This window comes from Salmo salar, chromosome ssa21 (assembly GCF_905237065.1).
Source record: "Salmo salar chromosome ssa21, Ssal_v3.1, whole genome shotgun sequence".
Classification (NCBI taxonomy): Eukaryota; Metazoa; Chordata; class Actinopteri; order Salmoniformes; family Salmonidae; genus Salmo; species Salmo salar.
This window is the reverse complement of record NC_059462.1, coordinates 19466672-19755029: the sequence shown is the minus strand read 5'-3', so window position 1 is coordinate 19755029 and position 288358 is coordinate 19466672. Positions and strand designations below refer to the sequence as shown.

At 41.8% G+C, this 288358-nt stretch overlaps 5 protein-coding genes, 2 long non-coding RNA genes and 1 pseudogene across 21 annotated transcripts; 4 read left to right on the top strand and 4 right to left on the bottom strand.

Moving 5' to 3' along the window:
• Positions 1–23719: 23719 nt before the first annotated feature.
• On the top strand, positions 23720–28335 carry LOC106581918 (uncharacterized). The gene is made up of 2 exons (XR_001323200.2): positions 23720–24114; positions 25820–28335. It is a non-coding gene; the product is annotated as an uncharacterized lncRNA (long non-coding RNA).
• Positions 28336–37697: 9362 nt separating this feature from the next.
• On the bottom strand, positions 37698–39496 carry tmsb4x (thymosin beta 4 X-linked). The gene is given in 3 exon segments (NM_001140734.2): positions 37698–38214; positions 38352–38464; positions 39443–39496. Coding segments are annotated over 2 exon segments (132 nt in total). The 5' UTR covers positions 38452–38464; positions 39443–39496; the 3' UTR covers positions 37698–38182.
• On the bottom strand, positions 37698–46567 carry LOC106581917 (toll-like receptor 8). The gene is made up of 4 exons (XM_045704520.1): positions 46365–46567; positions 39443–43718; positions 38352–38464; positions 37698–38214 (listed from the first exon to the last, which is right to left on the bottom strand). The coding sequence occupies exons 1-2, from the start codon at positions 46365–46367 to the stop codon at positions 40614–40616; spliced, it is 3108 nt and encodes a 1035-aa protein (XP_045560476.1). The 5' UTR covers positions 46368–46567; the 3' UTR covers positions 37698–38214; positions 38352–38464; positions 39443–40613.
• Positions 46568–53198: 6631 nt separating this feature from the next.
• On the top strand, positions 53199–55007 carry LOC106581875 (toll-like receptor 7; annotated as a pseudogene).
• Positions 55008–66935: 11928 nt separating this feature from the next.
• On the bottom strand, positions 66936–119062 carry LOC106581916 (FERM and PDZ domain-containing protein 4). Of its 4 annotated transcripts, none has more exons than XM_014164378.2 (17): positions 118799–119062; positions 90124–90240; positions 81945–82105; positions 81525–81627; positions 79079–79124; positions 76238–76342; positions 75617–75724; positions 74832–74963; positions 74197–74316; positions 73816–73952; positions 73094–73220; positions 72819–72908; positions 72502–72684; positions 72167–72296; positions 71002–72045; positions 69345–70613; positions 66936–68872 (listed from the first exon to the last, which is right to left on the bottom strand). In XM_014164378.2, exons 1-17 carry the CDS (start codon positions 118852–118854, stop codon positions 67485–67487), a joined length of 5316 nt encoding a protein of 1771 aa, XP_014019853.2. In that variant the 5' UTR covers positions 118855–119062; the 3' UTR covers positions 66936–67484. The 4 variants fall into 4 exon arrangements, with proteins under 4 accessions (XP_014019853.2, XP_014019854.2, XP_014019856.2 ...); XM_014164379.2 differs by lacking the exon at positions 118799–119062 and adding an exon at positions 110782–111226; XM_045704628.1 differs by having other exon boundaries at positions 68156–68877.
• A 4263-nt stretch (positions 119063–123325) lies between these two features.
• LOC106581915 (uncharacterized) lies at positions 123326–128807 on the bottom strand. The gene is made up of 4 exons (XR_001323199.2): positions 128060–128807; positions 127351–127942; positions 126557–126619; positions 123326–126431 (listed from the first exon to the last, which is right to left on the bottom strand). It is a non-coding gene; the product is annotated as an uncharacterized lncRNA (long non-coding RNA).
• Positions 128808–135178: 6371 nt separating this feature from the next.
• Positions 135179–205570, top strand: LOC106581914 (rho GTPase-activating protein 6). Of its 5 annotated transcripts, none has more exons than XR_001323198.2 (13): positions 135179–135976; positions 182200–182359; positions 184565–184636; positions 185751–186019; positions 189094–189289; positions 189486–189541; positions 189666–189816; positions 192171–192319; positions 193421–193600; positions 196779–196876; positions 202149–202369; positions 202639–202713; positions 202839–205570. XR_001323198.2 is itself a non-coding variant. In XM_014164375.2 (13 exons), the coding sequence occupies exons 1-12, from the start codon at positions 135551–135553 to the stop codon at positions 202681–202683; spliced, it is 2007 nt and encodes a 668-aa protein (XP_014019850.2). In that variant the 5' UTR covers positions 135179–135550; the 3' UTR covers positions 202684–202713; positions 202839–205570. The 5 variants fall into 5 exon arrangements, 3 of the variants coding, with proteins under 3 accessions (XP_014019850.2, XP_014019851.2, XP_014019849.2); XM_014164375.2 differs by having other exon boundaries at positions 202149–202353; XR_001323197.2 differs by having other exon boundaries at positions 202149–202713.
• A 14313-nt stretch (positions 205571–219883) lies between these two features.
• Positions 219884–281071, top strand: LOC106581913 (E3 ubiquitin-protein ligase Midline-1). Of its 8 annotated transcripts, none has more exons than XM_014164364.2 (11): positions 219884–220047; positions 264875–265596; positions 267543–267608; positions 272990–273085; positions 274306–274413; positions 276221–276369; positions 276483–276610; positions 277710–277853; positions 278446–278607; positions 278730–278937; positions 279174–281071. In XM_014164364.2, exons 2-11 carry the CDS (start codon positions 264931–264933, stop codon positions 279520–279522), a joined length of 2076 nt encoding a protein of 691 aa, XP_014019839.1. In that variant the 5' UTR covers positions 219884–220047; positions 264875–264930; the 3' UTR covers positions 279523–281071. The 8 variants fall into 8 exon arrangements, with proteins under 8 accessions (XP_014019839.1, XP_014019842.1, XP_045560474.1 ...); XM_014164367.2 differs by lacking the exon at positions 219884–220047 and adding an exon at positions 237409–237707; XM_045704518.1 differs by lacking the exon at positions 219884–220047 and adding an exon at positions 253484–253563.
• The last annotated feature ends 7287 nt before the right edge of the window (positions 281072–288358 follow it).

Here is a 288358-nt window from a genome sequence, read left to right as displayed (position 1 = left end):
GTGCAAACATAGAAGAGTAGGGAGGTAGGCAATAAATAGGCCATAGAGGCGAAATAATTACAATTTAGCATTAACACTGGAGTGAAATATGTGCAGATGATACTGGGGTGCAAAAGAGCAAGAGGGTAAGTAATAATATGGGGATGAGGTAGTTGGGTGTGCTATTTACAGATTGGCTGTGTACAGGTACAGTGATTGGTAAGCTGCTCTGACAGCTGATGCTTAAAGTTAGATAGGGAGAAATAAAACTCCAGCTTCAGTGATTTTTAAAATACGTTCCAGTCATTGGCAGCAGAGAACTGAAAGGAAAGGTGGCCAAAGGAAGTGTTGGCTTTGGGGATGACCAGTGAAATATACCTGCTGGAGCACGTGCTACGGGTGAGTGTTGGTATGGTGACAAGTGAGCTGAGATAAGGTGGGGCTTTACCTAGCAAATACTTATAGATGACCTGAAGCCAGTGGGTTTGGCGACGAATATGTAGTGAGGGCCAGCCAATGAGAGCATACAGGTCACAGTGGTGGGTAATATATGGTGCTTTGGTGACAAAACGGATGGCACTGTGATAGACTACATCCAGTTTGCTGAGTAGAGTGTTGGAGGCTATTTTGTAAATGACATCGCGAAAGTCGAGGATCGGTAGGATGGTCAGTTTTACGAGGGTATGTTTGGCAGCATGAGTGAAGGATGCTTTGTTGCTAAATAGGAAGCCAATTCTATATTTCATTTTGGATTGGAGATGCTTAATGTAAGTCTGGAAGGAGAGTTTACAATCTAACCAGACACCTAGGTATTTGTAGTTGTCCACATATTCTAAGTCAGAACCGACCAGAGTAGTGATGCTAGTCGGGCGGGAGAGTGCGGGCAGCAATCGGTTGAAGAGCATGCACTTACACTGCTCAAAAAAATAAAGGGAACACTTAAACAACACAATGTAACTCCAAGTCAATCACACTTCTGTGAAATCAAACTGTCCACTTAGGAAGCAACACTGATTGACAATACATTTCACATGCTGTTGTGCAAATGGAATAGACAACAGGTGGAAATTATAGGCAATTAGCAAGACACCCCCAATAAAGGAGTGGTTCTGCAGGTGGTGACCACAGACCACTTCTCGGATCCTATGCTTCCTGGCTGATGTTTTGGTCACTTTTGAATGCTGGCGGTGCTTTCACTCTAGTGGTAGCATGAGACGGAGTCTACAACCCACACAAGTGGCTCAGGTAGTGCAGCTCATCCAGGATGGCACATCAATGCGAGCTGTGGCAAGAAGGTTTGCTGTGTCTGTCAGCGTAGTGTCCAGAGCATGGAGGCGCTACCAGGAGACAGGCCAGTACATTAGGAGACGTGGAGGAGGCCGTAGGAGGGCAACAACCCAGCAGCAGGACCGCTACCTCCGCCTTTGTGCAAGGAGGAGCAGGAGGAGCACTGCCAGAGCCCTGCAAAATGACCTCCAGCAGGCCACAAATGTGCATGTGTCTGCTCAAATGGTCAGAAACAGACTCCATGAGGGTGGTATGAGGGCCCGACGTCCACAGGTGGGGGTTGTGCTTACAGCCCAACACCGTGCAGGACATTTGGCATTTGCCAGAGAACACCAAGATTGGCAAATTCGCCACTGGCGCCCTGTGCTCTTCACAGATGAAAGCAGGTTCACACTGAGCACATGTGACAGACGTGACAGAGTCTGGAGATGCCGTGGAGAACATTCTGCTGCCTGCAACATCCTCCAGCATGACCGGTTTGGTGGTGGGTCAGTCATGAAGTGGGGTGGCATTTCTTTGGGGGGCCACACAGCCCTCCATGTGCTCGCCAGAGGTAGCCTGACTGCCATTAGGTACCGAGATGAGATCCTCAGACCCCTTGTGAGACCATATGCTGGTGCGGTTGGCCCTGGGTTCCTCCTAATACAAGACAATGCTAGACCTCATGTGGCTGGAGTGTGTCAGCAGTTCCTGCAAGAGGAAGGCATTGATGCTATGGACTGGCCCGCCCGTTCCCCAGACCTGAATCCAATTGTGCACATCTGGGACATCATGTCTCGCTCCATCCACCAACACCACGTTGCACCACAGACTGTCCAGGAGTTGGCGGATGCTTTAGTCCAGGTCTGGGAGGAGATCCCTCAGGAGACCATCCGTCACCTCATCAGGAGCATGCCCAGGCATTGTAGGGAGGTCATACAGGCACGTGGAGGCCACACACACTACTGAGCCTCATTTTGACTTGTTTTAAGGACATTACATCAAAGTTGGATCAGCCTGTAGTGTGGTTTTCCACTTAAATTTTTAGTGTGACTCCAAATCCAGACGTCCATGGGTTGATAAATTGGATTTCCATTGATTATTTTTGTGTGATTTTGTTGTCAGCACATTCAACTATGTAAAGAAAAAAGTATTTAATAAGATTATTTAATTCATTCAGATCTAGGATGTGTTATTTTAGTGTTCCCTTTATTTTTTTGAGCAGTGTAGTTTTACTAGCATTTAAAAGCAGTTGGAGGCCACGGAAGGAGTGTTGTATGGCGTTGAAGCTCGTTTGGAGGTTGGTTAGCACAGTGTCCAAAGAAGGGCCAGATGTATACAGTATGGTGTCGTCTGCGTAGAGGTGGATCAGGGAATAACCAGCAGCAAGAGCGATATCAATGATATATACAGAGAAAAGATTTGGCCCGAGAATTGAACCCTGTGGCACCCCCATAGAGACTGCCAGAGGTCCGGACAACAGGCCCTCCAATTTGACACACTGAACTCTATCTGAGAGGTAGTTGGTGAGCCAGACGCGGCAGTCATTTGAGAAGCCAAGGCTATTGAGTCTGCCGATAAGAACGCGGTGATTGACAGAGTCGAAAGCCTAGGCCAGGTTGATGAAGACGGCTGCACGGTACTGTCTTTTATCGATGGCGGTTATGATATCGTTTAGGACCTTGAGTGTGGCTGAGGTGCACTCATGACCAGCTCGGAAACCAGATTGCATAGTGGAGAAGGTACGGTGGGATTCGAAATGGTCAGTGATCTGTTTGTTAACTTGGCTTTCGAAGATTTTAGAAAGGCAGGGCAGGATGGATATAGGTCTATAACGGTTTGGGTCTAGAGTGTCTCACCCCTTTAAAGAGGGGGATGCCCGCGGCAGCTTTCCAATCTTTGGGTATCTCAGACGATACAAAAGAGAGGTTGAATAGGCTAGTAATATGGGTTGCAACAATGTCGGCGGATAATTTTAGAAAGAGAGGGACCAGATTGTCTAGCCCAGCTGATTTGTAGGGATGATCCAGATTTTGCAGCTCTTTCAGAACATCAGCTGTCTGGATTTGGGTGAAGGAGAAGCGAGGGGGGGGGGGGCTGGTGGGCTTGTGCAATGTGGTGCAGGGGGTGCTGAGATATTGGGGTAGCCAGGTGCAAAGCATGTCCAGCCGTAGAAAAATGCTTATTGACATTTTCGATTATCGTAGATTTATCGGTGGTGATAGTCTTTCCTAGCCTCAGTGCAGTGGGCAGCTGGGAGGAAGTGCTCTTATTCTCCATGGACTTTAGTGTCCCAAAACTTTTTGGAATTAGTGCTACAGGAAGCAAATTTCTGGTAAAGGCAGATTACCCACTCGCCGTCGGATCCTTACAAGGCACCCAGACCTACGTCCCCGATATCTCCGTCTCTTTCTCCTGCGAATGACGGGGATGAGGGCCTTGTCGGGTGTCTGGAGTAAATGCTTTGCGTCCGACTCGTTAAAGGAAAGAATCTTCTTCCAGTACGGGGTGAGTAATCGCTGTCCTGATATCTAGAAGCTCTTTTCAGTCATAAGAGACAGTGGCAGAAACATTATGTACAAAATATGTAAGAAAGAAAGTGAAAAAACACACAATAGCATAATTTGTTAGGGGACCGTAAAACGGCAGCCATCTCCTCTGGCGCCATTATCTCCGCAATTATCTGGTGGTAGTGGGATGGTTTGGTAATGACTTGCTGCCTCAGGACCTGGACAATTTGCCTTAATAGAAGGAACCATGAATTCTGCTCTGTATCTGAGAATTCTACAGGAGAATGTCTGGCCATTCGTCTGTCAGCTGAAGCTGAAGCACAGCTGGGTCATGCAGCAAGACAGTGATCCAAAACACACAATCAAGACTACATGAAAATGTCTAGAAAGCTAAAAAAAAATGTTGGCCTAGTCAAAGGCTAGACCTAATTCCAATTGTGATGTTGTGGCAGGACTTGAAACAAGCAGTTCATGCTTGAAAACCCACAAATGTCGTTGAGTTAAAACAATTCTGTATGGAAGAGTGGGCCCAAATTCCTCCACAGCTATGTGAGAGACTGATCAAAAACTACAGGAAGCATTTGATTGGAGTCATTGCAGCTAAATGTGGCACAACCAGTTATTGAGTGTAAGGGAGCAATTACTTTTTCACACGGGGCATTGGGTGTTGCATATCTTTGTTTATTAAATAAGTATATAATTGTTGTGTTATTTGCTCACTCGGATTCCCTTTATCTAATATTAGGTTTTGGTTGAAGATCTGATAGCATTCAATATCAAAAATATGCACAAGTAGAAATACTTTTTCACCGGACTGTGTAAAACACAGGAAAATCACATGCCTTTAAAGAGTCGCTCGAGTCTCCTTTTCACCTCATTTAAGACCTGATTTACTTAACAAACAGCACATCTCAATAGGTGGTCCAGGTGAGTCATGACATCGCACAATTTGGTGGTGGGCCTTTCCTCTATTGCTCCTCTGTTGTTCCTCAAGCAAGGGGGAGGCCGATGACATCACGGGTTCCCATCAGACCAACTCCTTGAAGTTTTCAGTTGTGTCTAAAAACGCTATTCTACCCAAAACATGTTTTTGTACACTTAGTGTGTGTACGTCTTTTAAAAGGAAACTCTCAGTGAATACATACTTTATTCTGTGACATAGGCCAACAGTAACATGAATCAACATGACACAGTTCTTCATGTAGCCCATAACCTTGACTTGACTTGAGCATGAATCTCAGTCTGAGTTAAAAGCAAATGAGGTTTATTCTATCTCAGAGATATTCTGCAAAAACAATCCTGGGGCAGTCTACACTGCTAAATGGAGAGACATTGTTTAGAAGTCTGCAGATGGAAAATGAGATGAGACCAGATCTTTACTAGGAATAATAATCGAATCAGACCTCTCAGTATGTGTCAAGCGGTGGGTGTAGCTGGTGCATGGAAGTCAGGCACAGGAGAGCAGAGATGAGTGAACAAAGAAGCACTTTACTGAGGCAATTGTAAGAACAGAACATAACCGCGTCACAAAAACAAATGCCCAAAGAACAAGTGAGGCAGCACAAAGTACAACAACGAAGTACAAAGTACCGGCTGCCACAAATCACGGGTACAAATAAAATCCGGCGCAAACCAGCCGGAAGCGTGCCAACCTGACAATAAACAATACCCCACACAGACATGGAGGGAACAGAGGGCTAAATACACATAGTAATCATGAGGAGATGTAAACCAGGTGTGTGGAAAACAAGACAAAACAAATGGAAAATGAAAGGTGGAGCGGCGATGGCTAGAAGACTGGTGACGTCGACCGCCGAACGTTGCCCGAACAAGGAGAGGGACCAACTTCGGCGGAGGTCGTGACAGTATGACTGCCTGTCCTCTGACTGTGAAGGGATAATCTTTCTATGGAGTCTTAAACATGCATGTAATCTAAGAAGACATGGTTGTAATACAGTAAGTAAAGAAACGGAAGTCAAATATAGCCCAAGAAAAATATTTCCCTCAAGTAGACCTATGTCAGACAGACAATACAGTGCATTTGGAAAGTATTCAGACCCCTTCCCTTTTTTTTCACATGTTGTTACGTTACAGCCTTATTCTAAAATTGATTAAATGAAATGTTTTTGTCATCAATCTACACACAATATCCCATAATGACAAAGCAAATAGGTTTTTAGAAATATTTGCAAATTTATGAACAATAAAAAACAGAAACACCTTATTTACATACGTATTCAGACCATTTGCTATGAAACTCAAAATTGAGCTCAGGTGCATCCTGTTTCCATTTATTATCCCTGAGATGTTTCTATAAGTTGATTGGAGTCCACCTGTGGTAAATTCAATTGATTGGACATGATTTGGAAAGGCACACACCTGTCTATATAAGGTCCCACAGTTGACAGTGCCTGTCAGAGCAAAAACCAACCATGAGGTCGAAAGGAATTGTCCGTAGAGCTCTGAGACAGGATTGTGTCGAGGCACAGGTCTGGAGAAGGGTACCAAAAAGTTTATGCAGCGTTGAATGTCCCCAAGAACAAAGTGGCCTCCATCATTCTTAAATGGAAGTTTGGAACCACAAAGACTCTTCCTAGAGCTGGCTTCCTGGCCAAATTGAACAATCTGGGGAGAAGGCTCCTGGTCAGGGTGGTGACCAAGAACCCGATGGTCACTCTGACAGAGCTCCAGAGTTCCTCTGTGGAGATGGGAAAACCTTCCAGAAGGACAACCATCTTTGCAGCACTCCACCAATCAGGCGTTATGGTAGAGTGGCCAGACGGAAGCCACTCCTCAGTAAAAGACACATGACAGCCCGCTTGGAGTTTGCCAAAAGTCACCTAAAGGATTCTCAGTCAAACCAAGATTGAAGTCTTTGGCCTTAATACCAAGCGTCATGTCTGGAGGAAACCTGGCACCATCCCTACAGTGAAGCATGGTGGTGGCAGCATCAGCAGCATGTGGGGATGTTTTTCAGTGGCAGGGACTGGGAGACTAATCAGGATCGAGGGAAATATGAACGGAGCAAAGTACAGAGAGATCCTTGATGAAAACCTGCTCAAGAGCACTCAGGACCTCAGACTGGAGTGAAGGTTCACCTTTCAACAGGACAACAACCCTAAGCACACAGCCAAGACAACGCAGGAGTGGCTTCGGGACAAGTCTCTGAATGTCCTTGAGTGGCCCAGCCAGAGCCCGGACTTGAAACTGATCGAACATCTTTGGAGAGATCTGAAAACAGTTGTGCAGCGCCACTCCCCATCCAACCTAACAGAGCTTGAGACAATCTGCAGAGAAGAATGGGAGAAACTCCCCAAATACAGGTGTGCCAAGCTTGTAGCGTCATACCCAAGAAGACTCGAGGTTGTAATCGCTGCCAAAGGTGCTTCAACAAAGTACTGAGTAAAGGTTCTGAATCCTTATGGAAATGTGATATTTCAGTTTATTTTTCAATATTAATTTTTTCAAAATTAAAAAATATATTTTTGCTTTGTCATTCAAATCAATTCAAATACAATTGGTGTAGACCTTAGAGTGAAATGCTTACCTACAAGCCCTTAACCAACAATGCAGTTTTAAGAAAATACCAAAAAAAAGTAAGAGATACGAATAACAAATAATTAAATATCAGCAGTAAATAACAATAGCGAGGCTATATACAGGGGGTACTGGTACAGAGTCAATGTGCGGGGGCACCGGTGTCGAGGTTATTGAGGTAATATGTACATGTAAGTAGAGTTATTAAAGTGACTATGCATAGATAATAACAGAGAGTACCAGCAGCATAGAAGTGCAAATAGTCTGGGTAGCCATTTGATTAGATGTTCAGGAGTCTTATGGCTTGGGGGTAGAAGCTGTTTAGAAGCCTCTTGGACCTAGACTTGGCGTTGCGGTACTGCTTGCCGTGTGGTAGCAGAAAGAACAGTCTATGACTAGGGTGGCTGGAGTCTTTGACAATTATTAGGGCCTTCCTCTGACACTGCCTGGTATAGAGGTCCTGGATCTGAGGACCCATGCCAAATATTTTCAGTCTCCTGAGTGGGAATAGGTTTTGTTGTGCCCTCTTCACGACTGTCTTGGTGTGCTTGGACCATAGTTTGTTGGTGATGTGGATGCTCTCAACCTGCTCCACTACAGCCCCGTAGATGAGAATGGTGGCATGCTCGGTCCCTCTTTTCCTGTAGTCCATTATGGGGTATTGTGTATAGATTGATGATGGAATAAAACGATTTAATCAATTTTAGAATAAGGCAGTAACGTAACAAAATGTGGAAAAAGCCAAGGGGACTAAATACTTTCCGAATGCTCTGTACTTGTGAAGATTGGAAGTTGCTTTGCTGGGAGTAGAAATTTTGGCAAGCAACTTTTGTTTTTACATTTTCCTATGACACATCCTCTTATTCATGTCATCGCTGAGATGTGATGAAAGTGAGATCGCAAATCTGACACCTTTCAGCAGATACTTCCTTGTTTGACCCAGGTGTTTCTTCCAAGCCTGTCTTATAAACACTCTCATCTTTCACAAGTCTGCCTCTATCTCTGGAATGTTTGGCGATGACATGTATTTGATATATGACATAATAATAATCTAAGGGATAGATCAAATTGGGATACTTGAAGGGGACTCCACACATTACAAAAGACCATGTATGCCGCTCTTATCAGTGAAGTGATAGAAAATCACTTTGTTCAGCTTTTATCAGTGAAGTGATAGAACACAATGCTTACTGTTAGTTGAACAGTAAGTACATTTACATTTACATTTAAGTCATTTAGCAGACGCTCTTATCCAGAGCGACTTACAAATTGTACATTGATGTACAGTTGATTTTATCAATAAAAAGTACAGTTTGAGAATATTGGAATCCCCCTGTTATATCCTGGAACTGTTAGAAATTGTTATTTTCAAAGTTTTTGCCCCAGAAGATATGATATATAATTACAGTAATTCAACTGAACTCAATTGAAATATTTGCTCTCTCCCTGCACTGTTTCAAGTTCAGCAACAGTACATATTGAATTATAATGGATTACTTCACCTCATGATAAATATATATCATACATTCACACATGACAAGAATGTACGAATATCTCAATCATTCACACTCTGCTACCGACACCATGTATGCCCTACCTCTTCTGATCAGTGCAACCTTATGGTAAACATCTCAGGCATGTCGGTCATGCAAGCAGTCGAAACTGGAGCTGTTTCCTGATGTCCAGGCTCCTACTCACAAGGCTCTGGGCAGTCCAAGCTGAGAGGTGATGGAGCCTGATCTATCTGCACGGCTAACTGGCTCCCAGCTGGCTATGATGAAGGGATTATTCCCACTTCAACAACAGCACCCTCTTCTGTCCTTAAAATCAATCAGTGGTTAAATCTGAGGAAACTCCAGGGGTTTCCTCACTGGACACGGCCTCACTGGCCCCATGACTTTGATCCAGAGAGGATCCTGTTTCCCCTGATTGGCTTTAAGCCTTTGGGACAGATGGTGCCTCTCTATTGGTTCATTCTGCTGTTTAAATAAAATGTAATTGTATTTGTCACATGCTTCGTAAAACAACTTGTAGACTAACAGCGAAATGCTTACTCACAGGCCCAACAACACAGAGAGAAAAATAATAGACAGGTAATAACACGAGGAATAAATACACAATGAGTAATGATAACTTGGCTATATACACGGGATAACAGTACCGAGTTGAAGTACAGGAGTACAAGGTAATTTGGGTTGGTTAGGGAATGTGCTATAGACCTTTATTATATGTCGTACATCAGGCAGATGGTGTAGGCTGGTCTGTGTTCTTGATTTTGAAGGTTATGTGACTATATGAGGTGTTGCTCCAGTAGGAATCAGAAAAGTGAAATATTGAAATTAGCTATTGATATTAAATTAGTTTTTCCCCCTCATCCTTTATGTAACCCGGGAAATACCAAATTAAGATGAAGTACAAGAGAGTTAATTAACCCTATAGTCTATATGATATAATATATACACGAGTCAAACCAACAATAAGTATGTTTTGTTTCTATTTGCGTTTATATTTTAGCCATTTAGCAGATGTTCTTATCCAGAGTGATTTACAGTTAGTGTATTCATCTTAAGAAAGCTAGGAGGGACCACCACATATCACAGTCATAGTAAGTAAAATGTTCTTCTATAAAGTAACTATCAGCGAAGTCAGAGCTAGGAAGGAGGAAAATAGTCAAGTGTGAGTGCACGAATGGGGGGGGGGGTTTGCTGTGGGATTTTTTAAGATACTCTTAAACAATTTTAACGTTTCATACATTTTCTGATGTTTTCGGAAGATGGGCAGATATTTTTGCTATGCGATTAAAGTATGGGCCAAAACAATTGGATGCGCAAACTTGCTTCCTCTTGTTTTCAATGACAGTTTTCTCCACATGGGGGAGTCGTGAGTTTCTTAAACTCAGAGCCACTCGTTACACTGCTCACACATGATAGGATTGTACCGCCTGAAACATAAACTTAGACTCACCACATAGACTAAATCTGTTTGTTTATTGACAGATTTGACCTCACAGGCTGAAATTCCATTGATGATAACCTAATAATAAAGACAACCTCAAATGTTACTTGGCTGGAGATATTCCACCAAAACATGTATTTTTCTAACATCATTTCAATTACACAAACAGAGGTGGGCCCACATGTCTCTGAGGTAATCACAAGTACAGTATGTACATTATGTAATGAGTTGTCTATGCTCATCATTCACTAAGTTTAGTTCTGTTTCTCTATTTCCATGCCATATTATGGTCTCTGATGTCTTATTCTAGTGTCTGGCCTCAGAGCAGAAATCTCAGTTCTTTGTGAGTGGAATTTTACCAGGAGCAGCTAACTTATTCAACCATCTGAACATTTCTGTCACCAGAGGTCTCTGTCTGCTTATGTTTCAGTCTGCATAGGGGAAGTTCCATATTTTCACATCCTGAATGAGAATACAGCATGAAACATCACAAAGAGAAGTGCTGGCCATTCGTCCATTTTGTTGTCTATGTGATGCAGATACTGGCAGGCTTTACATAGTAAGAGCATCATTTGTCAGATCATACAGTATGATGAAAGTGGACCCATTTCACAATCCTTACTTTCTCCTCCCTGCTCCCACAAAGAAATCAATGTAATTGTTTGTTTAAGCAAGTGCATTTTCTGAAATGTTACGGGGCCTAAAGTAGTATCATATTGCATGATGCTTTTTACTCGATTAAAGTGCTTTACAATACTGTGGAGTCATTGACAACTTCTTTCAGGAAGTCTTTCAGACTACTTCCTGGAATTCACATGTAGGCCTGGAATTCACATCAATTAACCTCAAGCCTATAGATCAATATCAAGAAGTCAAGTCTGATAATCAAGGGATAATGCAGTAGCCTCTGTTAAACTATGTGACTAAAGCACATATATATCAGGGAACATGGTAATAATGCAGTTTGATAATGCAAGGACAATACAGAAGTTGGTGTTCCTATAGAACTAGAATAAGAACACTGCTGTAAGTCACATGTATCAGTGTGGGTGTTCCTGTACACTGACAGTAGCTTAAACCTCTGCTGGCACACTGAATGGAGGGTTCATTACCTGTGACATCAGGATGGAGACACCCACTCTCTCAGGTGTCTCACACTGTGACATGGCCTGTGACACAATGCATGGTGAACAACATGGCTTTGACTATAAAAGGAGAAAGAAGACTGTTGAAGAGTTATTTTGAAAGTGGCATCGACACGACCACATCCTGCCCTGTGTGGAGACAAGATGAGTAGTGTGAGTTTGTGCGCGTGTGTTTGTGCATGTGTAGCGACGACAGTGACTGCTGTTAGATTGAAGGCCATATTCCATACAGGATCAAAGAGACTGTTGGACAGTGGGTTGCTATGGCTCAAGTGATGGGGTCAAACACAATATGAAACAGTGCTAAGTAACTTTTTTCCATCCAGCTTCATAATTTGCATAGGTTTTTGGTTCTGTTATGTATGAGGATCACTGTCTGGTGCAGTATAAATAGTATGGTGTCAGAATTACCATTGTGTGAGCCTTCAACAATTTCTTGGCAAATGATCCATTTAGTGCGCAAATGGAAAACAGCGTTTGGAAACCCACTGAATATGGGCCTCCAAACAAAGACACACTTAGACCTAAATAAGAAGCGATTTCTCTCACAATGATAATAAATGGCTATACTGCTTTAAGAGCCTCTACCAAATTAGACATGTTGTAAGCTGGGCTTAATGTAATTTAAATGTCTTTCATTATAGTGTCATATGATGGGTATGTGAGCTGGTCTGATCTGAGGGTAGTGCTGCTGCAGGGATAGGGAGGGAGAGGCTGAACTCTGCAAGTAACAGCTGTAACCTTGGAATCATCCTGAAATAATTCTGGCTGAGCAGTGAGTAGGTCCACCTCACTGCACTGTGTCATGAAAAATATTTTAATTACATTACATTTTCATGTACACATTTTTAATAGCATTTTCACACTTTGGGAAGGACATTTCACCCACTTCTATGGGAGGTGGACATACAGTGGCTTGCAAAAGTATTCACCCACCTCGGCATTTTCCCTATTTCGTTGCCTTACAACCTGGGGGGGGGGGGTTGTATCATTTGATTTACAGAACATGCCTACAACTTTGAAGATGCAAAACATTTGTTATTGTGAAAAAAAACAATAAATAAGACCAAAAAAACCCGGAAAACTTGAGCATGCATAACTATTAACTCCTCCAAATGCAATACTTTATAGGGCCACCTTTTGCACAAATTACAGCTGCAAGTTTCTTGGGGTATGTCTCTATAAGCTTGGCACGTCTAGCCACTGGGAATTTTGCTCATTCTTCAAGGCAAAACTGCTCCAGCTCCTTCAAGTTGGATGGGTTCCGCTGGTGTACAGCAATATTTAAGTCATACCACAGATTCTCAATTGGATTGAGGTCTGGGCTTTGACTAGGCCATTCCAAGACATTTCAATGTTTCCCCTTAAACCACTCGAGTGTTGCTTTAGCAGTATGCTTAGGGTCATTGTCCTGCTGGAAGGTGAACCTCCGTTCCAGTCTCAAATCTCTGGAAGACTGAAACAGGTTTCCCTCAAGAATTTCCCTGAATTTAGCGCCATCCATCATTCCTTCAATTCTGACCAGTTTCCCAGTCCCCGCCAATGAAAAACATCCCCACAGCATGATACTGCCACTACCATGCTTCACTGTGGGGATGGTGTTCTCGAGGTGATGAGAGGTGTTGGGTTTGCACCAGACATAGCTTTTTCCTTGATGGCCAAAAAGCTCAATTTTAGTCTCATCTGATCAGAGGACCTTCTTCCATATGTTTGGGGAGTCTCCCACATGCCTTTTGGCGAACACCAAATGTGTTTGGTTATTTGTTTCTTTAAACAATGGCTTTTTTTCTGGACACTCTTCTGTAAACCCCAGCTCTGTGGAGTGTACGGCTTAATTAAAGTGGTCCTATGGACAGATACTCCAATCTCCCCTGTGGTGCTCCGTGGGATATTTTTTTGTAACCCAAACCATGATCTGTACTTCTCCACAACTTTGTCCCTGACCTGTTTGGAGAGCTCCTTGGCCTTCATCGTGCCGCTTGCTTGGTGGTGCCCCTTGCTTAGTGGTGTTGCAGACTCTGGGGCTTTTCAGAACAGGTGTATATATACTGAGATCATGTGACACTTAAATAAAGTCCACCAGTGTGCAATCTAACTAATTATGTGACGTCTGAAGGTAATTGGTTGCACCAGATCTTATTTAGGGGCTTCATAGCAAGAGGCTGAATTTGTATGCACGCACCAAATTTCTGTTTTTTAATTTTTTTGAAATAAGTTATTTTTTTCATTACACTTTACCAATTTTGACTATTTTGTGTATGTCCATTATATGAAATCCAAATAAAAATCCATTAAAATGACAGGTTGTAATGCAACAAAATTGGAAAAATGCGATGGGGGATGAATACTTTTGCAAGGCACTGTACAGCTTTGACATTAAAGAGGGACAGTCTTGAGTAGTTAACACAGGAAAACAAAAGTTTCTGACCGTCCTGAAAATACAGTGGTTTCTAAAAATAGACTCACTTGGTTTCTCTGCAAACAGAGCTGTTTGGATTCGAAGAACATTATCCAACAACATGTTATCTTCTGTTCTTTGCTGACCTCTGCCCCAGGTGATAAATACTGTAGGCTACGGTTTCAGGTTGTCCCCGGTCAGTTGAGCTCAGTCCCCATTGCATTTGTCTTGCATCAGCTTTCACTGTCTTTCACATTTGTTTTTCTTGGCATTTTTCAGTCAGGTCATCAAGCCAAAGGGTCATGAACCTCAACCAAACACACCTGTTATTTCAAGGCCATTGACCAAGTTGATCCAGTTTGTCCTTTATTAACATCGGTTGTCCTCACATCATAATGGCTTTAGACCTATGCATGGTTCCAACAGGCACTGGAACTCAGTTAAGCAGGATTCAGACCCCAGGGATTGGCTAGCAGCCATCCTGTCCTTGAGATTAGACAGCTACATTCACTCCTCTACATGTCTGGTGTGGTGGGCTAAACACAGCCTGTCTCGTCTGCTGGACACCTGCCATTGTCTGCTCATTAATTATGCAGGATACACTGTTGTGCCATGTTATTAGCGGGTGCTTGATGAAGATGCTCAGACAGGCTCTCCCTGGAGGTTTGCAGTATGACTGGCCCTTACTTATTCATCTGGTTGGCTGGAAAGAGAGATTTGTTTATGGTGGTCACATTTGCTCTGTCATAGTCACAGACAAGCCAACTGATACTATTCACTTATAAGGCTCTTGTCCTACGAGCCTGGTCCACTGAAGCAAAAGAGGTCTTCTAGTTTTCAATCTTATGACTGGATACTTGACCTAGTCATAGGGTGTCTCAGTGTTTCACATTGTGAAATAATCTGTGAACCGAACTGAAATAAAATCAAGACTGCAGTTACCAGACAATAGTATCTCATGTCTGCTTCTGAATGTGTTCTTCACTGCTTCTTCAGTTTGATCCACTAGACTCCATTTTCCCAGCCAATGTTTTGTGAGGATGTCAAGCTGTCCTTGGCTGTGCCAACACTGAGTTACACTGAGTTTATAATTAATCTCACTGGTGATTTGCAGCATTCTTTTCCCATGATCCCGCTTGAATCTTCTCTCTGAGGGACATGTACTCTTACTAGCCCCACAAGAGTGCAAAGCAACAACAAAGACCAACATGACTACTCTGTAACCCCCGCAAAGCCAGGACGTGTTTTATTTACTCTCCTGCAGCTATCCAGTTATTCGGGATGAGCTTCAGAATTAGATATTTGAGGAATGTGTCATTTGTTTTCTACATTTCATCACCAAACCTCACCACCGCACCATCCATTATGATAAGAGACCTCCCCTTGAGTCACACGAGCCTGGATCTTACGGCAGGCCTCTGCCAAGCAATTTCCCTTTCCTCTCCAATAACCAACGTAGGCTCAAGTGAAAGCTGTGTCCTCTGAATTAAGGTGTGCCTTTCCTCTTAGCAAACGTTCTCAAGCAAATCAGGAAAAAGAACACACACACCTGACAATACCTTTCAGTGTATCCTTTGATTTGTTATTTTCTAACTATTAGCGTTAGGAGATATAATATACATTCCAGATATCCCACAGTACATACTGCTTAGTCCCTCTGGTGAGGATGAATGATTGCTAAGTGGCTCTTTTTTAGCTGTATTCTTTCACGGCTTTCACAAGAGGTAACTCCCCTTACATGAACTATTTTGCACTTAGGCCTATGCTTCAGGGAAGGTTTCAAGAAATACAGTAATGTGTTTTAACTAACCACTCACATCTGGAGCATGAAATTCTTCATGGTTTTTTGGGTCATGTCTCGTCTTGTTTTGGGTCACGTCAGTACCATCAAAGGTAGGCCGCATTAGCTAACCATGCCACTCTATTGAGAGAAAACACTTCTCAGAAGTCTTAAGAAACTGAGACAGAAACCGAGACAGATTGGAGTAGATTAACAGTAGCTCACTTTTCTTTCCCTTTCATGTCAACAGGAGCGCATGGCTCAGATGACTGCAGCCATTTTGACCCCTTGACCAGGTCAGGTCCTATTGGACAATGTGACAGGACTCAGAGCCAACTGAACAATAGAGGAGATACAGACTGTTGATAGCTTTAACTGCATTAAAGGATATTATTTATCTTAAACTTTTGAGAAACCTCACAAGAAGTATCTTTGTCAACATTTTGTGTTGAAAGTCAGTAAAGAGAGTTTCCATTTGACGACTGCTTCACAGAGCTTGTGTGAAACACCCACAGGTTCCTCTAAACTGGAGCACAATGAAGAAAGGAAGCAGCCAGCTACTAATGGAAAAGGAAAAAGTCTCAAAAAGTGGAAGACGGAAGTTAAAGTGCAAAAGAGTCTAACTAGGCGTTTGTCTTAGTTAATAGCTTAGAAAGAACAGACACATGCATACCCAAACATAAACACACACACACACACGCACACACATGCACACACACACACACACACACACATGCACACACACACACACACACACTGCATTGGAAGTTGAATTGTAGTAAGATGAAGACATTCTCAGGCTGTGCTGAAGGACCAAGTGGCCTACTTCTTACACCATTGGCCACCAGTTACCTCATTTCACAACAGGCAGGCTTTCACACTAATAACATACCCATTGGAGCTGGTCTGCAGCATGCTCAAAGTTGACATGATAGTATGAGTACCTCACAACCCAAACACAAACATACCTACAGATCCTCACAATTATTAGAATCCCTGTGTTAGGGCCAATACTACCAGGCAAGCTGTAACTGGCCTAGATGCTGAGAGGAGTGACAGATAAGCACATTCCTCAGATGGTTCTCATCAAGCCAGCTCAATCCACCACAGGGTTTATAATACGTCTCTGACAATACAGATGTAGGATCTTAATTTGATCACCCTGTTGCAGGATAACTTTCCTGCAATACAGGAAATATTTTTGTTGTTGTGTATTTGAGATTTAAAAAGGCTTCTGAAGTTTGTAATTTCCCCTTTGAAATTTCAGACTTGATTCCCTCTTACGAGAAATGTATCAACCACTAGAAAAATGTCCATCAATTATAATCCACATAATAATTCACAAGTCCTGTTGCTGCAGGGTTGTTTTCCTGCTGCAGCAAACTGGCTCAAATGAAGATCCTACATCTGTAAAGTCATGACGAAATCTCTACTGTGGATGCCCTGAGAAGATAAACATCCCATCACTATTGGGGCTTTTTGTCTTATGAGCACAGAATTCTTGTTTGTTTTCTTTCATTATACTCTCAGGGCCAAGAGTACAGTACCCAGGACATAGTGGAGGCTTGTTGAGTGTCGATCCTCAAGTCTCTGCACTGAGCTACTTATGAACAAGGGAGGAAATTTACATTGAGTATCATGACTGCCATAAATAGCCTATAGTCCTGTAAAATCATTGTAATCTTATGTATGATGCTTGGGTAGGTCAGAGAAGGTCAGGGTACGTACAGTACAGGATATGTATTTGTAGAGAACAAGGCCCAGATGTTACTATAGCAGGAGGCTTGCTGTCAACATGCTGCTCCTGCTGTTAACCACTTCCTGTCTACTCTACCTGGTGGTGTTCTTACTCACAAGCTATTAGTGAACACAACAAGCACACTCAAATTGTATTGTAGAGCTAAAGTAGTCAAACTACTCTTTGCACCAAGCGAATGTTTACACTCCTTTGTCTGATCAATAGGCAGTGTAGTAAGATCACAGGACTCAACATTGTCAGGCCAATAAAGAATGTGTAGATAAATCTTTACTTTTGGCAAAAGATTGGATAAAGAATCTAGCTGTGTAGTCATTATTGTTATTGTTGGTTGTCTTTTGAAGGACTGACTGTGCACATTTTATGTTTAGACTGTAGTATCTAAAAATCCATCCATCACCTGAACAAGCAGTAACGTGATTGTAAAGACACAAGGCTATGGGAGATACAAATCATTTAAGCCAATGGAATCTTCTCTTGGTGGGATGACTAACATTGGAGACTGTTAAAGATAACTGGTGTGATGGATTAGAGCATGAAATAGGAACATTTGAAGTGTGCATGACTGCTGAAGTGGGAGGGAGCGGATGTTATGGCACTTAAGGGACCTCGGAGGGTTTGTTAACAGCACTTCCTGTTCTGACTCAATGACAAGTTGAAACTCAGACTGTAATGTTAAAGGGATACTTCGGGATTTTGGCAATGAGGCCCTTTATCTACTTCCTCAGAGTCCGATTAACTTGTGGATACCATTTCTATGTCTCCGTGTCCAGCATGAAGGAAGAGGTAGTTTCGCGAGCCAATGCTAATTCAGGATTAGCGCAATGGCTGGAAGTCTATGGGTGTCTGCTGCTAGTTAGTGCAACTACCTCTAACGTCCTTCATACTGGACACAGTGACATAAAAAGGGCATCCACGAGTTCATCTGACTCTGGGGAAGTAGATAAAGGGCCTCATTGCCAAAATCCCCAAATATCCTTCTAAGCACTAGAGAGCATCAATAGATCCTACCCAACTTAAAACAGCCTTAGCTGACCCTAAATCAGTCACGAAAATAGTTCACAAATATAACTACTTGGCACACATAACACACTGTTTCATGAAGAAAAAACACATAGTGGTCATTTTGTTGTGTTGTTTTCAACTATTGTTCAAAATGGTTCCAATAGATTCTGTATCACAGTTGTCAATGCTTCCTGTTGTGTGCCCTTCAGAGGCAGACAGAGCTGCCGAAACTCTGGCCAATGTTGTGGAGCAGCTCTGCTGCTGTTTGAACCATGGGGGGGATAGGCTACTGAGCACTTTGTCTCAACAGGAAGCTAGCTCTTTCATTTCCTGATATGACTTTGAAAATACAGAATACATTAGCATTTCACTCTCTGAACAAGTGACTTTAACTCAAGGATAATCACATAAACATAGCCCAAAACAAACACAAGTAAGACCAACTGAGAGTCCTCCTAGATAGATCTGCAGAGATAGAGGCTTTTGACCCCTCCTCTTTCTAATTCACTGTTGGCATGGTAACCATTGCACAGACAGTGTCCCTATAGACAGAGGTCATGTTATCTGATGCATTCATTCATTCAGTAGTCATCATTGTCAACCACTGAGATTACTGTTAACTCAATATGCTCAACAATGTCAACTTTAGTTAGTATTTTTCTTTCGATTCAACTCATTTACTATAATTTAGGGAAAATTATACAATTATGTAAGAACAAGGTTGTGCTTTATATCACTGCATTTCACCCTTAGCTTTGTCGCTGTGCTGAGATATAGGTCAAGTCAACCCACTGTTTCCTGTATAGAACCTCCCCCACACACCCCCCACCTCCATTGCAGATGGGCTCCCGAGTGGCGCAGCGGTCTAAGGCACTGCATCTCAGTGCTAGAGGCATCACTACAGACACCCTGGTTTGAATCCAGGCTGTATCACAACCGGCCGTGATTGGGAGTCCCATAGGGTGGCGCACAATTGGCCCAGCGTTGTCTGGGTTTGGCCGGTGTAGGCCGTCATTGTAAATAAGAATTTGTTCTTAACTTATTTGCCTAGCTAAATGAAACAAAAAATTAAAAATACAAACGTCAGATAGAGTTGGAAATATGGTCTAAGATAATTAGCCAGTCTGATGTGCCCTGAGAGAGGCTGGTGTCACAGACACCATGGTCCCAGGATTCTCCTTTTCAGTCATGTGATCACCAGTTTAGACACACACACACTTTTCTCTCTCTGTCTGTCTCCCCCGCTCTCCCTCCCCTCTCTCTGTCACACTTGATCACTTCTGTCATGCATAAAGTGGCATATCGTATCTCCCTATTTTTCCTTTACATGTACTATGCACTGGATCTAAACTTGATATGATACAGGCTGTGACACTGGCTTAGTCACAACAGTGAATGTGTGTTTATGTTTTGGTGTTGTGCATGGTTGTTGGGACTTTGTTATTATATAGATGCTGATTATTTCTTGACCGTAACCTCACTCTGTCCTCTCATACAAAGCTACAGAGGGAGATTGCCATCGCAGTGTGTCATAGCCTGTTTGCCAATCTGTCTTCCTAATAGCCGTGTCCTCAAGCCTCTAGTGTTGCAGAGACACTGTGTTGGGGCTGTCCTGTCAGGCAGGGGTTTTCATGTCTTGAGAAATCTATGCATGTTTGCGTTTGTCTTTAGTGTGCATGTCCTGCCATGTGCAGAGGGGCTGAGGGAGGGGTGAGACTGTGCATGAGTAAATTCACACAAAAACAATGTGAGTGTCTGTGCCTGTATGGGCCTGTGCCAGGTTCACAGCTGGAGTGCTACTCCTCACTGCAGGGTGACTCTCTTTCAGATGAAAGGTCGCATGCATATGTCACATTGCATAGGCTGCATCTCTTTCTGTGCACCCAGCCTGATTGGCTAATTTGATTAAGACTCCACTGGCAATAGCTGATTTCCAAGGAATTTTTCTCCCATAGAAATTCCACAGTGCCATACTTCAGGAGCCTTTACTGTGGACGTGAAATCTACAGCAGACTTTGAGACTGTTTGAAAGCATTCGTCTGTACGTTATAGAGAAGCAATTTATCCCCTCCCTTCCCACTTTCCAATACTTCAAGCAAGTTACAAACCAAAGATTAGTCCACTTCCAAGGTATGGTCAGTAGCTCTAAGGAAACAGGTCTGACACGGACATCTTACACAGTCCGAAAGTCCTCTGTTATAAACACAGAAGAAGATGTTGCCATTGTAGTCTGATACGTAGCATTTTGCCATTGTGATGCCATTGTAGTCTGATATGTAGCATTTTGCCTTTGTGAGTAATTGGATTTGATTTCTGCAATAGGTCCTAGAAGTGAACAGTATGAAAAACTGTAAGCTGGACAAATTTAGCTTCTTGACGTATAGCAATGCGGAAACAGAAACACTGGAGCTATTTCAGACATGAGTAAGGCTAATAAAATGATAAATACATGGAGTTCTAAACTGTATATATTTAGCTCTCCGATCCTTAAAAAGTCCATGCCCGGTGTTTTCACTCCTCCTCCTGATTGGGTGCACAGGATAAGTGTTTGTCACCAAAACAGGTTACCTTTGTGTGTGTGCAGACACCACAGAGAAAAAGACAAATCCCTCTGCAAAAAAAGGCCTGTTTTTTTTCACTTCCTAATATGGGCATGGGCTCAGTCCTCAGTGAGATAGCTATGTGGTCACATCACTGTCTGTGTCCTATAACACTCCATTCTCTGGAAAAAGGCTTTATTTTACACTGAAAAGAAATCACTTGGAAATACACATTTTTGGACCTTATACATGGAGCCTTGTACGTAATGACTTCACTTGACATTATAAAACAGTATTCAAAATACGCGTCATTCCAGCGCCTCCAGCGATTTTGTAGGCTTTTGTAAACCTTATTAGATTATTTCTAAGTGCACTGTTGCATATTTTATGAAAGATATGAAACTGGTTTTCTCTCTCAAGTCCCCTACTGAATATCAATGTGCGGAGTATTCTTTGGTCAGCTGGAGGCCCAGTTCTTGGGAACAGTTTGACTTCTCTGTCCATTCTGTGTGGAAGTAGCTTCCTGTGAGAGGAAGCTCTGTTAGCCTGTATTAGTCTATCATTTTTTCACCTTCCACCCTACAGGGAATTAACAAACAGGTTCGGGAACTCTCTCTGCCTTTATGTTATCATTGCCTTATTATCAAGCCAAACAAAACATAATAATGGGCTATCAAATTGCCACATACAATGTCAAACGACTGTGTTTAAAGCATTCATTAGCTAAGACACCTGAGTTTTAAATTATACACACAAAGATATTGGTCATAATCAATGTCATTAGACTGAATCATGTGATTCAGGGATTAAATTGATCCAGATTGACACTTTCAGTACAGCTTTATACCATTTCTATCCCTCCCTCTTTCACTCCTTCATTTTTCACTCCTCTCCTCAAATTTAGGTGAGCAAAATCTGAAAATCAGTTTGTCATGCATGGCAACTGTTATAGGGTGTTGCCCCATTGTGCCTACCAATCACACAATAGCAGGGGCGTTTTTTTCCCACCAAGGATATGATAATGAAGACAGAAAAGAATAGTCATTCCCTTGGTGCATTTTCAAAAAGGGAGCACAAAATAGAGTCTGAGCTTCCCCTGGATCCATTAATACTATTAAAACCCTCCTCAGCCAACAACATCTGCTCTTCCTTAGAGGTGCTATCGCACTATATAATGATGACAAATCTCTTATAAATTACTCTATTCATTACTCTTGAATATGTTTGAAGGTAGAACAGAAATCTGAATAAATAGCACTATCGTTAGGGTTAGGGGTTAGGGGTTAGAGTCTCTAAAACATCCTCTATGTGATAGCCAAAGTCAATGAATATGTGGATTGTCCTGGCCCTTTTGTGTTATAGGACCCTTGACACACTGCTAAAGGAGTGAGATCACCATGTTAAGCGATGGTTTCACAGCAGTAGTATCAGATGGGCTGCTGGTACGGATTCATAAGCACCCTCCCATGCTGAGGGCTCTCATGCAGCCAGTTATCCACTTCACCTGGCTAAGAAATTTCACTGGTAGATTGCATTTGTGTTTTGTTTATGACTGTCTGTCTAGATAGGAATAGTGAGATTTATTGCTTGATCATTCTGTATACGAAACATGTCATTTGATGTGATTTGGAATAAAGTGAGATTCCATGTGATTCCATGTTTTTTTTTTTTAAATATATATTTTACCTTTATTTAACTAGGCAAGTCAGTTAAGAACTAATTCTTATTTTCAATGACGGCCTAGGAACAGTGGGTTAACTGCCTTGTTCAGGGGCAGAATGACAGATTTTGCCTTGTCAGCTCGGGGATTCAATCCTGCAACCTTTCGGTTACTAGTCCAACGCTCTAACCACTAGGCTAGCTCCCGCCCCCGCAAAAAAAAATGTAATGTAAAATGTAGAATTCTCTTTTGGAATGCTGTGGATCTGTGACCTTTAGATGTGTCATGTTAGTCTTGCTCAGACTGGTCTTGAGTCGCAGGAGAAAGCCCATTGGGCGTGGGGGAGGTGTGAGGGAGGGGGCGTGACATGTCATCATCACCAGTCAGACAGGGAGAGCAGCAGTCAGAAAAGGGAGGCTTTAAGAAAGCTCTGGGGCTAATGGTTTCTAACAAGGAACTCTCCAGTTCCCACACACCTACATTACATTTTCTTTACTCCACTGGTGGCACAAAAGATGGAGCTCATTCTTTGAGAATCCTACCTCTTCACACACCATGAATAATGTATACCTGAGATTGCAATTCCGATTAACCAATAATTAATTATATGAGATGCCTACTATTCAAGAAAACACTGCTATTCTCCATTTTGTGCCCCTAGCATTAGATTTGCATTCAGATTTAGATTGATGTTTAACAGTTTAATTATTCATCCCATGTCACTTTATGTTCCCAGCCGATTCTCCTAACAAATTCTCCTAATGTCCCCACTATGACGACAACTCCACCAACTCCACCATGAGTAACTATAACAGTGACTGTGCTGTGAATATCAGTCCCATATGGAAAATAATCATGAAAGTCAAATAAGAATATTGTATGGCAGAAGAAGATTATTTGTAAAAAGAAATCTAATAAGTAATCTAAAGCATTAAACACAACGAAAATCTCACTGCGGATAGGTACTCATCACAGTGGGAGGCCGTTCCTTCTCTTGCTAGAACAAAAGCGGTACCTGCTGCGTGCTGACCCGGTAGCGACAAACTTGCCATATAAATTGCAATGATTGTCAGTGGCCAATAACTTGACTTTGAGCCAATCAGAGAGCATGAACCCCCAGTTGGGGGAGCCAACAGGAGTGACAACAAAAAGGAAAAAATAGGTCATTTTCTCTGTACAGCCACGGTTAAATGTCATGAGCCAGTCACACTTATGCAATGTAGGCTAAGTGATCTCAGCTAGCTGAGTGCACACAACGCACACAACACTAAACGCAATGCACACAACACTAAATACTTCATCCAAACTAGCTAACCACTGTAGCTAGTATTCCATTATAATTAAATCACAGTGGATTAGTTTCCATGCAACAGCTGCCTGTTTTAGCTGCCGAGTTAGTTAGGTGTCCTTAGCTAGCTAGTGAATATGTTAACGTTAGCTAGCTAGCTAAACATTTATTATGGGCTGGCACTGGCAGTATGGGTTTTTTGGTTAGTGAATTCAACTGTTCAGAGCTGCTATTACTCTTGGCTGGCAAACGGTAGACAATCTTATGTGTGTGTCCCTGCTCTAATAAGGATCTGGTAAGATTTTGTATGTTTTCCTTATACACTACCGGTCAAAAGTTTTAGAACACCTACTCATTCAAGGGTTTTATTTATTTTTGCACACTCTCTGAAGCGTTAAAAAAAAAAATGCTTCACAGAGTGAGCAAAGCTGTCATCAAGGCAAAGGGTGTCTACTTTAAAGAATCTCAAATATGAAATATATTTAAATTTGTTGAACACTTTTTTGATTACTACATGATTCCATATGTGTTATTTCGAAGTTTTGATGTCTTCACTATTATTCTACAATCTAGAAAATAGTAAAAATAAATAAAAACCCTTGAATGAGTAGGGGTTCTAAAACTTTTGACCGGTAGTGTACGTCAGTTGTGTATTTCTATATGTGTTAACTTAGAGTACCAGTCAAAAGTTTGGACACACCTACTCATTCAAGGGTTTTTCTTAATTTTTTTACTATTTTCTACACTGTAGAATAATAGTGAAGACATCAAAACTATGAAATAACACATATGGAATCATGTAGTAACCAAAAAATATCAAAATATATTTTATATTTGACATTCTTCAAAGTAGCCACCCTTTGCCTTGACGACAGCTTTGCACACTCCTACTGCACAGTTGTTTTATCTACAGCTATGCCTTTGGTCTCCCATCCAGGGTTTTAACCAAGCCCAGCTTTGATTTTTATCACTGACTACTACCAATGTGCTATCGCGAGAATGATTGTTGAGAGATGTCCACTTAATAAGTAAATATATTCACTGCTGCTATCAAAGTCACTCGTCCTCCTCCTCCTCATGGCAGACTTTGCTTCATTTTTCAATAAGTATCGCATTGCATGTGTCAATGACATCAGACAGTAGTATGCAAGTGCTTTGATATTTGCATGTCCCATGTATGTGAGACCTTAGAAGGCTTAGATTACATATCTCTTCTCTGCTTTTTATATAATACACGCAACATTTCTGTTATGTCTAAATGTTAACCACCAGTATAAGTCCGATATTAATCTTGTATGTGTATTTGCTGCCATATGTATTACTTACAAGTTCCAGGTAGAACATATACAAATCTTGTTCAATTCTTCAATATCTTTTCCATACGGGGTGATGCATAATTCAATGAGTATCTGCCCTCTGTTTTGGGACGACTAATGTTGATCATTATCAAATTAACTAAGTGGAGTCAAGAATAGTTTGGTGTTGTTGACACTGTTCCAGAGAATTGTGCTTTCCCCATAAAACACAGTCAAGATGGAAACCCACACTAACATAAACAAACATGGGCTCTCTGGATTTCCTATGAAGGATATGTTCTCTGCCTAGATAGCGCTAAGCCTACTGAAGCCAACACTAAACCTCTCTGCTCAGTTTTATTTCATAACCATTATTTTCACTCATCGATGAATGAATGTCTTTAGGCATGTAAATTGCTGGTATCTGTTCAGCAGAGTATAACAAGGCATTGACATTTCAACAATGGCATTTCCTCAAAGGTTAGATGGGTATGTTTATTTGTTTCTTAGTCAGGGGATATTTCCATAGCACACTGCTGTGCACATTCTAGTACTGATACTGACAATGTATTGTTTATCTGCTGAGTTTTGGAATTTGAGAGCTAATCTATATGATTTGTAGTCACTTTAGTGAAGAGACAATTTTGTGTTATATAATACAACACCCTAAACCACAACTCCAGCGCAATTGTTGTTCATTAACAGTTAAACACAACCTCCAGGGTGTAAATGCTGTCCGTGCCAGATATGGGTTGTGCCTGCAGAGATGTGACCTGTGTGCCTGCCTGCCTGCCTGCTTGGACAGGTAAATTGCCACTTTCACCCTAACATTCCCCAGGGAGGAGGTTTCGAGTCCTCACCTGCTCAACACACTGTCAACCTCTCAGGCAGAAAATAGTCCACCACTGTGTTTAAAAAAGAGGGAGTTTCCCCCCCTCCCCTTGTTCTAATTCTCCAGTTCCGACCATTCTTGGAAGGTAAGCTAACTTGTGCTGTGGAACAGTTGAGGGCTTGTATGAAGGTTGACCATATGCCAAGATTTGTCACCTGCTTGTTTGCAAATGAGAAGGAGGCTTTTCCTAACTGGGCAAGCCCAGTTGAGAGACAAATTGCATGTTTATGTGGCATCATAATTCACTAATTACCTGATAGTGAATTATTATTGAATCACTTACTTTATATGCTTTTGAATGATTCACAATGAGACAAATGTTTTTCACAACCCAATATGATGAGTTAAGTGGACAATATTTCATAATGTTGTTAGTTGTTATAGATTAAAGGTCCAATGCAACCATTTTTATCTCAGTATCATATAATTTCTGGGTAACAAGTACCTTACTGTGATTATAAATTATAAATAGCTTAGCAAGGAGCAATTTCTCAAGCAAGAATTTAGCTAGGACTGTCTGGGAGTGGTCTGAGTAGGGAGGGGAAAACGGAAAATGTGCTGTGTTTGGCAGAGAGGTTTGGAACTTTCTTTCTTATTTGTCTAATAACAAATGTACTACCTGGTGTTGTCAACAGGCAGGCCAAAACTCCATCCCACATAAACAGGCAAAAACTTCAGAAAGTCTTTTCAAACATCTCTTACACTAAAAAGGCATTATCATAATTTTCACTATGTCAGTATTATTTCAACCTCATAGTGTGGACATACACTGAATATACCAAACATTAGGAACACCTTTCTAATTTGGAGTTGCACCCTCCCCCCTTTTTGCCCTCAGAACTGGCTCAATTCTTCGGGACATGGAGTCTACAAGGTGTCGAAAGCATTCCACAAGGATGCTGGCCCATGTTGACTCCAATGCTTCTCATATTTGTGTCAAGTTTGCTGGATGTCCTTTGGGTGGTGGACCATTCTTGATACACACGGAACACTGTTGAGTGTGAAAAACCCAGTAGCGTTGCAGTTCTTGACACACTCAAACCGGTGCGCCTGGCACCTACTACCATACCCCGTTCAAAGACACTTAAATATATATTTTTTTGCCCATGATTGACACACATACACAATCCATGTCTCAGTATTCTCAAGGCTTACAAATCCTTCTTTAACCCATCTCTCCCACTTCATATACACCGATTTCAGTGACGTAAGGGATCATAGCTTTCACCTCGATTCAGCTGGTCAGTCTATGTCATGGAAAGAGCAGGTGATCTTAATGTTTTGTATGCTCAGTGTATATATAAAACACTAGGAAATCATGTTTTTGCTTGTACTCGGCCTTTAATATAACCAGATTGTCTCACTGAAGTATAACACTGTATGATCACACTTGATTATCTTTTTAGTTTATTTTGGACATTTCTGTAAAGGGCTGCTGTGAGAAGACCAATAGCATAGTTCCAGGCTGTTGACTGACTGCAATAGTTATAAACAGGAACTATAATCAGCACAGAGGAACTAACTTTCTGACAACTGAACTACTGAAAATGGTCCATAGAGCTAAATCCACTCGCATTGTTTCCAACTTGCAAGTTGCAACAGTGTACAAGAACTGCCAGAAATAGAATAACAGTGTCTCAAGCCCACCAGTGATATTACAACTATTAAGATTACAATATATATGATAGCTGACTGTGTAGATGTATCTTACATGTTCAAGACTGTGTATAACGCTTGCTTTTGTCAGATTGGTGAGAAGTAACATGAAAATGTGGACAGAAAATTATTATTAACTTATGTGGTAGCATAATTACAAGATTATGTTATGTTTATGCACCAAATGGTTGTTTTATGAAATAAAGTAAGGTTCTTTAGGACTCTCTCTCTCCCTTTCTGAGTTAACTGAGAGGAGTCTTTTGAAGCTTGGGCTGGCAACTGTTAAAGAGATGGTTTCCACTCTAGCTTCCTGCAGATAGTCTGGGCGTATGGTGAAGGAAAATGGGTTTTGCTAGAGATAGATTGAGCTGACAATGGCTTGGTGATAAAAACCTAAACTTGGCATTTCATAGACAAGATGTGGTGTGTGTGATAGCCTGGAAGACTAGAACAATGCTTCATTGTCTAATTTTCCTGGCATCTGGGAAACTAAGCCGGGTTGGGGGTTAAACACCGTCCTGTGTAGATAACCAAGGTGGCTTATGGGAGTTGGAACCAGTCTGACTAAGCATTTTAAGTTAAGCACTCGGCAACACACTTCAGAGTGTGGGGTCGACGGTTTCATTATTGCAATAATTAATCGATATTAAATAAAGATGATTGTTTGAAGAAATGACCAAGTCTCTCTCAGTACTGAATTTCCACAACACTTATCTATGGGTGAATCAGCAAAACAATTATTAACTACTTTACATTTGTTCCTCTTGGAAATGTGGAAATATGATGAATATTTCATTCTATGTATCCTCAAAACCACATACATCAACCAAAGCTCATTGATTTTGAATTGTGAACCGCACCCGTCTCAGTAAAAGCCGTAAGCGCCTGTCTGCTACCATGGAAACAGAGAGAGAAAGAAGGACCTGGCCATTAAGCTCTGAGACTGAACACAGAAACAGAGATAAACATTTTTTTGCCACAACCAGAGGCTGCTAGCTGCAGTTATTCTGGCACTGCTTGCAACTTCCTCTTGTATAACCAGTAATACTAACCTGTAGGAACCAGTCTCTTTCACCCTGCAGTATTTCCTGTTCAGAAAATTACTTGCTGGTGCAGTGAAGTATCCGTATGACCTACCGTTAATGAATTTTGAGTAGAGTTTTTCTCGTTTATTTATGGCTTGAGGGGGGTATAGTATTTGATGGCTTAGAGAGTTTGTTGTGGATTTGTATCATACTGTACTATTTATTTCCTGAACTTTTTCACAATGAGAATGTTGTCAAGTATTTAAATACATGGCTCTGGTATGAAGCATCAAATCATTATAATTCTGTAGAGATGAGCATTGACAAGATAGTACGTCTTCATTACTGGATAGTATAGACAGACCATAGTACAGTAGACACAGCATCAATGTGGCAAGACACTCCAAGCTCTTGATTAGATTGACACTCCGGCCATCATGAGGCTGAGGCTGTCGCAGCCAGGGACTCAAAGACATCTGTGTTTCTCCCAGAGAGAGAGACAGCTAAACTGCAGCCCACACCCGGTCCAGTCAGTCAGAGAGGCGAGTGCCGTCCCGTCACAACACTGGCAGATGGCCTCCTGGTCCTCGCTCTGGGCCAAATTCATCACAATGACCTCTCACTGTGACTGCGTGTTTGTGTGTGGAGTCACCATTTGCATCCCTTTCTCTGGACAACCGTCTCTCCTTCACTGTGTAGATGCCATAATGGCAATGGCATCACGGTCCAGAGAAGCCCATGAAAACATCAGTGGATGGAGGGAGGGAGCCCCAGATTGGGCAGGGGAGGAGTTGAAGTTACCCTGTCAGTTTAAAGTCCTATTAGTCAGAGACTGCAATGGATTAGCCATACATTCAAACAGTTTATTTACTGTTGGGGTTGGCTGAAGGGGCACTTTGGGGCAGGTTTCACACTGAAAAGCAGCAATTGTTCACTAACATATGCTCATCTATTCCACCAAGATACCAAGATAAAACCCTTGCTCTTTGGTCTGAAACAGCTTTACATAAATACTAGACATTAGTCAGAACCACCAAAATACTACACATTAGTCAGAACCACCAAACATTGTAGTTATAAAACATGTAATTGCTGTGGCAAATGACAATGGGAAATAATATGAGTAGTATCCCAACATTGCCATAGCCAATATTGACATATGGTATTTTGAAATAGCCCGTCTTTGGAAAGTGTCTTGATATAACGAACAGTTACTCAATTAATTAGTGTCAGTGAGGGCACAGAAGGGTGGCAGCGTCCCTGGCTGGCGTGGTAGCGCCTCGCCCCCAGGGTGTGTGGCATGGGCTGCTGTGTTCCTCCGGAGTCCGGCCCTTGTGTCTGTCCACATTGTGTTTGGACACTGAAGGCCTGTTGTGACTGGAGCCTACATAGAGAGGGAGGGGGAGGAGAAGTTGGCACTGCAGATGTGTAACGGTCAAAACTGTTCGCTGCTCTGGCACCCCAATGGTGGAACAAGCTCCCTCACGACGCCAGGACAGCGGAGTCAATCACCACCTTCCGGAGACACCTGAAACCCCACCTCTTTAAGGAATACCTAGGATAGGATAAAGTAATCCTTCTAACCCCCCCCCTTAAAATATTTAGATGCACTATTGTAAAGTGGTTGTTCCACTGGATATCATAAGGTGAATGCACCAATTTGTAAGTCGCTCTGGATAAGAGCGTCTGCTAAATGACTTAAATGTAATGTAATGTAAATGTAATGTAACGGTTCTGCAGCACAGCTAAATAACAGAACCCATAGTATTGTATAGTGTTTTGAGGGTTCATTGGATCCTAAAGGTCTGCTCTGAGTATTCCCCTCTATTATGATTATTATTCTAAAAAATAACATCTGATCTAGATAACCTCGCCCTAATCTTCTATTGCGTTATGTCACATTTTACTCTGTCTGTCTGTATGGTTTGTTGGTTTGCTGATCAGTGTGTCGCCTTATAGGAGGCATTTTCATTGTGACAGCCATTGTTGTTCCCTCAAAATGGCAAATAGAAAATAAACAGTACCATGTTCACTAGAAAATGACTTTGGATTAAATGAGGCCTGGGAATCAAAATGAGCCATGTGAACTTGTGCCCTGCCCTGAACACAAACCATTGTTGTCATTTCAGCGCAGCTGTTATGTTCTGTGCATGCTCGATGCAGGCCTGGAAGTCATTTGCGAGACATGGACACACACACACAGTGAAAAGATGCAGCTGCAGCCCCTTCACAGAGGGAGTAGAACACAAAACAGTCCCATCAGACACTCAGGACCTCATTTCTACTGACAGCCACTAAACAAGTCCTCTAATGCTGCTCTACACTCACACCTTCAGCTGGCAGATAGCCAGGGGAAAGCCACTGGCAGAACCCCCCATCTGCAAAGCCTAGGTGTGCCACAGTATATGTGTGCCATAGGGGCAATGCCATGGGGGCAATGATCATTTGTCTTGTGTCCACAGAATGAGGGCACATCCACCCACTTCTCCTCAAAAACTACATGGGCATGGAAAATGAGGGCACCAAGACCAACAGTTAAACCCTTAAACTCTGCAAAAACACTGGGCTTTGCATTATGTAATGATCAGTCATAAGCTGATGTCGGACTATAATCTGTTGAAAAAAATGCATGAAGATAGTGATGTTTCTGTGTATTTGTGTCACAGTCCCCCAATGTATACAAATCAAATCAAAGTTTATTTGTCACGTGCGCTGAATACAACAGGTGTAGACCTTACAGTGAAATGCTTACTTACAGGCGCTAACCAATAGAGCAAAAAAGGTATTAGGTGAACAATAGGTAAGTAAAGAAATAAAACAACAGTAAAAAGACAGGCTATATACAGTAGCGAGGCTATAAAAGTAGCGAGGCTACATACAGACACCGGTTAGTCAGGCTGATTGAGGTAGTATGTACATGTAGATATGGTCTAAGTGACTATGCATATATGATGAACAGAGAGTAGCAGTAGCGTAAGAGGGGTTGGCGGGTGGTGGGTGGGACACAATGCAGATAGCCCGGTTAGCCAATGTGCGGGAGCACTGGTTGGTCGGCCCAATTGAGGTAGTATGTACATGAATGTATAGTTAAAGTGACTATGCATATATGATAAACAGAGAGTAGCAGCAGCATAAAAAGAGGGGTTGGGGGGGGCACACAATGCAAATAGTCCGGGTAGCCATTTGATTACCTGTTCAGGACTCTTATGGCTTGGGGGTAAAAACTGTTGAGAGTGCCTTGCGGTCAGAGGCAGAGCAATGATGCAACCAGCCAGGATGCTCTGGATGTTGCAGCTGTAGAACCTTTTGAGGATCTCAGGACCCATGCCAAATCTTTTTAGTTTCCTAAGGGGGAATAGGCTTTGTCGTGCCCTCTTCACGACTGTCTGGTGTGTTTGGACTATTCTAGTTTGTTGTTGATGTGGACAGCAAGGAACTTGAAGCTCTCAACCTGCTCCACTGCAGCCCCATCGATGAGAATGGGGGAGTGCTCGGTCCTCCTTTTCCTGTGGTCTACAATCATCTCCTTAGTCTTGGTTACGTTGAGGGATAAGTTGTTATTCTGGCACCACCTGGCCAGGTCTCTGACCTCCTCCCTATAGGCTGTCTCGGCCACACAGGGAGTACAGGAGGGGACTGAGGGCCCTGAGGAGCCCCCGTGTTGAGGTTCAGTGTGGAAGATGTGTTGTTGCCCACCCTTACCACCTGGGGGCGGCCCGTCAGGAAGTCCAGGATCCAGTTGCAGAGGGAGGTGTTAAGTCCCAGGATCCTTAGCTTAGTGATGAGCTTTGAGGGTACTATGGTGTTGAACGCTGAGCTGTAGTAAATGAATAGCATTCTCACATAAGTGTTCCTTTTGTCCAGGTGGGAAAGGGCAGTGTGGAGTGCAATAGACATTGCATCATCTGTGGATCTGTTTGGGCGGTATGCAAATTGGAGTGGGTCTGGGGTTTCTGGGATAATGGTGTTGATGTTGTGAGCCATTACCAACCTTTCAAAGCACTTCATGGCTACAGACGTGAGTGCTGCGGGTCTGTAGTCATTTAGGCAGGCTGCCTTTGTGTTCTTGGGCACGGACTATGGTGGTCTTATTGAAACATGTTGGTATTACAGACTCAATCAGGGACATGTTGAAAATGTCAGCGAAGACACCTGCCATTTGGTCAGCACATGCCCGGAGCACATGTCCTGGTAATCCGTCTGGCCCCGCAGCCTTGTGTATGTTGACCTGTTTAAAGGTCTTACTCATGTTGGCTACGGAGAGCGTGATCACACATTCGTCCGGAATAAGCTAATGCTCTCATGCATGCTTCAGTGTTGCTTGCCTTGATGCGAGCATAGAAGTGATTTAGCTCATCTGTTGGCTCGTGTCACTGGGCAGCTCGCGGCTGTGCTTCCCTTTGTAGTCTGTAATAGTTTGCAAGCCCTGCCACATAAGACGTGCGTCGGAGCCGGTGTCGTATGATTCAATCTTAGCCCTTTATTGACGCTTTGCCTGTTTGATGGTTTGTCGCAGGGCATAGCAGGATTTCTTGTAAGCTTCCGGGTTAGAGTCCCGCACCTTGAAAGCGGCAGCTCTACCCTTTAGCTCAGTGCGAATGTTGTCTGTAATCCATGGCTTTTGGTTGGGGTATGTACGTGCAATCACTGTGGGGACGACGTCCTCGATGCACTTATTGATGAAGCCAGTGACTGATGTGGTGTACTCCTCAATGACATCGGAAGAATCCCGGAACATGTTCCAGTCTGTGGTAGCAAAACAGTCCTGTAGTTTAGCATCTGCTTCATCTGACCACTTTTTTATAGACCGAGTCACTGGTGCTTCCTGCTTTAATTTTTGCTTGTAAGCAGGAATCAGGAATCACATTATCCCTATATGAGATAAATGCTTAGATTATAAGTCAGATGATGATCCATGGGGGATGACGACATCCCCTAACAACAACAGTATCCCAAGGTGTAGCTACTGTTGACAAAATCAGCAAGCTAGAAGAAGATAATTATTCAGATTCTACAACTGGATTTGACATGACCTGGCAGCATGGCAAGGGCATCTTCCTCTACAGTGTAGCCTGCTATTAGAACCTGAACCAATTCAAACACAAAGTGGAGGGTTCAAACTTGTTTGCCCCTACTATTTCCCTGCAGTGGCGGCACCTGTGTTGCCAGTGTCGCTGTCTCTCCTGTACTGTATATTAGAGCACATGACCTAGACGCTGCCTGTCACCTTGGATTAGGTTCAGGCAGAACAACTGTGTAGCTGTCACCCCTCATTACTGAGCAGTTCGTCCCAAGGCCACAGTAGACACAGGAAACCATACTCTCTGCCGCCTCTGCATTGTGTATATACTAGATTTCCATTGAAAAAGCCTGCTCAATGGAGTGTGTAACTGCTCCAGGTCTTAAATAACAAATACAACAGACTGGCAAATTCATCATCGCTACCCAGTGCTGGGGAAGCTACTCTGAAAACACAGTTAACCAAGCAACCAATTACTTCAAACTGGAAGAAGATACGCTACGCTAAATCTACCCTTAAGAAAATCTAAACTAAAGTTAACTAAAGTTACTTTGAAAAGTAGTTCACTACATCCAAACTACTTGAAAAAGTATCATATGTCAATCTGAAATGTCACAGACTACAAATTGGAAGAACAGTTCACTTTGGGATCATATGGAATATGCAATTCATCCTATTAAACACCGAAACAATGTTTCAATTGAGAAATGCAGGTCTGATGCCAAAAGAGAATGGAAATTCTTGCCCACTTCACCCATATTTCATTTTTGCAAAAATAGTATTATGTAGTTCAAGTAGTTAGCTACACCAATACATCACAAAAAAGTAATTAACTACGGAAAACACTGCCTAGATTTGAATTTGGTTCAACTACCAACAAGCTACTGAAAAAGGTAGTAAACTACATGTACTTCACTACTCCACCAACATTGTCGCTACCATACTGAACAAAAATATAAAAATGCAATGTAGCAATCTCAAAGATTTTACTGAAGTACAGTTCATATAAGGAAATCAGTCAACTGAAATTATTCATTAGGCCCTAATCTATGGATTTCACATGACTGGGAATACGGATATGCATCTGTTGGTCACAGATAGCTTAAAAAAAGGTAGGGGCTTGTATCAGAAAACCAGTCAATATCTGGTGTGACCACTATTTGCCTCATGCCGCGCGACAGATCTCCTTCGCAGAGTTGATCAGGCTGTTGATTGTGGCCTGTGGAATGTTGTCCCACTCCTCTTTAATGGCGGTGCGAAGTTGCTGGATATTGGCGGGAACTGGAACACTGCCGTACACATCAACCCAGAGCATTCCAAACATTCTCAATGGGTGACATGTCTGGTGAGTATGCACGCCATGGAATAACTGGGACATTTTCAGCTTCGAGGAATTGTGTACAGATCCTTGCGACATGGGGCTGTGCGTTATCATGCTGAAACATGAGGTGATGGTGGCGGACAAATGGCACGACAATGAGCCTCAGGATCTCATCACTGTGCATTCAAATTGCCATTAATAAAATGTGATTGTGTTCGTTGTCCATAGTTTATGCCTGCCCATACCATAACCCCACTGCCACCATGGGGCACGCTGTTCACAACGTTGACATCAGTAAACTTCTCGCCCAAACGTCTACTATCTCCCCGGTTCAGTTAAAACCAGGATTTATCCGTGAAGAGCAGACTTCTCCACCATGCCAAAGGCCATCGAAGTTGAGCATTTGCCCACTGAAGTCGGTTATGATGCGGACAACGAGCATGCAGATGAGCTTCCCTGAGACTATTTCTGACAGTTTGTGCTGAAATTCTTCAGTTGTGCAAACCCACAGTTTCATCAGCTGTCCGGGTGGTTGATCTCAGATGATTCCGCAGGTGAAGAAGTTGGATGTGGAGGTCCTGGGCTAGCGTGGTTACACATTGTCTGCACTTCTGAGGCCAGTTGGATGTACTGCCAAATTCAAGGTAGAGAGATTAACATTCAATTCCATGGCAACAGCTGTGGTGGACATTCCTGCAGTCAGCATGCCAATTGCATGCTGCATCAACTTGAGACATCCGTGGCGTTGTGTTGTGTGACAAAAGTGCATCTTTTAAAGTGGTGTTTTATCGTCCCCAGCACAAGGTGCACCTGTGTAATGATCAGGCTGTTCAATCAGCTTCTTGATATGCCACACCTGTCAGGTGGATGGCTGCGTTCTCTTATCTTTCTTGCTAACATGAATCCCATTGAGCATTCCCCACAGAAATGTCCGGGAACTTGCAGGTGCCTTGGTGGAAGAGTGGGGTAACATCTTACAGCAAGAACTGGCAAATCTGGTGCAGCCCATGAGGAGATGAACTGCAGTACTTAATGCAGCTGGTGGCCACACCAGATACTGATTGTTACTTTTGATTTTGACCCCCCCTTTGTTCAGGGACACATTATTCAATTTCTGTTAGTCACATGTCTGTGGAACTTGTTCAGTTTGTTCAGTTGTTGAATCTTATGGTCATACAAATATTTACACGTTAAGTTTGCTGAAAATAAATGCAGTTAACAGTGAGAGAACGTTTCTTTTTTTGCTGAGTTTAGTTGGGGAGTAGGACTCTTTCAATGTGCCTACGTCAGCTGGCTCTCTGAAATAGCTGCGTCACAGCTGGAGGCTGGAGGGGGTTCCTGCTCCTGTTATTCTGGACTGAGTGAACAATGGCCTGGTGCAGCTGAGAGGAAGACGTCCTGTGCAGGGCTGTACCAGGCTGATCTGGGATGGACGCTACACTGGACTGGGCTGAACTTGACTAAGATGGGCAGGGCTAGATACATCTGGGGTGGAAGCTATAGTTTCCCTGGGCTGGGCCAATCTGTGTTGGGTTTTACTGTGATGTGTTATGCTGTGCCACAGTGCTGTGGGGGTGGGGGGCTCAGGATGCTCCTGACTTATCCAAAGAGGATATGGACTCCACCATATGCCTGGGTCAGAGCAGGACGTGTATGTCTGGCCTGAGTCATGGTGGGGGTGGTTTAATGAGATAAGAGCTTGAGGTTAGTCTCTTAAAGGACATTACAGCTTGTAATGTGCCTGAGTTGATATGTCAGAAGTCATAAATGCAGATATGGGTCTACAGTTTGCTGTGCATGTTTACACTTTAGTTCAGTACATTTAATCTCCCATGGGGTGTAATATCAGAAAGTATCCTATATTAAAAGTGATTTGACCTCATTGATCTGGTACATGAGGTCATTGTGTCCTGGAGGAATGGGGACACCAGGCTGCAGCGCAAGACCCAGTCAATGGAATGAATGTCATGGAGACTAATCAGTTTAACCGCAATCCACGTATCCCGACAGACCATAAACCTTCAAAAAGTTAGGATTGTGGATGATTTAAATAACCAGTAACCCCTGTATCTTAGTGTCCAAGCAATTGGTGGCAAAAAAAAAAATCTCAATAGTGAGAATGTGTTGCTTAAACGCTGATATTTCCAAGGTACTAGTATTCATATAGGGTCCTGTCCCTCAAAGACAAAACAATTAACAATTCCAGCCCAACAGTAAAGGATGGAGTACACCAGAAGTCAGAGTCCTTCTCTGCCTCCAGTCCAGACCAATGCCAAAGGGTGCATCGTTTTGCTTAGGCAGGTAGACCGTTAAGCCATTTGCAGTAAAGATTGCCACAGGTGTTTTTCTAGGTCAGTTGGCAGATGCACTGTGCCAGCACAGACTGTAGACAGAGGCAATGTCTGCTCATCCACTTAGTGCTCTAAAGCCCACAGCAGCTCAGTAAAACATTGCTTGGATTCTGGCAGTTGTGATTGCTCAGGCTTTTGATGCAATGAGATTCCAGGATGCCAAAATATGGCCAATTTATTTGGTATAGACACCCTTGCCTAATGTGCGGAGTTATACTTTACATCAGATGCACAAAATACATTAAGAGGCAATGTGATCACTGAAACTAGTTTAAACATATTCAAGACCTATGAAAATAACCTACTGTCACCCAAAAGAAAGAGTTATATCTTTATTTGCATATCAAAACAAACTTCTGCATTCCAATAATTGAATTTATACAAAACAATTTGAACAAGAAAAACAAAACACTGCTTTATTTGAAAGCATTTCAGGTTGCCAGAAGCTGAATTACACATCAGAAGTGTGGGTCCCCGGGTTGGGCAGACCAATCACACCCTTGCTCTTCCCTTCACAACCACAAGTGGCTGGAAGCAGGGACAACAGCAGGGACAGGTGACAGTGCTGGAAGTGAGTAGAGACACGCAACACATCCTCCTAGTCAAAAGAGTGCCAGTCAGTAGTTGTTTTCAGACTTGATGTAAAAAAATCAAAAAATACTAAAAAAAAAAAGTTCTAGGGAGGGGCTGTACAGTCATTGCTTTTGTCCAATCACAATGCAACTTAGGTTTTGGGTTACACAGCTAAGAGGTGAAAAAGGCAATGCTTGTGGAATGTACAGTGCATAGCAGAGGCTTGGACTTCATGCTGTTGCTTGCTTCTCCTGTTCGATGGCTGCAATGAAGGGAAAATTTGTTTTAGTGTCCATTTGTACGCTGAAGTGTTTAAATGGTCAATTTGTTAGTAAGGTAAACACCAATTTCACAAGTGATGTGTGCTATTAAGTAAAATAAACCTAGAACCAATCTTACTTTCTTTGGTGGGCAAGGGGTTTTTCTCTTGCGTCTCGGTCTTCTTCAACTTGGTCTTGTCGAAGTTAGAGACTTCAGCGAGATCTGGCTTGTCAGACATGTTTGCAGAGGATCTGGTAAGAGATGAAACTATTTGTTTTCAATGTGAATGAGAAGGCAGTAAGATCATTTAGTCCAGATATTAGATACATTTGCAAATATGACACCAGGCCTTTATAAAACCTTTGCATTGCTTCCCTCAAATAACTCTTAAATTGCCCATTTAATCTAAACAACCCCTTCTAAAGGCAGACAGTTTCTCATTGATCTACAGCACATGGGTGATGAAATGTCAGGGCAAGCATCCGACAATTACAACAAATCCATTATTGCTTTTATATAAAAGCAAGGCACATTTCATTAGGGCGTTTACTCCACGAGCACGTGTTCTCATTATCAGCGCTATGACTAGAGAAAGTAACTGACAATCTGATGCAAGCCGTCTGCAGGCAGGCGGAAGAACCACCGCCCTGCTTCGCAGAATCTCAAAAGACAGTAGTGGCGTCGACCTTTCAGACAAACATTTGGAACTTTGCTTTGTCATATTGGCATTGTCACACACCCAAAAACCCATGATAATATTTTATGCAACATTAACCAAGTCTACAGTCCATCCACGCTACAAATCGACATAAGCCTAAATTCCAACTACAGTTAATTTAACTAGGCAAGTCAGATATGATTTTTTATTTTATTTACAATGACGGCCTCGGCCTTCCCCGGCCAAACCCGGAGGACGCTGGGCCAATTGTGCGCCGCCCTATTGGACTCCCAGTCACCGCTGAGTGTGAGTCGGAGTCGGTTCAGCATCTTGCCTGAGACTGGGTTAACCATTTAAAATGTATACAAGATACAATTACATGCCATTGAATAGGGCTTTCAACATATACATTTTAAGTGAGCATCCCCTAATGTATTAGGTTTTAGACCTTATTGCTGCGATTCGACCATTTCTAGCCTAGCTTAACCAACATATTGTTGTGCTGTAAAGTCACTTAGAAAAACCGGCTATGCAGAGTTTATGACAATAGATAATGTGTTTGTGCACTCACCGGAGTTGTACTGGCTACTGGTGTGTCTCAATCCTGATCGCGCAGAGAACGAGTGAAGGCAAGTAAATCAAGCAAGGTCTATTATAGTCCGCAATATGCAAATGTTGAACATGACGTCACGTTCCTTCACTCTTGAGCTTATCTAGGTTGGAATAATATATATATATATATATATATATATATTACATCAATATTTACAAGCAAGAGAGCATAAATAATAGTTATAGTTTTATTTGTTTAACGTATTGGACCTTGAATTTTATCTGATTTGATATTAGAGCATTGCGCTGCCAACACAAAACAGTCCACTGTCACCGCATAAGTAACTCTTCCTGATTGTCTCAATGATGACCTCCTGTGGATTTACATAGTATTACATCAGGTGGTAACACTGGCTTTATTGGTTTGCACTAGAAACATAGGCCTACTTGTTTGGAGGCTATGCAACTGTAATATACTACAGATCCCTCTGTCATTGATTACATTTAGATAATGCATTTTCAATTATCATAAGGGACCTTGATGCTGTGACTCTGTAGTTCAATGTATAGTACACATTTACAAGAGATTCCCTAAACAATGTTTTGATTAATATAATAAAATAGTGTGTTGTAACAATACCGGTTCAATTTAATCACTGTAGCCTATAGTTTTCTAACTAAAAAGAAATAAAGAAAGAAGTGCCACTGACAGGCTAGCACCATGGCTTCAGATTCACATCCTCATCTGAGCCTAAAGAAACAGGAACTTAAGACTAGTTCACTTCCTGTTATCATATAAAGACGGATGCCCATAGACTGACTGCACCAAGTCATCCTTTTTAAAATCAGATATCTACTTACAAATGGCATGCAGTTTGAATGCATTGACAAAAACAAATAGGAATAGAACTATCTACTACCCATAGACAGCATAACATTGAAAAACTGAACCACAACCATAATGCACAGTTACTGGTGGCCATAGTGTTAGAACAATGAATAGCACATTGATATACATATTGTTGATTTGAGATGTACAGTATCATCCACATTATTCAGTGCAGAGTTAGAAAAACTGATATAGTCAGAGTCAGAGCTTGTAAAAGGTATCGCAGTTTGTGTTTGTAACTGCTCAGTCTATTTGTGTGAGAAAGATACTTTCCTCTTGAGTCTCTGGTCTGGACTGTGCTCTACTTGCTGGTGAAGTACCTGGAGTAGATCTTGTTGTACATCACCTGGTTGTCTAACCTGACAGCGTTCCTTAGGTGCTGCCAGAACCAGGTCTCAGCGGCTGCAGTCTGGGGCCACTCTAGAACACTTCTCCCACACAGACGCCGCCGCAGAAGGAGGAAGTGAGAGTGCTGCAGCACGGGTTCCAGGAGAACCAACACAATCACATCTATGTTCTCATCCAGCAACCTCTGGTGGGCCAGGTACACAGCCATCCGGAAGTTCCCAGTCCTGATGTAAGCCTTGGTCAGCACAAAGACAGTCTTGCGGCTCTGTCGAATGCTCTGGAAGAGATTGTCTATCAGGGGGACCCCGGGGGCCCAGTCTCGTTCCTCCAGACAGAGAGGCAGGTGTCTCTCCCCCCTCTCTTCCAGCTGCACCCGCAGTTGGTTCAGTACCCAGTCTGACACCAATGGGTCTCTGGTGTCGTAGGTAACAAAGGCATCATAGAGATTGTCAGTTGTTGTTGACCTCAACGAATGGTAGCCCTTCAGCTTTGCCCTCAGATAGTATAGAATATAGGAGGCATCCCAATAAAACACATGCGCTGCCATAGTAATGACCACAGTGAACATGATCAAGGAAGTGGAGAGGGAGTAAATCAGGAAGGCTATGTCATCGTTGATGCATTCTGCAATGTGAAACAGTATAATTGGTTGGCCTCTCATTTCAGCTGGCATGTTGCAGGTCACCTCACTGGCCAGTCTGGGGATCTTCACGTTTTTGTTCTCCTCTATCCACTGGATGAACTCTAGTAAATCACAGGTACACTGGAATGGATTACCTTGCAAGGACAAGGTTTTCATGTAATTTTCAGGGCCCGAGAGGAAGGTGGTCTCGTTGATGTTAGTCAGTTGGTTGTAGCTGAGGTCAAGTATCTGAAGGCTTTGAGCACCCCAAAGAAATTCACGAGAAAGTTGAAAAATCTGATTGTGGCTTAAGTCAAGAATCTGAAGTGTATCTGTGAAGTTTGAGAGATTTGCTGACACATGAAATAAAGAATTGTAGCTTAGATCCAGGAGACTCAGTTGTTGAAATCCTGCCAGTTTATCCCAATCAAAATGGCCGAGTGAATTATGACTAATACATAGTTTTTGAAGGGTATATGGTATGTTTTCATAGACTTTTGATGGGATCTTCTCAATACTGTTAAATGAAATATCCAGATAGGTCAAATTCGTCAGCATTTTAAAAAGGCTATTGTATGAGTCATCCCCCTCTTTCCATAATGTGGCCAACAAATTGTGTTGAAATTGAAGCTCTTTTAAAGATGTGCTTGTCATCTGCTTAGTGGTTAATGTAAAAATGTTATTGTGTGACATATTCAATACTTTCAAAGTCGGTAGATTTTTCAAAAAATGTAAATTATGTGTCACACCAGACACTTCAAAATAGTGGCTGTTGTAGCTTAGGTCTAGTATTTCGAGTTTCTTTAATTCCTTGAAGGCGTTGTCATAGGCCAGGTCAATCTTGTTAAAGGACAGGTCGAGATATTTTAGGTCTGGTAATGAGGTGAACTCTGTCCCGTTCAATGCTGCTGAAAATCCATTTCTTGATAAGTTTAGACATGCAATGTCACCATAGCCCTCAAATTGCTTTGGAGAAATGAAAAATAGATTATTTGAACTAAGGACCAGCACTCGACCAGAGATAAAGCATTCTGGCTTCACAAGGTTGTGATTTATTCCGTAAGAAAAGTCCCTTGAATTGGAATAATATCCAGTCAGTGGTGACGTGTACAACACCGACTTTAAGTTGCTGCCTGTGCCACAACCTGGGGACTCATTTACTGAAATTGGATAAAGCCTGTTTTCCGCAAGATATATGACTTTGAGACTTGAGTTTGAGAATTTGTTGAATATGTGGGAATCAGATCGAACAATAAAGTTAGTTCCGATGTTCAACACTGAAAGATGTTTGAGTTCATAAAGCGGTCTGAGTGTTTCTAAATGAATTTCCCTGAAAACAAAACCCATTATATGTAATGTTGTAAGAGACACCAATTGTGAAAAGTTTTTTGAAAGCTGTAGGGTTTCAGGGTAGGCAAGCAAATCATAATTAAATGACAAATCAATCTTTTCTAGCTTTGGTAGATAGCTAAAAAAGGTTCCATTGGTGATAGTATTTGTTAAGTAATTATAAGACAGGAACAGATGTGTAAGATTGTTCAAGCTCTCAAACCAGGAGTTATTGATGAAACGAAGTGAGTTGCCTGCTAGGTGCAGTGTCTGTAACTTTGTAAGACCATGAAATGCATGAGGATGAATATCGAGAGAATCATTAGGACAGGGAACACAAGGATATGGAGCATTGGAGCACCGTGGACAGTTTCCCTGTAATTCCAGGATTGTTAGATGGGTCAGTCCAAGGAAATCATCCTCAGCAATTTGCTGTATCTTGTTCGAATCAAGGTGTAATTCTTGTATAGAGTTTGGCAGTCCTTTTGGAACATGAGTTAAATTATTATAGGCCAACATCAAAACCTTCAAGTTAGTCAATACTGAGAAGGTGCCATTTCCAATAGTAAAGTCAGTCTCACAGGGATTCCAGTAATAGCAATTTTTGGATAAGTACAGCTCCTTCACATGTTGTATACCGACAAGGTTGCTCATATTCGAGAAATTGATCTTGTTATTGTCCAGCATGAGTTTATCCAGAATGAGTGGGAGATTTTGAGGAATTTTGACGAGGCCATTGCCATTAAGCCTTAGGTCCTGTAGGTTTGTCAGATTTTTGAAGGCACCTTCAGCTATGTGTGTGTCACCTTCTTTGTTGACACAGTTGAGATTGAGAAGGGTCAGGTTCTCCAGATTAGAAAATGCACCAAGAGATACATTTCTGATGTTGTTTTCTGATAGGTCCAGCACGGTCACATTCCTGGTGATGCCAACAGGTACATTTTTCAGTCGACGCTCCTCACAATTAAAGATGATGTCATTCGTGGTATTGGTAGTATTGACCGTAATGTCACATGGAAACTGCCGTGACATCAAATTACATGAGGTAGGTACCAGGAGGTGACATAGGAACAAGGAAGCCAACTGTAACCAGCAGGTGGTAGCATCCTGTAAGCAAACAGTACAAACGTGTGAGTATGGAAATATAATGATTACTTACTTATTGACTTTAACCATTTGTGTGGAGTAGACCTACACTCACACATTTTATGGCCACTCTATTGCAATAGGGTCATTCTATTGTAAGTCCTTTCTATTGCAACAGATGTATGTGAATGCATTGTAGAAACTACTGGGGGCTAGAAAATTGGCTTGTCCCACTGGTGATGTGTAGTGACGTTTTAGGGATTTAGAGATATCTATCTATTGTTTTTTAATGCTAGACGGTGAACAAAAGTATTTCATATATTGTATAGATCAATAAAACCAAGAAAGCTTTTAAAATACTTTTTTATGATTATGATGCAGAAATGGGTTAAAAAAAACTATTTCAGGTATTTCAATAACTTTTCAATACATTTCAAAAAAACTATTTAGATAACCTCTATTTAAAAAAAAAGTACTTGAATTTTGAAATGTATTTGAAAATACAATTTGGAAAGAATTGGTATGTATATATAATTTATTAAAATACATATCATTAAACGTATTTGAACAAAAGTATTTTCCCAAAAATATTTGAATTATTTGGATACATTTGAAAATAGTTGTGAATGTATTGTACTTAGTAGTTACATTTGAAATAACAAACATATTAATATGTATAAGTCGTATTTAATTTTTTAATCACAATATGCAGCCCATAAATTACATTGGTGTTTTATGAAAGAGGACAAGATGCCATGTTACATTTAAAAAAACATCAGGGTTTCAGAAAGCGAGTTGGACAGTGATCTGGTCTGAAGATATGCCCTCCAATGCTGAAAAGCAACTCCACAGCTGCAGAGGATGCTGGGATAGATATGTAGGTAATCAACAGGAGTTCTGCTCAGTGTTGGGTATGTTTGACTTTGTGTATTCCAGAATTTCAGAGGATCAGTAGTTGGTGGAAGATATGGGGTGATGAGATTTGGAGTACATGCTGCCGTGCTTGGTTGTTCCATGAAACCAAAGAGCGTGTCCAATCGACTTTTCTTCGCTGGAGGTGGTGGCTAACCGTGTGGGACATCTTGTGTAGTGCTGGTGAACTTTGTGGTAAGACTATTGATGTCTGAAGTAAAGGTAGGCTTCTCAGTGGCATTGCACAATGCCAGTTAAAGTGTGTATCTAAGACTAAGGCAATCTGGTATGGTTTCTTCTGCTCATAAACAGTCAGGCGCTTGTCAACTGCTTGTTTCAGGTTTTTGACAAGTTTTCCATTGTGGAGCAATTGGTTAGTCAGTGGTTCTCAATCCTGGTCCTGGGGACCTAAAGAGGTGCACATTTTTGTTTTTGTCTTAGCATTACACAGCTGATTCAAATCATCAAAGCCTTTTGATGAGTTGGTCAGTTGAATCAGCTGTGTAGTGCTAGGGCAAAACAAAAATGTGTACCCCTTTGGGTCCCCAGGAGCAGGTTGAGAACCAGTGGATTAGATGTTTAGTCATTCCTCTGATGCATGGAAGGATGTAGCTGAGTGTGACGATGATCCTTGCACACAATCTGTGGCAACCTTTTAAAGGAGTGGCGCATTGGTCTAAGGCACTGTATCTCAGTGCTAGAGGCACCACTACAGACCCTGGTTCGATCCCGGCCTGTATCACAACTGGCTGTGATAAGGAGTCCAATAGGGCGGCGCACAATTGGCCCAGAGTCATCCAGGTTAAGGGAGGGTTTGGCCGGGGTAGGCCGTCATTGTAAAATAAGAATTTGTTATTAACTTGCCTAGCTAAATAAAGGTAAAAATATCTAACGGGGTTAGAATGTCCACAGCATCAGTGAGGACATACTTCATGTGCATGGAATGCTTGGTGACAGGCAGTGTGCCAAGCTGTTCTTCATCCGCGTTGAAAAATGTGCTAATGATTTTTCAGTTGAGAGTTCCATCTTGTGAGAGTGGCTGGTTGCAGACGATTCTCCCCTTCAAGGAGATATTGTGCAAATGTTCACTTGTGGTAGTGGGAGACAATGTAGGAGGCTTTGGAAATGGCTGCAGATTAAATCTGCAGATTTAAGGCCATATAAACATGTGCATTTTTGCCAAATTAATAATTTGGTGCATCTAAATCCAAAGTGTCAATTGGTGTTAGTCAATTTAAATGAAGGCACATAACATTGTGAGCAAAATCTGATAATCATATCACTTTAATAAATTATTTTAAAATATTGATGACCTTAGATTTGAGCATTTGTGGCCTTCATTTCAGAAAATCCTTATTTACCAAAAAATGCTCATTGCTGTTACCATTGGTTTTACTACTCCTACTGGTGGTACAATGTTATCATAATAGTAGAAATGAAAGTCATTAAGCTACCATATTAGTTGAATTAGAACGGGAAGATGTACCCACCCCAAAAATTCTTTTTCAAAATGCCATGCCCAAATAGCTTTGTGTACTAATTTCAGGATAGCAGTTATGCACCATAATGTTGCCTAGAAGAAGCATTTGTGATGGTAACAATTTAGTACAATAGATGTTAGACTGAATTCTACTTCCCCTATAAATGGTAATTTTGTCACATGATTCATTATACATTTTGCCACTTGAGAAAAGTACATCCTACATAGTCTTGGTAACCATCCTCAATGCTAAAATTGAAATTAATCAAACTTACCATATTATCTACTGTTGATCCCTTGTGAGCTTTGAAAATCGTATCAAATAAGTAGTGCCTGGTTGTTGTCCGTATCAGGCTTCCAGCAAGCAAAAAAAGGAAGTTTAATGAAACAGCAAATGCCTGTCTATTATTAGGATGTTTTTATGCATCACTTTGTTTCCGTATGTAATGACTCAACTCTTCTTTAATCAATCACAAGTGAAGAGCAACCCACATTCCCCCTGCAGCTACAGTGAGTCAAATGTGTTCAGCAAGCTGATTGGTTCCCTCAACCAGGTGTACTCTGGGTGCAGTGGCACATATTATTGGGGTTATTATAAGTTCTCACCTGATTTGCTTCCCTCTTTCTGAAGGCATTTCTTTTTTTTACTGTTTTAGAGTCCCACCTGTTTTGAGCCCCACCTGTATAGCATGTTATTTTGGCATTAATACGTGTCACATATCCATTTAAAATCAATGTAAAAAATAAATAAATAATAATAATAATAATAAAGCTGCATGCAAATATGGTCTCTTTTTTGCTTTCTTGAGTAAGGTAGCTCCAAAATGCATTTGTTTCAGCCTAGCTCAGTGCTTTCTGTGGTGTTGGGGCAGCAAGCATAACATTCGGAGTGTAGGGGTTGGTCAGTGTTCTGTCACTCATGGGGACATTATGTCACCTCAAAATCTATTGGGAGAGCATCAATACAGGACTAGATTGAATCCTACTACCCCGGCTCTGACGCTCGTCGGATGTGGCAGGGCTTGCAAAGGGAAACCCAGCCACGAGCTGCCCAGTGACACGAGCCAATCCAGAAGGACTAAATGCCATTTATGCTCACTTCTAGGCAAGCAACACTGAACCATACATAAGAGCACCAGCTGTTCCGGATGACTGTGTGATCACGCTCTCCATAGCCGATATAAGCAAGATATTTAAACAGGTCAACATTCCCAAGGCCACGGGGCCAGACGGATTACCAGGACGTGTACAACTGGCAAGTGTCTTCACTGACATTTTTAACCTCTCCCTGACCGAGTCTGTAATACCTACATGTTTCAAGCAGACCATTGTAGTCCCTGTGCCCAAGAAAGTGAAGGTAACCTGCCTAAATGACTACCACCCCATTGCACTCACGTCGGTAGCCATGAAGTGCTTTCAAAGGCTGGTCATGGCTCACATCAACACCATCATCCTGGAAACCCTAGACCAATTCCAATTTGCATACCGCCCCAACAGATCCACAGATGACGCAATCTTAATCGCATTCCACACTGCCCTTTCCCACCTGGACAAAAGGAACACCTATGTGAGAATGCTGTTCATTGACTACAGCTAAGCATTCAACAACATAGTGCCCACAAAGCTCATCACTAAGCTAAGGACCCTGGGACTAAACACCTCCCTCTGCAACTGGATCCTGGACTTCCTGACGGGCCACCCCCAGGTGGTAAGGGTGGGCAACAACACATCTTCCACACTGAACCTCAACACGGGGGCTCCTCAGGGCCCTCAGTCCCCTCCTGTACTCCCTGTGTGGCCAAGCACGACTCCAACAACATCATTAAGTTTGCTGACGACACAACGGTGGTAGGCCTAATCACCGATAACGATGAGACAGCCTATAGGGAGGAGGTCAGGGACCTGGCAGTGTGGTGCCCGGACGACAACCTCTCCCTCAACGTGAGCAAGACAAAGGAGATGATCGTGGACTACAGGAAAAGGAGGGCCTAACACACCCCCATTCACATTGAAGAGGTTGTAGTGGAGCGGCTCGAGAGTTTCAAGTTCCTTGGTGTCCACATCACCAACAAACTATCATGGTCCAAACGCACCAAGAATGCCGTGAAGAGGGCACAACAACGCCTTTTCACCCTCAGGAGACAGAAAAGATTTGGCATGGGACCCCAGATCCTCAAAAAGTTGTACAGCTGCACCATCGAGAGCATCCTGACCGGTTGCATCACCGCCTGGTATGGCAACTGCTCGGCATCCGACCATAAGGCACCACAGAGGGTAGTGAGTACAGCCCAGTACATCACTGTGGCCAAGCTTCCTGCCATCCAAGACCTACATACTAGGCGGTTTCAGAGGAAGACCCAAAAAATTGTCAAAGACTCAAGTCACCCACTCTGCTACCGCACGGCAAGCGGTACTGGAGCGCCAAGTCTAGATCCAAAAGGCCCCTTAACACCATCTACCCCAAGCTATAAGACTGCTGAACAATTCATGGCCACCCGGACTATTTGCAATGACACCCCCCCACCCCCCTCTGTTTTTACACTGCTGCTACTTCCTGTTTATTATCTACGTATAGTCACATTACCCCTACCTACAAATGTACAAATTACCTTGACTAACGTGTAACCCCGCACATTGACTCGGTACCGGTACCCTCTGTATATAGCCTCATTATTGTTATTTTATTGTGTAACTTTTTTATTTTTTACTTTAGTTTATTTAGGTCGGACAAAGTTGAATTACTGTTTAATGGATGCTCCGCCTCACTTTTCTCCACAACACCAAAAAAAATACAAATAATTATTTCTTGGCCTCTTTGTTTATAAAGCACTGTCCGCTCTCCCTTGAGGCTTTCCCAAGTTGATGCCCAAGAGACCAAACAGCCTCAGATCACGCGCTCAGATCATATTCGAGCCTCGGATTGGACAGTGAAACACACGCTCGCACCTGCAGGCGACGTGCAGATGTTTAATTTTTCTCTCATGGCGTCATGGCTGAAGCCAGTGCAAATTCCTACCATTTATGTGTCCAGGTTTAACGTGGGACGTCCCTCATTATAAACAAACAGTTGGTTAAATTCATGGTTATTGCGTCATTTTCAGATATATTAGAAGCGATTAATAGACGAAAGAATGTAATTTAACCAATTGACTGGCCAGAGATCAGGGCATTCATCAGCAAAGACGCATTGCAAGCTCAAATCAAATTTTATTGGTCACATACACATGGTTAGCAGATGTTAATGCGAGTGTAGCAAAATGTTTGTGCTTCTAGTTCCGACAGCGCATTAATATCTAACAAGTAATCTAACAATTCCCCTACACTACCTAATACACACAAATCTAAAGGGGTGAATGAGAAATTGTACATATAAATATATGGATGAGCGATGGCCGAGCGGCATAAGCAAGGTGTAATAGATGGTATAAAATACAGTATATACATATGAGTAATGTAAGATATGTAAACATTATTATGACATGAGAGAAATCTGTCCCCTCATGTCTAAGTTTCCTCCTTGTTTATTTATGCTATTATAATTAAGATTAACTGTATCCATACTTTTTCAATAAATGTTACTAAGAAAGGATGAGCAAATGCTGAAGAAAAGCTGCATTCACCCACAATTGAATTAGTACTGCTGCAAACTGCATAAATGTATCAGGCTAAGGTAAGACCCAGATGCAGACCGTGTCGAAGTAACAATGTTTATTACAGCAACAGAGGCAAAGGTACAGGACGGCAGGCAGGCTCAGGGTCAGGTCAGGCAGAGGTCGGAAATCCAGATAGGGGCAAAGGTACAGGACAGCAGGCAGGCTCAGGCAGAGTGGTCAGGCGGGCGGGTTCAGGACAGGCAAGGGTCAAAAACCAGGAAGGCGAGAAAAAGAGAGGCTGGGAACAGACAGGAGCTGACCGGACAAACACTGGTAAGCTTGACAAACAAGACAAACCGAAAACACAGGTATAAGTACACAGGGATAATGGGGAAGATGGGCGACACCTGGAGGGGGGTGGAGACAAGCACAAAGACAGGTGAAACAGATCAGGGTGTGACAAAATGTAAAATAATTCAGTGCACTATAAAATGAAGCTGTACAGTATTAGATTTGATTAACCAAGAAAGCCTACATACTTAAAATGCTGCTTATGCATGATTTAATTAAACCTGCACCACAATAGATAACAGTGATTTAAGGAATATCAATAAAAAATATATATTTTGGGAACTTGACCTTACGCAACAGTTGTATGCTTATTGACAGGTCTCTGTCAGCTGACAAATGGGAAGTGAAGACACTCGCACATCTGTTTTCACTGTCATCACCATATTTCACATCTCACATTCTTAACTCTCCTTTCATATTATAATAAGAACAGAAATGAACCGTGAGAATTCTTATCTACACAAACATCTGATCAATGTTGTCTCACATGATTGTAAGAATAACTTTTATATGATAATACAGTGGCTTGCAAAAGTATTCTCCCCCTTGGCATTTTTCCTAATTTGTTGCCTTACAACCTGGAATTAAAATGTATTTTTTGGGGGTTTGTATCATTTGATTTACACAACATGCCTACCACTTTGAAGATGCTAAATATTTTTTATTGTGAAACAAACAAGAAATAAGACCACATTTTTTTTGAGAATGCATAACTATTCACCCGCCCAAAGTCAATACTTTGTTAGAGCCACCTTTTACAGCAATGACAGCTGCAAGTCTCTTGGGGTATGTCTCTATAAGCCTGGCACATCTAGCCACTGGGATTTTTGCCCATTCTTCAAGGCAAAACTGCTCCAGCTCTTTCAAGTTGGATGGGTTCCACTGGTGTACAGCAATCTTTAAGTCATACCACAGATTCTCAATTGTATTGAGGTCTGGCCTTTGACTAGGCCATTCCAAGACATTTAAATCTTTCCCCTTAAAACCACTAGTGTTGCTTTAGCAGTATTCTTAGGTTCATTGTCCTGCTGGAAGGTGAACCTCCGTCTCAGTCTCAAATCTCTGGAAGACTAAAACCGGTTTCCCTCAAGAATTTTCCTGTATTTAGAGCCATCCATCATTCCTTCAATTCGGACCAGTTTCCCAAGTTTCTGATAGGTTTCTGATATATCTGTACTTCTCCACAAGTTTGTCCCTGACCTGTTTGGAGAGTTCCTTGGTCTTCATGGTGCCACTTACTTGGTGGTGCCCCTTGCTTAGTGGTGTTGCAGACTCTGGGGCCTTTCAGAACAGGTGTATATATACTGAGATCATGTGACAGATCATGTGACACTTACATTGCACACAGGTGGACGTTATTTAATAACCTCTTACAGCTCCTTAAGGATACAGGGCAGTATTGACAATTTCTGAAAAAATATGTGCCCATATTAAACTGCCTCCTACTCAAACTCAGAAGCTAGGATATGCATATTATTAGTATATTTGGATAGAAAACACTCTGAAGTTTCTAAAAACGTTTGAATGGTGTCTGTGAGTATAACAGAACTCATATGGCAAGCAAAAACCTGAGAGAAATCCTACCAGGAAGTGGAAATCTGGATGCATGGGCTCTCTTCAAGTCGTTTCCTATTGAATACACAGTGACATAGTAATAATTGTGCACTTCCTACGGCTTCCACTAGATGTCGACAGTCTTTACAAAGTTGTTTGAAGCGTCTACGATGAACAGAGACCGAATGAGAAGGAGGGAAAGTTGTTGAGGCAGGGGTGACATCACTTCTTGGCGCGCGTTCATGAGGATGGATCTTCCCGTTCCAAAACCTTTTTCAAGACACAGGAACCGTCCGGTTGAAATATTACTGAATCTTCACCTTCTGAAGGCCCTAAAGATTGATGTTTTACAACATTTGACATGTTTGAACGAACGTAAATACAACTTTTTTTACTTTTCGTCGTGACATCGTCCACGCACTTTCTACACTTGGAGTAGCTTACTGGACGCACGAACAACAAGGAGTTATTTGGACATAAATTATGGACTTTATCGAACAAAACAACATTTGTTGTGGACCTGGGATACCTGGAAGTGCCTTCTGATGAAGATCATCAAAGGTAAGGCAATATTTCTAATGCAATGTATGATTTTAGATGACTCCAAGATGGCGGCTATCTGTATAGCCTAGTGTATTTTTCTGAGCTCAGTACTCAGATTATTGCAAAGAGTGCTTTCCTCGTGAAGCTTTTTTGAAATCTTTCATAGCGTTTGCATAAAGGAGATGTTCATCTATAATTCTTTGAATGACAGTTTAATTTTGTATCAATGTTTATGACAAGTATTTTTGTAAATTGTGGCACTGATTCACCGGCAGTATTTGAGGGAAAATATTTTCTGAACGTCACTCCCCGATGTAAAATGCTGTTTTTATATATAAATATGAACTTTATAGAACAAAAAATGCATGTATTGTGTAACATGATGTCCTAGGAGTGTCATCTGATGAAGATCGTCAAAGGTTAGTGCTGCATTTAGCTGTGTTTTGGGTATTTGTGATGCATACTAGTTGCTTGGAAAATGGCTGTGTGGTTGTTTTTGTCGACGTACTCTCCTAACATAATCTAATGTTTTGCTTTCGCTGTAAAGCCTTTTTGAAATCAGACAACGTGGTTCGATTCAGGAGAAGTGTATCTATAAAATGGTGTAAAATAGTCCTATGTTTGAGAAATAGAAATGATTAGATTTGGTTTTAAATATGGCGCTCTGATTTTTTCACTGGCTGTTGATCCTGCTAACGGGATGCGGGCTAATTATGTGACTTCTGAAGGTAATTGGTTGCACCAGATCATATATAGGGACTTCATAGCAAAGGGGGTGAATACATATGCCCGCACCACTTTTCAGTTATTTATTTTTTAGAATTTTTTTAAACAAGTTATTTTTTTCATTTCACTTCACCAATTTGGACAATTTTGTGTATGTTCATTACATGGAATCCAAATAAAAATCTATTTAAATTACAGGTTGTAATGCAACAAAATAGGAAAAACGCCAAGGGGGATGAATACTTTTGCAAGGCACTGAACATTTCATGAATATAAAGTACTTGAGTACGTACATCTATTGTGTTTCTGGTGGATGGAGAGAAACAAAAGATTGATAAAAAAAGAAGAAACTGGTGATGTCCGAAAACATTAATACAAAATATTTGAAAGAAAATATTTAAGCATAGATCTGTTAGTTTTATGTCTATGTAGAACAACATAGGAAAGGTCAATAGAATCAGAATATTTTTTTGTGGGGGGGAAATGCCCTCATAACCTTTTAATATGTTAACAAACCATCTACAATTGCTTTGTTGAGGTGTGCCACAGTCATGTACAATTTATTTGAATCCCAGCAAACAGAAGTGATTGTTTTCTATACTTTTATATTTTATTGAGCAGTGAATTTTAATCTTAGACTTATTGTGTCCTGTGGTTTAAGAGGCAATAAAACGTATTATCATTACCCCTCTAGTAATGACACTGTCCTATTCCCCCTGTCAGAGGACAGAGTGTATATCCCTTCAGGTGTGTGTGGTGATGCTGCTGGGCCTGTGGTGCTTCTTCGTGCTGGCAGCTGGAGGCTGGTACCCAAAAACTCTGCCATGTGACGTCAACCTGGCCAGCAACGGGAGCGGTGTCAATGTGGACTGCACTGAGAGAGGACTCCTGGAGGTCCAAAATGACATTTCCAAAAACACCACCAATCTAACCCTCACCATCAACCACATCCCTTAAATCAACTCCACTCCTTACAGGGCCTGGAGAACATCATGGTGATCGACATGCGCTGCAAGATCGGCCACAAGAACAACATCTTCAAAGACCTGAGGAATCTGAAGGCTCTGTATCTGGATGGGAATCAGCTCTCCAGCATCCCAAAGGGTCTCCCTCCGAACCTCATTCTGCTCAGGCTAGAGGTGAATCCAATATATACCATTCTGAAAAATAACCTCTCTGACATCACTAATGTACAGATTCTTTATTTGGGTCCAAAATGTTACTATCGTAACCCATGTAATGTTTCCTATCAAATTAAGGAGGGTGCGTTTCTACAGCTTGGTAACATTACTTTGCTATCCCTCAAGTCAAATAACCTATCCTACATTCCCCAAAAGGTACCAACAAGTCTCAGAGAGTTGTATCTCTATAACAACAAGATTTTAATAATTTTACCCAATTTGAGATTCTTGACGTAAGTGGAAACTGCCCACGCTGTTACAATGCACCATTTCCTTGTGTTCCATGCCCTCACGATTCACAACTTCAGATTAACTAAAATGCTTTTAAAACGTTGACCAAGCTGAGGATACCATGTCTGCAGTAGTAACTTCCTCACATATGTACTTATGGCGTGGTTTCAGAACTGTACAGAGCTGCGAGTTCTTGATCTCTCAACTAACGTTTTAGCTAGATAGATAGCAAATGCTAACTTCCCACGAGCTCTAACCAACCTCAAATAATTGGACCTGTCTTTTAACTACGAGTTGCAGAAGTACCCAGCTACTCTGAACCCTCTCTGAACCTTCCTGAAATCCCTGAAAGTATTCACCCTCAGGGGCTTTGTCTTCCAACAACTGCCCCATGCAGATATCCGGCCATTGATTCCTCTAAAGAACCTCAAGGTCATTGACCTGGGCACCAACTTCATCAAAATGACCAACCTCAACCTTGGAGCTCAAAAGCTTCCAAATAAAAAATGTATTAGACAATAACATATCGTCCCCTACTCAAAGTGGTAATTCTGTTGATTTTTCTGGAGAAGCCTTAAATGTCTCCCCAATGTCAGATGCTGAGCACTACCACAAAGGAGAAGTGAGAGAGATTCATTGTTTTAGATATGATGAGTATGCATGCAGCTGCAAATAGTAGGACAAGGAGGCTGGGACACTGAATTCATTCGTTAATAACTGTGCAGCCAGTTTGGGAAAAAATTGGATATGAGCAGGAATAACATATCCTTCCTTCACTCCAGATTCTTGAACCTTGCTAACATTAGATGCCTAAATCTCTATGGAAATTCGATGAGCCGAAGTCTAAATGGTTCCGAGATCACTTATCTCACTAACTTAAAGTATCTTGACTTCTCATCTAACTGTCTAGACATTTTCTATTGCTCAGCGTTTCAGGAACTGAGAAGTTTAGTTTATGTGAGACATAAGCCACAACGACCATTATTTTGAATCTGAGGGTTTGACCCATATGCTGAATTTCACCAACAATTTGACCAATCTGAAGATATTACTCACGAACTACAATAATATTTCCACCTCCCCCAACACAGAGCTGGAAAGCCCTTCTCTGAAGAAGATAGAATTCAAAGGTAGCCGTTTAGATATGCTGTGGAGGGATAAGATACTATATACAGTACATCAACTACTTTCGGAAACTGGTTAATCTGAGGGTCCTCTCTCACAACAACCTTAACTTCCTTCCTCAGCAAGTCTTTAGACACATTCCAGACCAATGTACTGAGCTCTACATCAATGTAATGAGGTCTGTGTGTAGCTTGTGTAGAGAAGTCAGGCACAGGACAGCAGATATAAGTAAATAAACGTAATTTACTAAAAAAATAGACAAATACAATACAATAAAGCGAGCCCACATAACGGACCGTATTACATACAAACAATTACTCACAAACAAACATGGGGGATTGGGGGATTGAAACCAGGTGTGTAAGACAAAACAAATGGATAATGAAAAGTGGATCGGCGATGGCTAGAAGGCCGGTGACATCGACCGCCGAACAATGAGAGGGACCGACTTCGGCAGAAGTCGTGACAATCAACAACAACATACTGAAGGTTTTTAGTTGGGAGAAGCTGATCATACTTCAGTCCTGACAGGTCTCAGATCTCAGTAGTAATAGACTAACATCAGTTCCTCCAGAGCTCTCCAACTGCAAGCACAACTAATGTTGATGCATAATAACGAGTTCATTACCTGAATGCATCTCAATAGCCTAGGCGTTAACAAAATATTCATACAAATATGATTAGGCCTCTCATAGACTAGGCATTGTAGAAAGAGGGTCAATCAAGATAGGTCTGTCAAATGAATGTAGCATTGGAAAAATATACATAAATCCAGCCATAGACTATAACCTTTCATCATCACATTTTTGTTGTTGTTGTTGGTTTATGTAGACCTAGCCCCACCCACATCCGTTCCACGCATCGAAAGGGGTTGGAGGCGAAGGAAAAACAAATAAGTGCTACCAAATATAACAATATCCAATAAATATTCGAATCAAGTGTGAAAATAAGACGTATTAAACACGTCTGTAAAACCACAATGAGGACATAGACCTACCGAGCAAGTTTTCATAAATCATTGGGTACATCGTACGAAAAACATCAGAGTCATCTTAAATAGGGGCATAATTCATGTTCGAATTTACAACATAACCTACATAGGCATTTCATCATTAAGACCTTTAGGAAATAATGTCTGGAGGGTGAAAATCCAAAAATATTATCTTTTACTCAGAGTATTATTAATGTCACCTCCCCTGTCTGATATCTTAACTTTCTCTATGCCACAAAATCTAAAGGTAGAAATGTCATGCTTTAGGGTCATGAAAATGTACTGCTACTGGATAATCCCTGTCCTTTCTCCTGATTTAACTTTTATGTTCACTGATTCTCTGTTTGAGAACGAGAGGTTTTACCTACATAGCAGAGCCCACATGGACATTTAATAATGTAAATAACATGGGTGGTGGAACACGTAATAATGTAATTTTTTTGGAACCGTTTTCCTGTATGTGGGTGGCAGAAACATTCACACTTCATCATATTATTGCACTGTGCGCATACCCTGCATTTATAGCTACCATTTGGAAGAGGGCTAAAAGAGCCTGGCTGATTTTCTTTTGTGACTGGCAGTTGGTATGAACCAATTTAGCGCGTAAATTGCAACCTCTCCTATAGACAATAAGTGGTGGATTTTTAAATTCAGCTGGCAAACTGGGTCCGATGATAAAATAATTCTTGACCGCATCTTCCACTTTTCGCGAGTTCAAAGTATATGTGGTTGTGAACATTACGGAGTGTTGTTTAGCTTTAGCGGGCCTGTTTTGTAGAAGTTCATCTCGTGTTTTTCCCAATGCCAAATTAAGAGCTTTATCCACACATTGTGGCGAATAGCCTCTTCTTAGAAACCTAATGCGCATCTCCGCTGCTTTTTCTAGATAATCCTCTGTGGACTGGCATATACGGCACAGTCTGAAAAACTGGCTTCTTGGAAGTCCTCTTTTTAATGGCTCGGGATGGAAGCTGTCCCCCTGTAATAGAGTATTTCTGTCCGTTTCTTTTCTATACAGAGTTGTTAACAGGGTTCCATTTGATTTCTCAATCCACATATCGAGGTAATGAACACGTTTAGTGTCACAGTCAATGGTGACTGTGTCAATGTCACTGAGTAATGGTATAAAGTCTGACAGCTCTTCTCCCGTTCCTTCCCATATGCAAAAAAATTTCGTCAAAAATCGATACCACTTCAGGACTTTATTCAAAAATGTATTTTCGTTTTTAATATTAACAAAACGTTCTTCAAAAAGACCCACATAAAGTTTCGCATAGCTCGGAGCGAATGTGGAGCCCATCAATGTTCCATTCGTTTGGAGGTAGTATTCATCATCAAACCTGAAATAGTTATACGTCAAAAAATATTCAGCCTGCTCTAGAATAAAGTTTGTTGGTGGATATTCCTTAGTATCTCTGTCTCCCAAATTGTGAGCAAGTTTCATGAGGCAAAACCAATGGCACCCAGAAAAACAAAATATGGGTTGAAATAACCCGTTACAACCAGTCAGAAGTGCACATACACTTTACAACAAACAATTCCACACATAGACATGGGGGGAACAGAGGGTTATATACACGTCAAGTAATGAGGGGATGTAAACCAGGTGTGTGGGTAAACAAGTCAAAACAAATGGACAATGAAAGGTGGATCGGCGATGGCTAGAAGACTGGTAACGCCGACCGCCGAACGCCGCCCGAACAAGGAGAGGAACCGACTTCGGCGGAAGTTGTGACATAATTCATTAAGTGCCTGTTCTTCTGTTCTAGTGAGATTCTTCTGAATGTGGTTTGTTTGTCTCGTATATACTGACATGGCTTCTTGTTTGACTAACCTACAATAGGTATTAATCGAGGACTTGTTAACCATAGGACAGAATTTGCTTTTGGGCTTAAAATGGGTACCAGTTCTTTGATCTGTTTCTAGGCCCAAAACAGTGCTTTGAGAAAACACATGCTTAAATTTAATCTTGCGAAAGAATTTAAACAGATCTACTTTCGTATCGAATGGTTTATCTGCATGTAGGTACGAAAGAGAGGCCCTTAGATAAGACTGAGACTTGCGCGTCAGTAAGGTCTTTTTTGGAGAGGTTAATTACTGAGTCCTGCTTTAGCTCCGTGTCCACGGCCTGTGTTTCTGGTCCCCTCTTCGACCGCTTGCCTCTCCGACGTCGTTTATTTTCTTTCGTGGAGCCTTGTGTTGCTTCCGGGCTAAAAAAACAGACTGTGCAATGGTAGCTGGAGACGCTCTCTGTAGGGAATTCGCTCTCAGTGGATGCCTCTGTGTCCAAGTTTCCATGTCCTCCCACTTCTGCGTATCTGCGTCCCCTGATCAGTGGTGCGTCCCTACGTCGGCCTCTCCGTGCTCCTGTCCTTGGGCCTTCCCATGCGTACACCTGGTTGAGCTGGTAGTCCTCTGTGTCTCGTTGATATTTCTTGATCTTTGTTGCTTGTAGAAAGTCTCTGTATTTCCCAATGGACTGATTGATCGTGTCGTCTATGGCTGTGAAATTTGGGCCTAGAATCTCTTTCATTTAAAAAAAAACTCACAAAAGCTCTGATGAACGCCGTGAGGCCGATACGTAAGCTTATTAAAGATCAGTGATACTATCAAGAGCAGTGTGCGGTTTCCTTTTTCTTCTACTTGTTCAACTGTTACCATGCACCTGCAAAAAAGATTGCTCAGATGTGCGAGTGCCATTTGAATTTTGTTGGTTTATAACATGCACAATTAGAAGCATCTATCTATATAGAGTAAGCGTGACTAAATTCGAGCCCAGTACTTTGCTCACCGCATACTCCTTCTATTGTCTCGTCTGTTAGCCACAAAAAGCCCCCACCTGCTAATCTGCAAGTGTGTGCGTGCCACTGGCGATGTACTTTGCGGGACATGCTAGCTGTTCTCGGCAGCGCATCATCACTTCAAACACATTACATTGTGGTGTTATCGGTTGGCCTACTACTACTGGTAGTACTGGTAAAATGTAAGTTATGAATTGTAAATCACCATACAGCTGACACACTTCGATTTCATCAATCAATTTGACTTCAATTTGGTTGTCCAGCACCCCCTAACCACATCGAAGGGACAGCAGTGGAGAAGGTGGAAAGTTTTAAGTTCCTCAGCGGTGTACACATCACAGACAAACTGAAATGGTCCACCCACACAGACAGTGTCGTGAAGAAGGCATAACAGCGCCTCTTCAACCTCAGGAGGCTGAAGAAATGTGGCTTGTCACCCAAAACCCTGACAAACTTTTACAGAAGCACAATCAAGAGCCTCCTGTCTGGCTGTATCACAGACTGGTACGACAACTACAACGCCCTCAACCGCAAGGCTCTCCAGAGGGTGGTGCAGTCTGCACAGTGCATCACCGGGGGCAAACTACCTGCCCTCCATGACACCTACAGCATCCAATGTCACAGGAAGGCTAAAAAGATCATCAAGGACAATAACCACCCGAGCCACTGCCTGTTCACACCGCTACCATCCAGAAGGCGAGGTCAGTACAGGTGCATCAAAGCTGGGATCGAGAGACTGAAAAACAGCTTGAAAAACATCTCAAGGCTATCAGACTGCTAAACAGCAATCACTAACTCAGAGAGGCTGCTGCCTACATTGAGACCCAATCACTGGCCACTTTAATAAATGGATCACTAGTGACTTGAAACAATGCCACTGTAAATAATGTCACTTTAACACAGTATTAGGTCAAACTTTTTTGCAATAGTGGTGCGTGGGTAAAATCACTGCTGAAACCATGCCAGGAAAAAAAAGCCATATTACAACCTATGTGTTGTGATAATTGCGACACCGTGATATATAGGCCGAGACAATAAGAAGACACAGTGGCAGAATAAATTCAACCACACCTTTGTTCCATCACAAAACTGAAGAGCAACATATGTCCTGTGAACTCCACAAAATATTTTGCATGTAACAAACAGTTAAATGACCTACATCATTGTCAAGCAAGTTAATACAGTGGGGCAAAAAAGTATTTAGTCAGCCACCAATTGTGCAAGTTCTCCCACTTAACCTGTTGGGGGTAGGGGGCAGTATTGACACGGCCGGATAAAAAACGTACCCGATTTAATCTGGTTACTACTAAGATTCTGAACAGGAAGTGGCATGTCTGACAAGTTGTTGTTCATCTTGGCTCTTTTTATTGAAGACTGAGGATCTTTGCTGTAACGTGACACTTCCTACGGCTCCCATAGGCTCTCAGAGCCCGGGAAAAAGCTGAATGATATCGAGGCAGCCCCAGGCTGAAACACATTTACGCTTTTGGCAAGTGGCCGATCAGAGGACAATGGGCTTAGGCGCGTGCACTGGTCGCCCCCGTGCTTTATTTTCTTTCCTCTTTTTACCTAAACGCAGATTCCCGGTCGGAATATTATCGCTTTTTTACGAGAAAAATGGCATAAAAATTGATTTTAAACAGCGGTTGACATGCTTCGAAGTACGGTAATGGAATATTTAGAATTTCTTTGTCACGAAATGCGCCATGCTCGTCACCCTTATTTACCCTTTCGGATAGTGTCTTGAACGCACAAACAAAACGCCGCTATTTGGATATAACAATGGATTATTTGGGACCAAACCAACATTTGTTATTGAAGTAGAAGTCCTGGGAGTGCATTCTGATGAAGAACAGCAAAGGTAATAACATTTTTCTTATAGTAAATCTGACTTTGGTGAGTGCTAAACTTGCTGGGTGTCTAAATAGCTAGCCCTGTGATGCCGGGCTATCTACTGAGAATATTGCAAAATGTGCTTTCACCGAAAAGCTATTTTAAAATCGGACATATCGAGTGCATAGAGGAGTTCTGTATCTATGATTCTTAAAATAATTGTTATGCTTTTTGTGAACGTTTATCGTGAGTAATTTAGTACATTTTTAGTAAATTCACCGGAAGTTTGCGGGGGGTATGCTAGTTCTGAACGTCACATGCTAATGTAAAAAGCTGGTTTTTGATATAAATATGAACTTGATTGAACAAAACATGCATGTATTGTATAACATAATGTCCTAGGTGTGTCATCTGATGAAGATCATCAAAGGTTAGTGCTGCATTTAGCTGTCTTCTGGGTTTTTGTGACATTATATGCTAGCTTGAAAAATGGGTGTCTGATTATTTCTGGCTGGGTACTCTGCTGACATAATCTAATGTTTTGCTTTCGTTGTAAAGCCTTTTTGAAATCGGACAGTGTGGTTAGATTAACGAGAGTCTTGTCTTTAAAATGGTCTAAAATAGTCATATGTTTGAGAAATTGAAGTAATAGCATTTCTAAGGTATTTGAATAACGCGCCACAGGATTCCACTGGCTGTTACGTAGGTGGGACGATTTCGTCCCACTGGCCCTAGAGAAGTTAAAAAGATAAGAGAGGCCAGTAGGTACACGCCAACTATGACAGACAAAATGAGCATTTTCTTTCTCCAGAAAATCACATTGTAGGATTTTTAATTAATTAATTTGCAAATTATGGTGGAAAATAAGTATTTGGTCACCTACAAACAAGCAAGATTTCTGGCTCTCACAGACCTGTAACTTCTTCTTTAACCTCTATGGGCTAGGTGGGACGCAACATTTTTTCAAAAACCAGCTTTTTACATTAGCATGTGACTAGCATGTGACTAGCATTCCCACCGAACACTGCCAGTGAATTTACTAAATTACTCACGATAAACGTTCACAAAAAGCATAACAATTATTTTAAGAATTATAGATACAGAACTCCTCTATGCACTCGATATGTCCGATGTTAAAATAGCTTTTTTTTTGCAATTTTTCTCATAAAAAAGCGATAATATTCCGACCGGGAATCTGCGTTTAGATGAACAGACAAAGGAAAAGAAAGCATTCGGTCGAAGCGGGCACGCGCCTAAGCCCATAGTACTCTGAGTGGCCACTTGCCAAAAGCGATAAAGTGTTTCAGCCAGAGCCTGCCTCGATATCGTTCAACTTTTTCCCGGGCTCTGAGACCCTATGGAAGACGTAGGAAGTGTCACGTTATTGCACAGATCCTGAGTCTTCAATAAAAAGAGCCAAGATGAAACACTACTTCTCAGACAGGCCACTTCCTGCTTGAAATCTTCTCAGGTTTTGGCCTGCCATAGGAGTTCTGTTATACTCACAGACACCATTCAAACAGTTTTAGAAACTTTAGGGTGTTTTCTATCCAGAGCCAATAATTATATGCATATTCTAGTTACTGGGCAGGAGTAGTAACCAGATTAAATCGGGTACGTTTTTTATCCAGCCGTGTCAATACTGCCCCCTAGCCCTAACAGGTTAAGAGGCTCCTCTGTCCTCCACTCGTTACCTGTATTAATGGCACCTGTTTGAACTTGTTATCAGTATAAAAGACACCTGTCCACAACCTCAAACAGTCACACTCCAAACTCCACTATGGCTAAGACCAAAGAGCTGTCAAAGGACACCAGAAACAAAATTGTAGACCTGCACCAGGCTGGGAAGACTGCATCTGCAATAGGTAAGCAGCTTGGTTTGAAGAAATCAACTGTGGGAGCAATTATTAGGAAATGGAAGACATACAAGACCACTGATAATCTCCCTCGATCTGGGGCTCCACGCAAGATCTCACCCCGTGGGGTCAAAATGATCACAAGAACGGTGAGCAAAAATCCCAGAACCACACGGGGGGGACCTAGTGAATGACCTGCAGAGAGCTGGGACCAAAGTAACAAAGCCTACCATCAGTAACACACTACGTCGCCAGGGACTCAAATCCTGCAGTGCCAGACGTGTCCCCCTGCTTAAGCCAGTACATGTCCAGGCCCGTCTGAAGTTTGCTAGAGACCATTTGGATGATCCAGAAGAGGATTGGGAGAATGTCATATGGTCAGGTGAAACCAAAATATAACTTTTTGGTAAAAACTCAACACGTCGTGTTTGGAGGACAAAGAATGCTGAGTTGCATCCAAAGAACACCATACCTACTGTGAAGCATGGGGGTGGAAACATGCTTTGGGGCTGTTTTTCTGCAAAGGGACCAGGACGACTGATCCGTGTAAAGCAAAGAATGAATGGGGCCATGTATCGTGAGATTTTGAGTGAAAACCTCCTTCCATCAGCAAGGGCATTGAAGATGAAACGTGGCTGGGTCTTTCAGCATGACAATAATCCCAAACACACCACTCGGGCAACGAAGGAGTGGCTTCGTAAGAAGCATTTCAAGGTCCTGGAGTGGCCTAGCCAGTCTCCAGATCTCAACCCCATAGAAAATCTTTGGAGGGAGTTGAAAGTCCGTGTTGCCCAGCGACAGCCCCAAAACATCACTGCTCTAGAGGAGATCTGCATGGAGGAATGGGCCAAAATACCAGCAACAGTGTGTGAAAACCTTGTGAAGACTTAGAGCAAACGTTTGACCTGTGTCATTGCCAACAAAGGGTATATAACAAAGTATTGAGGTAAACTTTTGTTATTGACCAAATACTTATTGTCCCACCATAATTTGCAAATAAATTCATAAAAAATCCTACAATGTGATTTTCTGGATTTTTTTCCCTCATTCTATCTGTCATAGTTGAAGTGTACATATGATGAAAATTACCGGCCTCTCTCATATTTTTAAGTGGGAGAACTTGCACAATTGGTGGCTGACTAAATACTTTTTTGCCCCACTGTATTTCCGACATTTTCAGACTATTAAACAACTATTGATTTAGAACCACGGAGAGTTACCGCAAGTCGCAAAGAAAACAGGCACTGCCTCTACTATTCCAGCACCATTTCAAATTCAATATTTCAACATAATCTAATAATACAGTAACAACTAAAAGGTACCAACAACTATTTAGTCCAGTCAATGTAAGCTAAATATTTGGCTGTCCATGATACTGATTTCTGTGTGTGTGCGTGCATGCGTGCAAGTACAAAAAACATGTTGACTCACCCTACTTGTAGAGAAACGCCAATGCCATCCTCCTCTTTCATGTTGCCTAAACACCTCCCTCTGCAACTGGATCCTGGACTTCCTGACAGGCCGCCCCCAGGTAGTAAGGGTAGGTAACAACACATCCGCTACACTGATCCTCAACACAGGGTTCCCTCAGGGGTGCGTGCTCAGTCCCCTCCTGTACTCCCTGTTCACTCATGACTGCACGGCCAGGCACGACTCCAACACCATCATTAAGTTTGCCGATGACACAACAGTGGTAGGCCTGATCACCGACAACGACGAGACAGCCTATAGGGAGGAGGTCAGAAACCTGGCCGTGTGGTGCCAGGGCAACAACCTTTCCCTCAACGTGATCAAGACAAAGGAGATGATTGTGGACTACAGGAAAAAGAGGACCAAGCACGCCCCTATTCTCATCGACAGGGCTGCAGTGGAGCAGGTTGAGAGCTTCAAGTTCCTTGGTGTACACATCACCAACGAACTAACATGGTCCAAACGCACCAAGACAGTCATGAAGAGGGCACAACAAAACCTATTCCCCCTCAGGAGACTGAAAAGATTTGGCATGGGTTCTCAGATCCTCAAAAGGTTCTACAGCTGCACCATCGAGAGCATCCTGATGGGTTGCATCACTGCCTGGTATGGCAGCTGCCTGGTATGGCAACTGCTCAGCCTCCGACCGCAAGGCAAGGCCCAGGACATCACTTGGGCCAAGCTTCCTGCCAGGACCTCTATACCAGGCGGTATCAGAGGAAGGCCCTAAAAATTGTCAAAGACTCCAGCCACCCTAGTCATAGACTGTTCTCTCTGCTACCGCACGGCAAGCGGAACCGGAGCGCCAAGTCTAGGTCTAAGAGGCTTCTAAACAGCTTCTACCCCCAAGACATAAGACTCCTGATCACCTAATCAAATGGCTACCCAGACTACCCAGACTATTTGCAGACTATGGCTACCCCCCCGCCACTCTTTTACATCGCTGCTACGCTCTGTTGTTATCATCTATGCATAATCACTTTAATAACTCTACCTACATGTACATATTACCTCAACTAACCTGTACCCCCGCACATTGCCTCTCTACCGGTACCCCCCTGTATATAGTCTCACAATAGTTTTTTACTGCTGCTCTTTAGTTACTTGTTACTTTTATTTCTTATCAATATATTTTTAACTGCATTGTTGGTTAGGGGCTCGTAAGTAAGCGTTTCACTGTAAGGTCTACACCTGTTGTATTCGGAGCATTTGACTAATAAAATTTGATTTGATTTAAATGATCTATGACTGTCGTTCAGTACACACTTTTTGGCTACCTGGCTAACAGTAAAATGTTTGCTCGCTAGCCTAATTTCCTTTCATGGGCAATGATGATTTGATTTGATTTAAATGATCTATGACTCTGTCGTTCAGTACACACTTTTAGGCTACCTGGCTAACAGTAAAATGTTTGCTCACTAGCCTAATTTCCTTTCATGGGCAACGAAAAGCCAGGCCAGTTAATTGACATTAGCCTACAACATCTAGCTATATGTTGAACTTCCATCCTCTCAGGCCAGGAGCACTATGTCTGTATTTATGGTTGGTATAGAATCGCTGTTATAATCATTGACCAGTATGGAGAATTATGTAAAACCACAAGTCCAAATCCCTATTTCTATCCATGGCTAATTTAGGAAATTGCTAGCTAGCCACTGGAGGACAACACAACAACGAGATGCATTTTTTTTTCTGTCAATGACGTTTGGCTTCTGATGTGATAGGTCTGTAGCCATATCCAATCTGGCTTCCTTTGACACTTTTTTTGGGTGCGCCAGGACCCTTCACATTTGAGCTCACTCAGTATGGCTATTCTTTTTTATTATTATTATCAAGGGAGGCCAAATGCTCGCTGGCTGCCCTTGCGTTCAATGCTACGGCGGCAACAAGATCACACTCTTTTTGATCAGACAGCATCAGATAGATGGGCAACACCTACTGAGATAGAGTGGCGCTGTTTCCTTCGCTCGGATGCTTTCTCCGGTGAGATACATTCAGCCTCTGGCGAATTGAAGGACATTTATGAAAACACAGAGACATGAAAGAACAATTATTTAGCATATTTTTTTGTAGCACATTTTTTGGGGGAAGCCTGGCTTACTTTTGCGTACATAAATAAATACCACTTCTTTTCTGTAAATAAAAGTGAAACCTCAGTTCAGAGAAACAAAGGGACAGTTGGGACATTAGCTAGTAGCTGTGACGATAACCTGTACAGCCTGTGCCTTCAAGCAAGGTTACTCTGCAGATTATGCATTATGCAGACATACTCTCCGGCTTTCAAACTTAGACAGTCCATCATCATTAATGCAAAATGCATGATCATCACCCTGGACTGAGTAAATGGTAAAACAGTAAATAATCAAACATTATTTAATACAACCAAACATAGTCCAGGAGAGTTTTTGGAATAAATTATGCAATTTTTGTGACAAATAGGTTTTAGAGAAAGCAGGAGAAAGCCCCGCTCACTGTAAGCAGAAAATTACTTGGCTTTAGAGAACAATAATGTTTTTTTAATTGATAATTGAAATGGACCTTTACTTTGTATAACAATCGTTATGAGAGCAATAAAGGAGACAATAATCAACTTCAGGTTGCAACATTTTTTACTTTTAATATGTCATGGTAGTGCTGGCAAAAATAAGAGGAAAGTACTCAGTGAACATGTGCAAAGATTCATAAACTATGTTGGATTCAGCAAATGAAAAATACTGACGTCAGGGACTGTATCATATAATATAATTTCTTGTCTTGCGCAGTGATTTGTCTAGAGTTCTTTGTCACATAATATGTATCATGTGTAACATAATTAATGTTAATTCATACAAATAAAAGGCGGACCTATTGGTGGTTCATCTACACATTACACCCCAAAAGGTGATTATCAATTTGTAAAAGTGTACTTATCAAGTAATATCAGGTTATATACCCTTAGGTTCATATTGTTATTCTCAGAGGCCTGAATATAACCACTTTTAAAAGTGTCATCATGATTAATAGAATTTATTTGACTTTACATATCAAACAAAATATACACAAGGCAAGGTTTTGTCACAGCAGTTCACATTGGTTTGGGTCGAATAAACCCATGTCTCTTATGTATGGCTTTGAAATCGCTAATCATAACCGTGTTATGTTTACTTGTAGAGTGTTGTGAGTGAGTGACTCAGTCTGTTGACGATAGCACACATGGTGGTGGAGTGACGTGTCAATGCATTCACACTTTGGTCATCGGGGGAACTATCCAAAGCCGTTTCAGCAGCCTGGAGCAGACACACATAGTTCATGACGACCTCGTCCACCTTGGCTACCACCTCGCGCTGCCGGCTCTCAGGGCTCAAGCCCTCCACCAGTGACATGCAGGCCTGTGTTAAGCAACAGACCGTGTGGAAACTGTGAGTCAGGGTGAGTAGGGTCTCCTGGGGGCTGCCTTGCACCAGGGCCATGTGATTGCAGGCGCTGCCCAGCTCTAGGGCCTCCATGGAGAGCAGCTGACTGAACCTCCACAGGTCGGACTCACTGACCTCTGACCTCTGGCCACCTCCCTGGCATACACCGGAGCGCACCAGGCCCATCATATCCAGGGCATCTCTCTGTGCATCTGAGAACCCCTGGGGGAGGGTGTAGGTCTTTCCCTTCAGTAAGTTCACACGGCTCAGCTTTGCTTCCAGGCTCATGCCGCTCACAGTCACACCACTGGCCATGTTGAGCTGTTCAGCCACAGCGGAGGGTTCAGATCCAGAGGCGTACAAAGAGACTGTGTTCTCTGCGTCAACACTGGGGCTGGTAGGGAGTGACTGTGCCTTCTGACCCCCAGAGAATGGCTGGGAGGTGGGGATTTCTCCTGCTCCACCTCCGACTTCATCGTCATCATCATCATCATCAGTGTTGGTCTTCCTCTTGGGGAAGCAGTGTGTGAAGGGCCCATGACACCTCATCCAGGTGCTGCTGTCCAGTCTGGGTGGTGGCACGGCTTGGAGCTGCTTGGCATCCAATGATGCTGGCAGCATGATAGAGGAACCTCTGAAGAGCCTCCTGCCAGAGGACTGAGAGCTAACTGATCTAACGGACCATACTGATCCCTGGGACAAGCTCTTGGAAAGTGTCTTGGAAAAAGAAAATCTCCTCTGTGGCTTGGAGGGATCGTCGGGTGACTGGACAGTCTGGGCACTCCTCCCACTCAGCGTGGCTTTGGTTTTCTCCAACAGCGCTTCGAGGCTCCTAGAGCCCGGCGTGATGCTGCTGCAGCTCCTTCTCAGCATCCGACCCCTTTGCTGCGGTGGCTTCCTGAGGCTGCCTGTAATAGGGTCACATGGGTATAAGCTTGAAGGGAAAGCCTGGGCGCGGCATGGGATGGGCTCAGTGCAGGGGCACCCCTGCTGCTTTGTGGCACTGGGCACATTGGACTCTGTGCTGCTGCTACTGGTTAATGATGGTGGTGAGGTGGTGGTGGCGGTGGCGTTGACCTCGTTGGAGAGAGCAGAGGAGGAGTCTTCCCCTGCAGCCGTCTCGAGCTGGGTGCAAGCTACACTAGGGGGAGGAGAAAATCAAATAGAATCGTTAAGCATCTCCCTGACAACATGGTGCGTTGCTTTGATCTCTAACCCTTTCCTGTTTTCATTAGAGGACTTTTTAGTAAAATGTTGCTCTAATTGTCCTTTCATAACAGAGAGTGGGGTAAAATAGAATAAAGGTGCATTTCAGCACTTTTATCAGATCTCCGTGCAGCAAGTGTTACATGATGAACCAGTACACAGCAGTATTTCTTATACCAATCACATCCTCTACACATGTATGCACTGTTGCATGTCCTTAGCTAGTGACATGCTTGTTATTGTCTTTCTGTCTGAATGGATAATGCTACTCTGACATCATGATGCATATCCTAATCCCCAGCTAGTGAATAATTTATCAACAGCCTCAATGTGCTCCTGGAATCGTGTTTACCATTTAAGCGTACAGACGTCAAAGGAAAAGACCGCTCTATTTAGTTGTACCTGTGGTTTCTTTTATCTTGGGCATCCGGTGGCAGCCATCTCCTCGTATGGTACCGAATCCAGGCTCGGCACTGGTGGCTGCGTGGATTTTCCTCAGCAGGGTGGGATCTATGGTCTGATGTCTAGCCTTGCCCTGCTGTGTCCCCTGGCCTTGGGTGCCATAGGCCTTCTCCTCCCCACTAATATAGCCCAGCCCCTTGAGGGAAGACTCTGAGAGCAGATGCATGTTTTCTCCAGTGCAGAGGGGAGAGTCCATGGGAGTGACACAGCTACTGCTTCCTGAACTGCAGCCAGCATCTATGGAGGAGCACTGGGAGCTCTGGAGGGAGTGGATGCCCTCGCTGCCCTGTAACAATGACATGCGCTTACTCAGGTGATACTCGTGTAACCGTGTAACATCCTGCTCGGCTGAGGGGACCCTCGTCTGCTGCTGCTGTGGGTCGCTGCTGGGTAAATTGGCTTCCTCACTACTGTGGGGGACTTTGGCGGGGGAGCGGGAATGAGAGTCTAACCGCAGGCTTCTCTCATTTGAGTCCTGCTTATCTCCCTTAATTGTTCCCCTATCAGAGTGCGAGGCTTGTGAATCACTCACACAGTCTGGGGAAAGATTGTCTGCCATTTTGTTTTCAGGAGGCTGGTGATATCTTGGGGGCTTCTCTCGATACGGATAGGGTGTTCGCCCCAATTCGAATTGGTTCATGTATGGAGGTTCCCTTAGAATAGCATTATATTTGGGTGGGTCTGAATTATATTTGGGTGGATCCCCTCTATTTGAGTTCTGGATGTTGCTGTGTCGTTTTTCTGTTGAGTCATCGTTATCTCCCTGAATCCTGCCCTCAGTGTCACTCGGCTTCCCTGGCTGCTTTCTCATCACAGAGCCCATGTGCAGTTTGTTGAAATAGTCGGTGAGGGACTTGGTCTCCATGGTCTCTGGCTCCATCTCTCCCCCATCTGAGTGGAGGATCTGGGTGGAGGACACAGCTGAGGACTTGGCCCCCTCCTCCTCCTCCTCCCCCCCCTCCCAGGTCTCCTGAGGGTTCTGCTTTATGGCCAGGGCGACCTTTCCTTCACAAGGTGTTATGGGAAACTCTGTTTTCTCCTCAGTCAGAGTGTGGTAGCCCTCAGCAGTGGCCACATAGAGTCTCAGATGGGTTTCAGAGAGTTTCTGGGCAGCGACCAGCTCTGAACTCTCCGTCATCTCTGAGGAGTTAGTTTCGTTGCCAGAGTCCGATGAGGACTCGGGGCTAAAGGCCCTTGATATTTCTACACCTGTGTGCCACAGAGAGACAGACATTTTGTTAACACATTTTACCTGAGGCATCTTAGAGATATTATAAAAAAGCACACAATTCATTGGTACAAAGAGTATGAAAGCTGTGAGTTGAAACGCATTTGTGCGACTGATCATAAATGATTAAAAAAAAGAAATGATCCACAAAACAACAAAACAACCAAAAAAGGACTGGAACCAAAAATGAGTGAAATACAGGAAATGTTTTATGTTCAAAACGAATGAAACAATGTGCACACTAAATGGAAACATTGAACAAAATGTTTTTTTTATTGAAAAATCAACAACAACAAATCTAAAAGTTAATGGCTGGAACATCCGCATGGTGTTAATGAATAAACGTTACAATAGTGTAAGAAGAAGAACCTGTGCTATTTTCTGACTGTGGGTGTGGGCTCTGCTCCTCAGAAGCCGCAAGGGCCTCCAGTGCCTGTAAGGTGGACACCACAGCATCGTCCAGGGCCCCCTCCACCTCTGGGCCCTCCTCCCCCTGTGTGGGGACTGAGTCTATGAGGGATACAGGGATATCGTCACGGGTCCCCTGGCCCTTTCTGACATGCCCCTGGGCCCCTCCGTGCTGCTCATCCTCATCAGAGCTGTCCCTAAAGCCTGGGGGTGGGGCTGCGATGGCCAAGTTGAGGGAGTGAAGCAATACATCCTCGTTATCCTCCTCATCTTTACCCTCTGGCGGCGGGGGCAGGGAGGTCAGGTCGATGATGTCATCGCTGGACCCTGAGAGCGAGAGGAACGTGGCCTTGTCCAGATCCCCCATCAGCCCCATGTCCTCCTCGCAGCTGATGTCATCCTCGTCCTCGTCGGCGTCCGTGGTGTCGGCGTAGCAGATGTCGTGCAGCAGCGGCTCCTCAATGCACTCGGTGTTGCCGAAGATTTTGGCGCCGTACGGATAGCCCTCCCCGTCTATCCCCATGGGATCCTTGCTCTTGTAGTCCTCCTCTAGTCGCTCATACATGGGGCTGTTGTCATGTAGAACCTCTGGGACTTCGTCCATCAGCCTCTGGTAGCCAAGGTTCTGGGGGTTCACACTGTCTAACGGTGGATCCCCAAAGATGAAGGAGACCTTGGCACTGCGGGGGGAGTCCTGGGCTTTGGGTCTGGGGGCACAGAGGTAGGGCTGGGGGTGTGTTGGGCCTCTGGTCCCCCCTCTGGTATCTACCCTCTCTGCCATGTGCATGTTGTTCTGGGGCGGCTGCTGGATCTCAGTGATATAGACGGGGGACATGTCACTCTCACTCCTCCCATGGTCCATGCAGTCTGAGTCTCTGTTAGAGGAGGGCTCCCTGGACGTACACCGCTGGTTGTTGTGGTGCTGGTGCTCCTCACACCCTCTAAAGGAGGTGCTGTACGCCCACTCTATAGCCTGATAGTTCTGCTTTACTCTGCAGTCATGGCCTGAGAAGGAACCAAACAGCGGTTGATAATCACGTTTCTATAATAGCAGTGATGCTAATGTATCAACTTACAGTATTGTTGGCTTTTGAAAACAACTGAACTGTTTAGAGTCTAGACTCACCGGTGTCTGCGTTCCCTGTTTTTGCCATGTTGAAGATGGAACGGCGAGAGTCCACTAGTAGTCTGTAGTATCCAGCAGTCAAACAGGCCAGATTCATCGCATCAGTGGACTCCATTAGCAGAGTGATGGGCTGGAGAACAGGGAGATAAGAGGACGACAACGAACACATTAACAAATTAACACAATGTTCTCATTGAGCATTCATTTCCTTGTATAATGTTATTGCTGAAAAAGCTATTATATAGCTTATTAAATCAGGTTAGATGTCAACTCATTGCATTGATCGTCATGATCATATCACATTCAGTCCCTTTTGAAGATATGTTTGATTTCACCTTCACATCCAGAACATGTAGCTCTACCCTGACGTTCTTCTCATCCTCTGTGTACATCTCGATGCGGTTGACGTGGCTGAAGTCCGCCAGCAGCGCAACCAGGTTAGTCTTGGTGTTGATCACATGACTGATGCCATACCTTGGACCAACTAGAAGGGTTACCTCTGTGTGCTTCTCTCCTTGCTGTGGGCATTGAGCAGAGGGGAAACAATTGAAACACAATACACATGAACTCGTTAATGAGATATGATATTCTGATATTTTGTGTCTTGTTATTCAAATAGTTTGCGCTCAGAAAAAAAGAGGTAGTTATTTACCAGCAGTATAGATTTAAAAACCCGTCCTCCGTACAGTCTCAGGTCACTGAGATACTTCAGATAGTGGACCTTGGCCTGTAATGCTGACAGCTGAAAGAGAACATGAGCAATTTAGGCTATTGACAATATGATTGTGCACAGGGGATTTCTTTTACAATGAAACTGGCGCTGTGATTAGTCACATTGACGCGTTACATTATCTGACAGCGGGGAAATTTACGAGAGCACGACAATTTATGATACAAGAGAGATAGAGGGAGGGGGAATAAAGGTACCTTTTTTCCAGGAGGTACCAGATTCTGGTTGGTTTTGAGAATGTGTGTTAGGGCTTTCTTGATGTTCTTCTCTTTCATGCTGGACAGTACTGCAGGAGGGAGAAACAGTGCCAAACCCCACTCCTTCCTGTAGAGCAAGAAACACTGGTAACATAAGTTTTATGTACAACATAATTGAACAGCAGAATACATTCCTTCAGCGAACATCAATCCCTTTATAAAGAGAGGATTCGTTGATTAACCAACAGGTGATCGATTATAATCAACATCCATATGAATTACCTGTGGTATTTACGACATAACAATCAGGGGGAAAATTGTTACTGTATCTGACATGGATATCATTAGTTAATCTGACGTGGATGCGATTTATTCTTTTCAGATTATTCTCAAGTAAATGAGTAAGTGTTGAGAGTCTGATGGTGTAAGGGCGTAAAAAGCCCTCATAACAATGTGCTGCCAGATTGAACATGTGAGAAGATGCAGGGACATGTGTGAACTTTAGGGGACCAGACTAGACATTGGACCTGGTCCATACTGACTTGGTGGTGGTGCAGCAGTGTTATATTATATGCCATTTAGCAGACGCTTTTATTCAAAGCAACTTGCACGCATACATGTTATGTAGCCTATTGGTGGTCCGGGGAATCGATCCTACTATTCTAGCGTTGCAAGCGCCATGCTCTACTTACTGAGCTACAGAGAAAACACAAGCCACTCACTCAATGTATTTGAGCGAGACTTTCTGTGACTGCTTGGTGTTGATGGTGAGGATGTACATCTGCAGGGCAGCCAGACGCAGGGCCGTGTCGTATTTCAGCTCTGACCCAAATCGCTCCAGCACCACGTCATTACAGCTCTGAATGAAGAGAGGAGGAAAGGAGAGAAGGTTAAACTGGTTGGACTATTGTTGCTGACCATAATGCAGTTAGTGTGTTGGGCTCCAAGTCAACACTAGGTAATTTACATTTTTCTGAGCTAATGTTTCTATATGAAATCTTACCAAATGCTTATCAATGAATATCATACAAAAATGTTGATTACACAATCAACATAATAACTTGTTAATCAGGCAGTGTTGTCTTCCATGTGCTGTGAATCACCTGAACATAGAGGTATTCAAATGCGACTGCATCTCTCCTGAGCAGGTCAACGGGGTCCTTTGGGACAAAGCTGATGCGGAAGAAGCATTTCATCTTGTGTGCCCCTGGTCTCTGTGTCACCTAGGACAACAGGCGAGGCCACGGAATTAACATTTAGTGATGAAATGTCACGAATAATGAATAATGAATAAAAAATCACTGCAAAAGAAAATAAATACAAAAATCACAAACGTACAAAATAGTCTTAAAATATATATCCTAATTTGTATGCATACAGAAACAACATCAATGTTACAAAAATGTATAAACCATAATGATAATAATAAAATACATAAAACAACAATGGGCAACAGGTGTAAAACAATATTTCAGCCCCATTATGATCATTTCTATCTACAGTCCGTCTTATGGAGGGTCTGCAATTGTGCTCTACGTTACCCTACACTCATTCTGTTCACATAAAATAATTTAATCACATGCCCACCACCACCCAATTCCCACTTGCTATGAACGAACGTGGGTTATATTTGATTGCACTGTAACTGTAACTGAATGAGGGCCTAATATTGTCTATCTGTCGTCTACCCGGGTGTGAGGCTGCTCACCCCACTGTAGTTAACCCCACAACGCCTCACCTGAGTTAACATCTCCTGCTCGTGGAGGATCATGAGTTTGCTGGCCGAGCCCTCGTTTCTGTGCTCCAGCATCAGCGAGAAGTGTTCAATACTCTTAACGGAGAGCTTCTCTTGCAGGGTCAAGATGACATCCTTTCACACAGACAGAAGAGACATTCATTATTAATATGGCATGTGCCAGGAACGTGCACAGCAGGGCTGCAGCGTAGGGGACCACCGTGTGAGGGACTGAGGTGTGAAGAGAGGAGAAAAGCTGTGTAAAGCACTCATTTGCATTACAGATACTGTAGGTGTAGCTAAAAATGTATAAATTCTTAAGCAAACAATTTGATTATGGAATACTGCATATCCTAGAAAGATGATGGAAAATAAATGTTTTTTCTCTCAATAAAACCTATTCAAAATGGAGGATTTTTCACATTCATAATCACAAATAGACAGTGCGTAACGTGACGATAAATGTCAGCTGCATTACGTACAATGACACAGATTAAACAGCACACTTTGGAGATGTTTTGTGTAGAAATACCATGAGAAAAAAGTGCTGGCCTACTTCTTCGTGCATAACACTTAAATGAAGTTACAGCTCACTTGCCTTTGTAGGAGTGCTGTGTGTAATGCACGTGCTGAATCATAAGTAAAGATAATACGGTATGCTACAGTGATCAAAGAAATTAACTATTCTGTAAGTGGCCTATGAATGATGTAAGGTTCAATTGAAAAATCATTTTTTATCAATGTCCCCATTAAGATGTCTTAGTGAAGGGCAGGGTGTACTGCTGTACCTTAATGGATGTGTTACTGTCAAACTTGAAGGATTTGGTCTGTCCGTTCTCCAGGTACACCTTCAGAACATTTGGCATGAAGAGTAGAGAGTTGTCCTTCACAGATTCCTGTAAATGAGAAGAAAATGGTGATAATTACAGCCTTTTAATTGATCAGTAGGCTACGCTACACTGTTAAATGGTCACAGTAAGTGTTTAGAGGGGTACATAGTGGCAGGTAGCCTAGCGGTTAGCGGGTTGGGCCAGCAACTGAATGGTTGATGGTTCAAATACCCAAGCTGATAAAGGTGAAAAATCTGTCAATGTGCCTTTGAGCAAGGTACTTAGCCCCAATTTTCTCCAGGGGTGTTGCACTATTATGTCTGACCCTGTAAAACAACACATTTCACCGCACCTAAACATATATTTTTTTAATATAATGAGAACAATGTGTAATGGCAAGTAAAGGCAATGGAAAGAAGAACACGACAATACAGCTTAACAGTCCAACATATTTTGCAATATTAGAAGATTCAAGGTCAATATCATAGGTGCATACTTTTACCTTTTGGAAAACATTGGTATACAATAATATGAGGCAGAGTGTGATGTAGGGTTGTAGAACACTACGGTTGTACTTACTGGGACCTGTCCATTAATGATGACCTCCTCTGCAAAGCGGACTTTCACTGGATTAGACTTTAACTTGGCCTTCTTGGCTGCACTGATGAACGCAGATTTGGGAGACTGGCGGGGGGGTGAATAAAAAACACAGTTGGCAACAGGTCCACCCCTTCAGATAAGCCACAACCAATCAGCCATTCCCCCGTGGCGGGAGAAGAATGTTCCATTTACACTCTCATCCTCATCCCACTACCGTTAACACTAGTGTTTTCATTCAATTCCCCATATTGTAATACATGAATATGATTAGAGATGCTATAAGGGCTTGTAGTGGAAGGACACCCCCACTGGTGTCTGTGTCATTGAGTCACAGCACAGCTATGTCTGATAAGTGAGAACAATTAAAGGTTGAATTAGAAGAGCCGGTTCTGCATGCATCTTATGGGATTCTGGAGCTCTCTCTATCTGTTTTTTCTGCAAACCGAAGACATTTTCAAGATGAGCTTCTTCTCAAGTTGAGGCCCTTTCCAGTAGAATAACACATCAGGCTATTTCCCTTGAGACAGTCTTCATACAGGAAAATATAATTAGAAGAAATAAATGCTCAAATTATATCATTTTCAGAGCTGTGTGTGAAAATATGAAATGTAACATGTTTTACAAGTTCTGTGCGGTCTTTCTGGATGTAATTGCAACTTTTGTCATATATACAGTGGGGCAAAAAAGTATTTAGTCAGTCACCAATTGTGCAAGTTCTCCCACTTAAAAAGATGAGAGAGGCCTGTAATTTATCATAGGTACACTTCAACTATGACAGACAAAATGAGGGAAAGAAATCCAGAAAATCACATTGTAGGATTTTTTATGAATTTATTTGCAAATTATGGTGGAAAATAAGTATTTGGTCAATAACAAAAGTTTATCTCAATACTTTGTTATATACCCTTTGTTGGCAATGACACAGGTCAAACGTTTTCTGTAAGTCTTCACAAGGTTTTCACACACTGTTGCTGGTATTTTGGCCCATTCCTCCATGCAGATCTCCTCTAGAGCAGTGATGTTTTGGGGCTGTCGCTGGGCAACACGGACTTTCAACTCCCTCCAAAGATTTTCTATGGGGTTGAGATCTGGAGACTGGCTAGGCCACTCCAGGACCTCGAAATGCTTCTTACAAAGCCACTCCTCCGTTGCCCGGGCGGTGTGTCTGGGATCATTGTCATGCTGAAAGACCCAGCCACGTTTCATCTTCAATGCCCTTGCTGATGGAAGGAGGTTTTCACTCAAAATGTCACGATATATGGCCCCATTCATTCTTTCCTTTACACGGATCAGTCGTCCTGGTCCCTTTGCAGAAAAACAGCCCCAAAGCATGATGTTTCCACCTCCATGCTTCACAGTAGGTATGGTGTTCTTTGGATGCAACTCAGCAGTCTTTGTCCTCCAAACACGACGAGTTGAGTTTTTACCAAAAAGTTCTATTTTGGTTTCACCTGACCATATGACATTCTCCCAATCCTCTTCTGGATCATCCAAATGGTCTCTAGCAAACTTCCGACGGGCCTGGACATGTACTGGCTTAAGCAGGGGACACGTCTGGCACTGCGGGATCTGAGTCCCTGGCGGCGTAGTGTGTTACTGATGGTAGGCTTTGTTACTTTGGTCCCAGCTCTCTGCAGGTCATTCACTAGGTCCCCCCGTGTGGTTCTGGGATTTTTGCTCACCGTTCTTGTGATCATTTTGACCCCACGGGGTGAGATCTTGCGTGGAGCCCCAGATCGAGGGAGATTATCCATTTCCTAATAATTGCTCCCACAGTTGATTTCTTCAAACCAAGCTGCTTACCTATTGCAGATGCAGTCTTCCCAGCCTGGTGCAGGTCTACAATTTTGTTTCTGGTGTCCTTTGACAGCTCTTTGGTCTTGGCCATAGTGGAGTTTGGAGTGTGACTGTTTGAGGTTGTGGACAGGTGTCTTTTATACTGATAACAAGTTCAAACAGGTGCCATTAATACAGGTAACGAGTGGAGGACAGAGGAGCCTCTTAAAGAAGAAGTTACAGGTCTGTGAGAGCCAGAAATCTTGCTTGTTTGTAGGTGACCAAATACATGTTTTCCACCATAATTTGCAAATAAATTCATAAAAAATCCTACAATGTGATTTTCTGGATTTTTTTTCTTCTCATTTTGTCTGTCATAGTTGACGTGTACCTATGATGAAAATTACAGGCCTCTCTCATCTTTTTAAGTGGGAGAACTTGCACAATTGGTGGCTGATTAAATACTTTTTTGCCCCACTGTAAACCATTGTTGTTGAGTTGAAGTCTGAAATATGTTACCCAAAGCCAGGATACAACACAAAATGTTTTCTGCCAGACTTCGAACTTACATGGTGATATTCAGATTATTTGATATTCAAGTCATTGTCTATTTTGGTGGTGACGGCGCAAATCCATCTCATTGACCTATTTTATGAATCATAATATCACCAACATTCACAGTAGCTGTTATTGTGGCATTCTATCCATCCTCATATGGTCCTCCCGGGTGCTATCAGCTGTCAATGTGGCAGGTTGAGTTTCATCTGGGGTGTCATGCTAGGGGTTGATGCTACCATGAGAGGACTTGGACAACTTTCAGTATTCAGTGTTTGGACTGAAATCCCTGTGAGTTAGCCAGGCGAACACTAAGCAGTTACCTCCCTGTTTTGACGCCAGCAGAGACATATGGCCACCTTTTTATGTCTCGGATTTTCTTGGATTCACCGACTCAACAGACACACAGTCCATTGAACTTCATATCCCAGAAGTTCGCTCTGAATTTTATCAATGTAAACCTTTAAAGATGGAATGATTGATCCTTACTGGGTACGGTTGAACCACTGTCAAAACAATGGATTCCTTGCAGCTCCTACAGAGAAGGAACACAACACAAACAAGTCAAAGAAAACATAATTATACTGTAGATTAAAAAGGAAAATATGTCATATTCATGTGCAGCGGAAGTCGATTAATCAGGCCTGATTCAGGCGTTGTTTCTCCTATACAGTGAGCAGATTATGACTGTTGAAGTAAGCCCATGAAGAAGGTCTAACAAGATGAGCAGTCTATTCTAGCCATGCCTCAAGCCTGGCTGTTACTCCTATAATGAAACAGTAGTTTACTGCTGAGATGGAGCCCAGCACACTGACTCAAGGCCAGGGGAGCGGTGATGGACTGGACTCCTTATGGACATATTTCACTGCACTAATCTACAGTACAGACTCACTCCACAGTCCACAGCATGTAGGTCATATGGCCGTTTAGCCACTCACTCACTCGCCCGAGTCAAGCATATAATAAGACACATGGAAATAATTCACACTGGTTTATACAGTGAGGGAAAAAAAGTATTTGATCCCCTGCTGATTTTGTACGTTTGCCCACTGACAAAGAAATGATCAGTCTATAATTTTAATGGTAGGTTTATTTGAACAGTGAGGGACAGAATAACAATAAAAAAATCCAGAAAAACACATGTCAAAAATGTTATACAATGATTTGCATTTTAATGAGGGAAATAAGTATTTGACCCCTCTGCAAAACATGACTTAGTACTTGGTGGCAAAACCCTTGTTGGCAATCACAGAGGTCAGACATTTCTTGTAGTTGGCCACCAGGTTTGCACACATCTCAGGAGGGATTTTGTCCCACTCCTCTTTGCAGATCTTCTCCAAGTCATTAAGGTTTCGAGGCTGACGTTTGGCAACTCGAACCTTCAGCTCCCTCCACAGATTTTCTATGGGATTAAGGTCTGGAGACTGGCTAGGCCTCTCCAGGACCTTAATGTGCTTCTTCTTGAGTCTTGGCCATGTGTTTTGGGTCATTGTCATGCTGGAATACCCATCCACAACCCATTTTCAATGCCCTGGCTGAGGGAAGGAGGTTCCCACCCAAGATTTGACGGTACATGGCCCCGTCCATCGTCCCTTTGATGCGGTAAAGTTGTCCTGTCCCCTTAGCAGAAAAACACCCCAAAGCATAATGTTTCCACCTCCATGTTTGATGGTGGGGATGGTGTTCTTGGGGTCATAGGCAGCATTCCTCCTCCTCCAAACACGGCGAGTTGATGCCAAAGAGCTCCATTTTGGTCTCATCTGACCACAACACTTTCACCCAATTGTCCTCTGAATCATTCAGATGTTCATTGGCAAACTTCAGACGGGCATGTATATGTGCTTTCTTGAGCAGGGGGACCTTGCGGGCGCTGCAGGATTTCAGTCCTTCACAGCGTAGTGTGTTACCAATTGTTTTCTTGGTGACTATGGTCCCAGCTGCCTTGAGATCATTGACAAGATCCTCCCGTGTAGTTCTGGGCTGATTCCTCACCGTTCTCATGATCATTGCAACTCCACGAGGTGAGATCTGGCATGGAGCCCCAGGCCGAGGGAGATTGACAGTTCTTTTGTGTTTCTTCCATTTGCGAATAATCGCACCAACTGTTGTCACCTTCTCACCAAGCTGCTTGGCGATGGTCTTGTAGCCTATTCCAGCCTTGTGTAGGTCTACAATCTTGTCCCTGACATCCTTGGAGAGCTCTTTGGTCTTGGCCATGGTGGAGAGTTTGGAATCTGATTGATTGATTGCTTCTGTGGACAGGTGTCTTTTATACAGGTAACAAACTGAGATTAGGAGCACTCCCTTTAAGACTGTGCTCCTAATCTCAGCTCGTTACCTGTATAAAAGACACCTGTCCACAGAAGCAATCTTTCTGATTGAGAGGGGGTCAAATACTTATTTCCCTCGTTAAAATGCAAATCAATTTATAACATTTTTGACATGCGTTTTTCTGGATTTTTTTATTGTTATTCTGTCTCTCACTGGTCAAATAAACCTACCATTAAAATTATAGACTGATCATTTCTTTGTCAGTGGGCGAACGTACAAAATCAGCAGGGGATCAAATACTTTTTTCCCTCACTGTAGTTGGACCCGCATGGTGCAGACGTGGGCAAAATACTCTACCCCATTACCCCACACAATCTGGGTATTTCTGGCATTGACATTGAATCTATACATATGGCATTATCCTTCACTGCAGGTTTTTTTTTTAGTTAGTTAACCAATTAAAACAGGGGTCTCATTCATATAGACATTGACTATTGTCATGACTCATGAGCCATGGAAATGACTCAGCAAGGCAAGGCACACACAGCTTGACATTACAATGTTTCAGGAAAGAAATGTCCAAATGACTTCCTGTGCATACATGAATCCCATCTAAACTCAGCAGGGATACTGTATGTATGTTAGAGACATTGAGTTCCTGTACCTGACGAGGTCGATGACCCTCTCCCTGGGGGCGGAGCTAACCGGCTCATCATTAATCATGATGATCTCGTCTCCTGGGGTCAGTCTGCCCTCAGAGGGACCTCCTACCAAGACACAGGGAACCACAGGGCAGTGGTACCAATTACAAAGTTTCTAGCTAGTAATTCTTCTTTGTTTTCTGGATTCATTGTACTCTTTAGGCATAAGGTTGGCTAATTTATAAAGTACCCTGAAGTGCATGGTTTATAAATAAAATGTGGCCTTTCATTGGTTATCATCACCAATTGGTCGCCATCTTTTGTCATCTGGTCACCATTGGATATACAGTAATACATCTTACTTCCTGTTGATAATGGCTATGTGTGAAGCTGTGGTTATTAATGGTGACATGATTGGTTTACAGGTGGGCTGGTATGTTTACCTGGTGTGACTGACCGGACCACCACAGGTTTCTCACTGCCTGCCACAAAGCCAAAGCCCAGGACTGGATCTCGTCTCATCTCCACCTTGCGGGGGGCTGGAGGTACAAACTTGTCCCCGTCCAGGCGAACCTCCTCCAGGGAGCTGCTTTGGGACACGTGGCTGGGAGAGTGAAGAGGGAAGGGGACAACCATAAGTCCAACAGGTCACTAAACAGGTGATAGTGTCACTACAAGACTGAACACCAACAAATCTATTTTTACCATTGGTACTGGTATGGACCTTGTATGTAGTGTATATTTTCATGTGTACTTGTTTTATTGTATTTGATTTCTTGTGTGTATTTTATTTATATGACTTAGTATTATTGCATTGTTGAGTAAGAGCTTACAAACAGGCATTTCACTGTACTGTTTATAACTGCTGTATCCTGTGTACGTGACAAATAAAATTATATTTGATTTGACCTTTCATCTTTAAAATGGAGATGTGATTCAGTATATCCAAAATGGGCCAAAAGGTGTTAAAAATTCATTTAACAAAATATGTAAAAAAAATAATCAAAAACATTACAAATGAATATATATTCTTCCATAAATCTGAAACATACAGTAGGAGTACATCAGTAAATGTCATGCTCTTAGATATGAACCAACTGGACGTTTCCCAGTCTATTAAGTTCCTTAAACGTTCAAAGCTGAAAAGTAGCATTTAGTCTGAAATTACAAACTACTGCCATGCCTCAAAATAGAACACGTGGGCGATGACAATCTAGCTGTGATTATATCTTCATGCAGCCTCACTTTCACTCTTATCAAGAAAATCGCAAACTTAACATGCACACATTCTAATGCAGATAACCCACTGGGCAGAAACTGGTTGAATCAAAGTTATTTCAACGTAATTTGCCGAGTCTATGTTGAAAATTCATTGGATTGGAAAAAAGTTACATTTTATCTTCTGCTTGGATAGTTTCAACTGTGCAACTGATTTAGTCGACAAGGTAACAAATCATATGTTGGATTCACATCTCCTCAACCAAAAAGAAAACTCAACCACAAATAATACCACAAAGAAAAGTTAAAGGATGGGATTAAGCCAGTAGCACAGATGGATCTATCCAAGCTCCTTTGAATGTTGATAGTTGGTTGTGTTGTCAACCAAACACAATTCAATATTCCTGTTGTAATACAGTAAATAACCTAAAGTTAAGGCTATCTTACAAACTAACGTAACATTCAAGCTTAAAATGAGTAACACATCCATGACAACATTTCAAGGTTACTGTAACTATACATTTCTTCTTAATCAAAGCCTGCATGTTCAAAATACCATGCGTAGGTTGCAGGTCTGTGAAGATCTTCATTTGTAACATTTTTTTTGTATTTGTTTAAACGTTTATTTAACTAGTTTATTTAAGTCAGTTAAGAACAAATTCTTATTTATAATGACGGCCTACCAATGGGCAAAAGGCCTCCTGCGGGGGCGAGGGCTGGGATTAAAAATAAAATGAAAATATAGGACAAAACACACATCACAACAAGAGGGACACCACAACACATACATAAAGAGAGACCTAAGACAACAACAGCATGGCAGCAACACATGAAAACACATCATGACAACAACATGGTAGCAACACAACATGGCAGCAGCACAAAACATGGTACAAACATTATTGGGCAGAGACAACAGCATACAAAGGGCAAGAATGTAGAGACAACAATACATCACACAAAGCAGCCACAACTGTCAGTAAGAGTGTCCATGATTGAATCTTTGAATGAATTATATTTTTTATTTAACTAGGCAAGCCAGTTATGAACAAATTCTTATTTACAATGACGGCCTACGCCGCCCAAACCCAGACGACGCTGGGCCAATTGTGCGCCGCCCTATGGGACTCCCAATCACGGCCGGTTATGATACAGCCTGGATTTGAATCAGGGGTGTCTTTAGTGACATATTTAGTGACATCTCTAGCACGGAGATGCAGCCTTAGACAGCAGCGCCACTCAGGAGCCCGGGAGATAGAGATAAAATGGTCCAGTTTGAGTGCTTTTTGATGCTCGTTCCAGCTGCAGCGAACTGAAGAGGAGCGACGAAGGGATGTGTGTGCTTTGGGGACCTTTAACATAATGTGACTAGCAGAATGGGTATTGTATGTGGAGGATGAGAGCTGCAGTGGGTATCTCAGATAGGGGGGAGTGAGGCTTAGAGGGTATTCTAAATAAGCATCAACCAGGGGCGAAAATCCCGGGGGGGACGGGGGACACACGACCCCCCCATCCTGGGAAAAATATGATTTGTCCCCCCCAATATATCACTGAAACATAACTATGTAATTTAAATAATATTAATAATACGCAATGAAAGCAATTGTGCTGATTATAGACACTTAATAGCGCGTTTTTAAGTTTCAAAAGATTGCGACCCCCCCACCCTTTGCCTCACAATGGTTTGCTCCACTGCCAGTTCCTTAGTTGGCAAGGTAACAGAGGGGTGGTATCCACTGTCTGAAAGGCACTCAATGAACGTAACTGACGTGAGGTTAATCCAGTCAATCGCGTACACACACTAGCTGAATATGCAGAGCTAGCGGGCAAATATGAACTATTAAGCTAGCTAGTACCTATTCCATTTATGTGGCCTCGTCAAAGATGGAATCTTTGCTATAGTCAATTTATTCCAAGATCAGCATGCAGATGATGTAAGTTAGTGCTTCAAAGTCCCTGTGATAAGGTTAGCGATAAACTGAAGTCCAAACTGAACAGAACTACACTCTCTTCTACCATTGTCTTAAATATATTTAATGGTCTCGTTGCAAAAGCTAAATTGTCGCAAGGGAACTTTTATTTATTTATTTTATTTCACCTTTATTTAACCCGGGTAACACCACTGATTAGTTGTGTAGTTTTGGGTACCGGTAGTTAGGAGTACGGCAAACACCTTATTTCTTTGGTTCCTCAACATACATTTACCATATTACAATGTAGGCTATGTGTTACAGCACTACTTTTGGTGTCCCCCTCAGGAATTGCTCTTGAGAAAATTTCATGTAATTGTCCCCTCCAAAGTTGATATCAGATTTTCGCCCCTGGCATCAACCAGTGGGTCTTGCGACGGGTATACAGAGATGACCAGTTCACGGAGTATTATAGAGTGCTATAGAGTAATTGCTGTAATAATCTGTGCAAAATCTCGAAGGGCATTGATCGCTTGCACCATGTACTTTTAATGTAATCTCAACTGCAATCCAGGTCATTTGGTTCTGCTATTAGATGAAGCACAGTAATAACACATGAATTTGTTGTATACATTTAAAAAAAGATCTGACATTGTATTTCCATTTGATCTTTGCTGTGCCTTTAAATGGTTGAAAGCACAGTGATAAACATTTGGATGACAACTAAAGCAAAAATAAGACATTGTTTTTTCATTGGAATTTGGTTGTGCTTTTAGATGTTTTAAAGCATTGGAAATTCAACAAACTTTGGGTATTTTGAGTGGGTGAATATAGGTTGTAATATCATTGATCAACTTCTCAACCAAATATTACCCAATTATCCACATTGAATTGACGTGGTGTGCCCAGTGGGAATGTGTGCCCAGTAGGAAACACTGCTTTTTCCAGATTTAGCACTAAAAAAGTATATGGCAGCATCTTACTTGCATGTGATTTTTCAGGCATATGGGAAACCAGAAATAGAACGTGTGGCCATTGGCCAATGAGCCTTTGACCTGTGTGAGGCGGTGCAGTATGCTGGTGATTAGGGAAGGGCCAAGTCCTGAGGTTCAAACAGAGACAGACTGGCTTCATGTTGGACCTGTGGAACCACTGTGGCTGGCCAACCTGTCACTGATACCTGTTAGTCTGTTGCCGAACACTCCTCAGTCTGAACCCCGATCACCCCTCTCATTTGAACTAGTCAACATTGACTTTAATTCGGGATATTCTCTCTAGATGGATCTATGTAAATAGACTGCAATTCAATTAGACTATCATGTTAACTGTGTTAATAAGTGGATTTGTAGATCACATACAGTACATCAATTAATCAAACTATAAGATCCTTTACATTTACACCACATAAACTGTCAACAAAACTGTTTATGTGCCAATTTGTAGCTTTGCATCTCCTCTGTATGTTCCTCCAGTTTTTCCTTATCCAGTATCTCTCCCTTCTCCAGCAGCAGAACTGTAGCATCAGAGGCAGCAGTAGCAACTCTTCCCATGGTAGCCACTGTGTTGGGTAATTAGGCCTGTGGGCTGACTGGGGAGCCAGTGTGTAATTCACAGTCATTCCTGACACATGTTCCATTCGTCACTAAATACCCACAATTAATCTTTCAAGGCACTGAGCGAGGGCAGGGGAGGTGCAGGCAGGGGCTTCTTGACATTTACACGGAGGCCTATGGTAACAGACACACAGACGTCTTCTTACTGACATTTGAAACACATTGTGAGTAATGTTATATGGTTGATTCCCTTGGTTTTGGGTTGCAATAAAACATATCATATTGCTAAGGTGCCACTGAGACAAAGTCACTTTTGGATTTGTGATGTTGGTTTCAGCACTTATACATGACAACCACAACAGATTGTGTGCAGTGGAAAAACATATGGACATCTGCAACCAGGAAGTGTGCTGTCTCATCTCCAACCACGGCCACCTGCTAGAGATGGCCCGCCTCCCAACGTACTGACAAGCCCTCTCAGCTAGCACATTTAGTTCCTTGGAAGTTGTGTGAACGTATGTTTTTGGTTTCACATTGGTTGTTGGAATGAAGCCATACGTTTCCTCTGCTCACCTCTCCCAAGGCCATAGTCATATTCATAGAGTATGCAATGTCGGTCATTTAGTATGCATGGACAGGGTACACCCTGATGGTCAGTGTAAAACAATGCATTTCCTTCTCCATCCACATGAACTTCTATGCGTCCTCCACATGCTCCATGATCTATCTCACTCGTTTACAATTGGAAAAGTGAATGGGAACAGAAGTTTGAAGTTCTCTCCTTTCTTCTTATTTCAACAACAACAAAAATGTATCAAATTAAATAAATTTATATAGCCAATCTTAGATCAGCTGATATCTCAAAGTGCTGTACAGAAACCCAGCCTAAAACCCCAAACAGCAAGCAATGCAGGTGTAGAAGCATGGTGGCTAGGAAAAACTCCCTAGAAAGGCCAAAACCTAGGAAGAAACCTAGAGAGGAACCAGGCTATGAGAGGTGGCCAGTCCTCTTCTGGCTGTGCCGGGTGGAGATTATAACAGAACGTGGCCAAGATGTTCAAATGTTCATCAATGACCAGCTTGTTCAAATAATAATAATCACTGTAGTTGTCGAGGGTGCATCTTGCACCATTCCCAGAAAGTTGTGGAAAGGTTGTATCCAAAATAACCATAAGACAACCACGCTCTCACCAAGCTCTAAGAAACATATGGTTCTCAGAACACTATGTGCTAGCTGGGCTGTGTCTAATGGACACTAATCAGCACAATTAGTTACTAATGTTCTGCAGCTTGCCCCATTCTACAACATAGAAATATAATCGTTCTAGAACTTTTATTTCTATGATCTACACATTCCTCATAACCCATAGTGACTGATCACTAAGCAGCTAAGTGACTGACCATAAGCAACACAAGATATATAAACATAAGCAACACAAACTATTGTCCTTACTTAGTCGCCACCAGGACCAAATCTTCTTAAGAGGAGAACGTCTGAAGGGTTGCAACAAACCATTTCTCTTGAAGTAATTTTGTTCTGGTTTTTTTTGGCCGTGTACTCCCTGCTTGGGTAGCAATGTTCTAAGCACTTTGAATTACCATTGACAAGCGATATAATGCCTAATGTATGAAGTAAAGCTTTTGATAAAGCCAACTTCGGGAAATGATGCTGACTCGCAGCTCTGCTTACCCCACCTTTTCACCTTAAATGTACTCTTAGATTAAAATATGTTTCCTCTATTACAAACAGGTAGAGTGTGGGATGGAGAGAGAGAGACAGAGAAAGAGATAGAGAGTGAGAGACAGAGAGAGAGAGTGAGAGAGAGAGAGAGAGAGAGAGAGAGAGAGAAAGAGTCAGAGAGAGAGTGAGCGAGAGAGAAAGAGTCAGAGAGAGAGTGAGCGAGAGAGAGAGGCAGAGAGAGAGAGAGAGAGAGAGAGAGAGAGAGAGAGAGAGAGCGAGAGAGAGAGAGACAGTACATTATAGTCTTAGATATCTTATGGAATTATCCTCTTCTATGATCAGTCATCATGAAACTGGGCTTTTGACCATATCACCGCAATGCTACTGATGTAATCCAACCTTTTAACTCCTATGGACTATAAATATATACCTCTTTCCAAAGTCATATAGCTAGCTATCTCTGTTATACACTGAGTATACCAAACATTAGGAATACCTTCCTAATATTGAGTTGCACCGCCCCCCCTCCCCAATTTTGCCCTCGGAAGAGCCTCAATTAGTCGGGGCATGGCCTCTACAAGGTGTCGAAAGAGTTCCACAGGAATGCTGGCCCATGTTGACTCCAATACTCCCACAGTTGTGGCAAGTTGGCTGGATGCCCACGGGAAACTGTTGTAGTTCTTGACCCAAACCGGTGCGCCTGGCACCTACTACCATAACCCGTTCAAAGGCGCTTAAATATTTTGTCTTGTCCATTCACCCTCTGAATGGCACACATACACAATCCATGTCTCAATTGTTTCAAGGCTTAAAAATCCTTCTTTAACCTGTCTCCTCCTCTTCATCTACACTGATTGAAGTGGATTTAACAAGTGACATCAATAAGGGATCACAGCTTTCACCTGGACTCACCTGGTCAGTCTATGTCATGGAAAGAGCAGGTGTTCATAATGTTTTATACACTCAGTGTATATGGTGTGATACAGTATGCTTAGTCACTGTCACTGGTTTATTCATGCCATCTTGTCATGCATACTATACCTGTTCCATTAAGCAACACCACAACTTGATGTCAAACAATTAGAACCTTGAAAAACTGAGCGATCACTACTGACACAGACACGCCACATTATTTATGAGTCTTCTTCCTATTTAGCAAGGTTCGAGCCAAACCAGCCTCGGTGACGTGCCTCATCCAGACAGACTATGTACATCCAATACACTCCGTCCTCCTCTGGAGCTCTTATGTAACCTGTCTGACATCACGCTGCTCAAGCTCTAACCCAAGTATGATAAGTTCCCTAGCCTGTTTCCGACAGTACCTATCTCAATGCAGCACAAGATCACAATATAACACATCACAAATCTCCTTATGAGAGCTAGGTTTATATGTAATCGCTAGGCAAACAATGTGCACATACTGTATGTAATATTGTATTACAGCAGGGTGCATATTCCATGAGTACACACTGTGTCTAAATAAGAAAGCACTATATTATGCATGAAGAGATAACTACGAATGCCACAGTACGGCTGGGAATCTTGTCTTTTTTTTGTTGCAAAGCCTCATCCTCCTACAGAAACATCATTAGACATGAAGAAGCAGCCAAACACTCACTTGTTACTCTGGGCTTTCTTGCCCGCATATAGTACAGAACAGTACAGTACAGAGCAGAACAGTACAGTCAAACCACATTCAGATCACAGGAGAGACAGATAGACAGAGAGGATTATTTTACCTGTAGTCCTCCTCAGATATCCAGAATGGCTATGAATCGATTATGCTGATAGCACTGCACCCCAGCGTCTCTGCAGCTACATGCAGTTTCATAGAGATCAAAGAAAGTCGCTACGCAGGTGAATTCTTTATCAGGAGCCGGCAGAGAACATAATTAGGGTTTACTTCTCTGCTCCAGAGCTAGCTACAGTAAAGTGGTTGGAGCATGACTGTGAGTGTGTGTGTGAGAGAGAGAGAGAGTCTGTGTGCAGACAGGGTCTGTGTCTGTGCGCAGCAATGGAAAGAAAAGGAGAATCAGTATTCTGAAGGCACAGATGGAGGGAGAGAGAGAGTGTGGAGGCACTAGGCAATGACGTGGCTGAAATAATCACAGGTTGCCAAAGCCTTCCAAACATCTGGGACTGAGAGAGAACCACTGTCTTCTTTTTTTCTCTCCTCGTTCCTCCTCTCCTCTTCCCTCCTCTTTCCTCCTCTCCTCTCCTCTCCTCGTCTCTCCTCTCCTCTCCTCTCGACTCGACTTACTTGATGTAGCAGTCTCGTCCGTCTCTATTGGTGGCCATATCCCATCCATTGGAGGGTCCATGAGCGGCGCTCCAGGTGCCAGAAGGAGGTGGCCAGCCTGATGACTTGGTCCTGTGGCTGGGGAGGAGGACAGGGGGAGGAGGTCAGGCATAACATACTTACAGTAATGACAAAAGTCCTATAGGCTGCATCTTAAAACCCACCCTATTCCCCATATAGTGCACTACTTTTGACACTAGGTGAGTCATCGTGGCACAGTTTGAGGCATCCCAACTCATAACAAGTGGATGTCTAATTTGAACGTCACGAACAATGTTCCTTAACCAGTGTTCAGTTAATGAATGTAAATCACATGAATAATGTAATTAAGACACGTAGGCGTAATTGTCATGCCTCACTCTTGTGCTATCAGAGGCATGAAATCGTTTTTATTCCGAGATGTCCCCAGATTCCTCAGAAAGCAGGGAACCCGGAGGAATTCTGTGATAAGGGCAGTGCCAGTAAGAGTTCAGAGTTTATAAGTGAGAAAACGGAAACCCATGTGTTATGTCCCTTTTCAGGAAATAATGGATAGTACTGAAAGAGCAAAGAAGAACCAATCTTTCCTATGAAATCTGTGCTGTAATTTGTCTTCCAGCTGAAAATTATCTAAATCAAATAGTCTAAGAGCGAAATCACCAAAGGCTCTAATCCTTATTTTGCCAACAACACTTAAATCAAGTCATTAAACAGATCCCTTCCTGTGTCTTCAATGTTCAAGTAACACTATCTCCTCTAGTACCACACTATGTAACATGTCACAGTTGTCACCTAACAGAGTGATGGACACTCAGAATAGGTCCATGATGAGCCTAAGAGCATGATGGATGCCCCCATACTTCTCTCTCTCTTTCTTTCGCTTTCTTTCTCTCTGTCTCTTTCTCTCCCCTGCCCCGTCCCTCCCCCTCTCTTACTAGCTTTGGTCTCTTTATCTCTCTCCCTCTCTCTCTTTCCCCCTCTCTCTCTCTCTATGTGAGCAATGGGTGAAGATATGAAAGCTGTGGCAGTAAGTTATGTCACTTCAAAGGCTTGTCTGCTGTGTAACAGGCCTCTTCGCATTCATTATTCAAAGCCTCTCTTTCTTCCCCTCTTTATTTCTCCCCGGTTACCAACCAACTTAATGTCTATGTCTGTGTGTGTGTGGTGTGTGTGTGTGTCATATTACATAGCATGCTCTATGGATGAAAACACAACATGTAAAGCAGATTCAAAAGCCAGAGGAGAAAACAATAGACAACGGAGCAGCTATATTGTATACTTCTGCCATGAACGTGACCTGCATGACCTTGATAACAAGGCTTATGTTACTTTCATCCAGAAACAATTAAATAAAGCAACAGCCAATAGGTCTACGGTAGTTCTGAGATTACTTAACCTCGTTAGAAAAGCGCTTAAGTGCTACTGGATGCATTGATTCTGCATGTGTTCATATTAAATCATAGGGGAGTCTGTTGGAAATAGCGTCTGTAGCCTACTCTGTAACCCATAGAACAGCAGAGCAGTGGGATAGGCTGGGCTCCTAACGGGTGCAATCTGATTTCCTCCAATACAATCGTGTGTTTGAGAGGTATTAGCGTTTCCACATGCTATGAATTTATGGGTGCCACAGTGCATTAACAGAAAGCAGCAGGTTCCCCTGGCCAGAGGTCCTCATCACATTGATTCTGCCCACATAATTTCATTCTCTTTTTCCACATTTGGGAAATGAGTTAGCATTGTATTGTCTCTTTCTTACAAAAACATTTTTAAAACATATTTTACATCACCAAATACCATGTTGTATTTATTTGGTTAACACTGTACACTCTTTCACAGCAGTGGGGATTTTGTGGTATCCTACAATAAGGCATTGGTAATAAAGTTCAATGCCAAGTTTGAACTCTCTAAGTGGTGTACTGAATAGCATGGCACCATCACTGAAATGTGACTGTGGAGAATTGAGCCTGTCCTCTCAATTGAAAGAAGTCCTTGAACTCTAATGACACCCATTATCTTCAATACTCCACATTCAGAACAGCAAGCAGGGCACCATGCAGCTATGGTGGCTATGACAATTCTCCGGAAGTCTTTGCTATACAAATGGAGCATGGTTCTACTCACAGATTCCGAAGATGTGCCTTCAAAATGCCATTCTGAATCGACCAGAAGCTGTATAATATCCATTCTCTTTCTTTTCAGCCACACTCCCCTATCTTACTCTCCCCTAATGGCACAGTCATTGATATTTTGATCTTTGCCTTCTTTTATCTGTAGTCCCGGAATACATTATGCCATTGAGGCTGTGTGTCCTGGAGGAAGAATAATAGCCAGTAGAGGAGTTGAGGAAGTTCGCTGCAGTGGTGGGCAGTGAAACTAAGCCCAGGTAGGCTTTAATAAATGATGACTACTCTATCTGGCATTAGTAGAGTGCCAGGCCGGGCCCAGCCGGGCTCGCTGCGCAATTCATTACCAGGTTAGACAGGAGTCAGAGAAACTGGGCCTCTGGACGTTGTTTGTCTCTGATGCTCAAAAATGCTGTTAATAGATGGACTGGGAGTCCCTGTTCAATGTTGTGTTCTGAGAATAAGGGGTTCGTTGAGACTTCCCTTGGAATAAAGAACACCACAGAAAGTGGATAGACAAGAGGATACTGTGTGTATTTTGTTTTTAAGTATGGTACTGGATGTTTAATGATGAACTATTCAATTCTAATAAATGATCAATCTGTTCTAAATACCAACATTACCTTCTACAATGTTGTATACAACTGAAACAGAGCAACCTAAGTCCATAAACCACAGACAATAATAAGATCAACAATTTTCAATTACCTTCCTCAGAGTACAGGTAGGTAGGCTATAATTTTCCACCAGCAGTCAACCTTCTGGAAACATTACGGATTGTGAATAATAACCAATAGAAGTATTGCACTCCTGGGAGTGCTCATAGCCTCTGTTGCCATGACAATGAAGGTCAGGCATAGTTCAGGCTCTACTTTATACTCCAAGTTTAAACACAAAGATCACAACCTCGCCGCATTTATTAAAGGGACTTCATTTTACATCGGCTAAATGTCAACATCTATGTGTGGGGAAGGAGGAAGAAATATCTTTGCCTCAAAAGGTGTGATTTTTGTGCATAGTTTATTAAGTTGAAACCAACATCAAACCAACAATCGACCATAAGAATCCAATGGTCTTGAGCCTGTATGCAGTCAGGGGCGCTATCCCTTTTCAGTCGGTAATAAACGTAGCATAACTAAATTAATCTCATCCTTTCTTTATCACTCCACTCACTACCTTGCACTTTCTCTCTCCTCTCCCTCTTTCTCTCTCCTCTCCCTCTCTTTCTTTCTTTCTCTCTCCTCTCCCTCTCTTTCTTTCTCTCTCTTTGTCTTTATCAACCAGATTTTGGTGAGAACATGTCATAGTATATACCCTGAAGACTTGGTGCTAATGAATTATCTTCCTTTGCTTGATAGGTGGCAGAGACTACACCAAGCACGGCCATTGGAACACAAGACCACTCCACTCTGCTTGAATAATTCACAGGGATAATCTCCATGAGTGAAACTAAAGCCAGACACTGGCATCGACATCACTCTCATTACCCATATTGAGGGTTAAAGATGGAATCCACAGTAGGGGGAAACAGTGCCACTGTCCACCCCACAGTCGTTATTGTTTTTGTTTTGTTGACAAAGCAGAGGTAGGGAAGGCTGGGGGAGCATTGCACATCATGGTAAAAAAAAAAATTGCAGTCCATATGCTGCTGCTCTATCCCGCTTGCAATGATGTCCGAGGGAAAATAACAGTGTTCAGTGTTTGCAGTAACTTCTTTGTTGTTGTAATATCGCAAACGGACGTGGCAGTTTCACCATTAAGGATTCGAGTGGCTGTCGGCCATTATGGCTACAACAAGACACACATCATTATAAACAGGAAATAGGTATAACTCCTGATGTTTATTGTGCTTGTGGGGCAATACGCAGTTTTATTATCCTTAAAGCGGCAATCCGCCGTTTAAACAATAACAATCCCCACCACTGTTTTGGTAAAAAGCTGAGTGATGGGGCTGGAGAAATGTAACGACTCTCAAATTCATAGGCAGGGCTATGGATGATCAAAGTTATAGTTTTAACCATATTTTGAGGCTATACAGTGTTTGTTTACATTTACTTTCCTTACAAACATTGGAGGTATATACGCTTATATTGTGGGTTCTGATGGGGTTCGACTGAGCTCATGAGGCATTGATAATCATTGTGTACATATCATTATTTAACATTGGATGTCTAAAATTGGACGTAGCAACTGCAGATTGACCCTTTGATCTACAGTAAACATCCCTGTAGGAGATTCCAATATATTTGCCCCTCACTACTGTACTATTAACATTCAAATACCTTAGCTACATGCAGGTCAAATTGTAAAAAAAAAGAAATGTTTATCACCATAATGTCATGACAGTGTATCTGCTGCTGTACAGTACAACAGAGTTTTCTTCAACATAACCACTGCATAAATACCCGAAAGTGGGAGAATATTGCTAGTGTTTTCAGGTGTGTTGGAAGTAATTTTCAGCTGTGTAGTGAAAATGTTGCTTAACTGGTTTATCATCTGCCACTCTGTTGACCCCCCCCCCACAAACACACACCTGTTCCCTATGTTCACTGGTAGAAAGTAGTGCACTAAATAGGGAGTAGGGTGACATTTGAGACACATACCAAAGCTCTCAGACAAGATGCCTCCTCCTGGGGTGGAGAGGCACCTGCTTTGGCATCTGAAATTTTGGGGGAGTGTGAAAGTAATGTCTCCCCTCTGTTTGACCCAGCTAAGGAGTTCCTGCCATATAATTAGGAATCAGAAACCAACTAAGGGTCCCTTACTTTCACTCATACTATTAGAACCGGGGTTACAAAAGAAAACTTGAGTTCTCTTTCAAAAACTTGTTTCTCAAATTTTTGTTGTTGTTGTATTTTACCCTCCATTTTGCCCCAATTTTCATCTTGTATCACCAGTGCAACTCCTCATCGGGCTCGGGATGCAAAGGTCGAGTCATAACCTGTCAAACCTCGCTTCGCCCGCTTAACCCGGAAGCCAGCCAAACCAATGTGTCAGAGGAAACACTGTTCAACCGACGACCGATGTCAACCTGCAAGTGCCTGGCCCACCACAAGGAGTCGCTACAGCACAATGAGTTAAGTAAAGCCTCCCCAGACAAACCCTCCCCTAACCCGTACAATGCTGGGCCAATTGTGCGCTGCCCTATGGGACTCCTGATCACGGCCGGTTGTTATACAGCCCGGGATCGAACCCGGGTCTGAGTTCCTGCCATATAATTAGGAATCAGAAACCAACTAAGGGTCCCTTACTTTCACTCATACTATTAGAACCGGGGTTACAAAAGAAAACTTGAGTTCTTTTTCAATAACTTGTTTCTCAAATTTTTTTTGTTGTTGTATTTTAACCTCCATTTTGCCCCAATTTTGATCTTGTATCACCAGTGCAACTCCTCATCGGGCTCGGGATGCAAAGGTCGAGTCATAACCTGTCAAACCTCGCTTCTTAACAACCGCCCGCTTAACCCGGAAGCCAGCCAAACCAATGTGTCAGAGGAAACACTGTTCAACCGACGACCGATGTCAACCTGCAAGTGCCTGGCCCACCACAAGGAGTCGCTACAGCACAATGAGTTAAGTAAAGCCTCCCCAGACAAACCCTCCCCTAACCCGTACAATGCTGGGCCAATTGTGCGCTGCCCTATGGGACTCCTGATCACGGCCGGTTGTTATACAGCCCTGGATCGAACCCGGGTCTGTAATGACGCCACTAGCACTGTGATGCAGTGCCTTAGACTGCTGCGCCACTCGGGAGGCCCCTCAAATACAATTGGGCGGAACTTAGATGCGGCTGCAGCAAAGGGTGGCTTTCCCCACCGCCAGCCTCTGTTAGGAGACTCAAACTGTGGGTTCGCTGCCTGCTTCATTGCTGGGGGCTTTGCAGTGTGGAAAACCCTGGTGCCAGTGTGTTGCCCTTTCCCTGCCGCAAAGCCTTGGCTCGTCAAGGGGTAGACTGGGTTGCTGCGGTACTGGCCCAAACAGTTCGTTCGGCTCAATAGGACCGTAAAGGAAATCTGCTTGTCCAAGAGGCTGGACAAGTTGAGCCACAGGGCTCTCGCCTCTAACACAGCAAGGCTCATGGAGCACCCACAGCCTTGAATGGCGCCTCTGGAGGCCCGGAGGTTGAAATCTGTAATGATGCAGATCTCCTTCAATAGGTTCTGGATGGCTGTGTTGATGTCTAAGAGATTGCCTATCTCCAGTAACAAATGGGCCTGGTAAGCCAACAGTAGGGATATTATGTTCAACGTCCGTACTGAATGTGCCACAGACAAGTAGACCTTGCCTGGATGCGGAAAAGTGCTCTGTCTTCCCAGGGAGAGAAGTGCCAGTCGGTGCCTAGGCACTGTGGTTGAGGTGGTTTGCCAGTGACAGCTTGCCGAACCCTAGCTCCTCCATGTCCATGATAGCAAAATGTCTGGTTTGGACTATGCTGGACAAATGTTTGTCCCAGTTGCATTTGGCTTCGGCCACGCAAGCTGGGACCGCTGGGAGGATGGGGATCTGAATAAATACCAATACCGATACACAACACTATTGACAGAAGCTGAGGTCCTACGTTCAGCAGCATTAACCTCACAGTTCGCCTGAAAAAGTTAAGTAGGAAGACAGGGATATAGTCATGCTGAGGAGAGCTTTAGGAGCCGTAGTGATCTTCTGCAGGGAAAAGAGGTGAGAATGACCGTAGGACAGATGAGTGGCACCTTATAAAACGCTACTGAAGTTCTATCAACACATTGACTGTAGTACTCGCGCTGCTAAAACACTCGACCACTGCTACTCCAACTTCTGGGACGCCTACAAGGCCCTCTCTCTCCCTTCGGCAAATCTGATCTTCATTTTGCCCCTCCCTTCCTAAAGGCAGAAACTCAAACAGGAAGTACCCATGCTAAGGACTATTCAACGCTGGTCTGACTAATCGGAATCCATGCTTCAAGATAGTTTTGATCGCTCTGACTGGGATATGTTCCGGGTAGCCTCCGAGAATAATATTGACGAATACACGAAACATGGTGACTGAGTTTATCAGGAAGTGTATTGGAGATGTTGTACCCATTGTGACTATTAAAACCTACCCTAACCAGAAACCGTGGATAGACGGCAGCATTAGCGTAAAACTAAAGCGCGAACCATCACATTTAACCATGGCAAGGTGACTTCGAATATGGCCGAATACAAACAGTGTATTTATTCCCTCCGTAAGTCAATCAAACAGGCAAAACGTCAGTATAGAGACAAAGTGGAGTCGCAATTCAACGGCTCCGACACAAGACATATGTGGCAGGGTCTAAAGACAATCACGGACCACAAAGGGAAAACCAACCACATTGCAAAGACCAATATCTTTCTTCCAGACAAGCTAAACACCTTCTTCACCCGCTTTGAGGATAACAGTGCCACTGACGTGGCCCGCTACCAAGGATTGTGGGCTCTCCTTCTCTGTGGCCGATGTGAGTAAAACATTTAAGCATGTTAACCCTCGCTTGGCTACCTGCCCAGATGGAATCCCTAGCCGCGTCCTCAGAGCATGCACAGACCAGGTGACTGGTGTGTTTACGGACATATTCAATCTCTCCATATCCCAGTCTGCTGTCCCCACATGCTTCAAAATATCCACCATTGTTCCTGTACCCAAGAAAGCAAAGGTAACTGAACTAAATGAGCTATCATGAAGTACTTTGAGAGACAAGCCAAGGATCATCTACCTTACCTGACACCCTAGACCCACTTCAATTTGCTTACCGCCCAGATAGATCCACAGACTATTTAAATATATATATATATATATTTCACCTTTATTTAACCAGGTAGGCTAGTTCTCATTTACAACTGCGGCCTGACCAAGATAAAGCACAGCAGTTAGACACATACAACAATACAGTTACACATGGAATAAACAAACATACAGTCAATAATACAGTAGAGAAAAGAAAAATCTATATACAGTGAGTGCAAATGAGGTAAGATAAGGGAGGTAAGGCAATAAATAGGCCATGGTGGCGAAGTAATTACAATATAGCAATTAGACATTGGAATGGTAGATGCGCAGAAGATTAATGTGCAAGTAGAGATACTGGGGTGCAAAGGAGCAAGATAAATAAATAAATACAGTATGGGGATGAGGTAGTTGGATGGGCTATTTACAGATGGGATATGTACAGGTGCAGCGATCTGTGAGCTGCTCTGACAGCTGGTGCTTAAAGCTAGTGAGGAAGATATGGGTCTCCAACTTCAGTGATTTTTGCAGTTCGTTGGCAGCAGAGAACTGGAAGGAAAGGCGGCCAAAGGAGGAATTGGCTTTGGGGGTGACCAGTGAGATATACCTGCTGGAGCGCGTGCTACGGGTGGGTGCTGCTATGGTGACAAGTGAGCTGAGATAAGGCGGGGCTTTAGCTAGCAGAAACTTGTAGATGACCTGGAGCCAGTGGGATTGGCGACGAGTATGAAGCGATGGCCAGCCAATGAGAGAGTACAGGTCGCAGTGGTGGGTAGTATATGGGGCTTTGGTGACAAAACGGATGGCACTGTGATAGACTGCATCCAGTTTGTTGAGTAGAGTATTGGAGGCTATTTTATAGATGACATGGTCGAAGTCAAGGATCGGTAGGATGGTCAGTTTTATGAGAGAATGTTTGGCAGCATGAGTGAAGGATGCTTTGTTGCAAAATATGAAGCCGATTTTAGATTTAATTTTGGATTGGAGATGCTTAATGTGAGTCTGGAAGGAGAGTTTACGGTCTAGCCAGACACCTATGTATTTGTGGTTGTCCACATATTCTAAGTCAGAACCGTCCAGAGTAGTGATGCTGGATGGGCGGGCAGGTGCGGACAGCGATCGGTTGAAGAGCATGCATTTAGTTTTACTTGCATTTAAGAGCAGTTGGAGGCCACGGAAGGAGAGTTGTGTGGCATTGAAGCTCGTCTGGAGGTTATTTAACAGTGTGCAAAGAAGGGCCAGAAGTATACAGAATGGTGTCGTCTGCGTAGAGGTGGATCAGGGAATCACCAGTAGCAAGAGCGACATCATTGATGTATACAGAGAAGAGAGTCGGCCCGAGAATCGAACCCTGTGGCACTCCCATAGAGACTGCAAGAGCTCCGGACAACAGGCCCTCTGATTTGACACGTGAACCCTATCAGAGAAGTAGTTGGTGAACCAGGCGAGGCAGTCATTTGAGAAACCAAGGCTGTTGAGTCTGCCAATAAGAATGAGGTGTTTGACAGAGTCAAAAGCCTTGGCCAGATCGATGAATACGGCTGCACAGTAATGTCTCTTATCGATGGATGTTATGATATCGTTTAGGACCTTGTGCGTGGCTGAGGTGCACCCATTACCAGCTCTGAAACCAGATTGCATAGCGGAGAAGGTACGGTGGGATTCGAAATGGTCGGTAATCTGTTTGTTAACTTGGCTTTCGAAGACCTTAGAAAGGCAGGGTAGGATAGATATAGGTCTGTAGCAATTTGGGTCTAGATTGTCTCCCCCTTTGAATAGGGGGATGACCGCGGCAGCTTTCCAATCTTTGGGAATCTCAGACGATACGAAAGAGAGGTTGAACAGGCTAGTAATAGGGGTTGCAACAATTTTGGCAGATAATTTTAAAAAGAGAGGGTCCAGATTGCCTAGCCCAGCTGATTTGTAGGGGTCCAGGTTTTGCAGTTATTTAAGAACATCAGCTATTTGGATTTGGGTGACGGAGAAGTGGGGGAGGCTTGGGCAAGTTGCTGTGGGGATGGCAGGGCTGTTGACCGGGGTAGGGGTAGCCAGGTGGAAGCATGGCCAGCCGTAGAAAAATGCTTATTGAAATTCTCAATTATAGTGGATTTATCGGTGGTGACAGTGTTTCCTAGCCTCAGTGCAGTGGGCAGCTGGGAGGAGTTGCTCTTATTCTCCATGGACTTTACAGTGTCCCAGAACTTTTTTGAGTTTGTGCTACAGGATGCAAATTTCTGCTTGAAAAAGCTAGCCTTAGCTTTCCTAACTGCCTGTGTATATTTGTTCTTAACTTCCCTGAAATGTTGTATATCACGGGGGCTATTTGATGCTAATGTCAGAATAATAGCAGAGAGATTGATTTATTTCAGCTTTTATTTTTATCATCAAATTCCCAGTGGGTCAGAAGTTTACATACACTCAATTATAATTTGGTAGCATTGCCTTTAAATTGTTTAACTTGGGTCAAACGTTTTGGATAGCCTTCCACAAGCTTCCCACAATAAGTTGGGTGAATTGACAGAGCTGGTGTAACTGAGTCAGGTTTTTTGGCCTCCTTGCTCGCACACACTTTTTTCGGTTCTGCCCACAAATTCTCTATAGGATTGGGGTCAGGGCTTTGTGATGGCCACTCCAATACCTTGACTTTGGAAGTATGCTTGGTGTCATTGTCCATTTGGAAGACCCATTTGCGACCAAGGTTTAACTTCCTGACTGATGTCTTGAGATGTTGCTTCAATATATCCACATAATTTTCCTTTCTCATGAAGCCATCTGTTTTGTGAAGTGCACCAGTCCCTCCTGCAGCAAAGCATGACAACATGATGCTGCCACCCCCGTGCTTCATGGTTGGGATGGTGCTCTTCGGCTTGCAAGCCTCCCTCTTTTTCATCCAAACATAATGATGGTCATTATGGCCAAACAGTTCTATTTTTGTTTTATCAAACCAGAGGACATTTCTACAAAAAGTACGATCTTTGTCCCCATGTGCAGTTGCAAACAGTAGTCTGTCTTTTTTTTAATGGTGATTTTGGAGCAATGGCTTCTTTCTTGCTGAGCTGCCTTTCATGTTATGTCAATATAGGACTCGTTTTACTGTGGATATAGATACTTTTGTACCTCTTTCCTCCAGCGTCTTCACAAGGTCCTTTGCTGTTGTTCTGGGATTGATTTGCACTTTTTGCACCAAAGTACGTTCATCTCTAGGAGACAGAACGCGTCTCCTTCCCGAGCAGTATGACGGCTGCATGGTCCCATGGTGTTTATACTTGCGTACTATTGTTTGTACAGATGAACGTGGTACCTTCAGGCATTTGGAAATTTGTCCCAAGGATGAACCAGACTTGTGGAGGTCAACAACAAAAAAATCTGAGGTCTTGGCTGATTTCTTTTGATTTTCCCATGATGTCAAGCAAAGAGGCACTGAGTTTGAAGGTAGGCCTTGAAATACATCCACAGGTACACCTCCAATTGACTCCAATTATGTCAATTAGCCTATCAGAAGCTTCTAAAGCCATGACATAATTTTCTGGAATTTTCCAAGCTGTTTAAAGGCACAGTCAACTTAGTGTATGTAAACTTCTGACCCACTGGAATTGTGATACAGTGAATTATACGTGGAATAATCTGTCTGTAAACAGTTGTTGGAAAAATGACTTGTGTCATGCACAAAACTATAGTTTGTTAACAAGAAATTTGTGGAGTGGTTGAAAAACGAGTTTTAATAACTCCAACCTAAGTGTATGTAACCTTCCGACTTCAACTGTATGTAAGAATGCTGTTCATTGACTACAGCTCAGCATTCAACACCATAGTACCCTCCAAGCTCATCATTAAGCTCTTGGCCGTGCCCTGTGCAACTGGGTCCTGGACTTCCTTACAGGCTGCCCACAGATGGTGAAGGTAGGATTAAACATCTCCACTTCGCTGATCCTTAAAAGTGGGGACCCACAAGGATGTGTGCTCAGCCCCCACCTGTACTCCCTGTTCATCATGACTGTTCACCCATCATGACGTTTGCAGACGACACAGCAGTAGTAGGCCTGATTACCAACAATGACAGGACAGCCTACAGGGAGGAGGTGAGGGCCCTGGGAATGTGGTGCCAGGGAAATAACCTCTTACCCAACGTTAACAAAACAAAGGAGCTGATTGTGGACTTCAGGAAACAGCAGAGGAAGAACCCCCCCATCCACATAGATGGTACCGCAGTGGAGAACGTGGAAAGCTTCAAGTTCCTCTGCGTACACATCACTGACAAACTGAAATGGTCCACCCACAGACAGTGTGATGAAGAAATGTGGCTTGGCACCTAAAACCCTCAAAACTTTTACAAATGCACAATTGAGAGCATCCTGTCAGGCTGTAGCACTCCTTGGTATGGCAACTGCACCACCCGCATCCGCAGGGTCCTCCAGAGGGTGATGCGGTCTGACCCCATAACTGGGGGCAAACTACCTGCCCTCCAGGACACCTACAGCATCCGATGTCACAGGAAGGCCAAAAATATCATCAAGGACAATAACCACCCAAGCCACTGCCTGTTCACCCCGCTATCATCCAGAAGGCAAGGTCAGTACAGGTGCATCAAAGCTGGGACCGAGAAACTGAAAAACAGCTTCTATCTCAAGGCCATCATACTGTTAAATAGCCATCACTAGCACATTAGAGGCTGCTGCCCTATATACATAACTCTTGAAATCACTGGCCACTTTAATAATTGAACACTAGTCACTTTAATAATGTTTACATATTTTACTCATCTCATATGTATATACTGTATTCTATATTATTCTACTGTATCTTAGTCTATGCCGCTCTGACATTGCTCGCTTGAATATTTATATATTTATATAATATTTATATAATTCCATTCCCTTACTTTAGATTTGTGTGTATTGTTGTGAAATTATTAGATATTAGTGCACTGTTAGAGCTAAAAACACAAGCATTTCGCTACACCAGCAATAACATCTGCTAAACACGTGTATGTGACAAATACAATTTATTTAGATTTTTGAAAGAGAACCTATGAAAACATTGCGTCATTTTTCAAGCTAAAAGTATGAATGCTACACTCGAATACTTGTCATGCAGCAGAAATGTAGAACCACTCTGTCATGGTGAGCCATTTAATAGGTCCATGTTGTGTAGCATCTCTCACTGATTATTTGGCATATGTAAAGGTAACAAAACGTTGTAAACCACCTACATCACACGTGCAAAATGATCAGCAGGAGGAGAGAATAATTAACACAGTAAATGGAGCCAAATCCAGACCCCAGAGTGGTGTGAACATTTCACAGTTGTTGTCCATACAGTAAGATAGGAGAGTATCGGTATCTAGCGCCGTGCATTGGATTCTGCTGCTGGGCAAGACCGTCTATCTATATTTTACCATTATTTCAAAAGAGCTGAATATTACATTCCCCTATTTGTAAGTGCTGATATTGTTGCCATGGGAAACTACTACGTTATGGCAGGCAGTCTCTCTCTCTCTCTACCATTTCTCTATAGGATATTTTACGTCGTAGCTAATCTCCTCTGTGTTGAGAAAAATTGACATCTGGGAATTAAACCACTCGCCAAGATCTTACTGAGTATTGTTGTTGTGAGTGTGGTTGAAATCCTGCTGGCTCTTTGTCTGAACACTGTCTACATGTTATTCAGGGAGAGCCAGAACATAATCAAATAGAGATGTTCTTCCTCATTTAGCCTGGGAGAAACTGTGTCTGTCGGCACCAGTTCAAGTGCGAATGTGTGTCCTATGTTATATAAACCATAGGCTGATCTGCTTCTACTTACACTACCGTTCAAAAGTTTGGGGTCACTTCGACATTTCCCTGTTTTTTAAAGAAAAGCACATTTTTTGTCCATCAAATTGATCAGACTTCAGGATGCTGGCCTTCTAGGCAGAGTTGCAAAGAAAAATCCACATCTCAGACTAGCCAATAAAAATAAAATATTAAGATTGGCAAAAGAACACAGACACTGGACAGAGGAACTCTGCCTAGAAGGCCAGCATCCCAGAGTCGCCTCTTCACTGTTGATGTTGAGACTGGTGTTTTGCAGGTACTATTTAATGAAGCTGCCAGTTGAGGACTTGTAAGGCGTCTGTTTCTCAAACTAGACACTGTAATGTACTTGTCCTCTTGCTCAGTTGCGCACCGGGGCCTCCCACTCCTCTTTCTATCATGGTTAGAGCCAGTTTGTGCTGTTCTGTGAAGGGAGTAGTACACAGCGTTGTACGAGATCTTCAGTTTCTTGGCAATTTCTCACATGGAATAGCCTTCATTTCTCAGAACAGGAATAGACTGATGAGTTTCAGAAGAAAGTTATTTTTTGCTATCCATTTTGAGCCTGTAATCGAACCCACAAATGCTGATGCTCCAGATACTCAACTAGTCTAAAGAAGGACAGTTGTATTGCTTCTTTAAATCAGGACAACAGTTTTCTGCTCTGCTATCATAATTGCAAAAGGGTTTTCTAATGATCAATTAGACTTTTAAAATGATAAACTTGGATTAGCTAACACAACGTGCCATTGGAACACAGGAGTGATGTGTGCTGATAATGGACCTCTGTACGCCTATGTAGATATTCCATAAAAAATCAGCCGTTTCCAGCTACAATAGTCATTTACAACATCTACATTGTATTTCTAATCAGTTTGATGTTATCTTAATGGACAAAAAATGTGCTTTCTTTCAAAAACAAAGACATTTCTAAGTGACCCCAAACTTTTGAAAGGTAGTGTATGTGTATTCTTTATAAATATTATCTGTACTGTACAACTAATAAAATGCACTATGCCATTGCAACTTCCCAGTGGGAAGCTACACAGATGACTTGGAGTTTCTGAATGTTTCCGGTTTCTGAATGTTTCCTGTTGAGAAATGAATATAATTGGAAATCAGTTGTAGACAGACGCGCGAACACGAACACACGAACGAACACGAACACGAACACACACACACACACACACACACACACACACACACACACACACACACACACACACACACACACACACACACACACACACACACACACACACACACACGCGCACACACACACACGCACACACACACACAGAAATGAATTGTACTATTGCCCAGGCACACACACGCCACTCAAACCACCCATGGCAGTACTTTGCTGTACTTACAGTATTAACTGTATCAACGTATGAAACAGCATGTTATATACAAATCACAAGTTGTTTGCTACAATAAAGAGAATATTGAAATACTCTACAAAGATACTATTACGACTGTGTATATTTCCATTGTTCACTTCCTTTCATACTGTACAGTGTAAACCCTGCACAGACCCTTTCATTCTGTACAGTATAAACCCTGCCCAGACCCTTTCATACTGTACAGTATATACCCTGCCCAGACCCTTTCATACTGTACAGTATAAACCCTCCCCAGACCCTTTCATACTGTACAATATACACCCTGCCCAGACCCTTTCATACTGTACAGTATAAACCCTGCCCAGACCCTTTCATACTTTACAGTATAAACCCTCCCCAGACCCTTTCATACTGTACAGTATATACCCTGTCCAGACCCTTTCATACTGTACAGTATATACCCTGTCGAGACCCTTTCATACTGTACAGTATAAACCCTGCCCAGACCGTTTCATACTGTACAGTATAAACCCTCCCCAGACCCTTTCATACTGTACAGTATATACCCTGTCCAGACCCTTTCATACTGTACAGTATATACCCTGTCCAGACCCTTTCATACTGTACAGTTTAAACCCTCCCCAGACCCTTTCGTACTGTACAGTATAAACCCTGTCCAGACCCTTTCATACTGTACAGTATATACCCTGCCCAGACCCTTTCGTACTGTACAGTATAAACCCTGCCCAGACCCTTTCATACTGTACAGTATATACCCTGCCCAGACCCTTTCATACTGTACAGTATATACCCTGCCCAGACCCTTTCATACTGTACAGTATAAACCCTCCCCAGACCCTTTCATACTGTACAGTATAAACCCTGCCCAGACCCTTTCACACGGTACAGTATAAACCCTGTCCAGACCCTTTCATACTGTACAGTATATACCCTGCCCAGACCCTTTCGTACTGTACAGTATATACCCTGCCCAAATCCTTTCGCCCCCCAATGCTCATGTTAAGTCTTAAATAAATCCAATTGGCCCTTGGCCACAGGGTTGCCTTTGAATTCTACTGTACATTATTGTAGTGCTGCATTCATGCTTTAAAGCAAGAGAACAAAACAAATGATTGCCTGAAACCTCTCTTTTTCCAGTAATCTCTCTCCTTTTTTCTCTTCCTCGCTCATCCTTTTTTCCTCTCACTCTCTTTATTTCTCTCTCTCTTTTCACCAGCCAGCTGGATCCTCTACCATGCCATCTCCGCCATACTTGTCCCCAAGAGGCCCCCATTTCTAAAACAGACCTCCTCCCTTGTACTCTAATGAACATTTAGGGTAATCAAATGTTGTCCAGTCCAGTGAGTTATGTATGTGGAAACTGGATAGGTAAAATGGGCTTGACCTAGGCAAACTTATTTCATGAATGTCATTATCTAAAGCTGTAATGGTGAACGCCTAGAAGAAAATTGAGTAAAACAACAGAAAGTACTAAAGTGCTGTAAGCCATCATGTCTAGTTGTCTAAATATTCAACATAAAGTAGCTTTGTTTTTAAGTAGGCTTTGGCTTCATGCGTCTAGAGAGTAAAGATGCTTTAAGCCAAACAACCACTGGTTCTGAATTGCAATCTCATTACAGTATACTCACAACTTCTATTTTAGACAGAGCGCTTTATAAAAAAAAAAACACACACAGGCATGGGGGAATCATGCATTAAACATGCCATTCCATACTTCCGCCCAAATGCTTATTTTTATATGACTTTTCATAAACCAAATGTTAGAGCTTTTACCATAAAGACATGCTGGCTGGCTCAAACCAGTTTTGCATATACCCGTCACTAAGTAAAAATCTGTTTGGGGCATTTTGTAAAAATATATATGTTTATGTTGAACAGAGTTTTTAAGCTTTGAGGAGTGTTTATTTGTAAGTGATAAATATCTGAGGCTGTAGAAACCTGGTGAAACTTCGACTGCAAAAAAAAGTGTATTTTACCACCTTCATAGTACAGCAATGGACAGACACACTGTAGCTCTCACTTTTTATATCCTCCTTTTAACCTGGTTTACATAGCTGGGCTTGTTAACCCCCCAGAAGTGTAACAATTGCTGGTCCTGTTCTTACCGATTGGCCTTCCTACTTAACCCTCATACTGTGGTAAAACAAGACTTACACCCATAATGTACAGATGTAGGTTATTCATTTGATTACCCTCTGTTGTAGGAGAACTTTCCTGCAATGCAGGACATTCAAAGCCTGTAATGTATTTGACATTTAAAAAGTATTTTGATGTTTGTCATTTCCACTTTGAAATTTCAGACTTGATTTTCCCTTAAGAAAATTGTGTCAACCGTAGAAAGATGTCCATTAATTATAATCCACATTTCCTGTTGGTGCAAGATTATTGCACCAACAAGATCCTACATCTGTAGTTAAAAAAATGATCAAAAGGGATATTATTTGTGTTTCAGTATCCTTCACATAATGATTCAAAAAAACGTAAACAAAGCTTTCCCTCACACAAAACCTGAATACATGTTAGCCATGTGTTTTAGAGCATTTGCACAAGGAAGGTGCCATTGCTGCGGTGAGAGAAAAACAAGGCTGGAACAAGCTCTTCTGTGTGACAGCTGAGACGACAGGGTGTCGGTAGGCATGAGGCAGAGCCAAATATAAAAGAGATCTGTATTCTCCTGGATCTCTGAAACACATACAGTCTATCTTATTACATTCTAAAACATTCCATTTGCCATCATAAGATAACTATAGGGTGGACAGCTAGCCTGCAATGCAGGCTGGCAGTAGAGGAAACCTGTGTAACACTACAGTAAGAACACAATCATAGGCTCCATTATTAACAGTGACAGCGGTGCGCTGACGTTAATGCCCCAACAGCAGCAACATCATAAACATTCACTGCCATGGAAAGACAACAGTGTGGAGAAACAGTGACATCATTTAAAGTAACAGGCCTGTCCTCCTTCGTTCCAAATAAGACATTTACATGGTGTTCCCCAAAACACACAGCAATGTTTTGTTTATGGTTATATTCAGAATAAAATAGATACAGATCTAGATATTCAGTGATTTGGTAAATCTACTAACTTGCACAAAAATGACTTGCGATAATCTTTAGTCGTCCCTTGTAGAAGTCATTGCCATTTATTTAATAATGTGCTTTTCATTTGTCATTCAACAGGTATGGACATATTTCTGTGAATCATCCTAAACTCAGCAAAAAAAAGAAACCTCCCTTTTTCAGGACCCTGTCTTTCAAAGATAATTCATAAAATCCAAATAACTTCACAGATCTTCATTGTAAAGGGTTTAAACACTGTTTCCCATGCCTGTTCACTGAACCATTACCAATTAATGAACATGCACCTGTGGAACGGTCGTTAAGACACTAACAGCTTACAGGCAGTAGGCAATTAAGGTCACCGTTATGAAAACTTAGGACACTAAAGAGGCCTTTCTACTGCGGGACAGGTACAGGATGGCAACAACAACTGCCCGAGTTATACCAGGAACGCACAATCCCTCCATCAGTGCTCAGACTGTTCGCAATAGGCTGAGAGAGGCTGGACTGAGGGCTTGTAAGGCCTGTTGTAAGGCAGGTCCTCACCAGACATCACCGGCCACAACGTCGCCTATGGGCACAAACCCACCATCGCTGGACCAGACAGGGCTGGCAAAAAGTGCTCTTCACTGACGAGTCGCGGTTTTGTCTCACACGGGGTGATGGTCGGAGTCGTGTTTATCGTCGAAGGAATGAGCGTTACACCGAGGCCTGTACTCTGGAGCGGGGTCGATTTGGAGGTGGAGGGTCCGTCATGGTCTGGGGCGGTGTGTCACAGCATCATCAGACTGAGCTTGTTGTCATTGCAGGCAATCTCAACGCTGTGCGTTACAGGGAAGACATCCTCCTCCCTCATGTGGTACCCTTCCTGCAGGCTCATCCTGACATGTCCCTCCAGCATGACAATGCCACCAGCCCTACTGCTCATTCTGTGCATGATTTCCTGCAAGACAGGAATGTCAGTGTTCTGCCATGGCCAGCGAAGAGCCTGGATCTCAATCCCATTGAACACGTCTGGGACCTGTTGGATCGGAGGGTGAGGGCTAGGGCCATTCCCCCCAGAAATGTCCAGGAACTTGCAGGTGCCTTGGTGGAAGAGTCGGGTAGCATCTCACAGCAAGAACTGGCATATCTGGTGCAGTCCATGAGGAGATGCACTGCAGTACTTAATGCAGCTGGTGGCCACACCAGATACTGACTGTTAAATTTGATTTTGACCCCCCCTTTCTTCAGGGACACATTATTCCATTTCTGTTAGTCACATGTCTGCGGAACTTGTTCGGTTTATGTCTCAGTTGTTGAGTCTTGTTATATTCATACAAATATTTACACGTTAAGTTTGCTGAAAATAAACGCAGTTGACAGTGAGAGGACGTTTCTTTTTTTGCTGAGTTTATAAGTCTTTCATTGAGACACTTGACATCACAAGTGTTTGTTTATCAGGAAAATGTGACATTTAATGTGATATGAGGTTAGATGATAAACTGATGTCAAAGCCATAGACATGCAGTGTTGCAGATTGAACCAGATTCAACAGAGCCAAAAGGTGACTGTCTGTCTGGGAGACCTTTCATTTTACTCAGAATTTTTACAATATACAGACAGACATCCAGATTCCAGTCACATTTCCTCTCATTTTATGCTGTATAGCCTAGTTATAACTGCATGGTACTGTAGTTGAGTTTTGTAAATTACAATATGTGCAAGTAATGTGGTGACATGATCAAGCTGCAACCTAATCAGATGCAACAGCATTGACAATATAGATTGGCAACTCACCCTGGGGGCTGAACACACTTCATATCATATTGAATTGTTGTCTGCTAGATGCTGACAACAGTATATGGAAATAGTAGGCTTAAAATAACACAACATGGCAAGATTTCTGCCTCATAGCGCACAACTGAAGTCATTGCAATCATTAACAAAAGTTTCCTCAGTTCAATCTACTGACTAAACACAAGAACCTCTAGCTAAATATACACTTATACAGTATACACTCATGTCTAATTACTATCATCATATCTCTTTGTCATTATTTTACGTTTGACTCATTACAAAATACAACTTTATAAACACTCCTGTATAAATATCTAATATTCCATTGGAAAAAGACAACTATAGGATTTTCAGTTGAGTGCCGCTGACACCCACTTATTCATGGTTATGTACGTATGCTATAAAGCCCACCATAAAACACTCCAGCACATATGCAACAGAGTCAGTGTAATGCAAGATTAAAACCTGACCATATATTCACATTCTGAGCAAAGCACCTCATTAAGTTTAGACACATAGACCACATCACTCCCCCTTATCTCTCTCTCTCTCTCGCTCTCTCTCTCTCTCTCTCTCTCTCTCTCATGGGAATCGCATGCGACAGCACTCAGACTGTCATTATAATAATCCTTTAACAGTATCTGCCGTTTCTACAATCATTACACCAGATTCCATTCTAAACAGTGCTTGTTAAATCCCATGTTTCTCTGTAAATCATGCCTGTGGGTAAAGTATGCACCACCACCTATTACACAAGTGGCATGGAAGTAGACAGGCAAATTCAACAGCATCCATCCGACTCACCCTGACAGCTTTGGCATCTTCACAAAGCTAAACACATCCATGTGCGCAGCAGACTATGGTCAGTGCGTCCAAGACTACAAATCGACCATCTACTTCACGTTGCTGGCTCCATTGTGCCACTGTCTTTAGCACTGGGGATAAATAATGCAGGGAGAAAAAAGCTGGAGCTTCCACAAGTCAGGTGGAGAGATTAGTTCTCTTGTCAGGGCTTCTGCATGGCTGAGTGATTGCTGTGTCCTCGCCTCAGCAGCACAAATCCACCGCCCCTGGAAAAGAATCTGGCAGTGGCGCTTCACCCGGCTACATCCTTCAAAAGCATGCCTCCGTTCAGCTGCATTAAGCCACCTTCATTTAATTTCCATCGCAGTGGAATGATGTGCAGGGGCCGTGCAGTAAAAACAGCTTTGAAGAGACACAGCGAGAGGGAGAGGGAGAGCGATGGGAGAGAGAGAGAGAGAGAGAGAGAGAGAGAGAGAGAGAGAGAGAGAGGGGCTGAGTGAGAGGGGAGAGAGAGAGCGCAAGAGAGAGAGGGAGAGAGAGAGCGAGAAAGAGAGGGTGGGATGTAGGGGGGACGCTGGGGTTGTAGGGCACACAAATCACTGCTGATGGATGGAGCCTGTTTCTTGAATTCCTCCTCTCCTCTGCAAAGGGCAGTCTCATCAATTCCCACCATCATGTGTTGTGTTTTGAGAATGAAAGTATGGAGGAAGGAGGAGAGATCACAGCAGCAGCGTGGGTGTTGCTCAGCAGGGAAAGAGGAGGTGTGGCAGGGTGATGAGGGGAAGGGAGGAAGGGGAGAGAGAGAGAGAGAGAGAGAGAGAGAGAGAGGGGGATGATCTGTACAATACATGAACACCAAGGCCATAGAGGAGCAGAAGGACTAGCTGCAGGCAGAGAAGGGAAAAGGACCCTGTCATTCTCTTCAGTGGTTGTATAGCTAAGGTCTCCGCCATCCACCCTCGACACCAGCTCACATAACCACATCTCCAAACAACTTCACATGGCCATTTGAGAGGACACACATTGATTTCATTATTTCAGTCAAAACACCTAGGACATTATTCCTTTATTGTAAATCCCACTGAAATCGTATTTTTTTTTTTTTACAGACCGCAGAGCTGTAATGCTATGTTAAATGGCGGTATGCAGGGCAGCTAACCTATTCAAATCAAATCTTTATTCATCACATGCGCCAAATACAAAAGGTGTAGACTTAACTGTGAAACGCTTAAATATAACAATATATATTAAAAAAAGAACCTTGAAATAGTATCAATAAAATAACTATAGCGAGGCTTTATACAATGAATGTCAGTACCGAGGGGTACGAGGTAGTTGAGGTAATCAGGATTGGCTATGCAATCAGGATAGATAATAAACAGAATAACAGCAGTGTGTGTGAAGAGTGTGAAAGAGTGTTAAAGTTTGTCTGTATGAGAGTGTATGTGTGTGTTTTGTGTGTGAGCGTTATTATAGTGTGTATGTGTGTGTCAATGTAGTATGTGTGAGTGTAAACAGAGCCAGTGCAAGAAAAATAATACATATAATTATAATTAAGAGGGTCATTGTAAACAGTCAGGGTGGCCAGTCTTATGGCTTGGGGTAGAAGCTGTTCAGTAACCTTTTGGTCCCAGACTTGGCGATCCGGTACCACTTGCATTGCGGTAGCAGAGAGAACAGTCTATGACTTTGGTGGCTGGAGTCTTTGACAAGTTTTAGGGCCTTCCTCTGACACCACCTGTTATAGAGGTCCTGGATGGCAGGGAGTTTGGCCCCATTAATGTACTGGGCCGTACGCACTACCCTCTGTAGTGCTTTGCGGTCTGATGCCGAGCAGTTGCCATACCAAGTGGTGATGCAGTCAATCAAGATGCTCTCAATGGTGCAGTTGTATAACTTTTTGAGGATCTGAGGGCCCATGCTGAATATTTTGAGCCTCCTGAGGGGGAAGAGGCATTGTCATGCCCTCTTCTTTACTGTATTGGTGTTCGGACCATGATACAGTGCCTTGCAAAAGTATTCATTCCCCTTGGCGTTTTTCCTATTTTGTTGCATTAAAACCTGTAATTTAAATTGATTTTTATTTGGATTTCATGTAATGGACATACACAAAATAGTCAAAATTGATGAAGTGAAATAAAAAAATTACGTGTTACATTTTTTATACAAACGGAAAAGTGGTGCGTGCATGTGTATTCACCCCTTTGCTATGAAGCCCCTAAATAAGACCTGGTGCAACCAATTAACTTCAGAAGTCACATAATTAGTTAAATAAAGTCCACCTGTGTGCAATCTGAGTGTCACATGATCTCAATATATACACCTGTTCTGAAAGGCTCCAGCGTCTGCAACACCATTTAACAAGGGGCACCACCAAGCAAGATGCAACATGAAGACTAAGGAGCTCTCCAAACAGGTCAGGGACAAAGTTGTGGAGAAGTACAGATCAGGGTTGGGTTATAAAAAAATATCCAAAACTTTGAACATCCCACGCAGCACCATTAAATCCATTATTAAAAAATGGAAAGAATATGGCACCACAACAAACCTGCCAAGAGAGGGCCGCCCACCAAAACTCACGGACCAGGCAAGGAGGGCATTAATCAGAGAGGCAACAAAGAGACCAAAGATAACCCTGAAGGAGCTGCAAAGCTCCACAGCGGAGATTGGAGTATCTGTCCATAGGACCACTTTAAGCCGTACACTCCACAGAGCTGGGCTTTACAGAAGAGTGGCCAGAAGAAAAGCCATTGCTTCAAGAAAAAAATAAGCAAAAATGTTTAGTGTTCGCTAAAAGGCATGTGGGAGACTCCCCAAACATGGAAGGTACTCTGCTCAGATGAGGCTAAATTGAGCTTTTTGGCCATCAAGGAAAACACCATGTCTGGAGCAAACCCAATACCTCTCAACACCCCGAGAACACCATCCTCACAGTGAAGTATGGTGGTGGCAGTATCATGCTGTGGGGATGTTTTTCATTGGCAGGGACTGGGAAACTGGTCAGAATTGAAGGAATGATGAATGGCGCTAAATACAGGGAAATTCTTGAGGGAAATCTGTTTGTCTTCCAGAGATTTGAGACTGGGATGGAGGTTCACCTTCCAGCAGGACAATGACCCTAAGCATACTGATAAAACAACACTCAAGTGGTTTAAGGGGAAACATTTAAATGTCTTGTAATGGCCTAGTCAAATCCCAGACCTCAATCCAATTGAGAATCTGTAGTATGACTTAAAGATTGCTGTACACCAGCGGAACCCATCCAACTTGAAGGAGCTAAATAGTTAGCTGACTATTTATGCACGCTCATGTTCTCATTTCTTTTGTTATTTCTTGTTTGTTTCACAATAAAAAATATTTAGCATCTTCAAAGTAGTAGGCATGTTGTGAAACAAGTGATACAACCCCCCAAAACAATTTTAATTCAAGGTTGTAATTCCAGGCAACAAAATAGGAAAAATGCCAAGGGGGGTGAATAGTTTTGCAAGCCACTGTGGGTTCTTAATGATGTGAACACTGAGGAACTTGAAGCTCTTGACCCACTCCACTACAGCCCCACCGATGTGAATGGGGGCGTGTTCGGGTCCTCCATTTCCTGTAGTCCATGATAAGAACCTTTGTATTGCCCACATTGAGGGAGAGGTTGTTGTCCTGGCACCACAGTGCCAGATCTTTGACCTCCTCCCTACAAGCTGTCCCACCGTTGTGTCGTCGGCAAATTTAATGATGGTGTTGGAGCCGTGTGCTGCCACGCAGTTGTGGGTGAACAGGGAGTACTGGAGGGGACTAAGTACACACCCCTGAGGGGTACCCAGTGTTGTCAGATGTGTTGTTGCCTTCCCTCACCACCTGGAGGCGGCCCGTCAGGAAGTCCAGGATCCAGTTACAGAGGGAGGTGTTCAATCCCAGGGTCCTTAGCTTGGTGATGAGCTTAGAGGGCACTTTGGAGTTGAACGATGAGCTGTTGTCAATGAACAGCATTCACATTTAGGTGTTCCTTTTGTCCAGGTGGGAAAGGGCAGTGTGCAGTGCAATAGAGATTGTGTCACCTGTGGCTCTGTTTACAGCTAACTGTATATTATCCATGTCCTTGTTCAGCCATGACTCCAAGAAGCATAGTATATTACGGCTTTTCCCTCTTCCGAGTGTGAGGGAATAGAGCCTGGTCCGGAGTGAGCAATATGTCCTGCGTCGAAGACTCATTAAAGTAGAAGTCTTCATCTAAATTGAGGTTAGTGATTGCTGTTCTGATGTCCAGAAGCTCTTTGAAGTAATAAGAAACACTATGTACAATTGTTTTGTTTTTCTTTAAGATCAGATAAGATCGGGGATGGGAGGAGGGCTGAGGCACTCCTATGATTCATAGTCATTGAATTATTCAGAAGCATGTCAACTGCATTCTTCAAGCAAGGAAGCTGTTATTTCACATTTTGAGTTTGAATGTTTCCTATGTTTCATATTGCTAGACCGAAAGACATATTTTACATCGCGTAAAGGCATTGCTTTTCAAAGCCATTTTCAATATGGTCTGTGGAATCATTTTGATGGATGTGAGGATATTAGCAAAGGAAACATATAAAGGAATGTAGCCTATTTCATAACTAATGCCACCTGCAAACACACTCAAATTACCCCAGTGCCAGCCCACTCTACAGTCTCACATGCAAATGATAGATTAGCAAATGTCTATTATCCAATTGAGGAAGAATCGCCCCTCATTAATCAGAGTCTACAGACCAGGTCCCTCTGTCAAAAAGCACCAAGAGGCAATTTAGATCACTAAGGCGTCTGTGATATATGGGGTTTGATACTGACTCATCTTGTCTCCGACATCCTGATAAAATGGTCTTCTCTCCTCGGTAATACAGGCTATCTATTCAGACACTCTCTCTCTCCTGTGATCATCACACATACAATGCGTTTTACATTTCTTAGTATAATATTGGGATACTCAGGCTAAAGCATTAAAACAATCATTTGTAGCCATTTCCCTGCAGACACACAGCAACCATTCTATATTAAAATGCCACAGCTTGTTAGCGTCTAGAGAGTGACTTCGAGTGCCTTTGTTGGTGAGCCGTGCAATAAAGCAACTTGTCATTCCCACTCTATTCAGATTCATGATTTGGCTGCTCTCTTTAAGGCAGTGAGGCAGAAGCATGGTTGATCAGTCAGACTCAGACATCCCTGATGCCCCACTGACCATGTAGAGACCTTGAGCCTCAGGAATGCTGACGCTCTACAACTTTGTAACTTCATCAGTAACCAATAAGGAAATGGGGAAATATTGTCTCCTTCTGCATACGGTTGGTCAATAGAATTGAACAACCTGTAAAGTTCAGCATCACACACATAAGAGGCTCACAGGCACAACAGCCTGAAATATAGAGGTACAGTATAACCATCTTACAAAATATGGACATATATGGTGCAGATCATGTATAGTAATAATTGTATTATTATTTAATTAGGGTGTGCTTATATAGTCCTGCTTCACTGTATGTACAAGTGGGTAACCTGTACTAGTGGGTAACCTGTATCTCATTCCCCCTGAGACATCGTTGAGAATGGGGTCACAGCCAGGGGATTAGCCATTATTGACGGTGACCATGAAGCAATTAGGGTTAATTGCCTTGCTCAAGGGCAGAACGACAGATTTTACCTTGTCAGCTAGGGATTTCGATCCAGCAACCTTTCAGTTATTGGCCCAATGCTCCTAACTGCCAAACAGCCAAGGCATCTAGTACACCCAGATCAGATCAGTGAGTGGAAAATATCTGACAGTCTGCTTGTCCCATGGCTGTGGTGGAGAAAGAGAGACTCAGCGTATTCTGGGCTGTTTGTCCATTTGGGCCGCTGCCTTGCCTAGAGGCCAGCGGGAGTGGCAGAGGATATTAAGGTCAGACAGGAGGGACATCTAAGGAGACGGTGGCCTGGGCCTTGAACCAATCAAAACTCACCCTCTGATTCCTAACATAGCTGCCTCTATCCCCGAGCTCGTTTGAAAAAGAGCTGATTTCACCCATGGTTAGCTAAATTCTGCAAGTCCAGAGTTTAAAGGCCCAGTGCAGTCTAAAACGTGATTTCCCTGTGTTTTATATGTATCTCCACACTATGAGGTTGAAATAATGCTGTGAAATGTATGATAATGCCCTTTTAGTGTAAGAGCTGTTTGAAAAGACTGCCTGAAATTTCAGCCTGTTTTGGTGGGAGGGAGGTTTGGCATTCATGCGGTAAATTAGTTCATAGACCAATAAGAAAGAGAGTTCCAAACCTCTCTGCCAATAACAGCTAACTTTCAGTTTTCCCCTCCCAACTCAAACCACTCCCAGATAGTCCTAGCAAAATTCTTGCTTGAGGAATTGCTCTCTGCTAAGAAACTATTGTTGTTTATTTTGTAACATTTTAATTGAAAACAATCACAATAAAAGGTACTTAATTGTTACCCAGAAATGACTTGATATTGAGATAAAAACGGCTGTATTGTACCTTTAACTCAAGTTGCTCGCAAAGAAAGCTAAAAGACCTATAAGCAGAAGGCTATGGAGTAATCACTTTCGGGAGTTTAGTGTACGGAGTGATGATTTAAGGACAGCAGCACATACTCAGACTTATACCCTCCCATTCAAGATATCAAAATATACATTTCAGACCGACACATGCATCAGACTGTGAAGGAAAATATACAGTATAGGTTGTTTGTACATGGTGCATTTTCTCAGTGCTGTTGAGTATGTTAGTTTGTTGGAGCCCACAGCAGAGATACAGTACAAGGTTAATCTGTCAGTGGTGGTAGACTGCCCTCTCGCCCTCACCTGGCTCAGGTGGCCCCTGGCCCTCAACCAGATGTATGTGTCAGCAACCGTCACAGCAAGCTGCACTCTGACATGGACCACCAACACCACACTGCCCCCCAGTCCATCTTCCATCTCATTCTGCGTATGTGTGTGTGTGTGTGTGTGTGTGTGTGTGTGTGTGTGTGTGTGTGTGTGTGTGTGTGTGTGTGTGTGTGTGTGTGTGTGTGTGTGTGTGTGTGTGTGTGTGTGTGTGTGTGTGTGCGCACTTTCGTCTGCCTTCCTGGCTGGCTGTCTGTCTGTCTGCATGCATATATGTGTGCCACATCAGTGCTTTAACCTAGCCAATCTGTTTGTGTGTCTGTGATCTAGTTGTGTCATCCTCATTATCCCCATGCCACTGGTGATTTATTCACTGAATTAAACAGTGTAAACAGGAAGCTCAACATTTTAATGGCATGTTCCATGAATATTCACCAGTGTGACTAATTGGAATTAGAAGTGGAGTGAAACCTGGCTGAGATCACAGAATAAGTCAAAATTGATTTTGATTCAGTTGATCAGTTTTAGTAAAACTCCTTAAGAAGTTCAAAGCTCACATTAAAGAGGTTAACACCCTGCTAATCCAAGATAAGGTCACATAGTACAGTACGCATGGCAATAACATTATGTACAGTACAGTGGAATTATTCAAAGAGGGATAAATCTAAATTCCCAAAACACTTTGAGGCACCGACCAATATTATTCCATCCTATGCTGGGTAAAGCGTGTTTGGGTTTTGGAGGTTCCATCTGTCAATACAAGCTATTTACATAACATCAGTGGAAAGTACAATCATCACATGGCCAATTACTGTGTCATCGCCAACCAATACCCAGCATCCACATCCACACATAGTCCAATCTAATCACATGTATACAATATACATCTTATCCTCAGTTGTTATATTAAACGTTGGCATTTGTAGACTGAAAAGACAACTTTGATGTGACATGTGTTATGCAAATAACTTCAACCAGGAGTGGATTTATGGTTAATCCACAATCCTAAATCCACAATCCCCAATCCTGAAATGAATCCTATACAGCATTCATTGATTACTAACACTGATGTTTTAAAATTCCAAATTATAAAAATGTTATGTAATCAAACCAATATTCAGCTTGTTGATTACAAAATTACAATACAGAACTGCGTACTAGGACGTGAATTATCTACTCACTGAATGACGGTGAACACTCCAAGTTCATTGTCATCTGGGTCCATATTTGGGTCCATAGCTAATGACAGGCCTTGAGACAGCCCTCGTTTTCCTCTCCTCTCCTCCTCTCTCTCCGAACCGAGCCTTTCACCAGCTCTACTGGATGTTCACCCCTTCACCCCTTCACTCCTTCACTCCAGAGTCCAGAGTCTCTGTCTGTTCCACGCTCCAGCAGGAGTTACCATAGGCAACTGACTGAGTTAGCCTGCCTGAACCATTCAGCTGTAATCACGTACTGTGGTTCTGTCCAAGTCAGGGAGAGAGAGATACCCCCAGGGCTGGGACCCAGCTCGTCTCTTCTGCCTCAGTAATGAAACAACATCACATTCCGGGCCACTGCATCAGAAAGCAAAGAGGGATCAATCGTGAACAGCTAGGAACCGATAAGTGGCTGTGCTGGTGCACTACTGATGCTTCGCTAAGAAAATGGGCACAAAAAAATGGAAAACCTATTGGAAGTCAGCATCTCCCCTGTTCCTTCCCCTTCACCTAGCTGCACAATGGTAACAACGATGATGCAGGACATCAAAGCAATGAGCTGTTTGTGGAACACTACTGAACAACACATGTAACTTTCCCCAACCATTTGAGCAGCAGATGAGACAAAAATACATTTTCAGGCCTATAAATACTAGCACCAACTTTGAACGTCACACTATGAAATCAAATGGCCTACTAGCCATCACTCAAGCACCTGTCCAAAACAAGGCTTTGCCAATAATATGCATTAATCATGTACTGTAGCTTAGAGTAAATTCTAGCCCCAGGCTATTCAATTAATGAGTAATTTCTGTTGTATTATCTCGTGTTCTGATTAAGGGATTGTTAGGGCAGAATTCTCCCTTAAAGCTGCAGCATTACAGCATTATGATAGTTCATGCTGGATTACCCTGAGCAGATTCTCTCATGCGTGAATGGCATACGCAGTCTTCCATTAGTTATGAAGTGAAGCACATGTGTGTTGCCTTGCTGCAACTGAATTAAATTCAATTACATAACAGATATGCTGTCTTGTAGGTTTTGGACAGTGGTCCATGAGAGCTGAACTGTTACTGTATGAATGATTAAGTACAGGCTAGTAATCCCCAATACACGACAGATACACCTTGTATAGCACTTCTACACACACCCTCTCCGCTTTTCTCATTACCATAAAGTTGAGGATAACCATATGGACTAGGCCGAGGTCGAAAAAGTATTTCCCCGTGACATAAATACTTGACATGAACCAATCCAGTCATGTGGACTGCCACTGGCCCCTGGGCCACAGTGCAATGCATCAGTGGCCTGTTTTTCCATGACACACAAACCAGACCAGACCGCACCATTTAGCGCAAGGATGGGGGCCACTCCAAGTGAGGCAACGCTGCTGATCTTTTTTTGTTGTTGATCTAATTCATCACTCGACCTAAATGTTAAGATTGAGGTAAATATGCACAACGGTCATCACCACAGTAATGATGATGCATGTTTTAGGTTTGATAAAATGCCAGTGTGTGTGGAAAGTAGCCAAAATCATCTAATTCTAGATGTGAGCTCCTTACAAAATACTCTACCAACCGGCATGGTTGTCACACTAGGTTCTAAAATTCAGATGTACCAACCACACTCTTAGGCATATATAACATAAGAAAACAAATAACAAGGATGGTACACTAAGAGCCACAAAATAACCATACAATAGTCACCAACTACACTTAAATGACTACTCTGTACATGACGGACTTGAAAATGTTTACAAACCCTCAAATAAGTGATTCACTCGCAGTGAGTTTATCAAAATAGTTGTGAGTGTGACATATTAAGAGGGGGGGGGGAGTGTCTTTGTCCGAGTTTATGGAGCAGAACAAACAGTGGATGCAGTGATTTGCATAAAACGTTGACAGTAACACCATGCAAAACAGCAGAATTATTCATATAATAACTGCAGCTCCGGAAGACACCAAACACTGTACTAAAGGTGACTAATGTATTCACAAAACCTATGGACTCAATTTATTGGACCAATAGAGTGATTTGTTTCACAATTTGAAAAGTGAATGATTATATGTTGACCAATTAAAATTAAATCGTTATAAATTGGACATTATCCTCATGAATGATATTAGCTATACGGAAATACTATATTGCATGGAAGTCAGAGAAAGGATACATCATTATGAGTGTGTAAAATACTCCCTTTCGGTTCTGAATCTAAACTTAAACATTTTATGTAGCCCATTTTTTGGTATCTCATTTTCATGATACAGTAATCTCTTTCAAAACAAGGTTCATAATTAAATACAATTTAACTTCATAACAAACTCTATAATAACTACATCAACTCCACTCTATAGTGTGTATAACTGTTTCTCTACTCCTAGCAGAGAACGGAGTTTTTCCAGTGAAACCCAACAATCAATGAGATTAAGGTCTATCATCTTCCCAATATCAGATAGCAGCTCTCTACACACTACAGCACCTCCCTGTTACAGCTCTGGGAGGATAGGATTCACAGCACCCAGCAATTATCTGTAATGTGGGAGGAAAATCAATGTGGCCATGGAAAGCCAGTAAGGTCACAAAGCCCAGGGTGTCACTTAGAAATTAGCACGGACTGGCTGTTGGAACCTTTTTAAAGCATGACTGGCTCAATTGTCAAAGCTAGAAATCATATGGTTTTTGTGATTATTGTGTTTTTGCTATCCATTGTAAATAGCGTTTGTAGGCCTGCAGTATGTGGCCAAATTGTATCTACGATCATATGTAATCCATTCCTCTTTTTTATATGTTCTATTTATATCTGTAAATCGACCAATGAAATCAAGCCGCAGCCGGCCATGATTACAGACACCTGTGTGTCTCCTTTCAAACTATATAAACTAGTGACCCGCAGTTTGTCGTTATACCCTGATGAAGACAGCTTGGCTGTCGAAACGTTGGTTCTAAAATGATTGCATCTGAGCTCCGAGTGCGCGGCTCTCCTTTTCTTTTTTCAAATGTCCTTGTTTTGTCTACCTGACAAATATATTCTAAGGCAGACCTAAACAGTCATGTGCTCTTGGCTTACACAGAAATGTTTTGCATTATCCTACTTGACTATTGCTACAGCTGTGAAGACACAACTAAAATACATCCATCTGTTAACTGTGATAACTTAGCACATTACAAAGATTGTGAAAATACTAACACTAGAAATGTGCTTCAAACATTACCTGCAGACACAGAGCAATAACACAGTAATAACACATGCATATTTCATGTGTAGCACTACATACAAAGTATTGCAGTATCCAAATCATTGTACTCTACAGTATCATCAGTCAGATCAGCACGCTGGAGTAGATTAATATCAAATAAATAAAAAACTCACTTCTGTTGATCTAATTGGTGCTCGTCCATGGCAAAACTGGCATCACAGACTTGCTCTACTGCAGGTACACCACTGTGTTCTATCTCCATGTTCTCCCTCCAAGGTAGCCTCTAACTAATGGGACAAATAGAAAGAATACCTGCGATCTACCATATGCCCCCTCTATCCTGGAGAGGAGGGCTTCTCTTCCAGCCTTCTCTGACTGTCTTCCTTGACTGTCTTCTGGAGTAAATCCTATCAACAGCCGGATGATATTGAGAAGAACGTGGAAATCAATAGATGGGGGCCAGTTATGTTTCAATGTTCAGTCTAAGTGGAAATGTGAAACTGCATGGCTTTTGTAAGTGGTTTATCAAGAGCTTGTCTCACATCTAAATTGCATTTTTCTCTCACCATTACTTCCATTTCCCCCTTTCATTGTAGAGGAGATGGGCTATCAAGTGTGAAGACTGATAGTCAGCACTCAGACCTGATAGCTTCCTGACATTCACAGCCCTGTAAAGACATTCAAATGTCTCTCATAGGTTTAGCAAAGATCTCATACTTGAAAAACATGTAACAGATACTAAGCCTTTTGGCTACTATATAATTATAATTACAATAAAGGTGATAATGTTGATAGAAGTAACATGTTTTTCAGCAGTGAGTCGGGCACCTGGACACTGTGTACTCAAAAAGCTCCAGAGTAATCCAAAATAGTGTGCAGCATATTGATGTACTTTGGACGTTCTTATTATCTTATCCAATGATACTGTGGGTATTGATTTCCCATACACAATATGGCTGAAACCATCTGAATGACTGTAAAAATATACTATATTTCATGAGAGAATTATATTAAACTATTAAATTAATTGCAGGTCAAAAGTAAATATTAACCTATTAAAGTAATTGCAGGTCAGTGTTTCAAAGTGCTCTACTTAGAGAGATGATTCAGTACTACCATATAATTGGCTGATGACTCAGTTTAAGTACATGGGTGAAGTGGCATGAAAAATCCATCACTTCCTGTGGTGTCAAGCAGTGACACGTTTTGCATTTTGGCATCTGTAAATAAAACAATGGCCCACACCCAGGCAATGAAATCATTCATGAGGAGACAGGCACAAATGTTATCAAGAGACACAATGACACAATCAAATTCCAAAGCACTTCTTTATCATTGTGGTAAAATAGTCTCCCATGAGTACATTTGGAGCCTATGCCAGGACACAGATGACTGTGTATGGATGCAAGATGTTCAGAAGCAACAGACTACATAGAAAATGGAGTAATAACAGAGCTCTTCAACAAATTAAAGTAAACCAAAAAGCATATGTTCCGAGGAATCCAATTCACTCATCAGCTAAATGGGTAGGCATAAACTGAACTCATGTGGAAAATGGCCCTACTATCTTACACATGGATTAAGGCTAAATAGGGGAAGCATCTGAAACGCTCTTTTTGTCTGTCAAGGTAGGCTACGTTGTTTATTGTCCATTGAAAAACATAGGGCGACTATAAAAAAGTATCCTTACAGAATACAGGGAGTAATGTTACTATCATGCAAAATATTAAAGACTTTGACCCATGAGCAAAACATTTTCAATAAAATCTGACAATAAAACCTCTCACAAATCAACAGAAATGTGAGAACAAGTTGACTCTCAGACATTGTAAATGTTCTGATGGCATCCACTGCCCGTCTAGACCAAACAACAGCACAGACACGTGACCAATGAGGGAATTACACTTTGAAACCGACCAAGTAACACCGTCGGAATGTGTAATTTGTTTGCTACAGTCTAACAGCGTTATGGAAATACAAAAGGCAATCATTCGTTAAATGAATAACCTACACCTCAAAAAATAATGTAATGCTTTGATGTGTGTTTTAGGCTAGTGATGTGAATATGCATTTTTGCAAAGTGAGCGAGTCAGAACAGGAGTGTTGGGAAGATAAAGCTTAGGCCTCCTCTCATTTCTTCACTCTGCAGCCCACTTGAAGTCCCAGGGCAATGGTGTAGAGATAACCTAATAAATCATTGAAGGAAATAACTCCCACATTCAGCAGCCCCAGAAGCCTTGCAGGCGCGAAGCAGCGAGCTCCGGTGAGACAACAACAACTCAGGCTGCATTATGAACCCTCTGCCAGCCACAGACTACACGGTGTGCTCCAGTCCCAGCTCCCTGGCACTATGGGAGCCTCTGGTAAAAAAAAAATGTTTTCCTCTGGAGGAAAAACCTTAACAGCTGTGGGGATTTCAAATCAAACAACAAGCAACCAAGGTATATGAATGACTAGTTGTGGAGCTCATCGGAGGGTCATAGTCCTCAATGATAGTTCAACTTTCAGCCGGTCAAGTCAGCTTGGGAGAGTTCGCGCACCAGCGCCCTCTACTGAAGAACATTTGAATCACGTCTGATAAGGCCAATGAACACCGTGCCTCATTGCAAGCCCCACCTTCCACAGGTGATAAACCTGTCTGTGGAAATTAAAAAAGGCATGGAAAAATAATCAAATTCTCAGAGTCCACAAGGCGTCGTTGAACCCGTTTAGATGGCACTTTATGGGAGACTCGCTGTCTGTGTAGACCAATGGCTTGCATGCGCAGTGTTGCCCTGGATTATGCAAACAGTGACGTTGGGGTACAGGCTACAATTCATTGTGCATCCCCAAGGATTTAAAGGCATCATTATGTCAACTGTTCCTGAGGCCTCAGTGCCCATTTTGAGGGAGGAGATTTCTTCCCTTCTCCAGAAGCAGGCAAACCGAATGGTTCCTATGTCAGAGGCCCAGGACGGCTGGTATAGCCGGGTATTTCCTGGTTTGGACTTTGCATCCCTTTTTAAACCTGTGTGTCCTAAACAAGCACACCTGTGTCTACAAATTCAGAATGCTCACGAACAGCCTGTTGTTACAGTCAGTGCGCTGGGGCAATTGGTTCACCTCCATCGACCTGGAGGCGGCGTACTTTAGTGGCCATATATTACCCTCACAGAAAGTTCCCGAGTCTCCCTTTCGGGCTTTGCCTCAAGTTTGGCACCTATGCGGTGTCTGGGGCTCAGGATATTGGACTACCTGGACAATTGGCTGGTGGTAGCAGAGTCAAGGGAGCAGGGGGTGTTACACACATCCATGCTGGTTTCCCATGTTCAGTTTATGGGTTTCATAGTGAATCAATAGAAGAGATGTTTGAGTCTACAACGCATTCCGTTTCTGGGTCTTGAGTTAGACTCGGTTGAGAATTGTGCGTTCTTGTCCTTGCAGAGGGAGACCGGTTTCCGGCTTTGCTTGGCTCAATTTCGGCTGCCTCCGCATATTGGGGATGATGGCTTCTATGATAGCCATGGTTCCTTTCGGGCTGTTGCTGATGCAACCTTTTAAGGAAGTGGGGAATAGACATTCGCTTGGACACATCGTGCCACCTAAACCGGTCACTACGGGTGTCCCCGTCCTGTCTACGTGCTCTAGCACTGTGGATGGACTTGCGGCTGTTGTCACTGGGGACCCCCATGGGTCAAGTTATATCCCATAAGGTGGCATACATCAACAGACAGGGATGCTATGGTCTCGCCCCGTATTTTCCTTGGCTCGCTTTCTACTGCTGTGGAGCAGTGAGCACTTTCCCTCGCTCTGGGTAACGCATCTCCCCAGCAGTCTCAACACAGGTGCGGAGCCGCCTCAACACGGTGGAAAGTTTGAACTTGTTTTTATGGCACGGCATTGTCATGTAGCTTTCTATTTCTTTTGTTGTTGTCGTCTTTTGTTATTTTTACCCCATCATTTTTTGTATTTATTGATTACTAAAATGTTAGAACATTTCAAATTGTGTTTTCTAGAGCTTCAAAAGGGCATATCATACACTGTATTCAAACATTTTGCTGTAATTTTCACACCTGATCTACATTAATCCTTGGAGAACATACAGTATATTTAGAAAAGGAATACTTTCACCAAATTGCCTAAATGGATTCTCTAAACATTTCATCTCCTAGGCCTATATCATAAGATCTTTTGAGTAACTGTGGTTCAGGTCATGTTATGATATGACGAAAGGAATATAGCCTTTGAGCAGGACATGTAATGTCCATGGCCTTTTCATTGCAAACGTTCTGATCTTCTCAAAAATCTATGTTTGCCGGGTTGTGTCTCGCCCGGGGGATGCTTTTACATCTCTGGGAGGAAGGACTTCAACATTGTACAGCAGCTGATATCTGGTTCCATCTGAGTGAAAGCTCCTTGGCTACAACAACACCAGGCTGTAAAGGAGGAAAGCAGACAAAAAGTAGAAATAGACAAGACATTAAAACCCTGCATACCAGCCATACATTAACTGACACCCAAGTCCAAGCAATAAGCTCAAAGTACAAAGACAAAATACTACCTCAAGTGTTGCCTGTTCACCTTCGATCATCTCCTTGTACTGGTGGCGGAGAGCAGGTTTATGCTGAAAGATAAATTCCAGAAACATAAATTAAAACATGAATGAATTAATGTCCTACTGCTTATTTTTTGCCTGTTGACTGCTACAGCTGTACTGAAATGACCTATACACACTTAACCTGCTTCCAGACCAACAATGGCAATGCAGACACAATATAAAAAGCAAGATTTAGCAAACATTTAGCTTCATGGTTACCAGCTGGCTAAATGTAAATAGTATTTATCTAGCTAGCCAGCTAGTTGAACAAGCAACAAAACCGACCTAGAAATCTATAATCCAATAGCTAGCTAGTACTTAGATTTATTTTCATTGTGGCTAGCTAGCCAATTTAGCATGTGTCACTGTAACATAACATGGGGTTTGATTAGCTTGCTAATCGATTAGCATTCGCACCCTAGCGACTATCTTCGACAGCTAGCTAGTTAAATATGACAAACTGGAAAGCATGAAAAAGATGATCATCATGTCATGCATGCCTTAGCACATCATCAATCACATTAACAGCATAATGCAAATGGACAGCTCTGCTAGCCGTCTTAACATTACTTTGTCTCGCAACGAGTCATCTGTAAACAACGGCTCGTTGCAGGACAAAGCAAGCGGTAAAGGTACCTGTACGCAACTGTCTAGCTACCTACCTATATAGCTAACAACAGCTAACAATAACTTTTTGATTCAGTTAAGACAACGTATGTACATGTGGCTATCTTGGCATTTTAACTGTAGACTCTTACCGGTATATTATATGGATTATGATGATTCACAGCAGACTTTTCTGAAACGCTTTCAAACGAATCCGTCCAACTCGGCTTCAACCAGTCCAGACTGCTTTAGGCACAGAAGACAGAGCTGTGTCGATAGTAGCAGCGGTATCCAGGACAACACTGGTATTGAAAGCAGTAGCTACACTTTACATGTAGTCCACGATGAAAATATTAGTTAATCCAATGGATCCTTCAAATATTCGCGGTAGCAGAGAACAGTATTGTGCCATTTGACCGAGCAGGCTTAAGTGGCAGAATGTCCCAGCTCCCTCATTATCTCAACCAATCATGGTTTAACATCTTCGTGATTTCAAATTATATTTACAGATTACATATGAGTTTGTTATTAAGGCACATGAAAAAGTTCACATGTTCAAGAAGGCATTTCTGCAAAAAAAACGCATTTTGATGAAAATATGTTTGTTTTTTATGTTCAAATGCCTCTCCTGTGAGGTAGTGACATGCGACACAGGCCTGTTTCCTGTGAAAGAGGGATCCGCAGGCCAAACACGCCGGCTCAAAGTCAGTCTAGTTTTTCAGGTCAGGCAAGAGCGTATGTTCCCTAAAAAAATTTAATATATAATGTTAAACTGCATGTTTAGGCCTACATTTTGTCGTTCTTTGTTGTTGTTGTGAACACTTCAATAAAGCAACGTTAATAGTAATTGTTGATACATACCTATCTTATTGGGCAGCAACATAAACACTGTTGGAGCTATGTTCCCCTACTACAACCCATGAATGGTGTACACCTGGCTGAATAGACAAGGGTTTGTCTTGAATGGTCCATCTGCAAACCAGTCCTTTAAGTCACACAGGTATTCCAAGTTGCTTGTGGTTGTGAAGATCAGAATTCTTTCTGGCCTGGGTCCACTATCATGCTAGAGGAACAGCTCTCAGGAATGACGAGTTCGGAGAGGGATGTAGGTACAGGGGGTGCCGTGTTGTTCTTCTGTCCGTGCCTCCTCACCAACTTCTTCATGTTCTTCAGAGAGGGAATTTCTCCCCAAATACATGCAGGCAAACAATGTGTACCACGGTCCACAACTTGGTCGGTTTCTTCCTGGGTCTTCAGGCTTCTCCCCTTCAGGCCATTCATCATCTTTCGAATCCGGGATATGGTTGTATTCTCTAAATAACTTGGAGATAACCCCATCAGTGAGGATTATGCAACCTCGGCATTCGAAAACGACATATTCAGTGAACTTCCAGAAGGACTTATTTGAGGTTTGTCGTTATTTACGGCAGGATATTTTTTTCCGCAATCTAAAAGTCGTATTCCTATGAACTTCTAGTTTAGCGAGAGCCACTTTATCAGAGTGCTACGTCATACCGGATGGATTTCTGTCTGCTTGAATGCTAACTCGGATACATGTGAAAACATGAAATGACCCAGAGAATCGACAGAACATCACTCAGAGATGCACAAAAACAATATAACATTGAAATGGGTGAACCTTTCCTTTAATGGAAACCTAGCTAGTGTAAAGCCACAAGGTGGCTCTGTTCTGTAGAGAATGAATGACATTAATGAACACTAACGTCATACCAAAGGGAATGAATAACCAGTTCCAAAATTCCAGCAAGATGAGTGTAATGTCAAATCACCCCAACATTAAGACTAAATAAACACAGTGTCCCAACCCTGAAGCAAAAAATTGGGGAAACAAGGTTTTGCTTGTGTTAAAGAGATAGGGATAGAAACACTACAAGACCAAAAGTATGTGGACACCTGCCCATGGAACATCTCATTCCAAAATGATGGGCATTAATATGGAGTTGGTCCCCTTCTTTGCTGCTATAACAGCCTCCAATATTCTGGGAAGGTTTTCCACTACATTTTGGAACATTGCTACGGGGACGTGCTTCCATTCAGCCACAAGAGCATTAGTGAGGTCTATGTTGGGCGATGAGGCCTGGCTCGCAGTCGGAGTTCCAATTCCTCCCAAAGGTGTTCGATGGGGTTGAGGTCAGGGCTCTGCAGGCCAGTCAAGTTCGTCCACACCGATCTCAACAAACCATGTCTGTATGGACTTTGTGCATAGGGGCATTGTCATGCTGAAACAGGAAAGGGCCTTCCCCAAACTGTTGCAACAAAGTAGGAAGCACAGAATCGTCTAGAATGTCATTGTATGCTGTAGCGTTAAGATTTCCCTTTACTGGAACTAAGGGGCCAGTAAAGGGAACCATGAAAAACAGCCCCAGACCATTATTCCTCCTCCACCAAACTTTACAGTTAGCACTATGCATTGGGGCAGGTAGTGTTCCCCTTGGCATCCGCCAAACCCAGATTTGTCCGTCGGATGCTAGATGGTGAAGCGTGATTCATCACTCCAGAGAATGCATTTCCATTGCTCCAGAGTTCAATGGCAGCGAGCTTTACACCACTCTAGCTGATGCTTTGCATTGCACATGATGATCTTAGGCTTGTGTGCGCTGCGTGGCCATGGAAACCCATTTCATGAAGCTCTCGAATGAACTGTTTTTGTCCTGATGTTGCTTACAGAGGCAGTTTGGAACTCCGTAGTGAGGGTTGCAACCGAGGACAGGCAATTTTTACGCGCTACGGTCCCATTTTAGCACTCGGCGGTCCCATTCTGTGAGCTTGTGTGACCTACGACTTTGCGGCTGAGCTGTTGTTGCTCCTAGACATTTCTACTTCACAATAACAGCTCTTACAGTTGACCGGGGCAGCTCTAGCAAGGCAGACATTTCACGAACTGACTTGTTGGAAAGGTGGCATCCTATGACGGTGCCACGTTGAAAGTCACTGAGCTCTTCAGTAAGGCCATTCTACTGCCAATGTTTGTCTATGGAGATTGCATGGCTGTGTGCTCGATTTTATACATCTGCCAGCAACGGATATGGCTGAAGTAGCCAAATCCACTAATTTGATGGGGTGTCCACATACTTTTGTATATATTGTGTACTGTATGTCCGTATTTCCCGTAGTTTTCCCATTCATAATGGACTGTTATTGTTGGATGTTTATGTTTAACCTGTGGATCCTAAACGGCTTCATATGTACAGCAAATATATGTACATTTTACATTTAAAACTTGTACAGGGAAGTGCATGGTGCCATAGAGTACACAGAGTTCACATTTGTCCCATACAGTGTCCAACTCTACCCATAGCCTATAGGTCAGTAGGTGAAGGTCAATGGATGTAAGCTCCTCAAAACGTAGTTATCCTGTACCAGGGGTGGGCAACTCCAGTCCTCGAGGGCCTGCTTTTTCTCCATCCCTAGCAAATACAGCTGATTAATCAAATTGCATTAAAAACTGAAGATCATGATTAGGTGATTATTGGAGTCAGGTGTGTTATCTGCGGCTGTGGTAAAACTGTGACTCCAATCAGGCCCTTGGGGATTGGAATTGTCCACCCCTGCTAGAGGGAATGACATAATGGGAAGTCTGATTGGAACATTCAGGGGTCTTACTCTAAACCTTGTGAGCAAATAAGTGGATCAAACGAGAAGCAACTCTTATAATCTCTTCTGATATCTGTTAGTGGTTTCCAGTATCTGATTAATTTTAATCAGAGCTATACAGTCCTGGTTCACAAGCTATGTTATCAGATGTGTCCTTTCCCTAGGGTTTCCACAGGAAGAGACTGTTCCCATATTTGCCAAATGTCTCAGCAGCAGCAGAAGCAGCTTTACTCCAAGGGAAAAAGGCTGGTGAGCTAAGTGGCGAGTTTGAATCGAGACAGAGCCAAATGATAACATATTAAAGGAATTATTGTGTTTCCTTTGGAAATGGCTATATCAACAGACTTAACTTTAAGGAACCTTGTCCAGTGTTCTTTTTTTGATTATTGAATGGAAATATTAAGATGACTGAAATTGTGAAGTACACTTACAATCTTAAAAATAAAGGTGCAAGTTGGAACCAAATAATGTTCTTGAGAGCAATGCCATAGGGGAACCATTTTAGGGTCTCTGAAGAACCATTAATGGGATGGTTCTTTGAAGACACATACAAAACCAGAAATGTTTCGGCCCTCCAGGACCGGAATTGAATAGCCCTTGTGTTGGGTTTTAAGCCTTATTTGCATTTTTACCAGGGTGCCTTCCGAGTGAATTTTTACCAGTTCCACCCATGACTGTGTTTGCTAGTGACAGAGAGATGGTTGTTGCATTCATTCATTTAAATTTTTTAAAGATATATTTCATAAGGCCTTCTTTTGAGGGCCTTGTTTTACCATAATACAGTGACCAGAAACTCATAGTTTACAGGCTACATCAGGCCTGCAAGTCACATTATGCTGGCTTGCAAAGTGATGTGTAATTCCTATTGGAGTACCAGAGTGGGGATATCCAACTTTTTTTTTCTTCGCTACCTGCATTCAGAATGACTGTCAGGGTTGGGAAGACTAAGATATGAGATTAATTTTAACATCTAAACTGGAACAACTATTTCAGTAACAGGTGCAATAAGTCCAATTAAAAGATTGGAATAGTTTAGAAAAATGTATGTTATTTATATTTTAGTAGCATAAGATCAATTAATCAATCGACCTGCAATAGATCACACTGGGAAATATGATAATGATGGGCTTGGTTTTGGTTCAACTGGTTATTAGCACCAGTGGTGTAAAGTACTTAAGTAAAAAAACTTTCAAGTATTACTTAAGTAGTTTTTTGGGGTTATCTGTAATTTACTTTACTATTTATATTTTTGACAACTTTTACTTTTACTTCACTACATTCCTAAAGAAAAGTATGTACTTTGTACTCCATACATTTTCCCTTACACTCAAAAGTACTCGTTACATTTTGAATGCTTAGCAGGACAGTAAAATGGTCTAATTCACACACTTATCAAGAGAACATCCCTGGTCATCCCTACTTCATCTGATATGGCGGACTCACTAAACACATGCTTCATTTGTAAATGATGTCTGAGTGTTGGAGTGTGCCCCTGTAAATAAAAATAACTAGAATATGTGGCCATCTGCTTTGCTTAATATAAGGAATTTGAAAGGATTCATACTTGTACTTTTACTTTTGATAGTTAAGTATATCTTCATTTGTACATTTACATTTGTATGTATTATGGATCCCCCCTAAGGCAGCAGCTACTCTTCCTGGGGTCCAGCAAAATTAAGGCAGTTATACAATTTTAAAAGCCTTACAATACATTCATAACCGATTTCACATCACACTAAGTGTGTGCCCTCAGGCCCTTACTCCACTACCACATATCTACAGCACAAAATCTATGTGTATGTGTGTGTATGGTGCGTATGTTATGTGTGTGTATGCATGTGTCTGTGCCTATGTTTGTGTTGCTTCACAGTCCCTGTTGTTCCATAAGGTGTATTTTGATCAGTTTAAAAAAAAATCTGATTATACTGCTTCCATCAGTTACCTGATGTGGAGTAGTGTTCCATGTAGTCATGGCTCTATGTAGCACTGTGCGCCTCCCATAGTCTGCTTTGGACTTGGGGACTGTGAAGAGACCTCTGGTGGCATGTCTTGTGGGGTATGCATGGGTGTCCGAGCTGTGTGCTGGTCTTTTGATACTTAAGTATATTTAAAACCATATACATTTAGATCTTTACTCAAGTAGTATTTTACTGGGTGACTTTCACTTTTATTTGAGTCAATTAAGGTATCTTTACTTTTACTCAAGTATTACGATTGGGAACTTTTTCTTCCATTGATTAACGCCAACACTACACTGTAAAGTTTACAGTAATGTAGTCTTAATGTAACTCTTGAATCAACACTGGAAATGTTACACTGAAAAATCTAAACTAGTTAAAGCTGGTATATGTAACTTTTTGTGTGACTGAACAAATTCACATAGAAAGGTGAGTTATAGATCTGTCATTCTCATTGAAAGCAAGTCTAAGAAGCAGTATATCTATTCTATGTGTGCTATTTCTATGCTTCCTGTTGTTAAGTTACAATTTTGTGTCTTTTACTTGTGGTTTTATACACCAGCATCAAACAGCTGAAAATGCAATAGTTTTGGTTATGGAAAATATATTTCACAGCTTCCTTGTTTAAACTAAAACTTGGTGAATTATTTGAATTTTAGCCACCATGAAATGGTGGAGAGATTTCTGCATACTGTATCTTTAAAGGCCCAGTGCAGACCAATCTCAATTTCAAATAATTTCTGGGTAACAATATTAAGTACCTTACTGTGACCATTTACATAAAAAATTGTTAAAAAGAAACAAAAATACACTATAAAAATGCAAGTATATGGATGCCCCTTCAAATTCACCCTTTGCTGACAGCTGTATGAAATCGAGCACACAGCCATGCAATTATCATGGATAAACATTGGCAGTAGAATGGCCTATACTGAATAGCTCAGTGACTTTCAACATGGCACTGTCATAGGATGCCACCTTTCCAGCAAGTCAGTTTGTCAAATTTCTGCCTTGCTAAATTTTCCCCAGTAAGTGCAGTTACTGTGAAGTGGAAATATCTAAGAGCAACAACAGCTCAGCTGTGAAGTGGTAGGCCACACAAACTCACAGAACGGGACTGCCGAGTGCTGAAGTGCGTCTTTCCTCGGTTGCAACACTCACTACCAAGTTACAACCTGCCTCTGGAAGCAACATCAGCAAAATAACTGTTTGTCAGGAGCCGCACACAAGCCTAAGATCACCATGCGCAATGCCAAGTATCGGCTGGAGTGGTGTAAAGCTCGCAGCCATTGGACTCTGGAGCAGTGGAAACGTGTTCACCATCTGGCAGTCCGACGGACGAATCTGGGTTTGGCGGATGCCAGGAAAACGCTACCTGCCCGAATGCATAGTTCTAACTGTAAAGTTTGGTGCCAGAGGAATAATGGTCTGGGGCTGTTTTTCATTGTTTGAGCTAGGCCCCTTCGCTCCAGTGAAGGGAAATCTTAACGCTACAGCATACAATGACATTCTAGACAATTCTGTGCTTCCAACTTTGTTGCAACAGTTTGGGGAAGGTCCTTTCCTTACAGAAATGGTTTGTCAAGATCAATGTGGAAGTACTTGACTGGCCTGCACAGAGCCCTGACCTCAACCCCATTGAACACCTTTGGGATGAATTGGAACGCCGACTGCGAGCCAGGCCTAATCACCCAACATCAGTGTCCGACCTTACTAATGCTCTTGTGGCTGAATGGAAGCAAGTCCCCTCAGCAATGTTCCAACATCTTGTGGAAAGCCTTCCAGAAGATTGGAGGCTGTTATAGCAGCAAAGGGGGACCAACTCCATATTAATGCCCATGATTTTGGAATGATATGTTCGACGAGCAGGTGTCCGCATACTTTTGGTCATGTAGTGTTGCTTCTTAGCGAAGAGCAATTTCTCAAGCAATAATTTTACTAGGACTGTCTGGGAGTAGTCTGAGTGGGGAGGGGAAAACTGAAAACTAGCTGTTATTGGCAGAGGTTTGGAACTATATTATTTGTCATTCAACTAATTTACTGGTGATGTCACCAGGCAGGCCAAAACTCAATCCCACTAAAATAGGCTGAAATTTCAGGCAGTCTTTTCAAACAGCTGTTACACTTAAAGGGCATTATCATCATTTTTACAATTCCACAGTATTATTCCAACAGTGTCTATATAAAACAATATATATTCAACAACAAAAAATCACGTTTTGAATGCACTGGTCCTTTAATTAACACTGGTCAATTTGCTGTATGCTATTAAATAGTTATCCACGAAACCTTACGAACTGAGGAAGAACCTACATTTTTTCTTCAGTGTAACCCACAAAACCACATCTTATTCTGTTATTTTCGAATATATTTTATGGATGTGAAATCACATTTAATTATGACGGTGGCGGGAATGGGAGTAGAGCGGTTCTCATGCGATGAGTCAGATACATGCATCGATTTCTTATTACTCAGAAGGGCGAAGCTTGGTGACGCACAAGAGTCCACGGTTGTGAAACTGTTCTACCATCCCTGTTCATGTAAATTATGAAAAGGAAGAACTAACAAAGAAGAACTATAGCTGAGCGAATTACTTTTGTTTGTGGGTTTTCTTGGTTGAATATCAGGGTCGTATGGGGTGCAACAGGTAGCCAGCCTTACCACTGAGAACGGAAGGCATGTGATTATGTTTATTCAAGGTAACCATATAATCTCTGATCGCTTTAATGAACTCGATATAGTAGCCTAGGTTACGTTGTGAAACGTTAAGAATACTGATATGTCCGCGCAAGGGTTGCTGAGCAGCGTTTTCTTATGCTCCTCGCCAACATCCAAAACAAGGTCCAAACGGAGACTGAGAAAGACTATAAGTTTGGACCCAGCTTTGATAAAACGCTATGGGACTGAACCGGATGGGACATCTGGTCAAGCAGATGATCAAAAGTCGCTCCGAGCCTCAAACGAAAGCCTCTCCAAACTAGATGCGCGCCTTACAGCCGGAGTTAAACACTGTCATTCTGCATCCTCAAGCCTGTCAATATATTTGGATACTTCTGGCCATTTCGACAATGATTCAAAAGCCACCAAAAGAAGCCCCTATACTCCAACCGGAAGCTCAAGTACTTTATTTTCACCTAGAAAGTGGCTTCAAAAGAAGCCATCTCCACCATCCATCCCTCATTCAAATGCTGCATGGAAATCTGAAGTAAGCAAGTCTTAAAATTACAGTTTTATTGATGTTGTTGTTGTTGATCAAACTGTCCATGATGTAGACAACAGGTTGTATTACACAGCGATAAGCACACGAATGAAGCTTAATATAGTTATTTAGTAGAGCTGATGGTGGTGGTGATGATGATGTTGATTATGATTGAAGGTCGAGGTGGAAGTAGTAGCATTTGTAGTGGTATGGTGACATGACCACCTAGTTTTACAGTGTAACAGTCAATTACAAGGTTCAAAAACATGTATAGAGTCATCAGTAATGTTTACACCTGTTTTCCTGGGAAATTTCCATTCTAACTTTCAATTGTATATCTGTTAGTGACATGTCTGAAACACTCACAATTGAGCAATAGGATGTCAATTAGACAGTATGATGTCACCACAAAACTGCTGTCTGACAAAGGTGGATGTGCCATATCAAAAACCTGTAGCCTATAGAAACTGTAGTTATAGCCTATAGTCCCTTAACATTTACCAAATGTTGTTACATTACAGGCTTATTCTAAAATGTATTAAATTGCTTTTTCCCTCACCAATTTACACACAACTCCCATAATGACAAAGCAAAAACAGGTTTTTAGACATTTTTGCAAATTTATAACAAATAAAACACTGAAATATCACATTTACTTAAGTATTCAGACCCTTTACTCGGTGCTTTGTTGAAGCACCTTTGGCAGTGATTACAGTCTCGAGTCTTCTTGGGTATGATGCTACAAGCTTGGCACACCTGTATTTGGGAAGTTTCTCCCATTCATCTCTGCAGATCCTCTCAAGCTCTGTCAGGTTGGATGGGGAGAGTCGCTGCACAGCTATTTTCTGGATGGCAGGTAGCCTGGCGGGTAGGAGTGTTGGGCCATGAACCGAAAGGTTGCTGGATCGAATCTCCGAGCTGACAAGGTAAAAAATCTGTTGTTCTGCCCCTGAGCAAGGTAGTTAACCCACTGTTCCCTGGGTGCTGATGAAGTGGATGTCCCCCACACCAGAAGGGTTGCGTTAAATGCGGATGACACATTTTAGTTGTACAACTGACTAGGTATCCCCCTTTCCCTCTCCAGAGATGTTTGATCAGGTTCAAGTCCAGGCTTTGCCTGGGCCACTCAAGGACATTCAGAGACTTGTCTCGAAGCCACTCCGGTGTTGTCTTGGCTGGGTTGTTGTCCTGTTGGAGGGTGAACCTTCGCCCCAGTCTGAGGTCCTGTGTGCTTTGGAGCAGGTTTTCATCAAGGATCTTTTTGTATTTTGCTCCGTTCATCTTCCCCTCGATCCTGACTAGTCTCCCAGTGGGTGGGGAAATATATTAATGAGCTCGCCTTGACTGACAGCTCTTTGAAATGCCTATGTCAAGCAATGTGGATGCAGTGAGCAGATTGCCGTAAAAATAATCTCAAGCTAATTTGGTGATACACAAAGCAACTCAACCAACATTGAATTTCCATCAAGTGTATATATATATATATATATATATAAATATATATATATATAGTATATATTTTTTTTTTATACATCTCCCGTTTGGCATGTCACTTGTCATGCGGTTCACAGTAACTAACTAAGACCAGACACAGAGGAAAGGGCAAAAATACAAGTATCTTTGTCATAGATCAATAGGGTCAATTTATTATATTTGCTGACACAATACAGTCAAATTTTGGCACCAGTAGCTATGTAAACCATGCCCATCTACAAACACGCCTTCTCAGATGTTGGTTACAAAGCGGTACTTATTTAAATTCTGTAAGAGAATATCGTGGTACCATTGGTGTATTAAAATGAGAGTTAAGGTGACGTCACCTTGCCCCCTTAATAATGAATCCAAGTGTTTGACATGGACCAGTAACTTTATAATCAAACTTTATCAATGTAGTAGTAACAGTCATTTTTCATATTTTGGTCATCATACTTTCATCTGGTTTCCTTCAAATATCATCCAATTTGATGAAAACATGATTTTGACTGTTCATGACCTTTGTAACGGCTGTCTGTGGAAGTAGACCAAGGTGCAGCGGAGTTAGTGTTCATCTTTGAATTTTAATAAACGTAAGAACACTATACACACAAAACAAGAAAACCGACAGCCAAACAGTCCTGTCAGGTGCAAAACACTAAACAGAAACAATCCCCCACAAAACCCAAAGAAAAAACAGGCTCCTTATGTGTGACTCCCAATCAGCAACAACGAACTACAGCTGTGCCTGATTGGGAGCCACAAACACACACACACACACACACGGCCCAAAACAAAGAAATACAAAAACATAGAAAAATGAACATAGAACGCCCACCCAATGTAACACCCTGGCCTAACCAAAACAAAGAACAAAAACCCCTCTCTATGGCCAGGGCGTTACAACCTTTAATTGTTAAGTTCTTAAAAAAGATTGCACAACTGACAATGTCAAAAGAAGTGCTCAACCTTCATCTTCTTCTTCTTTTTATTATTCTTCTTCACGTGGCTTTCCGGCAGACTAGAAGGTATGTTGCGTATTGCTGCCTTTCACAAGCTAGGTTTCCATGCAATTTGCGGCAAATTTTCAATTTGAATATTTTAAAGTCTGCATAAAACAATATGCACATTTTCCCACCGGAGATGGGTTTCCATCCAACTGACTTTTTTTCACCACCGTGTGAAATTCATCATCATTTCTTTAATCTGTAGCCAAATAAACTGCATGCTTTCCTGAGCCGTAGTGGGAGGACCACACAACATATGACATCACAAAAAGATCCCACCATGTCGAACGAACAAATTGTCTTTCGACATTTATAAAATTGTACTGGCATATGATGTTTCCATCAGCCCGGTCGTGACCTTTTTCATGCATCAGGTAATTCATCTGTATGAAATGGTTGGATGGAAACATGGCTACTCTTTGGAAAGTGTATAGCACATTTGTTCACAAAAAAGGGGAAATGGGAAAAGGGGAAAAAGGGAAATTGCACCGTCATCTAACCCTATTACGTGCCCTCCATAATTATTGGGACAATGACACATTTTTTGTTCTTTAGGCTCTGTACTCCAGCATTTTAGATTTGAAATGATACAATGACTATGAGGATAAAGTACAGATTGTCAGCCTTTATTTGAGGTTATTTTCATCCGTATCAGGGTGAAATGTTTAGAAATTACACCACTTTTTGTACATAGTCCCCCCATTTTAGGGGACCAAAAGTATTGGGACAAATTCACTTATGTGTATTAAAGTAGTTAAAAAATTTTAGTATTTGGTCCCATATTCCTAGCACTCAATGCTTATGTCAAGCTTGTGACTCTACAAGCTAAGAGGTTGTGAGTTCAAATCCTAGGTGTGGTTGAGTCCCAAGTGTGCTAAGCAATGTTGAGGTCAATGAACATTTTTAATGTTATATTGTTTTTGTTTATCTCTGAGCTACAGTACCAGTCAAAAGTTTGGACACACCTACTCATTCCAGGGTTTTTCTTTATTTTTACTATTTTTTACATTGTAGAAAAATAGTGAATACATCAAAACTATTAAATAACACATATGGAATCATGTAGTAACCAGAAACGTGTTAAACAAATCAAAATATATTTTATATTTGAAATTCTTCAAAGTAGCCACCCTTTGCCTTGATGAGAGCTTTGCACACTCTTGGCATTCTCTCAACCAGCTTCATGAGGTAGTCACCTGGAATGCATTTCAATTAACAGGTGTGCCCTGTTAAAAGTTAATTTGTGGAATTTCTTTCCTTCTTAATGCTTTTGAACCAATCAGTTGTATTGTGAAAAGGTAGGGGTGGTATACAGAATATAGCCCTATTTGGTAAAAGACCAAGTCCATATTATGGCAAGAACAGCTCAAATAAGCAAAGAATAACGACAATCCCTCATTACTTTAAGACATGAAGGTCTGTCAATCCGGAAAATGTGAAGAACTTTGAAAGTTTCTTCAAGTGTAGTCGCAAAAACCATCAAGCACTATGATGGAACTGGCTCTCACGAGGACCGCCACAGGAAAAGAAGACCCGGAGTTACATCTGCTGCAGAGGATAAGTTTATTAGAGTTAACTGCACCTCAGATTGTAACCCAAATAAATGCTTCACAGAGTGAAGTAACAGACACATCTCAACATCAACTGTTCAGAGGAGACTGCATGAATCAGGCCTTCATGGCTGAATTGCTGCAAAGAAACCATTACTAAAAGACACCAGTAAGAAGAAGAGACTTGCTTGGGCCAAGAAACACAAGCAATGGACATTAGACCGGTGTAAATCTGTCCATCGGTCTGATGAGTCCAAATTTGAGATTTTTGGTTCCAACCGCCATGTCTTTGTGAGACGCAGAGTAGGTGAACGGATCTCTGCATGTGTGGTTTCCACCGTGAAGTATGGAGGAGGAGGTGTGATGGTATGGGGGTGCTTTGCTGGTGACACTATTAGTGATCTATTTAGAATTCAGTCACACTTAACCAGCATGGCTACCACAGCATTCTGCAGCGATACACCATCCCACCTGGTTTGCGCTTAGTGGGACTATCATTTGTTTTTCAACAGGACAATGACCCAAAATACACCTTCAGGCTGTGTAAGGGCTATTTGACCAAGGAGAGTGATGGAGTGCTGCATCAGATGACCTGGCCTCCACAATCACCTGACCTCAACCCAATTGAGATATGGAGTGAAGGAAAAGCAGCCAACAAGTGCTCAGCATATGTGGGAACTCCTTCAAGACTGTTGGAAAAGCTTTCCTCATGAAGCTGGTTGAGAGAATGCCAAGAGTGCACAAAGCTATCATCAAGGCCAAGGGTGGCTACTTTGAAGAATCTCAAATCTAAAATATATTTTGATTTGTTAAACAATTTTTTTGGTTACTACATGATTCCATATGTGTTATTTCATAGTTATGATGTCTTCGCTGTTATTCTACAATGTAGAAAATATTAAAAATAAAGAAAAACCCTTGAATAAGTTGGTGTTTCCAAACTTTTGACTGGTACTGTATGTTCTATCGATTTCCAAGTAATTTCATGTTTTCATGTGTATCTGAGCTATTGGCATTCAAGCAGACAGAAATTTGTCTGGTATGATTTAGCGTTGCAAAAAAGCTGCTCTCACTACACTGGAATTTAATAGGAATACGATTTTTAAATTTTCGAAAACATCGATCATGCATGTCAGATTTCAATACTGGCTGATGTCATAACACGGGAGGTTGCCTTCTCTCAAATAAGCCACTGTTCATATTTTTGCTATGTTCCTATACCTACCTCGAGAAATGTAATAGAGGGTCCACCACATTTCTCCCATTTGTCTGCCTCTTCAGTCCAGGTTGTATTGCCCTTGCGAAAGTCAGACTCTTCTCTGCGAGGCACCACGATCTTCAGGTTGAACATGATGAGATTGTTGATACCTAAATTGATAGTGCAGTTTGTTTAGGTTATTTTACAACTAACTAGCTCCTTCACATGCTGATATTAACTTTGGTATTATTGTGTGTAGTTACCTTTGCTAGCTAGCTAGTCCACCAGGCCATAGAGACAGCATTGCATTGTGGGTTTTGTAGTTGACGTGCGCTGCAATAGATTTCGAAAAGGATTTTCACGTTGCTACCAACTTTATTATAATGACAAAATTAAACATTTGTTAACAAAAAAAACATTGTTCTCACATATTAGTGTTATTTAACACTGTAAATTATATGAATTAGTGATTTGGGGTGGATTTTTCCTTTAAGTTCCATTCAATTCAGAAAGTAAACCAAAATCCAATTCCTAATTTTAAGGTATTGAAAATAAATAAATACACATTTCTGTGTACTTCCTGAATACAGTTTGTTGTTGTATACTTACTCAGAAAAATACAGTTAAGCTGTAGAAATGCATTAAAAGTTGTTTTCACTATTTTCACCGCAACTCAGTAGCCGGTAACTTACTGTAAAATGGCAGGATTTTTTTTAACAGTTTGTTGCATAAGCACATCTGAAGTATGCTATAAGTTTAAATGCAATTGCATTGGAGGCATGCCAAGTTAATTTGCAGGAAGGGCCCAAGTGTATTGCGATTGACAGTAAATATATAGCAATACACTAATACAGTATCCTATTACTATAGAAATTTACCCTATAATGACTGTAAAATTGACCACAAAATTATACAGCAATGGATAAGTATAGTTACATGTTATCATGTGTTTCATGTGAAAATGTGTTTTTGGAACACTTCACATGATCATGTTTTCAAATGTGCAATTCAATGTGTTATTGCTGTTCAGCTAAATTATGTTCAACTAACATTTTGTTTTGTTACAGCCTTATTCTAAAATTGATTAAATCGTTTTTACCCTCAACAATCTAAACACAGTACCCCATAATTACAAAGCAAAAACAGGTTTTTAGACATTTTTGCAAATTTATAAAAAATGTAAAACTGAAATATCACATTTACATAAGTATTCAGACCCTTCACTCAGTACTTTGTTAAAGCACCTTTGGCAGGGATTACAGCCTCGAGTCTTCTTGGGTATGATGCTAGAAGCTTGGCACACCTGTATTTGGGGAGTTTCTCCCATTCTTCTCTGCAGATCCTCTCAAGCTCTGTCTGGTTGGATGGGGAGAGACGTTGCACAGCTATGTTCAGGTCTCTCCAGAAATGTCCGGCCTCTGGCTGGGCCACTCAAGGACATTCAGAGACTTGTCCCGAAGCCACTCCTGCGTTCTCTTGGCTGTGTGCTTAGGGTTGTTGTCCCGTTGGAAGATGAACCTCCGCCCAAGTCTGAGGTCCTGGGCGCACTGGAGCAGGTTTTCATCAAGGATCTCTCTGTACTTTGCTCTATTAATCTTTCCCTCAATCCTGACTAGTCTCCCAGTCCCTGCCACTGAAAAACATTCCCACAGCATGATGCTGCCACCACCATGCTTCACCGTTGGGATGGTGCCAGGTTTCCTCCAGACATGACGCTTGGCCTTCAGGCCAAATAGTTTAATCTTGGTTTCATCAGACCAGAAAATCTTGTTTTTCATGGTCTGAGTCCTTTAGGTGCCTTTTGGCAAACTCCAAGCGGACTGTCATGTGCCTTTTACTGAGGAGTGGCTTCCGTCTGGCCACTCTACCATAAAGGCCTGATGTTTGGAGTTCTGCAGAGATGGTTGTCCTTCTGGAACGTTCTACCATCTCCACAGAGGAACTCTCTCCCCCGATTGCTCAGTTTGGCCGGGAGGACAGCTCCAGGAAGAGTCTTGGTGGTTCCAAACTTCTTCCATTTAACAATGATGGGAGCCACTGTGTTATTGGGGACCTTCAATGCTGCAGACAATTTTTGGTACCCTTCCCTGGATCTGTGCTTTGACCCAATCCTGTCTCAAAGCTCTACAGACAATTCCTTCAACCTCATAGCTTGACTTTTGCTCTGACATGCATCGTCAACTGTGGCACCTTTATATAGACAGGTGTGTGCATTTTCAAATCATGTCCAATCAATTGAATTTACCACAGGTGGACTCCAATCAAGTTGTAGAAACATCTCAAGAATGATCAATGGAAGCAGGATGCACCTGAGCTCAATTTTGAGTATGTGGAAGAAGTCAAGGGTCTGAATACTTTCTGAATGCACTCTACACTGATCTTTCTGTTGTGCCACAAAGTCTGTAGCATTGTCCTAAACATTAATAACCTATTATACATCTCTGCACTACTTAACAAGAGTGTCATCTGCACTGCTATTTTTGTTATCAGTTATTCTGACTATTCTTTCATCATTTATTTATTTGGTTATTTCAGCAATTTTAGGGTTTTCTGTAAGGTTGTCTAATGTTGGTGGAGTATATTATTTTGTTTTAATGTTACTCCTAAATCACTATGATACATATAATAGTTTTCCTTGAGTGTATTTTTAACAAAGCTGAGATTTACTTTGAAGTCCAAAGTGTAGAAATCCGTTATGGACACGGACTGGGTGGCATAGCAGGAAGAGAAGAATGCTGTGACTCACTTTTGTTTGCAGGGCATCACCTGTGAAATCTGATGTGAACATTTTAATCCACATGTGAAATATCACATTTGAAGCATTCCAAAGACACATGGTTTCGCACGATTTCACATGTGAAAATCCACATCATAACAAGTTGTCCAAAACGTGTGCAAGACGTGGAAATATCACGTGAAATCATGTGTTTTTTCCATAAGAGTGGAACTAAAGAGGATTCTACCTGGAACCTAAAAGGGTTCTCCTATGGGGACAGCCTAAGGACCCTTTTGGAACCCTTTTCTCAAAGAGTGTAGTGGCATGTCCTGCTCTGAGTTGGTCACCTTTTGACCCTGGATTTAAATATTCTTTGTTGTAAGAATGTGCAGAATGTGCAGTACAGATCTGTACTGGTAATGAGTGTAGCTTCTACTCACCTGTTCCCAAGACACATCAGTGCTTTAGGATCATGAAAGTGTCTGACAATACAGTTGTTGTTGTTGCTGCTGCAGCTCAGCTACATTTAGCAGGTGAATTGCTCTGCCATGTGTGACATGGGACTGGAGTAAATATTGCTAATTTAATGATGGTCATAGCCAAGGATAGAGGCTTTACTGGTGTCATGTCATTGTCATAATGTCACACTCCTCTGGAGCTCTTGTCAAACACAAACCCTCACTAAGGGTAGTTCAGACTTAACAAAAGCAGAAGGCTTTTCAGTTCTTGTAGGTTGTTTAATGCCGAAGATGCCTTTTACAGTATTATTTAGAGTGTCCAACAGACATGAGAAGCCAGAACAGCTCACTAATTCAGTGGCAATCCTTAAAGGTGAATGATAAATGGAGGGATTTCTGTGCACATCAAGTCCCAGTAGCAGCACGACCCTAAGAAGGTATTCACGGGTGTACTGTTTATTTAGCATTACCAAGATGTATTGAAAGGGTGACATTATGATAGGTTTTAATGAAGACCAGGCTTCTGGTTTCTTCATACCACAGTCATCAGCAAGGGCTCCAAACCCAAAGCCAGATCCCTCAGAAATGTAATCACTGTAAATCCGATTGAGGCTGATTAATAGCAGGGGGAGTAGGTCTATGACAGTGGAATACTTAATAGGATTTATTGTGCCATTGGGACTGTATATCTTACATGGTGCTCATGCTCTGATAATCAGCAGCCAGTGTTTACAACACCACATTGAAGTTGATTAGTGGGCATTATGTATATTCCCTTGTGTTATATCTAGGTAACATTAAGTAAATGTTGTGTTACCTTAAAACACTGATTCAAAATGGAATCTACATGATGAATCAATTAAGTGTGTCTTCTGGATTAAAATTTGTTGAATTCTGACTCATCAATGGTAATGATTGAATATTATATTAGTGACTTATTGTAGCTATGTAGTTTGCATTATAGTGTTATGAAGCACAGATGTTCATTACCAATGTTTAATCAGATTTATGCATATAATTATTTATTTTTTCTCCCTTCTTCAATGCTATTTAATAATAGTTGAAAGCTCTTGGGAGTGTGAGTCAAGTGCCAGTGCTACCATTTGCTTCATTGCCCAAGAATGTGGTAGAACAGCAGAGGCCAATCCAGACTACAGTTTAGCCAGTTCGGTTAAGATGAGGGAATCTTGGTGTGAGATTCTGCAGATTCACATGACCATGGTCAGTGTGAAGTCCGTAAACTGACAAGACTAACAAACTTTAGGTACAGTTGAAGTCGGAAGTTTACATACATCTTAGCACATTTAAACTCAGTTTTTCACAATTCCTGACATTTAATCTTAGTAAAAATTCCCTGTCTTAGGTCAGTTAGGATCACCACTTAATTTTAAGATTGTGAAATGTCAGAATAATAGTAGAGAGAAGGATTTATTTCAGCTTTTATTTCTTTCATCACATTCCCAGTGGGTCAGAAGTTTATATACACTCAATTAGTATTTGGTAGCATTGCCTTTAAATTGTTTAACTTAGGTCCAAAATTTTGGGTAGCCTTCCACAAGCTTCCCACAATAAGTTGGGTGAATTTTGTCCCATTCCTCCTGACAGAGATGGTGTAACTGAGTCAGGTTTGTAGGCCTCCTTGCTCACACACGCTGTTTCATTTCTGCCCACCAATTTTCTATGGGATTGAGGTTAGGGCTTTGTGATGGCCACTCCAATACATTGACTTTGTTGTCCTTAAGCCATTTTGCCACAACTTTGGAAGTATGCTTGGGGTCATTGTCCATTTGGAAGACCCATTTGCGACCAAGCTTTAACTTCCTGACTAATGTCTTGAGATGTTGCTTCAATATGTCCACATAATTTTCCTGCCTCATGATGCCATCTATTTTGTGAAGTGCACCAGTCCCTCCTACAGCAAAGCACCCCCACAACATGATGCTGCCACCCCCGTGCTTTACGGTTGGGATGGTGTTCTTTGGCTTGCAAGCCTCCCCCTTTTTCAACAAACATAACGATGGTCATTATGGCCACAGTTCTATTTTTGTTTCATCAGACCAGAGGACATTTCTCCAAAAAGATGATCTTTGTCCCAATGTGCAGTTGCAAACTATAGTCTGGCTGTTTTATGGTGGTTTTGGAGCAGTGGCTTCATCCTTGCTGAGCGGCCTTTCAGGTTATGTCAATATAGGACTTGTTTTACTGTGGATATAGATACTTTTGTACCTGCTTCCTCCAGCATCTTCACAAGGTCCTTTGCTGTTGTTCTGGGATTGATTTGCACTTTTCAGAACGCGTCTCACTTTACAGAACGCGTCTCCTTCCTGATCGGTATGACGGCTGCGTGGTCCCATGGTGTTTATACTTGCATACTATTGTTTGTACAGATGAACGTGGTACCTTCAGGTGTTTGGAAATTGCTCCTAAGGATGAACCAGACTTGTGGAGGTCTACAATTTTTTTTCTGAGGTCTTGGCTGATTTCTTTTGATTTTCCCATGATGTCAAACAAAGAGGCACTGAGATTGAAGGTAGGCCTTGAAACACATACACAGACTCAAATGATGTCAATTAGCCTATCAGAAGCTTCTAAAGCCATGACATCATTTTTGTGCATTTTCCAAGCTGTTTAAAGGCACAGTCAACTTAGTGTATGTAATCTTCTGACCCAATGGAATTGTGATACAGTGAATTATAAGTGAAATAATCTCTCTGTATTAATTGTTGGAAAAATGACATGTGTCATGCACAAAGTAGATGTCCTAACCGTCTTGCCAAAACTATAGTTTGTTAACAAGAAATTTGTGGAGTGGTTGAAAAACGAGTTTTAATGACTCCAACCTAAGTGTATGTAAACTTCCGACTTCAACTGTACATGTCATTTCAGGTCAATAACCACAGTCACGTGTTAGGTCCAAGGTGTCATAATATGCGACTGTGGTCGTTTGTTCCTGCTGTATCTAAGAGACTTTGGACTGACCCAATAACAACAGTGAAGTTAGTTTGACATTGTTTTCCCCGTTGTATGAAACCCTGCACCGCAGCCCCCTACTAAAAGCCTGCAGTTCCCTCTTTCCCTCCTTTTATGAGATGTACAGTATGTCCTGTAACCTCTGGTCTTTATTTAGGACAAAGTAACTGCAGTATGTGAAGCTTTCCATTGGGTTGTTAAAGGTTCAGACCAAGATCTAAGAGTCGTTACAATGTCCACAGATATTCTGTTTCTGTAAGGTACATTATTTGGCTTACGTAATGTCCACTTCACCTAGATGTACCATGCATGCACACTAAATGTGGTTTCTTAAGTGGATGTTCAATGTCCTACGCATCATTGTATAGTTTCCGTATAGAGAGCTCTATTTTAACAAACCTAATGCAATGGTAAACCTTAGCGCTGGCGATACCTCTATAGGTCCGGGGATGGCTTAATACTTAAATGTTTCTAAATATGAGTGTCACTGGATCCTCTCATCTCCCGTTCCATGATGGGCACATAACCCATCCATGTAGGCTTTTACGCACATCCAAATACAAAATAATAACAGGGGCTGGCTAAAATAATGTACAATAGCCTACAGAGATAAAAAGGGGATGTCCGCTCACTGTTTTGCTGCTCCCAAACTTGATACTTTAATAAAGTTTAGGGGATTAAGATTTATTTCAAAGTGATCTCACGAGCCTAACCCTTAATTGTGTTGACTACGCAGCGAATGCATTGGGCAGGACAAAATAAAATGCCTTAATGGAGAGGAGAGAATGCTTGGTTTTTAATCACATTAAACAAAATTGGGGAGAAACGTCTCTGTTGTTTTATCGCTTTGGTGCAATTTTCACAAGTATGTGGTACATTTTCACAACTCTTAGTACAAAACTCAAAACAGATCTTCTAAAAGGCAGTTATTTCAAAACTCTAAGCACATTTACAATTGAATACTAAATACAACACACAAATTCATACAGTCACTTTTTCACCAAACTTAATCAGTGTTTCATTGCAATACATGTTCATATAATGTCCATTCTCAATGCAATGATCACATTACTTTTGATATGATTATCTTCTCTTTTGTTAAAATACATTTGACTATTACTTAATCCGACTGCTCTTAATTCATGATCACTTAACCATTTGGTAAACCTATAGATTTTACATAAGGAGGCCCTGAAGCCCAAGGCAAATAAAACAACAACATAGACTCTGGAATTATCTTGCTTGAATGACTTAGTATCTCGTTTCAACGAATGCATTTTTACTAAGTCTAGACACTAAATAGTTAATTGCGGTGACCGTATTACCGCCACACCGGCGATCACGAGTCATGACGGCAGTCAAATTCCACGTGACCGTTTAGTCACGGTAATTAGGCTTCTCCGAGCTCTGATGCTGCTGATGGTCATTAGTAGTGATGGATTCTGGGTTCTGACTCCTGAACTTGGAATAGTGTTAATTATCAGGTATCCTATTGAAATGTTGAGCGCTATGGTCTCGAGGATCTACACCAGAAGTTAATGGTTATCTGTAGGAGGAATGTATATGGTAGAGGCAATTAAGCTTGGAATGTACTGAGTGCAGGGAAGACGTTCATATGTTGGCAGGTACTGATAAGGGTGGAGAGCTGTGGATTAGTGAGGAGCGCGGTCGAGGTCAGGTCACATTAAGGGAGAAGGAACAGTTTGTTGCCTAATAATAAAGATGTAATGTTTAGAGAGAAGGAGACTCCACCCAAATTGGGGTATATATATTACCACTTTTGTAAATATGTCTTTTGTCTGTTGCAGCTATATTGACCCAATGTGTGAATAAACTTGGTTTAAGCTTTACCGATCGTCCGTGAGTTTTAATAGGTTCATTTAGAACCTAACAGTAGCCTACCAAAGTTGCTAACTGCCTTGTACTCAGGACTCTATTGTCACTCTAATCACCCTGACATCAATGCAAATGTGATCGAAAAGCTAATCAAACACTTAATGAGAGCCCATGAGCTCATGTTGCAGAAACATTTCTATGGGCTATGCAGTTGCCTGAGAAAACAGAGTGATGGCCTCTACTCAGCTTTCTATAGGCTAGGCATACTATATTTATTTCTCAACTTTCCTAATATTAAGCACATTGCTTTTCTTTACAACAGGAGTATTTCCTACCTGGCTGGCATGAAAATGAACCACGGGAAAGGTGTTCTCCATTCGCTATTTAAGTGCATAGATTACGTATTTTTTTCCGCTGCCCCTGTTTCGAGACGGGTGCATGAAAATGGTCCATTCTAAATCAAAGAAAATTTGACGCATATATTATTTAGTATAAGTAAAGACAAGATTAAATCAAGAATAGTCTGATGGGTGACAATATTCGCCTGTCACTTGTGAATGATATATTATCACTTGTGAATGATGCCCAGCTTAAGGCATGAAACAGCACATGGTTTTTTTTGAGACTTTTTTAAAATCATAGTCGCACCTGTCATGTAGCTTAGCCCATAGGCCTATATGTTTTGATACGGTTTGTATCACAACTAAAGTGGCCAAATAACTTCTTAAAATTAAGCTCTTTGATCAGCTTTACAATAGGTGTAGAGCCTAACTGGCATACATACGCAGCGTTTGAGTTTCAAGTTTGGGGAAGATAATTCTCACCATAAAAATGCACCTTTATAATAAAAGCATTACATGCATAATTGCATTTGTGGCCACTTGTGAGAATGGTGTTTTCCTGCTAATGGAACATTCACGCTCATAGCCTTCTGCCGTGTGCGCATTGTTGCGCTTATAATGTGAAGAAATAGCCTAATAGTTTATCAACATTTTAAGCTAAACGTCATCTTCTGTTGTCAGGCTCATTGCTTATTAAAACAGGGTTTTTGATGCTAGTGGTTGTATTAATTTGGGATCTATCGCATCCCACAACTGTCCCAGACTTTGTTTGTAATATTTGTTTCTCGCACAGAATAGAATAAGTCAACTTTTGTACTAGGGGGGATAGTAGATTTCTGTTCGTTAGGCTTACTCATCTTATTGGCTTACGGAAAGTGTTCTTCCAATATCTTCAATATGCGCCTCGGTGTTGGATAAGGACGCATGCAGTTTGCATCCCTGATGTGTCTGTCTTTATTTGTAGCCTGTGAGAAAGACCCGATCAGGTGACAGCGAGCCATGTGAGTGAGAGGTGCTTTGGCTCGCAGCCGGTAGAAGGGAATTATAATTATTATATTCAGCCCAAGGGCGTTGGCTGCAATTGGCTGAAAAATGCATGGCTTTTATAGGGGGCATTATGGCCACACAAAGGGGATGCAGCTGGGAAATTTGAGGCATTATCAAATGCTTGTAAAACTGTGAATGAGAGACTGGTGAAGTGTGTACAGCCTGCGCAAAAAAAACAAAGCAGAGCTCATGCCTTTCATGAGAGTTTTTTTCAAATCATTATTAGAATCGCATCATGCAGCCTTAGAATATATAAAATATTTAAACATCCTATTAGGCAAATAGGAGTACCTGTTTCTTTGTTAACCACTCAACACAGAATAGCTGCATGTGCGCACTCCCTCAAATCGTTTGGAGAATATATTATTTATTTTATTCAGCTATGTTCAGTTGTATTCTTCAAACTATAAAATAATGCCACGGAATTCTAAGCAAATCTTGTCCGCTAAATTAACTAGTGTAGCCCACAGCCATATGGCATAGCCAGATCAGGGCCTAACATAAGGACAACTCAGAGTATGCTATTCTGTTCTTCTGAAATAGACTAGATTTTCTTCATATCATGTTTCTTTAGACCTGTCTAAAATAAATAATAGATTTATTGTCATGGTGTAGGCTATATTACATGGACTTATTACACTTTTAAAAATGTACACTGCCATTCAAAAGTTTGGGGTCACTTAGAAATGTCCTTGTTTTCCATGAAAACATACATGAAATAATTTACAAAATGAATAGGAAATATAGTCAAGACGTTGACAAGGTTATAAATGATGTTTTTTAATTGAAATAATAATTGTATCCTTCAAACTTTGTTTTCATCAAAGAATCCTCCATTTACTGCAATTACAGCCTTGCAGACCTTTGGTATTCTTCACCTGCATTGCTTGCTGTTTGGGGTTTTAGGCTGGGTTTCTGTACAGCACTTTGAGATATCAGCTGATGTAAGAAGGGCTATAGAAATACATTTGATTTGATTTGATTTGATTCACCCCATGCTTCCTGAAACACAACCCACAAGTTGGGATTGGCTTGATGAGCACTTCTTACGTACAATACAGTCAAGCTGCTCCCACAACAGCTCAATAGGGTTGAGAACCAGTGGCTGTGCTGGCCACTCCATTACAGACAGAATACCAGTTGACTGCTTCTTCCCTAAATAGTTATTGCATAGTTTGGAGCTGTGCTTTGGGTCATTGTCCTGTTGTAGGAGGAAATTGTCTCCAATTAAGCGCTGTCCACAGGGTATGGCATGGCATTGCAAAATGGAGTGATAGCTTTCCTTCTTCAAGATTTATTTTACCCTGTACAAATCTCCCACTTTACCACCAACAAAGCACGCCCAGACCATGACATTGCCTCCACCATGCTTGACAGATGGCGTCAAGCACTCCTCCAGCATCTTTTAATTTTTTTCTGCGTCTCACGAATGTTCTTATTTGTAATCCAAACACCTCAAACTTAGATTCGTCTATCCATTACATTTTTTTCCAATCTTCCTCTGTCCAGTGTTATTTTGCCCATCTTAATCTTTTATTTTTATTGGCCAGTCTGAGATATGGCTTTTTCTTTGCAACTCTGCCTAGAAGGCCAGCATCCCGGAGTCGCCTCTTCACTGTTGACGTTGAGACTGGTGTTTTGCAGGTACTATTTAATGAAGCTGCCAGTTGAGGACTTGTGAGGCGTCTGTTTCTCAAACTGTGCACCGGGGCCTCCCACTCCTCTTTCTATTCTTGTTAGAGCCAGTTTGCGCTGTTCTGTGAAGAAAGTAGTACACAGCGTTGTACGAGATCTTCAGTTTCTTTGCAATTTCTTGCATGGAATAGCCTTCATTTATCAGAACAAGAATAAACTGATGAGTTTCAGAAGAAAGTCTTTGTTTATGGCCATTTTGAACCTGTAATTGAACCCACAAATGCTGATGCTCCAGATACTCAACTAGTCTAAAGAAGGACAGTTGTATTGCTTCTTTAATCAGAACAAAAGTTTTCAGTTGTGCTAACATAATTGCAAAATGGTTTTCTAATGATCAATTAACCTTTTGAAATTATAAACTTGGATTAGTTTACACAACGTGCCATTGGAACACAGGAGTGATGGTTGCTGATAATGTGCCTCTGTAAACCTATGTAGATATTCCATTAAAAATCTGCCGTTTCCAGATACAATAGTCATTTACAACATTAACAATGTCTACACTGTATTTCTGATCAATTTGATGTTATTTTAAAGTACAAAATATGTGCTTTTCTTTCAAAAACAAGGACATTTCTAAGTGACCCCAAACGTTTGAACGGTAGTGTAGATGTTCCAAAGGTCTGCATCAGTGGCTTGTAGGTTATGCTTGGAAGACAGGAGATGCTTAATGTGTTTATGTTCATTACGGTCAATTACCGTGAGACTGGCAGTTATTTGCTTGACAATCACCGGCTGGCAAAATTCAATGACCGCCACAGTCCTTGTAGTTCAAGCAAGATACTAAGTTGTTTGAACGACTTATTATCACGTTTGAATGACTTAATAGGTATTTTGTCTAATTAAGCCTAATTCGTTATGCAGCTTGTCAGACCATGTAATGGTTGCTGCAGCCATTCATTCACTGATCCATCCATTCATATGAATATTAATTGACAGTTTTTTGATAGCTTAAAGCAGGGCTGCTTTTGAATGCCCAGAGCATGTAAGTAGGCGGTGTGGAGCGAGGAGCAGAGCGTTAATCGAGCAGATAAAGGAATTGGTGTCGGCTTTCTTTCCCGCTCAAATTTCACTCTGGTACTGCTTAACCACAAGCTCTGGGCATGCTCTGCCTAGCGTTTTTCATTTCCTTTATCACCATTCTTTTAATTATGCCTATTCAGTTGTTATTGTTTAGCCTACCCCACCCACAGTAGCCTATATCGAGTTTATATTCTACTTTCTAACATTATGATATGTGGTTTCTATTTTGAAGGACTTCAAATGTATTAACGTTTTTTTTAGGTAGACAATACATAAACTAAAATACATTTGACAGTAGCCTTTCTTAATATAAATCCATTTAATTAAGATAAAATCTAATGAATAAATTGTAAATAATAAAGGCCAGTATGAGCTTTTTTTCATAAATTAAAGGGAATAAATAATCTCAAACTGCAAGTGATTTGCACACAGAAGCAAGCACCAACAAGTTTCACATGTGCATTGAGTGTGTGTAACGATGTGCGCTGAGAGTCGGGAAGCAAGTTCAGGGAGTGAGTGTTTTAATAAGTAAACACAACATAAAATAAAACAAAACACGAACAACACACAGACTTAACACTGGAACAGAAACAATAACACCTGGGGAAGGAATCAAAGGGAGTGACATATATAGGGAAGGTAATCAGAGGTGATGGAGTCCAGGTGAGTCTGATGACGCGCAGGTGCGTGTAACGATGGTGACAGGTGTGTGGAGAGGGAGCACACGTGACAGTGTGGGAAATGCACTCTACAAATGAAATATTATCATTATTATAAAGACAGAAAAAAACATGTAAAAGCTTAATTACATAAGGGAATATTAGTGTGAATATACCCATACTATAAACAAGAGAAAGGACAATGTAATATATTTGAAGCTACCCCTGTGTGGATGCTATTTCTCAAAAATGTATTACATTGAAGTAGGGACCGGCACAGAGTCCAGTAGGCCAGTGTCACAAGGCTACATAGTAATAGGCCTACACTTCACTACTGCTGGAGAGAACACACAGCCCTCCTTGATTGAGAGCTAGAATTAAACGTTAATTTAAATGTGTTCCACACAAGAGGTAAACAACGGTTTTCCATCAATAGAATCAATGTAGGGAGGTAACATGATATCATATGGGAATTGCTTGGACCACACTTACCGGTAGGACGAGTTATCTCACACACTCTGGCAGATAAGTAGCCTATGTGAGTGCTTTAACAGTAGCCTTGACGTACAGTTTAAGTATCCATCACGATAAATGAATGAACTTCAGAGATAATAGGCTGGTTAATGCTGCGAACAACATCCTTTTATTAGCCTACCAGAATCAACTACAAAAAGAGGTTTGTGATAGGCCTTCCATTGAAAAGTGTAACTTGTTATAGCCTACAGGTCACAATAACAGGAAAAAATAGATGTAACCACTGAAAAAGTGAAGAGATAGTAAGCTTTCATGATGACAATTTAATCTTTGAAGGGTTGGCTAATGGTTTACTGAAACATTAGGAAGCGATCCGATTATCCATACAATGACAACCTATTCATTTGATTTTAAGGTGAAGCCAGACCAGAGAATCTTGTTTCGCATGGTCCGAGAGTCTTTAGGTGCCTTTTGGCAAACTCTAAGCAGGATGTCACGTGCCTTTTACTGAGGAGTGACTTATGTCTGGCCACTCTACCATAAAGGCCTGATTGATGGAGTGCTGCAGAGATGGTTGTCCTTTTGGAATGTTCTACCATCTCCACAGAGGAACTCTCTCCGCCGATTGCTCAGTTTGGCCGGGCGCCCAGCTCTAGGAAGAGTCTTGGTGGTTCCAAACTTCTTCCATTTAACAATGATGGAGGCCACTGTGTTCTTGGGGACCTTCAGTGCCTTCAAGGATGATCAATTGAAACAGGATGCACTTGAGCTTGATTCCGAGTCTCATAGCAAAGGGTATTTAAGGTATTTCAGTTTTTTATGTTTAGAAATTTGCAAACATTTCTAAAAACCTTTTTTTGCTTCGTCATTTTGTGGTATTGTGTGTAGATTGCTGCGTATTTATATTTATTTAATCCATTTTAGAATGAGGCTGTACCGTAACAAACTGTGGAAAAAGTCAAAGGGTCTGAATACATTCCGAAGGCACTGTATATACAAAAGAATGTGGACACCCCTTCAAATGAGTGGATTTGGCTATTTCAGCCAAAGCACACCGCCATGCAATCTCCATAGACAAACATTGGCAGTATAATGGCCTTACTGAAGAGCTCAGTGACTTTTAACGTGGCACCGCCATAGGATCCCACCTTTCCAACAAGTCTGTTTGTCAAATTTCTGCCCTGCTAGAGCTGCCCCGGTCAACTGTAAGTGCTGTTATTGTAAAGTGGAAACATCTAGGAGCAACAACGGCTCAGCCCCGAAGTGGTAGGCCACACAAGCTCACAGAATGGGACCTCCGAGTGCTGAAGCGTGTTGCGCGTAAAAATTGTTTGTCCTCGGTTTAAACACTCACTACCGAGTTCCAACCTGCACAATAACTGTTTGTCAGGAGTTTCATGAAATGGGTTTATATGGCTGAGCAACTGCACACAAGCCTAATATCACCATGCGCAATGCCAAGTGCCAGCTGGAGTGGTGTAAAGCTCGCCGCAGTTGGACTCTGGAGCAGTGGAAACACGTCATATGGAATGATGAATCATGCTTCACCATCTGGCAGTCCGATGGACAAATCAGGGTTTGAAAGAAACAATGTTTAGCAGGCACTTGCAGGCACTTGCATCATGCCTGTCTTGAGTATTTGGGCATAGGTTCTCATCAAAATCGCAGTAAATATCATTGTTCATGCACTTAGGGAAAAACCTTTTGAAAAAAGATGTCTACAAACAAAATGAATGCACAATGAAAGGATTGAAATGTAAGACTGGCTGTGTTACCAGTTTGGAGTTTTGAAAATTCACCACATACTTGTGAAAATAGTACCAAAGCGATTAAAAAGAAAAACTGTAACACTAAGACCAGCTTTTGGCAAATATCCCCTCCAGCGCTGACTGAAATTGGCACTTCGGCTCGTGTTTTTAAGGACACACCTCAGATATTGCCACCCCTCCCACCTCAGCGCAAGCAAGCTTAAGTAAGGCAGGTAAATTACCAATCCTGGCGTTAGGGTTTGAAAATAGAAGAGCTCTGGCTTTAACAGGTCAAAATTGAAAACGAGAATGCGTTTGACAATTTCTCTTGCTTAACGCAACCCGAAAATAGAGCCCAGAGTGTAGAACGCAAATAATCAACAAGCTGGTTCAATCATTAATGAACACCATGGAATCCAAAGAGGGAGATACCTATGTAATTTTGCATGGTGGTACACTCAAATTAAGTAACAATTGAATTAAAATGCATTCAATGTCCCAATACACTACAAAAAAATCTCACATGCTTAGATGATTAAGCCTATGATCATTATACTATCCACAAATGTATACATTTTAGGATCACTATTGCAATAGTCTCATCCCCCAGTTAGCTCTATGTGGTATTAATTACCGTTGTGGACGAGGTTGCTATGGCATTACAATCTCTTCAAAAAGCACAGAATTGCCAATACCAACCTAGCACAGTGATTTGACACATGATTACTATTTCATTATTTGGATGCTAACTTACTCAACAAAACATTCTCACTTCTCCTCACATTATTACTGGCCTCATAACTGCCTTTCTTAGAGAGAGAAAACAGTATGGAAAGGATCTATACCAGCAGATGTAGGACCTTAATTTGAGCCAGGTTGCTACAGCAGGAAAATAATCCTGCAGCAACAGGAAATGTGAAGTATTAAAATGAATTGACATTTTTTTGCTGGGGTTGATACATTTTTCGTAAGGGAAAATCAAATCTTACATTTGTAAGTGGAAATTACAAACTTCAGAAGCCTTTTTAAACCTCAAATACACTACATGTTTTAAATGTCCTGCAGTTGTTCCCCTGCAACAAGGTGATCAAATTAAGATCCTACAGTTCAGTGTAAATGGGCTGAGTGAGACAGCTCGCCACAGAACATTGATGTTGTTATTTGGCGAGAAAACCTTTTCTAAATATAGACGGCACGGCGGCTGCTTCTTGAGGAAATGTAAACGTGAACGAGGAGAAGGAACACTCATCAGTCACGATCAGGGAGTGAATCCTCAATGGGGATCCTGCTGTTGTTGCTTCAGATGAGTGTGTTGCGCTCAGTAGCTCATCACAATGTATTAGCTTGGGCTGGCTGTGTCTGGTCTGAGGTCTCATTAAATGTAATAATCACCTCACTCTTATTCACCCCTGTCTTAAGATAAACAAGATGATCTCTCAATAGAGAAGGAGATTAGATTAGAGACACATGAGGCAGCGAAGCTCAAATGAACATAGATAATAAGATATAGAGAGGAAGTTGTGACCCTTTGTTGCTCCTGAGGGACTACCCTTTCTAAACTAGAGTTGATTTAGTTCTGTTTACAAATATTATTTGATTTGATGGCTTTGGGCATCAGAACCTTAAATGAATTACTGTTTCATGTGGCTGTGGACATTCTCTGTTTACCCACATCCCCAGCATTCGTTATGGATGCGTTTGGGTTAATTTAGGTTGATTTTAGGATATCATGTTGCTTTGTAATTGAATTGCACCAGGCAGGTACAGTATGAAACTTGTAGCACCCTATGAGAAACTGTGAAAAGATTGTATGTAGATGTAATCAATGCCATTTTTTAAAACCCAGATTATTGTGGACCCCACATGAATGACTGTACATCAGACCGTGTGTCTCCGTCCGTGTATATTGCTGTTTTCTGTGAAGATGGCTGTTATGGATTACTTCAGATGATGCTCTCTTCCTCCATCAATGATGGCAAAGCGCAGTTGAACATCAAGGTGTAGCTCAATGCTGATATCTAGTGGTCACTAACTTTCTTTCACCATCTCATGTCCTGAACTAACCTGACCCTTTGCAATACAAAATTCTGAAATGAGTTATATGAGTTGCTTTCATCTCTTATAAAGAAATATATTAATCTAGCCTTTGTATTTAATGAATTAGTCACATCAAAACACGTCTGAAAGTTGTATTTCATTTCTTTAATCAAATACTTAGAAGACATTTATATTCATTGCATAGATGATTCTCTCTGTATTTCCATCTGCAGAGTCAGAATTAGAGAGTCCACAAGAGGGAGACATTGACCACACGTTACAGTAACACAGACGATAATCTGCCAAACAAAATCTATACATTTTGTGTTTTCATTAGTAGAGCATTTGTCTCATCTCAACCTTAAGCGAATTAATGACATCTTCAATTAAATTACGTGTCATGGGGAGAAGAGTTTTCCAATTAATATTGCTGGTCATAATATAGAGCGGCCATTTTTATTTTAAAATAAATGTTTTCTCTTTCTCTTTACTGAAATGAATTTCCCCTGCCAATTTTTATAAGCTACTATATTTAAGCCTTTGTCTGGGGAAAAATGTATCCATAACTGTTACAGGGGTCTACCATCCTCCCTCAGCTAACCTTTGTGCACTTGAGGGGTTAACTAGTTTGTTGTCTACTTTTTTTTAAAATCAGAAGTTATTATCCTGGGTGACCTAAATTATGATTTGGAAATACAGGCTTCAGACAATCTAAAATACATCTAATGATCTAAACCTAACCCAGCTGGTGACTAAGACTACACAGCTCAACCCTAAAAGTCTTTCAAAGTCAACTCTGATCTAATTTTAACGAATACACCACAACAGTATATTTCTACTGGTGTTTTCGCCCAAGACATTAGTGATCCTTTCCCAGTTGTTTGTGTTAGAGATGTGAGAATACAAAAAGTTAAACCTTGTGTCATCACTAAGAGGAACTTTAAAAACTCCAGTGAACAGGCTTTTTTACATGACAGATTTAGCTTTGAGCCTTTTTGTAGATGTCTTCAATACTATTGTGGATAATCGTGCTCCCTTCAAAAAATGAGGGATTAAATGTAGATTGAATGCCTGGTACACTCTGGAATTATCAGAAGTCATTCATAAAAGAGATGAGATGGGTCAAGGGCAGGAACACAGGCTTAGGCTCAGACTGGCAAGCTTTTAAGCAACTGAGGAATCATTGTGTAAGACAAATCAGAAAAGTTACATCTGATTATTATGTAACCACTCTTTCGGATTGTAATGGGAACCCGGGCTAAATTATGGAAACTGTCAAATCCCCGAAGGGTTCTACTTCCTCCTCTGACACAACAAATTAATTCAGACACTGGCCTCATTATGGAAAAAAATGCCATCATTGATGCATTAATTCACCATTTTTTCCCAGCGGGGTATCTCTTTGAAAGAACTTCACAATGATATTGGTCTAAATGCTGATAGGGGAAACTTGCTGAATGATCAGAGAAATTATAGTCACATTTTTTCTTTTAGACAATTTACAGAAAAAGAATTCCTGGATGCTTTGTTAGCAATAGACAACAAGAAATCCACAGGGGCCGACCAATTGGATACTGTTCTGCTTAAGTGTGCAGCGCCCATCATCGTTGGCTCAATAACCCACATTTTTTATTTATTATTATCAGGAAATATTCCAAAATAATTCAAATCACCTCGTGCTGCCATTCCATTAGGCCGGGATATTTATTAGTGATCTTAACCTTTTCACACTTGAGTTCCAAATATCTCTAACGGTCGCCCAAGCGTGAGTTTTTTTATGCGCGTGATGTCAGAATGCACTCACTGTTCCAAAATGTGATTGTTACGCAACAGGACAGTTAACCTGTGCTGCCCTCAAACCAAGGCACGCTGTCTGATAATTATCTATAGGCTATGTTTCAACTTGTCAATTTCAAATGATTTTCTTACACGTTTTATTTTCTAACAGTTTGAATTGAGGTGTGTTCCGCCTCCTCATTAATTCACATAAGAAGTAGCCCATTTCACTGTTGCGGACGTTTATGTTTGAGGCTTTACTGAGTCGGACAAACTTGTCTCTTCAAGGAGAGCCCAAGCACTTCCCCAGTGTTTCACCAGATCAGGTATGATGACATTGTGCATCTCAAGTCAAAACAGGCCTTGCACAAACTTTCCCCCCTAGCACATTTTCTGGCTTGGCTCACATTGCCTACATTGTTGTTTTCCTTACAAATAATAACTTTGGACATGTGTGCGTTCCCTTCAAAGTAAGTGCCTTATTTTCTGTATATCCTGTTGTCGTTTCTACTGTAGCATGTACTGTATGTATGTATGTATGTATGTATGTATGTATGTATGTATGTATGTATGTATGTATGTATGTATGTATGTATGTATGGAGAATAATGTATTTACTGTTTTATTCACGTTTTCAAGTATGTGGGGACAAATCATGCATTCCGATTCTTGCATAGATTGTAATGGACACATATGATGTGTGTAAAATACTTGTTTTGGAGGTTGTACTGATTATGATTAACTAATGTTCAGCTATTTGCCAGCTAAGTGTGGCGCCATGTTTGTTGACATCATACAATGCATTCTGGTTGTTACGTAAGCGTTTGTCAGACCCCATCTTTGTCAGACCAAAGATGTTATAAAAAGGGATAGTTCAAGCTCTCAAGACAACTGGGAACTTTGAAAATATGAGATAAAATCATGACGTCAGTGATCTTCAGGTCGGAAAGTCAGAGCTCTAGTGGCCCGAGTTCTCGAGTTGGAATTCCGAATTCCCAGTTGGAGCTCATTTTTTTCTGAGCTCCCAGTTGTCTTGAACGCACTGAAGTCGGAGAGTTCCCAGTTGTTTTGAACACGGCTTCAGATTGTAACTATGGTACCTCAGGGTTGCCAGCTCAGACTCTTTCCAGGTGGTTTATTTTTATTTAGCTTATAAACTTTTCCTGTGTTAGATAGCTTTCCAAATTTGTACACGTTTTTGTTGTACTTTTACCCCCTGTTTTTCATGATATCCAAATGGTAGTTACAGTTTTGTCCCATTGCTGCAACTCTCCTATGGACTCAGGAGAGGTGAAGTTCGAGAGCCATGGATCCTCCGAAACACGACCCTGCCAAGCCGCACTGCTATTTGACACACTGCTCGCGTAATCCAGAAGCTAGCTGCACCAATGTGTCGGAGGAAACACTGTCCAGCTGGCAACCGAAGTCAGCTTTCAGATTCCCTGCCAACCACAAGGAGTTGCTAGAGCACAATGGGACAAGGAAATCCCAGCCAGCCAAACCTCCCCTAACCCGTATGATGCTGGGCCTATTGTGCGCCGCCTCATGGGTCTCCCAGTCACGGCCGGCTGTGATATAGCCTGGGATCGAACCCGGGCCTGTAGTGATGCCTCAAGCACAGTGGTGTAGTGCCTTAGACCGCTGCGCCACTCGGGAGGCCCTAAATTTGTATGATTTAAACAACTCTCTTCCTAGTCAGATCATAGATAAAAAGTAATTTTGAACTCCTGAGCCAAATGTTATTTGGGCTTGATAATGGGTTAATTCTAATGACATAAGACAGTGTATAATAAAAAATGTATTTGATGAAATTCTAATAATGTTATAGAAAAACAATGTCAAATACAACAGAGTAAAACAAGCTAATATTCAACGGAAAACACAAATGTTTTATCTACCTTGGAGAAGTATTGTGTCCTCATGACTTAAAACTAGAGCTTAATCCCAAAAATGTGGTCGAAAGTTGAGGGTTATAGTTTAGATTTGTTGTGAAAAAACAGTGTGGGTCAAGGTTTAGCCTCTACCTTACATCATACTGCAGTTTGTTGTTTTTAGGGCTGGGCGGCCTTTCTCAATAGCAAGGCTATGCTCAATGAGTCTGTACATAGTCAAAGATTTCCTTAATTTTGGGTCAGTCACAGTGGTCAGGTATTCTACCACTGTGTACTCTCTGTTTAGGGCCAAATAGCATTCTAGTTTGCTCAAGTTTTTTGTAAATTCTTTCCAATGTGTCAAGTAATTAACTTTTTGTTTTCTCGTGATTTGGTTGGGTCTAATTGTGTTGCTGTCCTGGGGCTCTGTGGGGTCTGTTTGTGTTTTTGAACAGAGCCCCAGGACCAGCTTGCATAGGGATCTCTTCTCCAGGTTCAATTCTCTGTAGGTGATGGATTTGTTATGGAAGGTTTGGGAATCGCTTCCTCTAAGGTGGTTGTAGAATTCAATGGCTGTTTTCTGGATTTTGATAATTAGCGGGTATCCACCTAATTCTGCTCTGCATGCATTATTTGGTGTTTTATGTTGTACACTGAGGATATTTTTGCAGAATTCTGCATGCAGTCTCAATTTGGTGTTTGTCCCATTTTCTGAATTCTTCGTTGGTGAGTGGACCCCAGACCTCACAACCATAAAGGGCAATGGGTTCTATAACTGATTCAAGTATTTTTTTACCAGATCCTAATTGATATGTTCCTTTTGATTGCAGAGAAGGCCCTTCTTGCCTTGTCTCTAAGATCATTCACAGCTTTGTGGAGGTTACCTGTTGTGCTGATGTTTATGCCAAAATATGTATAGTTTTTCTGTGCTCTAGGGCAACGGTGTCTAGATGGAATTTGTATTTGTGGTCCTGGCAACTGGACCTTTTTTGGAACACCATTATTTTTGTCTTACTGAGATTTACTGTCAGGGCACAGGATTGACAGAATCTGTACAGAAGATATCGGTGCTGCTGTAGGCCATTCTTGGTTAGGGACAGAAGTACCAGATCATCAGCAAACAGTAGACATTTGACTTCAGATTCTAGTAGGGTGAGGCAGAGTGCTGCAGACTGTTCTAGTACAGACAAATTACCAATCCTGGCGTTAGGGTTTGAAAATAGAAGAGCTCTGGCTTTAACAGGTCAAAATTGCAAACGAGAATGCGTTTGACAATTGCTCTTGCTTAACGCAACCCGAAAATAGAGCCCAGAGTGTAGAACGCAAATAATCAACAAGCTGGTTCAATCATTGATGAACCCCATGGAATCCAAAGAGGGAGATACCTATGTAATTTTGCATGGTGGTACACTCAAATTAAGTAACAATTGAATTAAAATGCAGTCAATGTCCCAATACACTACAAAAAAACTCACGTGCTTAGATGATTAATCATTATACTATCCACAAATGTATACATGTTAGGATCACTATTGCAATAGTCTCATCCCCCAGTTAGCTCTATGTGGTAGCAATTACCGTGTGGACGAGGTTGCTATGGCATTACAATCTCTTCAAAAAGCACAGAATTGCCAATACCAACCTAGCACAGTGATTTGACACATGATTACTATTTCATTATTTGGATGCTAACTTACTCAACAAAACATTCTCACTTCTCCTCACATTATTACTGGCCTCATAACTGCCTTTCTTAGAGAGAGAAAACAGTATGGAAAGGATCTATACCAGCAGATGTAGGACCTTAATTTGAGCCAGGTTGCTACAGCAGGAAAATAATCCTGCAGCAACAGGAAATGTGAAGTATTAAAATGAATTTACATTTTTTTGCTGGGGTTGATACATTTTTCGTAAGGGAAAATCAAATCTTACATTTGTAAGTGGAAATTACAAACTTCAGAAGCCTATTTAAACCTCAAATAGACTACATGTTTTAAATGTCCTGCAGTTGTTCCTCTGCAACAAGGTGATCAAATTAAGATCCTACAGTTCAGTGTAAATGGGCTGAGTGAGACAGCTCGCCACAGAACATTGATGTTGTTATTTGGCGAGAAAACCTTTTCTAAATATAGACGGCACGGCGGCTGCTTCTTGAGGAAATGCAAACGTGACGGAGGAGAAGGAACACTCATCAGTCACGATCAGGGAGTGAATCCTCAATGGGGATCCTGCTGTTGTTGCTTCAGATGAGTGTGTTGCGCTCAGTAGCTCATCACAATGTATTAGCTTGGGCTGACTGTGTCTGGTCTGAGGTCTCATTAAACGTAATAATCACCTCACTCTTATTCACCCCTGTCTTAAGATAAACAAGATGATCTCTCAATAGAGAAGGAGATTAGATTAGAGACACATGAGGCAGCGAAGCTCAAATGAACATAGATAATAAGATATAGAGAGGAAGTTGTGACCCTTTGTTGCTCCTGAGGGACTACCCTTTCTAAACTAGAGTTGATTTAGTTCTGTTTACAAACATTATTTGATTTGATGGCTTTGGGCATCAGAACCTTAAATGAGTTACAGTTTCATGAATTCCTGTTTCTTTCTTTCGCCATCTCATGTCCTGAACTAACCTGACCCTTTGCAATACAAAATTCTGAAATAAGTTATATGAGTTATTTTCATCTCTTATAAAGAAATATATTAATCTAGCCTTTGTATTTAATTAATTAGTCACATCAAAACACGTCTGAAAGTTGTATTTCATTTCTTTAATCAAATGCTTAGAAGACATTTATATTCATTGCATAGATTAATTTCTCTGTATTTCCATCTGCTGAGTCAGTATTAGAGAGTCCACAAGAGGGAGACATTGACCACACATTACAGTAACACAGACGATAATCTGCCAAACAAAATCTAAACATTTTGTGTTTTCATTAGTAGAGCATTTGTCTCATCTCATAAAGAATTAATGACATCTTCAATTAAATTACGTGTCATGGGGAGAAGAGTTTTCCAATGAATATTGCTTGTCATAATTTAGAGCGGCCATTTTTATTTAAAAAAATAGTTTTTTTCTTTCTCTTACTGAAATGAATTTCCCCAGACAATTTTTATAAGCTACTATATTTAAGCCTTTGTCTAGGGAAAAATGTATCCATAACTGTTACAGGGGTCTACCATCCTCCCTCAGCTAACCTTTGTGCACTTGAGGGGTTAACTAGTTTGTTGTCTTCTTTTTTCTTAATCAGAAGTTATTATCCTGGGTGACCTAAATTATGATTTGGAAATACAGGCTTCAGACAATCTAAAAGACATCTAATGATCTAAACCTAACCCAGCTGGTGACTAAGACTACACAGCTCAACCCTAAAAGTCTTTCAAAGTCAACTCTAATTGATCTTATTTTAACGAATACACCACAACAATATATTTCTACTGGTGTCTTCGCCCAACACATTAGTGACCCTTTCCCAGTTGTTTGTGTTAGAGATGTGAGAATACAAAAAGTTAAACCTTGTGTCATCACTAAGAGGAACTTTAAAAACTTCAGTGAACAGGCTTTTTTACATGCTTTGTTTTAGTGACCTTGATTGTATTTCAGCTATTTCTGAACCTGATTTTGTAAGGATTGACGCTGGTAGAGACGAGAAGCAGGTACAGGGAGTGAACATTTAATAGCAACTGACATGGAACAGGACAGCGTCTGGCCATGAACACATAACGACATTAATGCTGACACAGGGAACAAACAGGGGAGCAGACAGTTATAGAGGGGGTAATCAACAAGGTAATGGAGTCCAGGTGAGTCCAATATTGCGCAGCTGCGCATAATGATGGTGACAGGTGTGCGTAATGAAGGGAAGCCTTGCCCACTTGAGCGCCAGAGAGGGAGAGCGGGAGCAGGCGTGACAGATTTAGCTTTGAGCCTTTTTGTAGATGTCTTCAATACTATTGTGGATAATCATGCTCCCTTCAAAAAATGAGGGATTAAATGTAGATTGAATGCCTGGTACACTCTGGAATTATCAGAAGTCATTCATAAAAGAGATGAGATGGGTCAAGGGCAGGAACACAGGCTTAGGCCCAGACTGCCAAGCTTTTAAGCAACTGAGGAATCATTGTGTAAGACAAATCAGAAAAGTTACATCTGATTATTATGTAACCACTCTTTCGGATTGTAATGGGAACCCGGGCTAAATTATGGAAACTGTCAAATCCCCGAAGGGTTCTACTTCCTCCTCTGACACAACAAATTAATTCAGACACTGGCCTCATTATGGAAAAAAATGCCATCATTGATGCATTAATTCACACATTTTTTTCCCAGCGGGGTATCTCTTTGAAAGAACTTCACAATGATATTGGTCTAGATGCTGATAGGGGAAACTTGCTGAATGATCAGAGAAATTATAGTCACATTTTTTCTTTTAGACTATTTACAGAAAAAGAAGTCCTGGATGCTTTGCTAGCAATAGACAACAAGAAATCCACAGGGGCCGACCAATTGGATACTGTTCTGCTTAAGTGTGCAGCGCCCATCATCGTTGGCTCAATAACCCACATTTTTTATTTATTATTATTATCAGGAAATATTCCAAAATAATTGAAATCACCTCGTGCTGCCATTCCATTAGGCCGGGATATTAGTGATCTTAACCTTTTCACACTTGAGTTCCAAATATCTCTAACGGTCGCCCAAGCATGAGTTTTTTTATGCGCGTGATGTCAGAATGCACTCACTGTTCCAAAATGTGATTGTTACGCAACAGGACAGTTAACCTGTGCTGCCCTCAAACCAAGGCACGCTGTCTGATAATTATCTATAGGCTATATTTCAACTTGTCAATTTCAAATGATTTTCTAACACATTTTATTTTCTAACAGTTTGAATTGAGGTGTGTTCCGCCTCCTCATTAATTCACATAAGAAGTAGCCCATTTCACTGTTGCGGACGTTTATGTTTGAGGCTTTACTGAGTCGGACAAACTTGTCTCGAGTTGGAATTCCGAATTCCCAGTTGGAGCTCATTTTTTTCTGAGCTCCCAGTTGTCTTGAACGCACTGAAGTCGGAGAGTTCCCAGTTGTTTTGAACACGGCTTCAGATTGTAACTATGGTACCTCAGGGTTGCCAGCTCAGACTCTTTCCAGGTGGTTTATTTTTATTTAGCTTATAAACTTCTCCTGTGTTTGCCCCCCATTTATTGATAAATCCCCCATCATAGTAATAATTCCTGCATCATATCCCCCCATGATACCTTCCCCCCATTTCTACCCCCCATGGACTTGAAAACCCACCACAAATTAAATGAAGCCCCGCACAAACCCCCCTAAACCCCCTCGTTTCATACCTGTTTAGGTTTTGCGCAATGGTTAGGCTAGGCAGTGGGCTTGTATTTGGGGTGATGATCTGTGAGGTGATAACACTTGTCTTGCTTTGCGATTTGTCAAAAACGGTAAACAACTTGTCAAGTCATGTGCTCCGGTTCTTGTATACACTGTTACAGGTACACCCCTCGCCAATTCATTGATATATATGTTGAAGAGGGTGGGGCTTAAGGTGCATCCCTGTCCCACCTCCTGGCCCTGTGGAAAGAAATGTGTGTGTTTTTTGCCAATTTTAACTGCACACTTGTTGTTTGTGTACATGGATTTTATAATGTTGTATGTTTTTCCCCCAAAACCACTTTCCGTCAATTTGTATAGCAGACCCTCATGCCAAATTGATTCAAAAGCTTTTTTGAAATCAACTAAGCATGAGAAGACTTTGCCTTTGTTTTGGTTTGTTTCTTTGTCAATTAGGGTGTGCAGGGTGAATACGTGATCTGTTGTACGGTCATTTGGTAAAAAGCCAATTTGACATTTGCTCAGCACATTGTTTTTGCTGAGGAAATGTACGAGTCTGCTGTTAATGATAATGCAGAGGATTTTCCCAAGGTTGCTGTTGACGCATATCCCCCGGTAAAAGATTGGAGAAGTGATTTATCCATACATCTCCTTTTTGGATAGATAACTCTTCGTGCGGTTGTTTGTTTAGAGTTTTCCCATTTTCCCAGAAGTGGTTAGATTCTATGGATTCTTCAATTACATTGAGCTGATTTCTGATGTGCTGTTCCTTTTTTTCCCGTAGTGTATTTCTGTATTGTTTTAGTGATTCACTGTAGTGAAGGCGTAGGCTCAGGTTTTCTGGGTCTCTATGTTTTTGGTTGGATAGGTTTCTCAATTTCTTTCTTAGGTTTTTGCATTCTTCATCAAACCAGTTGTCTTTGTTGTTCATTTTCATAGGTTGTCTGCTTGACATTTTTAGATTTGAAAGGGAAGCTGAGAGGTCAAAATATAGTGTTTAGGTTTTCTACTGCCAAGTTTACACCTTCACAGTTACAGTGAAACATTTTGCCATGGAAATTGTCTAAAGGGAATGAATTTGTTGTTGCCTATTGGTAAATTTCCACACTATTTTCCTTCCATTTATAGCATTTATTAATATTATTCATTTCCTTTGATTGATCTGATAGCGTTGTCATTTGACTGACTGTGAACGCGCTAAGAGACTCTGGATTGAGGTCGGTGATAAAGTAGTCTACAGTGGTACTGCCAAGAGATGAGCTATAGGTGTACCTACCATAGGAGTCCCCTCAAAGCCTATCATTGACCATGTACATACCCAGCATCTGACAGAGCTGCAGGAGTTGTGACCCCTTTTTGTTGGTTATGTTTTCGTAGTTGTGTCTAGGGGGGCGTATGGGGGAGGGAATGCTGTCACCTCCAGGTAGGTGTTTGTCCCCCTGTTTGCTGAGGGTGTCGGGTTCTTTTCCAGTTCTGGCATTTAGGTCGCCACAGACCAGTACATGTCCTGAGCCTGGAAATTGTTGATCTCTCCCTCTAGGATGAAGAAGCTGTCATCGTTAAAATATGGGGATTCTATTGGAGGCTTATCGGTAGCACACATAAGGACATTTTTCTCTTTTGAGATAATTTCCTTATTAATTTCTAGCAAGATGTAAAATGTTCCTGTTTTGACTAATTTAATAGTGGGTTAGGTCTGCTCTATATTAAATTAGCATACCCCCTGAGTCTCTTCCCTCTTTCACACATGGTAGTGGATGGGACTACCAGCTCTCTGTAACCTAGAGGGTAACCAGTGGGTCTCTCTCCTTTATACCATGTTTCTTGTAGGATGACAATGTCTGTATTTCTAATTTCTTTGATGAAGTCCAGGTTCCTGCTCTTTTGGCCAAAGGCAGATGACCTCAGACCTTGTATATTCCAGGATCGTCACTTTTCTCTCTCTCTCTCTCTCTCTCTCTCTCTCTCTCTCTCTCTCTCTCTCTCTCTCTCTCTCTCGCCATGATACTTTTCACACAGACCTAGTCCCACCTCCTGTAACTCAAGGAGCCCATTTGTTCTAGCTCGACCACGAGACACTCGCATTTAGTCTGCATGGTCAATGCAGCACATGCAACAATGTTGATGACTACAATGCTGCTTCCATCAGTTTGTGTTTCTTACATCTGCAAACAGCTATTTTGTATTTTCTTAGCAGGTTCTGGCTAAGTTGTGTTAGCCGCTAATGTTAATCGCTAGTTAGCTGGTTAACTAGCTATCTAATAAATGTACTGAGTCAGAGCAGCAAATTTTGCTAGCTATACAGCCTGATAGCAGTGATGGTCTAGGCCTAAATCAATATGTTGTTTGTGCAACAGTATCTTCTAAATCAAAGAGGAATAGGTGAATATGAATATGTTAGCTACATGAAGTAGCTAAGAGATCATTTAATGTAGCCAAAGATTATAGGGTCCCCTAGGAAACACTGATCAACACTTTGTTTCCAACCCGTCACAATAACTCCTCCCTGGAATTTTCATTTGTTGTCATGTCAAACAACACTTTATTCAAAGTGCCCACTATTATCTTCTAACTATAGAATTAGAATAATCATTATTTTTCCATGATTCCAACAGTTCACACAAGTGTTTTGATCTAAATCACAAGTCAAATCGCAAAAGCAAATATTTGGTTAAAAATAAGCCCTAGATTTTGTTGCCCATATCATGCAGCTCTACGTGGTAGTGTGGAAATGATCTCAAATGACTGCAGGAAGTGCATAAAGTAGTGAAAATGCCGAAAATGATTTTTGGTGGAAGTTTAATTGAACAGTATAAAACAATCAGAATAGAGAGAGACCCATTGATATCACTTAGAGTGTATGTGTTGCCACCCAAGGGTCACGCACTACTCATAAAGCAAATCTTGAACCTTTATTATTAAAAAACATAAACACCGTCAAATACCATCATACCGTCAAAAATGTGAAAAATACAGTGATGATATATTTTGGCCATAGCCATATTTGCTTTAGTAAAAGCTGCTGAAGATGTCAGCATGTCAAAGTAATAACAATCATGTCCATTCATCTTCTCCATAAGGAATAGTCACTCCACATTCTCAGGCAATAGAGACCTTTGTTTACCCTTTGTGAGTATGCCTCATAGGCTAATGGAACAATTTTGTAAGATGTTGACTGGATCTCGTTTAGATTGAATACATTTTCAAGCATGAGAACCAGGTTAATACAACTACAGCATATTGCAAAGTGTAATACATGTTTAGCAGGGTCGTAGCGGTTTCTTTTGCATAGCACATCATTTGATTTGGCTACTGTAGGATACTACATCACATCTGGTGTATACATTTATCTGCATGTGTCCTGATGCCTCACATCTGGTCTGGGACACAGTTGTGCTCATACTGCAATAACATGTTTTATTGCAGGACAGTCACATTCCTCCCATCAAAACTCCCTCTTACCAAATATCTGCATTGACAATTATTTACGCGAATAGATTTCACTGACAATACATTGATAGTGGAATTTAAATAAATGATTGAGTGATGTTGAGGTATGGTCTCTAGTATAAATATTTTTTTATCACAGTGGGACAAGTTGATCCATTATGATTCGAAAATATGTATGGTGAAGAATGGCATGCTTCAGATGCATTTAAACATAAATGTATGACTCTCTTCTGTGAATTTTGACAGTGTTTATTACTGCCTCATTAACCGCTGAGTTGTTCAACTTTCAGAGCGAGAGAGAGAGAGAGCGAGATAAAGAGAGAGAGACAGAGCACCTCTAGCTGCCCCCATAATCATCATCAGGCTTCCTTATGATTCATTATTCAAGGACCTCAGCTTCACCACAGGAGACACGCAATTGAGAGTTAAACAAAAATCTATCTAAAAGTAAAACTAAGGGCAAACGAAGCAAACTCTTCTGAAATTTAACTCCACAAACTTTGCTCTGTGTTGCGGGCTGCTCTACGTATTCTGATCATGGGGGACCTCCTACCCTTCGACAGGCACATCTCCTACCTTGTGAGTATTGTGCGGTCCTTATCTTCTAAGCAGCATCAGCGTTGTAGTAGCCTATTTGTTGAATTCGCCACACTTTGTGTTGGCTATGTTCAGCCAAGACATTGATAACTTTCAGATTTTCTGTAGAAAATGGTGGTTTAATAAGTTGTTGAGAATAACTGAATTTTTGAATAATTAACTGCAATGGTAGGTGCCTGCAAATCATGTTAAAAAGTAAAGTTGCTCACATGGAATGTCATTAGTTCAGTGTTATCTCCTTGAAATCATCACAAATAAAATGGCATAGGATCCCATCGATCCATTGTTTGTTTTATTGGGGGTCCACCCTTTAATGGTAGGCTACATGCCGTTTTACAGTGTAGCTTTAAAGTGAAGTCTCGTAAAATCCATTACTGCTCAGGAATGAACAGGTAGGCAATAGCCACACTGTGAAGGGGTTAGTATGAATTTGACAGTAGCTTACAGGCAGCTCAGTGATAAGTAAAATGTATTTCATATTACAGTACACTTACTGCAATATAAATACGATTTCAAAGCAAGTACTGTGTATGACACGGTATAATACTGTACAATTTAAATCAAATCAAATTGTATTTGTCACATGAGCCAAATACAACTTTGAAATGCTTACTTACAAGCCCTTGACCAACAATGCAGTTTTAAGAAAAATAAGAGTTAAGAAATAATTTACTAAATAAACTAAAAGTTAAAAAAAATAAACTACAGACAAAAAAGGAGTAATAAAATAACAATAATGAGGCTACAGGAGGTACTGGTACTGAGTAAATGTGCAGGGGTACAGGTGAGTTGAGGTAATATGTACTGTATATAATATATGATATTGTACTTAAAAGCAGGAAGTACCGTATGAAGTATGATAAAATGTCCTAGAATCAACGTCTGAAAACAAGACATATACGCGACATTTGTTGTGAAGTGCAATAATAGTAGTCATTGAAGGCTATTTTGTTTTTGTTGGCAATGTCTATAGAACGTCCTACGGTATTGGTTTTTTAATTTTCCCAAAATAAATGTCAATGTAGTTACAATAGGTGCAACTGAAACTGCCATTACTATTGGTCATTTGTAATCTATTTCCAAACTAGGAATAACCAATTATGGGTGCCTTTCCCCTCATTCTAGATACAATAAATGGTTGCTGTGTGTGCAGGTTGTGAACTTCCCAGACATCAGAAAGTCAATGAATAATCAACAACCCCAAACTCACCTCGGCATGCAGTCATGAATATTGATCAGCATGCAGAATCCTGAATGGTTCAGATCGGAGTGATGACTGGCTCTCTTCCACATTTTTTGGTAATGCTGTGCTTGTAGAGGTTTTGGAAAATGTGCACCAGCGTTTGTTTTAGGTATTTGTTCCTAAAATTAGCCTAGTCCCAGTTTGAAGTTTTTGTGGAGAACACAACTCGTAAAATGTTCCATTGAAGGCTTCCTGAACAGAGAGGAATATTCCTCACCTATCAGATCTAGTTCAAATGTGGTTGATGGATGTATTCTGGGTGCTCAATCTCACTATTTTGTGTTTACCTTGCTCATTGTATTCCACTGAATGATATCTTATGTTTTCTCTTAAAAAAAAATTCATCACATTGGTAAGGAACCACTGAATGACATGCGCCTTGTGTAAACGCTTTCATTTAGGCTACAGTATTACAGTATACAATAAAGTTATATTTTATCTAACTGAATGCAAATTCATACTATTTTAGGTTATAAAGTCTATTGACGCACATGTGCCCCGATCTATACTCTAACAAAAATATAAACGCAACATGTAACAATTTCAAAGACTTTACTGAGTTACAGTTCATATAAGATAATCAGTCAATTGAAATAAATAAATGAGGCCCTAATCTATGGATTTCACATGACTGGGAATACAGATATGCATCTGTTGGTCACAGATACCTTAAAAAAAAGTAGGGGCCTAGATCAAAAAAACTGTCAGTATCTGGTGTGACCACCATTTGCCTCATCTCCTTCGCATAGAGTTCATCAGGCTGTTGATTGTAGCCTGTGGAATGTTGTCCCACTACTCTTCAATGGCTGTGCGAAGTTGCTGGATATTGGCGGGAACTGAAACATGCTATCGTACAGGTCGATCCAGAGCATCCCAAACATGCTAAATGGGTGAAATGTCTGGTGACTATACAGGCCATGGAAGAACTGGGACATTTTCAGCTTCCAGGAATTGTGTACAGATACTTGCGACATGGGGCCGTGCATCATCATTCTGAAACATGAGGTGATGGCGGCGGATGAATGGCATGACAATGGGCCTCAGGATTACGTCACGGTATCTCTGCGTATTCAAATTGCCATTGATAAAATGCAGTTGTGTTCATTGTCCGTAGCTAATGCCTGCCCATACCATAACCCCATCACCACCATGGGGCACTCTGTTCACAATGTTGACATCAGGAAACGACTTGCCACACGATGCCATACACGCTGTCTGCCATCTACCCGGGACAGTTAAAACCAGGATTCATCAGTGAAGGGCACACTACTCCAGCATGCCTGTGGTCATCAAGGTTGAGCATTTGGCCATTGAAGTTAATTATGACACCGAACTGCAGTCAGGTCAAGATCCCGGTGAGGACTCCGATCGCACAAATTAGCTTTCCTGAGATGGTTTCTGAAAGTTTGTGCAGAAATTATTTGGGTGTGGAAACCCACAGTTTCATCAGGTGGCTGGTCTCAGACGTTCCTGCAAGTGAAGAAACCTGATGTGAAGGTCCTAGGCTGGCGTGGTTACATGTGGTCTGCAGTTGTGAGGCTGGTTGTACGTACTGCCAAATTCTCTAAAATGATGTTGGAAGCGGCTTATGGTAGAGAAATTAACATTAAATTCTCTGGCAACAGCTCTGGTGAACATTCCTGCAGTTAGCATGCCAATTGCACGCTCCCTCAAAACTTGAGATATCTGTGGCATTGTGTTGTGTGACAAAACTGCACATTTTAGAGTGGCCTTTTATTGTCCCTAGCAAAAGGTGCACCTGTGTAATGATCACGCTGTTTAATCAGCTTCTTGATATACCACACCTGTCAAGTGGATGAATTATCTTGGCAAAAGAGAAATGCTCACTAACAGGGGTATAAACAAAATTGTGGACAATATTTGGGAGAAATACATTTTTTTTTTGTGCATATGGAACATTTCTGGGATCTTTTAGACTTTTAGAGTTTAACTATCAAAACTATAAGTGAGAAGAGTAAGCATCTCTTGTTATAACAATTTATTTTGATTTTTAATTGCATTGGGAGGTAACCACTGAAAGACATGCGTCTTGTGTGAACTCTTTCATATAGGCTACAGTATTACAGTTTACAATAAAGTACTATTTCCTCTAATTGAATTGAAATGATTAACTATCAAAGCGGTTAGTAACAAGACTAAGTTTCCCTGCTCCCACATGTGGAGGTGTATGGCTATGTGTCTCATATGTCTATGTGTCACCTTGGGTAATGTTCTGCCATCCTCTGATTAGTGCTTTGGCAGCAGGGTAGCACCTCTCACCTGTAATTTCATTTAAAAAAAACACCACAGAGAGTTGCCTAATATTTTCACATACCATGTTTAAGATGAGATTTTGACCTCGGGTTAGTGTGACAGCAACATACACATTTAATGACAAATTCAATATTTTCAAAGACCAGGTGCTCCCTTTAGTGTGCAAGAATGAATGCACACTAAGAGTGACATTTTCATATTATGTTTTTCAAGCCAAACTTTTCAGGATGATCCATTTCATAGAATGCTCTTTTTTTCCACTGTGGTGTGTTTTCCTAACATCATAATGCTTGAAATTATATTAGACATGTAACTTTTATAATACATGTTTACTGAATATATAATGATCATCATTCTGCATCAATTAATTTAATCAAATGTATTTATAAAGCCATTTTTACATCAGCAGATGTCACAAAAACTCCCTAGAAAGGTAGGAACCTAGGAAGAAACCTAGAGAGGAACCAGACTCTGAGGGGTGGCCAGTCCTCTTCCGGCTGTGCCGGGTAGAGATGATAACAGTACAGGGCCAAGATGTTCAAGTGTTCATAGATAACCAGCATAATCACAGTGGTTGTAGAGGGTGTAACAGGTCAGCACCTCAGGAGTAAATGTCAGTTGGCTTGGTTGAGACAGCGGGTGCAGTAGAGAGAGCGAGTCGGAAACAGCAGGTCCGGGACAAGGTAGCACGTCCGGTGAACACATCAGGATTCCCTAGCCGCAGGCAGAACAGTTGAAACGACCAGGTGGACTGGGGATAGCCAGGAGTCATCAGGCCAAGTAGTCCTGAGGCATGATCCTAGGGCTCAGGTCCTCCGGGAAGGGAGAGAGAGAGAGAGAGAGGGGGAGAGACAATTAGAGGGAGCATACTTAAATTCACACAGGACACCAGATAAGACAGGAGAATTACACCAGATATAACAGGCTGATCCCTAGCCCCCCGGCACATAGACTATTGCAGCATAGATACTGGAGGCTGAGACAACCGTGGGCCAGGGGACACTGTGGCTCCATCCGACAATACCCCCGGACAGGGCCAACCAGGCAGGATATAACCCCACCCACTTTGCCAAGCACAGCCCCCACACCACTAGAGGGATATCAACAGACCACCAGCATACTCCTTTAAGACAAGGCTGAGCATAGCCCATGAAGATCTCCTCCACCGCATGCCCTCATATTTCTGCACTCACCCATAATATCCGGGCAGCTTTTTTTTGCAGCAAGTCAACACACACACACACACACACACACACACACACACACACACACACACACATAGTAAACATTTAATTTCAAATACTTTTTTTACACTAAACATTTCTACAAGAGATGGTTTATGAGTGCTGGGGTTATGTCAGAGTCCAGTCTACCATGTCTGTATAGTTTTCAATATGAGGACCGTGCCCCTCTGTGTTTGAGAAGGACTGTGGGAACCTAGCATGTACAGAGATCTGATAGGGGAGAAATTAGTTAGAAAGCCTCCCCTCCCATGTACAGTACTCACTCTATAGGAATGTTGAACAGATTGAGCAGATGCGAGCTGCCATTAAAACTATTCTGAATAAGATACGACTTTTTATTATACACAATTACAGTGTATGATAAATGTGTACATGTCTGCATGTTCACTCAGTTTTATACACAGCAAATTCCCCAGTTTTAAATGAACACAAAGTGTGGACCCGTATAGACACTGAACAGAGTTGAATTAACACTGCTTAGTGTAAAGGTTTATTTTCATATTTCCCAGAGTGCCTTGCCTTTCAAGTGAATTGTGGAGTTATCACCAAAGACTGAATTTGTTAGTGACAAAGACATGCTTGTTGCATTCATCCAGTCTCAATCCTACCGTGAGAGCGTTGGTTTTCCAACCCCACTAAGTGCCAAGTTTATGGTCAAGTTGCAGCAGTATGTAGGAGGGAGATTCTGAGGTGTGCCAGAGGTCATGGGACAAAAGGGTGTGTAGTTTCGAGGGGGAAAAGTGGTGTGTTTCAATTCTGGGAGGAGCCATGTTGCTGGGGATCAGAAATGTCCTATCCAAGTGAGACAGATTGAAGTGACTAGGGTGGGGGCAGTGCAGAAAGTGTCATATGCTGAGGCAGTGAAGAAAGTAGAGGATGGTGGGCAAAGGATGAAGGAGCCTGAGAGGATCCCTGTGAGTAGTAGGCCAGTGCAGAGTGACCCAAATGGTTTGTGCTTTATTACTATGATCATTCATTGTACCGCACAGATGGAAAGGAAATCCCAGAAGATTGAATTGGTAGTAGCAGCAGAAATGTTTTTGGGTATCAGAGATTTTAGTGCAGAAAAACTACAGGGGGTTTTGAGAGAAGGGGTTCCAGCCTCCCAGGTCGACGGCCTGGCGTAGAACCTGTTGGGGCAAAGTAGTGGAGGGGGATCTTAGAGGGCTAGTAGCCTGGCGGTTGGGAGCTTGGGCTGGTGGCTGATGGGTTGCCGGTTCGGGTCCCCGTTTTCGACCTTGTGGGAGATCTGTCGACGTGCCCTTGAGCAGGGCATTGACCCTGGTTGCTTCTGTGGGTCGCTCTGGATGGGAGTCTGTTAGATTACTAATGTGATGTAGATGTTGAGTGGCTTCACTGCAAGTAGATTGTATGTTTTAAATATTCAATAATAAAAAATAAAAATAAAAAACATATCTCTGTCACTAACAAATACAGTCATGGGTGTTAACTCTACAATTCACTCGAAAGGCAAGGCACTCTGGGAAATAAGTCTTTGCACCAAGCAGTGTGTTAATTTAACACTGTTCCAGTGTCTATACAGTTCCACACTTTCATAGTTAATTTAAAACTGTCAGTGTTGATTTAACACTGGAGAATTTGGTGTGTGGTTTCTCAGTATATGTAACTTTTTTAAACGTATTGTACAGTATCAGGTAATGGTGATAGCTTCTCATTAAAACCTAGGCCACTTACCTTTTCATCTTAATTAGAGTCGGTTGTAAACAAATACCCTGTAATGTTATTTTGTGGACAGACGCTGTTGCCTGTCAAACTCATTCCACGGAGGGCGGAGTGTCTTTAGTTTTTAGTTTTTTCCTTTCAACGAAGATCAATACAAACAGGTGAGGGGAGTTCCTTCCTAATTAGTGATCTTAATTAATCAACCAAGTACAAGGGGGAACGAAAACCTGCATATACTCGGCCATCAGTGGAATGAGTTTGACAAGTACTGTAAAGATACATAAAACTGCAGGGGTGAAAGCAAATAATGTGGTTGCCAAGTTACCAACCAGCCATTTAAAAATATATCTTGGAAAGGGTTACAGACTGCTCTACTTTAGAATCTCACTGTATCCCACCCTGGAATGACACCTGCTCATACCTCAACCATTATCACAATCAATTCAATAGGGACATCAATTAGTAGGAACTTTAAAGCAGTATTAGGCAGCTTTGTAGACTTTGACCTAATCCCCATTTTTGACTTTGATTTGGACAAATAATAGAATAGTTAAACATGTGCCTTTCTTTTCCTACCTCTCGTCAAGTTGCAGCAAAACTGTTGACAGATCTGCACAGTATTTTTCATGTCTATCCGCACAGGAAACTGTAATGTTGGTTAAGCGGATTGTTTGGTCAGATTTACCGTCCCATTTACACTGTGATCAATCCACATTGTGCAAGTGTGTGATAAAGTGCTGTGATGTATTACTGGGTGTTAATGCCTCCCAGCTGTGGAGGGCATGAGCTGTGTGTGTGTGTGTGTGTGTTTGGACTTTATTGGTTGGCATGCAGGGCAGGGAGATTAAACACATTCTCTGGCTACAGCAGAGATCTTGGCTCCAGTGGACAGAACATGGAGAGAGTCGCAACAGAGCCAGTCTTTTGTTTGTTGATGAGGGAAGGAAGTACACAGTATCAGTCCCCTGTATGACTGTTATAGGTTAGGACTGGGGAAAATTACTCAATGATCCAACACCTTACAAAGGGAGGAACCTTCGCAATGAGCTCGCTGAGGTAGCCCTTATGGATAAACCACATGAATTTCACATGTGGAGTTAATGTGATAACGTTTCAACATGTAAAAGCAACATGTGAGAACATGAAACTACACGTGAAAACATTTGAGCACATTAAAAAATAAATTTAACAACATGGCGATGCAAAATTCCAACTTGTGATACCATGAAACTACATGTAACAAGGTTTTTCATATGTAAAACTGCAAATTTGATTTTCACATGTGAATGTTTTTCACATCTGAAAATGCAATTCCACATGTGAGCGTTAGGTTCTAGTACTCCTTGTATACAGTATACTGTCGCTCCATTCTTGTGTATTTAATTTAATTTCTCTTGTGTTACTATTGTATTTTATTATTATTTTAAAACTCTGCATCGTTGGGAAGAGCTCGTAAGCAAGCATTTCATGGTAAAGTATACACCAGTTGTATTTGGCGCATGTGACAAATAAAATATGATTTGATTTCGATTGTATAGCTTTGTAAAGACATTTCTCTCCATCACATAATTCTCTCTACATCACATCCAAAGATGTTTTCCCCCTTCATCTGTCACATCTCTTCCTCACCGAACTCAACTGACTGTGTGGGCACAGAGTTTCTAAACCCAGAGGAGCAACATCGCAAGACTTCCGGGAACACTTGCGAAACAGACAAAACAGATTAGGCCAGGTTTGGGGTTTGAGAAGTCAATGAGATAAGTGACAAATTCTTCCTTAGTTGTTAATTTCATCAAAATCTGAAAGCACAACATAGATTCGAGCCAATGTCTTAAGTACACTGAACAAAAATATAAACGAAACATGAAACAATTTCTACGATTTTACTGAGTTTATCAGGCAGTTGATTGTGGCCTGTGGAATGTTGTCCCACTCCTCTTAAATGGCTGTGCTAAGTTGATGGATATTGGCGGGAACTGGAACAGGCTGTCATACATGTGGACCCAGAGCATCCCAAACATGCTCAATGGGTGACATGTCTGGTGAGTATGCAGGCCATGGAAGAACTGGGACATTTTCAGATTCCAGGAATTGCGTACAGATCCTTGCGACATGGGGCCTTGCATTATCATGCTGTAACATGAGGTGATGGCAGTGGATGAATGGCACGACAATGGACCTTAGTATGTCGTTACAGTATCACTGTGCATTCAAATTGCCATCGATAAAATGCAATTTTGTTCACCGCCACCATGTGGAGCAGAACATTAACACCAGCAAACCGCTCACCCACACAACGCCATACACGCTGTCTACCATCTGCCCGGTAGAGTTGAAACTGGGATTACTCTGTGAAGAGAACACTTCTCAAGCTTGCCAGTGGCCATCGAAAGTGAGCATTTGCCCACTGAAGTCAGCTACGATGCCAAACTGCAGTCAGATCAAGACCCTGGTGAGGACGATGTGCACGCAGATGAGCTTCCCTGAGACGGTTTCTGACAGTTTGAGCAGAAATTCTTTGGTTGTGCAAACCCACAGTTTCTTCAGCTGTCCGGGTGTCTGGTCTCAGACCAGTTGAAGAAGTCGGATGTGGAGGTCCTGGGCTGGCTTGGTTACATGTGGTCTGCGGTTGTGAGGCCAGTTGGATGTACTGCCAAATTCTCTAAAACAACGTTGGAAGCGGCTTATGGTAGAGAAATTAACATTCAAATCTATGGAAACAGCTCTGGTGGACATTCCTGCAGTCAGCATGCCAATTGCATGCTCCCTCAAAACTTTTTACATCTGTGGCATTGTGTTGTGTGACAAAACTGCATATTTTAAAGTGGCCTTTTATTGTCCCCAGCACAAGGTGCACCTGTGTAATGATCATGCTGTTTAATCAGCTTCTTGATATGCCACACCTGTCAGGTGGAAGGATTAACATGGCAAAGGAGAAATGCTCACTAACAGTGATGTAAACTAATTTGTGCGTAACATTGGAGAGAAATAAGCTTTTTGTGCATATGGAACATTTCTGGGACATGAAACATGGGACCAACAGTTTGCATGTTGCGATTATATTTTTGTTCAGTATAGTTGAACATGTTATTACTCCAACCTCGTGAAAGTGATAAACTGACACGTTTTCATTTTTGTCATCAACAACTTTATATCAAAGGAGGGCTTTTGATTTGACAGTCTGCACATGCGCAGTTGGCGCGAGACAACCATTAGACCCGATGACGTGTTCCTACACGAGGCTTACCTTTATTATGAACTGGGTGGTTCGAGCCCTGAATGCTGATTTGCTGACAGCCATGGTATCAGACTGTATACCATGGGTATGACAAAACATTTATTTGTATTGCTCTAATGACGTTGGTAACTAGTTTATAATAGCAATAAGGCACCTCAGGGTTTTGTGATATATGGCCAATTTTCCCACGGCTAAAGGCGGTGTCCAGGCACTCTGCGTTGCGCTTAAGAACAGCCTTTAGCCGTAGTATATTAGCCATATACCACACCTCCTTGGGCCTTATTGCTTAATTATAGGTCAGTGGCTTATCTAGCCAACGTTGCCTTGACATCACCTGCAAGTATGATTCGTGATTTTTATTGGAGAAGCAGTTTCTGCCTTTCTTCGTACTGCCTTTGGTGTGGGCGTGTGCCTCGTCATGAATGCCATCATTACTGGGTTTAAAGAGACAGAGCACACTTTTCTAAAATAAGATATTGCTACTTCTATGCAAATGTTGCTAATCAGTACAATAAAATAGCTGTACAATGCCATTCTGTGACTTTGGCTAATATGCAATTTTTTGCCATGGTATCGAGTATCGTGTTACTAAACCTGATACCGGTATCGAAGCCAAAATTCTGGTAGCGTGACAACACTATTGTAGATAATGTTTTAAATTCTATTTTTGTTCTTGTGTCTCACTTGTGATGGCTTGTTCTGTTTGTGGAAATGACAAGACTCTGTTTTGATAGATTAGGAACACCAAATCATCATCTAACCCTTCTGCTTTTAGAGTGGTTAGCAAGATTCTGTTTTTACATTCTCTTCCAAAAAATCTACTTTTGGGGAAAGAAGAGCCATCGGTCGTCCGGGAAGGTGGATCATTCATATGAACACAAGCTCTAGTTTATACTTACGCTTGCAGAGTAGAATGAAAGAAGAGTTTGTATGTTACGTATACAGAATGTAGTACAACAGAAACAGAGCTAGAGCTGGACACTCCTCCATCCACCACCCCCTTCCATTCACTTGACATATACTAGCCTAAATCCAACTGTCTTGTTGACACTTTGGAGGATCTCATCTTTAGTAATGGGAAGTGTCAGATGATTGTTGTGCTTGAGGCATTCAGCTGTCAGGTGAGGCAGAAGTGTCTGGTGGTGTACAAGTGCTTTACTTTTTTCAAAGAGCATGAACAGAAAATAACCTCCAGTGTGACAGATATCTCTGGGGTGTGCGTGTGCGCGTGTGTCTCTTTCCCTCTCTGACATGTGTCTTGTCTCCTCACAACAGGATGACTTCACGTGGAACAGCATGTCAGGGCTGAGCGTGCGCCTGAAGCCAGTGCCCCTCCAGAGCCTCTCAGAGTTGGAGAGAGTCCGCCTGCAGGAAGTGGCCTTCAGCAGGCTGCTCCAGGACCACGACCTGGGTTGCCAGATCACCATCCCCAAAGGTAGTCTACTACTCAGGCCTGGAAGCCATCTAACAGTTAGCCACTATCTCCTGATTCCTCCCTTCAGACTCCCATACAGTGTGCAAAGCTATTTGTTCCCAGGCCCTTGGCGAGAAGTTCTTGTTACATGTCTAAATATTACTCAACAGACACTAACACCAAAACAGAATGTAATGTATCATTTCTAGTTAATCCTGCGTGTTTAGTGTTGGTATAAGACAGCAATTTGTAAAACCATTTTTTACCCATTTATTCTTTGTATTCAATTACTTTTTGTATAGAAGAAAGTAATTTGAAAGTACTGTATGTAGCTAGAAGTATATATTTTTCAACAGTCTTGCCGTGGTGTGAGGTTGTCTGTGTTCAACTTCTGGTCTGTTTCTTGTCAGCCGGGCCCTCTCATAGATAGGGTTGCAAAGGGAGGGTAGATTACTGGTAACTTTCAAAGTTTACCAGTAATCTACCACAATTTTGATATCTTTCAGGGATTTTACAGATATACGATCTCAATTTGATCACTCTTTTGTTGCTGAGCAGGAAATGCAAACCTGTAGTGTATTCAACGTTTAAACTGGTGTTCGTGAGAGTCTCAGCTTTCCACAGAGGGGTCATATTAGTGTGTAGGCCAAACCGTTCGGACGCTACAGATGTTTTCGTGAGAAGACCGATTTTCAGGATGTCTCATGGTCTGACAAACACCGCTCTAGCTCTGCCACCTTTCACCGCAGAGGCGGCACGGCGATGTCAGCGGATGTGGGGGATTGAGACGCAGCCCATGCAAAGAACCAGATATCTCTAGTTTAAACAGACAGATTTTTATGGGGATTTTTGTATTATGTTAATTAGATTTCCACAGGGGCACGGAAATTGTAGGCCAAGGGTTAAAAAGGCTTCTAAAGTTTGTCATTTCCACTATAAAATGCCAGACTTGATTTGCCCTAAAGAAAAATATATCAACCCTACAAAAAATATCCATTACTTATCATTTGATTTGATTTATTAGGCTCCCCATTAGCTGACGCCAATGGTGACGGCTAGTCTTACTGGGGTCTGACACATAACGTAAAAGACATAACAGACAAAATAACTTACAATTTACATAGATTTTAAAATATTAATATGTAGTGTGTGTGTGTGCATCTATCAGTTACATATACATGTCAGTACATACACACAACAAGTAGGTCACATGGGGGAGCGGCGTTGTGCCGTGAGGTGTTGCTGCAGGATTATTTTCCTTCCTTCAAAATGGCTCAAATTAAGATCCTAACACCGTATGTAATATATCACAATACAATCTAGTGGCTCATATGAGTACTTGAGATGATCCCAGGGGTCTGTAATAGTCCTCTGTGTGGCCTTATCACATGATTATGAAATAAAAAAAATAGAATGAAAAATGTAAACCATGTGTTTAATAAAAGTTTCAGCATGAAATAAACTTTTTTTTCCTTCTTTGTTTTTACAAGCTTAAATCTATTTTACTATGTCAGTATGTATTTGTTGTCAATGTTTTGGTGTCAAACTGATGGCAGTTGTGAAAAAAGACAATAGTTGGAAGAGTTAATTGAAAATAATACCATAGTTGATAAGATTTTTTTTTCATTCATTTGGCTATTTTCTCTTGAACCTGTGATCTATCTACTAGAAACTCATGGACAATATGGACACAGATATAATAAATGAACACTATATTTTTACATTTTTACAGTTATTGAAGTATAAATTACCAAAGTTACAATAGATTTTCTGTTAATTACCAGAATTACTGAAGATTCTGGTAACTTTGGCAAATGACCAGTAGCTTTGCAACCCTAGCAAGAAAAATAAACTGTTGTAAAAACACATTAAATGTCATTTGAAAAGTAGCAGACTTTAAAATCACCCTGTCTACATATGGATTGAGTTAGGTAAGATGGGACAGTAAAGACAGGCATGTTTTTGTGTGGAAAGTCACGTATGACCTCCATAGTGCTATTGAAAGAAGACTATTAATTAGGATTCACATACCACATTTTAAATATGACATGATTTATGCTTGGGTTGTCTGTTTAAGGAGATTTTGAAGCCTCTTTCAAATTGTGACGAGAACATTGGTATATGGAAATGTAATATTGAGTCATGAAGTGACATGTTACAAGTATGGCAATATCTGGTAGAATGTTAGGAAGTCTTGCGTAACATCTGTGTTCTTTCTTTTCTTAGATGGTCAAAAGCATAAGAATTCACTCAGGAGGAAGTTGGATTCATTGGCCAAAGAGAAGAGTAAAGAAAAAGGTACTTTCCGACCCAGTGAAGATTAACATGGCTCCTTTCAGTTCAAGGCTGTGGGATAGTCACTGAGTCCTGTATACCTTTCCAAAAAAAAACTGGTTGAATCAATGTTGTTTCCACGTAAATTTCAATATGGAAAACTGACTGGAGTCATCGACGTAAACCCAATGACTGAATTTTTTGTTGATTTCACATTATATAAATGTCATGTTCGCATTATGTGAATTCACAAATGTAAATCAAAACTAGACATTCAACTGACTTCTGTTGCCAGTGGGTTGTTGTTGTCCAGCTGGGCTCTGTTTTCTCACACACTGGCCTGGCCAGCCGTTGACAGTGGAAAACTGACTCTTTGATCCATTTCACTGGAGTTCACTGGAGCAGGCATTCTCAGCTGTTTCTACCTGCCGAGCTCTCAGGGAAAATATACAGTAGAAGGGGCTGCTTCAATAATTCCACTGTCGACTGCTGCCCTGCCCCCTGCAACAATGTTCATTCACAGGAATGTGAGTTCTCTAAGTCGGCTGGGCGGTCAAGGAAATAACAAAAACAATCTTGAGAGGTGGCTCAGTCATCACAGCCTATCCTCGGGCATGGCCAACCCTATCCCTATCCCACTCTCACTCTCTTTTCCTTTTCTCACCCTGTGTTTAAAGAGAAACATCCTTAACTATGCGTCCCCTGACAGGATAGTGAATACATAGTGGGGATATTGTTTAGGTTAAACACTACATTTCCCCAAGAACCTATAGTGTTGTTATTTTTTTCAATTAGAGTTCCTATGGGGAATTTAAAGAACGCAAAAAAGGAGGCATGGTTTATAGCCATGCAGGCTTTTTGGCAAGTACAGTTACAGTAGATGTTACTTCATACTCCCCATAAGGTAGATGTTGCTTAGTTTTCCCCTTCCAAATGGCTCATTCATCCCGCCTCTTCTCCCCTGTAACTATTCCCAAGGTCGTTGCTGTAAATGACAATGTGTTCTCAGTCAACTTACCTGGTAAAGTAAGGGTTAAATAAAATAAAATACTTTGAAGCAAGTGTATGGATTTATGATTGAATTGAAGCTAATGATGAAGATTAACTTTCCTTTTTCTGTCCCTCCCCCACACCACAGAGTCTATGCCCCAGGCATTTGGTATAACGCTATCGCAGGTGATCTCTAACGACCGTGCCCAGAAGCAGCGTCAGGAGCTCCAAACCCAGCGAGAGGAGCACCGTGACGCCAGTGACCTGGTGTCCTCCCTCTTGCACCTCACCTCCCGGAGAAGCACTAAGGACAAGGAGCTGTCCAGCAGCAACTCCTCCCTCAGCTCCAACTCCGAAACGCCCAATGAGTCCTCTTTGCCCAACATGCCCGAGGCACAACCACGCACACGCAGGAGGGTAGGTTTTACATGTGTGGGCTGTTCTCACAAACCCACATCAGGAGCCTGAATGTATTCTGTTACACACCCAGATATGCAGGTTCTGCCCTAGCCCTTTGGGGGCCCTAAGCAAGATTTGGTTTAGGGGCCCACCGACCTTGCTGGCAAAACATTTTAGTGGCCCACTGTTTTTATTTTACCTTTATTTAACTAGGCAAGTCAGTTAAGAACAAATCCTTATTTTCAATGACGGCCTAGGAACACTGGGTTAACTGCCTTGTTCAGGGGCAGAACGACAGATTTGTACCTTGTCAGCTCGGGGATTTGATTTTGCAACCTTTCGGTTACTAGTCCAACGCTCTAATCACTAGGCTACACTGTTGATGGCAGATAGAAAAATGTGTATGTTTTTAAAGTACATTTTCAGCAATTCTACACATTTTGCCATGGGGCATATAGACAATGTTGCCGTTTTAAAGCACGTTTTCTGCAATTCTACTCATTTTGCCACAGGGCAGAGAATAAAATGTGCAGTTTTACAGCCAATTTCCTGGAATTCTACACATTTTCCATGACTTATGCCATAATAAGATATATGAGAGTGACAAACAACATTTATGTAAGCCCCCTGGAGGTCAGGGTCCCTGCGTCCCTGGTTAGTAATTCGGCCAGGATTAGTACAAGTTTAGATAGCTGGCTAGCAGGGTTGGGCTCAATTCAGTATTTTGGAATTCAGTCTCATTCAACCCATGAGTTGAAATTCGAATTGATTTGGCCACACCCGACATGATGTAGAATCTGAATTTTTGTTTGATTGACAGGAAGTACAATTTAATGCCGTGCAATTCAAAGAAATTCCACTCAGTCATAGAACATGGGAGTTTCCTTGAACGTGACAGGTCACACTTCCAGATACCAAAGAATATATCACTTTTCTCTGAAAACAATGTTCATATACTCTTTTAATCTTAGTGCTTAGAATAGCCTATTATATTTCCACCAACCATTTCATTTGTTTGGCTTCTTTTTGAAGGCCTCAGGGTCAACTTCAGGTTTAAACTAATACGTTCTGGGAAATGTGGTGTTTTCCCGATATTGAACTAAATGTATGTGATTAATGAAATATAATAACCACAACTTAGAAAATAACAACTTTTTATTTCATGTAAAAAAAGAAAATGCTACAATATTTGATATGCATGTATTTAACGAAATGTTTGATGTTTTATTTACAAAACATTAGGAACACCTTCCTAATATTGAGTTGAACTCCCTTTTGCCCTCAGAACAACCTCAATTAATTGCGTTCCACAGGGATGCTGGCCCATGTTGACTCCAATGCCTTCCACAGTTGTGTCAAGTTGGCTGGATGTATTTGGGTGGTGAACCATTCTTTATACACAAGGGAAATTGTTGAGAGTGAAAAACCCAGCAGCGTTATAGTTCTTGGCACACTCAAAACGGTGCGCCTGGCACCTACTACCATACCCCGTTCAAAGGAACATAAATATTTTGTCTCGCATTCACCCTCTGAATGGCACACATACACAATCCATGTCTCAATTGTCTCAAGGCTTAAAAATCCTTCTTTAACCTGTCTCCTCCCCTTCATCTACACAGACTGAAGTGGATTTAACAAGTGACATCAATAAGGGACCATCGCTTTAACCTGGATTCACCTGGTTAGTCTATGTCATGGAAAGAGCAGGTAGTCCTAAAATTTTGTACACTGAGTGTATATTTGTATATAATACACCTAATACAGAATAGAAAAGGCATTTGAATTCAATTATATTTACTTTAATACAATTTGAAAAGCAATTCTCTATCCAGTTTACTACTTCAATTCAAATTCAAGAATTTAATTGGAATTTATGAGGCTTACAACTTGAGGGGCAAAGGTAGAAATACTATTGGCCATCCTCCCACTTCACTTCACTATGCTTTCCACTGTATATAATCCATCATTCTATGTCATGCACTTGATGCTATGCTAGCCACAGTATGCTATCCATCATCTCTCCATATGTTGGTACTGTTCTCACTCCAAGGGTTGTAACCAAAATTATTTTCCAATCGTTTTGTTCTGAACAGAACCCCCAAAAATGTTTTGTTCCATTCCACTGTTCCGACCAGCAAAATAAAGTTCCGAACCGGTTAAAATCTTTTAGGCCCACAGAATTATACCTACAAAGGAGCAGCTTTTCTGAAGGAACTTTGAATGTTGTTGAACTTCAGAGAGATGGCTTAACTAACGTTGGACCAGAGCTAGTCCTTGATCATGACTCTCAGTTCCATGACTCTCAGTTCCATTACATTACACATAATGCCGCCTAGAGTTTTCGAGAGCTAGACCAAAGCTAGCTGACAAGCTAGCTAACTAACAAGCTTGTGTGTGCAGAGCAGCACCAAAATTAAAATAAAATCACATCTTACCTTTTGGTAGTTAATAAATCCAATGTGAAACGTGATAAGGATACTATAGTTAACTAGCTTTGAAAAAGTTCATAATTGTTCTCTAATAATAATCTCTCTCCCTAATTTCTGAATCAGGCTTGTAACTTCAGAAGACTATGCATGCTTCAGAGGGATGGGTGGGCCAGGTAGCCTACACCCAGCATCTGTCATTTTGTCTTTGATTGACATGCTTCAGTTATATTTTCAGGATGAAATTTTAAAAGTTCTAAATGTCATCCTGAAATATAGCTGAAGCATTTAAAATGTCATCCTGAAATATAGCTGAAGCATGTCAATCAATTACAAAATGACAGATGCTGGCAAGTGGAAAAGATTTTCAGCTGGCAGGCAGGCAGACACTAGAATAAGTTTCTGAGTGACAGTGAGGGCTTTACATAGGCATTTTGTAGCATTTTTTGTGGGACTGGAAAACAATGCCTAGAACGTTAAAGAACGTTATTAACCGGTTCCTATGCTTTCAAAATAATGGTTCAGTTCCGGAACAGTATAGATCCCTTTCGTTCTCTGTTCTGGTTCTGTTCCTCGAAAATGTTTGTTATTTTCTGGTTTTCGTCTCTGTTCCCTGAACCGGTTCCAACCCCGGACTCAACCCTGTGTCTGTGTGTATGTGGCAAGGGAGGAGTGTCTGTGGATTGCATCACTGACCTGGATGACAACCAGTCTCGTCTGCTGGAGACCCTCCAGCTGTCCCTGCCAGCCGAGACACCCAGCAACAAGAAGAAGCAGAGGGACAAGAATCTCAGCCTCAACCACATCTTTCGACAGGTGCCCAGGGTAGTGGAGAGCTGCTGCCTGCACCTGGAGAAACATGGTACATATACTGCAGTCGTTCTCACGCATATTGTGCCCCAATTCAGAGTTGAGATAAGTCAGGCAACTCAGACTTTCATGTAAATCATTCACTGAATATGATATGATTTGTAGAGGATTTAATCGTGACTGGATTTATCTACACCCTTTCCCTGTTGTTACAGCAAATTTGTCCTCTATTTCGCCATTTAATTCAGGTCTACAGACTGTTGGCATTTTCCGTGTAGGGAGCTCAAAGAAGAGGGTACGGCAGGTAAGGTTTCACTGGAAAATGCTGATTGACAAGTAGATGAGTGCGCATTAAACACACTATGATATTCGTAGTATGTTTCTAGTGTTAAACTGTGGTGGATGTTGTGTCGTGTTGTTGTCTTCAGCTGAGAGAGGAATGTGACCAGGGTGTGGAGATGCAACTGGATGAGGAGCACAGTGTCCATGAGGTGGCCGCGCTGCTCAAGGAGTTCCTGAGGGACATGTCTGATCCCCTACTGACCAGGGAGCTCTACACCGCCTTCATCAACACCATGTGTGAGGAACACACACACACACACCCTTGCCTGGCTACACATCACATACTCACATGTTGCTAAACCCACACTACAAACCTCATACCGCAATAACACACAATCTCACCGCCACACTTCACATAGCCTTCATCAACACCTTGTATTTTATTTCTATTTTTGCACTGTCTCTATGCACACTCACAGGAACCTACACAGTCAAGCACACTGACACTCTAACACACATAACATGCACACACATTTATACTGACTCTACACGCACGCACACACAATCACATACAATCATAATTTACACTGCTGCTACTCTGTTTATCATATCCTGATGCCTAATCACCTTACCCATATATATATATATATATCTCCCTCTATCACTCCAGTGTCCCTGCATATTGTAAATATGGTATTGGAACTGACCCTGTATATAGCTTCTTATTGTCTCGTGTTCTTCCTATTTCTTATTTTATGTGTTGTGTGTTTTTGTTCTACCTTATGTTATTTTTAGTGCTACATTGATATTGATTAAACAATCATGATTTTTTAGAAATGTTCATGGAAAAGTAGGTGAGATAATGTGATGAATACTGAATTAACATATTTCTCCTATGCAGTCATCAACATTCTTATATATCCCAGCCCACTTATGAATTGCTTACATCCATGCCAGCCATAGTATCGGATCATGCTCTCATCCACTGACAGCCATTCCTGAAATGGCATGCCTTTGTATGACTGATTGAGCTCAGAGAAGATGGGCCTAACCTTAAAAAAATGTGTCGTCAGTGATCTTTGTGTTGTCAACCACATGAACTGAGGCCATTATTTCATCAAAGCGATTTCTCCACATTGCACGTGCGATGCTTTCATTGTGTACATCACTGTCAAGTGACCAGAACATGTGTCTTCTTGGAACAGAGCTGTACCCAGACGTGATAAGGATCCCATAGAATGTAAGGAGCTCATCCATACTCAGATACAGTTGCTTGTCCTTGGTCTGGGTGGAGTAGAGGTTGGACATTTCTATGGTGATCTCTCTTAGGGTGGGTGGATACATTAGTAGGAAAACATCCATTGGCTTGGGTCAGCTTTGTTTTACACATTCTGCAGCATTTGGGCTGTACACTACGTGTTTTGGAATCACAGCGGAGGCAGGCCTCTTCGATTGTTTGAACACTCCATCTTTATTTTTGACCACCTGCAGCTTTGCCCTTGGCTCTTCTGGCTGGCCCCTATGGCTTGTAGAGGCCCTTGGCTCTTCTGTCTGGACCCCCTGCGGATAGAGGCCCTTGGCTCTTCATTATCAACAGTGGAGGGGTGTGTGTGGGGGGGGGGGGGGGGGGGTAGGTCATCATCACTGATCATGTTTGTGATAGGTTAAGCATATGCATTCAACAGCCTGGCTGGTAAATGGCCTGTCTCCCCCTCATATCTGACTAATCGCTATCACAATCACTGAGGTCAGCATTTCTCAGCTTTCTCATTTTGAGGGATAACTGCAATGTTGCATGCCTTGTCTGGGCGGTCACCTAGATCCAACATATCTAGAACTTGACTCAAAGTGAAACTAAAAGAAAGAACAGAGTAGAAAGTTAGGTAGAACAAGAACTATGTATGTGTATCAGTATGTGTATACCTAGATGCACCATGTTATCCCGCCGGTCACTATTGTTGCCGTCAACATGTTTACTCATTCTATGACCACACTGATCCAAGTTGAGTAATTGTAAATGCATATATCAATACTAGACACCTTAAAGATGATATGTACCAAAAATCTTTGTCCTATCTTTATGTTAACAAACTTTACCAACCTTTTGTTTGGGAGCTTTGATGTAGCCATCCTCTTCTCATGGTGCAACCAGGAAGTAAACAGCTCTGGTCATGTGACAATTTACACTAAACATGTGACACTGCACATATTTAATTGAGACCCTTTATCATGTCAATATTTGCTAGAAATGCATTGATACATCATTCAGTAACATTTTTAGAGCCTTATAACTGAAAACGTTTTTTACGGTCACTATTGTGACTGATGGGATTAAATAGGTTAAAACTTGAACAGCCCACGCTGGCCCCATATCCCACATTCATGTACACTACATCCGCTACAGTGTATAACTCAAATAATTTGCCACACTCTCAGCACAACACTTCACATAGCATTCATCAACTCCATGTGTAAAGGATGTTGAGTAACTCCTACACTACTTAAGTCTGTTAATAAGAAAGCTCACAATTCGCTCATAATTCATACAGCTAATTCCTACACAATCTCCATCGTTAAGCGAGTTCAAATTGTTCTGTAGCTGTAAGAATGAGAGTGAGTTGTGATGAGGTTTATCATGTCCTCCTCTGCAGTACTGGACCATTCAGACCAGGAGATCACCATGCAGCTGCTGATGTACCTGCTCCCACCCTGCAACAGTGACACCCTGCAACGCCTGCTGGAGTTCCTGGCCACGGTGGCCGCCCATGCCGAGGACAGCCAGGACAGGGACGGACTGGAGGTAAGGGCAGGTACGAGCAGGATATGACAGAGCAGGACAGGGCAGGACAGGACAGGAGGACAGAATAGGGCAAGACAGGGAAGGACAGGAGGGCAGGACAAGGCAAGACAGGAGGACAGAACAGTGCAAGACAGGGCAGGACAGGACAGGAACGCTGGATGGGATATTAGTAGTCTAATAAAATGGCTCAAGTTTACTGTCCTTTTCTCCCTTCGTCTGGAATCAACTTTCATGGATGAATGTTGTAGTAGTACATCCAATGTTGGGTATTTGATATCCATGACAAGGTCCTAGTCATCTTTTGAAATACTGGCGGCATTTTACATTACAGCACGGAATACATGGTTAAGTAACATGCAGTAGTAGTACTTCTGCCATCTGAAACTAGAGCAGAGTGGAGTACATGTTGAGGATCAATTGACATTCTGATTCTGATTGACAGACATGGCCTTATTCATGTTGACTGGGCAGGTTAAGTGCAAATTCATTCCCACACTCCTCTCGGTTTGTGAATATGTCTACACATTTGGGTGAGACAGGAGAAGCCTTCAAGTCAGCCATGTGCATGAATTGTGTTCCTTTGCTACCACAATCATCACTTATAAGACTGTGGTTATTCTTCATTCAACTTAAAGAAAGACTTAAAAGTCATCTGAGGTTTTTATTCATCGTCACCTTGAATAATCTTTCAAATTTACGTCCATCAATGTAACTTTCAGTATAATCCTAAAATGTTTCCTGTAATCGCAAAAGGTCAGAGGAAAATTCCTTGCAATCACGCACCAAGGCCTGTGAGTTTTGAGGCTGAGGGGCTGCTGGTCAGACCGCCAGAATGAAATAAATTCAAACTTCTTCATCCTGTTATCACTGGGTATTTCGTGACGATGCATAACAGCTTTAATCCTGCTGAGCAGAAGGAGCTCAGGTTTGCCAGCACAGTTAGGAGAGCTTCCCAGAAAGGTGTGTGTGTGTGTGTGCGTGTGTGTGCGTGTGTGTGCGTGCGTGTGTGCGTGTGTGTGCGTGCGTGTGTGCGTGCGTGCGTGCGTGTCCATGCTCGTCTTTTTAGTGTTTTAGTGTCAAATCCAGCATTGTCCACTTTAGATCACAGGGAACAAGATGACATCACTTAACCTGGCCACCGTCTTTGGGCCGAACCTTCTACACAAGCAAAAGAGCTTGGACAAGGAGTTTGCTGTGCAGAGTTTTGCCCGTGCCGAAGAGAGTACAGCCATCATAGGCGTGGTACAGAGGATGATCAACACATACGAGACCCTCTTCATGGTAAGCTATCGCTTATGGAAAACACTAGAACATGGCGCCAATGGACGGATATATAAGCTTTTATCACAGTAGATAGAGGACAGAGTAAAAAATTGGCACAGCTGACAAACAATTTAACTCTCTTAGTCACTGCTCCCCATTCCAGGAAGAATTGTGTTTAGGGGAATTCTCAAGCTTAATAGAGTGGCTCCATCTAATGAAATGTAAACATGGCATTTATACATTTTCGAGAAGGCTTAAGCCTCGTTAAACCAAGCCCCAGTACAGAGAGGCTAATGAACTCGTGCCATTGTTTTTCACTCCTGTACGTGTCCTTGCAATGTCTAAGAAAAGGATAACCAAACACTTTTTGGAACATGGATTATTTTTTGAATTAAAACATAATTTGATAAAATATTGAATTTAGCCTTTCCTACTCATAGAAACGCATTGAATAACACATACGTAAATGGCAAAAAAAAAAAAGTTTTGACGTGTTTGTCCTATCTAGAAGATATAGGAAAGCTCAGGATTTTTTAAAATTTGTTTCTCAAAACTACCTCCATACATCCATTCATTTGTATAGGTTACCTTCAGACGGGTCCCATGACACTTGTGGGGGTCATAGAGCAAACACCATCATGTTCGTCAGAGTCTCATCATTCCATAGAGTGGTCATATTAGTTTGTAGGCCAAACCGTTCGGACGCTATAGACATTTTCGTGAGAAAACCAATTTCAGGGATGTCTCATGGTCTGACAAACACCGTTGTAGCCCAGCCAGCTTCCACCGCAGATGCAGAAGGCCGACATAAGTGGATGTGGTGGATTGAGACGCAGCCCATGCAAAAAACTGATATCTCTAGTTAAAACTGACAGATTTTGATGGGGATTTTTTTTATTATGTTACTTAGATAGATGCACAGGTATAGACTCTTAAGGAATATTATTACAGTCTCTTTTCGGACCAAGCTCTATTTTTCTTAAAGAGGCAATCCGCAAAAATCTGAGGGATGGACCTGGAGAAATGTAAACACTCTTAAATTCATAAACAGAGCAAGGATTGACCATCCAAGATATAGAAATTATAGTTGTTGTATATTTTGAGGCAATAAATAGTATTTGTTTACATTTAAAATGTTTAAAAACATTGGAGTAAAATATGTTTATATTTTAGTTTCTGATAGGGTGCAACAGTTGAATTTAGCTCGTGATGCATTTATAAGTTATATTGACCTGTTTAACCTAGCTCTATTTTTCTTAACCTTAGTCTGTAGGACCTTCCAACACAAAACCATGTTAGCCTTTATACAACATTCCCTTGGCCATTGTTTAATCTAAGCTATAATATAATATGAGCATGCGTTAACATATTGTACAGTAGCTTTAAACTGTACATGAACCGCTGTAAATCTTGAGCGATATTATCAATCTCTTGACACATCGTCCGTAGGAGACATTCTTGCGTCAGTTCTTGTAATTTAGTGTTTCAGAGTACATATTTACAGTGCATTCAGAAAGATTTCAGACCCCTTGACTTATCCACATTTTGTTACGTTACAGCCTTATTCTAAAATGGATTATTAAAAAAAAAGAATCCCTCGTCAATCTACACACAATACCCCATAATGACAAAGCAAAAACAGGTTTTTTGAAATGTTTGCTAATTAATACGAAATACAAAACTGAAATATCACATTTACTTAAGTATTCAGACCCTTAGTCAGTACTTTGTTGAAGCACCTTTGGCAGCGATTACAGCCTCGAGTCTTCTTGGGTATGATGCTACAAGCTTGGCACACCTGTATTTGGGGAGTTTCTCCCATTCTTCTCTGTAGGTCCTCTCAAGCTCTGTCACGTTGGATGGGGAGCATCGCTGCGTAGCCATTTTCAAGTCTCTCCAGATATGTTTGATCGGGTTCAAGTCCGGGCACTGATTGGGCCACTCAAAGACATACAGAGACTTGTCCCGAAGCCACTCCTGCATTGTCTTGCCTGTATGCTTAAAGACGTTGTCCTGTTGGAAGGTGCACCTTCACCCCTGTCTGAGGTCCTGAGCGCCCTGGAGCAGATTTTCATCAAGGATGCTGCCACCACCATGCTTCACCGTAGGGATGGTGCCAGGTTTCCTCTAGACGTGACTCTTGGCATTCAGGCCAAAGTGTTCAATCTTGGTTTCATCAGACCAGAGAATCTTGTTTCTCGTGGTCTGAGAGCCTTTAGATGCCTTTTAGCAAACTCAAAGTGGGATTTCATGTGCCTTTTACTGAGGAGTGGCTTCCGTCTGGCCACTCTACCATAACGGCCTAATTGGTGGAGTGCTGCAGAGATGATTGTCCTTCTGGAAGTTTCTCCCATCTCCACAGAGGAACTCTAGAGCTCTGTCAGAGTGATCATCGGGTTCTTGGTCACCTCCATGACCAAGGCATTTCTCCCCCGATTGCTCAGTTTGGCCGTGTGGCCAGCTCTAGGAAGAGTCTTGGTGGTTCCAAACTTCTTCCATTTAAGAATGATGGAGGCCACTGTGTTTTTGGGGACCTTCAATGATACAGAAATGTTTTGGTATCTTTCCCCCAGATCTGTGCCTCGACACAATCCTGTCTCGGAGCTCTATGGACAATTCCTTCGACCTGATGACTTGGTTTTGCTCTGACATGCACTGTCAACTGTGGGACCTTATATAGACAGGTGTGTGCCTTTCCAAAATCATGTCCAATCAATTGAAATTTTCTACAATCAAGTTGTAGAAACATCTCAAGGATGATCAATGGAAACATGATGCATCTGAGCTCAGTTTCGAGTCTCATAGCAAAGGGTCTGAATACTTATGTAAATGAGGTATTTCTGTTTTTTTATTCTTTATACATTTGCAAATATTTCTACAGACCTGTTTTCACTTTGTCATTATAGGATATTGTGTGTAGACTGATGAGGATAATAAAAAAAAAATATCAATTTTAGAATAAGGCTGTAACGTAACAATTGTGGAAAAAGTCAAGGGGTCTGAGTACTTTCCGAATGCACTGTACATTATTGTGTCAATATCTGGCTCAAAAGTTGGCCTACATCTGAGCAGCTGATTATTTCTTGAGGGAGTTACTGTACATATCCAGTTTAAGCTAACACAGAATGAGATAGATGTACCAACTCAGTTAAATTCAGACGTCCAGTTAAAGATGTTGTATTTCTGGCCCTCCCAGGTGCCCCCTGACCTGCAGAATGAGGTTCTAATGAGTCTGCTGGAGACGGATCCTGATGTGGTGGATTACCTACTGCGGAGGAAGGCTTCTCAGTACTCGTGAGTGTGTGGCCTTCTGTGTGCTTAGATATGGACTTGCTGCTGCAGGGCCACCGGCAAACGTGTGGCGAGCAGGCATTTGCCCCTGCACTTTTCAATTTTGGGGGGTGGAGAGGCAGTGCCCTACCACTTTTGATTTGGTTTAATATTTTTGGGGGACGGAAAGCGTTGAAAACAGAGACAAAGTAGACCAACAGACTGACTTGCCTTGCCTCTTCATCAACTCTCGCACTATGGCCTTCTGAACAGAGTGCTGTGTGTGTGTGTGTGTGTGTGTGTGTGTGTGTGTGTGTGTGTGTGTGTGTGTGTGTGTGTGTGTGTGTGTGTGTGTGTGTGTGTGTGTGTGTGTGTGTGTGTGTGTGTGTGTGTCTTGACCAATCAGATTCAGGGAAATCGCAGGTAGGGCACGGCACATGTCTATAGAAACCAGCGCGCGAAGTCATGAGCTCTGCTGGTCAGCTATTGTGTAATAACCTAGCGGTGCCAAAAGCCCTGGTCTGCCCTAGAAAGCCTATGTAAATTGCAATCGGCAGAAAAACATTTCGACAGCCGATTTGGCTCTAAAATTGGTTTATTAGGATCAAGTTCGATCCCCACTGTGAATTCTTTTGAATTTCACTATACAAATTGAGATATTTAATGAAATAGTGATCCATTCTGACAGTTGTCATCACACAGGACCACGTGCTGACACAAACCAATCACGGGCCAGCAGGCTGCGAGGACGCTCCCAGTTGACTCTCACAGGCAGCATAAAAACGACTACATCGACCATGATCTATTGCTAGCTACGGCGACTTTCCCCATGATTCTTGGTGCCATTCAGCCCCATTCAGCAATATGGCGAGCTTCAAATTTTTCCGGCTTCATGCGCATCGGGAGTTTTCCATAGGAATACGTGAATGATGTCAGCACTATCACTATCTACTTATTTCAATGTCTATGGCCCTGTCCCATCTGGCCAGTGAAAACAAAGTGGTAACACTATGTATTTATAGCCTAACTGATTTTTGTTGTTTAATTAAGAGACCGACCATTTACGACCTTCTGCGTGTAAACAGTTATTTTCCCACCTTATGTTGCATCCCTGTGCAGGCACATACATCTGTAATTAAAAAGCTACAGGTGTATTAACACAGTCTAGCCTACAGTATGTCATCACTATTTGCTGATTTGAATAATTCCAGTCAATAATTTTGGATTAAAAAAGGCCTTGGTAGCCAAGCCAACCGGAGTTTGAATATAAACCAAATTTGATCACCTTCACATTTTCTCTCATCAGAAATAAATGGTCTGCTACATCGGACACGTTACTTTTGCCAAGCGTGAGACACTCCTATTAATTTCCACGAAACCTGGGCTTCTGCTGCTCAAGTGTGAAATTACGCTCTGGTTCTATTTTCAAGATTTCGACACGCAGCTCACACGTATACACTAGAGAAGGCTGTGCGTGGTGAAACAATTGCTTCCTATTCGTTTTCAATGGAAGGAAAGCAGGGGAGAGCAGAGTGGGTGGGACCGTTGGGCGATGCGAGCATGGGCGAGGGAGCTGAACAGGGCGGCACTAAAGTTGGGCAAAGCTTAACTTTATGCAAATCTTTTGTGATATCGTGGTGCGAGGAACCAATCGAAGCTCAATATACTGTAGCATCCAACCCCTACTTGATTGGTTCACAATGGCTGTTGATACGTAGCACTACCTAGCATGCCTGCTAGCTTGTTAGCACCCACATGAGGGTGAAGCTAGCGTGGCCAGTCAAGTTACCGCTATATAGAGTATCTCAGTCCGGAGTAAAATGATAAAGTGGCCCGTGCTCAGCTCGCCCATACCAAAAGTTACACTTCCAGTGTAGCAGGTAAAAATATTAACTTATTTTGAGACACCCCATCTCAAATTATTTTCAGTTTGGTTGTTTTCAGTTTAAAAATACCCTGCCTAATGGGACAGCCACAAAGCATGCTCAACTTGCCCAACTCCATAACTGCCATAAATTATCCGTATTTCACTTGAACAATGGGAATGAACCACAAAGATCCGTTTTAGGCTACACCTATTGGAATTCCTTACAGCGTTGTTTTCAGTTAAAAAAAAACACTTGGAGCAACTTTAGAGCAGGCTCAACTTGGCCGACTGCTCAGTTCACTTGCCCCAGGCAAAAGGGCAACCCTTAAAGGGGAATGGAAACACTTCAGCAAGTAAAGCTAAGCAAAGAAATGTATTTCATCCAATAATACTAAACATGTGCATTTAACATAGAAACAACTATACTTTGGGGATTTATATATAAAAAAAGTTTATTAGAGGTATGTGTAGAGCTCTTGAATTGCCCCTATTAATGACTGACGCCAGTGTGTCATTGGCAGGATTGAGCAAATTGTGAGTTTTAGTGCGGGACTGAAAGTGAATGAATGCTGCCACCGGGAGGCGCTTCGCCTCTACTGGACCTAAAAGGTTTCTCACAACTTTGTCATTGAGATCAGGATAACAATAGTAAGGTAAACTGTTTTCAATTCGTTTTTATGTGGGTAATTATAATCTGTCAATTTTCAAGTATGTTTTCCGATTGATGAAATTAGTCTGTGAAATGAACTTCTGATACAAGCCGAGTAGTCAGTCAGCCCAAAACGAGAAGACGTAGCTAGCTAGCCTACATGATTTAGCTCATCTCTTGTCTTGTCTTTTTGATTAAAATTTTCTATGATACAGTAACTGTACAAAATAAAATGCTTAAAGAGCATTTGTAATTGGTATTAGCTAAGAGCTCAAATGAACTGTCTAGTGTCTGAATCAATTTGTGTCTACCACAACTAAGAGAGGGCTGCTGCAGGATTGTTATTTTACTAGTAAAATGTATGATACCCACATAATTATCAGCTAGCTAGCTAGATAACTGGCTACACAGCTAGATATCTCATTAGGTGTCTGTTTATATGTGATATGATTCCTAAAAATAGTAAGCAAGAATTAATGTAACCTAAGCCTGAAGCCTAACCCTTATGATGATAGTTAGCTAATATCTATGACTGGTATTCATCCTGGTCTAGCTGGTAACTTTTAATGATTGTACGTAGTGCCATAATTTCCTATGACTGAAAACATCTTCAGGACATCAGAACTGCGATCACTAACCTTGATTTGGACGAAAATGTCTACTTTAACAAGTCGGCAGCTCCGGACATTCTGCTTACTCCGGACCAGGCCCTAATCCCCTGGACTCGAAAGAAGAATTAACGGGACCTAAAAAACATTCATTGTTTCTCAGTCGTGATTGAATGCGGACATAAAGTTTAAGTCGGAAGTTTACATACACTTAGGTTGGAGTCATTAAAACTCCACCACTCCACAAATTTCTTGTTAACAAACTAGAGTTTTGGCAAGACGGTTAGGACATCTACTTTGTGCATGACACAAGTCATTTTTCCAACAATTGCTTACAGACAGATTATTTAATTTATAATTCACTGTATCACAATTCCATTGGGTCAGAAGTTTACATTCACTAAGTTGACTGTTCCTTTAAACAGCTTGGAAAATTCACAAAAATGATGTCATGGCTTTAGAAGCTTCTGATAGGCTAATTGACATCATTTGAGTCTGTGTATGTGTTTCAAGGCCTACCTTCAATCTCAGTGCCTCTTTGTTTGACATCATGGGAAAATCAAAAGAAATCAGCCAAGACCTCAGAAAAAAATTGTAGACCTTCACAAGTCTGGTTCATCCTTGGGAGCAATTTCCAAATGCCCGAAGGTACCACGTTCATCTGTACAAACAATAGTACGCAAATATAAACACCATGGGACCACACAGCCGTCATACCGCTCAGGAAGGAGACGCGTTCTGTCTCCTAGAGATGAACGTACTTTGGTGTGAAAAGTGCAAATCAATCCCAGAACAACAGCAAAGGACCTTGTGAAGATCCTGGAGGAAACGGGTACAAAAGTATCTATATCCACAGTAAAATGAGTCCTATATTGACATAACCTGAAAGGCCGCTCAGCAAGGAAGAAGCCACTGCTCCAAAACCGCCATAAAAAAGCCAGACTATGGTTTGCAACTGCACATGGTGACAAAGATCGTACTTTTTGGATAAATGTCCTCTGGTCTGATGACCCCAAGCACACTTCCAAAGTTGTGGCAAAATGGTTTAAGGACAACAAAGTCAAGGTATTGGAGTGGCCATCACAAAGCCCTGACCTTAATCCTATAGAAAATTTGTGGGCAGAACTGAAAAAACGTGTGCGAACAAGGAGGCCTACAAACCTGACTCAGTTACACCAGCTCTGTCAGGAGGAATGGGCCAAAATTCACCCAACTTATTGTGGGACGCTTGTAGAAGGCTACCCGAAACGTTTGACCCAAGTTAAACAATTTTAAAGGCAATGCTACCAAATACTAATTGAGTGTATGTAAACTTCTGACCCACTGGGAATGTAATTTCTTAATTTTTATTTTTTGGATTTGTGTGTGTTGTTCCTTTTGCAAGGCTGGAGACTTTGCATTTCGGAACACCCAATTTCTAAAATGTATGGACCCAGAACCTAATCATGCAGCTGACCAAATGATGCCAAATTAAGATTTTCGTTTTGGGTTAACTGAGATTACACTGCTCTAAGGAGTGAATGGAATCCACACTTTGATTTTGGTAGAAAAGCCACTGCCGAGAAAGCTTATATTAGCATTTCAGACAAAAAACGTTTTTTTTTTCTGCATAGTGTGTCTGAAGTTATACATCAAACTATTACAACAGTGTAACTGTTTTGGAATAAAATGTTCTTAAACATCCTCTGTATTGTGTGCTTATTGTTTAACCATTGATAAACACACGTTCTAGGTGTCATTTTGAGACCTTAAGGAGCATCAGGTACTGCTGGAATGTCTACCAATGGCATGTGCTTCTTTTTGTGAGAAATTACACTGGTCACTCCAAACATTTATAAAGTATTTTTAAAGTATAAATAGCCCACACTTTAGATGAGACTGTGCAAAAATATTTGGTTTATAAAGGCCTATATTAAACATCGTATGAATGATCGTCTAAATCATTATTAAATACTTTGAAAGTTGTTTATAAATGTCTGACTAAGTAGGTTAATGACATGTACAAATGTGTGAGTAATGATTAATACATAATGAATACATTATTTACTAATCAATTATAATTGCTTTATTATGTGGTACTACACATTTCCCCCCCTTATCTGTACATTATGGCATACTTTGTAACTAGGGCGCAGGTTCTTCTTCATAATGTCTCTCTCCTCTTCCCAATAGTGGTCCAGACATGCTGATGATTGAGGATCCCTTCTCTCTGACTGAGAGGCGCTGCTCCAGTGACTCCAACAAGGCCTCCAGTGCGGATGTGTCCCCCTATGAAATCAACTCTCCAGTGCTGTCGGAGTGCCTGCTATCCCAGGACCAGGGGGACAGCAGCCCCCTCTCTGACAGGCTCTTCAAGGTCCCCGAGCAGTACACACTGGTGGGCCACGTCAAAGGTTGTCCCAGCGACAGCCACAGTACCACTCACCATCCACAGGCAAAGGGGAAAAGGAAAGGGAAAGGGGGATATACCTAGTCAGTTGTACAACTGAATGCATTCAGCTGAAATGTGTCTTCCGACATTTAACCCAACCCCTCTGAATCAGAGCGGTGCAGAGCTGCCCAATGATCAAGTTGTTGGCCATTTCATCTCTGAAAATAGCACTAATACACTGTATTGTATATTGCTGCTTAATATGAAGAATATTTCTGATTTTTCCATTAGACTCACCTGATTAACATTTCTGGGGTGCCTGGCATTACTCTCTAAGGAAAGGGTTTATGGATCATCATATCACTGGTACGTTCATTGTCTTTGAATAGCATGTCTCGTTCTTTGTTCTTTGAAACCCTGCAACCTAGAATAAATTACATGTACACTAGGTGGAGATAAGACTTTGATTATGTGTACATGGTTTCTCCCAGTTTCCCATGGCGACGTTTCAGAATGCAGCTCTTGTGGCTCATTGGAGGGACTCGACAGTCACCAAGGTAACAACAGCAAACAGCATGTCAGATGAACTTACACCTCAATTGGTATGCCTGAATGCAGGCCACACTCCCCAGGGACTTGCTGCAGCAGTAGCCCTCTGACGAAGAGAGGCAGAGATTGGAGAGTACAAACCTGTTATTACTTCACTGACCACCGGGCCAACCAGGGGGCTGCAGCCCAGAGGCCGTTACGCTAAGGGGCGGAATGGGACAGCCTGCCAGTCCCTCCCTCAGAGGCAGGCCTGACGGTAGGGTGGATGGAAGGCCTCCCCCTTCCTACTCTGGACCGCTCAGAGGAACTTCTCCACACCTTCTCTCTGCCTTTCCACGCACCAGCCTGGGTGTGTGACCCACCCAGAATCTACAACTGCCCCCCCCCCCCAGGGCAGCAGCAGCCCTGGGCCCCAGACTGTGGCCCCTACGACCCCCTCCTCTGGTCCTCTGGAAGGGAAGGGTGTCAGGCAGCCCAGAGTTGCAGAAGGAGAGGTGGCAGATAGGGCAGCTCCTATCAGCAGACAATACACTCTACCAGAGACACTGGTGTGATGTTTATACGCACTTGCTCTAACTACTTCATCCTTCTCTAAATTGTAGGTTAAACTTACTGAGATGTGCTAATTGTCTGTGAGTAAATGTTGTTATTTCACTCTTGAGGTGTGTCTTACAGTTTTCATATTTCAGAAGTCTGACTCCAACGTTTTGCCGCTAAGACATACAGTACCTCAACAGAGACACAAATTAGCATCACTGACATGTGCCTATCTGAATATTGTTTACCCATAGTAACCAAATACTTAATTTTCTTTCCTTTATGTTTTATTTTAATTTTATTTCAACTCAGAACAATGGTGTGAGAATGAATCTGAATGTATCCTAAACGTATTGGTACTAATAGCCTACATGTAATGTTTATTTTTATATTATGATATCACCCTGTGAGATATAATGCAGATATGTAATAACCAAAATCAAATACAACTTTCTTAATGGAACATGACATCAAATTATGTTTGATGCTGCAAGTGTCTTTGTGTTATTTGTATCTTGGTGGAGCAATTGCCAAACAAATGAAAATTGATTGTTTGTGTTTTTTGATTGTGATATTGAACTTAACTGTTTTGGTCACTTGCTTTTTACAACTCATTTTAATGTTTGTGGCCTTCTGCAACTGATTGTAATAGTCATTAATTCAGTGATTCGTTCACGCATCCAAATAAAACAGTAACTGTCATCTACCTGTTTAGATTATTTGAAGGGAAAATGAAACTGGAAGATACAGAACATTATGAATGTAATTCCACAATACGGAGTATAGAAAAAGAGAAAAGGATCACTCAGTTTGTGCTTGAATGCCACTGTCATGAAATGTACCAAGTTAGTTTGTTTTATTCTTCTCCCCTATAATTGTTTTATAGTTTTTGAGGGGAAATTAAGGTACTGTACTAAGATATAAATATGGTCATGACTTTCACTGAGTTTTTTTCATTGTTGTTTGAATATTTTCTGGGAAACATTGTTTGTTTGTCCTGACAAAACATTATGCCTTAGTAACAACTACAGTATTGTCTCTGAGATGGCTAGCCATGCTAGTAAGACTTGTTCATGTTCACCTTGACTTAACATTATGCTGCTAATAGTCATGCTTTTGTACCTTGTGCAACATCAGTATTGACATGTTTTTAATCTAATCAAGCTGCTTTAAAACTGTATTATTGTCAACTCGAACCCTTCTTCAGCCTGATTGTTTTACTGTATGTGCATTTTCCTATGTCTTCCATGATGTGATATTAGTAATTTTATCATCTTGTCATCATCCTCTGTAAAACTATACATAGAAACTAAAAATGACGCAGAACGTTGTGGCAATAACCTCTTACTGTCTTTAAAATGCCTTTTAATTTCTACTTCATAGAGTTCTGTCAGTATGCTCCAACTACTACAACTACTACAATGATTTATTCTCGCTCTTACTTCTTATGTGCCCATTCTGTGTAAAGGGAAGTCAGGAACAATGTGAGTGGTTCACACTCTAATGAACTGGAGCGGAAGGTGTCTCTTTTTTGCAGCTTCTCCGCAGACTCCATAAAGATTTATTTCTGGCACATTTCAACACTGTAATGAAGTGCCGGAGCTGTCTGGTCTCTGAGAGACCCCTCTCACCAACCAGGAAGTAGACCAGAGGGTCCCAGACATAACCATAGGGAGTTCACCTCTCCTCTCCCCAGACTGAAACACAGGCAAACTCGCTTCCTGATTACTGGCTTATCTTTTTATGGGTGGGGTGAGTTATCATGCCCAATCCTATATGGTCCTTTCGCCACTTAACTCTGTTTGCTTAAGGGTGGAGTAAGATTTTTGTGAGATTATGCTAAATATTTGAGCATATAGATGTTCTAAATTAAAATACAGTGTTTGTTGATGTTATTGTGACCTAGATTCAAATAATTTCATTGAACGGCCACAAGAGGGAACCATGACCAAACGAAATGTCCTGTTCTCGTGTTTTCCTGCATTGCATATCTTTTGAATTTGTTATTACAATAGGGAAATTTAGGAATATTTTCTGTATTTCAACTTTTTCTAAATTATAACATTATTCTATCTTCACCATGGTTGCAATACCTATGTTATTTTGCTGAATATCCATAAATGGTTGTGTATCTTCATTTTCGTAGGTTTTGGTTATTTACAGCGTGTCTCATCTACTGTAGGATTGCAAAGGTATCTATAATTTACCAAAGCTACCAGTAATTTTGGTAATTAACAGCAAATATATGGCAATCTATTGTAACTTGGTAATTTATACCGTAAAATTACTGTAAAAATGTACACGTTATATTAATATATAGGATTAATTTATTATATCTGTGTCCATAATGTCATTGACTTTCTAGTAGTTAAACCATATGGTTCAAGAGAAAATAGCCTAATTAATGAAAAAAGCATCTATTTTCATTATTAAACATTATTTTCAATTAACGCTGCAAATCTTCCAACTATTGACTTTTTTTCCACAACTGCCACCAGTCTGACACCAAAACATTGACAACAAATACATATTGACATAGTAAATAAATAAAAGTTTGTAAAAAAAAATATATAAAGGATATTTTATGCTGAAACCCTCATATTAGTAGTAATTTTAGAATCTTCAAAGTAGTCACCTTTTACCTTGATGACAGCTTTGCACACACTTGGCATTCTCTCAACTAGCTTCACCTGGAATGCTTTTCCAACCGTTTTGTAGGAGTTCCCACATATTCTGGCACTTGTTGGCTGCTTTTTCTTCACTCTGCAGTCCAACTCATCCCAAACCATCTCAATCTGGTTGAGGTTGGGTGATTGTGGAGGCCAGGTCATCTGATGCAGCACTCCACCACTCTCCTTCTTGGTCAAATAGACCTTACACAACCTGGGGGTGTGTTTGGTCATTGTTCTGTTGAATAACAAATGATGGGATGCCATATTGCTGCAGAATGCTGTGGTAGCCATGCTGGTTAAGTGTGCCTTGAATTCTAAATAAATCACAGACAGTTTCACGAGAAAATCACCCCAACACCATCACACCTCCTCTTCCATGCTTCACAGTGGGAACCACACATGCAGATATCATCTGTTCACCTTCTCTGCATCTCACAAAGACACGGCGGTTGGAACCAAAAATCTCAAATTTGGACTCAGACCAATGGACAGATTTCCACCATTCTAATGTCCATTGCTCGTGTTTCTTGGCTCAAGCAAGTCTTATTGGTGTCCTTTAGTAGTGGCTTCTTTGCAGCAATTCGACCATGAAGGCCTGATTCATGCAGTCTCCTCTGAACAGTTGATGTTGAGAAGTGTCTGTTACTTGAACTCTGTTAAGCATTTATTTGTGCTGCAAATTCTAAGGCTGGTAGCTCTAATGAACGTATCCTCTGCAGCAGAGGTAACTCTGGGTCTTCCTTTCCTGTGGCAGTCCTCATGAGAGACAGTTTCATCATAGCGCTTGATGGTTTCTGCGACTGCATTTGAAGAAACTTTCAAAGTTCTTGACATTTTCCGGATTGACTGAATTTCAAGTCTTAAAAGTAATGATGGACTGTCTTTTCGTTTGCTTATTTGAGCTGTTCTTGCCATAATATGGACTTGGTCTTTTACCAAATATGGATATCTTCTGTATACCTCCCCTACCTTGTCACAACACAACTGATTGGCTCAAATGCATTAAGAAGGAAATAAATTCCACATATTAACTTTTAACAAGGCACGCCTGTTAATTGAAATGCATTCCAGGTGACTACCTCACGAAGCTGGTTGAGAGAATGCCAAGAGTGTGCAAAGCTGTCATCAAGGCAAAGGATGGCTACTTTGAAGAATTGCCAAAATAAAATCTATTTTGATTTGGTTAGCACTTTTCTGGTTACTACATGATTCCATATGTATTATTTCATAGTTTTGATGTCTTAACTATTATTCTACAATGTCGAAAATAGTAAAAATAAAGAAAAACCCTGGAATAAGTAGGTGTATCCAAACTTTTGACTGGTACTGTATATACAACAATTATTTGATCAAAAAAATTTTTTTGATCTTACTGCTATTAGCCCTTACGAATGCATTGAAAAGCATATTCCCTACATGGAACAACATATAGTCCCCAAAAAATATCAAAAGTAAGTTTGTTCTGAAGTATCTCTCATATATCTGAGCGATATAAGAAAGATTAGGAAACATTTGTTATTTTTTCTTTTACATGTATTTATCCACTTATTTTTGGCACTGAACAGTCTAAGCCCTGTCTAAGCTGGGGAAGTGAGTGTTCTGCTGAGCTATTTGGAATTGTTTTAAGAAGGTCATACCAAGGATCATTTAGTTATTTGATTTTTAATTTTAAGACCCGTTGAAGTATCCCCCAAAAAATCCTCAAAAATGATTTGATGTAAAATAAAATAAAAAGTGATCTTACTGCTATTAGCCCATACAACGCATAGACTAACAGATTCACTACATGGAACATAATAGTCTGTAAGCCGTTCGGGAACGCTACAGACGATTTTGTGAGAAGTCCAATTTTCAGGGTTTGTCTCATTGTCTGACAAACACCGCTTTCGCTCTGTCACCTTCCACAGCAGATTCGTAAGTGCGACATAGGCGGATGCGGCATCCAATATATATAAAAAAAACATATCTCTAGCTTTAACTGACAGATTTTTATGGGGAGTTTTTTATTATGCTAATTAGATTCCCACTGGGGCGCGGACATCGACCTTAGGTGGTTTAAACACCAATGGTATTCACTAAGTTGATGGTTTATATTTAGTTTACAGCTTTGTCATTCTTTTCTTTTTAAAGTCTTATAAGGCGTCACAGAGGTCCCGAAACTATTACAGACACCTGTGATAACCTAAAGTACCCAAAGGAGCCACTAGATGTCTTGTAATAACCTTCAAGGATTTTATGTAATCTAACAAAATTCTGGTAGTTTACCGGTAAACTTAGATCGTTTCCAGTAATGTACCCTACCTTTGCAACCCTAGTCTCTGCTCAGTCTCTCAGTGCAGACAGTGTTGCGAGTAATACATGTTTTAAGCTTGGTATAAGTAAAAGATCACTAGGCCTTTGTTCATTATTCAACAAAATCTCCAAGTGGGTGTGTTAAAGATGTGCTGCTGAATACAATGTCCAGTCGTCACCCTGCTCTTCGTTTGAACAATTGCCAAAATAGGACATCTGGCTCCTGTTGTCATAATAAAGCAGTCTACTCCTTGTTAGGCAAAGCAAGGGGATTTACTCAGCACTGAGAAATGTGGTTAAACTACGTGGGCCATATCTGCCTCCACAGCTGTGTAAAGGCTTTGCTATTCCACTCTGGCCACCAAAGAGCTCGTCACACTCTCTGACCAGGCCAGAGAGACAGAGCAGGATGTCTGGATGCATTTTATAGGGAATCCAACCAATCCAACCAACCACACTGCTGTTTACTTCCACTTCCACTTTCCATCTGCACTACAGAGTGAAACAGGCCTGCCTCCACCACCACCACACATGCAAATCCATCCTCTCTAAGAAGAAACAGACCAGGTCTGGGATAGAAAAGCGTCATAGGAAAACAACATTGCTTTGAGGAGATGGGTGCAATGTACTGTAGAGCCAATTGACAAATCTGAAATATTTGATTTCACCTCTTATCAGGGTTGTACTGACAAATGCAAGCTGATCCGCTGGCTGGGAGAAGAGGAGTCTGAGTCATTCACAGGGGGTCCATCCTACCTGTTTACTGGCAGCAGCTGCAGCTGCAGAGAGGACATAGGAAGGTTGTAGCTGAGACTGTGGGTGGACATGCAGGAACAACAGAACATCCATTAGAACTTATTCAAGAGCAGGAGAATATGTCTGCACTCCACACCCAGTCTCAGTAGATCTGTCACATGTTTTGTTAACAATGTGATCAATGGAAACATTGAACAGCCCCGAACGTAATGTCCCATGCTGCTTTACTTTAGTACTGCTATTATTAGCTGCTATCCCTACTAGAAGAACTTCTGACGCATCGAGCCTATCACTAGCTATTTCTACTAGTATTCTACTAAAACACTCATTACCAATTAAACAGTCATAAGAAACACCCATTTGAGGAAGTGAACACCACTTTATGTTAGAGAAAACGTTCTTTCCGATTAAAGGATTAACACTGATTGCATTAAGCCTCTTAGCCCAGACCAATTCAAAATCTTCTTAGAGGACCCACATTTTTTCACTTGACTTCAGATTATTACCATGACTTTTAAAGATAAGACATGCTTAAGTAATTGGGTGCACTTTGTTGTCAGTCTTTTGATTCTGAGCAAGACCTTTTTATTTGAAAGGTGCAAGGAAACATATATTCTAGGAAACTGGTTTACTTGATATTTTATTCAGGTATGAGCACTGAGATAAGTGAACTGAATAGCATATACAGGCAATTCCCTAAATCAAATGCACTCCCCCCTCCAAAAAAAACATACATTACTAATTTGAAGTCATCCTTGAGATTAGTAGGACACATATCAAGTCATCTGCATAAAGTACCTTGGCCAAACCTGACAGACGTTTTCTCCTTGTCTTTGCCAGGGTCCTGGTGAGAACGGAGACACCAGCACTGTGGGTGCACCAACCCATCTGCTCCTCCTCATGCTCTTCCTGGCCAAGGTGTTTGTCCCCATACAAATAAAACAAAAATGCTACAGTAACATTGGTCTAGTAATGTTTCTACTTATACGTTACTACATTTAGCTCAGAGTATTCCTTGATCCTGTATTCAGCCAGAACATATAATTACAGCCTTCCTTCTCAGCCTTCCTTCTGTTAGTAATTTAATGTGAAACATTCTTGCTCTCACTAAGACTGACAGACCACTGGGCAGATCTGCTTTGTTTCATTCTCAATTGGCAGCACTGTCCGACCGTAAGGCGCTACAGAGGGTAATGCATACGGCCCAGTACATCACTGGGGCCAAGCTTCCTGCCATCCAGGACCTATATACAAGGTGGTGTCAGAGGAAGGCCCAAAAAATTGTCAAAGACTCCAGTCACGGCAAGCGGTACATTGAGCGCCAACTCTAGGTCCAAAAGGCTCCTTAACAGCTTCTACCACCAAGCCATAAGACTGCTGAACAATTCATCAAATGGCCACCCGGACTATTTACATTGAACCCCCCCCATTGTTTTTACACTGCTGCTACTCACTGTTTATTATATATGCATAGTCACTTTACCCCTACCTGTATGTACAAATTACCTCGACTAACCTGTACCCCCGCACATTGACTCGTTACCGGCAACCCCTGTATATAGCCTCATTATTGTTATTTTATTGTGTTACTTTTTTATTTTATTTTTTACTTTAGTTCATTTAACTCTATTTCTTGGTTATGGGCTTGTAAGTAAGCATTTCATGGTAAGGTCTACACCTGTTGTATTCGGCACATGTGACAAATAAAAATGTATTTCATTTCATTTGAGGTGCTTGTTTTAACCTCATATTCAGTCTTCTAGACCTCTGTTCAGCTACCTCTTCATGTAAAACAGAAGGAATGTCTGTAATTCAAAAGAACATGTTAATTTTTAATATTATTTAACTAGGCAAATCATTTAAGAACATATTCTTATTTACAAGAAAAGATGAGCGACCCAGGGATGTGTGTGCTTTGGGGACATTTAACAGAATGTGACTGGCAGAACGGGTGTTGTATGTGGAGGATAAGGGCTGCAGTCGATATCTCAGATGGGGTGGATGGGGAGAGAGGCCTAGGAGGGTTTTACAAATAAGCATCAACCAGTGGGTCTTGCGATGGGTATACAGAGATGACCAGTTTACAGAGGAGTATAGAGTGCAGTGATGTGTCCTATAAGGAGCATTGGTGGCAAATCTGATGGCCAAATGGTAAAGAATATCCAGCCGCTTGAAAGCACCCTTACCTGACGATCTATAAATTATGCCTCCGTAATCTACCATGGGTAGGATGGTCATCTGAATCAGGGTTAGTTTGGCACCTGGGGTGAAAGAGAAGCGATTACGATAGAGGAAACTCAGTCTAGATTTAGCTTTAGCCTGCAGCTTTGACATGTGCTGAGAGAAAGACAGTGTACCGTCTAGCCATACTCCCAAGTACTTGAATGAGGTGACTACCTCAAGCTCTAAACCCTCAGAGGTAGTAATCAAACCTGTGAGGAGATGATCCAAAAGGAAGTATATTGAGTGGGTTTTTGTATTTGAGCTAACACACCTTATTTCATTCCCACTATATTGTTTCAGTGTTGTAAGAAATGAAAAGACAGTGCCTTAAGAAAGTATTCACATACCTTTACCGTTTCAATATTTTGTTGTTTTATCGCCTGAATTTAAAATTGATTAAATTGAGATTTTGTGTCAGTGATTTACACCCAATGCCTCATAATGTCAAAGTGGAATTTTGTTTGTAGAACATTTGAGAAATTAATAAAAAATGCTATGCTGAAATATCTTAAATCAATAAGTATTAAACCCCTCTGTTATGGCAAGCCTAAATAAGTTCAGAAGTAAAAATGTGCGGAACAAGTCATATAATAATTTGCGTGGACTCATTCCGTGTTCAATAACAGTGGTTAACATGATTTTGCTACACTCGCAATAACATCTGCTAACCATGTGTATGTGACCAATAAAATGTGATTTGATTTAATTGGACTACCCAATCTCTGTAGCCCACACATACAATTATCTGTAAGGTTCCTCAATCGAGTAGTGAGCACAGATTCAAAGACCAGGGAGGTTTGTCAATGTCTTGCAAAGAAGGGCACCGATTGGTAGATATGAAGAATTAAAATTAAACAAATAATCAGATGCTGAATATCCCTTTGAGCATGGTGAAGTTATTAATTGCACTTTGGATGGTGTATCAATCCACCCAGTCACTACAAAGATACAGGTGTCTTTCTTAACGCAGTTGCCAAAGAGGAAGGAAACTGTTTAGGGATTTTACCATGAGACCAATGGTGATTTTAAAACAGTGACAGGGCTTTAAAGGTTGTGATATGAGAAATCTGAGGATGGATCAACAACATTGTAGTTACTCCACAATACTAACCTAAATGACAGTGTCAAGAAAGAAGTCTGTACAGAATTAAAATATTCCAAAACATGCATCCTGTTTGTAACAAGGCACTTAAGTAATACTGCCAAAAATGTGGCAAAGAAATTAATGTTCTGAATACAGAGCGTTATATTTGGGGCAAGTCCAACACAACACATCACTGAGTACCACGCTTCGTGTATTTATGTTATGGGTATGCTTGTCATCGGCAAGGACTAGGGAGATTTTAAGGAAAAAATTATCACAATAAAGCCAAAAGCACAGACACAATCCTAGAGGGTAACCTGGTTCAGTCTGTTTTCTAACAGACACTGGGAGACAAATTCACCTTTCAGCAAGACAATACCCTAAAACACAAGGCCAAATATACACTGGAGTTGCTTACCAAGATGACTTGCTTCCATTCAGCCACAAGACCATTACTGAGGTCGGGCAATGATGTTGGGCGATTATGCCTGGCTCGCAGTCAGTGTTCCAATTCATCCCAAAGGTGTTTGGTTGGAAGCACAGAATCATTTAGAATGTAATTGTATGCTGTAGCATTAAGACTTCCCTTCACTGGAACTAAGGGGCCTAGCCCGAACCATGAAAAACAGCCCCAGACCATTTTTCCTCCTCCACCAAACTTTACAATTGGCACAATGCAATGGGGCAGGTAGCATTCTCATGCCATCCGCCAAAACAAGATTTGTCCATCGGACTGCCAGCTTCCACTGCTCCAGAGTCCAATGGTGGTGAGGCTCCCACCTCTCCAGCCGATGCTTGGCATTGCGCATGGTGATCTTAGGCTTGTGTGCGGCTGCTTGTAAATCCATTTCATGAAGCTCCTAACAAACAGTAATTGTGCTGATGTTGCTTCCAGAGGCAGTTTGGAACTCGGTAGTAAGTGTTGCAACCGAGGACAGACGATTTTTACACGTTACACGTTTCAGCACTCCCATTCTGTGAGCTTGTGTGGCCTGCCACTTCACGGCTGAGCCGTTGTTGCTCCTAAACGTTTCCACTTCACAATAACAGCACTTATAGTTGACCGGGGCAGCTCTAGCAGGGTAGAAAATGTACAAACTGACTTGTTGGAAAGGTGGCATCCTATGACTGTGAAACGTTGAATGTCACTGAGCTCTTAATTACAGGCCATTCTATTGCCAATGTTTCTCAATGGAGATTGCATGGCTGTGTGCTTGATTGTATAAACCTGTCAGCAAAGGGTGTGGCTGAAATAGCCGAATCCACTCATATAAAGTGATGTCCACATACTTTTGTGGTGGAAAAAGTACTGATTGTCATACTTGAGTAAAAGTATAGATAGCTTAATAGAAAGTTACTCAAGTAAAAGTGAAAGTCACACAGTAAAATAGAACTTGAGTAAAAGTCTAAAAGTATTTGGTTTTAAATATACTTAAGTATCAAAAGTAACTGTAATTGATAAGATATACTTCAGTATCAAAAGTAGATGTAAAATAATAAATCATTTCAAATTCCTTATATTAAGCAAAGCAGACAGCACCATTTTCTTGTTTAAAAAATTTACAGATAGCCAGGGGCACACTCCAACACTCAGACATTATTACATTATTTACAAAAGATGCATGTGTTTAGTGAGTCCGCCAGATCAGAGGCAGTAGAGATGACCAGGGATGTTCTCTTGATAAGTATGTGATTTGGACCATTTTCCTGTCCTGCTAAGCATTCAAAATGTAAGGAGTACTTTGGGTTGTCAGGGAAAATGTGTGGAGTAAAACGTACAATATTTTCTTTAGGAATGTAGTGAAGTAAAAGTAAAAGTTGCCAAAAATATAAATAGCAAAGTAAAGTACAGATACCCCAAAAAACGACTTAAGTAGTACTTTCAAGTATTTTTACTTAACTACTTTACAGCACTGCATCTAACGTATGTGTGTGAACAATGCCTTGAAAAACATTTTAAATATTGGTATCCTCTACGAGAGAGGTCATTTTTCGATTCTCCTATTTAGATGATCTGTTCTTGGGTTGACATAGTGTACTTTAGCACAATGGGGATACAGATGCTTTGGACATGGTGGGACAGGAGATCAGTTTGGGTCAACCACAATATGTCCTTATTCTGGCCAAATGATTCTTAAGAATTGTTGTTTTAGAAAATGTGTTAGCACTATACTTCATCATATTAACCAAAAGCCACTTCCTAGTAAAGACACAGAGTATCCAACTCCTTAACAATCAGATAATTGTGCAACTTCAACAAGGAGCAGTAATTCTCAGCACTACAGACACAGTGCATTTGAAAACCAATCAGGCCTTTATGGTAGAGTGGCCAGATGGAAGCCACTTCTCAGTGAAAGGCACATGACAGCTCGGTTGGAGTTTGCCAAAAGGCACCAAAAGGACTCTGACCATGAGCAACAAGATTCTCTGGTCTGATGAAACCAATTGAACGCTGTTGCCTGAATGCCAAGCGTCACGTCTGGAAGAAACATGGCACCATCCCTATGGAGAAGCTTGGTGGTGGCAGCATCATGCTGTGGGGATGTTTTTCAGCTGCAGGGACTGGGAGACTAGTCAGGATCGAGGGAAAGATGAATGGAGCAAAGTACAGAGAGATCCTTGATGAAAACCTGCTCCAGAGCGCTCAGGTCCTCAGACTGGGGCGAATGTTCACCTTCCAACAGGACAACGTCCTTAAGCACACAGCAAAGACAACGCTGGAGTGGCTTCGGGACAAGTCTCTAAATGTCCTTCAATGGCCCAGCCAGAGCCCGGACTTGAACCCGATCGAACATCTCTGGAGAGAGCTGAAAATAGCTTTGCAGCGACGCTCCCCATTCAACCTGACAGAGCTTGAGAGGATCTGCAGAGAAGTTTGGGAGAAACTCCCCAAATACAGCTGTAACAAGCTTGTAGAGCCATACCCAAAAGACTTGAGGCTGTAATCACTGCCAAAGGGGCTTCAACAAAGTACTGAGTAAAGGATCTGAATACTTATGTAAATGTGATATTTCCGGGTATTTTTTGTAACGCATTTGCGAATTGTATTTTAAAAAATACCCGGAAATATGACGTTTACATAAGTATTCAGACCCTTCTAAAAACCAGTTTTTGCTTTGTCATTATGGGTTATTGTCTATAGGGAGAAAAAATATATAATCCATTTTAGAACTAGGCTGTAAAATAATCACATTTGGAGCAGTCCAGAGCAGTCTCGTTGACAAACTATTTTAAAAGACTGATCTTGCAAACAGATTTTTTATTATTATGTGGCTTCTCAAAAGTGACTGTAAAATAGATTAAAGATGAAATATTGCTTAGCAGTGCTTGTTTGTTCTCCATAACTATACTTGCTTTGTTATGTTTCTTGAGACATCAACAAAATATTAATGTCGGGTTGGGAAATACTTATTGTATTTACTGTTCTGCAACTTATATTACAGACTACACATCTGTGTTGTTACAAGTGAGACTGCATAGTGAAAGCATCATCACAGTAGTTGAGTGTATACAATTTGCTTGTTCCCCTTCGGTAACTTTTGGGGATTTCAAGATGAACAAATTCAAGGGGAAAAACAAAACAAATATCTCAAAGTAAATAACTAGAAACATTGCATTGGTTCTCAGATGTACACTGAACAAAAATATCAATGCAACATGCAACAATTTCAACTATTTTACTGAGTTACAGTTAGGGCTTTGGCGGACACAAAATTACATCAGCCGGGGATTGTCAAGCAAATAACTGTCGGTCCTACAGTAACTGACCGTTAATTAACATAAACACATAATGCATCTATTGGCTTCCACACAAGCCACTGATGCAGACCTTTGGAACATCTACATTCTTAAAAGTCTAATAAATCCATGTAATATAGCCTACATAAATCCATTATTTATTTTAGACAGGTCTAAAGAAGCACAATATGAAGAAAATGTCATCTATTTCAAACGAACAGAATAGCATACTCTGAGTTGTCCTTATGTTAGGTCCTGATCTGGCTATGCCATATGGCTGTGGACTACACTAGTTCATTTAAAAGACACGCTTTTGCTTAGAATTCCGTGGCATTATTTTATATTATTTTATAGTATAAAGAATACAATTGATCAAAGCTGAATAAAAGCGAAAACAGTTTTTTTTTTTTGCAAATGTATTAAAAATGTACAACAGAAACACCTTATTTACCTAAGTATTCAGACCCTTTGCTATGAGACTCGAAGTTTAGCTCAGACGCATCCTGTTTCTATTGATCAGCCTTGAGCTGTTTCTACAACTTGATTGAAGTCCACCTGTGGTAAATTCAATTGATTGGACATGATTTGGAAAGACACACACCTGTTTATTTAAGGTCCCGCAGTTGACTGTGCATGTTAGAGCAAAAACAAAGCCATGAGGTCGAAGGAATTGTTCGTCGAGCTCCGAGACAGGATTGTGTCGAGGCACAGATATGGGGAAGAGTACCAAAACATTTCTGCAGCATTGAAGGTCCCCAAGAACACAGTGGCCCCATCATTCTTAACCCTTGTGTAGTCTTAACATTCTGTATACTCCCCTTGTCCTAAGGGTAAAAAATGACCTGCCTTCACTAAACCCCTAAAATAAAGCAGCTTAATTAAAAACCTGTCATTCATCACAATCTTCGTGATTATCTGGGTTTTCCCTCTTCACAATGCAGAAAGACTGCATTTAATCAGTGGACACCACTCATTTTTATTACAACACACGTGTCATAGTTGTTTGTAGTACCATTTTGGTACTAGGTAGAACCCTTTTGGGTTCCATGTAGAACCTTATCTGGAAGGGGTTCTACCTGGAATGAAAAAGGGTTCTACACTCTAAAAAATGATGTGTTAAAAACAACCCAACGCTGGGTAAAGAGTGGACAGAACACACTTTGGGTTATTTTTAACCCAGCCAGTTGTGTCACTTAGCTGGGTTATTGAGCTGTGACCCACCGGGTGAGATCAGAAAACTGGAGGTGTGGCTTAGTAGGGACTTGGCTTTCAGATAGCTATTTTTTATCACCTGTGAGAGTAAATGTAATTCCGATTAATCTGTTCTGTTGTGTTTTTCAGTATATGTTAAGGTTGAGCGCTGACACTTTTGTTGTGTAGTGAGTCTTACACAAGTTGACTGTCTCAAGTGCCTATGTGTATGCCAAGTGCATCGATGATGTTGTCCCCACCATTAGCCATGGATTACCGGCAACGTCAGTACTAAACAGCCACTTTCAAGGAGTGGGACACTAACTCGGACATTTATAAGAACTCCCGCTACGCCCTGCCGATGAAGCAACAAACAGGCAAAGCATCATTACAGGACTAAGATTGAATCCTACTACACTGGCTCTTTACTTTTCCATTATTTCTCTATTTTCTTTCTCTCTGCATTGTTGGGAAGGGCCTGTAACCATTTCACTGTTAGTACACACCTTTTGTTTACAAAGCATGTGGCCAACAAAACTATATTTCTTAGTTAACACTTGATGATATTTAAATAATGATGTTATTAATTGTATATTAAAATATGTAACAGGCAATAATATTTCAGGAACTGTAAACTGATGAAGAAGAATGACATTTACTCTCGTGGGTGGCCAACAATAACAATCTAAATGCCACGCCCCACATAGGCAATGCCTCCTAAAAATAACCTATGGACTGCAATATAAAAAAATATATAAATACACATCTGTTGGGTCAACCCAGCATGAAAGTGAGAAAAAACAACAACAACTGATGGATAAATTAATAATGCATGGCCTTTTAGGGGCATGGCTTTCCATATCATCATTTTGGCCCCCTGTGAGAGTAAATATCATTCCTGTTCATCATGTTTAATTTGTACACTGCACATTCCAATTATTTTGAACCTTACACATTGTAATATAAAATTAAACTGCATTATTATTAGATACCATAACTAAGCAGTAACTAACCCAACATTCAGATATGCAGAGGGACTTAAAGAACTCATACTCTTGTATAAACCTCATTAAAACCCCAAAAGTGTCAGTGCTTAAACGTAACATGTTGACTTTACAACAGAACAGGTTAATTGGAATTCTATTTATTCTCTCCTGTCTTCTGATCTGACCCGGTGCATCATAGCTACAGTAAATCAGGGTATCCCAAACTCGGTTCTTGAGCCCCACCTGGTTTCACATTTAGGTTTTTGCCCTAGCACTACACAGCTGATTCAAATAATCAAAGCTTGATAACGAGTTGGTTGCTTGTTTTTAACCCAACATTCGTTATAGTGTACCTGGAACGAAAAAAGGGTTCTCTTATGGGAACAGCCAAAGAACCCTTTTGAAACCCTTTTGTCTAAGAGTGTACTACTCACTGGAGAAAACGCTGAAGGCTGTTAGTTAACATTCCAAGGCGTGTCTTAATTTCAATATTAATGCTTGCTAAATTGATTGGGGCAAAACATTGGTGCTCAGACAAAGCAGGAGACACTGAGCGATAAATCTATTTTCCAACCATATAATCATGCGTTTTATGTATCAAAGAAATGTCAAGTGAAAGCAAGCAGCAATTAAGCAGGAGATAGGCCTTGATAATAAGTAGTCATTTCATTTTATTGGAGTCACTGAAACTGAGGGAATTTCCTCAAGGTTTTCTAAGGTCTTCATTGAGCCTTCTGCTATGTAACCAAAAAAGTCCAGTTAGCATAAAATATGACTTGTCCTCAGGGAGGTTGGGAGAGGTATGTTTACTTCAGACCCATAAGATCACACCATTGTGATGATGAAATCGTTCATTTTTCAAACATTGCAAGCAATCCCGCAGGGTTTAGAGTCTTTAGCTGAGAAATTCAATTTGCCCTTTTTCTAATTACGCCTGTTGGCGTAGGATGATGCTTAGGGAGATTCATTCTGTTCCAGACTTCTTTATATCTGTGTGTCTTCTCTGCTGTGGTATCTCAGTGGAGAATGCCCAGGGCCATGTGGGATAAACTGTTAAGATGAAAGAGCATTTATCCCCATTATCAGGAACTGATTTTCCACCCACGGCTAACAGACCTAGCCCTAGTAAACACAAGTCTCCCTGACTATTCCTCCTAATTCTATTTAATTCATTTGGTGTTGTTTTTTGCAGCTAACTACCAAACGATAATCAATAATTTACAAAGTTTGTGCATATTAGGTGCAGAACAGATAAGTTCCCCCACCATATGGGTAGGTCAGATGATGACGTACAGTGAGCATAAATAGGATGAATTAAAATGGAAATATTTGTACACTGTGTGTGGATAGAACTGTAAAGGCATTACTGTAATGGCAGCTCCCCTGGGGTGGAAGGACTCAACCCAGCCCAGCTTTCTGTGCTCCTGTGTAAACCTGTGAGGCAGATGAGAAGCAGAGTGTGTGTCAACATGGTATGTGTGTGTACACACCCTGATGAAGGGGAGTGTACAGCAGCGAGACAGAACACCTTCCAACCTCCTGTCTCCTGTATGTTTTTACCAGAGGAATCCTGGCTGACTGCTGCCTCACGGAGACATTCTGCCTGGCCACATTCTGCTGTTCTGCCATTATTCACCTGGGAGAGACACACATGGCAGCCATGGGGAGCCAGGTAAGATACATGCTGTAGAGGTCTAAGGACAAATGGCAACATTGGAATAGTGATGAGACTATGAATTGTATTCAGCACTGAGTTTTTGTAAAGTATAACGTTCTCCATGACTTTCAGTTGCGTCCCTTAACAACCAAATTGTTAAGCTAACCATTGCTGACTCAACATTGTTGTCTCCCCTGCACACGGTGTACAATTTCTTGCGCAAAGGCAGAGAATGTGATTAGGGATTACAAAGTGATTAGGATAATACATTCTCAGTATTGAATCAGAAGGACTATAAAAAAAAGGCCTATATAAAGATTTGATCAATCTCTCTTAAATGGATATTGATGAGACTCGGGGGCCTAATATTGCTTGACTCTTTCTGCCAGTCTGAGAGACAACAGAATAGGAATGTGCTGTAAGTGAATTCCTGTTACTGAGCTACTGGTCAGGTGTTGAAGTCCCAGGGTGTGTGTGTGTGTGTGTGTGTGTGTGTGTGTGTGTGTGTGTGTGTGTGTGTGTGTGTGTGTGTGTGTGTGTGTGTGTGTGTGTGTGTGTGTGTGTGTGTGTGTGTGTGTGTGTGTGTGTGTGTGAGAGAGAGAGTGTGTGTTCCAAGTAAGGAGGAGCAGGAATTGCTGTAAAAGAACAGGTTGAGACTGGTGTGGACATGAATCATACCTGCTGACAAGTCCAGTGAGTTACCAGGTACCACAAAGAGGAAACTGTTCTGACTTTGGCTTATTAAACAGAAAAATGTACATATACTTAATTTCAGGGAACCAGTCAACTGTCATGCGGCTACTGTACATCAGGAGGTCAGAGGGTTCTGTTCCTTGTAATTTTACACCATAAATCTTATAATTTCAAATAAACGTTATGTCATATATCTTAACCTAAAGCTTTTTGGTGGAAACGACAGCAGTACCATGTTATTTTAGGAAAGGATACAGTACATTTAATTGAGCCAAAAATGGTAAAAGTGGGAATGTGGTATATTCATTTTGGTTTTCTGTAGTTTCCCTCATGTGCAGCCTAGAAGCATCTGGTAGTGTTCAAACACTTCAAACACTTTCTTTGTAAACTTTGTCTTAAATAGACTGAAACAGTAGTACTTTCTCTCAACATTAATATTTTGTGTTTTCTTTGCCTTGAGGACTGAATTCCGTAACCAGCTCTTTTAAATTTTTTAATTTTTAAATTTTTTAAGAACTGGCCAGATGAGTAATTTCTCATCAATACCTTCTAATAATCCTGAGTGCAATGGATTTCTTGTGATTTTTTATTTATGTTTAGCAATGTGAATTGTAGTTTCTGTTGGTGTATCACCTCTTAAACCCCACTTTTGCCTCACTACTATCCTTCTTAATGATAAATGAACACAATGTATCCATCCCAGGTCAAGAGAGCCAGGGCCATTATTGAGTGTGAATTCACTAGGCCTGGGTGTTGTGATCAGGGGAGAATGACTGCCCACTCTAATTGAAGCCATGAAGTTCAAGGCAGACCGCGGTACTGCAGGCATAATTTGCAAAAAAAACAGGATCCCCATTAGGGAATGAGAAAATGAATGAGAAAATGTCAAACTTCATGGTCAATCTTTGTGTAAATAAAGCATTTTTTTAGACAATCGTTGTACCAATAATGTATTCTATTACACCAGATGTATGTCCTCGATTATTTAACCAATTATTTTAAAATTGCAAACAGAAGAAGTTATGAGGATAATTTAGTAGCTAATGGCAGCCTGTAGTACCCGGGCGGCCTTCAACTTGAGATACTCAATGGGGGGGGGGGTTTGGGGGCAACACTGAGCTAGCCTGCAACATCCCTACCTGGAGTAACTAAAAATGCATGCGCATCTTAACCTGACTTCCTTGGCTTCAAATGCGCTATTGAGTCTTCACATAGGAATCAATGGTGTCATGTGATCAATGGCTTTGTCCATTCCTATATTATTCCCAGCCATTGGTTGTGACAGAGCACGTGTTGATGTGAGCCCAAGGGTTGTACTGTACTGTAGCATTGACTGTGGAAAGAGTGATGCTAAGTCTGTGAGTCAGTCACCACAATGTGTGGTTGGATACTCCTCTGCTGTTGGAGTCTGGAGCACAAGCTCCAGTTCCCAGAGAAGACAATCTGAGCTCAGTGGAAAAGGCGACTGTTTAATCCATTTTGAAATGGGAGAAAAATTTATTGTTGGAGCCAAGTTTGGGGAATGTGTCCTGCAAAGACTTTAGAGCAAGTGAGATATATATGGAGAAGGAATGAAAGGAGGATACTCTGCATGCTTCTAGCCAGCCAAAGCAATGAAGCTTACACGTTTTTCAGTTAACTCTTGTTGAGGACTACTCAACCCCATCTAGCCAGAGCCCTCTACAGAAACTATAACCTATAGTGTAAAAATGATATGCCAAGAAGTGATAGCTAACGTCTATCCACTATATTGCTTGTCTATGATAACCCGTTCTGCCTCTAACAATGCATCATGTAATTATTCCCACTGAGGGACCAGACCAAACCAGAGCTGATGGTGTTTTGACAGAGCCTGTAGTGTAGTGAGGATGGAATGCACCCAGCCAGAAGTCCCAAAGCTCAGACCCAGATTCTAAGAGCTGGTTCTCCTGCTGAGGGCTCCTGCAGCGCTCATCCTATCCGAGGCTCTCCCAGGATAGGACACAGTAGCATGGAACAGCAGATGTTCACACTCCCCCCTAGCCAGTCTCCACTTTGTTCAGTGTGTTAGTAAAACTGTATGTTTCTGGGAGGATACAAGGCACAGTACAATAGGGTCTGTATTGAAGTTAACTGATGATTTAAGCAGGTATCATGAATGTGCTGATGACTAAGTTTAGTCAGCCAGTTTTTAGCTGTGTAACTGTGTCTGAGACATCTGAGAATTACCTAGACATTTCTCACCTTTTCATCTGAGTTGCGATAAACAGCTTTAAGTTAATATTTTGCTTAATAAAGACATAACTCTAATAGTCTAACAGTGTCTAAGAAAATCCATCAGAAGCTGCTGGAAGCAATTACCGGGCTCTCCAAGCAGAAAAGAATGTGGCAGGCTGTTGCCACAGACTTACAAAAGAAGGATACATTTTTCAGGAAAAAAGAAAAGCCAACAAGCTTTAGCTATTAGAATGTGCTGTGGAACTAAACACAACACATAACCTTATTTCCCCATAAGGTACTGCCTCTATCTCCCTATTTAACTGGGAAAACAACAGGCATTCAGTATTGTATTGTGTTTCTCCGGCAAAAAATTATTGCAACTCATCCCGGCGTTTCTCTGAAAATGATTTATTTGTGCTGGACATTTGAGGCACACTTTATCTGCAGACTTTGTGCTTAGGGTGTCCAAGTTTGAGAGTGAGCCATGGTAGCTAGTCATAGACTGCAAAGTAAAATCTATTTTGTACATTTAACTCGGAAAGTGTGAAATGTATACTACCTTCAGTGAACATAACATCACTCAACTGGTGTTAAAATAACACTTTTGAAATTGTTAAAGGTCCTGGACAGTCATTCTGAAAAGTACGGTTAGCATGGTTAGCTACCAGGAAGTTGGAAAATACAGGCTGAGTGGGCGGGGAGCTTATATTGATGACCTCACCTCGACTGACAGCTCATTGAAACGCCTACGTCAAGCAACTTGGATGCAGTGAGCAGTTTTGCAATTAAAAGTAAATAAATATAACATTTCACCTTTATTTAACCAGGTAGGCCAGTTGAGAACAAGTTCTGATTTACAACTGCGACCTGGCCAAGATAAAGCAAAGCAGTGAGACAAAAACAACACAGAGTTACACATGGGATAAACAAACGTACAGTCAATAACACAATAGAAAAATCTATATACAGTGTGTGCAAATGTAGTAAGATTAGGGAGGTAAGGCAATAAATAGGCCATAGTGGCGAAATAATTACAATTTAGCAATTAAACACTGGAGTGATAGATGTGCAGAAGATGAATGTGCAAGTAGAGATACTGGGGTGCAAAGGAGCAAAAAATAAATAACAATATGGGGATGAGGTAGTTGGGTAGGCTATTTACAGAATGACTGTGTACAGGTACAATGATCAGTTCTTTCAGCAGAGAACTGAAAGGAAAGGCGGCCAAAGGGGGAGTTGGCATTGGGGGTGACCAGTGAAATATACCTTCTGGAGCGCGTGCTACGGGTGGGTGCTGCTATGGTGACAAGTGAGCTGAGATAAGGCGGGGCTTTACCTAGCAAAGATTTATAGATGACCTGGAGCCAATGGGTTTGGCGATGAATATGAAGCGAGGGCCAGCCAACGAGAGCCTACAGGTCGCAGTGGTGGGTAGTATATGGGGCTTTGGTGACAAAACGGATGGCACTACATCCAATTTCCCGAGTAGAGTGTTGAAGGCTATTTTGTAAAATAGGAAGCCGATTCTAGATTTAATTTTGGATTGGAGATGCTTAATGTGAGTCTGGAAGGAGACTTTACAGTCTAACCAGACACCTAGGTATTTGTAGTAATCCACATATTCTAAGTCAGAACCGTCCAGTAGTGATGATAGACGGGCGGGTGGGTGCGGGCAGCGATTGGTTGAAGAGCATGCATTTAGTTTTACTTGCATTTAAGAGCAGTTGGAGGCCACAGAAGGAGTGTTGTATGGCATTGAAGCTTGTCTGGAGGTTTTTTAACAGTGTCCAAAGAAGGGCCAGAAGTATACATAATGGTGTTGTCTGCGTAGAGGTGGATCAGAGAATCACCAGCAGCAAGAGCGACATCATTGATGTATACAGAGAAAAGAGTTGGCCCGAGAATTGAACCCTGTGGCACCCCCATAGAGACTGCCAGAGGTCCAGACAACAGGTCCTCTGATTTGACACACTGAACTCTATCTGAGAAGTAGATGGTGAACCAGGCGAGGCAGTCATTTGAGAAACCAAGGCTGTTGAGTTCACCGATAAGAATGCGGTGATTGACAGAGTCGAAAGCCTTGGCCAGGTCGATGAAGACGGCTGCACAGTATTGTCTTTTATTGATGGCTGTTATGATATCGTTTAGGACCTTGTGCGTGGCTGAGGTGCACCCATGACCAGGTCAGATGACCGCGGCAGCTTTCCAATCTTTAGGTATATCAGACGATATGAAAGAGAGGTTGAACAGGCTAGTAATAGGGGTTACAACAATTGCCGTGGGTTAATTTTAGAAAGAGAGGGTCCAGATTGTCTAGCCCGGCTGATTTGTAGGGGTCCAGATTTTGCAGCTCTTTCAGAACATCAGCTATCTTGATTTGGGTGAAGGAGAAATGGAGGAGGCTTGGGCAACTTGCTGTGGGATTGCAGAGCTGTTGACCGGGGTAGGGGTAGCCAGGTGGAAAGCATGGCCAGCTGTAGAAAAATGCTTCTTAAAATTCTCGATTATCGTAGATTTATCGGTGGTGAAAGTGTTTCCTAGCCTTAGTGCAGTGGGGAAAAAGCTAGCCTTTGCTTTCCTAACTGCCTGTGCATATTGGTTCCTGACTTCCCTGAAAAGTTGCATATCGCGGGGGCTATTCAATGCTAATGCAGTACGCCACAGGATGTTTTTGTGCTATCGAAGGGGCAGTCAAGTCTGCAGTGAACCAAGGGTAATATCTGTTCTTAGTTCAATTTTTTTTGAATGGGGCATGCTTATTTAAGATGGTGAGGAAAGCACTTTTAAAGAATAACCAGGCATCCTCTACTGACGGAATGAGGTCAATATCCCACCAGAATACCTGGGCCAAGTCGATTAGAAAGGCCTGCTCGCTTAAGTGTTTTAGGGAGCATTTGACATTGATGAGGGGTGGTCGTTTGACCGCAGACACATTACGGACGCAGGCAATGAGGCAGCAATCGCTGAGATCCTGGTTGAAGACAGCAGAGGTGTATTTAGAGGGCAGGTTGGTCAGGATGATATCTATGAGGGAGCCCGTGTTTACAGATTTAGGGTACCTAGTAGGTTCCTTGATAATTTGTGTGAGATTGAGTCTAGTTCAGAGTGTAGGACGGCCGGGGTGTAAGCATATGCCAGTTTAGGTCACCTAAAAGTACAAATGGGGGGCAATTAATTCCCATATGGTGTCCAAGACATAGCTGGGGGCTGAGGGGGGTCTATAACAATTGGCAACAGTGAAAGACGTATTTCTTAAAAGGGGGATTTTTTAAAGTAGAAGCTCAAACTTTTTGAGCACAGACCTGGATAGCAAGAACAAATTTTTATTTTCAATGACGGCCTAGGAACAGTGGGTTAACTGCCTTGTTCAGGGGCAGGACGACAGATTTGTACCTTGTCAGCTCGGGGATTCGATCTTGCAACCTTTTGGTTACTAGTCCAATGCGCTAACCACTAGGCTATGCTGCTGCCCCATTAGAGAGAGGCATAAAGCAATCACATGTGTTGATCAGGAAAGCTAAGACAACAATGGGTAAATGGCGATGAATGTGCAGAGCGGGTCAGTTAGGTACATACAGGACCTGAGTTTGAGGCTGGGGCTGACAGGTAAACAAAATGAGGTATAGTGTTATTGAAACAGTCCATGAGGCATCAGCTGTGTAGCCGAGTGATAATAGGGTCAAAAGAGCAGCAATAGGTGAGTCAGGGTGCCGTTCAGTAGTCACTACTATGCAAGGCGATTAGGGGACACAGCATTCAGAAAAGCTAGCGGGCCGTGGCTAGTAGATGGTTCTTCGGCGACATCATAACAGAATAGCCTGTTGAGACCATATCGGGCGATCACATTGGTAGTCCAGTCGTGAAGGATTGGCAGGGCTCCGTGTTGACAATAAAGGGTCCAGGCCAACTGGCAAAGGAGGTATTGTAACCCTAGAATTAGCAGGTATATGGGCCTAGCTCGCGGCTAGCTCAAGGCTAGCTGGAGCTTGCTTCGGGACAGAGGCGTTAGCTAACAGTAGCCACTCGTTTGCAGCTAGCTAGCTGCGATGATCCGGTGTAATGATCCAGAACGGCAGGAATCCAGTGATGTGGTAAAGAGAAGCAGTCCGATATGCTCTGGGTTGATATCGCGCTGTGCAGACTGGCAGGTGTTGTCCGAGCTAAGGCTGGCTGGTGACCAAGAAAAAGGTGGAGACCGCTAGCCGAGGCTAACAAAGTCTAGTAGCTAGTTAGATGGTTAGCTCCTGATGGAAGATCCAGTTATAAGTAATAAAAATAGCAGATCTGTACCGCATTGGGTGAGGCGAGTTGCAGGAAAGTATATTTAATTCGTAGATAGATAGTGAGATTAAGATATATACGAAAAAGACCGGCTATTTACACGGGATAAGACAAAGACAAACACACACGTCCTACTGCTACGCCATCTTGGATCCTTATAAAAACTTACCAACAAAATCACAGCACTGTTAGGATGTGTTGACTTGACAACTGTGTCGGAGTTGTTAATGACCCTTGCCCCACTTTTGTTCCATGCTGGCTGAAGACCTAGCTAGCCAGTAACAGACACAGATGAAAGGGGAAATATGTAAGTACCTTTGCCATATGGATGAATAGGGTAAACCTTTAATCATAGAGTGCATTCGGAATGTAGCCAGACCCCTTGACTTTTCCACACAATACCCCATAATGACTAAGCGAAAACAGGGTTTTAAAAATGTTTGCACATTTATTAAACGTAAAAAACAGAAATACCTTATTTACATAAGTATTCAGACCCTTTGCTATGAGACTTGAAATTGAGCTCAGGTGCATCCTGTTTCCATTGATCATCCTTGAGATGTTTCTACTACCTGATTGGAGTCCACCTGTGGTAAATTCAATTGATTGGACATGATTTGGAAAGGCACATACCTGTCTATATAAGGTCTCACAGTTAACTGTGCATGTTATAGCAAAAACCAAGCCATGAGGTCAAAGGAGTTGTCTGTAGAGCTCCAAGACAGGATTGTGTCAAGGCACATATCTGGGGAAGAGTATTAAACATTTCTGCAGCATTGAAGGTCCCCAAGAACACAGTGGCCTCCATAATTGTTAAATGGAAGAAGTTTGGAACCACCAAGACTCTTCCTAGAGCTGGCCACACGGCCAAACTGAGCAATCGGGGGAGAAGTGCCTTGGTCAGGGAGGTGACCAAGAACCCGACGGTCACTCTGACAAAGCTCTAGAGTTCCTCTGTGGAGATGGGAGAACCTTCCAGAAGGACAACCATCTCTGCAGCACTCCACCAATCAGGTCTTTATAGTAGAGTAGCCAGACGGAAGCCACTCCTCAGTGAAATGCACATGACAGCCCACTTGCAGTTTGCCAAAAGGCACCTAAAGGACTCTCAGACCATGAGAAACAAGATTCTCTGGTCTGATGAAACCAAGATTGAACTTTTTGGCCTGAATGCCAAGCGTCACGTCTGGAGGACACCTGACAACATCCCTACGGTGAAGCATGGTGGTGGCAGCATCATGCTGTGGGGATGTTTTTCAGGGACTGGGATACTTGTCAGGATCGAGGGACTGATGATAGGAGCAAAGTACAGAGAGATCCTTGATGAAAACCTGCTCCAGAGAGCACTCAGGACCTCAGACTGGGGCAATGGTTCACCTTCCAACAGGATAACGACCCTAAGCACACAGCCAATATAACTTAGGATTTACTTCAGGACAAGTCCCTGAATGTCCTTAAGTGGCCCAGCCAGAGCCCGGACTTGAACCCGATTGAACATCTCTTGAGAAACTTGAAAATAGCTGTGCAGCAATGCTCCCCATCCAACCTGACAGAGGTTGAGAGGATCTGCAGAGAAGAATCGGAGAAACTCACCAAATACAGGTGTGCCAAGCGTGTAGCGTCATACCCAAGACTCAAGACTGTAATCTCTGCCAAAGGTGCTTCAACAAAGTACTGAGAAAAGGGTCTGAATACTTATGTAAATTCAGTTGTTGTTTTTTATACATTTGCAAACATTTATAAAAACCTGTTTTTGCTTCGTCATTATGGGGTTTTGTGTGTAGCTTGATGTGGGGAAAAAAACGAAATGTGGAAAAAGTCAAGGGGTCTGAATACTTTCCGAATGCACTGTATTTGCTGACACCCTACAGTAAAATTTTGGCAACCGTAGAGTAGCTATCTAGCTATATAAACCACACCCCTCCGCAAACATGCCTTCTCTGATGTTGGTTACAAGGTGGTACTTAAGAAATTAGGTTAAAGAATATCATGTTACCTTTGGCAAATTCAAATTAGAGTAAAGGTGACATCACGTTGTCCCCTTAATAATGAATCCAAGTTTTTGACATGGGGGAGGGAACCAGTAACTTTATGATCAAACTTTATCTATGCAGAAGCAACAGTAACTTTTCATATTTTGGTCATCATACTTTAATCTGGTTTCCTTCAAATATCATCCAATTTCACAAAAAAAACGATTTTGACACTGAATGACCTTTGAAAGCATATCCAAAGCCCAATGTGATAGTAACCACTATGTAGCACTAATATGAAAATAAAGGCATTTATATTTGTGTATAAAAATGTAATGTGCAATTGTGTTCAATTAAAATATGACTTTGTTCTGAACAAAGTTAACATGATCACCAGGAATGACATTAACTATGTTAAAGCCCCACCCCTAATAAGCCACACCCCTTGAATATAACCTATAGATTACATTATTCCATCTGCTTGGTCAACCCAGAATGAAAACTAAATTGATGGTTTAATAAACCTATGCTTGTTGGGTTTTTCACACAACCTGCCACATTATGCTGGCTTGCAAAGTGATGTGTAATTCCTATTGAAATTCAGCCAGAGTGCCAATATCCAACCTTGAGCATTTTTAATCAACCACAACCTGCATTCAGAATGACTGCCAGGGTTGGGAAGACTGCAATATTAGACAACCTAAAGCGTCTAAATTGGAACAACCATTTCAGTACCTAGTAACATATTGGATTAGTTTAGAAAATGTATTTCATTTATATTTGAGAAACATAAGATGAATTAATCAATCAATGTACATGCAAGAACATAGATATTGAAAAAACAATTCTTAAAATCATCCTGCAATAGAGCATGCTGGGAAATATGATAATGATGGGAGTGGTTTTGGTTAAAATCTGGTTATTTTATCAACACTGGTGTTATTTTACACCAATGAGTGTTAATTCAGCACTTACAGAGTTCTTATGTTTAGAGTGTAGGACCTCAAACTCAGGCCTTATGAAATACGTATTATATTGTGTTAAAGGTCCCGAACAGTCATTCTGATTCCCATGTAAAATAACCTTTGAGTGATTAAATATCACATATAATACTTGTTTCGGATAGAATTGCTCAACATTTTAGTACTTTGTCTCTCATGGCTAACTACCAGGAAGTTTGAAAAGACAGGCTGAGTGGGTGGGGAGATATATTAATGAGCTCGCCTTACTTTGATAGAATTTAGAGTTGGATAAATGTAGATAAACTTATATCTTTTGCAAGGACTTACACAGGATACTACCATCAACATCAAAACCTTCATTCCAAATCACAATTCCATACCTAAAACCTTGATTTTGGGCCAAATTATCTGATTAAACTATTACCACCAAGGATCATCAATAAAAAAAACTTAGAACAAACCAAAACCTGCAGAAGAAACACATTGGAACCTGGAAATACCATCCAACACAAAACTGAGTGAGTAATGTTCAGTCTGAACTTACTTCTGAAGCCCAAAATTAAAACACAATAATCTCTAGGTAATTTTGATATATAAAGCTTAATAAATAAGGCCACTAAGCTACCAAGCCGCTAGAAAATAAACAGACAGAAATTAGCACTGAAGTGTGAAGTGAGAGGCGTGAAAACGCTTGAGCATGACAATGGCAAGATAGTTTCATAGCCCCCTCCATCTGTGCAGAGATATCCTCCTCAGAATCTCAAAAATGTTCCATTTGGAAAAGACGGTGGACAGAGACATGTTAGCTACGTTAGCTACGTTAGCCAGCTAGCTGGGATTTTCTACAAGGAATCTGCCTCCCGAAGAAAGTTTCTCCCAAGTGGGTGTAACACCTACTCCCGTTGCCTGCTGCACTGCTGCTTGGGTTCCACCTGGTGATCTGTTCACCATCTGCCCTGGCCTGTCTCCCCCTGTCTGGTACAGGTTCCCCCACCAGACTCCCTCCTCTCTCCTGAGCTTTCGCTCTCCTCCAGCACACACGCAATGTTGGGGTAAGTGACTTTGAACTTACAATGACTAGCCCCAAGTCGTTGTATTTTTCTCTTGTGCTTTATGCTCTTTGCCTCATGACTCCTGCGTGCTTTGTTGACTATGAACTTGCTTGTTTATTCAACCGTGGTACTGACTGTTTGTTCTCACACTCGGGACTCTGACTCTCTATTGGTTACACAGACTCTTGGCCCCCCATCCTATTCTAACCACATCTCGCCAGCTTTGTATTCATGTTACCTGAATAAATTGCTGTACATTATGATCTTGTTGCCATCTTATGCACATTCAAATGTTCTAAATCAACACTGCAGAGCTCTCCCTGTACTCTGCCGTGCCCTGATTGTATTACTGCTGCTTATATCTTGGATTGTGCATGTACACCCTGGCCCATCTACTAGCCCCAATTCTTATTTGTGCTCTGATATCTGCTTCACTGATTTCTGCTCTCTTCAAAGCCTTGGTTTTCTGCATATTAACACTAGAAGCTTATTACCTACATTTGATCAATTGAAAGTGTGGGTTCACAGCTCCAATCCAGATGTGTTGGTCATTACTGAGACGTGGTTAAGAAAGAGTGTTTTGAACACTGATGTTAACCTTTCTGGTTATAACCTTTTTTCGGCAAGACAGATCTTCCAAAGGTGGTAGAGTGGCAATCTTTACCAAGGATTACCTTCAGTGCTCTATTGTCTCTACCAAGTCTGTCACCAAACAATTCAATTTGCTGGTTTTACACATTCAACTTTCAAATAACTCTTTGTTGACTGTTGCCGGGTGTTATTGGCCACCATCAGCACCGGCCTGTACCCAATATGCCCTAAGCTCTCTCCTGGCCCTTTTCACTAAGTCTGAATTTTTCCTGCTAGGGGACCTAAACAGTGACATGCTTAAACCAACTGACCAAGTCCTAAAGCAATGGGACTCCTTAAATCTTTCTCAGAAAAGGCTACTCTCCTTGATGTTATCCTTACAAATAATCCTGATAGGTATCAGTCTGGTGTTTTCTGTAATGACCTTAGTGATCACTGTTTTACAGCATGTGTTTGTAATGGCTGCTCAGTGAAACAACCTGTCCTGATTTGTCATGGCCTGAATTGACATGGCTTCTGTAAATTGGTGTATAATCAGCTTGATTATACACCGTCGAAGACGCTTTAACCTTCTTTTTTGATATTTTCAGTGGTATCGTTAACAAATATGCGCCCATAAAGAAAATTAGAATTAAAAACAGGTTCAGCTCCTGGTTCGACCGTGACCTGGCAGAGTTACTCCACCTCAAGAATTCCATTTGGCAAATTGCTCGGCACACGCATACTCAGGCTGACTGGCTCTTGTTCAGACAAATTAGAAATAAGTGCACTCAGGCTATCCGGAAGGCCAAAGTTAGTTAATTTAAGGAGCAGTTTTCTCTCTGTGGGTCTAACCCCAAGAAGTTCTGAAAAATGGTTAAAGACCTGGAGAATAAACCCTCCTCCTCACAGCTGCCAATGTCCCTTAATGTTGATGTTGTGGTTGTTACTGACAAGGAGAACGTGGCTGAGCTCTTTAATCACCAGCTCATTAAGTCAGGATTACTATTTGACTCTGCCATGCCTCCATGCCCGTCCAACATTTCCTCATCTCCCACCCCTTCTTGTGCGACTATCCCCAATGCTCCTCCCTCTTTTTCCCCTGCCTGCTACAAAGTTTCTCCCTACAGGCAGTCACTGAGTCCGAGGTGCTAAAGTAGCTCCTTAAACTTGACCCCCAAAAAACACCCTTTCTTCTTTAAGGTTGCTGCCCCTATGATCGCCAAGCCTATCTCTGACCTTTTTAACCTGTCTCTCCTCTCTGGGGAGGTTCCCATTGCTTGGAAGTCAGCCACGGTGCATCCTTTATTAAAAGGGAGAGATCAAGCTGATCCTAACTGTTGTAGGCCAATTTCTATATGCCCTGTTTATCAAAAGTGTTGAAAAAACTTCTCAATAATCAACTGACTGGCCTTCTTGACGTCTATAGTATTAGCTCGGGTTCGCAATCGGGTTTCCGCAATGTTGTCCTGATGTTTTTATTGACTTTGCCAAAGCTTTTGAAACGGTAGACCATTCCATTCTTGTGGGCCTGCTAAGGAGTACTGGTGTCTCTGGGGGGTATTAGGCCTGGTTTGCTAACGACCTCTCTCAAAGAGTGCAGTGTATAAAGTCAGAACATCTGCTGTCTCAGACACTGCCTATCAACAAGGGAATACCCCAAGGCTTGATCCTAGGTCCCACGCTCTTCTCAATTTACATCAACAACATAGTTCAAGCAGTAGGAAGCTCTCTCATCCATTTCTATGCGGATGATACCGTCTTATACTCAGCTGGCTCCTCCCCGGATGTTGTGTTAAACGCTCTACACACAAGCTTTCTCTGCCCTTAACCTTGTTCTGAACACCTCCAAAACAAATGTCATGTGGTTTGGTAAGAAGAATGCCCCTCTCCCCACAGGTGTGATTACTACCTCCGAGAGCTTAGAGCTTGAGGTAGTCACCTCATACAAGTACTTGGGAGTATGGCTAGAGGGTACACTGTCCTTCTCTCAGCACATATCAAAGCTGCAGGCTAAAGCTAAATCTACACTTGGTTCCCTTTATTGTAATCATTCCTCTTTCACCGCAGCTGCCAAACTAACCCTGATTCAGATGACCATCCTACCCATGCTAGACTACGGAGACGTAATTTATAGATCGGCAGGTGAGGGTGCTATCGAGCGGCTAGATGTTCTTTACCATTCGGCCATCAGATTTGCCACCAATGCTCCTTATAGGACACATCACTGCACTCTATACTTTTCTGTAAACTGGTCATCCCTGTATACCCATCGCAAGATCCACTGGTTGATGCTTATTTGTAAAACCCTCCTAGGCCTCTCTCCCCCCTATCTGAGATATCTACTGCAGCCCTCATCCTCCACGTACAACACCTGTTCTGCCAGTCACATTCTTTTAAAGGTCTCCAAAGCACACACATCCCTGGGTCGCTCCTCTTTTCAATTCGCTGCAGCTTGCGACTGGAACGAGCTGCAACAAACACTCAAACTGGACCGTTTCATCTCCATCTCTTCATTCAAAGACTCAATCATGGACACTTCCAGACAGTTGTGGCTGCTTCGCGTGATGTTTTGTTGTCTCTACCTTCTTGCCTTTTGTGCTGTTGTCTGTGCCCAATAATGTTTGTACCATGTTTTGTGCTGCTACCATTTTGTGCTGCTGCGATGTTGTGTTGCTACCATGTTGTTGTCATGTTGTGTTGCTACCATGTTGTGTTTTCATGCATTGCTGCCAAGCTATTTAGTTGTCTTAGGTGTCTCTTTATGTAGTGCTGTGGTGTCTCTCTTGTCGTGATGTGTGTTTCGTTCTATATTTTTATAACATTTTGTATCATTAATCCCAACCCCCATCCCCGTAGGAGGCCTTTTGCCTTTTGGTAGGCTGTCATTGTAAATAAGAATTTGTTCTTAACTGACTTGCCTTGTTAAATAAAGGTCAAGCAGCATGGTTGCAGACAGCAGTATTGCAGTAAAATTACCTCAAGCTAATTTGGTAATCCACAAAGCTACTCAGACATTTAAATTGCATGAATGTTGTATTATCATTTTATATATACATCTCCCGTTTGTTTTGTCTTATGTGATGCAGTTCACAGCAGCACTGATAGTGTTTTGAATGACCCTTCCCCCCTTTTGTTCCATGCTGGATGAAGACCTAGCTAGTCTGTAACTAGCTAACACCAGACACAGATGAAAGGGGAAACATATAAGTATCTTTGCCATAGATGAATAATGTACACTTTTAATTATATTTGCTGACATCCCAACTTTATGATCTTACGTTGATCTGGTTTCATCCAAATATCACCCTACTCCATGAAAAACATGATTTTGACTGTTCATGACCTTTAAATAAATGTACTTTAATTTTAAATGGATGAATACAACAACCATGTCTCTGTAACTAACAAATGCAGTCATGGGTGGTAACTACAATTCACTCGAAAGGCAATGTGTTAATTTAACACTGTTCCAGTGTCTATACAAGTCCACACTTTCAGTGTTGATTTAATACTGTAGAATTTGCTTTTCACTGTTAATAAACAGCACACCAAGTATTTTCACATCTATGTTCTTAAAAAGCACAACCTCACTGTGTCAACTCAGATCATGGCTGCTGTTGAATGGCTAGAGCTTGTGTGAGAGAGAGCAGAGTAAAGCTGCATGGAATCTGATGCCACAGTGCTGGCAGGCAGGGTCGTAGCCATGGAGACAATCAAGCTGTAGTATAGCCGCCCTATACTCAAAGGAAAAGCATAACTTCCAGGTCAATGCCTCTTATAGACCCTCACAGCCAACTATATGTTATCCAAGCTAATCAGAATGCAGTCCAAAGGTTGTTTACATTAAGGGCATCTTGTGCTGTGGCACACACATGGCTTTCCAGTTCCACTCGGTTGAAACTCAACCACAGCTACTCAAATGAAAAACCCGAAGCAAAGGTAAAGAGGATACTAGATGTTATCTTCATTGCTATTCTTTTGTTTGTATTGTTGATAGATTAGAGAGGAGGGTTCATCATTTATTGTAGTAGGACACTGCTGCAGAGGTAAATGCATTAATATGTTTATTTATTTGATCCATCAACCATGTGTGTTTCAGTAGTGAGCCCTTGGGGGAGATCATCTTACTGATAGGCCAGCAGAGTAATTAAAATCTTGAACCTTTGCCATGGTTACCGTGTGCACATAGAACTGTCCGTGGGGACAGTAGAGTAAGGTAGAATTAAACAGGAGTGATAATGTTCTCTCAGAATGATGCAGATTGTGTTCAGTGCAGTGCAGTTCATGCTGGATTCATCCCTCAAGTTAACGTTGTGTATCTTGGGTGGTTGAACATACTTGGGTGGTTGAGTACACAGTCCCATGTGGCTCAGTTGGTAGAGCATGGTGCTTACACCACCAGTGTTGTGGGTTTGATTCCCATGGGGGACCAGTATGAAAAATGTATGCACTCACTACTGTAAGTTGCTCTGTATATGAGTATCTTCTAAATGACTTAAATTAATCTACACAAAAAATCGAGGACTTTGGAAAGGGTGATGGTTCTATGTGCAACCATAATGACACTAAGAACCATTTAAGCTCTTATTTACAGTTCACAAAATGATTGTTTGCTCTTTTAGTGATAATTCAATTGTAAGTAGCGGTGGCGTTTTGTGCAACCATGAGTGAGAGTGTCATCCCAGTTTATCTAATGTGTTGTGTTATGCCACTACATATTATAGATGACGTTGGCCAGTGATGGTGTCTTGTGAAAGATGACCAATTTGTTCAGTGGTTCTCAATTCTTTCCCGAAGGACACCAAGCTGTTTAAAGATAGCTCACTTGATTAAACTTGTCAATGAACACAGTAATAACACCTCTGGAATATAATGGCTGACCAGAATAAAAAAGTCTGTATGGTTCTTCAAAAGGATCTACAAAGAACCTTTCAGATTGAGAAAGGTTCTATAAAGAACCATAAAAAAAGGCTTCTAAAAGCCACTAAAATGGATGTAACCATAGCAGAAAGTTTTTTGGTGCTATATAAAACCTTTTTTAATGGGTCTTTATAGAACCTTGGGAAAGGGTTCTTTATAGAACAGTGCAGGTTCCATTTAGAACTTTATGAGCATGGTTCTTTATAGAACCTTCAAAAAAGTGTTCCTCTAAATCTATAAAATCATGTTTTTTATGAAGTTGATATTTACAAGCCGAAGAACCCCTATCTGATACTATTATTATTAGATGTTTTAGTGTGTAGATAAATATTCTATATGACCTTATAATAAGTCTGTGAACATTTTTGCCTATCCCTAACGCATGCTTTCACTTCGATTACATCTGCGTTTTCTCACATCTGATTTCCTAACACATCAACACATGGACAAATCAATGAAGAAGTCCTCCTTTCCCCTATATCTTCTCCCATTGTATGGCCTTGCAATTGCACATTTTTTTCACCATGATCTCATGAGGAGCTTTTATTGAGCAGTGTATTCTTCATGTATCTTTTGTGATGATGTATGGTTGTGATGCAGCGAATCAGCAGAGCCTTGGAGACTGACCCCATCTGTGTGCAGCCTGATCCCCAAGGTTCCCCCCTGCTCCCCCGTCTTTGTTTGCTTGCCTTTTGTCTTATGGGGTGGAGAGGGGAGAGAGGGGAGCGACAGGGGAGTGTCAGGGCCAAGAGCACAGTCCCAGCCCTTAATGGATGCCGCGTCCATGAAATAACCCAGTGGAAGTGACGCTACTGCAGCCCGTTACACGCTTTCGTGAGCATACGGCTACGGCTGGGTCAGGGGCAGAGGGAGGGAGAGGCACCACACTAACTAGGTGGCTGTGTTTTGTTTGGAGGCAGAGTTTCATCCATGTGCCAGTGACATGCAGTAGAGTGTTTAACCATTCAGTGGGTGTTACATCTCTCCTCTCCGTTGGACAGGACCACCCTGGACCATTGCATGTGAGTAGTGCTTGTACTGCAAGGGCTGAATGTTGTGGAAAGTTGTTGTAATTAATGATTCTAGTTATTTATTCTGAGCTTGAACATGTCATATATAGGCATAGCTTCTTGACATGGTGATCCATGATCTGGACATGTGCAGTAGAAGTTCATTTGTAATTGTGTTGTATGAATCCTTAAGATTTGTATTTCTAGGTTGAGGTTTTTAAAGGACATAAGATTTGAAGGACATAACAGCATATTGATTAATGAAGCATATTTACGGACCTTGTTAAGCCATTTTTTTGAAAATAGGGAATAATATGGCTTGTTCTGAGAATATGGCCTGTACCTGAACTCTTGCATTTTAGAAGTGTATTATGTTCAGAAATCTTCAATATGAATCTATCTGTTTAGTTGGAATCATGTGGACTAGTTAAGTGGTTCAACAACCAGACCAAACCAAGTAAATGATGAACTACTGGATGGATCTGTGTGAATCCAGTCCATATGACACATCCCATATCTGACACACCCATGTGCTTTAGACTCTTGGATCCATCAGGACTCAGTGCTTTCTCTGCTCCATCCCTTATCTTCTACTTCAAGAAGGTTTTTCTAAGCCACAATTTCTTATGTTTGACGTTCCAAGCACCACCAAGGAAATAGCCCTGGGCTACTAATGGATTTATTTAGCATGGATGAATATTAATCTGTTTGGAAGAATTGTTCTATATTATGGTAGTCATCAGAGCAAATGGTAAATGCTCATATATACAAGACAATTACTTCTAAGTGAATATTTTTGAGTGTAAATTACGTAAGAGGTTTATAACTTTTCATTCACTGATGAATATTCAAAGAATTCAGGATTTGATGAAGCTGTATTTGTTGCTATATTGAAAAAAAATGAGGGTTCTTAAAATGGTTCTTCCTCAGTTCTTAAGGTTCCTTTGAGAACTCTTGCCCGATTAAGCACCTTTGAGTTAAGTGTGGGGTTCTTGACGTGGTATCTGGTTCTTCAAATGAATGGAAGCCTGCAGATGTGTCCCTTTCATAGCACACAGCAAATTGGCCAGTGTTAACTAGTGTTTGTTTGTCCGTGTGTTCAATTAGCACTGTAATGAGTAAATTAACACTTCGTGGTGTAGAATAACCCCAGTGTTGGTATTAAGGTACAGTAGTCTAATATCTTAATCTTCCCAATCCTGGCAGTCATTCTGAATGCAGGTTGCAGGTGATTTTTCTTCTGAAAATATTTAATATCCACACTCAGGCTGGATTCCAATAGGAATTACACTTCACTTTGCAAACCAGCATAATGTGATTTGCAGGCCTGATGTGGGCAGTAATCTATGAGTTACAGGCCACTGTATAGAGTAAAAGAAGGCCATCAACTGAAGGCCTTGTCTTAAATAATTAAATTTTTATGACAAAATTATACATGAAGGCCATAGCTATGCTAATGAATAAATGCAACAATCATATCTCTGTAACTAGCAAACACAGTCATGGGTGGTACTGGTGACTCTACAATTCACTCTAAAGGCACCCTGGGAAATATGTAAATAAGGGTTAAAACCTTAAAGCAGGGCTATTCAATTCCTGTCCTGGAGGGCTGGAACATTTCTGGTTTGGGAATTTTTGTATGTTTCTTTTAAGAACCATCCCATTTATGATTCTTCCGAGACTCCAAAAAAGTTCCCCTGTGGTATTGCTCTCAAGAAACTTACTTGGTTCCAACTTGCAGCTTTATTTTTAAGAGTGTACCCTAATGTTTAACCTAATACATCGGAGTCTCAGTTTGGACGCTATATACTTCAGTCAAGTATAACACTGTCAGATGTAGATGACCAATTCACGTAACAGAAGTTGATTGTTTATGGTATTATTATGTTGTTGAGGGAAGTTTATTAAAAAGTGTTAATAGTTCAAAACCATCATGCTTTTGTTTCTTTTGTTTTTCTCTCAGAAAATCATAAATGTAGCTTTGTGCGTCAGCCTGGATTTAGGATCAGGTTGGATTTCATGTGGGTGAGGTGGAGACAGTTGCTTAACCACAGTCCAGACATGTCCTTTTGGAGTGGTTCAAAATGTAACAAAATAAAACAGTTTCCACTCAATCTTTATTTCAGCTCCAAATGGGTGTGATATTGGACTTGACCTTCTGCTGCTAAACCAGATGTTACCAGTAAAAAATGTTTTGTCCCCAAATAACCTAACTGCTGTGGAAACAACACTGCTGCATCAATCATAATGGAATTTCTAAAAAGTTGAGTGGAAAATGCTATTATGGACCAATCCCGTAGACTCTGGAGCTTTACCTGGAAACTATACAGAAGCAACTATACAGAAGCTATAGTATAAGAGTTATTTCTATAGTGTATAAATATATTGTCAATTGTGTGTCAGATGGGTACAGGGTTGGTGTCTTTTAGAGTTGGCACATGTGGTATTGTAATGAGGGGTGGGATGTACTTCTGTCAAGCGAAGTGAGAATAATCAAACACGGCTTTGCGTGTGTACAGCATATGTCTTACAGTCATGAGTTGTTTGCATATCCTTTGTCCGCTCTTTTTAGATGAGGGCAATGTATACATGTTATAATGCTGTTTTAATGTAATATTTAACACTACATTTCACAAATTTGAACTGGAAGCTCCTGTCAAGCTAAAATGTGAAAAGAGGTGCAGGCAACCCAGGTTTACTAAACGCCAACTTGAACACCTCTGTTATGAATCCTTTGTGCAAACCTTCCATCAGTAACACTCCTCAAGCCTCTCAATGTCAAGTCGTCAGCTTAAGAACAGAAAGACCCTTCACAAGTCCAGTTGCCTTGTGCGAAGAGAGCCTTTGTAAACAAATTGCTTTGCCTTTTCAAAACATTTGACCAGTCATCACAGTAAGAAGAGGAAAGCTTGCGGGTGAGGAGAGGAGAGCAGGAGGAGAGTGACAGGCAGCCATGGGCCTCAGTAGGAGACAAGCAGGCTTTGATCTGGGAGAGTGAGAGTGAGAGCTGAGCTGGAGGACTTGCCATGAAAGGATTAGAGTGCTGTTTGGCACAAGAGCCAAGATGTACTGTCGAGCTGTTGCACACCACCATGGCAACCAAAGCCCTACACTTCCCCGCCAACTCTCCTCAATGCCATCCCTACTCATGCATTTAAAAAGGATCTTATGTCTTGAAGAAAATGCTCATACTGTACTCGCAAGCTAAATGCCTGTAGATATGTAACTGTAGCATATGAACAACGAAATTGTACGGTGAACAATAACGCATCTAAATAGCTAAGTACACATATATTACATGTATCAAGTCTGTTATTGCAAATCAATATTTATTTTTTATTTTATTTAACCTTTATTGAACTAAGCTCGCCACCTTTATTTAACTAGGCTCGCCAACAAATTACGATTTATAATGACGGCCTACCCCGGGCCGACACTGGACCAATTGTGCGCCACCCTGTGGGACTCCCATTCACGGCCGGATGTGATACAGCCTGGATTCGAACCAGGGCGTCGCACTGAGATGCAGTGCATTAGACCGCTCCAATATCAATGTACAGGCCAGCTCAGCTGTGCCACCTCCACCTCCCTTGGTCATGGTATATTGGCCATATACCACACCTAGTCGGGCCTAAATCATTGCTTAAATCAAGGATGTCTCCTTGGCAGCCAGCCCCCTCAGTCTCCACCACCAGTTTTGATTGACATCCTCCCTATGGAGGGGGGGGGGGGGATTATTTACATCCCAAAGTCTCCAGGGACCAAGTTAATGATTCCAGCCAACAACACAACACAAAGAGGAAAAGCCTGAGAAGTCTCTGCAGTCTGCTGGAGTTATTTGGATTGCACTCTTTATGAGGAGGATTAGAGAAGAGAGAGGGGCTGTGTGTGTGTGCGTGCGTGATGAGAATTTCACAGATAGTGGCAAAGGCGAGACCAGAAGAGACCAACCATGTCAGAGAGAGAGGCTCCTGAAGGAAGGAAAGTGGTGTTCTCAACTCTTTCCCGCTCTTCAAGGCGTCTAAGCCAGTGCTATGTTCATCTGTCACCCAGGCTGTGTGTGGAGAAGTGACTGGTAAGGGATAATCACATGATTCTTTGTTTGTTTCCATGATGGGAGTTTCTGACCTGCCCTCTAATTCGTGGTCAGCTGGCCGCAAGCCTCAGCTGATCTTATCGATAGTGTGTACATACAGGAGAGCTGGTTTTGTGTTTTTATTAACAAAGACATCACATTCAAGCATCAAAGTAGGTGTGGTGATGAGGACGGTTTATCCTTTGTAGGGTGACATCTCTCTCTCTCTGTGTTAATATGAAGAGAATAGTTTAGTTTGTGCATTTGGCTCCTTTATTATGCAAAATAAAATTGAAAATATAATTTATTTAGTTTATGAATGATCAAAATGTTATGAATTTGAACCACTTTAAATGAACATACATGGGTCATTGTTAATAAAACATATATTGCAAACTTTTATATATATACAGTACCAGTCAAAGTTTGGACACACCTACTCATTCAAGGGTTTTTCTTTATTTTACTATTTTCTACATTGTAGAATAATAGTGAAGACATCAAAACTATGAAATAACACATATGGAATCATGTAGTAACCCAAAAAAGTGTTAAACAAATCAAAATATATTTTATATTTGAGATTATTCAAAGTAGCCACCCTTTGCCTTTATGACAGCTTTGTACAAGCTTGCCAAACTTTTGACTGGTACTGTATATATCATAAAACATAGTTAGTAAAAAAAAAAAAATTCTCCCACTTTAAATCTAAGAATACCAAGGGAAGTATTATATTTGTTTTGTGTATTACTTAAAATGCTTAAATATCAACTAAATTTTATAAATAATTTACAGGGAATAGTTGTCCCTCAATTTAATGTCACTGGTGATAGCCCATTATAAAAAAAACACACACACAAAAAATAACTTCTTCCCTGGTCAAAGGTTCATTGGATGTAGGGCTGTTTTCAAAAGCACATGGTGAGTCTGCACTCTCTCTTCATATCTTAGCAATTTGATGATTCATTTGGTAATTTCAGGTGAAGCCTTAAGATGTGTTACACTGTTTAAAGTAAGGGTAAGGGAACATTTAATTAAAATAATTGATGAAATCAAATGATTAAGTGATTTATTTAGAATTTAAGAAATGTGGTTTGGATACTGTGGCCACCATCTTAGATATTCTATATTTTCTGCAGATTTGTCACTGGTGTTACCATCACTGGTGTTACTGTTCCTGCTGGTTTTAAAAGAATAGTCTGAAGATTCGTTACTGGTGTTTCTGGTCACTGGTGTTACAGTCACTCGTGTTATTATAGAAAAATGCATTTTCTTTAAAGTAAATTATTACTAATCAAAAACATTTCTTAATTTTATCATTAACCTTTTCTGTCTTTGAATATATATGCAAATTAAATAATCAAATTACATTCTGGAACGGTTGAATTGTCATTAAAATATAGGTAGCACCAGTGAAAAAGGCAATACTAGCATTTTGTTTTTTTATGTAGTAAAAATATCAAAATACTGTGGCGTTTGCGGGTTTCCCGATCTTATAACTTTGTTAGCTTAAAACCTGTTGGGGCTACAGGTTAGCAATGAACACCGAGCCGGGATTGCTAACAAGGCTGGAAATTCAAAACATCAAAAATCTAATAATTTCAATTTCTCAAACAATCAACTATTTTACACAATTTAAATGATAAACATCTCCTTAATCTAACCACATTGTTCGATTTTCAAAGAGGCTTTACGGCAAAAGCATAAAGTTAGATTATGTTAGGACAGTACATAGCCACAAAAGTACAAACATCCATTTTCAATTCAAGGTCAGGCGTCACGAAAAGCAGAAACCAGCTAGAATTATGCACTAACTTTTGTCAATCTCCATCAGATGACACTCCTAGGACATTATGTTATACAATACATGCATTTTTTGTTCCATCAAGTTCATATTTATATCCAAAAACAGCATTTTACAGTAGCGTGAAATTCAGATTTTTTCTTCTCTGAAATGCTTCCGGTGAACATAACAAAATTACTATTCGAAAACATTGGTAAATTATAATATTGTCATTCAAAGAATAATATATTATCATCTCGTAATTGCTACCGAATGGCCAGATCTCAAAATAACTTTACTGGGAAATCACATTTTGCAATAAACGGGGTGCTATGCTAAGAACAACAGGCTATGCTATACAGTTAGCATCATCTAAAATCGATAATAACATTGTAAATATCCCCTTACCTTTGATTATCTCCATCAGAAGGCAGGCATCCCAGGTCCGGAAGGCATCCCAGGTCCGGAACAAATGTGGTTTCTTTTGACAAAGTTCATAATTTATGTCCAAATAACACCAAGTACTTAGCGTTCATTATGCTCCCACAAAACGTGGTGGGGGGAGTGTAATTCACGCCGAAAAGCTAAAAAAAACCTAGTAAATAATCTATTTATGTTCGTTCAAACATGTCAAATGTTGTTTAGCATTAATCTTTTGGTCCATTTTTAACGTTAAACATCAGTAATATTTTCACACAACCTATCCTATGTCTAGATAAACAATGAAGACAAAACTCACGTTTCTCAGATTTATGCGCAGGCGCAAAAAAATGAAGTGATGACATGTCAACTTCCTTGGATTCTAATTTGCTCTCTGTTTATCATAGACGCTTCAAACAACTTTATAAAGTTCGTTGACATCTAGTGGAAGCCGTAGGTGTTGCGAAATGAATCCTTTCTCACTATGGTATCTATAAAACAATGACACTAAATAGTACAGTCACAAAAAAAATTTTGATCTATTTTTCACAGGTTTTTGCCTGCAATATGAGTTTTGTTATACTTACAGACACCATTCAAACTGTTTTAGAAAATTCCGAGTGTTTTCTATCCGAATGTGTTAATAATATGCATATCCTAGCTTCTGAGTTGGTGTAGGAGGCAGTTAAAAATGGGCACATATTTTTTTCAAAATGTCTCAATACTGCCCCCGAGCCCCAACAGGTTAAATAACAAACGTACTGATAGGGAAATACAGTTAAAGCCAAATGGCATTTTAATGTTACGCTGCACAGGGTAACGGGGAGTTGCACAAAACAACAAACCTAGCCTGAACTAGATAAATCACAGTCCAGCAGGAGGTATCTCCCCAGAGAGATAAACACAAGACAGACACTGGTTATATCCCCACAAAACCTATGAGCAGCCCTTTTCTATTACCATGACAAACCCATAAACATTGAATGTGACTGGTGCTGACAGGTTGGGGCAGGGTCTGCCCACCCTAACCCTTGAGGGTCGCTACATTGCTCCCTCCCTCAAGCCCTCGTCCCCAACGATAAAGTATCTGAATGCTGTAGCCTCCGCATTGGAGCAATGGGGGTAGGCGGAGAAGGGTGCCCAGCTCTGGGTGCGAGAGTGGAAGCAGGAAATGTAGTGTTTGCCCTTGATGGAGGCACCAGTGCCCCCATCGGGGTCACCACTTCACCTAGGAAGTGGCTCTGATGTTGCCGGGTAACCACAGGTGAGGCCGTCCGGCCCTCTGGTGACTGGGGGGTTGAATGAGTGACTCTGGAGGGTGAGCCGCAGTCTCTGTGGGATGGTGAGCTGCGGTCTCTGGGATGTGGTGAGCTACAGGCAAAGTAGGGCTGGTTCCGGCCCTGATAAGCCGTCATTCTGTCTCGGTGGGTGACAACTGTGTAGCCATGCTAGCCTCACTCGGTATATGACCTCTCCAACCCTGCCAACCATGTAGCAGGGACCCACCCAGTTGCTGTCCATCTTGGGGCTCCTGTCTTCACTCTCTTAGGGCCATACACCCACACCAGGTCTCCTTATGTAAAATGTTGCCCCATCACATGCACATCGTACCCTCTCTTTTGCCGCACACCAGCTGCCTTGGCTTGCTCTCGGGCAAATCTGTGGGCAACATCCATGCGGTCTTGCAGCTGCCTTGTGTAATCAAAATCAAAATCAAAATATATTTGTCACATGCGCCGAGTACAACAGCTTACCTTACAGTGAAATGCTTACTTGCAATCCCTTAACCAACAATGCTTTAAGAAAAAAAACATTTGTGTTAAGTAAAAAATAGAAATGAGAAAAAAAATTATAATTGAACAGCAGCAGTAAAATAACAAGACAGTCTATATACAGGGGGTACCGGTACAGAGTCAATGTGAGGCGGCACCGGTTAGTTGAGGTAATTGAGGTAATATGTACATGTAGGCAGAGTTAAAGTGGCTATGCATAGATTATAAACAGAGAGAAGAAGCAGTGTAAAAGAGCGGTCTGAGTAGCCCTTGATTAGCTGTTCGGGAGTCTTATGGCTTGGGGTAGAAGCTGTTAAGAAACCTTTTGGACCTCGACATGGTATCGCTTTCCTGTTCTGTAGCAGAGAGAACAGTCTATGACTAGGTGGCTGGAGTCTTTGACCATTTTTAGGGCCTTCCTGATATAGAGGCGCTGGATGGCAGGATACTTGGCCCCAGTGATGTACTGGGCCGTACGCACTACACTCTGTAGTGCCTTGTGGTCAGAGGCCGAGCAGTTGCCATACCAGGCAGTGATGCAACCAGTCAGGATGCTCTCGATGGTGCAGCTGTAGAACCTTTTGAGGATCTGAGGACCCATACCAAATCTTTTCAGTCTCCTGAGGGGGAATAGGCTTTGTCATGCTCTCTTCACGACTGTCTTAGTGTGTTTGGACTATGATTTGTTGGTGATGTGGACACCAAGGAACTTGAAGCACTCAACCTGTTCCACTACAGCCACGTCGATGAGAATGGGGGCGGGCTCGGTTCTCCTTTTCCTGTAGTCCACAATCATCTCCTTTGTCTTGATCACGTTGAAGGAGAGGTTGTTGTCCTGGCACCACACGACCAGGTCTCTGACCTCCTCCCAGGCTGTCTCATCGTTGTCAGTGATCAGGCCTACTGCTGATGTGTCATCGGCAAACTTGATGATGGTGTTGGAGTCGTGCCTGGCCATGCAGTCATGAGTGAACAGAGAGTACAGGAGGGGACTGAGCACGCACCCGTGATGGGCCCGGTGTTGAGGATCAGTGTGTCGGATGTGTTGTTTCCTACCCTTACCACCTGGGGGCGGCCCGTTGGGAAGTCCAAGATCCAATTGCAGAGGGAGGTGTTTAGTCCTAGGGTCCTTAGATTAGTGATGAGCTTTGAGGGCACTATGGTGAGGGCACTATCCTCCACATCCTGTCTACATTGTCCCCAGTAGAGGGATTGGTGGGTTCGCTTCAGTCTCTTGGTAACACCAAAATGTCCTACACCAGGGCGTCCATGGTGTAGCTCGAGCACTTCTTCTCTCAGGACCTCGGGGAATACCAACTGCGAACGAGCCTCACCTGTGGCTGGTTCCAACCTGCTTCTTTTCAGTGATCCATCTCTTATTTCTAACCCAGGCCACTATGACCACAGTTCCCTCACTATGGGTGACTGCTCCACCACCTCATCGCAGGGGGGCAAGATCTTTGCACCCAGCCAAACACCATCTGTTGGTCGGGATCAGCCTGCTGTTGTTCTATCCACCTATCAGTGTCTGCTGGCAACAGTGCCAGCACTTCACAAGCATCTGTGCGCTCACAATGCTTGCACTCAGGACCACATGGCCGCCTGGACAGTGCATCAGCATTATAGTGGTTCTCCCCAGCACAGTGAACAATGGTGTACTGGAAAGCCTGCAGCTGCTCTATCCAGCGGGTGACTTGGCCCTCAGGTTCTTTAAAGGAGAGAAGCCACTTCAAAGCTGCATGGTCTGTTTGTATAACCAAGGGCAGGCCACAGAGGTGCTGGCGGAAGTGATGAGTAAAGTCCACTACTGCCAAGAGTTCTCGGTGAGTGACGGTGTAGTTCCTCTCCGCCTTGTTGAAGGTACTGTATGTCTATAGTATGCCACTACCCGTTCATCCTCCGGGGTGACCTGTGACAGGACTGCTCCCAGCCCCTTCCGCTGGCATCGGTGGCCAGGGTGAAGTGTCTCTGTGAGTCTGGGGCAACGAATATGGGGGCTTCACAAAGGGCCTTTTTCAGGGCTTCAAAGGCAACCTGCTGCTCTTGGTTCCACTGGAAGTCATTCCCTTTCTTCAGGAGCCAGTTCAGAGAAGCAGCCACTATTAAAAAGCCTTCCACAAATCCCCTGTAGTATTGGGCTAGGCCCAAGAATGCCGGTACTTAGTGAATATCTCTGGGGGTAGGCCAGTCCTGTACTGCAGCGATTTTGTCCTCCATTGTTTTGAGGCCCTCACTTCTCACTCTGTGGCTGAGGAACGTGACCTCCCTTAGCAACACTTTTCAGGGTGCAGCTTGAGGCTACAGCACAGATCCTCTCTAAGACCTCTCTCAGCACCTCTAAGGCAGCATCAAAGTCCAGCCCATGTGCCAGCACATCCTCTAAGTACACTAGACAACATTCAGGTGGCATGCCAGCCAGTACTTTCTCCATCAGTCATTCAAACATTGCTGGGGAGTTGCATAGTCCGAACGGCATGGTCTTGAATAGCCATAGCCCCTTTCCTGTGGTGAAAGCAGTCTTTGCCTTGTCCTCTGGAGCCATGGCCACCTGCCAGTAGCCGCTTCGAAGGTCCAAAGAAGAGAACCATGTGGACCCCACCACCAACTCAAGGGACTCAACCACGCGAGACAGCTGGAAGGAGTCCTTGACAGTTATGTCATTTACCTGGTTGTAGTCCACACAGTGCCTCCCCTGGGGGTCACTGCTTGGATGAGTGTTGGGAATAGGGTTGAGTCAGGCTGGGCATGGGGTAGGTTGGTGTAATCACGTCCACAGGGTGCTGTACACTTGGGGGTTGCACAGGTTGCGTGCCTGCTAGTGGGGGTGAGATGTCTTCTTCCAAAGGGCAAGGCTTCGATAGTACTGGGGTCTGGAGTGTCTCAGTGAGAGCTTTAGTGGGAATGGTTGTGTCTTGGGCATGATGTATTGGACTGGGGGGTTGGCTCTCGACCTGTTGCACCACAGCAGCAGTAGTTAGACCAGGGGAACACCGAAGATGTATGGCAGGACTGCCATAGAAGATTATCACCTCAGCTCGAAGATCCAGCTGTCAGCTTGCCCTGCGTAGGAAGTCCAAAATCAACAGCCACTTTTCTCTGACCCCGGCAACCCAGACGGGGTGAGGGAACGTTCGGCCCGCAATTTGTATGTCCACATTGGCTGATCCCATCACTGGAGCCTGAAAAAAACTAATATTCTGATTGGCTGGGCCTGGCTCCCCAGTGGCTGTGAAATCCATAGATTAGGGCAGAATTAATTTATGTAGATTTCCTTATATGATCTGTAACTCAGTAATAGCTTTGACATTGTTGTATGTTGTGTATATATTTTAGAAAAGTATTCAGACCCCTTGACTTTTTCCACATTTTGTTACGTTACAGCCTTATTCAAAAAAGTATTAAATACAAAAATGTCCTCATCAATCTACACACAATACCCCACAATGACATGTATTAGAGTGGCCAGAAGGAAGCCACTACTCAGTAAAAGGCACTTGACAGCCCGCTTGGAGTTTGCCAAAAGGCACCTAAAGGACTCTCAGACCATGAGAAACAAGATTATCTGATCTGATGAAACCAAGATTGAATTCTTTGGCCTGAATACCAAGTGTCACGTCTGGAGGAAACCTGGCACTATCCCTACGGTGAAGCATGGTGGTGGCAGCATCATGTTGTGGGGATGTTTTTCAGCTTCAGGGAATGGGAGACCAGTCAGGATCGAGGGAAAGATGAATGGAGCAAAGTACAGAGAGATCATTGATGAAAACCTGCTCCAGAGCACTCAGGACCTCAGATTTCGGCGAAGGTTCACCTTCGAACAGGACAAAGACCAGAAGCACACAACCAAGACAACATAGGAGTGGCTTCGGGACAAGTCTCTGAATGTCCTTGAGTGGCCCAGCCAGAGCCCGCACTTGAACCTAATCAAACATCTCTGGAGAGACCTGAAACTACCTGTGCAACGACACTCCCCATCCAACCTGACAGAGCTTGAGAGCATCTGCAGAGAAGAATGGGAAAACTCCCCAAATACAGGTGTGCCAAGCTTGTAGCATCATACCCAAGAAGACTCAAGGTTGTAATCGCTGCCAAAGGTGCTTCAACAAAGTACTCAGTAAAGGGTCTGAATACTTATGTAAATGTGATTTTTCAGTTTTTATTTTTAAGAAATTAGCAAAACCTGTTTTTGCTTTGTTATTACGGGTATTGTGTGCAGATTGATGAGGTGGAAAAAAATATTTGTGACCGACCGGCTCAAATCGTTCATGTTTTTTACATTGGATAAAAGTAGAGACTCAGAGCTACAAATGGTATATCATACACTATAGTTGAGAAACAATGGGAAAGTAACTTTGCTTTGAAAGTTGATAAACTTTTGAGAAAATGGCCTTTAAATATTTTGGTACTACTACTGGAGAGCCCTTCTTTGTCTACACCCATTCAGCATCGTTCACACCCTCTTAAGCTTTATCCCTACCCATCTCTTTAAGGGTTGATCCAAGCGATCTGTACTAACAACAAAAGTCAAACATCCAAACTAACTTGCTAGCTACTTCCAGACAGAAATAACAGAACAGCTCACTGAACATTACTCGCCCGAGCAGAGCTGGTTAGGCTGTTATGTAATCTAGAGCGTTGGTGACTGCAACTGTGCTGTCAGACTGAGAGTTCAGAGCGCTCTGAACCTCACAACGGCAGTCAAGCACCCAAGCTAACTGGCTGACATTGGCTAGCTTGCTAGCTACTTCCAGACACATAATGAGAGAACATCCCACTCTGACCGTTTTTCTCACCCTAGCAGAGCTGGTTAGGCTGTTTTCATGTTATCCAGAGCGTTGGTGACTAACTGTGCTGCTGGCAACAATTGAATTACTCTTTCTTGCCGACGTTTACTGACACCGGCCATGTTGAATGGGTGTTGAGCGTTCGTAAATTCAGCAGTTATTCTGCGCTCTGGCACAAACAGATGAGAGTGCTATGATATCGGAGTATATGGCCAGACTGAATTTACGAACGCACCAAAATGGTTACTTGGATAATGGAGTCTTTTGGTAAAACATGTAGCTAGCTAGGTAAACAATGAACCATAATCCCAACTCATGACGTTACTACCCTGCAGGAATCTGCAGGTAAATAAACCAACCAGGTTCAATGTTAGCTAGCTAACATTAGGCTATAGCTAGCTAAGCAAATGGCTCTGATATATGAATAGTAAAGTCATACATCTAACGTTAGTGTCACGTCCTGGCCAGTATAAGGGTTAATTAGTATTGTAGTTTGGTCAGGACGTGGCAGAGGGTATTCGTTTTATGTGGTTCGGGGTGGTGTGTTTGTTAAAAGGGTGTTTGATTTAGTATTTCCGGGTTTTGGTTTATGTTTAGGTATTTCTATGTTTAGTCTAGTGTGTCTGGTTCTATGTTGAGTTAATTGGGGTTGGACTTCCAATTGAAGGCAGCTGTTTGGTGTTGCCTTTGATTGGAAGTCCTATATTAGTTGGGTGTGTTTGTCTTGTATTTTGTGGGAGATTGTTCTGTGTTGAGCCTTATGCTTTGCCAGACTGTTTGTTGTTGTTCGTTCGTTCTAGTGTTTTGTTATTTTGGTATTCATTTTGAAAATAAATAAACGTCAAGATGAGCCTGCACTTACCTGCTGCGTTTTGGTCCTCCTTCACCGACGACAACCGTGACAGTTAGCTAGTGAGCAAGCCAACATACGTTAACTAGCTAGGCAAACAATTAACCATAATCCCAACTCATGACATTACTACCCTGCATAAATCTACAGGTAGCTAACCAACTACGTTCAATGTTAGTTAGCTAACATTAGGCTATAGCTAGCCAAGCAAATGGCCCTTTCTCTCAAAATTAGAAATGTGTAATATCTGAAAATGTAGCTAGCTAGAGTATCTTACCTGTATACATCATTCATGGATCAACGCGTCTCCTGTCAGATGCAATGGTTGCCCTTAGTTTGAAGATGTAATCCAGAGAAAGGTGTTTTCTCCATCTCCTATAGCTATCATATTCGAAGTCCACTGATTTCAAAACTCGGTCCTCCAGAAAGTGGGGAGCAACACATATGCAGTTTTAATACGCGATACATTTTTAAAAAAAAGAAGCGTTAGACAAGATTACCTAGACATACTGACCAGCTCAAATAGACAGAAGCGTGCCACATGGCAGAGCAATCCAAACTCATCTCTTGGCATGTCCAGCCCACTCATTATCTCATTCAATCATGGCTAGATGGAAGGTTGCTGTCTTTTCTTTGGCTAAACCAACTAGGCTCGTAATTAAACAATTTTATTCGTCTTTACAGATGGCAAATTCACATGTTCGAGAAGGCATTTCTGCCAAAAAACAAATTTTGATTAAAAAAAATAAGTTTACGTTCAAACAGGTCTCCTGTGAAGTAATGAGCCGCGACATAAGCTTAGTTTCCTGAAACTATTTTTAATTCAATTTTAGAATAAGGCTGTAGCGTACAAAATGTGGAAAAAGTCAAGGGGTCTCAATACATTCCGAAAGCACTGTATATATATTTAAATATCCATAATATCAAAGCTCACTACATTGAATCCCACACAATTAAAACATTGAATCCAACACAACTTAAAAGTCAATTTCATAGGGAACATTACAAACTGGAATATATGTAGTAACTTTCTTTGAAGACATCGTGATTGGGTCTAAATAGGCGTTTGGCGTTTAGTAGTCTAAATGTAGTGTACTTGTCTTTAACTGCCATTTCCAAAAAGTTAGATTCTTCCGACACACCAACACATATTTCTCAGCTCCAGAAGCATCTACGTTCATCAACTTTTGTGTGGTTATTCTTAGATGCAGTATGTTCTCCAGACTGTTACAAAATGAATGGTTTATGTGTTGTACAATTTTTATTGTAGATAACATTTTCTTCTGAATAATGTGCCAAAAATACATTAAACATACATTTGGATATTTAATTGATAGCACCTCATTTGCATATTAGAAAAAATATTTAAGAAACCTTTTAATACAAAAATTTATTAAATCCAAATTGATTAAATCCATCAGGTAGGTAGAGGTCACTATTGATTGATAGTGGCAGTATTTGTACACAGCTATTGGCCAGTGTCCAATATAATACAGTGAATACACAGGGCTGGATATGTGTCCTACAGATGTAGGATCTTAATTTGATCACTATTTTGTTGCTGAGAATTTTCCAACCTTCTAGTGTATTCATGATTTAAAAAGGCTTAAAGTTTGTCATTAAAAAAAAATGTGAGACTTGATTTGACCTAACAAAGAATGGCTCAACCCCTACAAAAAATGAGCAATAATTAGAAATCCACATAACAATTCACATTTTCTGTTGCTGCAGTAATACTGTCCTGTTGTAGCAAACTGGCTCAAATTAAGATAGGGCAACTGTACAATGTTGTTTTGTGGCAGCCCTCTGAGGCGACTGATATGCCAATGTTGATTAGGATGAAGAAGGAACAATGGTAGCAATTGTATTTACTGTAGTCCATCAACGTCATACTGGAGCAGATTTCCATGACAGACGTTATGCAGTGTGCACTGGCCACTCACACACACATCTGTTTTGATTAGTTGTCAAAATAGACTGTGCACACTACTGTGGTTTTGTACCACATTTTAAACCACAGTATTTCATCACGGTAAGCCCAGTTGCTCTAGTGTAATTGGTTACTGAGATATTGTTATTCATTGCTCAATCTTTGCTCAACCCAAGAAGAACTGGATGTCTTTTTCAGCGGTATGAAGTGAAAAAGGAAACATGAGCGTTCTCATGGCAGGGGTCCGGCACTGGGTAATTACCAATCTAAATCGATTACTGCCTGAGTTCTGTAGCCAGCATGCTGTGCTGGAGCCTTAGCACGGTAAGCTAACACAGGGTTTATTATGAGATATCAATAGTCATAGTGATCCAATGAGGTCATTGATTAAAGGTAATTCCTGGTAGTGGAACATGTGAGCTGAGCTACGGTATATACCTTAGCCTTTAGCTATGGAGGTGTGATGGAAGCCAAGGTTTCGCATTGATCAGATGTTATACGATGTGATGGCATCAACAGGCGGCTGCCAAACTTGCCTGGTGGCTGCAGACGTTAGGAGAGGAAGTTTTTTTCTCTCCACATGACCACAGAGTGGTGCAACTGGTGCCAACAAACTGAGACTATCAACACTGTCTCAGTCAACTGTTTCAACCACAAACACATTCCTCTACTTCCATGTTTCAATGTCCAGTAAAATTGTTTACCGGGCAAGATGGAGCGTGTGCTCGGTGCGAGAAACTTACACGGTGCTTGTCAAGTTTGATAGAAGTCAAGATAAAACATCCCAGTGTTCTGCTTTTTTGTCAGGTCAGCATTATGATCATGTTTCCAATGAGAATGCTGAAAAGATGCTGTTGTGACAATAAACACAGTTTTCATAAAGAAGAGAATGGTAAACAATATAGCCAATATCACTATGGAAGTCTTTAGTTTTTTTCCACTGCGGGCGTTGCTGACCTGTTAGGTCAGTGGTCTAATTCTGTGGAAGTATAATACAATCTGTAACGTAACAATGTAAATTATATGGTTATTTGGGGTATTATCAACAGTAAAAAACTCTCTGGAGCGTATGATGACCTAGCTAGCCAGTAGCTAGCTAACACCAGACACAGATGAAAGGGGAAACATATAAGTATCTTTGCCATAGATGAATAATGTACACTTTTAAATACATTTGCTGACAAGGTGGTACTTATTGAAATTAGGTAGGAGAATATCATGTTACTATTGGTGTATTAAAATGAGTGTCAGGGTGACCCTATTGCCTTAATAAACCTCGCCTCTTGAATCCAAGTGTTTGACATGGGGGAGGGAGCCAGTAACGTTATGTTCAAACTTATCAATGTAACAGCAACAGTCATTTTTCATACTTTGGTCATCTTACTTTGATCCAATGTCATAAAAAACATGATTTTTGACTGTTCATGACTTTCAAACCTTAAATTGTTGAGCATTTTGCCCAATCGTCGTTACCAGTTCAGAAGCCTTTGTTAAAGCTTCTAGAAGTGCAAGTGATATCAAACAACAAATATTCATCAATACAGTATGCTGTAATGTGTAAACACTTTACCTAGCAGCCAACCTGCTTGCACCAATCCCCTGTAATTACAGTAAAATACTGTGAAATACAAACCCTCTCCCCTCAATAATTGTAATTCATTCATCCATTCATTAATGAATTCCGATTACAGTATAATTTTTTTTACAGTATAATACACTTTTTCACTTTTAACGTATTGTACTGTGTCATTTCTCATTACTTGCTTTGATACTGTACTTACATTACTGTAGGTGTACTGTATTATGAAATGCATAATTCTACAGTGCATGCATGGTGACATCATTGACTGTTTTGCTTGGCTATATGACTCTGGTCTATGTTGAGTTTGCCGGGGACTGGGATGAGACCCACCACCTCATATTGTTACAGTTGTGTTTTTCATCAATTAGATCAACATTGGTATGTTGTGGCGCATAAAAAAACATCATTGTGATATACTAGATTAATAACGTTGTTATACCTGTTGTGGTTTTATACATCAACGGCAAGTCACTTAACCCACATAAATTATGAGTTCTGGTTATTGGATTATAAACATGCTCTAGGACAGTAATACCATATTTGCCATTTGGATATACTTTCATAACAGAGCATTAGATGGCAACGCTTCTCAGCTCACAATCCCTGAACAGACACCCCCCTCTCAGAGGTCCCTCCCCCTCTGTGTGATTGGTTAGGGCAACAGTTTGTAGCCCACAGGGGCCAGATACTGTACTCAGTAGAACAGAGAGAAAAGGAGGACAGCTTCAACCCTCCTGCCTCTTCTCAATAGGCTGAGAGGACAGGGTTAGAGGACCAGAAACTTAAATCAGAGCCAACAGACTGGTACTGGAGGTAATCGCTTAAGCGTAGGGGTGAGCTAGTTTGTCCAGATTGCTCCAGGGCCTATTACAGTATTAACAGACTTGTCAACTGTGAGACCTCTTCTTTTCCCCCTGTTTGTGGATGATGGGACTTTAGCCATGTGGCAGGTAAAAAAGAGGTTACTGCTTACTTAATCTTTGGGGTTGCTTATTTTCCTTCAAGCAAGTGGTTTCTCTCTCTCTCTGTATGTGTGTGTGTGTGTGTGTGTGTGTGTGTGTGTGTGTGTGTGTGTGTGTGTGTGTGTGTGTGTGTGTGTGTGTGTGCGTGTGCGTGTGCGTGTGCGTGTGCAGTAAGTGCTTGATATCAGTGTGTCGACAGAACAAGTTTCTGAGACTCGAGGCAGGGTACAGTTCAAAAGCTGATGTCACTGCTGCATTGCACTCAGAAATGCCATTATGTTTGACGACAGATGAATTATCAAAGTGACGTTACAGAGTGTAGAATAACACAGCGGTGGAGAGGCCATGTGAATGTGAAAGGAAAGAATACAACAACACCATTAATGGTGTGGTTATGTGCAATGGGTTGTCTGTGATCAGCATTCTTTGGATGTCACCTCATTTTGTGATTAGAAAAGCCAGTATGCCAATTTCAGTGCTGACACCATGCCAAGGTTTACACGTTGATCATCATGAAAACATCATTTATGAGACAGGTGCAAGAAGTAATCCATCTTTATTTAAATCAAGCAGGCTGTTTGCAGAATGCAGTTGAAGTGCCAGCCTTTATTGTTCAGCTTGTAGAATATGACCAGTTTAGAATGTTATTTTCTCACAAACGCCAATTAAAGCTGTTTTTGTTAAGTGAAGCTGCTATTTTTCAACAGTGTATTGCCAATAAAGACTTTGAGTTTGTTACACAGTCTTGAGGGCTCTACTAGTGCGGCCAGGGGATTGAAAATATGTCCTGATGAAAACAAAACACATCTCCTGATACCCCACCAAATGTTATAGACCTCAGTTAAGATAAGATAAACACAAGTGAAAGATAGCAGTGTTTCGCGATCTGGGTTACCTCTTTAACTCTCAAGCATGATGTGTAATATTGTGACAGAAGCTTGCCTGTAGTTTTACAACAGAGCTTATCTGTGGGCAAGTCATCCTTATGAACGTCTTATTTTCTAAGTGTAAAATGTAGACTTTGCTGTTGGAGCCTGGGGTTTTCCTTATTAATTAGTAACTCATCGTTTCCCAGCAGAGCTGAAGAATGTTTGACTTTCTCTGCAGTCGCTCTTTGATCACTTGTGTGGTAAATAATGTATCACCATGGAAACCTTGTGGGCTGGCCGCTAGAGGTATCAGGGAATGTGTCCGTCAGTGAATCATTTGTTGAGATTCAGTCTTTGGAATCTAGGTGTTGAAAAAGAAGAAAAGAAGCAACGGTAGAGTCGGGATAGTGTGTTTGTTTGGGAGTCTGCAACAGCAACGTTTTGTTTGACGCTGCTATAGAAAGTATTTCAGAAGTCTGTGTATGCATAGTTCGTAACTTATCATCAGCATAACCTGATATTCAATTATGTCAGGGATCGTCAGTGTCAGGCAGTTTTTATGTCGGCCACAAGATGTCCCCCTTTAACCTGTTTTTCAGTGGGTTGAGTTGTCCATCAATTTCTATGTGGTGATCTGAAATCACAATGCAGCAATGTAAACAGTACATTTCATAAGAATGAAAATATATCTCTTGAAGTTAACCCGTACATTTTTGAGTAATTGCAATGACGCATAATCTTCTTCAGATATTCCTAAACCCTCAATTTAACCCACTGAGTTATTTGTACAGTATTTGGGGGATCAAGGGACAAAATATGTTTTGATTGATCATGTTTTAATTAAAACGACTGGAATTTGAGATGAATGTAATCCAACTGCGACCAATTCTGTTATCATGACATCTATGCTGGTCTAGGGCTTTGCTGGGAAAGCAACAGTCTTAGGGGGATTCAGTGAAAGTTCATGTGGTTATGGAAAGAAAACAACATTTTCCTGCTGATGCCACCTGCCAAGCAGCAGGGAGGAAATGGGAGAGTTTGGCTGTTCTGATTACTGACCAGGATGACCTACAGAAAGACTGGCCGTGCCAGCAGCTGGCCTAGTTAACAGACCCTCTGTTCTAAAGCTCTTTGACTGCTTCGCTGGCTAAAGGCTAACTGGCAATGTATCAATCCAACTAGTGGCCTCCGTTTCCAGTTTCTTATCTTTGCTCAAATCAGCATTGGACTCTCAGCTGCATAAAAACTCCTTTGCAGTGTATTTTTTTTTAGATGGTTGCATTTCATAACTGTATTATTGTCTGTTCACATGTACACCCCTTACTCTAGGCTATTGTTTATTGGCACACATTTGTAATCAATATCCCTCAACAGGACATCAACTTAACAAATGAAACACCTACTGTACTGTCCAAATCAATATAGAAAGTCCTGCAGGCTCTAGTTGTATCTTATCTTGATTACTGTCCAGTCATATGGTCAAGTGCTGCAAAGAAAGACCTAGTTAAGCTGCAGCTGGCCCAGAACAGAGCGGCACGTCTTGCATTTTATTATCATCAAAGGGATAATATTAATACTATGCATGCCAGTTTCTCTTGGCTAAGAGTTGAGGAAAGACTGACTGCATTACATCTTGTTGTTATAAGAAACATTAATATGTTGGAAATACAAAATTGTTTGCATAGTCAACTTACACACAGCACTGAGACACACACTTATCCCACCAGACATGCCACCAGGGGTCTTTTCACAGTTCCCAGGTCCAGAACAAATTCAAAGAAACGTACAGTATCATACGGAGCCATGAGTGCATGGAACTCCCATCTCATATAGAGAAAGTGAACAGCAAACCTGGTTTAAAAAACAAATAAAGCGACACCTCACGTCACAACGCCTCTCTCCCATGTGACCTACTTGTTGTGTGTATGTAATGACATGTATATGTAACTGATAGATGCACACACACTACATGTTAATGTTTTTAAATGTATGTAAATTCTAGTCTTTTGTCTGTAATATATTTTCCGTTATGTGTCGGATCCCAGTAAGACTAGCTGTCGCCATTGGCGTCGGGCTAATGAGAATCCTAATAAATCAAAATGTTAAATATACTGAAATGATTGTCGAAATTTACAACAGGTCACATGCTCTCATTAGAATTCCATACATGCAGTACAAATCCATAGTCAATTGGTTGTGCATTAGCTTCGCCACAATAGTAGAAACTCAGTATAGTGCAAACCCCTGAATAAAGCTGGTTTGCCTTTTCAACATAATCCTATTTGACAGGTGGAGGGCCCTTGAAGTAAAACAAATGTTGATTTCTATCATCCACTTAGATAGCACAGCACACCACTGTGCTTCCTGGTTTGTTTTCTAATTTATGAAAGCAGTAAATTCCCATGTTTTTGGTGAATGTGGGTCAGGATGAGGCCCCTGCTGAAAATCACAGTGATGTGTACGGGTGCAGATTTGGGAGATTAGAGGTTTTGTCTAATCATCTGCCTCTCGCCACAGCTGTAAATCACATTAGGCAGACAGAGTGGGCTGTTAGGCCACTCCATTGAACCGGCTGCTTTTGGGTGCAGCACCAGGCCGCACATTGGTCACAGATACGCTGTGAAGACAGGATTACAGATAATGATGTTAGGTATCTGCCCCAGGAAAAAAGGGGATTAGAGCAAGTTCTCTCTCTCTCTCTCTCTAATAATAAATATATGGATTGCGGCCATCATTAGAGATGATAAAAGAGTCTGGCATAGCCAATTAAAAAGGTGCTTGAATTGGAGAGAAAACAATCTGCCACAAAAATGAGAATGAGAGCACATATCTTGTTTTTCTTTTTAAATGTAACCTTTTTTTAACTAGGCAAGTCAGTTAAGAACAAATTGTTATTTACAATGACGGCCTACCCCGGCCAAACCCGGCCAATGCTGGGCCAATTGTGCGCCGCCCTATAGGACTCCCAATCACGGCCGGATGTGATACAGCCTGGATTCGAACCAGGTTGTCTGTAGTGATGCCTCAAGCACTGAGATGCAATGTCTTAGACAGCTGCGCTACGCGGGAGCCCAAAAGGTAATATTTGTCCAAGGATGACTCTAGTTTAAATAACATTTCAATTTAGTTATTAGGCCTAATATCCAAATTCAGAGTTTCCCTGAAGTGCCATATTGCTTAGTACTAATGCTTGATACAAGATTCAAGCACCTATCCCACACTGGAAAACTGTCAGTGACCACGTGCAGTGATGCCTGTCCCTGTTTATTGTTCCGCTGCTCTTTCAGTTCAGCAGAGATACCACCCTGCATGTCTGGGCCCTGGGAATAAGCAGTTTACAGTTAACTCTGTGAGTAAGCGATTTATCAGTTTTCCTGCACTTAATCTGACCCTGCTGGCATTAAATGTTGGGGATTTACAACCTTTATGACGAGAGCTTTGTGGGGCTCTTTAGGGTGGTGGTGTCTAGATGTGGCTACACATTAGGCGGTGTTAGTTGGCTTTTTGGGTGGTGTTTCTCCCTCTCTCAGGCCACGCTGATGCACAGTCCTACTGGCTATCGATGGTGGGTTCAGTGCCAACCAATGACTGTAGGTGCCAACTCCGGTTGGCTGTAAAGCCCGTCCCAGCCACATCGTAAAGGTCACATTTCATATGGGCCTTTTTCTAAAGCTGGCAGTGGGCAGACAGGCGACTGGCTTCAAGGCAATTGATCATTCATCTCCAATAAATGCTTTGTCAATGGGAAAAAGGTTCATGCAACATGATCTTTGTGTATGACTTGAATACTGACTAATAGTAAAGTTGTATTTCCTATAGACAGTGTTCTAACAATGCCATTCATTCATTTTGTATTCTGCATGAATGTGTTGCATATTTGTGGCAATGTTCTTTGAGTACTTTGTGTAGAATTTAAAAAAATTAGAAATAGCAGGCATGTGTAAGGCTACTATGGGTGTGGAAGTGAACTGTGGGCGTGGGTTTTTCATTAGGAACCTCTGTGTCCTGAGTGTGTTTTGATGAACCCCACTCTCCCCCACTGAGACTCACGGACACTGAGTCACTGACATTACCGTACATTGCAGCAGGCATTCCTGCCCAGCTGGAGGCTTCACATGAAGTCAGTCAGGGGAATGCCATTCACATTCCCAATGCCATCTCCAACACCATGTGTCTCTCACTTTCATACCCACCGCTTTGTGTTCACCAATGCATGTCTATAATGTCTACAGTGTGGACCTGTCTGTCAGACAGGTGATTCTGTCTCAATTGTCATTTTGAATGATAGGAGAATTCAAATGTACCGGAGGGAGGTAGGGACATGAAGAGCAAATAGTAGATGGTAGACATGCCTTGGTGAACACAAACCCTTACCTAAAAGTGATCCATCCCGCTTTAGAAGGCACTGGAACAAATGAATACAGGTCTTATCATGAAGAGACACATGTCCACAGATTGCACTGGTCTTGAGGAGAGGGCTAGAAATTAAATGGTTTATTTTAAAACAGAATGTGGAGCTTTTGTGGTCTAATAAAGATTTTGTGAAGCTTTGTAGGCTTACTGCCTCAACTCAGTGAGAGACACTGATGGTCTGTATAGAGGCAGACAACAGATGTAATCTGTGCAGTCTAGGTCAACTTGTTGTTTGGGAGCACAGGGAATCAGAGATCCCTGCCTGCCCTCCCTGTGTTTCAGATGAATCCTGCTGCCAGCAAGGCTCCCATCCCAACCCATCCCCTGTGTGTGCACATTCCTGCGTGCCTGTGTACAGATGTAGGATCTTAATTTGACCAGTCTTTCATTGCTGAAAATATTCCTGCACAGCAAGAAATGCTAACTTGTAATGTATTTCGAGTTTTAAAATGGCTTCTAAAGTTTGTAATTTCCACTTAGACTTGATTTGTCCTAATGGAAGTATATCAACGCCTACAAAAATGTCCTGCTGTAGCAAACTGGCTCATATTAAAATCCTACATATGTGTGCATGTGTGTTGTCAGGCTTTCTCTTTTTTAATCCCTGGTGACAGAGCCAAGAAAAGTTCTGCCACACAGGGCAGCATTGTGCCGCTGGAGAGGCAGAGGAGACGGTCACGGAGGGAAACGGATCCTGACGCTGTCCTCTCTGGATCACAGCTCAGTGGGCAGTGCTCAGAGCACAGAGGACACTGACCTGTCTGTCCTGTGTGAGGGCCAAAGCTATACTGACTAGACCAACCAGGGTCCTATGGAGCTCTGTCCCTGCTTATATCCAGCCTCTCTCTCTCTCTCTCTCTCTCTCTCTCTCTCTCTCTCTCTCTCTCTCTCTCTCTCTCTCAATACTTCCAGTGAGTAATTGAGTGCTGGCCGGCTCTCCTACTGTAGGTGGAGCTGGCTTTCCTGGAATTGTGGGGCAGCTCTTCCTGTTGTGCTTGCTACTTGCTACCTCTTGCTCTCCGTCTCCTGGTTCCTGGTTAATGACAGCCCTGCTCCGCTGCCGCAGGATTACTGCCTTATGAAGACTTGTTCCATCTGGATGCTGGCCTCTCTTCTGTTACTGCACACTGCCACCGCCTCGTTTCGGGGGGTTTCTTTTGTTGTTGTTTAATATACTTTCATGATTTGGGTCAGAAGTTCCCCTTCAACTGAAATGTCTCTGCAGTGCAAAGCGGGAAAAGATCCATCGGTGGGTAAAGTAAACTGCTTATGAATGGGAAAGCTTTCAGGGGAGTGCGTAAGGTGCAGTTGCTGTGAAGCACTTTGTTCTGGCTCTCTGCCACAGTATACTTTTACAGGGTTTTTGTGTAACTCTAGGGCTTTTGTGGCTGTTTGTATGATGACATCAAGGCTGAGACGCTTTCATTTGTGTACAGTATTTGTATTGTTCATGCAAAGCTCTTAGATCTTTTTGCATATTTATGAACTATTATTTGGCTTCATTGAATGGAGACGAAATAATTTACAGGGCATGTTCGGTCACACATTTCAGGATATTTGTATGTTACTGTTGTATTGTAATTTGGTTAGAGGAAATACAAAAAATATATATATTCTGACCGATGTGTCATAGGAGTTGTGTTTGACTTGTGGAATACTTGTCAAACACATTACAAGAGACAAACATGGCAGGACGGTGATCATCTGTGGATTTAGTAGCTACTCTACTTCTACAACAACTATTCTTACACTACAGTAGACATGAGCACCAATATACCGTTGTGTATCAGCAAGTATTGTTGAGATTTTGTAATTCACTTTTCACCAGATTCATTTACTTCAGTGTGCAAAATATCTCAACTTGGCGTCGTATGCACTGTGCATGAAAAATAGATTCTTTAAAATGACATTTAAAATAGATGATTTGAAGTGTCTTGGATGTTCAAGGTCAAGATGCTAAGATTGTACTACATTTTTAATGGAGGAAACCATAAACCATCATAATATTTCTAACTGTTTCTGAAAAATGTTTCCTTACCGCTAACAAACTATTGCTATACTTCTACTCTCTGAGCATCACTTTTGAACATTGGATACACAAACTCCACCCCCCTACTCATTTAGCCAGCAAGCTTGTCTCATCAACTTGGATAACAGAGAGAACTTTGTTACTCAAAAAAAAAACACATTCAGACACCTGCATTAAACTCCATGTCTGCACAAACCAACAATAGTAGCACAACAAAGCCCCACAGATGCATTCATATTGTCTGCATCACAGACATGGGAGACAAGTGCAACAGACAATTGTCTCTTGTCTCATACAGTAGGTTAGCTGAGTGCCTCTGCGGATTTGACTAGAATAGGAGGGGGAACAAACCCGGGCCCGTAGCTCTGGGGCCTGGGGTAATTGCTGTGTCCTCACAACTTCAAAGACCACTTGTGCCCGGCTGGCCTGATAATGTGCTTTTGCCTTCTTTCACACGTAATTAGTGGAGGTAGAGAGTTTACACAGGGAGACGTAGTGGTCACAGAGTGTCTACTCGCAGCTGGGGTGTCTGACTGGCCTGTAACAAAGGCTCTGTGTCGATCAGTCCAGTCACAGTGTGGAGCTCCAGCTGTGAACAGGCAGGGTCAGGGACTTCTGCTTCACTGAGCTGTCTGGCCTCACTGTCCTGCACTGTCCTGGGCTAGCTAGCCAGACCAAGCCTTTCCATATACACGGGCCAGGCTATTCTTGTATGCACTGTATGTCTACTTGAGTCATTTTCGTGTTTCTGGAGTTATATCATCAAAACAGTTCAAAACGCTTACATAAAATATTCACTGTTTGTTTGTTTGTTTTTCCCAATTACAGTCTTCAGTTGTTTGGTTGTTGCATCACAGGGAAGAAGGACAGATGTGCCTCCCTATAAAATATGTATGAATTAGTTCAGGGGAAATTAAGATCAACATGGATTGCTTAACTTTTTTACGAACATCACTTTCATTTCTATGGAGCTTTAATCATTTATATTTGTCTGAAGGGTTTAGAACACGCCAAAACTCAATTAGAAGAGTCTTCATTTCTCATTTCCTCATTTCATTCAATACCCCTGATAAAGATACCACAGATGTGTTATCCAGTACCTGCTATTTATTCCTCTAGTACATCAAGTAATCTCCACTTTTTTTTAAATGAGGAATGTGGAAGACCACTCATTAATATATATTCTGGAAAGGTTGGCAACCCCCTATAGCTCAACCCTTTTCGAACCCTTCACTTCTCTCTCTCGCTGTCTTTTGCTCTCTCTTTATTGCTTTCTTTCTTTCTCTCTCTCTCTCTCTCTCTCTCTCTCTTTCGCTCTCTCTCTCTTTCTCACTCTCTCTCTCTCTCTCGCTCTCTTTCGCTCTCTCTTTATCACTTTCTTTCTTTCTTTCTCTCTCTCTCTCTCTTTCGCTCTCTCTCTTTCTCACTCTCTCTCTCTCTCTCTCGCTCTCTTTCATTCTCTCTTTATCGCTTTCTTTCTTTCTTTCTCTCTCTCTCTCTCTCTCTCTCTCTCTCTCTCTCTCTCTCTCTCTCTCTCGCTTTCGCTCTCTCTTTATCGCTTTCTTTCTTTCTCTCTCTCTCTCTCTCTCTCTCTCTCTCTCTCTCTCTCTCTCTCTCTCTCTCTCTCTCTCTCTCTCTCTCTCTCTCTCTCTCTCTCTCTCTCTCTCTCTCTTCCATTCTCTAATGATGTACAACATGTCATCCCTACAGATAGCTGATCAGCTTCCCTGGATTTTGCTGACGACACCGCTTTGTTGTGCGTGAAGATGGAAACACTGGAGTCGGAGCTGACCTGCCCAATCTGTCTGGAGCTCTTCGAGGACCCGCTGCTCTTGCCCTGTGCTCACAGCCTGTGTTTCAACTGTGCCCACCGCATCCTAGTCTCCCACTGCACCCCCAACGAGCCTGTGCAGTCCATCAGCGCCTTCCAGTGCCCAACCTGTCGCTATGTCATCACTCTCAGCCAGAGGGGCCTAGAAGGACTGAAGCGTAACGTCACTCTGCAGAACATCATTGACCGCTTTCAGAAGGCTTCCGTGAGCGGGCCCAACTCCCCCAGTGAGACTCGCCGCGAGCGGGCCGCCCTAGACAGCAAGGCCATGACCTCCCCCAGTGAGAGGGTGCAGTGTCAGTTCTGTGAGCAGGACCCTCCCCAAGATGCCGTCAAGACCTGTGTCACCTGCGAGGTGTCCTACTGCGACGAGTGCCTGAAGGCCACCCACCCCAATAAGAAGCCCTTCACTGGCCACCGTCTGATCGAGCCCATGCCGGACTGCCACCTCAGGGGACTCATGTGCCTGGAGCACGAGGACGAGAAGGTGAACATGTACTGTGTCACAGATGAACAGTTGATCTGTGCCTTGTGCAAACTGGTCGGTCGGCATCGGGACCACCAAGTAGCAGCACTCAGCGACCGCTACGAGAAACTGAAGGTAAGAGATGCTACTGTACAATACTGTGCACAGCTTCAGGAATGTCTTGGGAGTATCTGGGGAGTTAATGATTGACTGTGAAGAGCTCATCGTGTACACATTGTGAGATTTAAAATCATATTTTGATGAAAATCAAGTTTGAATTTGTAAGTATACTAGATAAACAAGATTGTGCCTGAATTGCGTGACACAAATATTGATCAAATTCAATATTTGACCATTCACTTTTTGTTTTGTGGAGATTCACCACACATTTTTTTCAGAGATCAGCTCATTTTATCATGACTTACTATTTTATATCACCAGCTTTTCAAAAACACTAAAACGATGTGATTGTTATACAGTGTGTTGTTTCCAGAATGTAATATTTTATTTGTGGCCGTATCATACAAATCTGTGACCTACTGCAGTTTGAGAAAAAACGCATTGTTCAACATGTCATAGAGACATCGTGATGATGGAATTTGAAAATTATATTTGAGATTCACATTAAACTTGAGTCATTAACATTATACATATTTTCCAATATTTCACTAAATAGTCGTTCCCCCAATGATATCCTCTTTTCTTTTATCATACTAGATCTGTTTCCCCAGACTAAGACTAATGGGTGAATCAGGAGTCATTGCTGATGGTAACAGTGCAGTACAAGAGCACAATATACAATCAGGCAACTTCACTATTATATGATATGTATTATATATCTACAGATGTCTGGGCTCTTGACGTATGAAACCTTAAAAGAAAGTATTACAGAAATGGCTAATGGAAATCCCCATTCAGTCGGATTCCCCAATAATACAACAGCATTAAACTAATGTGATTTCTGTTCATATTTCAAAGAGCAAGAGCTTTGGGAACAAGGAGTGATCACACACCAAGACACTCTTTCTTCGACGGGCTTAAATGTAACATTTGCCACGTAATTCCAACCAATAAAAAATATTGCTTCCAGGGTTTCAGGTTAAGTAGAGCTAACCACTTTCCCTCCATGGTTCCATATTAATAAGGCGTCATGAGAGAGACTTTGTTAGCTGGAACACACAAAAAGGTGGCCACGCATTCCTTCCACTTTAGACTTGAATGAGCCCCTGTCAAAGCACTGAGATCTGGGCTTTGTGGGTTAGTATTTTGCCAGCACACGCCATGGGACACGATCATGGCTCCAGAAACCTCATGGGAGCAATTAATGCTTTATTACAAGGCAGAACCATGCAGCTGTGTGTAATAGTTAGCCTTTCACATGGAAATTGACCCTCACATTTGACAAGTTCTATCAAGAGATGCAGCAAGCAGGGCTGTGATGTTAGCAGACCTCAACCTTTTACATTCTATATTGATCAACATGTAAAGTATTGAAATATCTTCTCAGTAAAGTTGTTGTTTTAGTATTTGCAATTCATCAAGTGGACGCTAAAACTCCTTTTTTTTTGTAGTTAACATTTTTTACCGTCTTTTATTTGTACAGTACAGTAGACATAATCTATCTATTGTCATTTTATCACAGGCTATTGATGGCATATACATTTTCTTTTTAAATATTTGCATAAGGCAGTGTTTAGTTAATGCCTTTAGTAAATAAGAAGTCAGTGTAATAGTGTAGCAACTGAGTAGGTGTCAAGTCTAGCAAAAAGGTTTCTAGGGATCACATGGCTTCCACTGCATGGCTTTGAAAGACCACAGGACTTTTCACACATATATAAATATATAACACCACTTGAGCATGAATCATAAAAAGGGGTTTTTGCATTACATGATACACACAAACTATTTTTGCTTGTCCTTTCACCAAAAACAAAGAGAATGCCAATGGCGAATGTCAAGCTTGGTCCCAGACTCCCAGTGAAACTGAGATGCGGTAATCTTAGATTGCAGTATAGCGATTGAGGTCAGAGCATCAGCCTTAACCAGTTTCTCCTTTGTTTGATCATGCTGTCATTGTGCAGAGAACTCCAGACTGCTATCTCAGTGAGAGGAGTGAACAGGAGGAAGCATACCAGGTGATATCTACGGTATCTAAAGCATTACTCCAACTCTACATTCAGGGACAGGTCTACTAAGAGTTTATAGCTGCTATTTTCAATGGGGAATAAAAACTACAGACTAGAGTATCAAATATGATGCAATATACAGTAGAAATTATATTAAGGTCAAATCTAGATCATTTCCGGGGCTCTTTTATTCCCCTCTGAAAATATCAGGAGCATATTTTGCACATGTGCAAATGCTCGGTAAACCTGACCTTTAGAATATAGTCCACATTTTGTTGTGGATGGCTTCATGGCCTCTATGCGAGATCTGCATAGTTTATGTAATGAGTAGTGACATATCTATACATACAGTATATAGATATGTACTATGGAACATAGTTTCACTTTTTGTGCCATCATACTGTTACATAAACACAAGAGAGAACACTATAAAAACATTACAAGATTTACATTACTAGGAAAATAACTATCCCCTACTTCACTGTTGCACTGTATTTTACTGGTATTACTAAGAGTAGGCAGTGGCAGACTTGTGGTTAACTATAACCCATGTATGTTCAATATTACTTGCCAGATGTAAGATGCTCTATCTACTACACTGTAAAACATTTCCTGTAAAATGTACAGTTACTTACTGGCCGCAACTGGCCAGTAAGTTACTGTAATTAATTGTACAGTACGCTACTGTAATCCATTTTACGGTAATCCAAACATGTTACCAAAAATGTTACTGTAATCTAATTTACAGTACATTACTGAAATTGCCCATGCAGCGACATATTACCCAGTGTTCTCTGCAAGTTTGAATATTTAACATTTATATTTTGGTCATTTAGTGGGTGCTCTTGTCCTTAGCAACTTACATCCAGTGCATTAAACCAAGGTTGATAAAAAAAAAACACACGTCACAGTCATAGCAAGTAAAAGTTTATCTAACTGTTACTGAAAATGTTGTAGTTAAGGATACATTGGTCTTCAAAATAATTGTAATTACAACAAGACATCTTATTATATACTGTATCTTAGGTCATCACTGGATAGTGCCAATACAATACTGAAATATTCACAGTAAATTCATGCCAGAGCAATGAAACACAGTATAATGACTATAAACTAAGAAAATTATTTCTACAGTATTTTACTGTAATTACAAGGAATTAGAGCAAGCAGGTTGGCTGTATGCATTTGCATATTAAAGCATATTAATGAATACTAGGTGTTTCATGTCCTTTTGATCTGTTTTGCCCTGCACTCAGGGCTTTCTGCCACTCTCGTCTGTCTCCTATATCAGTTTAAGTATTAAGGAACTACTACCACATATCAAATAAATTGGTACAGTACTCTCACTAGCGGGTGCATCAAACATAGCCTCTTACAAGACACGCCTCAAAATATGTTAATGAGTGAGAAACAACAATACCATGCATCCACTAATGTTTAAAAGGCTTTTGGTGCTCCAAAAATGCAATATGGTACTATATTCTGAATTACAGTACATTACTGGCAGCAATTGTCCAGTAAGCTACTGTAGAGTTTCAGAACAAGATTTGTAGAATTCCAAAAATACAGTATATTACGGTATTCTGTGGGGGTACAGCATTCTCACTCACAGGTCCAAAAAATATAGCCTCTTACAAGGCATGCTTTATAATATGTTAATGAGCCAGAGACTCTTTTCCTGCCCACATTCTCCCACAATGCACCATAATGAATACTTTTTTTAAAATATGGTATTTTACTGTGCATTCTACAGTGTTTTACTGTTGAAATTACAGAAAGGTCTTTCAGTGTGCTGTAAAACAAATACAGTACTTTACTGTGCATTCTACAGTAATCTACTTTGTTTAGTTTATACAGTATTATACTGTTGATTAATACAGTAAGTTGCTGATCAAATTACAAAAACGGCTAGCAGTGTTCGTGGTCACATTTTTCACTACAAATCCTACAATATATCTGATTAGAATGTCTGAGGCAGAAACAAATGAATGAAGTTATTCTGAGCATGGCAATTGTAATGTCACAACCACACTGGTCCTTACTTATCATCATAGACCTTAATACCCTTGTGTATGATAACTTTTTGTCTGTTTCTATTCCCCCTGACCTTAGTACCAAGGTATTGTCATACTATCTCCCCAAGTCAGCATACAGTGGAGCTAGGATGACCTGGTCTTGGCTTAATTTTATGTTGTTGCAGCACTGTCCTTTGTGCTCCGTGTCTGTCACATGGGGCTATTGTCTTGATTTTGAAAAGTTTAATCTTTAACATAAAAGTGATGTCACCCCGCTTCACCTTTTGAAGTTAAACCTATAAAATATACAACAGCCAAAGTACAAAATAATCCTATCTAAATAAATAATGTTAACAGAGAGTTTTTGAAAGGATAAAATATTTTTGGACATGGAGATGCAGCCATAGGCCTCAATGCAAAAAGAAACCTACATGTGTTGCAAAATTAATTACACTTAGCATGCCCCATTTCTTATTTTCACAAGTCTTGATGAGCTAGACTACAGTATGCTGATGGTCCTCTGCCAAGCCCCATCATTGCCCTATTTGGTTACATCCCAGAGGGCACATGCACTGTAGCACTCTCTGACTAACGTAGGAGGAACACGGATCAAAGACGTAACAGTAGTATTTAGATACCTGTACATGTCTGAAATCTCGTATGTTACCTTATGATGAATGCAGACAGAGAGGTGAGGAAGAGAGGGTAAGGGGTAAAAATAAACGTTCCCTTTTATATAATGAGACTGATCATTATTGATTATGGTACTGTAGGGTTTCCAGTAGTTTTACATTTTGTCCTCACTTTCATCTGACATATTTTTCATATTTTCATTGAAAGATTCTAATTTTAATTTCCCTTACTATAATGATTAATTGTACAACTTTTTGCCTCAACTATAGAACATGTTTATACAGTTCCCTCAATGGAGTTCTGTTTTCCTAAAGTAATCCAGACGCGATCAGAGAAGAATAGCTGCTTCCTCTGGATGAGGAATGCTTTTGGTCCCACACCTATCTTTCGCTTTGGCTTGCTCAGTCTCTCTTCCTTTCTGACAAAAACCTGACAGGTCAGACCACTGTCGATGTTTGGAAACTGTCCTGCCAACTTTTCCATAATTTTACCACCTGATCTAAGGACAGTGAAAGTTTTGATTGTGTCGATTGTAAAAAAGGCAGGCAATAGCCTGGTTTATTATTTCAAACTCTATTAATATATTATAAAATAGTGCATTTCTTTGAAAGAGTGCGTTCACATGCAAAACAATGAAATTCACCATGTAGATGACTTGCCAGTGGCCACGATCAAAAACTGTGCATCAACCCTCAAAAGGCTAAAGGAAGCCACGTCCACCTAAAATGAGTAACAGAGAGAGATGGAGTTGGCAGAGTGGGTTATCTAGTCTCCAGCATGGGCCTGCTGTCTCTCCTCTCAGAGTTGTTCTGGGAGCTTCTGCAGGGATCCAGATCCTCTCAGATTAATGGCACAGGATAAATCATCTCTGAGAGGAAGTGGATGCTTTATCTCCTGTTGGGAGTTGAAATGCCAACTGGCATGCCACCCTAACTGTCAAACGTTTATGGAAGAGAGACAGGAGAGAGAGGGAAATACCCTATTTACATAAAGCAACGTTGTTTTGGCCTGGCAACAGAGTGTTAACCCACCAAGAGGCATATCATTCATTACTATACCCTCTATGACTTCTTTTGTTTTTCGCATTATGTCAACTTCCTTCACCAAGGCAATTATTTCAAGTGCATTATACAACTATACAGGCAAACATACACATTAACACACTGCTGTATATAATTGCCTTTTTCGGTAGATTCAATTATTATAACACATCCATTCATACGTTATGAACTGCATTGGAGCATTTTTCATTGCGTTGTAGTGTGTGGGTTGTTGTTCTGGAGAGGCTGCTTCAGCTCACTCAGCTGTTATCTAGCCAGGGCTCTCCGGGTCGGTCCCCTGCACCTTCCATCCACCCCAGCACAGAGCTATTCTAATGGTTTCATCACCTCTGCTTGAATATAAATAAATAATCTTGGTGAGAGCAGATAAAAAAAAGAATATGCTATTTCTGTACACACTGACGGCTGACGCACAGAGCCTTATGAAATCGCAATGCGAAAATGCCGACCTGAGAGAGCTTTCCCCACCATTAGCTAAACAGTGACTTCACAGACACCTTCAGAGCTCCAAAGTTCTATGCTCTCTGTTCACTCAATTGTTTAAACTTTTCATCATACAGTACAGATGTAGGATCTTAATTTGAGCCAGTTTACTACAACAGGAAAATGTTCCCGCATCAACAGGAAATGTGAATTATTATGTGGAGTATAATTAATGGACATTTTTGTAGGAGATGATACATTATTCCTAAGGGAAAATCAAATCTGAAATTTCAAAGTGGAAATTACAAACCTCAAATATATTAAAAATGTCCTGCATTGCAGGAAAGTTCTCCTGCAACAGGCTGATCAAATTAAGATCATACATCTGGGCTTGTACTTAATATGATTTTTTTTAAAACATGGTGGACAGTCTTTATATCTAGTATTTCAACAAGTTGTTCATTTCAATTGACTATTATCTAGAGGGCAACATAATGGTATAGAACTCCATTTTTGTATTCTCTTGCTGTGTTTATTTAGTGAAGTAGGCTCATGATGTTATCTATAGACCCATACACACATAACAATTCTCCTGGACAATAATCACAGTATTAAATTAATCCAGGATTATATACCGTTAACAAATAACCCTCTCAGACATCTAACCAATGCCCTTGTGCCCTCCTTACGCCTCACTGCATAACCCCTGTGGCAAGACAATGTAATCCTTCATGGAGAAGAGTAATATATTGCAATCTAAATTGTTGTGCCAGACAATAATACAACATAAAGAATCTTCTGGATGCATAACAGCCAAACAGAACTTCCCAAATATTCACCTAGCCATAGAGCAGAGCTGTAGATATACAGCTCTGCCGTAGATAGACAAGCTGTGAGAGAGTTTGATCTGAGTCATCGGTGGGTGATTAATGCATGCATGGTTTAGTTGCCTAAATCTCTGGCAGATGCTCTTCTTGTCCCTCTCAACTTTGGGAGCTTAGTGAGCAGGCAGAAAGATGTGAGCTCTGGCGTTGGGGCTAGCTCAGAGGTTACTGACTGACTGATCACACACCAAATGGTACAAAACCAGACCCTATGAAGGGATTCTCTGTTAGCTTATCATCTTCCACCAGTGGACAGACATGGTTTTGATTTTGACTTCCCCGCTTCTTTCCAAATGTTGTGAACTGTGTACAGTTTGCTAGAGGAATATTATTTTCAGCTACATACTCTGTTGTTCATAGTTTTGCTCTATTCTTTTTTCCCACAGCAAGCCTTGGACTCTAACCTCAGCAATCTAATCAAGAGGAACAATGAGTTGGAAACTCTGATGGGCAAGTTGATTCAGACTTGCCAACATGTGGAGGTAAGGATGTTTATCTATTTCCCTATTAGGCTATGTGGCACATCTCCCAGTTTCTCTGTCATTTCTAATGTTTGATTATTTGATTATATGATTATATGATTTCTTCCTTGTGAGAATTGTAAATTTAACCCATTACGTGCCAGAATAGATACAGTGGTTGCTGACATAAAGTGCATAGAAAAGGAAAAGGAATATCTCTGATTGGTAAAAAAAAATAAAAAATAGCCTCAAACCTCAATATTGTCATTTAGCATTCAAGCTCACCAGATTCTGTGAAATGCAAAACGTTGCAATTCGGTGAACATGTTAGAAAACTGTGACATATCGAGAGCTTGGGACTGCAAGGTTCTATCTGCAAAAAGATGATTATGAGATAATTGGCTCTAAAGTTCCGAAACCTCACTGGTTTGAATGGTGTCAGCGCTTTTTATCTAGTATTCTTTTGAAATTAACAACATGAATTGGGGTATCTAGAGCACTATATAGGTAGAGTACATTCAATAGAATAAGGTTACAGTATGTCAATTACTCAAGTTTGACAAAAATGCAGATAGAACCTTATAGTCACAAGCTCTCAATATAATATAATATTATCTCACGGACACAGCTACTGAAATGAATATGTTCACTGGGTATACAATAAAGTGGATATGCCAGTAAACCTAACTGTATAAAGTAGGATATAGGCTAATCTTACTGTAGCCTATAAACATTGCAATATTGCCAAGCGTGCGAGAATGTCTGTGTGTATGTGCATGGTGAAGGGTTATTTGGGGAATAGATAGATAGAACACAGCAAAACATTTGTGCATGAACCAATTGAGGACTAAAATGGCACAGATGACACAACGTGCCCACAGAGAGACGAAAGAGAGAGTGGGCCATGTAGCAGCTCTGGCTGTATTTAGGAACACAGAACTACTGCTGCAATGACTATGCTCAGCTGATTCTCACCTGCGGCACTGTGCTATCCTGTATGTGATGACTGTATTGTGTAGATCTAACCTGGGAAACCCTAGGTAGGTCTTCTGCCTCAAGTGGACTGCTATCTCATATGAGCCAGAGGGGCTTTGTTACTGTATATGAGCATTATCGTATTATAACAATGAATATTTGTAAATGTATCTGTTATCCTGTATCAGGCCAAATCCACTCCAATGAAAGACCATCAACTACCACATTCATATCTTTGACCATCCCTGTTCTAATCTCTTCCCAAGTGTAATGCATCAAGACAAGAGAACAAGCTCCTTGAAGAATGTGACCTCCTGATCGACATCATACAGCAGAGAAGGCAGATGATAGCCACCAAGATAAAGGAGGGCAAGGTAATTTCTTAGGCGTTAGTATGTTTTGATGGTTACTGAGGAGGACAGATGGGTCAGGCTGCTTATCCCTTGGGAGATGCTCAGTCTTGCTCTTCATCTTCCTCGTGCCGCCAAGGTTGAACTTTCTGTTAAGCCTGAGGATGTACACTCTCACACAATCTCAAAAACAACGGCCATCATTATCATATTTCCCAGCATGCAGGTTGTTTTTAGAACTGTTTGTTTCAATATGTGTGTTTTTGCATGCAAATTGATTGATTGATCTGATGCTACACAAAGATAAATAACATACATAAGAAAACTAATACAATCTGTTAGTAGTTGGATTTATTGCACCGGTTACTGAGTTGTTCCTGTTGGGATGGTTTAGGTAGTAACATTTTATAAAATGTTTCCTACCTTGGCAGTCACTTAAAATGCAGGTAGCAGGTGATTAAACGTTCACATTTTTGGACTCCCTTACTCTGGCTGGATTCCAATAGAAATTACATGTCACTTTGCAAGCCACCATAATGGGACTGCAAACCAGGAGATTCAGACCACTGTGTTTGGGTAAAACTACACATTCAACGTACGCCTGCCTCAAAAGGGTTCTTCAATTGTCCCCATAGGATAACCCTTACCAATTAATGACCTTCATTTATCAATCAAGTACAAGGGAGGAGTGAAAAGCCACAGACACTCGGCCGATTAAGGTACAAACAACAAGGGTTCAATTATGCACCCATTCTAAAGGTACACAGGATATACTGTACCTTACCCTTACAGGATACCACTACAGTGACAAGTGTTTGTACCCCTTTAATAACGAATCGAAACCTTTATTTCTGAGAGCGTACGTTGTTACCATACCATAAGTCTCTGCTCGACATGCACAGCTTTCACTGACTATATAGCCTACCTCGAGAGACAAACATAAACAAGAGTCGGCTTCTTTGTTAGAATGCATGATTTAATTTACTCTGGAATTCAGATTTGATGAAAAAGTGTTGTCAGTGTGACTGACCTAACTATAATAGCTTGGTTGTGTAGGTGTAATACAGTATGTATCCTGTAGTATGCTTACTAACAGTAATGGAGTATTGTTGGCACAGCATTTAGGAAACTTAAACAATTCCACTTGAGTTGTTTCCATTCCTTTCCCCCATTATTATGGGCTCCCGAGTGGCGCAGTGGTCTAAGGCACTGCATCTCAGTGCCAGAGGTGTCACTACTTGCCTAGTTAAATAAAGGTTAGATAAGAACATAAAATAAGTGTCATTAGAGAGGGATTGAGGGGCTCGGAGGGATGGCTCTGGCGTGCTGTGCCATGTTCAGAACCACATCACACCTGTTTCCTGTGATCCCTCTGAGGAGCACTGCTTCCTTCCTTGCCCTGTGCCTCATGTCACAGTCAGGAGTCAGAGGCTGCTCTCTGCTCCCTGCCGATGGACGGAGGGGGCAAGCAGCCACACTCCCAGAGGGGAGGATGTAATGGCTCTGTTACCATGGTGATGTTATGGAGGATGTAGATTCTCCTCATACCATCCTCAAAGTGTGTCTCTTATAATGGTTTAAGCAGATGTGATGAAATAAAAGCATGTTTTGAATTTTAGAAAATGGTGATATGTTTTATGTACAAATGAATTACCTCTTGATTGTGACCGTTAAAGAAAGAACTGTCAACTCAATTGAACCTGGAGCTTTGGTAGTCCTTCAGTTTCTGAAGCCGCAGTAGCCTGAGAAGTAGGTTTGTAGACTTGATACTGCAGGTCTACTGTACCTGCCTCTGCACCAGTGAATTCAATAATCCATTGTTTCTTTTCAGGCTATACGGCTGCGAAAGCTAGCCCAGCAGATCGCCAGCTGCAAGCAGATCATTGAGAGATCGTCGTCCCTCATCACTCAGGCTGATCACACCCTCAAGGAGACAGACCATGCCCGCTTCCTGCAAACAGCCAAAAGCATCTGTGAAAGGTGAGCTATCAAGTCAACCGATTGTGGTGATAATGTTCCAAACCCCAACTGACTGAGAGTCACAGGTTGTAATAAGAGAAATGTCACGTGAATCCTGTATCTTTGGGTTTCAGAGTGTCCATGGCAACAGCATCCTCTCAGATCCTGATACCAGAGATCAACCTAAATGACACCTTTGATACGTTTGCGTTGGACTTCACAAGGGAAAAGAAAATGCTGGAAAGCTTGGATTACCTCACAGGTGAACGCAATTCCGAACATGATCCTTGATATTAAGGATATTAAGAACATATCTATAACTCCAATCTATCTGAAATAGGAGATTATGGTAATAGTGCAATCCCTGTTTGTCTATTTCTTTAACAGTCAAAGTGAAAACAGCTACACTGTATTTGTAATTATTATGGATCCCCATTAGTTACTCCAAGGCAGTAGCTACTCTTCCTGGGGTCCAGCAAAATTAAGGCAGTTATAGCATTTTAAAAACATTACAATACATTTCAGAACAGATTTCACAACACATTAAGTGTGTGCCCTCATGCCACTACTCTACTACCACGTATCTACAACACAAATCGTTGTGAATATATGTGTATAATGTGTATGTTATCACGTGTATGTGTGTAGCAACTCGTGTGTGTGTGTGTGTGTGTGTGTGTGTAGCCTCTCATGTCAGAAGCTATGTGGCGTGTACAGTGGTTTTGACTGGGTAATACCCCTGGTGCTTTGTTGAGTGCTTCTTGAGGGCAAGGAAATGCTCAAGTTTAGAAGATACAGTTTGAGGTTTGTTTACAGTTAAATGAAATGGCTTTTGAGTGTTCTGGCTTTTAGGACATTCTCAACAGGGTGTCCTGTCCTCTGTTTTATATTGAGGCAGTGGGTTGTAGCTCAAGGAGCAGTAACTTTACCACCTGAATCGGCAGGTATCCTAGTGGTTAGAGCATTGGGCCAGTAACCGAAAGGTTGGTGGATCGAATCCCTGAGCTGGCAAAGTCTGTTGTTCTGCCCCTGAACAAGGCAGTTAACCCACTGTCCTAGGCCGTCATTGTAAATAAGAATTCATTCTTCACTGACTTGCTTAGTTAAATAAAGGTTAAATAAAAAATAAGAAAAAAAAACGCACAGTAAAAGTCACTTGCAAGAGTGGGCTTGGTTGTATTTACCTAAAATCTCCAATCCCCTGCACATAACACGTTGGACATAAGAAAATACACCGATTGTGTCAACCCAAAGTACTGTACTCTACTGTGTGTTATGTCAACTGTCCATCATTGTTGTCATTAAATGACACATACCAGGAACTGACGTGAATAAAAATCACTATATTTTTCTATTTGCAGCACCAAATCCCCCAATAATTCGGGCGGAATTATGTACGGCATCGAACGACACCATCACTGTTCACTGGACGTCTGATGATGAGTTCTGTGTCGTCTCCTATGAGCTTCAGTATGCCATCTTCACCGGACAAGCCAATGTTGTCAGTAAGTGTACAATTCTTGTCTAGATGTCCTCAGTACAGTATGTTGGGTGTGTCTGTACAGTACGTCTGTTGTGGAACAACATTTTAAATCATGAAAGGTAGGCTATCTGAGAGCAATCGTACATAGAAAGCCTCTTACTGTAAATAGCTTTGGGGTCTTCATTGCACTATCCTGATCAAAGAAATCATTTGTCATGTCAGCGGGGGGCAACAACCATTTAATTGTGTGGATAATAAGATATCAGAGATCTCTGCTCTGTATCTCTCTGGCACAGACTCTAGGCAAGAGTATATAGGCAGATTATGGGCTGAATTTTTCCCTGTGGCTCATGTAAGTGACAGACTGCTGGAATAGATCACCCTAACAGGGTTACAGCATGCTGAATCAAGCAATTGGCCCTCTTCTGCCCCAGTGCCTGTTCATACTACAGTGAATTGGAAATGTTATTGTTTGATTTAATGGCAACAATTGGAGAAGGATTCATTGGAGGTGTTCTTATCTCAACAAATGTATTTTACATTGTGTGTTTGTTACAATCCAGTGGTTGATTTTTTTTCTCTCTCATCTGCCATTGTCTTTGTCTGTGGCCTAGGTTTGTGTAACTCGGCTGATAGCTGGATGATTGTGCCCAACATCAAGCAGAACCACTACACGGTGCATGGACTCCAGTGTGGCACCAAGTACATGTTCATCGTCAAGGCCATCAATCAGGCAGGGAGTCGCAGCAGTGAGCCTTGGAAACTCAAGACCAACAGTATGTTTGCGTTTCGAATAGCTGTACCATGCTGACATCATTAAACATCTTCGGAGATTTGATATATGGAGATAGCATATTTACCATTGTTTACTGTTAATCTATTAATGGTCAATTCACAGGTCAACCATTCAAGTTGGACCCAAAGTCTGCTCACAAGAAGCTGAAGGTCTCCCATGACAACCTGACAGTGGAGCGAGATGAGACGTTGTCCAAGAAGAGCCACACTCAGGACCGCTTCACCAGCCAGGGCAGCTACGGCGTCACAGGGAATGTGTACATCGACAGCGGGCGCCACTACTGGGAAGCCTTGATAGGAGGGAGCACATGGTAAGGATATGGACCTGTGGTGTTTGAAGTACATCAGACTAGAACATTTGGAGACAAATGTGTGTGAGAATCAGATTGGGATGTCCAATCATGGTCTCTGTTACACTATAGTAAACGCAATCTTAAAATCTAAACTTTCTAGGACGTTTGGCCTAACATTTCCTATCGGTGCTATTTGACCACTACCAGAAAATGAGACATCAACATTCAATATTACATTTTTCTATCTTTATCAGGTTTGCTGTGGGCATTGCTTACAAGTCAGCACCGAAACATGAGTGGATCGGCAAGAACTCTGCCTCGTGGGTACTGTCTCGCTGCAACAACTCCTGGGTAGTACGTCACAACAGCAAGGAGATGCCCATCGAACCGTCCCCCCACCTGCGTCGTGTGGGGGTGTTGCTGGACTACGATGCTGGCTCCCTGGCCTTCTACGATGGCGCCGGCTCACAGCACCTGTACACATTCGACATCGCCTTCGCTCAGCCAGTCTGTCCCGTGTTCAACGTGTGGAACAAGTGTCTGACCGTCCTCACAGGGCTGCCCATCCCAGACCACCTAGAGGGAACAGACTGTCGGGATTAACAGTCCAGCTAATAGAACACAGAGACACAGAGGGAGCAGAACAGACTGATTACAGCCTCATCTGGCTGCCTTTTTGTCCCATCACCAATGCTGTATAAAACAGAATAAAGCCATGGTCCCAGATGTCTCTAATCATGCTCTTATTAGAAGTCAATTAATTTCTTGAATTATTTATGGAAACCATTTATTGGATTTTATTTCTTGCTTTGCACATTAATGCACACTACTATATGTATGCTTGTTGGTTTTTGGGGTGTGCTTAGAGAGGAAGATGGCTATAACGTTTTGAAATTCAGTCAAACTTATTTTCATGCAGCTCTGAGAATAGTTTATTTCCTTCTTACAAATACAGAAGGTTGTTTCCGTCTTTCCATGTATCCATCGTTAGCAGCATGTTGATAAACGTTTTATGTGTAACCTGTTGAAATTGACATGGCATCATAGCAGCAGTACCACTGATTACTTCATAAAGCAGTTATAGCAGGATTAGTCGTCTACACCTGTTCTGTTTCATGCAGGTGTACCAAGATCCTCTCTACAAATAGAATTCTAATAAACATGTTAAGAGTTATATTAAAAGTTCATCTTAGGTGATTTAGTGCACTGACAACTTGACTATGATCGACAAATTAACAGAGACAATTCTTCATCGTCTCTTTGTTAAAAACCACTATGATGTTAAAAAGCTTATTATTGTTGAAAATGTACATTTGAGATAGAAGCCATTTTAAGTGAAATTTCGATACAGAAATAACTTGTAGAGTCGATTGACGCACCACCATGTCACATGGTGATGGAATTTTGAATATTAAATAGCTCCTTGTGTGTTTCTGCTAAAGACCAGAGAGGAAGAGGTGAAGCGAGAGGGATAACTGGGTATTTTATTTATTTTTTGCTCACCAAGCGCAGGAGTTTTTTGTCTGGTCAAAGAAAGTGTGTCGAATTTGGTTTTGAAAAACGTGCTTATTTGCTATATGTGGCTTATTTGATTGAATATAACTTTCAGAATGATTAAGTTGTTACGTGTGTACTGATATAAGTAGGAAACGTGACATGCAGGCCCCTTCGAGAAAAACATTTTATATTGGAGTTGTGCCTGGTCGTCACTAGTTACCACAGCCACAAAGTTTTTTAAATGATTTATTTGATGATATATACTTTAATTTTGACTTTGTGTATGTGGTAGCTAGTGGAAACCATTGTGCCTGTTCACACGCATCCTAAAATTCTAAATCAAATGGCTAAATTATACATTTTATGACCAATTACATATGTTAGCTTAGTAGATATGGCGATCTAAGGGCTTAGACCTACAGGGGGTTAATTGTAATTAAATGCACCATGTGCAGTCTTTGTAAATATATTGCTGTTTTCTTCTCACATATTGGCTCTGTATGTTCACATACATTTGGTATTTGAGCAATTTGACTTTTTCTGACGCCTGCATCATTATTTTCACACTGGTAAACATTCTAGGTTAAAAATGTAATAAAGTGACATCAACAAACTTCTCAAGTAGTGAATTTGTAATAAAACATCTCAATTGTAATGATAATGCTTTTTAATTGTCTGCTACCTAATGTCACGACTTCTGCCGAAGTCGATGGCCCTCCTTGCACAGGTGATGCTCGGCGGTCGACGTCACCGGTCTTCTAGCCATCATTGTTCAGTTTTTCATTATCCATTGGTTTTGTCTTGTCTTCCATCACACCTGTTTCCAATCCCATTAATTACTTGTGTATTTAACCCTCTGTTTCCCCTCATGTCCTTGTCGGTGATTGTTTGTATGTTATGTTACGTTGATTTTGTGTTTCGGTGTGTGACGGGTATTCTTTACCCAGTTTATTTTGTTCTTTGGTTATGGAGTTTGGTTTTTATTAAATACTCCATATTTAACCAACTTGGTTTCTCCTGCGCCTGACTTCCCTGCCACCTACATTCACGAATATCACAGAATCACTGACCCGCATATTGAAGTCAGCAGGAGAGGACGCCCCGGACATGGAGGTGGAGGAGTGCGTCCAGGAGCAAGCGAAGAAGCTTCACCATCTGTGCGCCGCCATGGAGCGCGTTGTCCAGAAGATGGACCGATGGGAGAGACAGGGAGTTCTTCCAGCGCCTCCACCAGCCCAACTGGGGTCTATACTGCACGCCCCTGCTCAACCTGAACCCGGTGGAATCCGAATATCCATGCCTTAGGGGTATGACGGAAATACTGCCGGCTGCTGGGGTTTCCTCCTCCAATTAGACTTTTATCTGGCAACGGTCCAACCAGTTCCATCAGACCGTGAGAAGAGTTTCGCCCTCGTCTCGTGCCTCACCGGGAGAGCCTTGGAATGGGCCAGCGCTGTGTGTGACGGAGGAGATGCTGCGTTGGACCGTTATGAGGAGTTCATCCGCCGTTTCCGGGCAGTCTTCGACCACCCACCCGAGGGCAGAGCGGCGGGTGAGCGCCTCTACCATCTGAGGCAGGAGACGAGGAGCGTCCAGGATTTTGCTTTGGAGTTCAGGACCCTAGCAGCCGGTGCGGGATGGAATCACGGGGCCCTGATCGACCATTATCACTGCAGTCTGCGTTAGGACGTCCGTCGGGAGCTGGCCTGCAGAAACACCACCCTCACCTTCGACCAGCTGGTGGATCTGTCCATCCGGCTGGACAACTTGCTGGCTGCTCACGGACGTCCAGATCGGTGTCTGGTGGTTCCATCCTCCCGCACCCCCTCTCCTATACCCAGGGAGCCGGGAGAGAGGGTGCACAGGGAGACCGGAGGGGGTTCCTGCTCGTGCACCATCGGTGGCCGCAGAGGGCACACTGCTGGTCGGTGCCGGGTAGGTTTTTCTGGGAATCGAGGTAGGAGGCAGGGCGCTCTGGTGCCACCCCAGGTGAGTAGGCACCATTCTCATCCAGAGCCCTCTGCACATATATTTGTGTCTGTTACTTTTCCTGATTTTTCCCAGCGTTCCCAGCATAAGGTGCTAGTAGATTCAGGCGCGGCTGGGAATTTTATTGATCAAGCTTTTGCTAATAGTTTAGGGATCCCTATTGTACCTGTGGATGTGCCTTTCCCCGTGCACACCTTAGATAGTCGGCCATTAGGGTCAGGGTTGATCAAGGAGGCCACAGCTCCTTTGAGTATGGTGACGCGGGGGGTCACAAGGAAAAAATGTGTATTTTCCTTATTGACACTCCTGCGTATCCCGTAGTGCTGGGCCTACCTTGGTTAACTATTCATAACCCCACTTTTTCTTGGCCACAGAGGGCTCTCACGGGCTGGTCGCGAGAGTGCTCAGGGAGGTGTGTAGGGGTTTCTGTTGGTGCTACTACGGTGGAAAGTCCAGACCAGGTTTCCACCGTGCGCATTCCCCCGAATATGCCAATTTGGCTCTCGCCTTCTGTAAAAGGAAGGCGACTCAATTACCACCCCATCGACAGGGGGATTGTGCGATAAATCTCATGGTAGACGCTGCACTTCCCAAGAGTCACGTGTCTCCCCTGTCGCAAGCGGAGATGGTGGCTATGGAGACATATGTCTCTGAATCCCTGTGTCAGGGGTACATTCGGCCCTCCATTTCACCCATCTCCTCGAGTTTCTTTTTTGTGAAGAAGAAGGATGGAGGTCTGCGCCCGTGCATTGATTATCGTGCATTGATTATCGAGGTCTCAATAAAATCACGGTGGGGTACAGTTACTCGCTACCCCTGATCGCCCTGGCGATTGAGTTAATGCACGGGGCGCGCTTCTTCACTAAACTGGCTCTCCAGAGTGTGTACAATCTGGTGCGTATCTGTGATGGAGACGAGTGGAAGACAGCATTTAGTACCACCTCAGGGCATTATGAGTACCTCGTCATGCCGTACGGGTTAAAGAATGCTCCATCAGTCTTCCAATCGTTTGTAGACGAGATTTTCAGGGAACGGCACGGGCAGGGGGTAGTGGTGTATATCGATGGCATTCTGATATACTCCGCTACATGCGCCGAGCATGTGTCCCTGTTGCGCAAAGTGCTTGGTCGCCTGTTGGAGCATGACCTGTATGTCAAGGCTGAGAAATGCCTGTTCTTTCAACAGTCCGTCTCCTTCTTAGGGTATCACCTATCCACGTCAGGAATGGAGATGGAGGTTGACCGTATTGCAGCCGTGCGTAATTGGCCGACTCCCACCACGGTGAAGGAGGTGCAGCGATTTTTAGGGTTTGCCAATTACTACCGGAGATTTATCCGGGGTTTTGGTCAAGTGGCTGCTCCCATTACCTCACTGCTGAAGGGGGGTCCGGTGCGCTTGCAGTGGTCGGCTGGGGCGGACAGGGCTTTTAGGAAACTGAAGGCTCTGTTTACCTCGGTTCCTGTGTTGGCTCATCTGGATCCATCTTTGCAATTCATAGTGGAGGTGGACGCGTCGGAGGCTGGGATAGGAGCTGTGCTCTCTCAGCGTTCAGGTACGCCACCTAAGCTCCGCCCCTGTGCCTTCTTCTCTAAGAAGCTCAGCCCGGCGGTGCGAAACTATGTTGGGGACCGGGAGCTGTTAGCTGTCGTCAAGGCTTTGAAGGTGTGGAGACATTGGCTTGAGGGGGCTAAACACCCTTTTCTCATCTGGACTGACCACCGCAATCTGGAGTACATCCGGGAGGTGAGGAGACTGAACCCTCACCAGGCAAGGTGGGCCATGATTTTCACCCGTTTTGTGTTTATCCTCTCTTAACCTGTTATGGCTAGGGGGCAGTATTTTCACGGCTGGATAAAAAACGTACCCGATTTAATCTGGTTACCACTCCTACCCAGTAACTAGAATATGCATATACTTATTACATATGGATAGAAAACACCCTAAAGTTTCTAAAACGTTTGAATGGTGTCTGTGAGTATAACAGAACTCATATGGCAGGCCAAAATCTGAGAAGGTTTCATTCAGGAAGTGGCCTGTCTGACAAGGTGTCGTTCTTCTTGTCTCTGTTTATTGAAGAGTGAGGATCTTAGCTGTCCCGTGACACTTCCTACGGCTGCCATAGGGTCTCAGAAGGCGGTAAAAAGCTGAATCGTGGCTTTGCAGGCTGAAAAAAAGTAGCGCGTTTGGGTAGTGGCTGGTTACAGTACTGTGAGACTCAGGCTCGTGCCCGCGTCGACCGAAAGCTTTGTTTACTTTCCTCTGTTTAGCTAAATTGACATTCCCGGTCGGAATATTATCGCTTTTTTACAAGAAAAATTGCATAAAAATTGATTTTAAACAGCGGTTGACATGCTTCGAAGTACGGTAATGGAAATATTTAGATTTTTTTTGTCACGAATTGCGCCATGCGTGCGACCCTTATTTACCCTTTCAGATAGTGTCTGGAACGCACGAACAAAACGCCGCTATTCGGATATAACGATGGATTATTTTGGACCAAACCAACATTTGTTATTGAAGTAGCAGTCCTGGGAGTGCATTCTGACGAAGACAACAAAAGGTAATCAAACTTTTATAATAGTAAATCTGATTTTGGTGAAGGCTAAACCTGCCGGGTGTCTAAATAGCTAGCCCGTGATGCCTGGACTATGTACTTAGAATATTGCAAAATGTGCTTTCACCAAAAAGCTATTTTAAAATCGGACATATCGAGTGCATAGAGGAGTTCTGTATCTATAATTCTTAAAATAATTGTTATGCTTTTTGTGAACGTTTATCGTGAGTAATTTAGTAAATTGTTAGCAAATTCCTCCGGAAGTTTGCGGGGGGTATGCTAGTTCTGAACGTCACATGCTAATGTAAAAAGCTGTTTTTTGATATAAATATGAACTTGATTGAACAAAACATGCATGGATTGTATAACATAATGTCCTAGGTGTGTCATCTGATGAAGATCATCAAAGGTTAGTGCTGCATTTAGCTGTCTTCTGGGTTTTTGTGACATTATATGCTAGCTTGAAAAATGGGTGTCTGATTATTTCTGGCTTGGTACTCTGCTGACATAATCTAATGTTTTGCTTTCGCTGTAAAGCCTTTTTGAAATCGGACAGTGTGGTTAGATAAAGGAGAGTCTTGTCTTTAAAATGCTGTGAAATAGTCATATGTTTGAAAAATTGAAGTTTTTGTATTTTTGAGGAATTTGTAATTCGCGCCACGCCTATCATTGGATATTGGAGCAGGTGTTCTGCTAGCGGAACGTCTAGATGTAAGAGGTTAAGTACTTTACTATCAGGTTTCAGGTATGACCCAGCTGCAGACAGTGTAGAAGAAACAAAAGTTTATTTATAGTACACGGGCAGGCAAACAACAGATCAAACGTAGGCAGAGGTCAGAAATCCAGAGAGGGTGCAAAAGGTCCAGAAGGCAGGCAGTCTCAGGGTCAGGGCAGGTAGGGGTCAACAATCCAGTGAGGTGTGGCAATGTATAGAATGGCAGGCAGGCTCAGGGTCCGGGCAGGCAGAACAGTCATAACCGGGAAGGACTAGAAAACAGGAACAAGAACAGACAGGAGCAGGGGGACAAACGCTGGAAACAGGAGACAAAGGGCTGTGAGACATGGGTTTAACCTCTGCACATTTTGCAATATTCTGAGTAGATAGCCCAGCCATCACGGCTAGCTATTTTGACACCCACCAAGTTTAGCCCTGACCAAACTCGGATTTCCTATTAGAAAAGTTTGATTACCTTTGGTGTTCTTCGTCAGAATGCACTCCCAGGACTTCTACTTCAATAACAAATGTTGGTTTGGTTCAAAATAATCCATAGTTATATCCAAATAGCGGCGTTTTGTTCGTGCGTTCAAGACACTATCCAAGGGTGACGAAGGGTCACGCGCACGACGCATTTCGTGACAAAACATTTCTAAATATTCCATTACCGTACTTCGAAGCATGTCAACCGCTGTTTAAAATCCATTTTTATGCCATTTTTCTTGTAAAAAAGCGATAATATTCCGACCGGGAGTGGTGGTTTTCGTTCAAAGACGAAAGAATAAAAACATGGAGTCGACTCGTGCACGAGCCTCAGTCTCATAGTACTCTGACCGGCCACTATCCAAACGCGCTACTTTTTTTCAGCCAGAGCCTGCAAAGCCACGATTCAGCTTTTTGCCGCCTTCTGAGAGCCCATGGGAGCCGTAGGAAGTGTCACGTAACAGCAGAGATCCCCTGTATTGGATAGAGATAATCAAGAAGGCCAAGAAATGGTCAGACAGGGTACTTTCTGTACAGAATCTTCTCAGGTTTTGGCCTGCCAAATGAGTTCTGTTATACTCACAGACACAATTCAAACAGTTTTATAAACTTTGGAGTGTTTTCTATCCAAAGCTAATAATTATATGCATATTCTAGTTTCTGGGCAGGAGTAATAATCAGATTAAATCGGGTACGTTTTTTATCCGGCCGTGAAAATACTGCCCCCTAGCCATAACAGGTTAACTCTGGACACATGAAAAGTGGGATGTATGCGGAAGGTATGGGGCATCAGAAGACGAACAGCAGAGGGGCCAATGACCTTGTAGATGGGAAAAGGGCCGATAAACCGGGAGGGAGAGTTTGCGGGATTCCACCCGGAGGGGCAGATCCTGGGTGGACAGCCATACCTTCTGCCTGAGATGATACCTGGGAGCCGGGGTCCGGTGACGATCCGCTTGTCGTCGATACCTGGAGGTGGTCTTGAGAAGGGCCGACCGGGCTCTTGTCCAGGTACGTCGACAGTGATGGACAAACATCTGGGCCGAAGGTATGCCGACCTCTTCTTCTTGCTCAGGGAAGAGCGGGGGCTGATACTCCAGGGAACACTCAAAGGGCGAGTTTCTGGCTCCAGGTGGTGGGGTTGTTGGAGACCAGGCAGCGCAGAGTCGTCTCTAGGTCTTCGTTGGCTCGCTCCAACTGGCCGTTGGACTGAGGGTGGAACCCGGAGGACAGGCTGGCCGATGACCCAATGAGTATGCAGAACGCCTTCCAGAACTGGGATGAGAACTGAGGACCCCGGTCGGGGAGACCATGTCTACTGGCAGTCCATGGATCCAGAAGACGTGCTGCACCATGAACTGGCCTGTCTCTTGGGCAAACGGTAGGTTGGGGAGAGGAATGAAGTCTCGGGCAGGGTACGGCTTTGGAAAACGGATCCACTATGCTCAGGATGGCAGTGTTGCCATCAGACGGGTGGGGGGGACCCGTGACAAAGTCCAGGGAGATGTGAGACCAGGGACGTTGAGGGACAGGCAGAGGTTGGAGGAGACCAACCGGAGCTTGCCGAGGACTCTTGTTCTGTGCACAGACCGTGCAAATGGCAACGAATGTGGAGACGTCAGGAACCATGGTAGGCCACCAAAAGCATTGTCGCACAAAGGCTAGGATCCGACGGGAGCCCGGGTGGCATGCAAGCCTGGAGGAGTGGGCCCACTCCAGGACCTAGGAGCGGACCGCATCAGGAACGAACATCCGGTTATCTGTGGGGTTCATCTGGAAATGTGCGCCTCACGAACCTGCTTCCCTATTCCCCAGCTGAGTGTCATCGCCAGGCACAAGGTGGGAAGGATGGTCTCAGGTTCTGGGGTAGTAGCCATGGGGCTATAGCGGCGTGACAGCGCATCCTGCTTGACATTCATGAATCCCAGCCGGTATGAGAGGGAGAAGATGTACCGAGTGAATAGTAGGGCCCACCTAGCTTGCTTGAAATTGAGGGACTTGGCGGTGCGGAGATATTCCAGGTTCTTGTGGTCAGTTCACACAATGAATGGATGTTCAGCCCCCTCCAGCCAGTGCCTTCACTCTTCCAACGCCATCTTCATCGCGAGAAGCTCATGATATCCCACATCATAGTTCCCATCCGTGGCATTGAGACGGTAGGAGAAGAAGGCACAGGGATGTAACTTGACGGCCAAGGGCAG

What these genes read in the sequence shown, in the direction of transcription:
- LOC106581916 (XM_014164378.2), bottom strand. Translation starts at nt 118,854, where the DNA reads ATGGACCCAAATATGGACCCAGATGACAATGAACTTGGAGTGTTCACC. An exon ending in GTCTCGCTCAAATACATTGA is followed by an intron (nt 73,221 to 73,815) that starts GTGAGTGGCTTG and finishes CTTGCTCTACAG; the next exon opens with GAAGGAGTGGGGTTTGGCAC. An exon ending in TTTTTAAATCTATACTGCTG is followed by an intron (nt 72,685 to 72,818) that starts GTAAATAACTAC and finishes CAATGCCCACAG; the next exon opens with CAAGGAGAGAAGCACACAGA.
- LOC106581914 (XM_014164374.2), top strand. Translation starts at nt 135,551, where the DNA reads ATGTCCGCGCAAGGGTTGCTGAGCAGCGTTTTCTTATGCTCCTCGCCA. An exon ending in CCTGCACCTGGAGAAACATG is followed by an intron (nt 189,290 to 189,485) that starts GTACATATACTG and finishes CATTTAATTCAG; the next exon opens with GTCTACAGACTGTTGGCATT. An exon ending in AGGACAGGGACGGACTGGAG is followed by an intron (nt 192,320 to 193,420) that starts GTAAGGGCAGGT and finishes TGTCCACTTTAG; the next exon opens with ATCACAGGGAACAAGATGAC.
- LOC106581913 (XM_014164364.2), top strand. Translation starts at nt 264,931, where the DNA reads ATGGAAACACTGGAGTCGGAGCTGACCTGCCCAATCTGTCTGGAGCTC. An exon ending in AGACTTGCCAACATGTGGAG is followed by an intron (nt 273,086 to 274,305) that starts GTAAGGATGTTT and finishes TCTCTTCCCAAG; the next exon opens with TGTAATGCATCAAGACAAGA. An exon ending in CCAAGATAAAGGAGGGCAAG is followed by an intron (nt 274,414 to 276,220) that starts GTAATTTCTTAG and finishes GTTTCTTTTCAG; the next exon opens with GCTATACGGCTGCGAAAGCT.